The 288358-nt window shown below is 37.8% G+C and overlaps 2 protein-coding genes across 2 annotated transcripts; one reads left to right on the forward strand and one right to left on the reverse strand.

Annotated features, from left to right (window-relative positions):
- Positions 1–88943: 88943 nt before the first annotated feature.
- Positions 88944–89873, forward strand: LOC149188463 (uncharacterized). The gene has a single exon (XM_089409966.1). The coding sequence runs from the start codon at positions 88944–88946 to the stop codon at positions 89871–89873; it is 930 nt and encodes a 309-aa protein (XP_089266092.1).
- Positions 89874–275625: 185752 nt separating this feature from the next.
- Positions 275626–285593, reverse strand: LOC149188464 (uncharacterized). The gene is made up of 2 exons (XM_089413016.1): positions 285410–285593; positions 275626–275936 (listed from the first exon to the last, which is right to left on the reverse strand). Exons 1-2 carry the CDS (start codon positions 285560–285562, stop codon positions 275745–275747), a joined length of 345 nt encoding a protein of 114 aa, XP_089269142.1. The 5' UTR covers positions 285563–285593; the 3' UTR covers positions 275626–275744.
- Between the last annotated feature and the right edge of the window lie 2765 nt (positions 285594–288358).

The raw sequence follows: 288358 nt of genomic DNA on the forward strand, positions 1-288358 counted from the left end.
CTCCACATGGAAAAAGGTGGTAAACCCCGCAATATCTATGGATCGGCAAGGGTTCTGACTTAAAAGACAGTGCGGGGGCTGATTTGCGATATAATGAGAAATCGCCAAGGAAGGGCTGAAGAAGTTTAACAAAGGAAAGGCGAACAAAACAAGAGCAGGCTCCCTCCCTTCTCTCTCCTCCACGTGGAGCAATCCTGCATACCACATCCCGCATCACAACAATCCCACATATAGGCGTATCGGTGGGTTCCAAACCTAAAGATCATGTGGGGGGAGATATTCTAATATAGTGTTGTATCGCTAGGAAGGCAAAGAAATGATTTAACAAAGGAAAGTGGAACAAAACAGGAGCAGGTCACCCCCCTTCTCTCTCCTCCATGTGGCACAATTCTGTAGCTCGTCACATTAGCAGGTTCTAAAAATTTCAAAGACTTTGTAGGGGCTGATTTGCAATATAGTGTTGTATCGCTAGGGGAGGGATAAAATGATTTAATAAAGGAAAAGCTTATAAAACCAAGGCAGACGACCCCCTTTCTCTCTCCTCCACGTGGCAGTACGACAAGTGATGCGGCGGTACGAATGATGACATGGAAGAGGACACATGTCACCTAGTTTCACTGATTTCATGGGTGACATGGGGCCATTTCTGGGTGCCACGTGTCACCACTCACAAGGTGACATGCGGCAGTGATGACGTCACCCCACGGAATGGAGATCGCAACTGTTAAGGGGAAAAAGGCTAAAGATAATGGTGCAGAGTTAAAACGGCGATATGCGGAATTTGCGATAACAAAGGAAAAGGCCTCTAGACATAGGTTTGAAGGCCTTAGTGCCTGAGGGCTTAGCCCCTGGTTCCAGCTCCCAGTCTTATAAGGAAAGTCACACAAGGGACTAAGGGGGAATCCAAAATGCCCATTTCGCCTGTTTGAGAAGAAAAAGCACACACTTGCGAGATCGTGTTGTTACACTAGAATGCATATCACCTGCTACTTCAAGACACCGATGGTGTAGTACAAAGGTTTAATGGGCAGATGGGCCAGCAGCTAGAAGACTTTAATAGAGCATGGCGTAACGATGGAGCAGTACAAGGGACTCAGAAGGATTAATGGCTCAGTATGGAGCCTCATCCCTCTACACAGCAAAGGACCACAAATACCAGCACTAACAGGTGACCCAACCCCTACTCCACAAAGGAAGGCCTTCAAGCAGTAAAAACAGAAGTGATGGGAGCTGGCTGAGCAGCACGAAAGGGCCATACAAAAAGCCAACTACAATCTGTAATAGTGGTTATGACCGGGATGGGCACTAAGATAGTTAATGCTTCTCTTTGACTGATATTCATTTTTGATGTCCTGTAACATGCCTCCCTTCAATGAGGCATTTATTTCTGTAATATCTTTTTGGACCACAGGGCCTTTCACGACTAATGCAGCTAATCGACCTGACAACTGAATCTAGGATATAGATATTTTATTTGTAATGTAGCTTCTTGCTCCCCACTCCAAATAAATAGGGGAAAGCAAGACTTAGAAAAGGTTCATAAATTCTAGAGAAAACAACACTACATGCTGTTTTGAGGCTATATCTCTTTGTAATACAGATATTTTCAGAATATCAAGGAAACAGTAGTGATTCCCTCTTCGATTATTACAATATGTGTTCCCCTTGTAGAACTAATTTTTATGTTCATTCATCTTCCCTGAATTCATGCTAAGTATTGTTGCTAGAAATATTTCAAACTCCCTCATGGATTCACTAGTATCTACAGGTTAATACAAATGCCTATAACTGTTTCACAGATTCATTTGTCTCAACATTGTTTATGTATATTCATGTGAGCACTATGAAAATTATATCTTTAAATTTGCAATGCATGAATCATAGCTTTCAGTTTCTCCTTCATTCATTATTTCTGCTTGTAACTCAAATAAGCATAGAAATCCTTTATGCCTCAAGCTCTATGTGCTAAGTGCAGTATGCTTGAAGCCTTTTGATATATGTGATGAGTTGCTCCTCCTCTTGGTCCTCTCTCATCTTCTCTACAAAAGCTTATAAGTTGTAAGATCTTGAAGCACTCAACCTCCTTTATTTTTATGCTTATTTATGAGATCTGAACTTGTGAAGAAGTACCAGAAATCCATGTTTCATTTCTTTGGATTAATGAACAATCCATTTCCTATGTATATATGTATCTATAGAACATAAGTGTTGTCTCTAGTTTCCTGTAAATCATTTGAGACACGTTAATTTAGATGTTCACAGGCACTGGTCTTGTAAGCAATCCCAGGCTGTCTCTGGGAGATACAACATCTTTTGGCATCGTTTTTGCAGAGCTTATTGAAGGATTTTTTTCCCCTGGGATACAACAAGCCAAACACTCTTTGAATAGGTGATCAAAGTCTATTCTGATTGCATTAATATCACCTTGGCGACTCCACACCCCCCTCATTATCATTCATAACTCTGGCTTTATAAGGCCTCATACTCGCTTAGATACATCCTAACAGAAAGGCCCATTTGTATCTGACCTTGAAAAATTAATTTCCAACAAATTTTGGAAAGAGAAAACTCCCCCAGGCTGTGCTACTTGATGAGCCCCAAATTTGGTAACTTGTTGGGCTCATTTGGCCTAATTATCCTTATTCAATCCTTCATTTTTCATAGCTTATGCATTATTTTTCAGTATGTTATGTCATTTATACGAATAAGGGTAGTCACTCTTCCTAGGTGGCTAACACGTTCTCGTTTCAGGTTTTTTTTTACACATGTTGGAGCAAAACCGAGCAATCATGGGCTGGAAGAAAGCCAAGCTTGGGGTGAGGATTCGTAAGAGGGTTGTCTATGCATTAAATAGCCTTCCTCGGGATCTTCACCCCCAACTCCAAAGGCCACCAAAACCGGATCTAGAAGGCAGCCAAGCCAATTTTTGAAGAAGATGTCTACTCACAGTTTGGGTAGCCAAGTCCCATAGATTTAGGAGGCCAGCTAGGGCCCTCATGGTGTATAAATGTTAAGGCCTCAGCCTTCATGAGGGACTTTTGGAAACTCTTGCATACTTTGCACTACAGTGCTGCTAGCTTCATTTTGTTCTCTTGTAGCCATTTTTGGCATAACTCTTGACTTATGATCATGTTTTGATAATGAGAAGCAGTCCGATTTTATACCAACTCTGAGTTTTCTATAGGAGCCAGAGCTCTCGGGGTTGGGCCCAACCTGAGAGCCTAGGGCTTCCTTCTTTTTACTGTTACCTTTTCTTTATGCATTGTGATTCTCCTTTTATGCATTTGAAACGTGTTTCTGTTGAGCAGATTTAGTTGTGTTGGTTAAATAGGTCACTGGTTATGAATAGAATTGCTTCAGATGTTTAGAATAGATTGGTAGGATAATAACAGATAAAGCTCCAAGAAAAGGGTCGACAACACTCTCAGTTTCACCTCATCCTTATTGGATCAGGGGCTGGAATTGCAGAAACAGTGCTGCCCCAACAAAAACACTAGTTTGCTTGACCATGCAATCCTTGGTGTACTGTTTTCATTTGTAGAAGTTAGTTATGAGTTCAGATCTCTGAAATGTTTCTTTGCTTGAGTGATGTACATGGTTCTCTTTACAAATAAATCTGTTGTTCATTTGTTTCATTGATAGTTAGAGTAGATTAGCTAAGACTTTGATTATGTGCAGGACTTTGTTGATTCGGTTAAATGTACACCGTGCAGGGCATCTCTACCACTCTCTCATCCGCCTAAGCCCCGTCCAAGCCAGCTGCTCCATCTCCTAGTTAGGTTCCTCGTCTCACACCTGCTCTTTTTCCCACATAACCCTATCTTCTTGCTCCTCCATTGTCTCAACCGTCTTAAAGCCAAGGCAGCCTTCTACAACTTCCCACCACTCCATCCATCAGTCCCTGGGTCATTTCAGGTCCCCATCCTACCTCCATATCCATTCTTGCATCTTCCCTCACTCACCCATCCTCCAAAATCCAATTTTAAAACATCCTGTAGAAATTTCTGAACATCCTATAGGAATTCCTTAAACATCATGTAGAACCCCTGCAGACTTCCTGTAGAAGCTCACAAATTAGGTTTCTTGATACCCAAACTCTATGAAACTCTCTGGAAGGGTGTTAGGGACCCCTTAGGCCCTCTGTGAACCTTCCAAACCTATTCCAAGCATTTCCTCTCGCCAATCCACCTCTGCACAGTCACAAATAGTTAAAAGCACATGCATGATAATTCTAATAACTTATTCAAAATACAAAAAGATGTTTTCTTCAGATAGAGGTAGTCTAGACACATGTATTTCACCTTCATAGAAGTAATGGCATCTCTTCCAATAGTTTGCATTCTCTCCTTTGCATTAGTAGGACTAGCTGGTAGAATTAGGGTTTGCTAGGGTTTGCATTACTTTTTGGCTTTCAGTTTCTTTGCGCAAGTAGATTAGCTTCCTTTGAGTTAGCTTTCATCCATCAGTTAAAAAGCTTCTTCTAAGAGCTCATATAAGTTGGCTTAAGCCCCTAGTGGACTTGTGCCAGCTGACCAAGTGACAGCTGCGGCAAGAGCTAGTACTTGTGCATACAGCACTGTCGCTTCCAAGTTTGTTACAAACTGCCGGGTTGATAAAAGTAAAGAAGGGAGTCCCAAGAGTTGCAACATTATTGCTGCAATACTGGAGCCCACCACTACCATCTCACCAACCTTTGGAGTTCCCTCTTCCAGTTCTCAACCTGCTACTGCTCAGTATTCAGGACTTACTCCTAAGGCCCTGACATACTCTCCTTCCCCTACAACCCCTGTGGTCTTGACCCTAGTCCCTCAAGCAAATTTGAATTCCCCTCCACTAGTCCATATGGCTCTTGCAGGCTTTTCTCTTAATAAGTATGCACCTCTTGATTTACCTCAACCTCTGAGTGCAATGCCTCAAGACTACCTAAAGCATCTACCTAGGTTAAATGGGGAAGACGATAAGATGGCACAAAGTCACAATGAAACCTTTAGTGCTTTTTCCGAGAACATAAACGTTGAACACCTGGATGTGGTTATGAGAGTGTTTGTACAATCCCTCAATGGAGAGTCTAGAAAATGGTTCAAATCCCTACCTAATGCCTCCATCACTACATGGGAGCAACTTGAAAACTCTTTCACCCAGAAATGGGGAGGAAAGAGGAACCATGAGTACCTCCTCACTGATTTCAATGCAATAAGGGAAAATACAAAGGAGGATACTACAGAATTTATCAAAATATTCAATAAGCAGTTCAATAACCTGCCAGCCGACATAAAGCCTCCCCCAGTTGTATCTCGTGTGGTTTTCTTGGAATCCTTTGACTTCGACTTTGGCTTTACCCTAAGAGAAAGAAATTCTACCACTCTAGACCAACTTCAAATCGATGCTCTCAAAGTGGAAGAAAATCTGGCCTCGATAGGGAAGTTGAGGGAAAAACAAGCACCTATTGAACCCGAAAGAGGAAAAGAAGAGGCATCCTCCTCCCGTTAAGAGTCATCAGACCCTAAGTGGGACAATTTGGAAAAAATCATCAAGAGTTTATCAACAAAAGGTTGGGCAGCTCGAAATTGAGAATAAGAACCTCTCTAGGCAGAATGCTCAGGTCAATAACCAAGGCTATAACCATCAATATAGAAGGCCTCCACTGCAACTACTTCCAAGGGAAAGAAAGGAGTAGCTTGATCAGATCCCTCATCCCTTGTACTTGGAAGATAGTCCTGACGAACAATCGTCGGATACATATGAGATGTAGGGAAATATATGATGGTTTTGTCGAAGAAGAACATGAGAATATGGCTCACCAGGAGGCCAGTAATCATAGAGAAGCAGTAGCAGAGGATGAAGATATGCATTCTTATTGAAAAAATTTTGCAGAGTTCATGCAGACATAGCCACAAAATAAGTATAATCTAAGATCTTCAAAGAAGAGGATGAGAGAACCAAAACAAGGAGGGGAATTTTCTCCTCAAGTGGTTCCTCCAACACCAGACAAAGGAAAAGGTAAGATCCATCCTGACCCACCCAAGATAGGTGTCTCTCAAAATAAAGAGAGAAATGGTCCTAAGCGGCACACAAAAAATGAGGCACCTATTTCACTGACAACTACCATGGGGAAGGGGGAAGAACATAGCCAAGATATGTAGAAAAGGCCCAACATACATCTAATCTCCAAAAGGAGCTGGAAAAGGTAAAAAATCATGTTCCCCTGACTGAGCTTCTAAATCAGCCTCATTAGAAAGCTCAAGTCTCCCAATTCATGCACCCAACCACCTCTACACCATCCCATGTTAGTTTGAACCTTCAAGAGGAGAGGCCCATGGTTGTTTTTGGGCCGCATGTGGAAGAGTTGGATGATTTTACTATGCCTTTCTATGTGACTTTGGTGATCCATGACCTTTTGTTACATAATTGTATGCTGCATTTTGGGGCCTCACACAACCTCATGCCACTATTAGTAATGGAACAACTGGGTTTAGAGACCACTAGACCATATAAGTACATGTACTCCTTTGACTCCAAGAGAGTCAAGTGATTAGGCATGATAAATGATCTAGTGGTAAACCTAGCTCAGATCCCAGTGAAGAGTGTGGTCATGAATATAGTGGTCGTTGACATACCTCCTCACTTTGGAATGCTCTTATCTGATTTTGGGGTTCCAAGGTGGGTGGCTCTATCAAGCTAGATATGGCTTATGCCATCATTCCCATTTTTGGAGGTGAGAAAAGGAGGCTATACAGAGAATCCTAGTTTGTGAAAACTGTGACCCCAGCTAAAGGCTTAGAGAACTCCTCGATGCATGGGAAGGATAGAGACATCTCCTGTTTGTTCTTAGAAGAGGATGAGACCTTCCTAGAGGAAACATCAGTACACCTAACAGGGTAGTCAGATCACTTGCATGCAAATGAAAACAAAGTATGGAAATTATACTTTATTGGAGAAAACTCAAAAGATGGGAATGGAAGTGGAATATTTTTGGTATCTCCAGAAGGTAGCATGATACCCCTCTCTTTCAAGCTCGAATTTGAGGTGACCAACAATGTGGCGGAGTACGAAGCATTGCTCCTGGGGTTACAAATGGCAAGAAATATGAACATTGAATGCATATCAGTCTATGGAGACTCTGAGCTAGTCATGAGACAAATCCGAGACCAATTCCATGCCAAATGCCCGAGGCTAAGGACATATTGAAATGAAGTGTGGGACTTAATCGACAATTTCTTCCTGGCCTTTAACATCCAGTTTCTGCCTAGGGAAGAAAACAGGATGGATGACTCTCTTGCGGTAGCAGCAAGCACTTGCAGGTCCCCACAGAATTCACTTCTCAAATATGAGATAGAAGTTAGACACAGGCATTCAATACCTGATAATGTCAAACACTAGCAAGTGTTCGAAGATGATGAGAAAGTAAAAAGATTCATAGAATTCGTTGAGGAGTTTTCCCACTCCACCATCAATCAGGAAGAAGAAAAAGCATAACAAGAAGCCACTTCATGGAAAGATACAGTGGTTGGGCAAAAAAAATTGCAACTAAAAAGGAACACCATCCCTAGTGGACTTGGTACACTAGAAAGACTTTTTAATAAAGATGACATAGCATCCAAACCAATGGCCCCAGAGAAAGATGAGCAAGTATAAGACTACAACATCGGATCAGAGGAGGAACCCCAGACGATTAGGTTGTCCAAAGGAATCCCCTTGCAATACAGACAGAGGTATTTAGATCTATTCAAAACTTACAAAGATGTATTTTCTTTGTCTTATGATGATTTGAAATCGTTTGATACAAATATTATTCAGCATAAGATTCCTCTGAAGAGTGGGATAAAGCCATGCAAATAGAAACTCAGACAAATAAACCCACTCTTACTCCCCTCCATTGAAAAGGAGGTAAGGAAGCTGTTGCAGGCCAAGATCATAGTCCCTTTAAGATACTCTGAGTGGGTGGCTAATTTGGTCCCTATCCGAAAGAAGAATGGAGAGATAAGGTTGTGAGTGGACTTCTAGAATTTAAACAGGGCGTCTCTAAAAGATAACTACCCTCTGCCCAAGATGGATAATATATTGAAGAAGGTAGTAGGTGCAACTAGAATGTCCATGATGGATGGATTCTTCGGATATAACCAAGTGTAAATCCACCCCGAGTACTAGAAAAAGACTACTTGCACCACCCCATGGGGAACCTTCATGTACGCCCACATGCCATTCAGGTTGATAAATGCAGGGGCCAATGTTCAGAGAGCTATGGACATAGCTTTCGTGAGCGAGAAAGATAAATTTGTGGTAGTCTACTTAGATGACATCACAATATTTTCTAAGGCTGATGAAGAGCATATCCTCCATTTAAAGCTTACCTTCGAGAAGTGGTGGAGGTATGGCCTCTCTCTGAATCTGAAAAGCTCTCAGTTCGCCCTAAGTTAGGGGAAGCTACTTGGATACATAGTAGCATAGGAATTAGTAAAGATTGATCCTGAAAGAGTCAAAGGCATCAACCTTATTCCCTTGCCCAAAAACAACAAAGAAGTCCAAGCCTTTTCGAGGAGGATAAATTTCTTAAGGCGATCCATACCCAACTATGCTGAGATAGTTAAAGGTATCACAGATATGCTCAAGAAGGAGAATGAAGTTAAGTGGAGCTTTGTCCCCCGTGATTCTTTCACTAGGATCAAAGAAGCATTGGCTGAGGCTCCAGTGCTAGTCAACCTCGATTATTCAATGCCTTTCGACATCTTTTCTTTCATCTCTCCACATACCATTGTTGTCGTACTATTACAGGAAAATAAAGAAGGTTACGAAAAACCCATTTCATTTTTAGCCAATTCCTAAGGGATGCTGAGATGAAGTAAAATATATTGGAGAAACAGGCCTATGCACTGGTCAAGGCACTGAAGTCATTCTACATGTATGTGTTGCAATTAGGAATCACAACGTTTGTCCCAACGACTGCAATCAAGGACATTTCGGTGCAAGGAGGCAGCGAAGGAAAGAAGGGCAGGTGGATAGTTAAAATACAAGAATATGAGCTGGAAATCAAGCCTACCAAGCTCATCAAAGGCCAGGGGTTGGCTAAGATTTTATCTGAATCCAACTTCCAAGCTCTAGGAATAAACCTGATCACAGAGGACGACATACCATAGGATGAACATAGTGTAATTAAAATAGTTGAGCAGAAGATCTATGCCAAATATGAGGGATTGCCCATGTATAAGAACATTGTTTATTACCTCTTATTCCTAAGATGCCCATTAGGACTGGATAGATCTAAATACTAGACTCTGAGATTGCAGGCACAGAAATACATTATATCCAATGGATTTCTCTACTAGAAGGACCCGCTTGGGGTATTACTGCTATGTTTGGTGGAGGGAAAAACCCATGAAGTGATTGAGGATTTCCATGGGGGAGTCTATGGAGGACACTACAGTTGGAAGGCAACATCACACAAAATCCTCAAGGCAAGATTTCACTGGCCCACACTATTTGGAGATGTTTATTCTCAAGTCAGGTTGTGTCAAAAATGCCAATTGTTTGCTGAAAGACAGAAGTTTTATCCTCTCCCCTTGATTCTTATGCACGTAGAGGAGCCTTTTAGAGAGTGGGGATTGGACTTCATTGGAGAAATAAACCCACCTTCTAGCAGCCAACACAAATGGATCTTAATAGCCACTGACTATTTCACCAAGTGGGTAGAGGCTATCCCAGCTAGGAATGCTATTGATTCAGTGGTGATAAAATTCACGGAGGAGAACATATTATCCCACTTTGGGTGTCATTTTAAAATCACTAAAGATAATACATAGGTCTTCAAATTTTCCAAGTTCACCAACTTCTACCACAAGTTCAACATCATTATTGGACACTCCACTACATACTACCCTCAAGGGAATTGCTTGGTTGAGTCTTCTAATAAAACTGTGGTGAGAGTTCTAAAGAAGACCATCATAGAAAATCAAAGAAACTGAGACTCTCAACTAAAGTTTTCATTGTGGACTAACCATGTAACACCCAAAAGATCCACTGGGAAATTACCTTTTGAGCTAGTATATGGCAAGGTTGTTGTCTTCCCTATCCAATTAGCAATGCTAGTAGATAAGTTGCTACAAGAAGTCGAGGAAGTGCCTAGCGCCTTAACTAGAAGGATAAATCAGATGGTGTAGCTTCATGAGAATAGAGAGCATATGGGGACCAAACTGTCAAACTACCAACAAAGGATGAAATATCTGTTTGACAAGAAGGCTAAGGATAGACCTCTTCAGCAAGGAGATTTAGTTCTCAAGTGGGATGTCAAATGAGAAGACAAAGTCAAACATGGAAAGTTTGATCCGCTATGGTTCAGACCCTTCAAGATTGCAGAAGAAAGGGGAAATAACACTTACATGCTTGAAAACTTGGATGGTGAACTGCTAGAACTTCCTGTAAATGGTCAGTTCCTAAAATTTTATTTTCAAAATTAGAGATATCTGTCTCTTGCTCATTGTAAATATCTGGTGTGTGTGTTGAAATTGTTATTTGAATTTTTAGTTTATTGTCAAAAAATTCCTTTTTCATAGAATTATATTTTGTTTAATAATAACCTCATTCCCAATGGAAGGAAAGGCTACTAGTCTGTAGGTTCTCAGCTCCTTGCCAGCAAGGCATTGTCCCTAGTTGGAGCCAATGTTGTCACACACTACATTGTGGGTTTCAATTGGTCAAGGTTGCGCAAGATCAGTGAAGTTTGGAGCCACTATCCTAGGCCACAGAATATCTCAGAGCTTAATAAGACCTCCTCCAATGCCTAGTGATTGGCAAGAACTTTCCAGTGGCATATATAAGTCCAAACAAGGACTTCTGGATCATAATTTATGGCCTATTGAAGATTTGCCTTGGAAGGCCTCGAAAACCAAGAAAATGGCTAAGTTCGAAGGAAATCCCGCATCCCTCACATCAATGATCCCACATGGCCCCCGCAACACCTAATGGGACATCCTTAAGATATGCGAGAGAGGATAGTCGATAGTGTTCAATCGCCGGGAAGGGCAGAGGTCGATTTACATTAAAAACCAATGAAAAATAGGGTCAGGCCGCTCCCCTTCTCTCTCCTCCATGTGGCGAAAGGTGGTAAACCCCGAATCTCGCAATATATATGGATTGGAGGGGTTTTGACTTAAAAGACCGTGCGAGGGGCTGATTTGCGATATAATGAGAAATCGTCTAGGAAGGGCCGAAAAGGTTTAACACTAGAAAGGCGAACAAAATAGGAGTGTGTCACCTCCCTTCTCTCTACTCCACATGGCGTAATCCCGCATCCCATATCTCGCATCACAATAGTCCCTCAGATAGGCATATCGATAGGTTCCAAACCTGAAGACCGTGTGGGGACCGATATTGCCATATAGTGTTGTATTGCCTGGAAGGCAGAGAAATGATTTAACAAAGGAAAGCGAAACAAAAGAGGAGTGGGCTACCCCCCTTCCCTCTCCTCCACGTGGCACAATCCCGCATCATAGCAGTCCTGCAGCTCGTCACATTAGTAGGTTCTAAGAACTTCAAAGACTTTGCAGGGGCCAATTTGCGATATAATGTCGTATCACTGGGGGAGAGCTAAAATGATTTAACAAAGGAAATGCCTGAAAAACCAAGGTAGGTAGCCCTCTTTCTCTCTCCTCCACGTGGAAGTATGGCAAGTGACATGGTGGTATGGATGATGATGTGGTAGAGGACACGTGTCATCCAATTTCACTGTTTTGAGGGGTGAAATGGGGCCATTTCTGGGTGACACGTGGCAGTGATGATGTCACCCCCCGGACTGGCAATCGTAGCTGTTAAGGGGAAAAAGGCTAAATACAATGGTGCAAAGTTAAAATGCCGATATGCGGGATTTGTGATAACAAAGGAAAAGTCCTCCAAACACGGGTCTGAAGGCCTTAGCGCCTGATGGCTCAGCCCCTAGTTCCAGCTCCCGATCATATGAGGAAAGTCACACGGGGGGCTAAGGGGGAAATCCAAAATGCTCGTTTCGCCTATTTGAGAAGAAAAATCCCGCACCTACGAGACTGTGTTGTTACATTGGAATGCATATCACCTACTAATTCAATACACTGATGGTGCAATACAAAGGTTTAATGGGCAGATGGGCCAACGACTAAAAGACTTTAATGGGGCATGGCGCAAGGATGGAGCAATACAAGGGACTTGGTAGGATTAATGGTTCAGTATGGAGCCTCATCCCTCTACATAGAAAAGGACCACAAATACCAGCACTAACAGGTGATCCAACCCCTACTCCATAGAGGAAGGCCTTCAAGAAAAAAAAGCAGAAGTGATGGGAGCCGGTTGAGCAGCACGAAAGGGCCATACAACAAGCCAACTTCAATATGTAACAGTGGTTATGACCGGGATGGGCACTAAGACAGTTAATGCTTCTCTTTGACTGATATTCATTTTTGATGTCCTGTAACATGCCTCCCTTCAATGAGACATTTATTTCTGTAATATATTTTTGGGCCACAGGGCCATTCACGACTAATACAACTAGTCGACTTGACAGCTAAATCTAGGAGATAGATATTTTTGCTATAATGTAGCTTCTTGCTCCCCTCTCTAGAAAAATAGGGAAAAGAAAGACTTAGAAAAGGTTCAAAAATTCTAGAGAAAACAACACTACACGTTGTTTTAAGACTATATCACTTTGTAATACAGATCTTTTCAGAATATCTAGGAAGAACTGGTGATTACCTCTTCGAGTATTACATTATGCGTTCCCCTTGTAAAACTCATTTTTATGTTCATGCTTCTTCCCTGAATTCATGCTAAGTATTGTTGCTAGAAATATTTTAAGCTCCCTCATGGATTCATTAGTATCTACATGTTAATGCAAAGGCCTGTAATTGTTTCAAAAATTCATTTGCCTCAACATTGTTTATGTATATGCTTGTGAGGACTATTGAAATTATATCTTTAAATCTACAACACATGAATCATAGCTTTCAATTTATCCTTCATTCATTATTTCTGCTTGTAACTCAAATAAGCATAGAAATCCCTAATGCCTCGAGCTCTATGTGCTAAGTGTAGTATGCTTGAAGCCTTATGCTCTATGTGATGAGTTTCTCCTCCTCTTGGTCCTCTCTCATCTTCTTTGCAAAAGCTTATTATGCTGTAAGATCTTGAAACACTCAACCTCCTCTATTTTTATGCTTATTTCTAGGATCTGAATGTGTGAAGAAGTACCAGAAATCCATGTTTCATTTCTTTGGATTAATGAACCAATCCATCTCTTATGTATATATGTATCTATAGAACATAAGTGTTGTCTCCAGTTTCCTATAAATCATTTGAGACACGCCAATTTAAATGTGCCTAGGCACTGGTCTTGTAAGCAATCCAAGATTTTCTCCGGGAGATACAACAAAGGGTGTGGAGGAAGGAGCTCCAAAAGTGGCCTTGTGGGCTTGAAACCTAAGCCTGGGGTTTTTCACCCATTGATGTTGGGGAAAAAGCCATGGAGAGATTTCGACATGGATGGATGAGGATGATAGTGCTCGTCGAGACAAATATGACGCATCAAAAATCATTTGATTCTGAGTTGTCCTTGAAGAGTTATGAATTTTTGAAGTTTGTGTGTGGGCTTATGGCACAATGTTAAGGTTGGCTTAGTGGTTAAGTTACCTTTTGATGCCCCACATAGTTAATTCGTTGGATCCACTTGATGCCTGTAAGTATAGGTCAACTCTAAGGAATTTAGATATACATCCTAAGTGCATTCAACATCAAAGTTAGCTCTGAAATTTAGTGTGGTTCTGAGGCAAAAGGAAGGAGAAAATGCAATTGAGTTTTTGTGAGGGTATTCTATATGTTTTTTGGAGTATATATTATGTGAAAAAATCCGCAACCCAAACAATCAAGTAAGGTGACTTAAGGCCATGTTTATGGGCAGAATCAAGGTGTCTCCCTTGCTAGATTAGGCTACAACTAAAGAGGTAGGTACAAGGGTATTTTCCTGTGATTATTTGTGATGAGATATCTACTACAGGTGGTCCACAAATTGTTGTAGATTACAACAGGTGATTTGTGGAGTGTTGAGGGCCATGAGGTCTTGTGGAGAAGGCTCTTTGTAGGAAGCAACCTCTATAGGAACAACACATAATGTATAAGGGTAAATGAGGCTTCAAACATGATTTTCCTTATTCTTGGAGGCAACCATGGTTTGTTGTAGCAGTCTGAGATAATTCAAAGCCTTGTGGAGCTGCCCAAGGTGTCTAGAAGATGAAGGAAGGGACATAAAATTAGGTGGAACTTTGGACAAGAGAAGAAACAGTTTTGGAGCAATGGTTTAGGGTTGTTGGGTGCCCTAACTAGTCTTGAGAATGCACAAAAATCGAGGTTAAGGAGGAAGAAACAATGAGTTGTATATGTCACGTTGTTGATGGATGGATGCTAAGTGGATGAGGGTCCTAGGAGAGGAAAAGTTGATGAAGTTTGTTGGCAACCAAGAGGAGGGTTTCCTAGATGTGAGGATGCCCTAGCTAGAGGCAAATGCTACAACAAGTATTGGTCACTCATGGACTATTGGAGCATAGTGTTAGAGTGGATCAAGTGTGGATAGTGATTGGGAATTTATGGTCTACTGGAGGAAACGCAATAGTGTCAAAGTTGGGGTCTGATGTGCACCATCTTCCTAGACTTAGGTGGTTGTTACAGTGGCATAATTTGAGCTTAAAGGTTGATAAGTCATAGGAGTAGTTGAGCAATCCTAGACTTGTGTGTGGAGAAACAAACGATGGGAAATCCTTCTAGCCCATGTTCATTGTCAGAGATGGACATCTTACAGTGATAGGTGGCATCCATCCGTGACCTATGTTGGTATTCATTTGAGCAACACAGGAAGACCATAGTGGGCTAAAGTCTCTGAGTAGATGAGGAGCAGTATTGGGTGGTTGAGAGTTGTTCACAAGTTCAGATGTGAACAGCTCAACAAGAGTCTCGATGTGTTGTTCCCTTGATGGACTAAGGCACAAATAGAGAGCAAATTGAAAACCGAGGTTTAGTGTCTAGTTAGAATTAGAGTATTGATATAGGAAGGAGTCACAGATTGGGAGTCGAAGGACCGAGTAGGTACAGGGTATGACCGATAGGAACTGAGAGAGCATGCGACAGCTAGATGGTCATAGTATCATGTTGAGGGTAGATTGGTTGTCGATGGATTGACACCAAGCCCCAGATTTATATTCTTGTACTAGTGGATGTATAAGGGCCATTATACCTTGTAACGAGAGTCCTAGACTGTTGTATTATTCATTTTGATTAATATAACAAAGTTGGGTTGAAAATTGTAAAAAATTGTCTATATTTTGTGCACTGGTAGATTTAGTTATTTATATTTCGATGTGAAAAGTACCTTCATTGTGATTCTTGGTTTGGTAGCATCAGTGATTTAAGATTCTATCCTAGACCCAAGATCATGGAAAAACAACAAGAAATATTATATTTACAACTATTTAACTAAATGAGTAATACTTAATTCAAAACAATAAGAAACTCTTTAGATGGGATGCCAATGAGGATCAAGGTTGGGGAGGGTTGGGTGGGGGAGAACATGGTCATCATCTCACCAAGCCTTAGTGGAGTGGGATGTGGTGCAACACCCCCCTAGTAATTCAATTTCCATCACATTGCACCATTGAACATGATGTCAGCACATAACATGATCTGTAATGAAGGTTATGATGGTCAAATTAGTTTAATGAAGCTTGATATGGCTATCATTATAATGGTAGTTGTGGTTAATGGTGGTTTGTAGGAAATACCTTTGGGTGCATCTTTCCTCCCTACTCTCATGTCTATCACTCATCATTCATGCAGATGGTGTATAGATCGATGCACATGTGTAATCTTCAACACAAATTAGGCTAAAGTCTAGTACAATTTTCAACTTTACAAGGATTTACTGCCACCTATGGCCCTCAATTCTCTCATTATGTGTTCATCATAAAACATGCATGTCTAAGAGGTTAAATTACATCCACTACTCTCTGTGCAGGCTTAGTTTAGCTAGTGCCTTCTAGGATGTGCTCTTGTATCTAGTTCTCAATCAAATTTATCCATGATTCATTCTTTTTATGTTTGGATCAACTTATTTTCACTCCTCTTAGGTTCATCTTCAGTGGAATTATTCTAACCCCTACTTAAGTCCCTTGATTCTGTCCTTTATTCTCACTCTTTCAACCTCCTTATACTTTCTCTTCTGTCATTCCTTGTCCCTACTCATTGAAATTCACCTCAGTATTTCTTGCCACATTCTCTGTTTATATTTCCCATATCGACACACCTCTTCTCGTTCACTACCCTATTTTCCTTTAGCCAACAATGGTGCCACAATAGTGGGATAAGATCTGATATAATGTGACATATTATAAGGACATGGGTAAATCTAGATCCCAACAAGAAGTAACACCTTAGATAGGGTTGTTTAGACCCATATGCCCCAATAAGTCCAAGATGAAATCGTTGAAACTAAAAGGGTGATAGTGAACAAGAATATTTGTATAATACATAAGTAGTAAGTGAAATATCAAACTATGTTTATGATGTTAGCCATACTCAGGGGTTGATTCAACTAATACATGTACATAATAGAGATATACTAGCACCTCAAGATGTTGTTGGGTAGAGTTTTATTTAATCATGGAGAGGCTAAGGAGGTGTTGAAGCATCAGATTTCTGCTGCTCCAACATGGGGGATAACCACCCAGTCTGGACCTTAAAGGCAGCTCCTTTTCCATTTGGTGTGGTGGCTCCGACTAGGGATGATGGGATCAGTTTCCCAGAATGGGTTTGAAATGAGAATGGGTGGTTTTCAAGTGATTGCAATAAGAATAATGATAACTAAATAACCTATTCTAGCATGAAAATCTCTAGCTAACTTAATCTAATATAAACCCGGGGCATTCTTTGAAATATGTGATCTAAAAAGATATTTGTTTGGTATGTGATAATAAAGATCATTCACGTATTAAACAGAGATGATAACATGTAAAGATAATTTCTTTGACTAAATAGTTAGTCAAAAAAATGTATAAACTATATCGCATATATTTAATGATCGTATATGAAAATGAATACTTTCAACTAGGCATCATACAATAGTGAAATTAACACATAACGGGAAGAACATACTCCATATATAATTCATGAAAATGAAATGTTATCACTAATATAACAAAACAAAACGGATCATACAAGATAAAAGTACCATATGTGTGAGGTTCTACTCATTTGACTAGTTACATAGATCAACTCCTTTGTTCAAATCAAATTATTCTCCAAGCATACAATAGTGCATCAACAAAGGAAAGTAGTTTGATATTCAAAATAAATGACCATGTTCCATAATTTCATCAAGGAATTCAAAAACTTACAAAAGTGCATTCTTTGCAAAAAAAAATTATAAAATTCTGGACCTCTCTCTAAATGCATGAGAGGGTTTAAATATTAAACTATAGGTCCTAAAATAGATTATTACAAAAATAGCTGAGGAGGTTTAAACGACCTTCCTCAGATTATACGAAATAAAACTAAAATATAAATAAAACTAAGTGACTAACTCCTATGCATTCGATCTTTGAGATCGCAGATATCTGCCATTTTCTTGAGCTGTGTCGGTTGGCTGATTGCAGATTTCAACTGTCCAACAAATCTAGCGTCCGTCAGTGTTGGCACCATTTTTTGTGTGGAGGTAGTTAAGCATCGTAAGGTCATCCATTATCTGTATGGTTTGACTAATAATTGTCAGTATGCTTCCCAGATTAGCTTGCTCATTTGTCTGATCACCTCCTCCTTTTCCATTGCCGCCTGTCTCCACTGCTACTCTTATTGTTTGGCATTTGGAAGAAATCCCGGTATAGAATCTGCAACCAGTTTGGCACCATGTAGATTTTCGTTGATGGCTTTAATGATGTTGTTTTTTGTTGTTTCTACGACCGTCGTTTCCCTTTTTGCTTTCTTGACCCAAGAGTCCCAGTCTTTGAATAAGATGTCTTTATGCGATTCCTCTAGTTTTTGCAGATCAGCCTTCCTCCCATCTTCTGATTCTTGCTAGGTGATAAAGTCAGAAATCCTTTTATGGATTTCATCATACTCAAGCCTCATGTCAACAACTTGGCTTGTTAGCTTATCACTGATCTCGCAATAAGGACTTATTTGCGAGATTTTTTGGCATAGAACTTCCTTTTGTTGCATTAGTTGGGAGTTAAGACTGAGTGCTTCTTTTATGAACTCATCGATCTCCGGAATGTCTTTATACTTATCTATCATAGCTTTTATCTGCGCATCTCTTTCCGCTAGGCTAGCCTGATTTTGTATTTGCATTTGTTCAAATTCCTGTTGGAGCTTGGCTACTTGTAACTCTACTTGTTGGTTAGATTTCTCTTGCTCTAATTGTTGTTCCAACAACAGAATCTTTTGTTCTTTTTATCTAAGCAGCATTTGGACCTTTGTCGCTTTATCGATAGTTTCCCTAGCATAGGCTCTTGCAAATTACGATAGTCTCGTAATATTTTCAGATGGGTCCATGGGCAAGTCTTTCCAGAAAATGTCCATTGGTTCATTGTCGGGAGTGCTAATCGCTGCAGCATCTAACTTTCTTTTCTTCCTCTACCTTTTAACAACAACTTTGTGGGTAGGTTTATAAAACACATCTAATGGAGGAATTTACCCAATTCTCAAAATAATTTCTGAAGTGGGGGTAACAAGAATGAGCTCCACATCCTGATTGCCTACAGTTTTCTCCACTGTTATTTCTTGATTTGATCTATGTTGTGGAGTCTGTATCTCAAATGTTTGTTCCTCTGTGTGGAGCTTCTTATTAAAATGCTCCCATTCTTTTTCTAAATCAATAACTGGGGGTTTTGCTGACTGAGTGGAAGTAGAGTGAATTTCAGCTTGTTTCTTTGCCAAGGTTTGCTCGGTTGTTTTCTTTGTAGTTTTGGCTGTGTCCCTTTCGGACTCTTTATTTTTATTGCCCCATTTTGAGACTACTGCTCTGAATGCTCTGACTCATGAGTAGATCTCTCCTGGGTCTCTACTTTGGAATCATCATTGGAATTCTCTTTGGAGCTACCCTCCAAGCTTACACTAGGAGTTGGCTCCCTTATTGGTTCAATCTATAGCAGGTCCAATGGGACCTTTAATAATATTCTCTCTCTATATTCACGGAAAGCTTCAACAACATCTGGGGAAAAAAGTAGTGATGTCATCTGCGTCACAACTGGAAATGTCTCTTTTTGTAGGAAGTCCTTTTCAGTACCATTTGGGTCATACTTCCTTCCTGGGAATGTAGCTAATTTCAGAGATTTCATAATCTCTGCCACTTTGCATGCATGTCCAAAATCACCTAGTGCAAACGCACCAAATTGCAATAGAAATGTAGGCCAAATGTCCTTTTTTTTGTTCTTTCAATCCTTTGCTCAACCCACCTTCCCCTGTTGTTTGGTAGGCTATGTCCCTGGACATTAACTTGTCGGGGACATAGTATGGGAGGACATGCATTGAAGCAATGCTCCCAAATACTCTAATATATGTAAATTTCTCCTCCCCGAACCATCTGGCTACAGGAAGGATATCTACTTCAGCTTGTTTGGAAAACCTAGGGGCGGTTCTGCTGTAGACTTGTTTATGGATAGGCAGCATAACTCCTTGACAAATCTTGTAAAAATGGGGGTGAAACTGAGACTCCCACAGAATATTATGATACACATGGATAGGAAGAAGTTCTTGCACATTCCACTTACATCCCATGATAGGAAATTTGGAGCCAAAAGAGATTGCGTCCATTAAATAGGAACTCATAAAAAATGGGGGGTAAACCATTGAAGAGGGACTCCTCTTTCTCCTATACTCCATAATGGCTTTTTCAAAATTATCAAAAAAAAATTGGGCCCAATTCATTATTGTTTCTTTTATAGCTGCTTCTATTAATGGGAGCCATTCCTGGGAAAATTTGGTACTATCGGGCTTGCCGAACAATATACACAGCATGGCTGCTACAAAACTATAAGGCAGAGAGATAGATGTTGTAGAATACATACCCTTCTTATCCTTTTTTATCTTGCTTTCATTCTCTGTCCAAGTCCACGTGATGTCTGTTGGGTCTTCATTCTCCCTAGCAAATTTCTCGAGGAATTGTTTATTGTAGAGATTTTGTGGCTCTCGTAAATTGTACATAAGCCTCAGACTGTCTGGTGAAAAAAATCCCATAACCTCCTGCCTTCCATTCTTGAATTCTCTGTCTGATACGTCCACCATATCAATTATCCACTTAACCATATATGTATATGGAATTATCTTTGGTATTGCGGCTATGTGGTGTAGAAAGGAACATGTTGTCTTGAAGAGGGAGGCGTCAGAGGAAATATTAAAATGGTTGTGGCCTTTGCTACCAGAGGTCTTGGTTTCTCTTCTTCTAATAAATCATACATGGTTTCCCATGTTGAGGTTCCTCCGTCTCTACTACGCGTAGTATGAGAGTATAGAGGAATCATTTCTGACTTTTCAAATGTGTGTTGCACAAAATATTGTCACCATGACATTCTGCAATCTGTGTGAGTCTATCACGACTCCTACTTTCCTCCTTTGCAAGTCTTAAACCTCAGTTCTTCATGTCAAGCCTTGAAAATAAGAGAAAGCCCTTAAAAGTCTCTAAAACTCTGGTTCTGCACTTTCTCTTAGCATTACATGCAGTCCCGCACCTAATGGTCATGTCCCCTGCATACCTAACCGCTCTGTCTCTATGTAAGGGTGTGGACCCCTGTAAAAGTCAAAAAGGCGCAAGTACATTCTTAAAAACTCACTTTGAGTCATTTCTGGAAGCTTCTAGAAGGAACCTTGAGGTGGCAAATTCGCTCCTTTAAGGTTCATGCATCCCATACCTTAACGAGCTAACCCCTTGATGTGAGGAGCTTATCCCTTTGAAGGAGGACTCTATCCCTTCATAGGTGGACCTGTAACCTCCTTCCTTTGCACTATAAAATGAAGCATTGGGCTAGTTACTAGAGAGGTTGAAAGTTGAATATTTTTGAGGTGAAATGCTGCTGGAACTTAGGCTTCCTAATTGAGCTTTTGTGAGGAAAGATTACATACCTTGTTGAGCTCTTTTGGAAGAGTGTGAGGCTTGTCAAAGTAGAGGAGATTCCTATTTCGGACCCTGGGAGGAGATTGTACAACATCAAGGCACCAAAGGTTGTAAAGTTCTTCTATTTTCAAAGTTAATACAATCAAGTTTATTTTTCTCAATAAGCTGTGTTTTATGGTTTATTTCATGGATTCCTTGATCACCATGATGAATATGATTTATTATATTAGCTATGCAGGTGTTATTTGATGTGTGCTTGTTTGTGATTGCAGGTTCTTAAAAGGAAACTCTTTCGGACGATCGAAGTATGGCTGCCACAAACTAGCGTTGGACTTAAGGTAGGGTCTAAAACACCTCTTAGTTTTTATTAATGAATCGCAATATATTTAGAGAAAGGTAAATTTGCTTGTCTTGTTTGTTGTTAGATATCTGTTGATACTAGGGAGATTGGTCTTGTTTGCAAGAACAATTTATCCAACCAAAAAATTGGCGACTCCACTGGGGAATTGAATTTGGTTTTTTGCTTTTCCTTTTTGTTTGACTTGAGAAACTTGTCCCTCTTTCTGGTTTTTGATTGACGTGTGTGGGATTGGGTAGTTTTTAGGATTTGGATTCTTTTTGTTTTTTCCGAAGTTTACAGGGAACCACACTTTCTTTTTACAGACAGTGCGGACCTCTCCGCATCTTTCCTTTAGTACACAGAGCGGTACCACATCTGGTTCTACTGGAAGCCTGCGGACCCTGTTAAAATTTTTGAAAAACCTAAATTTTTTTCATCCAGTTAAGTTTAGTTTTTATTTACGGCTTTTAGTGTTTACCCAGATCTGCATGTGTTTTGTCAAGAATCTCTTGTGAGTGAGTTCCATTGGCATTTTTCTTTTAGGTGATTTCCTAGAAGTTTTGCGTGCCTGGATTGATTTTCACTTGGTCTTTGTAGTGACTCAGAGATTAGAAGCCTAAGAAACCTTAGATTAACCTGGTCTTTTTGGTCTTCTTGATGAGTCTGACTAATTTGTGAAATCTGCCCTTGCTGAGAAATAGATTTCGTTTTCTCTTTGCAAAGCTTTGAACGAACTTGCTTGTAAGTTTTGAATTTCATTTTTATAAAAGAAAACATAGCTGGGTGTTTTTTGATTGATTTGTTATTCTGAACGAATTAATCCTTAGTTTACTGAATAACTAAGTAAAACGTCCTCAAAAAGATTTAAAGCTTTTATTTCAATTAGGTTTTTAGAAGTTTTTAGATCTCAAGATTAGTTTTTTATAGTTTTGAGTGTTTTCTAGAAATTGTAGAATCTCTTTTGAAAGAATTTGTTTTCTATAGTTTTTGAGTGTTAAAAAAGAAAGGGATTTTTTGTGAACATAATTAGTAGTCTCGTTTTGAGTTTATTGAAAAAGAAAAAAAAAAGATTTTCTTTTCATTTACATGTTGAAGGAAAGATCTGTTTTTCAAAGAATTGCATTCTCAACTCTTTCTTTTAGCTAGAAATTCATTGAAGGAAAAAGGACTGTTTATCATCTTAGGTGCATTTTTTAGTGTTTTTGGAGTCAAGTCTTCACATCATCAAAGTTTCATATCCATACCTATTGACTTAAGAAACAACCCATAAAAATAACGCTTAAATTAAAATTGATCTAGCAATCTTTTTATTTCTAGGGCTCTTATCACCAATATAGCTTAGGCTAGTATCTTGGAGTAGGGAGTAATTAACTCTCCAAGATAGTTAAAACAAACAAGTAGCTATATCTTGCGGTAGGAAATAAATCCAATTGTAATTGATATATTCTAGGAAGCTCCTCTTAAAGGAGTCAATCACGAGATCATGTCTGAACTTTTGAGACAATCAAGTCTGTCTCATTGGGAAAGATAGAAGATTTGCGCGTATTAAAAACGGTAAACCTCAGATTAACCATTGTCGAGGAGTCTGGGGTCACTTGTTGGTAAACCTTGGATTGATCATGTTGAGGAGCCTTCAAGGGGATTTATCTTTGTTACTTTGCCCTTGCACGTAGATCAGATCGTAGACTGTTCCCCCAGTTGTATTTGTTACTGTTGGTATTCTTAGTGACCACAATCTTAAGATTCTTTCCTAAGGTGACGGTGAAGGACAGGTATGTGCCTCAAGGTTATCAACCTCAAGGTCAGTACCCAACTCAAGGTTTCCAACCACCTTCTGGTCAATCATTTGTACAAGGAGCTGGAAATGCACCATTTAATTATCAGCCCTACACTCAACCCGGTTATGGTCCTCATTATGCTCAACCTTTTATGGGTCCATACCCCGAAATGAACATGGTGTGTGATCCATCTCAAACTCAACAGATTTTGCAACCTAATGTGTAGTTGTCATCTCAATCTGGACAACCTTTGGTTTCTAGTTCAACCCAGCAACCTGTCCATCCTACTATTCAAACTTTTGCACCTGGTGTAGCTCATCAGTTTTGTCCTAGTTTGCCTCGAACTCCGCCTCAAACAACTGCTGCAACTACTGCAGCTTCTGTTCAATCTACCCCACCTACTTTTGGAGTATCGGCGGCTCCAATTTCTACTGTTCCTGTATCAACTCCTCAAGCCTCTTTACCTCAGTCGGGACCTACAATTTAGGCTTCGGTTCAGAAGCCTGTAGGACAAACTAGTCCAAGTATGGTTGTCACAAGTCAACCGCAATTCACTTATCAACCGTACCAAGGACAGTACCAATTCGGTCTTGCTATGCAAAGCCCAATTTACCAGTATCAAACGTACCCTGGATATACTTATCAGCAACCTCAACAACCCCAGTTTGGTCCGGTTAATCCTGGTTTTCCAGGAGGATATAATATTCCAAATGCAATTCCAATTCCAACTTATCCTAGATATCCTCCTCCTGGGGCTGGTCTTATGACCCAAGGTTTTCGTGACCCTAACTGTTAGTTATCATTTATTGAAACTTTGGACTTGCCTGATTTGTCGCGCCTTACAAACGATCCGATTAATTATCTTCCGTTCTAGCCACCAATGCCGAATAAGTTTTCCAGTGATATCCCAAAGTTTGAAGGTAAATCAGGAGAGGATCCGTCAAACCATGTGATGAATTATCACATCTGGTGTGCATCTAATTCCATTATTGATGATTCAATTCGCTTACGTCTTTTTCAATGCACTCTGATTGGTCTTGCTTCCAAGTGGTACATTGAGATACTGTGAGCTTCTTTTTATAATTTTAGTCTGTTAGCCACTTCTTTCTTAACTCATTTTCAGTTGCCTGTCAGATATGACAATGGCAAGGAATTATTACCTTCATTAAAACAGTCAACGTTCACATATATTTCAAATCATATTCATGAATGGAGATGTAGACGACGTTTAGCGAATTTTTTTATTCTGGATCAAATTTTAGCAGAATGGTTCGTTAAATAATTATTACCTACAATCACTGAGGATGTAGCTAAGGTAGGAGTTGTTATTGAAGAGCAAGTAATTGCTCAGGCTTAGTAAATTGACCTCGTTTATACGTAGTCAGGTACTTTACACGAAAAAATCTCTGACCTTCCGAAACAAAATCAAATAACTACAACGCCTTTAAGGTCTCATGTCGCTGATGGTATGATTGGTTCAGTTAGTACCAAAAGCAAGAAGAATTCTTCAAATAATTCTTCTCCTATTATAACTTTACCAGATTCCTCGACAGGAGACTCTTCCACTGAAATTCCTGCTGATATTCATGTCGTAGAATCATCTGCGGCCAAATCAAAATACGGTGGTAAAAAGAAGGGGAAGAAGAAAAATAAAGAAAACTCAAAAGAGAAATCAGAAAAAACTGAATCTACTGACGAGAAACGTAAACCTCGCTATCCTTGTCTCATTTGTGACGAGGAGCATTTTACAAGAGACTGCCCACATTGAGCTGAGGTTGCGAAAATCGTCAAAGGTTCTCAAACGCCTGTTGTCTTAAAGGATCCTTTTCCTAATCAAGATAGTAAGATGATTGGTTCTTCCTCAAATGCCTCAGAAGAACCCATAATGATGATGTCTCATGTCAGGATTGTGACGCGATTGCAAGATTATGGTAGTAAAAGTCCTGTTGGTGGTGGAAGCAGAATCTTCTAATTCAAACCCATCAAACTCCTTCTGGTTCTGATCCGCTACAGATCGAGAAACCTAACCCAAACTTAGTAATCAAACTACCTGCTAAAGGTATACTTCGGAAGTCAGCTTTAAATCCACATGCGAGAGCTGCTCAGAATTATAACATTGTTGAAGACTTGGCTATTTCCCCTTCAGCAATGTCGGCTTTGGAGGTGCTACAATCATGGCCAGCACAACGTAAATTACTATTGTCGGCTATAGGAGCTATTGATATTCAGGATTCGAACCTTATAATCTTCGATTTACAGAATAATACAGCTCACCTACCTCATCAAATGGCTTTCCACATTCCAATGTTAGTCAAAAATAGACCTTGCTTTAGGACTGTAATTGATGAGGGAGCTTCTACGTGTATTATGTCGATCCAGTGTTGGAGATCGCTTGGTTCTCCTACACTCAATCAATCCCTGATGATTCTAAAGGCTTTTGATGGCTGTGGGTTCCATCCCTTTGGTATTTTATAGGATTTACCTATAGGGGTTGAAGGAAAAACTATAAATCAAGATGTGGAAGTGGTTGATGCCCCTCTAGATTACAACCTTCTCTTGGGTCGCAGTTGGTCTTATGCTATGACTGTTGTTGTTTCATTGGTCTTTCGGCTTATCAAGTTTCCTCATAAAGGAAAGATCATAACCATAGACTAGCTGACTTATTTTTCATCCAAACCAGCCTCTTCTAAAAGTATTCAACATGTCGATAAAACAACTATCCCTTACAAGGATGTTGGGGTAGGATTGATTAAAGATTCTGGTTTACTAGGAACTTTTTCCTTTCCTCCTCCTAACGTATCGCCTTTTACTGCAACTATTCATATGATTTCATTGAACACTATTGCTTTTGATGATCCTTGGATCGTACCTTCCGAGTCTGAGGTGGATTCATTTGGTGATGCGATGCCTTTGAGTCCCTATGAAATTGCATATCAAGTAGTACAGTCATTTTATAACCCTTGTTCAACCAAAATCGATCCAATGAATGTGGTCCATGGAGAATCACTTTCAATATCAACCTCAGTTTCAACAACATTTTCTGATCCTGTTCATACTGATGATCAGATTCGTGAACTTTTGTCTGTTGATGATTTACCATGGGAAGATCTTCATCATCGATCTTCATTCTTACCTGAGCTTGATCATTTTGAAAATGATTTTTCATCTATTTTTACTGTTGATTATGTCAAAGAACCTCAAAATCCATTGCAACATCTTGATTCTGAGTTAAATTTGGGAAATATTTCTCGAATGGTTCCTATTGACATTTCAGTTAAACTTGGAATTATTGAAAACATTCATATAGGTGCTTCCTGTACGGACAATGAACTCCAAACTTATAAAGCCCTATTTCAAGAATTCTGGGACGTGTTTGCCTAGTCATATGAAGAAATGCCAGGAATCGATCCATCAATTGTTTTCCATGAAATTAAGACTTACCCAGATGCTAAACCTATCCGGCAATGTTTACGTCAGATACATCCGTGAAAAGTTGCTGCTATTAAAGCTGAAGTTGAGAAATTACTTCGCACAGGTTTCATTTATCCAATTCCTTTAACAGATTGGGTATCGAATATTGTCCCTGTTAACAAAAAGCAAGGAACGATAAGAATATGTATCGATTATAGGGATATTAATCGAGCTTGTCCTAAAGACAATTATCCAACCCCCTATATCGATCAAATTATTGATGATTGTGCTGGTAGTGAAATATTCTCCTTTATGGATGGTTTTTCCGATACAATCAAATCAACATACTCCCTGCTGATCAACCAAAAATGACTTTCATTTGTCCATGGGGGACGTTTTCTTATTGAAAATTGCCTTTTGGATTGAAGAAGGCTGGAGCAACTTTTCAAAGGGCTATGTCTTACGCATTTCATGACATCAAGCACACTATGCAGCCATATCTCGATGATTTACCTGCCCATTCATTACGTAGAGCCGATCATCTCACTCATTTACGAGCAATCTTTATGAGATGTAGGCATTATCGAATAAGGCTGAATCCACACAAATGTGTTTTCTGTATAGAAACGGGTCGTTTACTGGGATTTTTTGTTTCGAAAGCCGGCATTCGTGTCGATCCCTCGAATGTTGAAGCTATTGTCAAATTGCCTCCTCCTTCGACTCTTCACCAACTCCAAATTTTGCAAGGGAAAGCAAACTTTTTACGTCATTTCATTCCTAACTACACCGAGATAACAAAGGGTTTTACTAGGTTGTTGAAACAGAATACTCCATTCTTTTAGGATGAGATAGTTGACAAATCTTTGATGCACTTAAACACGCATTGACCCATGCACCGTTATTGCATCCTCCCAACTACAACCAAGATTACTTCTTGTACCTCGCCGCTTCTCATTCCACCATTGGGATGGTTTTAGTTCAGGAAGATGAATTCAACAATGAACATGTGATTTACTATCTTAGTCGAACTCTGAATCCGACTGAGCTTAAATATTCGCATGTGGAGAAATTGGCCTTAGCAGTTGTTCAAGTTGTCCAAAGATTTCGTCATTACATCTTATTATGCAAAACTACAGTAATTTCTGAATGTAACCCTATGATCTATATTTTGACCAGAAAATTGCTAGGGGGCAAGTATTCCAAATGGATAGTTATCCTGCAGGAATTTGACTTGGAATTTTAAAAATCCAAGGCAAAGAAATCCTTGGTTTTTGCGGAATTGATGTGTGATTTCCCGCGTGTTGATAATGAAACTGTGGCGGAGGAGCCCGTTGCAGACGAATCCTTGTTTCTTATCAATACTCTTGATCCATGGTATGGAGATATCATTGTTTATCTCCAAACCCAATCTTTTCGGCCTAAAATTTCATGATCTCAGCGACGGAAAATACGTTTCCAATCCCAACAATACAATATTATTGGAGATACACTCTATCGTCGTGGGGCGGATTCTATTTTCCGACGTTGTTTAACTCATGAAGAAGCTGAAAAGGTTCTAAATGACTGTCACTTTGGAGCATGTGGCGGTCATATGTCTGGGTATGCCACAACCCAAAAGATATTGCGCGCTGGTTATTTCTGGCCATCTTTATTTAAAGATTGTATCTATGCGGTCCAGAAATGCCACAATTGTCAAATTTTTTATCGTAAGATGCATGCTCCACCTGCTCCTATCCACCCTATAATTTCCGTCGTCCTTTTGCAAAGTGGGGTATCGACTTTATTACATGTAACCCTCACTTAGCCGGGGGGCATGCATATATCATCCTTGTGGTAGATTATTTTACTAAGTGGGCCGAGGCGATGCCTACATTTTCGGCAGACGGCAAAACTGCTGCAATTTTCATTTTAAATCATATAATTGCTAGATTCAGTGTTCCTCAAGCGATTATTACTGATCATGGGAGTCATTTTAGAAACATCATGATGACTGAACTAACAGATCAACTTGGCCTGTGTCACGATAGTTCTACTCCATATTACCCACAGGATAATGGTCTGGTTGAAGCCATCAATAAAGTTCTAGTCACTATGATCCAACGAATCATTGGTATTCATAGGTCGAATTTGCATAACATGTTATTTTCAGCGCTTTGGGCATATCAGACCTCAGTAAAAACATCAACTGGTTTCACTCCTTTTCAACTAGTCTACGGTTTGGAAGCAGTGTTACCCATTGAATGCGAAATTCTGTCATTGCAAATAGCCATAGAATTATTCCCAGCCACTTCCGATTCAAGAGAAGAAACGTTTTTTGTACTTAGCTCAGCTAGATGAGAATCGACGTGACGTTGCATTAGTAATTGAAACTCATGCCAAACGAATAAAATCTCGGTACAATTGAAATGTTACACCCCGTAATTTTTCGGAAGGAGACCTAGCCTTACTATACGATCAAGCAAACGATAAGCTAAGGGCTGGAAAATTTGTACATATGTGGCATGGTCCTTATGTTGTTTAAGTGAAAGCTAGCAAAAGGGTCCTATGAATTGGTAGATTTTGACGGTGTCTCTTTGGGTAAACCCAGAAATGGTCTTTATCTGAAGAGATATTATGCTTAAATCTGGGTGTGGAGATTTTTGTTAGATTAGTTTCTTTCTAGCTGGTGTGTTGTAGATTAGAAAAGTGTGCCTAGTTTAGAGAGTGTTTTTATCATTATTCCTGCTTATTTTGATTTTACTCTTGATATTGCAGATCTCAATGTCTCTTCAAACATACATTGGTTTTGTTGATGGTGCTTGTCGTAGTACACGGAACATTTCTTCCGCGACTTGGGTTATCTATTCGCCCTCTGATGAGTTGGTATCTATGCATGGGGTAAGCTTCGGTCAAACAACGAATAACATTGCAGAGTATAGTGCAGTGATTGAGTTATTATCTGAATCCATCTCATTTGCGATTCGGAGTTTGATTGTTAGGTTAGATTCTGAACTCATTGTATTACAGCTTAACAAAGTTTATGCCATTAGAAATCGAGTATTATTAAGATTATTCTTGAGAGTTCGTCTCTTGGAACGTGAATTTGACTACATTGAATATCAAGATATTCCAAGATATTTAAATACATTAGCAGATGCAGTTGCTTCTCGAATGTTAAATAGACATTTGCAATAATCAAACAGTAAATTTAAAAAACATTCCATAACATGTTATACAAGATAGCCAGTAATAGTGATATAGCATAGCATAGAAGTGTGTCAAATATACATCGTCTTCGATCATAGGTTGAAAAACACCTTATGATCGGCAAAAATGATAATACAAAAAACCAAAATGTCGTATGAGTCTACAAAGGCGATCATCCTATCACTAGTGATGATCACGATAAGAAACCACTACTCGGGGCACCCTACAAAGGAACCTCCTAAAAGGTCCTGGGACCCCAATCACATAACGTTGTAACCTAAGTGGAATATCATCTATGCTAGTCTCTGAAATATTTGATGTCAAACGCTCTAGATGATTTTCCAATTCGGTCAGGGTCTCTGTAGATTGGTCCTGTGGGGCCGGTACTGCTGCAGCTGGGTGTCTCCTCTCATAGGGCTGGAGAGCGGCTGGTCGCCATGGACCCACATCTGCATTTGAAACTTTTTATTATCGGTTTTGGACGATTTAAAAAATAAATAAATAAATAAAAATAAAAAATAAAAAAAAATTAGTTAGAACATAGAAAATGTTGAGAATGATTTTACTTGAATCATCCCACTTCTCTCCTGGTGGAAGAGTCATGTCTAGTTCACCACGATAATCCATCCCAGCATATGGAAAATCCTGAATCACGAAAATTTGGTTCTCCAACCAACGAAAATTCTTAGGCGAAAATCGAACAACCTCTGAACCCTCCTCAGGATGACGGGCCATAACTGCAACCCAACGCATTAACTTAGGCTCTCGGGGAAGTCCAACCTCAATGGAAATCTGTTGTGGGACCAACATCGGGACCCTCTCTAGACCAAAGCTCACAACTAGGAAACCATATCCAAAGTTTTTTAGTTGTTCGTTCTTTGCTATAGTTAGCTGGCCTTTTACATTCGCCAACACAGCTTCGCACTAGTTGAAGATGGTGCCTCGATAACAATCTACTACCATTCGCATTTGGGATCCGGTAGCTACATGCAGTGCTATGATTTCGTAGAGTCTAGTGACAGTAAATGCAACCACTTTAACTTCAGGACGGGAGATAGTTTTGATATCGATCCCTTTGTCCTTTGTTTGGTCATTACAAAACTCTAGTCGGAGATTATCTACAGACTGGCCACCTGGCCTAGTCCCGAAAAGAGATAATCGTTCACCTCTCTTAGGCAAACCAGTCAAGAAAAAAATGTCCTCTAGCTCGATTTAGAGCCGGTGGCCACCAAGAATGAAACACTAGTCCTGTATGTTCCACCTGTCTACCAGCCATTGCAAAAAGTCTACTTGGGCCCTCATGCCGGGTATGGCCAATGATTTAAATAGTCTGCATGCTCTCAATGCATTCAATGAGGGTTGATGATTTATTGCGGCAAGATCCACATCCTCATGCTTGCGTTCCCTCCAAATAAGCATTTTGTATGTCCTATATTGCAAAAAAGATATATTAGAACATTTTAGTTCAAAAAATTTTGGGCGAAAATGGAAAAAATTTGAAGTTTTAAAACCTATTTCGCGGGGTCTGCACCTGCTAGTTAGGGATAGTGCATACATCCGCACTCGTCCTAAGAAACAGGTGCGAAACTTTGACTCTTTCCTTTGTAGAAAAAAGTCGAGGTCCGTAGGTTCCGCATGTTGCGCCTGCGGACCCCCGCGAGCGGATTTCTAAACTAATTTTTCCCTCAAAAATCAAAATGGAAGCCTAAAAATGAAATGCAAGATAAGGATGATGTGGATTACCTGGAGCTGACGGTTTTCAATTCCAACAAACGGATTTTCCGCAATCTTCACAGGAAGTTTCTTACCCAAAAGCTCTCTCTTCTCACTCTAAAGTCATACAGTAAAAATGACTTTACAAAAGCCCTTTTTATAAGTTTTTTTTAATAAATGAATTTTTAATTTATTTAATTTTCACTTTAAAAGGTAACTTTTTGATGCATTTTTATTTATCTTAAATAGGTAAGAGTAATGTTTTGAGTTTTTGTGCAGAATATTGGATTTTTCAGGGGAAATTGATCATTTTCAACAAAAAACTTTGGAGTCCTCTTTAAGCTCTTTTCTGACTCGTAAAATATGAAAAGATTGCCGAGTTTTTCCTTTTTTAACTCGTTAAAACGGAATTAAAAGGACGGTCCACTTATAGCTCTTTTCTGACTGCATAAACATGAAAAGATTGCCAGACTTTTGTCGTTTCAAGTTCGATATTGGTTATAAAACAACATGTCTTTTATCGCTTTTTTACTTTTTCAGATCAGGGCCACTAATTATGAAAATTACTCCTTGATCGTAATGGTCGAGCGGTTCTCTCAAGAATTATTTTATACTTTTTTGGGCTTGGGAGACACAAATTTACGAAAAAGGACATCCATGGAATTTTCTTAAGTTTTTCTTCTGACTCCCTAAAATTGAAAAACACTGAGTTTTTCCTATACTGGACTCGTTAAAATTTAACAATAAAGGACCTGTTCAATTTTAAAACAGGAACGAACCACTCCTTCTTAGGGTTCGAATTTTAAGCTAAGTTGGACTCATCCAAAGGATGAGCTTATAACCAAGCAAATGTTATCCTCCTCAAGCTTGTCAAAAATAAAGAGGTACTTGCTAGAAATGGTGGGGGAAAAGAGAGAAAAATGAACCTGTTTGCTATACTTTGTGTTTTAGAAAAGCATATAACCACTCTTGAACACGACACTTTTGTTCACCTCGGTTGGGAAATCCTTTGCCTAACAGTTAACCAAACCATATTGAAAGTCTTCGGCCGGTTTCTAGGTATTAGCTTTGGGTCAATTGTCACCAAACCATCTGCAGTGTCGTTATGTGTTCAAGAGGTCAGCTCAAATGAACCATTCATCTACAAAATATCTGTCATCCATCTTGACCATCCCTGAGTTAGTCCCTACCAAATATATTTCTTCAAACTTGATTTATGATTTCGTGTTGTGGGCTTGCTTACGACGAATCGCTTTCTATCAACTTCAGCTCATTATCTAGAAAGATGATCTAGAAATCGTCAGTACCTTGGAATCTGCATGCCCTAATGGTAGGTTTCTCGCCTTCAACGACATGTTGCATCATTGACCTTCGATCAAAGGATTCTATGATATTTTTGACATCAGCTCATCTATTCACATTTCATGGATTGTACTGAGTACTTTGAGAGCCATTGACACTACTGGTGGTTTCTCTCACACTTGTTAGTTCACATCATTGACTAGTAATCAAGTGGTTTCTACCATGTTCGTCTTCGACACATTCATTCACATGGATAGAATCGTACTAGTTCGGGAAGCAGAAATCAAGACCCTAGATCTAGTTTCCACCATCCAGGCTGTGAGGAATTTTGTTATTCATTATACAGTTGACTATTCATAAAAAAATGGTTGTGCCCATACTGTGTCTACATATGTCTATACTTATGATGTATTACAAAGTCATTCTTGTATCAGAGCAGTTTAGTTAGTTTTCTAGTCATTTTTTATCTAAGTATGGGAATGCCTACCTCAGTGATGATATGTTCACACACACACACACACACACACACATATATATATATATTGTATTGAATGTTTTTACAGGTTCCGACCAGGGTGTCCACAGGATGATCCTTGAAATGATAAAGTACTTCACTCTTCTTAGATGACAAATGCTATCCTCATCTATTACAGACTTCGCACTTTAGGGGGCAATTTGTTGCACAAAATATTGTCACCATGACATTCTGCAATGTGAGTCTATCACCACCCATACTTTCCTCCTTTGCAAGTATTAAACCTTAGTTCTTCATGTCAAGCCTTGAAAATAAGAGAAAGCCCTTAAAAGTCTCTAAAACTCTGGTTCCACACTTTCTCTTAGCATTACCTGCGATCCCGCACCTAATGGTCATGTCCCCTGCATACCTGACTACTCTGTCTCTGTGTAATGCATGCGGACCCCTATAAAAGTCAAAAAGGCGCAAGTACATTCTTAAAAACTCACTTTGAGTCATTTCTGGAAGCTTCTAGAAGGAATCTTGAGGTGGCAAGTTCGCTCCTTTAAGGTTCATGCATCCCATACCTTAAGGAGCTAACCCCTTGATGTAAGGAGCTTATCCCTTTGAAGGAGGACTCTATCCCTTCATAGGTGGACCTGAAACCTCATTCCTTTGCACTATAAAATAAAGCATTGGGCTGGTTACTAGAGAGGTTGAACGCTGAAGATTTTTGAGGTGAAATGTTGCTGGAACTTAGTCTTCCTAATTGAGATTTTGTGAGGAAAGATTACATACCTTGTTGATCTCATTTGGAAGAGTGTGAGGCTTGTCAAAGTAGAGGATATTCCTGTTCTGTACCCTGGGAGGAGCTTGTACAACATCAAGGCACCAAAGGTTGTAAAATTCTTCTATTTTCAAAGTCAATACAATCAAGTTTATTTTTCTCAATAAGCTGTGTTTTATTGTTTATTTCATGGATTCCTTGATCACCATGATGAATATGATTTATTATATTAGCTATGCAGGTGTTATTTGATGTGTGCTTGTTTGTGATTGTAGGTTCTTAAAAGAAAACTCTTTCGGACGATCGAAGTATGGCCGCCACAAACTAGCGTTGGACTTAAGGTAGGGTCTAAAACACCTCTTAGTTTTTATTAATGAATCGCAATATATTTAGAGACTCTTGTTTGTTGCTAGATATCTGTTGATACTAGGGAGATCGGTCTTGTCCACAAGAACGATTTATCCGGCCAACAATGTGGTTGCCTTTCCCCTCTTTGCCATTGCTCCCAACGACTTTTGATGCAGATTTTTCCTGAAAATGGAGCAAAGCAGAAGCTATCAAATAGACACAAGTAAAAATGAAAATAAGAATGAATGATACAGATAACCTTGAAAAGGTGACAAGAAAGGAGTTTTAATTAAACGCAGGTGAGAAGATATTGTATCATGTCGAGCCGTTTTTCAAACGTAAATTCCATTAACCCATAGTAAATGCCCACTAATGGTTCCTTATCTCTAGCTTTATTTCTCATTAATGTTTTGCATCGTAAGTCAGGAAAGAAACATTTAGGGTGGCAACCTTTATATGTGAGAATGTTGATTTTGCTATTGCAATGCAATATCGCAAATCGCATTATCGCATTTTGTGTGTGTGCTTTCTTTAAAGTTCCTTTGGTTTCTGCGAGATACGAAATGCGGAACGTTCCTTATTTTGTTTAAAATGTAGCTTGTTTGATAGGATCTTCTTTATAAAGCCTTTTTTATTGTGCAGCAGACTTAAGTATTATTTTATAACATAGTTTTCAATCGTGTCCGGGCTTTTATCGCATTTCGCAACATCCCATGGTTGGTAAGGTTTCGGGCCTTTCTTAAGTATTTCCAATGCAATGTGATAAGGCTAACCATGTCATTGCAATATCGCATTTCGCATGGTTAAAGATACTTTGTGAGAGTGCACCCTTTGTAAGTGGTGATGTGCAATGCATGCCTTATTTTAATAAGAAATGCATTAGGTCTTAGTTTAAATGAAAAAGCCTAATAACATCTAGGTTAAACGCGGTAATCCCTTTTGATCGCTTTTCGCGAGTTTCGTTCGTTAACAAGGCTTTTGGCACGCTTGGTCGTGCAACATGCGAAAAAGGTGAGCATTTGCTAGCTTTCAAAGGGTTTTGCCTTGATATCTTGCTTTATTCCAAAAAATTAACAAGAAAATTCCTACATGCTAATTTTATTTTTTGGAAGGATTTTTTAAGGGTCTCCATTTATTAATAGAATATTAGCTATTATATTAACAAATGGAGGCGTTGTTGAATAGCAAACAATTGGCGATTTGCTGGAAGAACTAGTTATCTTTGACAGTGTTTTGAAATTTCTAAAAACTTCCAAAATAAAGGAAGATCGGCAAATAAAAATGCATGAAATATAAGATAAGTAACATTAATCTGAATAAGAAAAACAAAATCTATCTAACTATCACTCTTTTGGTCATCCTCTTCAATATGAAAGTTACTTTGTCTACATCAGTCATTACTTGGTTTTAAAGATAAAAATAGGGGATTCTCACAGATCAGCTTTTGGATATACTCAGTTGTCATAGGTAGAGCCTCTGCTGCAAGAAGGCGTCGATAGCCTCTACAGGTTACCTTTTTAACCAAAAATGATTCAGTATCCCATCTAGATAACAATGCAATTTTTAAAGATAAGTTCAGCTTCATATACTTATTTTTCTTTTCATTTTTTTTTATTTTTTTTTCTAAACAATTCTCTTTTCTTTAAACTTTTCATTTTACTCCTTAAAGGCCATTGTCTTGGTTTGGTGAGAAAAAATGACAATGCCACTCACTGGTTGTAACTTGACTGAACAAGCTAGCTCTTGATGAGACCCCTTGTCTTTTGATTGACACAATCTCAAAACATTACCTTGTTTTGATATGCAATATTAGTAATGTTAGCTAGTTATTTCCCTATGATCATAGTAAGTTGGCTCTTGATGAGACCTCTTATCCTTTAAGTTTAAGCATATTTTAGAATTACACTCTAAAAAATGAAATATTACTATATGGGAGAATCATTGACTCAAAGTTTCTAGATGAAAATTATATAGTTAAAGATGATTTTCTGTAGAGAGGCTTTGCTTTGTTACAGATACTTTTCTTGACTGATGGTAGAGCAAAGGTTTCTTTACAAAGTTGAGGTTTAGCAAAGGAAAAATAATTTTGGTAGAGGACAAGCAATTTCAGAGTAATAGAACTTAACCTATGTTTCAAATGTAAAAAATCATATTCTTAACAATCTCTACTTATACAAGCGAAATTTCAAAATATAAAAGAGACTATTATTTGTAAGGCCAAAGGTAAATGCTACTCAACTTTTTATTTTTCTAAAAAGTAAAAGCAATAGTATACAAGGAATAGAAGAGGTTATCTTCTATGAAAAATATTTTTTCAAAATTTCCCATTAACAAGAAAGGAATCAATTCTACTTGACAAGTCTTGTAAAAGAAACGTTGATGGACCGATTTTCTCAATGATTTGAAATGGTCCAAGCCATAATCTTTGGAATTTGGTGTGTTTACCTTTATCCTCATGTGATTTGTCCCATTTCAAAACCAAATCACCTACTTCGAATGTTCTATGACTAGCAGAGGTTGTATCAAAAGAGGCTTTGACTAATTGTTGATTATGGGAATGGATAGCTTTAGCCTTTCCTCTTTCTTCTTCAAGCTTAAGGATCTGAAATTGTCTTGCTTGAAGAGAAGAGGAAGGAATTTCATTGATAAATTACACTAGGGCAAGAGATGGGATTGCTATGTTTGTGGGGAGAACTGCTTCTTTTCCATAAACTAAAGCAAAAGGAGAAGATCCAATTGAGGCCTTCTATGTTATTCTGTCTGCCCAAAGAGAAAATGTCAATGCTTTGTGACAATTCCTATGATTTTGGTCTATAGTCCACTTGAAGATTCTGATAAGGTTTTTGTTTTTTGATTTGGCTAATCCATTACCTTGTGGATAATAGTTGGCTGAATACTTCAATTTGAAACCTCTTTCTAAGGCAAGTTGTACCATAATATTTCCAGAAAAATAAGATGCATTATCAAACATTAAAGTTGTGGGTAAGCCAAGCCTGGTGATTATGTATTTATCAATAAAGTCTGTAATACTTTCTGTATTAGCTACCTTTAGTGGGATATCTTCTACCCATTTCGTGAAATAATTAGTAGCTGTAAAGATGCACTTTTGCTGCTTGGAAGCGTTAGGAACAATCTCACCAATTATATCTAATCCTCATTGTTCAAATGGTTGTTGTATATTCACTGGCTGTAAAGGGAATGTTGGTTTCTTTTCTTTTCCAATTGCAGTTTGACAAGTTTTGAATTTTATTGCATATTCATGTGCATCCTTAAATAGTGTCGGCCAATAATAACATGCATGCACGATTTTGTGAGCTGTGGTGTTTCCTTCAAAATGACCTCCAGCTGGTCCATCATGTAACTCCTGCATAACCTTTGCAGCTTCAGGTTTCTCTAGGCATCTTAACAATACCAAATCATAATTTTTTCTAAATAATACATTATCAATCAATTCATATTGATTTGATTTCAACCTAAAAGCACGCTTTGTTTTTTAATTGAGATGTAAGGGAGCATATTCATTCTTTAAATAAAACTTCAAATCAGCATACTGTGATTGTGCATCGTTGAGGCTTACCTCTGATATTTGCACTTCATTACCTTGGTCTTCTTCTGTTGATAAGTGGGAAGCTCCAGTTAGCATCCTGCAAAAACCTTGGCCCCTAACAATTTTAGCTGGCTGTATTTCTACATCATACTCTTGAAGTGCAGTGACCTAATTGGCTCTTTTCTCCCCCACTTCTCTTTGAATCAACATTTGCCTTACTATAGGGTAAGGTACTACTATTTTTGTATGAGTTTTGAGGAGAAAAGGTCTAATATGTTTCAAGGTTTTAAAGACAACAAAAGCTTGTTTCACAACAACCGAGTAGTTTAACTCGACACCTTGTAAATTGGAACTGAAAAAAAGAGATAGGTGCCTTGATGTTTTGATCGTTCGGTTGTGTTAAAACTGTTTCATATGATGTATCAAATGAAAATGTGTACAACACAAAAGGTTTGAGAAAGTCTGGAGTTGTTAAAGAAGGATCATTGATAATGGATTTTCTTATTAACTTAATTGACCCTCTTTCATCTTTACCCCATTTGAAGATTGCATTCTTTCTTATCATTGATTGAAGGGGTAGAACAATTTGTGAGAAATTTGGAACAAATCTTTTTACAAAATTGATTTGGCCCAGGAATGATTGCATGGTATTTTTTTATGTGGGAGAGGAATCTTTTCAATTTCTTGGATTCTATCAGGATCAATATAAATTCCTTTCTTTGACACTATGAATTCTAGAAGTTTTCCTTCTGCTAAAGTGAAGTATGACTTTTTGGGATTTAAGGAAATGCCATATTTCTTGCATCTTTCAAAAATATGCTTTAGGTCATTCAAGTGATTGTTTATGTTCCTAGAGTAGACTGTAATGTCATATAGGTAAATAACAATTGATTTATTAATCAAATCTTTAAAAGAAATATCCATGGCGCATTGAAATGTAGCACCTGCATTTATGAGTCCAAAAGGCATATTTTGATAAGCTTATGTCCCCCACTTGGTCCTGAATTTTGTCTTCAATTTGTCATCTAGATGTACAAGAATCTAATTGTATCTTGAAAATCTCCGCAACTGATTGCAATATCTACTCCATGATAGGCAAAGGAAAGTTATCCTTTTGACAAGCTCTGTTTAAATTCCTATAATCAATACAAATCCTAATATCTCCATTATTTTTACTGACAGGAACCATATTTGATACCCATTTTGAGTGTCTAACAGGAAAGATTATCTTTTCTTTCAGAAGTTTGTTCAATTCAAATTTGATTTGGATTTCAAGGTTTGGATGAATCTTTCTGAGCTTATGTTGAATTGGTTTCTCATTAGAGGTCATCAGTATAGTATGTTGAATTAGAAAGGTATCATAGGTCTTGAGATCTGAATAATCCCAGGCAAAAACACCTTTATATGTTTTCAACAACTTGATGAATTATATCCTTTCTTCGAATGATAAACCAAGACCTAGGTTGACATTTTGAGGTTTTTCAGATGTACCTAGGTTTACCACTTCAAATCTCAAAGTAGAACTCTGAGTCTTGGAGTTGGTAATCTTCTTAAATATGTCTTTCAAATCATAGAGATCTTCCATTTTGACTACAGACTTTGGAATTGGGTTTTGATCTTGTTTATGGTTGATTTGCAAGTCATGTTCATGTTCATATATGATTTGTTCCTCATAAGATCCTTCTGATGTAAGGAAATTGATTATATTGGCATCATTATTAAACACTCTCTAATTTGTCCCATTACCAGGGATGGATGGTCTAAAAAGTAACTCTATAGAAAATCTATCTGGACTAAATTCCTCTGAAGGTATAAGCTTAGATACTACATTGGCAAGTAATTCAGCACTTGCATTTTGTAATTTGGGGACTGAAGAAATGTTGAAAGCAGTTAAGTGAGAAGTAAGATTCTGGGCTAGGGATTGATAATGTTTGAGATGCCTAGACACATAATGGATTGTGTTTCTTACCTGTTTAATGACTATTTCAGAGTCTCCATATACTTGCAAATACTTGACATTAAGGCCAACGGCTTTGTACAACCCTTGAATCAATGCTTGATATTCTGCAGTATTGTTAGTGCATTGAAATTCAAGCCTACATGCTAGCATGGTTTACTCTCCTTGCGGCTGATTAGGATACATCCAGCACCTTCACCATGTTCAGACTTGGAACCATCAAAATAAAGAGTCCAGAATAACGAATTATCTACAAGCTTATCAACTACATCTATACACTTAGAAGCATCTGTTTGCGAAATTTTTTCTATCTGAGATACTACAACATTATCTGGGAAGGGATATCTTTGTGCATTGAAGGATCCCAAGAATGACTCAACTGAGTAGTTTCCGATGATGTTATTGGTGAAAGCTACTAGCTCATTGCTTCCCTCGAGATCAATGACTGTGTACTTCATGAATTTCTCACGGTCTACTCTGATTTGGTTAGGCTTACCATTGTGTGGAAACCACATGTGAGACTAATCCATTGCAAAGTATCTGTGTAAATTTTTGGACCAATCCCTACTTAGAATTAGACCATAAAATTCAAGGATATCAGCCACCAAAATATCGATTATCTACGAAAATGTTGGATTGGAGGAGAGCGTGATTGAGACTGATATCATTTCTCCGAGTACCTCTACTTTTGTCCTGTCCAATTGAACTATGTGTACAACATATTTTTGAGGTGTAATATTTAATTTAGTGCACACAGTTCTTGGCATGATGTTTGAAGAGGCTCCTGAATCAACAAGGCAATTATGGACATTTCTGTTGAAAATCTCATAAGTAAGAAGAAATGGAGGTGTATGAGAAATAGATCTATCACCTATCAGAACTAGGTCTGTGGGATTCACTTTGTTTGAAGATGAAGGAGGCTTACCCATATCATTAGCAGCTTGAGTAACTATAGTGGATGGTAAAGGAGCTACACGAACTGCTTTTAACTCTCTAAGCAAGATTTTTTGTTGTTGTTTGAGTTTAGTCAATTCATGCAATGAAGTATTTGCTCTTGTTTTTTTCATATCTTCGACTATGTTATATTCCACTGTATCCGAGACTACTAAATTTTTGGAAGAAGTTGGAGGATCTAATGGAATAGAATCAGTTTGAGTCTTATATTTCTTACTTACTATCTTCTCCTTACAGGGGTAGCAACTTTTTGTTTCTGAATTATTGTAGATGTATCATGAGAGTTTTTACTTCTTGTAGTTACTGGCATCACTTGTGCTTCCTCTTCAGTTGGAAGAATGAAGTCCCACATTCCATTTAACTCAACTTCATCCTCATTTTCTGTTTCTTCTTCAGTTGTTGAGTCTTCTTCTAGTTCTTGATTGAATTCAGTGTTTGAAATAGTATTTGGTGGTTGGGATGTAGAAGAAGGATTTCTTTTAAATGAGCAAAAAGGTTTCTTGGGAGAAGATGATTCTGCAACTTGTTTCTTGATTTCGACCATTTCATTTGACATGGTTTTTAACACCCTTTGAAGGCCCTCAAGGTCGAAAGGGTCCTTTGGAGCTTTCTTTTCTGAATCTTCCTTGAATGTCATTTTCTTTGATTTCCTTTCTTCTATCTATGACCTCTTTTCTAAGGCAATAATTATTCTTTCTACAAATAGAGCTTCTTTCATGTTTTCTACAAGGGTAGCCTTATTGGCTCTATCTACAAAAGTTGTGATATTAGAGGGAAGGGAGGATATGTACCACTCTATTTGTACATCTAATGTAGGTTTAAAGGAAGTTGCGATTTTGTTCAGTAACTTGTCAAATCTGGAGTTGAAATCTTTGATCCTTTCGTCTAAATTTTCTTTTAGGTTGGAAATATCATTGATTAAAGATGATATAGTCCTATCATCACCAAATATTTCAAGAAATATTTCTTCAAAAGTATCCCAGTTTCTTATTGAGCCTACTAGAAGGGAAAAATACCAAGATCCTGTAGATCCTTGGAAAGTATAAGGAAACAATCTGATTACAACATCTTCATGTGCAACTCCATTAAGATTCATGGCTAACATAAAGTTATTTAGATGTTCTTCAGCAGGAAGACCATCATCAGGATTATACTTAGGTAACCATTTTTCTGGGTTTGCTGGGAGAGCATTTGGATTAGCAACCAGTACAGCACCAGGGTTTGCCCAAGGTTGAGTAGGTTGATTGGCCATAACTTGAGTTGGGGATTGTGAAAATGTGAAGGCTAGTCCAGAAGTAGATATGGATGGTGAAGAACTTACTACTAGATTAGTACTACTAGTAGCAGTACTAGCTGAAGAAATGGATAGTTCAGAAGAGGTGGATTGAGTAGAAGTGAATGGTGAAGTAAATAGAGGGAAAGGTGAAGTGATCTCGCTAGTATCTAAGGTAGATCTTGATGTGGAATCTTTCTTGCATCGCGAATGAATGGGAAACTCAAAAGGAGATACTCTGAGCATTTCACTTTGCAATCGATTTAATACACCAGTTTCTCGTAATAAGGAAGTGAAGCTTTCTTTAGGGGCTTCAGGTTTCTCGGCAGAGATGGATATATGTTCCAATTTTTGTATCAAAGAGCGAACTTCAGGAGACTTGGGAGTGTAATTTGAAGAATTTGTTTGTCTTAATACTTCAGGAGATGAGGGAGATGTTTCTACAACTTCAGATTTTTGATCGAGATATTTTGAACGAGATCTAGAAGAAGTAGAATTTGTGGAGGGTTTTTGACTCTTATGAATGTTTTTCAATTGATATTTAGATTTATATGCCATTCATAGTCAGAGGTTCAAGCCCTCCTTCTAGTGCCAAAATGTTGAAGCCTCAGATTTCTATTGCTCCAACATGGGGGATAAACACCCGGTCCGGACCTTAAAGGCAACTCCTTTTCTGTTTGGTATGGTGGCTCCGACTGGGGATGATGGGACCAATTTCCCATAATGGGTTTGAAAATTAGAATGGGTGGTTTTCAAGAGAATACAATAAGAATAATGATAACTAAATGACCTATTCTAGCATTCAAATCTCTAGCTAACTTAATCTAATATAAACCCGGGGTATTCTTTGAAATATGAGATCTAAAAAGATATATGTTTGGTAAGTGATAATAAAGACCATTCACGTATTAAATGGAGCTGATAACATGTAAAGATAATTTCTTGACTAAATAGTTATTCAAAGAAATGTATAAACTATATCGCATATATTTAATGATCATATATGAAAATGAATACTTTCAGCTAGGCATCATACAATAGTGCAATTAACACATAACAGGAAGAACATACTCCATATATAATTCATGAAAACGAAATGTTATCACTAATATAACAAAACAGAATTGATCATACAAGATAAAAGTACCATATGTGTGAGGTTCTGCTCATTTTACTAGTGACATAGATTAGCTCCTTTCTTCAAATCAAATTATTCTCCAAGCATACAGTAGTGCATCAACCAAGGAAAGTAGTTTGATATTAAAAATAAATGCCCATGTTCCATAATTTCATCAAGGCATTCACAAACTTACAAAAGTGCATTCTTTGCAAATTTTCTTGATAAAATTTTGTACCCCTCTCTAAATGCATGAGAGGGGTTTAAATATTAAACTATAGGTCCTAAAATAGATTATTACAAAAATAGTTGAGGAGGTTTAAATGACCTTCCTCAAATTATGTGAAATAAAAATAAAATAGAAATAAAACTAAGTGTTGGGAACAGGATCCCCTAAGGACAGTTTTGGGGCTGAAAGCCCATGTTTTGGGTCGAATATTGTAATAAAGCTGTAAAGTCTCCACATTTTGTGGTCGAGGAGTGTGAAGGTGTCATGAGTCATAAAGGGTTGTCCGCCCTTATTTTGTAAAGTAAAGTCGGCTATAAAGATCTACCCATGGTCCGCGAAATACGGGATTGTATAAAAAGAGCTAAGTAAGTAGGCTCTAAGTAAGGATAGAAGACATAAGTTGTAAAAGAAGTCTTGAGTGATAAGGAGAGAAGTCTATGTTTCGGGTCGTAGCGTAGGTAGAGGCTCTGCAGTTGAGTGCGCAGAGGTCTAGGGTGGAAGTCCGCAACTGAGTGCGCAGACCCCTGCAGCTTTGTGCGCAAGGCGGATAGAGTCTGTAATCATCTGAAGATATCAATAAAGAGAAGCATTCTGCAAATTATGTGTCTTTGTTTCCTGTTAATGCATCTTTTCATATTCTGTATGAATTTCGTTTATAATGCTTATGTAATGCATGAATGTATGTAATTACGTTGGTTAATTGAACGCAAGTAAGAACATCTATTTACACGGTGCTAACTGTGATTGTGTAATAAGATAAGTAAGATACTTAAGCTAATTAGGGAATCCGCATGATACATTGCCCTAGCAGCGCGAAAGTACCTGAACCACAGCTTGAGGCTGCGCGAAGGTCAATCGTACCCCTTTGCAGAGGTACTGAAGGGAAGAATAAAGGGATAGTCTGACTAAGCCCTAGAACTTAAGTCACCTATGCAGAGGCAGGAATAGAAGAGATAAGCCGACATCACGACCATCTCAGGGTGCGGAAACTTGGTTCCAGCATCCCCCCATACTGCTTCGGGTGAGACTTTGGTCCGCACTCCACGAGATGATGTTGAAAGGGACAGTAATGTAGGGAATTTTTTAGCTAACTAATGATGAACCTGAGTCAGGCCCCACCAAGCCAACAAATGGTTCCATTGTTGGGACAAGAATCTGCATAAGAGATGTGTGATGTCGTATCACTGGAATCCAACTAAGAAAGAGATCGGATACTGGTTGGATAGGAAGATCCACAAATTTGTGGTGCAGGAGAACAAAAACTTGTGACTGAGAAAGGAACAGTGGCTGGACAGGTACCTATATACAGAAATCCATGAGATCTTTTTCTATTCCTTTCCAGTTGAGCTATACGAGTGGATCACGAAGCTAGTAGATAGCCAAGAAAGGTGGAGACTTGATGGTCCTATTGTTTGGACCCCGGAGTTAGTTCGGAGACTAGAAGCCTCTGATGATAAGATCGCACATGCTATCGATCATTGGCTCGATAGCATCATAGGAGGATTTGTGACTGAATTCATGGTAGATACCTCAATCAGCTACAGTGAGGTGGAGCGACAGTTTTTCAAAGGACCGCGAGGTAAGTACTTGAAGTCTTTAAATACCTGGATTAAGATGTTATTGTGAAAAAAAAAAGTTATGCAGCTACCTTGATGTTTGAATCTACGTGAAGTGGGAAAATTACAGGAACGAAGGAAGAAAGGGTCCCAAATATAGTCCATTGATTTCACCTCCATTGGGTGACGAAGAGGGAGTAACACAGGCTTCTCCGCGAAGTGCTATTCGGTTAATAAGATCAGGATTCCCGCGATTGCCACCTCCACCCACACCACATCCAACTTCACCACCATCACCTGTGACTTCACCCATACCGCCTCCACCTCCACTGCAGTTCAGTATGGAAAATTCAGTAAAGCTGCCTTTGTTCAAAGGATTGGGAAGTGAGGACCCGGACCAGTTCTGGTTCGTCGTGAAAGTTGTATGGGAAGCTTGGGGCGTTACTGATGATCACATGAAGAAGGCAACATTGGTTAGTGCTCTACAGGATCGCACACTAACCTGGTACATTAAATACTCTAATGATAACGAAAAAGCTGGGGTGCCGAACATCCAGACTGCGCTGAATAAAGAATTCATTAGGCCTAAATCTGAGGCCTAGTCAATTGTGGGGTTCAAGGAAATTGTGATAAAACCAAGCGAGACACCTTGGGAATTAGATCAGAGGTTGAAGTGTAAAATCCACGAAGCTAACATGAACTTAACAGATGGACAACACCGGGAGTGGTTCGTGGCTTCGCTTTTGCCACACCTAAGGGTTGCGCTATCGCAACAGAAGATAATAACTCAGGCAAAGGCCTTGGAGACTGCAATGATATTGCATGAAACTCTGATGCAGGATCTGAATCTGGGGGTTCAACAGATCCATGCACAGTTGCAAAATCTTTGCCTTGAGATGCAAAGTTTGAAGCAAGACAGAACAGTTCAGCCAGAAGTGCGCGAAGAAGTATGGTGCCTGAAATGCAAGGGTCGGGGGCATGACAAAGACCATTGCCTGGTCTTTGCGAACTACATTGCAGGAGGGGGACCGATTCCCTTGAGGCCAAAATCTCAAGCAGGACCAAGCGTGGGGCCTGTGTTGTGGTGCGCTATATGTCAGGGAGCAGGAAAACATACGACGGATAATTGTCACTTGCTGCAGAAGTTTGTACAAACACCACAACAACTATTCTGCAACTTCTGTATATCGGTAGGGCATCATGAATGCAACTGCAGAAGGTATGAACTGATGATTGACAGAACACTCGCCTATAGGGTTCAGACATAAACGTGGCCCCCTGAGCAAAGCGCGGGGATGGCGCAAACAGGCTTTCAGGGGCGCGGATGAGGCTGAGGCAGAGGAGGACCTACCAGAGGTCGGGAACAACTAATCTACTACAATTGTGGAGGACCAGGACACTATGCCCATGATTGCACCAACTCAACACGTCCTTCGTGCAATTATTGCACTCTGTTTGATCATGAGACAAAAGATTGTCCTACACCATTAGCAAGGATACGTGACATAGGAGTGCTACCACCTTAGCTGACTCACAACCTGCAGATGATGAGGTCTGAGCGTCGCAAAGAGGATCCGAATGTGAATATAGTGCTTTGAAGTGGAATTACAACAGGGGATGATAAGGGGAAACAACCCGAAGACAACGCATGGGTTCGCAAAGCTCCGCCGAAGGAGGCTGAATTTGATTTTTAGTGTGCATGTGAAACGTTCATGGAATCAAAGAAGAGCTTCGGTGAGGCCTCCACCTCAGGAATCAAGGATAAGCCTGATTAGGAGATGGACCCTTCTATGCTTACGACCTTCCTAGAGACCTACATGAAGTTGCTATGCAATAGCAAGGCAGTGAAGGGATTACAGGAGCTTATAAATAGATGCGCCGGAAACACTTCGGGTGAATTGCACGTGGTACAAAAGATCGATAAGCATAAAACAAGGACAAGACGAGAGATGAGGCTGACAGCACAGATAGGAGAGTATGAAATGGATCAGGTTATTTTGGATCTAGGGTCAAACGCAAATCCTACCAAAGCATACTTGGGAACGAATGGGAAGACCGTGCTGCAGTGGTCCCCGATTTAGTTAAGAATGGAAAATCAGCAAAAAATCATCCCCATGGGGCGACTGCAAGGGGTGACTATAGATATTGAAGGCGCAAGCGCATTGGCTGACTTTGAGGTAATAGAAATTGTGGATGACAGAAACCCCTACCCTATACTCCTTGGCATTGATTGGGCTATTGATATGAATGGGGTAATCAACCTAAAGAAGTGAAAGATGATCTTTGAGAAGAAATCGCTCCACATAATAGTACCCCTAGATCTTGCTGAAGGATCGCACTATACTGAACCAGTTCGCAATTATGAGAGTGATGAAAATTTGGACTATATCTATAAGATAACAGTGTGATACCAAGACTGGGTGAATCCAATAGCATATGGATGAATTACATGGTATCGCGAGAGTTCCTGCACCTCGGACTCTCATGAAGAATTAAAGTGCTGGCAGAATCTATTACATGAAGTAACCACACTGAGGTGTAACATGATGACCCGGTCGTTGCACTGTGTGTCGTCAGAGGTAAGAAATATGCCCACTTATGATGGCCTGAATTATGTATATATACTCTTGGACGAATTTGAGAAGGAGGTACCAGAGAAGCAGCGCTTCTAGGCTTTGGACTGGGCACTGCGCGCTACGCCCGCAAGGTGGTGGGGTACACATAAGGGTAATTTTGATTATTGGCACGAATGTAGGAGGATGATGAGAACACGCTTTGGGAAGCTAAAGGTACAAATGACAGACAAATATGATGGGTAGAATGATTCACGTGTGCACTTGGTCAAATGGGCTCAGGCTTATGGAGAGAAGCCCCAACCTGAATGGGTGCACTTGTTTTGTCACACCCTGGATGTCATCTCGATGAACTGGTACTTACAAATAGAGCTCTGCCATGGTACAGGTGAATGGGATATTCTACACGAAGGATTCATAATGACATTCAGCTTTGAAGATGGGTTTGACTATATTGACAAAGCGCCACAAGAAGTAAAAGCAACAATATTTAAAATACTGCAGGATCCTTTGGACTTGATTCAACTCAATTGGACTACTCAGCTGAGTCACGCGTTGGAATGCTATAACGTAACCACTGAAGAAGAAGATGAGGATCCGCGAAACATTAGCATCCCTAAAACAGAAGGTCACCGCGATGTTGAAGGACTGTAGATTGAGAATCCTGATATAACCGCACCACTGAAAACGAAACAAGTAAATATTGGTACGGAGGCAGAACCCAAATTCGCGAATATTGGAGATTACAGGGATGACGCAATGGTGGATAAGGTCGCTAAATTGCTCCGCAAATACCAGGATTTATTCCCTACCAAGTTTATGGATCTAAAAGGGATAATTAAGGACCTAGGAGTTATGAAGATCACGTTGAAGCCCGACGCGAAGCTGGTTAGGCAAAGACCTTGCCATCTCAATCCGAAGTATAAGGAGAAGGTCCACTTAGAGCTAGATAAGATGCTCACAGCATGCATCATTGAGCCTGTCGAAGAATCTGATTGGGTAAGCCCAATGGTGGTACACGAAAAGAAGCAAAAGGATGAAATAAGGATATGTGTAGATTTCAGGAAATTGAATGACGCTTGTGTACATGATCCTTTCCCGACTCCATTCATTGATGAAGTATTGGACAATGTAGGTGGCCATGAAGCATATTCCTTTACTGATGGATTCTCTGGGTACCACCAGATCAAAATCACGCCGGAGGATAGAAGCAAGAAAACCTTCGCGACTGAGTAGGGGTATTTTCAGTACACTGTAATGCCTTTTAGATTGAAGAATGCACCTACGATTTTCTCGAGTGTAGTCGTTGCGACGTTCAAGGAATTTCTTCACAAGTTCCTAGAAGTGTACTTTGATGACTGGACTGTGTTTGGACTGGTGAAATTCCATGTCGCAAGTTTGTGCCTGATGCTAGATACCTGTCAAAGATACCAGATCATGCTCAATCTGAAGAAATGTATGTTTTGTGTTCCTTTTGGGACCCTGCTGGGTCATGTGGTTTATAGACAGGGACTGATGGTAGATCTCGCAAAGATCACGGTGATACTTAACTTGGAAGCGCCGAGGAGTGTGAAACAATTGCGCGCTACCCTAGGACATACTGGATATTACAGAAAATTTATCAAAGGTTATGCCTAGATCACCGCACCTATGGAGAAGTTGTTGAAAAAGGATGTCACATTCTGCTGGAATGAGTACTGTAAAAAAATCTTGGATGTAATAAAAGAAAAGATGGTCACCACGCTGATTTTAGTCTTCCCGGATTGGAAGAAGGAGTTTCATGTACATGTCGATGTGTCATGTATAGCACTAGGAGCAGTACTGACACAGCCTGGAAGAGGAGACTTGGACAATCCTATAGCGTTCACAAGCAAAAGGTTATCCAAGACGGAGAAGAACTATTCCACCACAGAGCACGAAGGGTTAGCCATGGTATATGCGCTCCAGAAGTTTAGACACTACTTGCTGGGTGGCCATTTTAATATGTATACAGATCATTTCGTGCTGAAATACCTAGTCAATAAGCCTGTGTTAGGGGGGAGAATCTGCAAGTGGTTGTTATTGTTCCAAGAGTATGTTTTTGAAGTCATTGTGAAATCGGGACGACTGAACGCAAGACAAAACCATCTGTCGCGCATCAAGACAGGGGAGGAACCCACTAATTTGGAAGAAGGATTGCTTAATGTGCAACTCTTTGCAGTGCGCATCGCGGATGGTCATTTTGAAGATATCATGCACTTCCTAACAATAGGAATTGCCCCAGAAGGGTACACTATCCTTTAGAAGAAGGAGTTAGTGGTGTGCGCGGCAGATTTTTCTATCATTGCTGGGCATCTGTACAAAATGGGGTCTGATGAAATATTGCGACGATATGTACCAGAGTTTTAAAGAAGCAATATCCTTGTGGATGCTTACGGCGGTGCCACGGGAGGAAATTATGCAGGGAGAGTGACCGTGCAGAAGATTCTACATGCAAGGTTGTGGTGGCCAACCCTCCATCACGATTCAAAAGTGTACTGCAAAGCGTGTGATGTATGTCAAAGGACTGGAAGTCCATCGCGGAGGTATGAGCTACCTCTAAATCCACATATGACGTTACAACCCTTTGAAAAATGGGCGATAGATTTTGTGGGACCCATTCAGCCTCAAGGGAAGAAGACAGGAGCGACGTACATTATCACCGTGACAGAGTATTTTACTCGATGGGTGGAGGCATAGCCTGTGAAGGATTGCACTAGGCGCGACTGCTACAAAGTTCTTCTTTGAGTATGTACTAACGCAATTTGGGTGTCCAAATATTTTGATGAGTGATCGCGGTATGCACTTTCTGAACGAGACGATCAGCGCGCTAACAGAGGAATTTCAAGTATATCACCAGAATAGCACGCCTTATCACCCGCAGGCTAACAGGACGGTGGAAGCATTCAATAAAGTACTGGAGAATGCACTGACCAAGGTTTGCAATGCTCAGTGAAGTGATTGGGACCTATGCATACTCGCAATACTATGGGCCTACCGGATGACATGCAAGAAGTTGACTGGACAAACACCCTTTAGGCTTGGATATGGTGTTGAAGCGGTGATGCCCGTGGAATACATTGTGCCTAGTCTATGCATAGCGGCACTCATGGGTATGACAGATCGCAGAGCCCTGGAAGAGAGGCTTGCACAGCTGGCTGAGCTTGAGGAAGAAATATTTCTAGTTGGATTTCACCAACAGATCCAAAAGCAATGCAAAAAAGCATGGCATGATTGGCACATTAAGCTGCGCACCTTTAAGGTAAATGACCTAGTTTTGTTATATGACAGCAAGTTTGATAAATTTCCAGGGAAATTCAAAATGCACTGGTTAGGACCCTATGTCACTAAGGAGATAACCGATGAAGGATCGGTTCAGTTGGTTAAATTGAATGGAGATCCCTTCCCAGGAAAGGTGAATGGCAGTCACTTAAATCCATACACCAGTGGTCCATCCATGTGACTATATGAAGGTAGCACAATCTCAGCACTCCAGGAAGTTGAAAGGAGGCACGGGACTATAAACTACACTACCCAGGTTGAGGAGCTGCGCGATTGGAGAATTGTGCGAAGCAAGGAAGTGTCACAGGGTTCGCGGCAGCGCGAAGGGAGTTGCACTACCCAGGAAGAAATCATGTAGGTCAGCCAGAAAGTGACCGTTAAAGTCACTGTTCATGATTGGACGGTAGAAATGTAGGCAAATGGAGTAGGCAGTCGGCATTTAAGACAAAATTTATGGGTCATATTCTTGAAAATCTGCCGCCAATCTCGCATTAATGAATCAAATTTGGGGGGAACAGTTGGATTTGAATTCAAAATGCCCTATAAATTACAAGTGGCTGTCTAGCGAAAAACACTTGGCATTTTGAGAATTGAGTCGTTGAGCTTTCAGGTGCACATGAACCAGGAATTCTTTGAGGCTCTGATAGCAAGTCCAACATTTGAGAACTTACTAGAGACGTCACAAGCACTATTGGAAAGCGTTATGTCAACACCTACAACAGCTATAAATACCAAAGAAGTAATAGCAAAGGAGTCAGTGCCGGAAGTGTTTATGGAGGGCAAAGAAGTTGCTCCAAAAGTTACTGAAGTATTAGCAGAAGTCCCAAAATTGCCAAGGACGTCGAGACCAAATCCCACCCCAACCAAGGAGAGCGTGAAGGATAAGAAGGGCAAGTAGCCTGCGATACTGATGCGCGCATCGTTGAGAAGAAATCCACTGAAGCCCACCGCATAGGAAAAGGGCAAAGCCATCAATCTGGAGCTAGAGGAGGAAGAAATCAAAGACATCCCGATGAATGAGGAGGACATGGGGATATATGTGGAGGAATTTGAAGCCCAGGGTGTAGACCCTATCACTCGGTTGCCTGAGTACGTTCCTCCATGCAAAGGCAAGACCCAGGTCCCGAAAGATATTGACGAGAGCAAGGTCCCCTTGGAAACCCCTCTGCTGTCGAATGAAATTATTTTTGAAGGGCCGCGCTTGGGGCAGGTTCCTCTATTAAAGATCGAAGACTGGGACTTGGCCGACCATGAGAAGTTCCCATACCTAGCAACCGAGCAGCTGATGCGCCGCATCATTGATACAACCACCAGAATGACCACATTGGAGCCACAAAGATGGCTCAGAGGAGTAGACAAGGCAGGATTTCTCAACCTGCTATGGGTGCCGCACTACAGCCGCACCCTGGTTATAGTATTGGTCATCAAGCAGCTACTATACTTGGTGCATGATGGGTGTCTGTGGCTAGAGGAGCCAATACCATCATGGACAAGTTGATCCTCAGGATCACGTGTTTGCCTTACAGAGGAGAAAATCTGACCATGATATTTGGCAAAAAAGGTGGTGAGGAGGCCCTCACGGAGGCCATGAAAGAAAAGTTTAAGCTGGTAAAGAAGCTATGTGGATATGCCATATCTAGCATCTATGACCCTATTGTAAAGGTGGCTACGCAAACTTTAGCAGGGAAGGTGATGAGGAAGCGCACGTTGACACCTGTCATCACACTAGTAGCCCAGTGCACCGAAGGAGTTCAGTTCAATTGGGTAGACTATCTCCGCGGTGAGTTCCTTGTGAACTGCTGTGAAGCATAGGAGCTCAGCAAGACGTTCCACTACGCGTGGATCTTGTTGTCTATTGTGCTGGTAGCATGGGAGCTGCCAAAGGACAGCCAATTCCCCTCAGTCACGCCAGACCTACCAGAAGCAGTGAAGTACGCTTCGCTGTGGGCGACGAACGATGCGCAGTGCATCAAGGACAACAAGATCTTCTGGATCTTGATAGAGATGAACATCCACATGGCCATCAATCATAAGCCAAGGTTGTCACCTATGGTGTTTGCCAACCTACAGGGCTACGCAGAGTTTAAAGCAGACTTTCACCATGTGTCCAACAGGGTGCAGAAGGGCCCTGCGCAGAAATGTTATGACTTACCTTACCTGGCAACAGATGATGCCATTGATGTAGTTGATTGATTTCCAGAAGAATAGCACACCACAACAGACTTGGCGGTGGGAGGGAGCAAGTCCACCGCGTAGAAAAAGGAGGAGGCCAAGCTCAAGATGACGCAGCTGGCTGAAAAGAGAAAGAAGGAGGATGCTGACAAGGCCCAGGCAGAGCACGATGCTGGTTAGCAGACAGAGAAGCAAACAAGTGGAACAGAGTGAGGCTCTGACAAAGGCGTGAGGTCGCCTTCACCCGAGATAGAGGAAGAGATGGACGAGTAGATAGAACAACACGGTGTGAACCCACAGGCGACGTCTGCCTGCATCAAGTGTCTAAGGGAGCAAGAGAATGGAGGGTCCAGGAAGAAATCCAAGGCTACTAAGACATCACTAGACCCAATCACCCTCACAGAGGGTGATTTGCATGACATCGGTGACACAATGCAAGATGTCACCGCGGAGGCCCTACAACAGTTTGAGCAGCGACAACAAATAATCTTGGGGGCTATCCAGACAGGTTTGCAAAAGTTGCAGACCCGCGTGTCATAGACTAGCACAGTGTCCACCAGCCTTGCTATTTGCACTTCAGCAGCTGCTAAGATGCTATGCGCCAAGACCTCCAGCGCGATAGTGCTACCTAATGGAGCACTGACCACAGAGAATGAAGCTGACAGACCCACTGTCAGCACCCTCAAGGGAGTAAGGTTGAATTTGGCAGCACTCCCTGGCGAGGCATGGAGCTGAGGGCCCATGAGCACTGTGCCCTCCAGGTGATTAGTGAGCAGCGGACTAACAATGAGAAAATGACACTACAGTGAGACTCTACCATCGCCACTGTGACCGAGGCGGCCAACCAGAACAAGCGTATAATGCAAGTCATCGAGGAGGCATGCCGAATGGTCCTAGATTTGGCCATTCCTGAGGAAGAACCAGTTGAGGTGTGCGTCTGCAAGATGGATACAGGGGTGCGTGACGCACGTATAGAAATGGCGAGGGTTCATTTGGAGTTGAACCTATAGATCACCGAGTTACAGTTGAAGGCCCAGCCTTCAACCCCACTAGAAGTAAAGGAGCAGCGGGTTACCACTATCACAGAGGCAATAGTGGCGGTTGACAATGCAGTAGCAGACTGTACGCAACTTTTTGAGTAGTCGTTCAAGGTCCTGACGAGTTTTCAGGAGGACCCTAATGTACAACAACATGAGATGCAACAACCCTATGATGAAGTCAAAGGCACAACATGAATCGTCGCACTCACACAGACACTGGAAAAGATGTAGGAGGCAGAGTAGCTGAAAGAACAAGTGGATGCAGCGCTGCACAAGGAAGCAGTGCTGAAGGCACGACTGAAGCCCTGGCTAGATGAGGCTTACACGGTGACAACCTCTATTGAAGGAAAGCTTGTGACTCTGCAAGCAACTCAACAAAAGCTTCAGGCCGACAGTTCAGGAGTAGTGACCAAGCAGATGATTGAAGAGGCGAAGCGGGTGGACACACAGTGTACTGCTGAAGTTGTGGTCATACGGGTCGCACTGGGAGGTCTTCACGCTAAGATATTCGCACCTGCAGAGTGACTCGAGGGCGAGTCATGATGTTTATGTTGGGGGCCTGCTGGGAACGAGATCCCCCAAGGACAGTTTTGGGGCTAAAGTCCCATGTTTTGGGTCGAATATTGTAATAAATTTGTAAAATCTCTGCATTTTGTGGTCGCAGAGCGTGAAGGTGTCATGATTCATAAAGGGTTATCCGCCTTTATTTTTTATAGTAAAGTCGGCTGTAAAGATTTACCCATGGTCCATGGACCATGGGATTGTATAAAAAGAGCTAAGTAAATAGGCTTTAAGTAAGGATAGAAGTCATAAGTTGTAAAATAAGTCTTGAGTGATAATGAGAGAAGTCTAAGTTTCAGGTCGTAGCGTAGGTAGAGGCTCTGCAACTGAGTGCGCAGAGGCTTAGGGTGGAAGTCTGCAGCTGATTGCACGAACCCCTGTAGCTGTGTGCGTAGGGTGGATAGAGTCTATAATCATCTTAAGATATCAATAAAGAGAAGCATTCTGCAAATTTTGTGTCTTTGTTTCCTGTTAATGCATCTTGTCATATTGTGTATGAATTTCATTTCTAATTCTTATGTAATGCGAATGTATGTAATTATGTTGGTTAATTGAACGCAAGTAATAACATCTGTTTACGCGGTGCTAACTGTGATTGTGTAATAATATAAGTAAGATACTTAAGCTAATTTGGGAATCTGCACGATACGTTTCCCTAGCAACGCAAAAGTACCTGAACCACAGGTTGAGGTTGCGCAAAGGTTAATTGTACCCCTTCACGGAGGTACTGAAGGGCAGAATAAAGGACTAGTTTGACAAAGCCCTAGAGCTTAAGTGACATGCGCGGAGGTAGGAATAGAAGAGATAAATCGATATCACAACCATCTCAGGGTGCAGAAACTTGGTTCCAACATCCCCCCATATTTCTTCGAGTGAGACTTTGGTCCAAGCTCTGCGGGCTAATGCCGAAAGGGCGAGTAGTGTAGGGTTTTGTTTGGCTAACTAACGTTGAACCTGGGTTAGGCCCCACCAATCCAACACTAAGTGACTAACTCCTTTGCATTTGATCTTTGAGATCACAGATATTTGTCATTGGCTTGAGCTGCATCGGTTGGCTGATCGCAGATTTCAATTATCCAGCAAATATAGCATCCGTCTGTGCTGGCATCATTTTTTGTGTGGAGGTAGTTAAGCATTGGAAGGTCATCCACTGATTGTATGGTTTGACTAAGAATTGCCAGTATGCTTCCCAGTTTAGCTTGCTCATTTGTCTGATCACCTCCTCCTTTTCCTTTGTCGCCTGTCTCCACTGTTGCTCTAATTGTTTGGAATTTGGAAGAAATCCTGGTATAGACTCTGCAACCAGGTTGGTGCCATGTAGATTTTCATTGATGGCTTCAATGATGTTGTTTGTTGCTGCTGCTGCGACCGACTTTTCCCTTTCTGCTTGCTTGAGCTGAGAATCCCAGTCTGTGAATAAGATGTCTTTATGCGATTCCTCCAGTTTTGGCAGATCATCCTTCCTCCCATCTTCTGATTCTTGCCAGGTGATAAAGTTAGAAATCCTTTTATGGATTTCGTCATACTCAAGCCTCATGTCAACAACTTGGCTTGTTAGCTTATCATTGATCTCGCAATAAGGACTTATTTGCGAGATTTTCTAGCATAGAACTTCCTTTTGCTGCATTAGTTGGGAGTTAAGTATGAGTGATTTTATGAACTCATCGATCTGCGGATTTGCTTTATACTTATCTATCATAGCTTGTATCCATGCATCTCTTTCCATTAGGCTGGCCTGCTGTTGTATTTGCATATATTCAAATTCTTGCTAGAGCTTGGCTATTTGTAACTCTGCTTGTTGGTTAGATTTCTCTTGCTCTAATTGTTGTTCCAATAGCATAATATTTTGTTCTTTTTCTCTAACCAGCATTTGGACCTCTGTCACTTTATTGATAGTTTTCGTAGCATAAGCTCCTACAAATTGCAACAATCTCATAAGATTTTCAGATAGGTCCATGGGCGAGTCTTTCCAGACAATGTCCATTGGTTCATTGTCGGGAGTGGTAATCGTTGCAGCATCTAACTTTCTTTTCTTCCTCTGCCTTTTAATCACAACTTTGTGGGTAGGGCTATAAAACACATCTAATGGAGGAATTTCCTCAATTCTCAAAATAATTTCTGAAGTGGGGGTAGCAGGAATGAGCTCCACATCCTGAGTGCCTACAATTTTCTCCATTGTTATTTCTTTATTTGATTTGTGTTATGGAGTCTGTATCTCAAATGTTTGCTCCTCTGTGTGGAGATTCTTGTTAAACTGCTCCCGTTGTTTTTCTAAATCAATAACTCAGGGTTTTGTTGACTGAGTGGAACAAGAGTGAATTTCAACATGTTTCTTTGCCGAGGTTTGCTCGGCTATTTTCTCTATAGTTCCAGCTGTGTCCCTTTCGAACTCTTTATTTTTATTTCCCCCATTTTGAGGCTGTTGCTTTGAATTATCTGACTCATGAGTAGATCTCTCCTAGGTTTTTACTTCGAAATCTTCATTGGAATTCTCTTTGGAGTTGCCCTCCAAGCTTACACTGGGAGTTGGCTCCCTTATTGGTTCAATCTGTAGCAGGTCCAATGGGACCTTTAATAATCTCCTCTCTCTATATTCACAGAAAGCTTCAACATCATCTGGGGCAAAAAGTAGTGATGCCATATGCATCACATCTGAAAATGTCTCTTTTTGTAGGAAGAGGTCATCGAAGGCATCTTCCTCATGGGTGAATGGTTTCACTTTCACCATAGTAGTGAAGTCCTTGGTAGTACCATTTGGGTCATACTACCTTCCTGGGAATGTAGCTAATTTCAAAGATTTCATAATCTCCACCTCTTTGCATGCATGTCCAAAATCATGTAGTGCAAATGCACCACATTGCAATGGAAATGTAGGCCAAATGGCCTTTTCTGTTCTTTCAATCCTTTTCTCAACCCACCTTCCCCTGCCATTTGGTAGGCTATCTCCCTGGCCATTAACTTGTCGGGGACATAGTATGGGAGGACATGCGGTGAAGAAATGCTCCCAAATACTCTGATATATGTAAATGTCTCCTCCCCAAACCATCTGGCTACATGTAGGATATCTACTTCAGCTTCTTTGGAAAACCTAGGGGCGGTTTTGTTGTAGACTTGTTTATGGATAGGCAGCATAACTCCTTGACAAATCTTGTAAAAATGGGGGTGAAACTGAGACTCCCACAGACTCTTATGATACACATGGATAGGAAGCGGGTCTTTCATAGTCCACTTCCATCCCATGATAGGAAATTTGGAGCCAAAACAGATTGCATCCATTACATAGGCACTCATGAAAAATTGGGGGTAAACCCTTGAAGAGGGACTCCTCTTTCTCCTATACTCCATAATGGATTTTTCCAAATTATGAAACAAAATTTGGGCCCAATTCATTATTGTTGTGTTTACAGCTACTTCTATTAATGGTAGCCATTCTAGGAAAAATTTGGTACTATCAGGCTTTTCAAACAATATACATAGCATGGCTACTACAAAAGTATAAGGGGGAGAGATAGATGTTGTAGAGTACATAACCATCTTATCCTTTTTGATCTTGCTTTCATTCTCTGTCGAGGTTCGTGTGACGTCTGTTGGGTCTTCATTCTCCTTAGAAAATTTCTCGAGGAATTATTTATTGTACAGCTTCTGTGGCTTTCATAAATTGTACATAAGCCTCAGGTTGTCTGGTGAAAAACATCCCATAACCTCCTGCCTTCCATTCTTGAATTCTCTATCCAAGACATCCACCATATAAATTATCCACTTAACCATATATGTATATGGAATTATCTTCGGTCTTATGGCTATGCGGTGTAGAAAGGAACATGCTATCTCAAAGAAGGGGGTGTCGAAGGAAATATTAGCATCGGTTGTGGCCTTTGCTACTAGAGGTCTTGGTTTCTCTTCTTCTAGTAAATCATACATGGCTTCCCATGTTGAGTTGCCTCCATCTCTACTACGCGTAATATCAGAGAATAGAGGGATCATTTCTGACTTTTCAGATGTAGTTTCCTTTCCCCTCTTTGCCATTGCTCCCAATGACTCTTGCTACGAATTTTTCCTGAAAATGGATCAAAGAAGAAGCTATCGGATAGACATAAGTAAAAATGAAAATAAGAATGAATGATACAGATAAACTTGAAAAGGTGACAAGAAAGGAGTTTTAATTAAACGTAAGTGAGAAGATATCGTATCATGTCGAGTCGTTTTTCAAATGTAAATGTCGTTAACCCATAGTAAATGCCCATTAATGGTTCCTTATCTCTAACTTTATTGCTCATTAATGTTTTGCATCATAAGTCAGGAAAGAAACTTTTTAGGGTGGCGAGCTTTAGCTGTGAAAATGTCAATTTTGCGATTGTGATGTAATATCGCAAATCGCATTATAGCATTTTATGTGTGATCTTTCTTTAAAGTTCCTTTGGTTTTTGCGGGATGCAAAATGTGAGACGTTCCTTATTATTTTTAAAGTGTATCTTGTTTTATAGGATTTTCTTTATAAAGCCTTTTTTATTGCGCAACGGACTTAAGTGTTATTTTATAACATAGTTTTCAATCGGGTTTGGGCTTCTATCGCATTTCGCAATATTGCATGGTTGGTAAGGTTTCAGACCTTTCTTAAGTATTTCCAATGCGATGCGATAAGGTTGACTGTGTCATCGCAATATTGCATTTCGCGTGGTTAAAGATACTTTTTGAGGGTGCGCCTTGTAAGTGGCGATATGCAATGCAAGCGTTATTTTAATAAGAAATTCCTTAGGTCTTAGTTTAAATGAAAAAATCTAATAACATCTAGGTTAAGTGCAGTAATCCCTTTTGATCGCTTTTCACGAGTTTCGTTTGTTAACAAGGCTTTTGACACGCTTGGTCACGCGACATGTGAAAAAGGCGAGCATTTGCTAGCTTTCAAAGGGTTTTGTCTTGATATCTTGCTTTATTCCAAAAATTTAACAAGAAAATGCCTAAATGCTAAATTTATTTTTTGGAAGGATTTTTTAAGGGTCCCCATTTATTAATAGAATATTAGCTATTATATTAACAAATGGGTGGGTTGTTGAATAGCACAACAGGAGGAGATCCTCTTGATGTTGTAGGAAATTCAACATTGACACAAGGAAGGGATAAAATACTATAGTGTATTGAAGCTCATCTAAGCCTCCCTTCAGAGCATGATTGCTCGCCAGGAAGCAAAAAAGAACCAATAGCTATTGAAGAATCATACTCACCAAAGGCTGCATTATGGTTTCAAATTAATCTCATTTTTCATATTTTCTATGTTTGCTTTTTTATTCTCAAGCTACAATTGCATTAGAAGGGCATAGGCCTTAGAACCTTTCTCTTGCAATAAAATATCCATTTTTGAGTATGTAAGAAAAAATCACGAAAATAGACAAGAATTGGATGAATGTGAGATCCTTTCTCATTCATATGATACACATTACTACAATTTAACTGACCCTTGGTTTTCATCTTCCAAGAGGTTTCTTTGACTTCTCATGACTATTGGCCTTCACTTGAGGATTTTCATCTTCCACTCAAGTGAATGTCCCAAATTTACATAAACTCGAAAGGATTATGTTTCCAAAATTCAACACCTTAATCCAAAGGGGTGTGTGGGAGTCCAAGAAGAGAGCTTAAATACAAGGGTGTATAGCAACCAATGGATGGATGTGTTATGTCAATATGGTGGTTTAAGGAATACCATAAACTAAATGGCGTAGAAGAAGGAAACATCTTTTACTATTCATGGTTTAAGGCTTACCACCAACTTTGGAACTTAGCTAGAAGCACTTATTGGAACAATTCTGAATATAGCTAGAAGATGATGTCTTCTGCAAAATGGCAGTGATCCCTGATGATGGTTTAAAGATGGCCACAAACTAATGAGATGGGTAGTAGAAACCTAAGTACTCTACTGGTGGTGGTTTAAGGCTGGCCACAAACCAAATCATGCTCATGGGACACGATCCTATCTCTAGCTAAAAATTTGACTCAGACACTAGATGACTTTGGCTCTAAGCTCTTGCTACAACATTTGGTTTAAACTGTGGCTCAATCTTGCTTGATATAACTTCGAATCTAGTTGTTGAATATCAATTCCACCCTTACCAGATATAAGGTGATAATATGAACATATTTTCACTTCAATACATGTCGATACTTGAGAATGAACTCTTTCGTATGATCGATATACCTTCTTGGTTATTGGAGACCATTTCCAAGAAGTGATTTATCCAAAGTGTATATTTTCTCTTGCATGAGTCTTGTGTCTAGAACATATCTATGAATGATGAGTATGTTTTCCACAATCCTCACAATGGTGAAGATCAAAACATTGAGCTTTCATGTGGCCAACTCAATCACAATGTTGGAATTTTATAATATAAAGTGGCTATGGAAGCGAAGTAGGATGTGGAGTAGGTGAAGATGAATTGTATTTAATAAACCTAATAATCTAAAACTATATGGGCTTAGACTAGTCTAGAATGTAAAAGATCACATCCTTCTCATTATGAGACTGGTTCTATGCCTATTGTTAACAACTTCTTCCTAAGGTCTGATGATGGGCTTGGTAATTTCAAGTTAAACTTCTACATCTTCATTGGAAAATGCTACTAAAGTGGCCTCACTAATATAATAAAGTGTTGGCTACTAATGGGAATCAACCTCAAACAATGAATTGTTCTGAATAAGAACAAATTATAAATGTTTATTCCTTTGTGGTAATTCATCTTGTTGGAGCTATGACTTAAGCTGAAGAAACTCAATCTTATCTTGTGCATGTTGTAAATAGATTTAAATGATAATGAATTTGCTAATTTTAATTGTATCATGTATAATAGTGTATCGATGTATTTAGTAACTCTCATACATTATTAATTCTGGCCATTTTCTCAACAACTCAAATAAATGAAGGGTGTCGATTTTAACCAAAAAAACACTTGTATACAATGTAATTAAATTAATAAACTTACAAAAAAACTATTTGCAAGTTAAAATGTGGAATTTCCCATTTGTAGTCAACAAAAGAAACCATAACAACACCAGATCAAAAGGAAATAATGAAATATTTCCCAATTCCTTTCCCAGCTCCTACTATTCTTCTTGCATTTGAATAAATTAAAATTTTCATTCCAATATAGCTATAAAAGACATGCAAAAGAAATAAGCAAGAAAAATATTATGCTAAAAATAGAAATAGCAAGGGTTGGCTTACATATCACTTCTTTTTCTGTGTGTGCAAGGCTGACATTTTGTATTGAATTTCTCCATTAAACCAAGGAACACAAATATGACGATTGTAAACTAGACTATGCAAATGCACATGCACTACTGCTTAATGAATAAAAATGAGTTTACTCCAAAGATAATGCTCTAGATATCTACACATTTATTGACAACCTTGTGGTCATTGGTCCCTCCTCTTCTTTGATCAAGTCCAAAATTGGATCTACATACACACAGAGGACATACAAAAAAATATATAGCCAACATTTATATAAATTTTCCATGCATGCTTTAGTGAACTTGAGATTTGTTAATTTTCACTAAACCGAGAGCATTTCAAAATGATGAACTAACACATTTTGATCAATTTATAACAACCATTACTTATTTTTAATAAAGTGCAGAGAGATTAAAGCTACAATCTAGAACATAGTAACATCCTCTTTCTAACCAAAGATGTCTTTCAGTTTCTCATCACACGATACCTCTCTCTTGGTTTCATGATTTGGTAGATTGTTAGCCTTGATGCGCTCCTAGATCCTTTTAACAAATTTTGGCTAGATAACGTCAGAGACATCGAGGAACTTCTTCAATGTAGGTTCACTGATCAAACTAAAGTTAGGCATAAGGTTAAAGAGGTTTGAATATTTTTGGGTGAATATTCTCATAGATAATTCAAGGGCTATATTCTTGCAAATCATGTGATTCAGGGTTTCATGTTATGTTGTTAAGGTAATTACTTCTCAAAGTAGTTACATGTTGAATCCAAATGCACCATTGTTTATCCCCTTGGCTTACAAGAAGGTTGAGGATTTCTGCCAAGAATGGTGAAATCTTGTCTAGTTTTTGTGACTACTAGCTCTAGGAAAGTTATGAAATTCTCAAAGACGTAGAATTATTTAACGATACGTTCCTAGATACCATTGAAGACACCGATGAGGTTGATGAGGTCCAATAACCCAAGTCATAGGATGAAGAAGCGCTTCTACAATGTTCTGTGGTATTTAATGGGGAGGGAAAATCCCCAATTATTATGATATCAAAAAAAGTGATATTATATTTTACATAGGTTATAGGTCCATATTATTTTCCCTATGCATACATTAGGCTGATGCCAAAACTACAAAAAATGAGTAGCGTCTTTTTCCTTTCCTTTTTTTTGTTTCGGACAAAGAAGAAGTTATAATGAGAGCAAAGAGTCATGGGAATGTGCACGTAGCTAATCCAGTAGAAAGGGCACAAATCTAACAGGTTTGTTGAGCGACCCAAGTCTAATAGAGCTAGGTTTGAACATTACTTGTAGGGGAGAGAAGCATTGGCAAATGGATAATGAAACGATGGAGAATAAAATGATTAGGCCTGATGGGAGAGTATCCAACATAGGAGTTGAGGATCATTTCTTCCTGATGAGTAGAGCTAAAGCTAGGAAGGGTCACATATTTGATACATAACATGACTAAGCGGTTGGTAGAGGAGTTACAGTGGCCTAAATCTAAACTTAGGTTTGAAAAGCTTAGGATGGCATAGGTATTTTGAGCCAAACTAGCTCTGATACCATTGTAAGAAACACTCATGAAAATAGGCAAGACTTAGATGAATGTGAGATAATTTCTCATTCATATGATACACATTAATATAATTTCACTAATCCTTGTATTTCATCTTCCAAAAGATCTCTTGGACTTCTCATGATTGTTGCCCTTCACTTGAGGCTTTTTGCCTTCCACTCAAGTGAATGTGCCAAATTTACATAACCCCAAAAGGATTATGCTTCCAACAAAGCTCCCTCTCTCTCTCTCATAAATGCACATTTCAAACCAATATGAGTATGAGGATATATGTGTCATTTCTTTATGCTCCATGTAAACTTACCTCTCTCTCTCTCTCTCTCTCTCTCTCTCTCTCTCTCTCTCTCTCTCTCTCACTATATACATATAATGTCTATATTAGTTCATAGGTGTTTTCTACTTTCCTATGAGGGAGTTGTGTAATTCATTCAATTCTTAATATGGACTTGACACATAACATTTGAAAAATTATTAATACTCCAAAAATACTTGAATATTAGATAAGGAAATCACAACTGAAATTAATTTTTTTCTTATTGCACCGAGGGGTGCATTTTGCAGCCCAATATGAGTGTGATGTGTGATTGTTGAACCTAAAGTTAACAAATGTTCCTTTTAAAATAAAAATTAAATATTATCTAAGTTAGAAAAATAATGTGCCCTATAATTCTATAAAAATGAATATATATGTGTGTGTGTTTGGTTAGTTTTAATTAAAAGTATTCGAAAACATCAATGCTCACTCAAATGATCTTAAAATCTATTGTTAATAAGTTGTGATAAAAATATTTCACTCTTACTCGTAGCCATAAGTAAAACATTTCAATATTCATGTGAAGTAACATAATTTTATACAATATTTAGAGAGATAAAGTATTAAAAGTAAAAATAAAGTATATTTCACTTTTGAATGTGGGGAAAATGTATCATTCTTATATTTTTAAAATACATGACTCAAATAAACTATTTCAATGTTCATTTTAACTAATATATATATATATATATATATATATATATATATATATATATATATATATATATATATATATATATATATATATATCTATAATTGTAATGTTAACCATCATAAAATATTTCAATGTCCAAATAAAATAAATTGTTGAAAGTAAAAAAAAATCAATTACTTTTTACCTAGCTTAGATCCATCTTAACTCTAGAGCTACCAAGGACAAAGAGAGATCAAATCTCTTTTCACTCTAAAAGAAGTTTCATATTTTTGGTCACTTGATAGATCTAGAATTCAGATAAATCTAAGCTAATTTAATACAAAATAACACTTTGTAAATCTAAAATTAAAATAAATCTAAATTAATTTAATATAAAGTTCACAAAATCAAATTAGTATTCTAAACAACAATCTAAAGAGCATATATTTACCTGAAAAAGCATGTATGTATACATAGTTGATCATGTATTAGGGAAGAATCATATCAACAAACTGCATCTTGTTGGTTGGATGGATAGAATCATGTATCTTTGGAGGAGGATGGAGGGATTCTCAATTCAGCATATCTACATATCTCAAAACTAGTAAAAGAAGTTTCATCATTTTGGTCACTTGATAGATCTAGAATTCAGATAAATCTAAGCTAATTTAATACAAAATAACACTTCGTAAATCTAAAATTAAAATAAATCTAAATTAATTTAATATAAAGTTCACAAAATCAAATTAGTATTCTAAACAACAATCTAAAGAGCATATATTTACCTGCAAAAGCATGTATGTATACATAGTTGATCATGTATTAGGGAAGAATCATATCAACAAACTGCATCTTGTTGGCTGGATGGATAGAATCATGTATCTTTGGAGGAGGATGGAGGGATTCTCAATTCAGCATATCTACAGATCTCAAAACTAGCAAGCTGATATTTTATCCAAGAAAGGTCTTCTATCTAAATCAAGTATCTGGAACATGGAGGTAATATTTGAAGCGGAAATATTCTCCATCCAGGAATTCTCCCTCCCTCGTACTTCATTTTCATAACAGAATCCCAGGTATGTCCTTCCTGTTTTATCATTCTAGTTTACTGAAATTTAGTGTTTATGATTTTTGCCACTGATAGTCCTGCTGGTGGTTAAAATGACACATCTGGATATTGTTGTTTTGGCATTTGCCACTATCTACCTTTTTGAAGCTGGGTTATCTTCTTTTTGCAAGTTATTGGCTGTCTAACTGCTGGGCTATGTGTCCAATATGAGGATTACTATGTTTTCCAACTCATCTAGAATTATCTTTGTACAGATCGGTCTGGCCTTTTCTCAAGCTACACATGATGTATTTTTTTTCCATTATATATCTTATATAATATAATTAAGCTTTTTTTCTCTCTGAAAAAAAGAAGCATGTATGTATACAAATGACTTAATTTCTTTCGCATGTTGTAAAGTCATGTATATACCAAAGCAAACAAAAATAATTGTTGACTCAATTTTTATTTATATAATATGCCCTCGTATGGTGCTAAATGCATGAACACATGATTGACCATCATCATCTCATTGTTAATATTTTGGAAGAAAAGGAACATGTCTAAGTTTAAAGTAGACCTTTTGACAGTCACAAGCCGGGCTTATGCATTGGCAAGAATAATAAGAGATGTGGCATTATTTGAGTGTGGTATTATTTAGGATCAATGTAGTGTTTGCATGGGTTTAACAAGTGATGCAAATAAAACAAGGCCAAATGTGTTACTAGGTGCTCCTTTTGTTGATAAAAGCAATGTAAACGAGTATGTATTGATCGCGGCATGGTGATCTGAGATAATGGGTGTGATGCAAAGTGAATCTTAGATTAGGTTTAATATTTAAATGACTTAGGACCTTGTAAAATATTTGATGGTAATTTAATTTTTATATCAGAGCTACAAGATTTAAAAAAAAAAAAAACTAACACCCTAATGGTGGTGGTAAACACGGAGGGGGATTTGGTCCCACTAGTCGTTATTTTTCTCTTCTTCTTTCTTGCATTCACTACATATCTCTAAAACTTGGTCATCTGCAACCTTAATCTTTACCTCCTCTTTCCTCAGACTTGCAAGAAAGAAAAACGTAAATCCAGGAACAATACAGTTACAGTAACAAATCCGAACAAATATCAACAAAAGAAACAAAAACCCTCTTATAGACATGATGAATACCCAGAAGATCATCTTGAAGATGTGTGCGTCAGAAGTTTCCTTCTAGTCAAGTTGAGTGTTGGAAATGGTAGTTGCATCGTCCCTTGGGAAATGTGTCATATCTGTGAAGAATGGAGAATTGACCCCTCCAAAAGGGTCCCATATGTCTAATGAAAATGGATCGAAAACATTGGATCGACTGCCAACAACATGAGGAATGAGAGACATGCTTATTAGGAATAATATCCATCTTGGAAACAAATGATGCTATCGACTCTAGAAAAAAAAATTATACTATCAAATCTCAAAAGAAATTCAAATGTTGTCTTGTTCTGGAATAACTAACTACCTTGTAGACCATTTCGAATGTGCCAGACCTCGTGACGTAATCATCTCTGAAGTTCTTAGTGGTTTCACCTCTACTACCATAGAGAAAGCCATCTTGCGCACGCAACAACATGACCATACCCATTTTATAAAAAATAAGCTATTTTTTTCAGATTTCAATTGATGTCTAACATTTGCACTGGAAAAATTCAATGGAAATGTATGCCTTTTAAATATGTTATATTATAGAAGAATATAATAAAAAAACTAAAGGTTATCAAAACCTAGAGTCTCAAAACAAAAAATATGGACTGCGAGGGGAGCGAGCTAAACTAGGGTTTGCAACAGGGTATCAGTGCTGGTTACCATGGAGGGGCGAGGAGGGGGGAGTTCCACTCCCTCCTACAATCATGCAGTTTCGAACCGCTTCAAGAAACCAATGGAGGTAGAAACTGGGAGTATCAACATAGAAAAACAGAAAAACATCAGATCACAGGAACAGGAAGAGAATCATGAGGAAGTCAAAAGAGAGAAGAGAACAGGAGGAGGCAGTCAGAGAGCTGAGCACAAGAATATGACAGGACTCTATAAACCTAGGTCAACCATCACACCCTGGGTTGTATTAAGTGATCCAGCGCTACAGGTGCACAGGGATCACATGGCGGCTTATGCAGTAATATGCAAATTTATGGGGATATGGCCAACGGAGAAGGCTTTGCATGCATGGATAAAGAACCACTAGAAACCTAAGGGAGAAATAAATCTTCACCTTGGGTCCAAGGGTTTCTTCACAGTAGTGTTCACAAACTTAGAGGACAAAGACAAAGTGTTCGAAGGAGGACCATATTTTTATGCTGCTGTAGGCCTCTACATGTGACCATGGGTGATGAATTTTGTCCCGGAACAAGATACATTCACATCAGTGCCGTATGGATAAGACTCTACTCCCTACCTTTAGATTATTGGCTACCAGAATCCTTAAAAGCCATAGGCAATAAACTAGGTCATTTTTTAAAAATATTAGATGCGACTCTGCAAGGAAAATACACCTCCTTTGCCTGAATATGCATAGAAATGGACCTATCTGGAGCACTTCCGGACGAAATCATTCTAGAAGTATATGATGAATAATGGGTGCAGGCGGTGGACTATGAACATGTCCCATTCAGATGTCGCAAATTTCATGAACACGAGCACCTCTTCAGAGAATGCCCATTAAACAAAATGGAGAACAATATTAAAACCAACACAGGAAAAGATACTGAAGGCTTTACCAAGGTGGGAGGCAGAGGGAAAGGAGGGAAAAAAAACCAAAAGAAAATCAATGAGGAGAAGCAACCAAGTCATAACAACTTCAAGATATTAGAAGAAGAAGATGGGAACAATGGGATGAACCAGGTACCGGAGGATAGTCCTGCAAAGAAGGAAAAAGATGACAACATGGAGGATATACCTGAAAACAACAAACTAAAGGAGGATCTGCCAATCACTATGGAATTTGACAGGGACCATGAGATGACCCCAAGAGAGGTTGGAACGGAGGAACATAATCTGCAGGAAATTCTTGAAAGGGAGAATCTTGATCTAGAAAAGTTCATGGAGTAGGGAACCACCAAAGGGGTTGATTCTCTACCACAAGAGGAGTTTGACAGAGTACAACGGCTCTTCCTTTGGAGATCTCAAGCAAAGCGTTTTGGAGTCAAAAGAAACCATGATAGCTAGGAAAACAGAGGGGTAAAAATTATGGAGGCAACATCGGGACACGCTCCAAAGAACCCAGGCAGGAAAAGAGGAAGAAAAAGACAGAATGCGTTGCTGATAGAGTGTGGAAACTCATGATCAACTCAGGTAAGATGATTTATCTTACTAGTTAGTCATTTACAAACCTTTCTTAATGAATCTTACAACCTGGAATATTAGGGGTCTAGGAAGTAAAAGGAAACAAAGAAATCTTAGCAATAGAATAAAAGAAGAAAAACCAGATATGGTGTTTATCCAGCAAACAAAATGTTCAATAGATAAAATAAGAGAGATACATAGAAAATGGCTCATCAAGTATGAATATATAGAAGTTAAAGCATACAACATAGCATGAGGGATTCTCACACTTTGGAACCCCCAGAAACTTGGAATCCTAGATTCTGAAGCATCCAAGAACTACCTATCAATGGTGATCCAACCTTTGGGTGATAAGGAAGTCTATTTTTTCACAAACGTCTATGGTCCTCAAAAGCGTGAAGACAAATTCAGGCCTCTTACCTCACTGGAGGAGCTAAGAGAAAGATATCCTGTTATGCCTTGGATTCTGGGAGGGGAATTCAATATGATCAGATCTCTTACAGAAGAAAAAAAAATGTGGGACTAGAACACTAGGCAGAGACTCCATAGCCTCTCAGAACTTCCTAAACGACATGAGGCTAGTGGATATGGAGACAAAAAATGGTACCTTCGCCTGGAATAATAAGTGGGGAGGGGCTTCTCAAGTTGCCTCTAAACTAGACAGATTCATAATTGTAGAAATTTTGAATAATGAACACTTATTCATAGAGATTATCCCGATTATACACTATTGCGGAATACATGCACAATACATAACATCCTCTACGTTTATCATCAATTTAGCAGCATCAAAAACATTGAAACATCAATCGCATGCACACATTAACACAGTATGTAACCCAGGGAAAGCTTACAGCTGAAAACCCCACACTATCTGTATATTAATGATTGAGAACATGTAACAATACATAGTACAATACTCCTCACAAGTACTCAGTACTATCTCCACCTGTTACACACAAAACTAGCTCAGATCCGAACAAGTCATGAGTTCAAATCTCCTTCGCTGCTTTGCCTGCCTCTATTGCATAATACCAAGTGAAAATCACGTGAGCACAGGCTATTTCACTGGGCATATACTGCGCAATCCTCATGGGCATACTCAATCCATTGATTGTGCAAGATCTCATGCACAACTATAGTCACAACTGATAGCAATCTCAACCTCTAACACCTGTCTCCACTGAACTGTACATGCACTGAGTTAACTGATGTATTCTTCAATTGCATTATGAGTTAATAATTAGTGAATTAGTTTAACAATTAATTCACATCACTCATCACTAGTCTATTTGCAGTTAGACTAATTACAACTAGTTTAACCAAGTCAAACTGAACACAACTCCATCAACTCCACAATCAACTCCACCAAACTCAACTGCTTGAGTTCTAAGTGAAGTCCTGCATGCAATAGCTCAACTGACTCACAAGAAAAGCATATTTCCTTCTGAAAACTGCATGTGCCACATCTGTAGATCAAACTGAAGTGCTCCAAGAGGATAAGATAATGTTTATAGTCTAAATATTATTATGAGACAATAATATTTGACTTCTCTATTTTTAGCCTGGCAGTCTAAAAATAGACTTTGATCACTCCGCTATGAACCAGAAATAGAAGCCCATCTATTTTTCCCAACATGACCAATCATCCATAAACAACATCCTGCACTCATAGACCATGATCCATATGTCTAAAAATAGACTTTGCGCCAAAAATACCCTGCGGGCCCACTTAGTGAAGGCGACTCCTTTCCACTAAGCTCCATCATCTTGTTGCATTCTCAACACTCCCTCTCAACAAGATATGGATTATTAGCAACCCCTATCCTGCCTCGGTGGTATTCGAATTTGCTCCTGGTGAGTGCCTTCATCAAGATATCAGCATCTTCATCCTCTGTTGGAATGTATGAAAGTAACATGATTCTCCGCTGCACACAATCTCTGATATGATGGTACCTGATGTCAATATGCTTAGATCTATCATGAAATACAGGATTAGCCGAGAGTTTAATGCAACTCTGGTTATCACAGTAAATCACAGTAGGCTCCAAGTAAGAACCGAACAAACCGATCAGGATCTTCCTCATCCATATAGCCTCGCATGCAGCCAAACTTGCTACCATATACTCAGCCTCTGTTGAACTGAGTGCCATGGATCTCTGCTTCCTGATGTACCAAGAAACTGTTGTCGACTCGATACTAAAGACCCCTCCTGATGTTTTATTTCTATCCGTTGGGCTCCCTGCCCAATCTGCATCCGTGAAGCCACATAGCTTCACCTCATCCTCCTGTCTGTACCACAATCCATATCCCGATGTGCCTCTCAAATAACGCAATACATGCTTGCCTTCCTTCCAGAAGAGCTTGGTTGGCTTAACCATAGCTTGTGAAAGCTGGTTAACAGCATAGCATATATCGGGTCGTGTATTGACCAGATACATAAGCGACCCCACCAACTGTCAATAAACAGTGGCATCCACTTCTTCTGCCGAAGTGGCATCCTCCTTCCTCCAACCTCCAGGAAGAGGAGTATCAACAGGCTTGCAGCCATGCATGTTGAACTTCTCCAGTATCTCTCGAGCATACTTACCCTAAGAAACAAATAGTCCATCACTGCACTGCCAGCTTTCCAATCCCAGGAAATAATGAAGGAGGCCCAAGTCCTTCATCTCAAACTCCTTAGCAAGATCATCCTTGCATGAAAGTATCAACAGCTCATCACCTGTTAGAATCAAATCATCTACATAAAGTACAACGATTAGAAACTTACCCTCCACCACAATCTGGTATAGGTTAGGATCCGCCTCACTCTTGGAGAATCCAAGTCTGATGAAATAACTGTCTATCCATGTGTACCAAGCACGTGGTGCTCGTTTCAACCCATATAGCGCTCTCTTGAGCCTGCACACATGCGACTCGCTACTGAAGATCTCGAAACCTTCGGGCTGCTCAATGTACACCTCCTCCTCAATGACTCCATTGAGGAACGCAGTCTTCACACCCATCTGATGAATGTGCCACCACATCTGTGCTGAGAGAGCAAGAATCGTCTGTATGGAAGAATACCTTGCAACAGGTGAAAAGGTCTCCTCATAATCGATCCCCTCTATCTGTGAAAATCCTCAGGCAACAAATCTTGCCTTGTACTTCTCCACACTCCCGTCAGCTTCCTGCTTAACTTTGTAGATCCATCTCAAACCCACCATTGATTTCCCTTCCGGTCTAGGAACCATCTCCCATGCACTATTTCTGACAATCAAATCATACTCTTCCACCATGGCGTCTACCCATGCAGGATCCTCCACAGCTTCCTCGAAAGAGGATGGCTCAGTCACAACACATTTGCTCATAAGAGACATGTATCCAGTGTACCGATCAGGTGATTGTCTCTGCCTGCGTTGGGCTATAGGTGGTCCTACAACTTTCTCTGCATCTTGAGCCAGTCGCTCAGCTTCTATCAAGCGCTTTCGCCCTCTAATGGTTGGCGCTGCATGAGTGGTCTCTTCCACTCCATGAACCTCATCCTGTGGCTGATCCATGTCCTGAAGCTCGTCCTTAGGAACTAATAGCTCCTCATCTGCATGCAAGTGTGGCTCCCTCTCAAGCAAACACTTCATGGCTTTCTCCTCCTGAAATTTTATATCCCGTCGCACAACAATCTTACCATTGTCTGGCAAATACACACGATAGTTGTGGGGCGTATCAGTGTACCCCACAAATATCCCAACCTTTGCGACCGGCTCCAACTTCTTCTTGGCATCCTTCGTCACATGCATGTAAACGTTAGCACCAAAAATCCTCAAATGAGAAATATCAAGCTTCTTACCAGAATAAGGCTCCTCGGGTGTACTCATGCCAAGTATCTTGTGAGGACAACGGTTTTGCACATATACTGTAGTATTGCATGCTTTCGCCCACAAGTGAAGGGGTAGGCCCTGATCATGCAACATCGCTTGTGCAGCACCCACGATCGTTCTGTTCCTCCGCTCAGCAACCCTGTTCTACTGTGGTTTATGGGGAGCTATGAGCTCTCTTCGAATCCCTTTTGCTTTGCAGAAATCCTTGAATTCGTCAGAGATGTATTCACCACCATTGTCGCTCTTAAGAGCCTTCACCTTCTTCCCCGACTCCTTCTCAGCCAGTGCTTTGAACTCACAGAACTTTGAGTATGTCTCGCTCTTCTTCTGCATGAAGAAGATCCAGCACTTATGAGAGAAATCATCAACAAAAATCACATAATACCTGTGTTTTGTTGTCGAAGCTACTGAGAAAGGTCCACACACGTCTGTGTGAATTCTCTCAAGGATCGTCGTGGTGCGACTATCCTTCTCATGAAAGGTGGCTTTCAAAAACTTTCCCAAAGTACACCCCTTGCACTGATCTGACTACGTAAGAGTGCCTTTAGGAAGCCCTGTAGTGATCTGCTGCAGTATCTTCAAGGCTCCATGGTGAAGGTGACCCAATCTCCTGTGCCACAGCTCGCCATCATCCCGTCTCACCAATCCTTCTGCCTTGCATGCCATTACTACGCATCCATCTACATGCAACTGATAAAGGTTCCTCACTCGAACCCCTATCTTCCGGGTTTCTCCAGTTGTCTTGTTGCACAGGAAATCCTTTCCCTTGTTGAAAACAACATCATATCCCTTGTCTTCTAACATCGCCACAGAGATAAGATTCTTCTTCAATCCTGGAACATGCATCACTTCCTTCAATACAAAGGGTTTACCAAACTCCCTCTCAAAGGAAATGGTACTGATACTGGTCGCACTGTATCTACCATCATTGCCCATCTTGATGTGCACTCCAAGATCTTTGTCCTCCAAATCAAAAAACAAATCTCGATCTCCTGTCATGTGAAAATACGCACCACTGTCCAAGAACCACACCGATCCCATCACACTTGAAACCAAGCATGAAATCAATGAAAAATCAAGCTCAAATTGCAAGGCTAGAGCCTCTCCTGCTGCAGATCCAGCAGCTTGCTTGTTCTTCTTCTTCTGCGGACAATTTGTGGCATAGTGTCCATGCTGGTGACAATCAAAGCACTTCACCTTGGACATGTCCTGCTTCTTGCCTTTCGCACCAGACTGAGAATATTTCTTGCTCTTCCCCTTCTTTGCTTTGGCAGCCGAAGCACAATTTTCTTCATCAGTTCCCTTTGATGAAGATCCGTCCCTGGTATTCCGCCTGATCTCCTCCTGCACAAGATCTGACCAAAGTCTCTCCCATCCTGGCAATTTCTCCCGACCATTGATAGAGTCCTGATAGGAATGCCAACTCTTCGGAAGACCAAGGAGAGCCAAGCTCACCAAGTCCTCATCATCAATAGTCACCCCCACACTTCCCAGTTCATCTCTGCACTGAGTGAACTTCGTGAGATACTTGGGCATACTGTCTCCCTTCTCACATTTGATGTTTCTGAGTTTATCCTTGAGTTCCAGCTTCCTCTGATCGCTCTTGCTTTGGAATAGATCTGTCAACGCTTTCCACATCAAGTATGGAGAAGCCTTTCCATGCAGGCTGGATACAATGTGATCCTTCACTCCCTCCAACAAAATCCTTCGACGCTTTGTTGTCTTCTTTTGCCAAGAATCAACCTGCGCAGCATTAGTAGGCTTTGGGACATCAGCCTCTATGAAATCCTTCAGCCCATTATCATCTAACACTGCCTCCATCATATCCTTCCATGCAATATAGTTTGAGTTGCCCTCAAGAGCATACTCCAATCACAATCCGTTGAAAGACATTGTCTCGTTGATACCAAGAAAACACTGCTGCAAATTCGAATTCCACCAGCTCCAAACTCAACCACCTCTGATCTAAGATTCGTGAGAAAAAAGTATTTCTCGTACAGAGATTGACTGTATGGGATTTTACCGAATATCTCACCTTCCAAAGGAAGGATGAATCCAGAGGCTATCTGGCCCGATTATAGACTCTTCCTGAAGAAATAAGATGTAAACACTTTCTGAATAATATATCTGATGATCAACAGCTCTGATACCATGTATAAATTTTGAATAATAAACACTTATTCACAGAGATTATCCTGATTATACACTAGTGCGGAATACATGCACAATACATAACCTCCTCTATGTTTATCATCAATTTAGCAGCATCAAAAATAATGAAATATCAATCGCATGCACACATTAACACAGTATGTAACCCGGGGAAAGCTTACAGCTAAAAACCCCACACTATCTGTATATTAATGATTGAGAACATGTAACAATACATAGTACAATACTCCTCACAAGTACTCAGTACTATCTCCACCTGTTACACACAAAACTAGCTCAGATTCGAACAAGTCACAGGTTCAAATCTCCTTCATTGCTTTGCCTGCCTCTATTGCACAATACCAAGTGAAAATCACTCACACTGAAAATCACGTGAGCACAGGCTATTTCACTGGGCATATACTGTGCAATCCTCATGGGCATACTCAATCCATTGATTGTGCAATATCTCATGCACAACTATAGTCACAACTGATAGCAATCTCAACCTCTAACACCTGTCTCCATTGAACTGTACATGCACTGAGTTAACTGATGTATTCTTCAGCTGCACTATGAGTTAATAATTAGTGAGTTAGTTTAACAATTAATTCACATCACTCATCACTAGTCTATTTTCAGTTAGACTAATTACAACTAGTTTAACCAAGTCAAACTGAACACAACTCCACAATCAACTCCACCAAACTCAACTGCTTGAGTTCTAACTGAAGTCCTGCATGCAATAGCTCAACTGACTCACAAGAAAAGCGTATTTCCTTCTGACAGCTGCATGTGCCACATCTGTAGCTCAAACTGAAGTGCTCCAAGAGGATAAGATAATGTTTATAGTCTAAATATTATTATGAGACAATAATATTTGACTTTTCCATTTTTAGCCCGACAGTCTAAAAATAGACTTTGATCACTCCACTGTGAACCAGAAATAGAAGTCCTTCTATTTTTCCCAACATGACCAATCATCCATAAACAACATCCTGCAACTCATAGACCATGATCCATATGTCTAAAAATAGACATAGTCTAAAAATAGACTTTGCGCCAAAAATACCCTGCGGGCCCACTTAGTGAAGGCGACTCCTTTCCACTAAGCTCCATAATCTTGTTGCATTTTCAAAAATAATCTCTGAGGACCTCGTTCTCACAGGCCTTGACTTGTCTGCTTTAATCCTCCCTTTTGGAGGCTCAGATCACTGGCCTATCCAACTTGAAGCTTCTTTTATAGGCACTCCGAGAAACATACCTTTTAGGTTTGAAAATATTTGGCTCACCCACCCTGACTTCATCAGCAATATTGGAAAATGGTGGGCAGAAGATATGCCCGTTCAAGGAACTAATATGTTCCTTCTGCATCAGAGACTGAAACACATCAAACTCAGGCTTAAATATTGGAACAAAAATGAGTTTGGCAATATCTTCAAAGCCAAAAAAGAAGTTGAACAGAAACTACAGGGAATTAACCAGGTCCTCATCACAGATGGCTTTACCGAGGAAAGGAAAATACAAGCTGACTCTCTTCAACAAGAATGGGAAGACAAATGCAAGCAAGAGGAGATCTTCTGGAGACAGAAATCGAGAGTGCAATGGATAAAAAGAGAAAAAAACACAGTTTTTTCACAAGTCAACCATGGATCACAGGTCTCATAACAGGATTTCAAAACTCAGAGATACTCAAGGAAAACAGCTCAGCACCCACAAAGAAATAGAATATGCTCTGGTACAACATTTCCAAAACATAGCAAAGGAGCCTCTCATATACAGATCACAATTTATCAATAACTTCACAAAGCACATTCCTAAGCTTGTAACTAGAGAAGACAATTACAATCTTAACAAGCCAGTGACTGAAGAGGAGGTCAGCGAAGTCATCAAAGAGATGCAAAATGGGAAAGCTCCAGGCCCGGATGGGTTCAATGTAGACTTCTTCAAAGCATGTTGGGAAATAGTCAAACAAGATATCCTTGATGTGGTGGAGGACTCGAGGAAAAACAAAACTGTTTTGAGGGCGCTTAATGCCTCTTTCATAACTTTGATTCCAAAGCAGGAAAAAGCTATGACACCAAATAGATTTAGACCCATAACTTTATGCAATGTGGTGTACAAAATTATATCCAAAGTAATTACAAACAGGATCAAGCCCCTTCTTCCAACTCTTGTGTCTGAGGAGAAAACTGGATATGTGGAAGGAAGGAAAATTCTAAATAACATCATTCAAGCTCACGAGGTGGTTCATTCTCTCAAGAGCAATACACAAGCAAGTATGATCATACAGCTTGACCTAGCGAAAGCTTATGATAAGCTAAGTTGGGCTTACATCAGGGAAGTACTAAAAGTGTATGGCTTTGACCACAACTGGATAAGATGGGTAATGGCCCTTGTCACCACAGCTAGTTTTTCAATCCTGCTTAATGGCTCACCATCCAGAACCTTTAGGCCTTCGAGAGGCCTCAAACAAGGAGATCCACTCTCCCCCTTCCTCTTTATTCTCATGATGGAAGGTTTAGGCAATGCAATCAAATCAGCCAATGTAGAAGGAAAAATCCAGGGTCTCAAACTCACCTTGAATGGGGATGCCTTGACTCATCAACAATTTGTGGATGACACTATGCTGCAGGGTACACCCACGGTCAAGGAAGCTAAATCTTTCAAGCAAATCCTGAACGACTTTGCTATGGTTGCTGGTACAGAGGTAAGCCTTACCAAATCAAATATTTTCTTTTTTAATACTGACATTGCTATTCAGAGAAACCTCACCAGAATTATCAGCTTTCAAAGAGAACAACTACCCTCCAAATATCTAGGAATACCTCTAACGGAAAAACCTCTAAGCAAGGCAGTTTGGGAGCCAGTCACTAATAAACTCCAGGACAAAGTACGGAAATGGACAAGTAGGTCTTTGAATTTAGCAGGACGTCCAGTGCTAACAAAATTTGTCCTACAAACTATTCCCATCTTCAGGTTTTCAGCCCTTCCTGCTCCTGAAGGAGTTGTGCAACACATCAGAAATATCCAAAGAGACTTTCTGTGGGGCAAAGGGGAAGAGAAAAAGAAATGGCCTTTGGTAGCATGGGATAAGATCTGTAAACCTAAGACACATGGAGGTTTGGGACTTCATCACCCTGAAACCCTAAGCAGAGTTTTGGGGGAAAAAACTATGGTGGAGATGGCTAAAGGAATCGGTAACCCCTTGGGCCAAGGTCTGGAAACATAAGTATGCAAATAATTGGCAAGAAAGGGATCACATTCAAATTTCTGGGCTCATCAAAGACTCCCACATTTGGAACAAAGCATGAGAGAATAGAGCCAGTTCAGAAACATAGTTTCTAAGAGATCAGAGGTGGAAACCTAGCTTGGTTTTGGGAGGAAAACTGGCAACAGGAACCTAACCTATTAAGAGAAGAACTAGCCAATCTCAAGAATGACACTGACAATAAAGGCTTACTCAGGGTAAGTGACTTCTGGGATCTGGCTAGGAACAAGGGAAAATGGAGAATATGGAAGGACCTAGTATATAGTGAAGAGACCCCTTTGAAGGCCCAGGTAGAAGCTCTTGCAGTGATCTTGGAACAGAGAAAGATTTTTACATCAACATCGTCAGACCAAATGAGATGGGGAAGAAACAATGAAGGCAACTTCAACCTCAAAGAAGCCAAGAGAATGGTCGTAGGGCTTGACTATCCAAACCCTAATAAGGTATGGAAGGACCTATGGCAGAACCCGCATTGGATGAAAATCAAAATGTTCATGTGGTTGGTGCAACATAGAAAAATTCTAACTTGGGAAAACCTTCAGAAAAGAGGTGTAGTCGGTCCATCTAGATGCCAGTTATGTGAATTACAAGAAGAAACAATGGAACACCTACTCAATCTCTGCCCATTCACCTCCACCTTGTGGAATTGGGTGGCTTCAATCTTCAAATAAATAGATAGGGAAAATTCAGCGTCACTGGCACTTTGAAAAATTGGAGGACAACACTTTTTTTAAGGAGAGGGGCATGTTAGGTCCCTATAATACTAGTGATTACCCCATTACTATTGTAGTTGTATCCCTTATTAATATTTTTGTGCCCCTATTGTCCCCATATTGTTATTACTGTGCCCCGTAGAATCCCTCCATTGTTATTTTTGAGCCTTTATATTATTATTGTTAGGTCGATTGGGTTATATTGTGACTCCTTAGACTCCTATATATAGAAAGGAGGTTTGTTATTTGAATCACCAAGGAATCATTCATTCGTGTAATGTAAAGGAGGTTGCCCCCTCGAAGAGGCTGAATTCTAAGGCGTTGATCTATCTTTTCTATCTTTTTGTGAGTTGGTCTCATAACATATGCACTCAAAAATACAATTCAAGTAATGAAACCTATGATTTCACTAAAAATTACATAAGTGTATTCTCATGATAATTGACGAAAATAGTTTTTAAAAAGCACAATATTTACACTACATTATTCTATTCTCATACAAATACTCAAGAGTGTTAAATTGATTTCTTTTAGAATATTTTCAGGTAGGCAGGAGTGGGAGGAGTTATGAAGAAATAGAGACTAAATTTGCAGGGGTGGGAGGGGTTATGTTGAAATAGTTGGAAATAATAATCCCAACCACCACCTTCAATACACTGACAACCATCTTGTTTGCCTAGTCAACCACTACGTGGTTGCAATTTTGTTTATAGGCAGAATGACAGAAGTCAAAACAGAAGTTCAGAGCGGACCATTCTGCAACACACCACAGAGGTTACATCATTTAATGAAGTTTAATAAATAGATATGGGCAAACATTCATTCCGCGACTATTTCCCACACTCCACAACACCTGCAAGTTCAAAAAATCATTTACTATGTAAAATCGCCCATGTTGCGTATTAAATATTTTCCCTGTCATGTAATTAATGTCAAATTTGTATGTTGCAATAAATATGGATGAAAATGTCATTTGTAATGTTGGGCAAGTTAGAGAGCCATAGTCTGTGAGGTAGTGAGGAGAAAATCGTGGAGGAAATTTTGGTGGGCACATGAAAACCAATTTTACGGAGTGGATGAAAATGTCATTTGTAAGCTTGGGCATGTTGGGCAAGTTAGAGAGCGAGAGTCTGTGAGGTAGTGAGGAGAAAATCGTGGAGGAAATTTTGGTGAGGAGTTTTACAGAAGTTTACTCTGCAACCCAGTGATGCATAAATCGTAATTTTGTTGTTTTTTCACTTGGAGCTGTAGCCTCCATTTATCACATGAATGTAATTTCTTTATGCTTTAACATATAATATAAAGTGTGCTTAGTTGCGTTATGGTTTTAATCTTACACAAGTAAATTTTCGCAACCTCTTTTACTTACTCTGTTTTGTCGTGAGTGAACTCTGTGTTTTAATTAAGTCCCTGTGTGGTTGCGATATCCTCACCGCAACCTAAGATTTACCTTTCCGTAACTGAAGTTGACCTTGCCTACTTTTCCGCAACCAATTTATGAGTTCCTCTACCCCTAAATTTATTTTTCTAGCATGGTATCAGAGCGGGTTAAATATTGCTAGTGTAAAAACAAGTGTTTTTACTAACAATTAAAAATTGTTTTAAGGACAGATTGTTTTTTAGCATATTTACCAGCAGGTAGAACGTTTTTTACTCTCATAAATGGAAACATTGAATAATCCTCAGATACCTCAGTTTAATGGAAAAAATGATGATTATTGGGCTATAACAATGAAGGCTCTGTTTTTGTCTCAAGACATTTGGGATTTGGTGGAGAATGGTTTTTCAGAACCAGCAGATGCAACAACATACAATGTGTTGTCTCAAGCAGAAAGAGATTTGTTAAGGGACAACAAGAAGAAGGATTCAAAAGCCCTATTTTATATTTTCCAAGCAGTTCATGAAATTATTTTCCGAAGGGTTACAGTAGTAACGAAGTCCAAGCAAGCATGGGACACCCTCCAGACAACCTACCAAGGAATGGCAAAATTCAAGACAACAAAGCTGCAAATGCGAAGGAGAGATTTTGAAATACTTTGTATGAAAGAGTCTGATAATATAGACTAGTTTTTTACACATGTAAGTGGGATGGTTACTCAAATCAGGTCTCATGGTGAGACACTTGAAGAAAGAAGAATAGTTGAGAAAGTTTTGAGAAGTTTGCTAGCAAGGTTTGAGGCCATTGTTGTGGCCATGGAAGAGACAAGGGATCTCTCACAGTTCTCAGTGGATGAGCTTCATGCATCACTGATTTCTCATGAACATAGACTGAATAGAGCAACAAGCTCCTCATTAGAGCATGCCTTCAAGACACAAGTTTCATTTGGTCAAGGTAGAGGCAGAGGAAGATCATATGCTAGAGGAAGAGGAAGAAACCCACACAGAGGTGGAAGATGCAGCCCTTCAAGCTCAAGTGGAAGAGGCAACAATCAAAATCCAAGTCAAGGCCCAAGCCAGAATCAAGCACAAGGTCAAAGGTATGATAAATCTCAAGTCCAATGTCATTACTGTAAGAAGTATGGTCATTATGCAAATGAATGTAGAAAGAAGCAATATGAAATTAGTAACAAACCAGGTGTAAATTTCACAAAAGAAAATCAAAACCATGATAACATTTTTTTAGCTTGTAATGTAGCAAAAGAAAAACAAAGTGATATATAGTATCTAGATTCAAGGTGTAGCAACCATATGTCAGGGAACATAGAAATGTTTTCCAATCTAGATGAAAGTGTGAAATCTGAAGTGAAATTAGGGACTGATAGCAAAGTCTCTGTCATGGGGAAGGGAAGAGTTAATATCCTAACAAAGAAGGGGGAGAAGAAGTACATCTAAAATGTTTACTTTGTCCCCGATCTGAAGCATAACCTCGTAAGCATTAGACAACTCATGCAAAAGGGCTACAATGTCTTTTTCAAAAATGATGAGTGCATAATTTTGGATAGGCCTCCAAGCAGACAGCTGATTGCAAAGTTCAGATGACAAACAATAGAATGTTTCCCTTAAAGATAAGATCAGAATTGAAAGAAGGTGCACAAGCACAACTATCAGTGAACTCACAACAGGATGGAAGAAAAGAGGCAGTTGTCACACAAGTGCACTATCAAACAGAGGACAAAGATGAAAACTAGTTATGGCATTTGAGATTTGGACATCTCAACTTTGGAGTTTTGAATTTGCTGCATAGGAAAGGCATGGTGAAGGGTTTGCCACTCATAGAAAAACCGAACAACCTATGTGAAGGATGTATCTTGGGCAAGCAACATAGAGAGACATTTCTAGTAGGAAATTCAAAAAGGGCAAAGACACCTTTGGAGATTGTCCACTCAGATTTATATGGACCAATGCAAACACCATCAATTGGTGGAAGCCACTATTTATTGACCTTCATAGATGACAACACAAGGAAGACATGGGTCTATCTCCTGAAACAGAAAAGTGAAGTGTTTGAGCGGTTTCGCCAATACAAGGCTCCTGTTGAAAAGCAAAGTGGACGCTACATCAAAGTCCTTAGGACTAACAGAGGTGGAAAATACATCTCAAATGATTTCCTTCATTTTTGTAGGGAACATGGAATTCACAAGCAATTTACAACAAGGTATACACCTCAGCAAAATTGTGTGGTGGAAAGGAAGAATAGGACCATTATGGAAATGGCAATGAGTATGTTGAAGGCAAAGCATTTGCCAAATGTTTATTGGGTTGAAGCTGTCGCATGTGCAGCATATATCCTGAATAGATGTCCAACCAAAACTGTCCAGAACATAGTTCCTAAAGAGGCATGGAGTGGAAGAAAGCATAGTGTCACTCACATGAGAGTTTTTGGTTGTGTGGCATATGCACATGTCCCAAAGGAGTTGAGGAAGAAATTGGAAAACAAGGGGGATAAATGTATATTTGTTGGATACAGTGATGAATCCAAGGCATGCAAACTCTACAATCCATTAACAAAGAAGGTCATAATCAGCAGAGATGTGCAGTTCATAGAAGAGGAAGCATGGGATGGAAGTTTAGAGAAGATAGTAAATGTCAAAGCATGCATACCACATGAGGACAAAGAGGAATTGACAACAGCAAGTAATTCCTCAACAATGACTCCCTCTACTCCTATTCAAATGCAACAAAGCAGGCAGCAAGGAACACCATCATAAAATATTAGGTCAGCGTCACGCAGTCAAGCAAGTGCTTCTCCAAGCACACCACAAAGCGCAACACCAAGTGACATATCAAGCCCATCTTCAGCAAGCATAAGAAGACCGAAATTCAGAAATTTAAATGAAATTTATGAGCAAGATGAGGTTGATAGCAACACTGGTCTAAATTCATTATTTGCTTTGTTTGTTATGTAGATAACCCAATCCATTTTGAAGATGCAGTGAAAGAAAAAAAATGGGTTCCAACAATGGAGGAAGAAATGGAAGCAATAGAAAGGAACGACACATGGGAGTTAGTGAACCTTCCACAAGGAAAAGAAGTCATTGGAGTGAAGTGGGTCTATAAGACCAAGAGCAATGTCGATGAGAAGATTGAAAGGCACAAAGCAAGGCTAGTTGTCAAAGGATACAAGCAGCAACATGGAAGAGATTATGAGGAGACGTTTGCACCAGTCGCGAGGATGGAGACAATGCATACAGTTGTGGCGATTGTCGCACAACATAAATGGAAAGTGTATCAAATGGACGTAAAATCAGCGTTCTTGAATGGAGTGCTGAAAGAGGAAGTATATTTTTTGCAACCGTTTAGTTATGAGGTAGAAGGCCAAGAAGACAAAGTGCATCGATTGAGGAAAGATCTTTATGAGCTGAAGCAAGCACCGCGTACATGGTACAGCAGGATAGATGCCTACTTGTTGGACAATGGTTTCAACAAATGTGACGGTGAGCCTACTCTCTACATCAAAGAGAATGATGGTAAGATTCTCATTATTGTCTTATATGTAAATGATTTAATTTTCACACGCAGTGATGATTTTCTCATCGCTAATTTCAAACAAGTCATGAAGAATGAATTTGAAATGACTGACTTGGGCTTGTTAAGATATTTTTTGGGCATAGAAGTAAAGCAAACAGAAAATGGCAGTTTTATCTCTCAAGCAAAGTATGTAGCGGACATTTTTGAGAGGTTTAAAATACAGAACAACAAGCTTGCACCAACTCCAACTGTCATGGGGTTGAAGTCGAGCAAAGAAGATTACAGCAGCAATGTCAATCCGACATTATACAAAAGCATGATAGGCAGTTTGACGTATTTGACTACCACCAGGCCAGATATAATGTATGCAGTGAGTTTGGCGTCAAGGTTCATGGAGACACCCAAGGAGACACATTGGCAAACAGCGAAAATAATTCTAAGGTATGTCAATGGGACAAAACAGTATGGTATTTTGTACACCGCAACAAATGATTTCAGGTTGGTTGGTTACACTAACAGTGATTGGGCAGGAAGTGTTGATGACAGAAAGAGCACGTCAGGATATGCTTTTCATTTGGGTTCTAGAGTCATTTCATGGGCCTCCAAGAAGCAGGCAATAGTGTCATTATCAACAGCTGAACCTGAATATGTCGCCGCAATAGCAACAGTGTGTCAGGCAATTTGGATGAGAAGGATGTTGAGGGATCTTCGCTACGACCAAGAGGAAGCTACAACTATTTTCTGCGATAACACATCCGCAATTTCATTGTCAAAGAATTCTATCTTTCACGAGAGGACCAAGCATATTGATGCTAAATATCATTTTATTAGAGAATTGATTAACAATGATGAAATTGTGTTGCAGCACTGCAGGTCACAGGATCAGTTTACTGATATTTTCACAAAGTCATTGGCACGTGAAAATTTTGTTTATCTCAGAGATTGTCTGGGAATTGCCAATGACGACAGTTGCGATTAAGGGGGAGTGTTGGAAATAATAATCCCAACCACCACCTTGAACACACTGACAACCATCATGTTTGCCCAGTCAACCACTACACGGTTGCGATTTTGTTGATAGGTAGAATGACAAAAGTCATAACAGAAGTTCAGAGCGGACCATTCCGCAACACATCACAGAGGTTAAAGAATTTAATGAATTTTAATAAATAGATATGGGAAAACATTCATTCCGCGATTGTTTCCCACACTCCACAATACCTGCAAGTTCAGAGAATCATTTACTATGTAAAATCGCCCATGTTGTGTATTAAATATTTTCTCTGTCATGTAATTAATGTCAAATTTGTATGTTGTGATAAATATGGATGAAAATGTCATTTGTAATGTTGGGCAAGTTAGAGAGCGAGAGTCTGTGAGGTAGTGAGGAGAAAATAGTGGAGGAAATTTTGGTGGACGTGTGAAAACTAGTTTTACGAAGTTTTACAGAAATTTACCCCGCAAACAAGTGATGCGTAAATCACAGTAATTTTGTTGCTTTTTCACTTGGAGCTGCAGCCTCCATTTATCATGTGAATGTAATTTCTTTATGCTTTGACATATAATATAAAGTGTGCTCAGTTTCCTTATGGTTTTAATCTTAGACAAGTAAATTTCGGCAACCTCTTTTATTTTACTCTGTTTTGTCGTGAGTGAACTCTGCATTTTAATTAAGTCCCTGTGTGGTTGCGATATCCTCGTCGCAACCTAAGATTTACCTTTCCGCAACTAAAGTTGACCTTGCCTACTTTGTCGCAACCGATTTCTGAGTTCTTGTGCCCCTAAATTTATTTTTCTAACAGAAATAAACACTAAATTTGCATGAGTAGGAGGGTTTATAAAGAAATAGAGGATAAATTTGTTTAGGGTCTCGGGAATTTAACTAACAATCAGATCAAGTTCTTAGCATTATGAAAGAGACTAAAATTAGAAATTTAAAAAATAATCCACAAACCTTTGGTGACTCTCTCATAGTTATCCTAAGTCATAGGGTTCGGTGAACCTGAAGCTTCAGGTTCGAAATTCGGCGAACCTGTAAAACAATTTTGAGGTTCGTTCAGGTTCAGCGAACTTGAAAGTTGAACCTCAAGTCGAACTCGAACCTCATCGAACTCCATCGAACTTCAACGAACCTCAATGAACCTAATCGAACCGAATCGCGAACTTAAACGAATTTTTTGAGGTTCGGCAGTTTTCCTTGACGGTTTTAGAAGAAAAACCAGGGGCCGCATACCGCTTTTTAGCAATTCTTCCCACCAAATAATTCTTTATAAACCATCGCTGGCTACCATTTTGGCACACAATTTCGGGAAGAGTATTGATTGAGGCTGAGCGTTTGTTTGTGGAGTTCTCAATTGTAGATAACTTGATAGCGGCAGCGCAGTGCAATTTGCAGTGAGTTTGCAGACGTGCAAGCCTGAGGCAGTGGGCACACAGTGTGAGCCTGAGGGCCGAGGCTTGTCGCTTGAGGCTTTGAGCAGTCGCACGACGCAGACCACCCACGCACCGTGGCACCAGTGTGCATGCAGCACCATTTTGGACATAACTTCAGTCTTCACTGTTCAGAGGTATGGGTTTAAATGTGTTTTCATTTCTCAATCCGGTTTGAACAATTTTCATTCATTTAGTTTTTCAATTTTTATTGAAGTGTTTAAAAGTGTTTTCTTCTTTATTGTTGGATTTTTTTACAATGCATGAATAGGAGCAGCTCTATGCTTCATTGGCTATGTTTCTGATTTGTTTGTTGACAATAGAGATCAGACTAGTGGTTTTATAGTGCTGCATTATTCAATCAGATGGTTTGAGTCACGTAACTACAAAACTCTGAGTAAAATTGATAGTCGAGAAGCCAGCTTTGATTGAACAGTATGACGATCATTCCTTTTCCGCCTTTACCTGTCCACAAATTAATATATTCATCAGAGGTGGTACGATAATAAAACAAATCCATGTGTCCCACACCTAAAACTGCGACTGCAATCATTTGAATAGAGAAATGTATAAAAAAATCCTTCTCTTACGTTTTAGATTTTATCTAAACTTTTCCTCACTTTGATTTACAATGGGGCCAAGTCTGTTGGGTGTGCACACAACGTAGCTTACCATAGTAGAAGTAAATAAAAGTAATGGGCCTGTGATTTAAGGACTTATGTGCCACCTAAAAAGCTTCAAATGAGTACACTTCCTCATCATGCTCTAGTACATTCACTTCCTTTCTGTTGGGTTGCTTTTTCTTGTGTTCCATCTGCTACAACCACTTCTTGCAATTTCTTTTCATATACCCCGACTTGCCATAGCACTAGCACGTCACATTTTTAGGATTGAAGTTACCTGTGTTAGTTTTACCGTTTGAACTGCTCTATCTTTGTGTTCGGCAGCAAATGCACTCTTCGAAGTTTCATAAACACTTCTGAACTGCTACTTCTGCAACAACTAGGTTGACAACTAGTCCCTTCACTGTCGGGTTGTTACTCGCTTCACTGCTAGTCTGCTAGAAATGAAATGATAAAAATTGAAGGGTGAATTGGTCTTTTGGACATAACTTCAGTCTTCAGAGGTATGGGTTTAAATGTGTTTTCATTTCTCAATCCAGTTTGAACAATTTTCATTCATTTAGTTTTTCAGTTTTTATTGAAGTGTTTAAAAGCGTGTTCTTCTTTATTGTTGGATTTTTTTACAATGCATGAATAAGAGAAACTCTATGCTTCATTGGCTATGTTTCTGATTTGTTTGTTGACAATAGAGATCAAACTAGTGGTTTTATAGTGTTGCAATATTCAATCAGATGGTTTGACTTACAATGGGGCCAAGTCTGTTGGGTGTGCACACAACGTAGCTTACCATAGTAGAAGTAAATAAAAGTAATGGGACTTGGAACCTTATAGTGCCTAGGATGTTGACTTGTTATGGTCACATAGGTGAAAAATTCACCAAAAAAAGTGATTCAAAACCCAAAATGATATATCAGCCGCAAGGCTACAATATAGCAGAAACTAGAAGCACAACTAAATGTCATATATATTAAGTAACAAACACTGAATCGAATTTAACCTAACTTAGTTAGTATAAAGAACGCTCATCTGAGAAGAGGTGTTAATTTGAAAGCCAGATTTCCATGCTTATCATTTCTTTTTTCTGTTTATTGACTGTTTGTAGTCATTGCTGAAACTAGGCACACATAAATGTCATATAAATAAGTAAAAAGCATTGGATCAATTTTAACTTATTTTAATTTAGTATAAAGGATAAGCGTCTGAGAAGAGGCGTTAATTTGAAATCCAGAGGATTTCCATGTTTCTCATTTCCTTATTATGCTTATTGGCTGTTGGTAATCATTGCTGAAAGCAATGTCTTTAAATTTCCTATTTCCACATAACAGTAAAAAACAATAATACATTTTAAAGTTTATATAAAACTATTGATAATCAAGTGCATGCATTTGCAACCTGCTTAAATGTCTTCAATCCATCCACCATTGTACTCAAAACTAGTGTTTTGTTCTCTTTAGACAGTGACATCCCAAAAATTTCCATGAGATAAAGAAATTGCATTCCTTCTTCCCAAAATAGTTGGGAAGTCCAACCACTTTTCCATGAGGTCTCTTTCAAGAACTGAATTGATACTTCTTTCAGAGAACTCAACAAATAGCTCCAATATACTTCTGGTCTGTGTAATGTTTTGTTAGTCAATTATTTATGTGCTTGTTAGAAGTGGAAGATAGTGTCCTTCGTAAATATATCTTACTATTAATTTTGGCAGAATGAGCCTCATATGGGCATCTTCAATTATTATGACAGCATTCTGCCAGACTCCAGTTAGTGAGTCCAATGAAAAACTGCCCAATACAGTTCAAAATGTTAGAACTTTAGTCTAATGATTTGGTTTTACACAATGATGTACATAAATCATTAAATGTATAATCTTTTTATTAAAATTTGAGTATTTTATGCATTGTTTATAATATATATGATTGTTTTCCCAGCTGCAATACAGTTTCAGTTTTGATAACTTCTATATGCTTGTAATAAGATTTAGAAGTGATCCATATTAAAAGATAAGTCAAACACACTATCAAGGTTCTAGGACCTAGTATGATTCAATAGATTTTTTTACTTTTTACTTTTTAATCAAAATATCAAGTTTTATTTGTATTTGAAAATTGAATTTCATTATTTTATCATTTATTTAAATTCGAATTTTAATATGCCATTGCCAACAAAAATGCGGACATATTTGTCATGGCACCTCCAAATTCAACGGCAGAAGGATGGAAATATGTGGAGAAATTGGATGGGCCTCATGGGAGGCATTTGAAATGCAAGTTATGTAATAATGAATTTTTTGGATTTTTAACTAGAGTCATGGACCACTTACTTTCTGTCACTAATGGAAAAGGAGGTGGCATTGAAGGTTGTAAGAATGTGTCTGCAGAGCTCAAGGAGACACTTCAGAAAGATTATGACAATATACAAAAGGCTAAGAAAGTGAATGAAAACAAAAGACAACGTGTTCAAATAGAAATTGCAATGAATTACAATTCATTATCTGCACTTTCTTCAAGCACTGTTGGTGTTGGGAGTTCATCTCATTCAAAGATCAATAAATCAAGTGGGACAGCTACATTAAATACTCTTTGGAAGCCCACGCAGAAACAAGAAGTTGATGATGTTGTAGGTGATATGTTTTTTGAATCTGCAATTCCATTTAATGTGGCAAGAAGCCCTTATTTCATCAACGCATGTAAGATGATGGCAAGTTTTGGTAAAGGATATGTCCCTCCTAGTTCTGAGACTATAAGGACCACTCTTTTGAAGAGGTCAAAAGAAAGAGTTACAAACAATTTGCAGAAGATCAAAGACTCTTGGAAGGAAACAGGGTGCACAGTTTTATCAGATGGCTGGTCAGATATGAATCATAGACCTCTTATTAATGTGTTGGTTTCTTGCCCTAAAGGGGTACTTTTTTTTAAAGTAGTTGATGCATTAGGGAATAAGAAGACCTCTGAATTTATTTTCAAGATTTTAGAGGAAGATATTCTTGAGGTTGGAGAAGAAAATGTGGTCCAGGTTATAACTGATAGTGCTTCAAATTGTGTTGGATCAGGAAAAATGGTCATGGATAAATACAGAAAGAATATATTGGACACCTTGTGCTGCTCATTGTCTTGACTTATTGTTACATGACTTGTCAAAGTTTACATGGATTAACAAGACAGTTCGGAGGGGGAAACAAATTTCTCACTTCATATTTAACCATCAACTCACATTGAGCTTGTACAGGAATAATGCATCTAGAGAGTTTCTCAGGCCTTGTGACACCAAGTTTTCCACATATTATATTACTATCAAAAGGCTAGTTGAAGAGAAAGGGAGTATAAGAGGTGTTTTTGGCAACAATGAGTGGGAAAAGTCTCATCTTTCAAAGGAAGCTAAAGGAAAGGAGTTGGAACAGGTGATTTTAGGGAATGCTTTTTGGGACAATGCTCAGAAGGTCTTAAAAGTATGTGAACCAATTGTTGATATGCTTCGTATGGTTGATAGTGATACCCCTTCCATGGGTTTTGTTTATGAGGGCATGGATCGTGCTAAAGAAGCCATTTCAAAATATTTTAATAATGAGGAAAATGAGTACATTGCAATATGGGAGATGATTGATGAAAGATGGAAGATGTTGCATAGTCCTTTAATGCAGTAGCTTGTTATTTGGACCCTAGACTCTTTGGGATAGAAAGAACAAATGATGCAGAAGTCATGAATGGCCTTTATGATGCAATTGAACGGTTGGTCCCTGATCTAGAAGAATGCAGGAGAATTAGAGAGCAGCTCCGAGCATACAGGTTGGAAGAGGGAATATTTGCAAGGTCTAGTGTAGTACAAGATAGACCCAATATTCCTCCAGGGAGATGGTGGCAGTTTTATGGATCAGAGACTCCTGAATTGCAACGTTTTGCAGTTTGTATTTTGAGCTAGGGATCAAGTGCCTCTGCTTGTGAAAGGAACTGGAGTAGCTTTAACCATATCTAGTCCAAGAAAAGAAACAAATTATTGCCTACAAGGTTGGAACACCTTGTTTATGTTCGCAGTAATTTGAAGTTGGCCTTGAGTAGTGTGGCCAAAGATGCATCTAGTTCCTCCGAGCCATGGTTTGATGCTAATCTAGAGCCAGAAGAATATGATATTAGCACTGATGGTGACTCACTAGATGATCCAAATGTTGGAATTCCATCTATTGATGACTTTGATGATCACCATTCTAGTGCCTTTACTATGCCATATGCACATGATGATTGAGAGCTTTTTTATCATACTAGAGTCTAGTAGGCCATAAGTATAGATTATCTATGTTTTTTGAATTTCCTAGAACAATTTTATGGATTATAACTATTTGGCAATGGTCTTTATGACTTCCTTATTAGATTAGCATTGATGATGACTCACTAGATGAGCCAAATGATGGAATTCCATGTGTTGATGACTTTGATGATATTTAAAATTTTAAAATTTGAAGATGTCCTACAATGATGTGTATGTTTAAATGTTGATCATGTTTTGATTATGTTATTTTTTAAAAGATTACTAGTATTTGACATTCATTTAAATTTTGAAGACTGAAAATTATGTCATTTCTTTTTGCAAACTACTATTGTGTATGTTTACATTTAACTAAATGTTAGAATGATTACATTATTCATGTATGTTTACTAATAAGAATTTGTGTTCATGTGTTTATGGATCGATTTTGAATTTTCTATTATTTTGTCATATATAAATATATAAATATATATATATATATATATATATATATAAAAATATGTATAGTCGAACCTAATGCCGAACCTCATTCGAACCTGATCGGAAAATTCGAATTCGAATCAAACTTAATCGTTGTCGAACTCGAATTCGAACTCGAACCGTGTGACATAGTAGTTATCTAACAAGTACGCAAGATTAAAGACAACCGGGCACAAATTATCTCTCCTACTCTGCATAGAATAAATCTGCAAATAGTGAAGTTTGAGGTTATTGGTTTCTTCCATTTAAAAAGGCATCTCAAGCACAATGGAAGATTCCATCGCAAATAAAGGTGTATCCCTAGATCAAGGAATGATGGATCGGGATGAAAAAACTATAGTTCTCAAACCTATAGCATGAAAATGCCATTCATAAATTAGATACTAGAGTACAGATAGCACTAATTAACATTAAAGGAAAAATGACTGGGTTGGAAATTAGATATTAGGAGTACTGATAAGGCTAATCCCAACACATAGACGTAATAAGGGATAGGTAGAAGGTTCATTTCCTATTTAATAAATCCTGGTGGAGGCAAGGATTCATTATCTTCGTTTTTGAGGTGCAGCCAACACGCTTGCAGATCTCGCTTTAAACGCCTTATAATAGCTGAATTGTTGGGAAATTTTTGTATGTTTATATATATGTTTTCTCTGTAAAATTTTCTGGAAGGTTATCTGCCTGGCCACTGGGCAAAAACAGTGTCCTCTATGAGGTAGGCATGTACCTCCTCGTTAGATGGTGCCTTTTACTAAGCAAAAGCTCTGTTCTGATCTGAATGTACATAATTTTGGTACAACCTTTTCACCTCTGACTATGACTTATATGGAACAGGTATTTTTGATGACACAGTATTCTCTTTATTGGGAGGACTTATTACTCCAAACAGGAATATGTTCCTACAGCTCAGCTTCAACTAAGGCATATGATATTCTCTTCAGCCTTTTGCAACAGATTTTGTTTTCTTCTTACATGCAACTGATCTGTAAATGCACTCTATGACATCACTATTGTCCTGATGGTGTTGACTCTATTTAGGCTCAGGATCTTGGATCTGCTAAAGAGTAAACAACTCTATTTTTTGTAATTTCGCCTATAGTAACATCCGACAAAATCATGTTTATAATGTACCTTTATTACCGATATAATAAATCTTTTTTCGTTTTGAAAAAAAAAAAGGATTTTAATTGCAGATCCATTAATTCTATGGTTGTGCTTTGGGTTCTGAGAATATGTGAGGACGATGTTTTCTTGTAAATGCAACCGCGAGAGGTGATGGGCTCGTCGTGGCAGACCCGCAAGGTTATAAGGAAAGTTGGTGCAATTTTTCTTCAACAAGAATTTGAGTTTTTTCCCCAAAACTCTTGTAGTGAGGGTAGTTTCGATGTAATTATCCTAATGGAGTGTTTGTTCAATATTGAGAAGGATGAAATTAATTGGCAATTGGACTATCTGATGGCTTTGATGGAGTACATTCTGACCCTGTTAACCAGGAAGGGGGAGATGGGAAGGTTGAATATCAAGCCTAAGTTGTTCTCTTGCACCAGAAAATCGAATTATTGTAGACGAAGATAGAAAGACTTCAAGTGGCTTATGATTCCCTAGCCTTAAGCTAGACAAATTGATATCCGTGTTTGAAGGAGGAATTAGTGGGGTGGAAAACAAATGGATCATAGAGCTGTGTAATTTTTATTTTTTTTTATATGGACAAAGTAGACAAAATCTTTTCATGGTATTTAACATGGTGTTTACCCATGGTATTTACGTTCGTTTTTAGAGGGAAAGCAATCAAATAAGGCTTCTAGAGAGTCCATCCAACCTTTAAAAGGGGATAGGAGCTAGGGATTTGGGGCATCCAAAGTTTGTCTGTCTTATCATGTTTTTGTTCAGAACTTGACATGGTCAGTTCTAGCTTGATCCAAGGATGAAAACCCCTTGGTGAATTTGACTCATGGATCCATTCAGGGTCCATGATTGTGCTTTAGTATCTTTAGCCGTATATGCCGCAAGGGCAGCATGTCTTGTGTGGGCATGTAACTTTGTTTTTCAGTTATTTACATAAATAATAGTCTGCATTCTCAAATCTGTTTTGTGTTTAGTATTTTTACTACAAATCTGTTAAAAATTTTGATGTTTGAGATATTACAATGGTATTAAAGTTGTGCATCTTGCTAGCTTAAAAGTTTTATGTAGAGAACTTCGATGAGATTTATTCTCACTCTAATTATCATTAATTATCATTACCATCTTCGGTAGTATTTGTTAAGTAGTTTTTTATTTTTCAGTGAAATTTGAAGCCCTCCTTCAACCAGTTCAAGGATCAGATTTAGGGTTTTTTGTTCATTAAAAACAAAAATAAAAACACACCTTTTTGTTTTTTTTTTGGTTTTCCACGCTAATTTTTTCTGGGTTGGAAGCAGTGGTTTCGAATTTATCTGCAGGGACAAGCTAATTTATAATTTATCATTCGAGACGAAGTTGGGCCTAGAGGCCATAAACCTCCAGGCCACACCACTACGCGCGAGCCATTTTTGGTGTACAGCCACTTAACCACAAGGTCGACTCTTATTTTCGTTGTTTTTGCTCTTGTTGAGATTGAAGGCTGTAAGCCCTACAGATCACAGTGTTGAGGGTCTATAATCCACCGCAGCGAAAGGGCATAAGATTGGAGCCAGTTCATACACCTGATACCATAGCCGACGGGCCATACTCTTGTGCACAAGGTCTAGGCAAGGTTTGTGATGAGAGAGGAGTCTGAATCGCCTTGCTGACAAGTCCCATTCCAAAAGCAGAGTCAATTGTTAGCCGCCATCCCTCATGTCTGATTGGTTGTCACTTAATTGATGGAATTTGTAGTATCAGATGGCCGAGATTACTTTTTCTTGCAAACAGAAAACACTATAGTGTAATCCGAGAAACTGTAGCACCACTAGAGCACCAGGGCAGTAAGAAATTTGAGCCATCGTCAGTGCATCAGTGTTACCGTGCGTGTAAGAAGTCGAGCGGCGGACTGAGCATTGTTTGGAGCTGACGGCTGCAGAGAATAATTGACGCCCTCATCTGCAACCTAAGGAGCCATGGCCGCCGAGTACGAGCTTCTCGGTGTGGAGAATACAAGGTTGACCGTCGATTTATTGGTGGGAGGTGGAATGAATTAAAATAGAAAATTTGGTAAAAGCCCTCTTTTATACCTTGGAGTGAGACGTGAATAAGATTGGATTTTGGCTTGGATCGAATTTATAATGGAATGAATCAAATATGTTATATGGGAAATATTATATGAATATTATACGTTCATTTATTTTATTTTGGCTTGGTTCATCTTTTTATTGGCACAATAACTTTAATGGTATATGGGAAATATCTCAAAGGCATTCCTTTTTAGATAGTGTGTGGAGATCACTCTTCCTTTTTTTTCGTCCTCTTGCAGTGTACTTCGAGGGAGTTTTGTTTCTCCCTGTTCCATTGACCAACATAGAAAGAATTTACAGCATGAGAGCAATGCTGAAGAGTATAATGATAGAATATGTGCAATTGATTAATGGGTGCCATTATAGTCGACGATGTAAATTCAAATATGGTGTTCATCAAATATGGTGTTCATGGTGTTCAATTTTTTTTTTTAATGGAGGTTGAAGATTCAAGTTCAATATAGATCGATTTCTCAAAGGATGTAAATTGATCCAAGTAGAGAAGATGTCATTAGTTTACTATTGGAAGCACCTAAGGAACCAACATGGTAATACATCAATTAGTCCTCTGGGCTACATTACCTCTGCAAATAAAAAATGGCAACAACTTACAAATGAGAAGCAAGAGTAGAACAACAAACGTTTCTCTCGGAAGGTCCATGTTATCCTCCAACAATTAAAGGATATACGGAAGGAAGATGTGAAAAGAAAGCATCTCTTTGAACTTGGATCCAAATTGCAATATACAAAGTTTGAAGATGTACTCCTACGCTTGGACACATTAGATATGGCTTTATCCGTGATAGAGAAATCAGATTGGAAAAGGTCAAGCTGGGCCATGAAGTCGTCAATGCTTTCCTTAATAGAGCCTAGGTTCTTGGAGCATTCTTGTGAAAAATGTTAGACTCGCAGTTGCATCATGTCTCGGCAAGATCATAGCTTTAACATCACCACTACCACCTCTCAACATTGATATCATGATGAGGATTTTGCAGCTAATAGTAGAAACCCTTCAAGGGTTGAACAACATCATGCATCCTATCTTTCAAAAGCAACACAACATTCTAGAACTAATGGCAACATTCAACTTTAGCACATTGATGTTGAATCTAGAATGTGAGAAGTGGATCTTTCAGCTGCTCCAAAACTTTTAAACCAATATTACATCAGCTCATTCAGACCATGTTAAAGCATACATGAAAAATATTGTGTCCATGTTCTTAAAAGGAGAAGTTGACATCTGCAAGATAATAAGATCCAAATTGTTGACCATTTGGAGGAAGGAACCAAACGTATCACCAATTTCCTATGATCTAGTCGAGAAGTTGGTCAGGAAAAACATAAAATTGTTCAGAAGGATGTTGACTAGGAAGGAGTTGAGAAGGATCGATGGAGGAAGTAAGAACAAAATTTACAGTAAGAATGAACTATGGATGAGAGGACTATGTTTTATCTGCAAGGGACCTTGGCCCCTTAACCATTCATGTCTAGGTGATAAGGAGGCAACAAAGGCATAACAGTTAGAGACTTCTTCAGATCATGGGGATTCATCCATAGTTGGGTTCACCGATCTTCAGAAGAGAACCTATGAAGGATCCAAGCAATCAAGTACAGATGGTGAGCAGCAACACCATGCTTTTCAGAGAAACTTGCAGGACAAGCCGATGATAATCAGCTAGCTTGGAAAAGTACACGGGAAAGGAAGAAGGTAATTCCTCCTGATGATGTGGTAGTTGAGCCTATAGATATCCAGGACAACATCCATAAAGAGTATGGGAAATCATGAATAGGTAACAGTCCACTAGTACATCCATTTTTGACAACCAGAGAGGGTGAACAACAGATTGTCCCCACACATGGAGAAGGCCATAAAGAGGACATTCAAGAGGCCTAAAGTGAGGAGCCAATAGTAATAAACTGACATGATGAGCATGATCATGAGGGACAACAAGACAAATATAGTATGCAGGATCAGCCATTTATGGAGAGTCAATTGAAGACTCAAGTTGGAGCTATGATAGTTGAGCATCTGATGCAAACAGATACATAGGCATTCAACACGAAACTAGTAGAGGACTTTCAGGGAAAGATCATGGATTTCAAGACATATCTTATAATGTTGAAGCAGAGAGTCTGGATAGTATGAGACACTATCTTATAGGAGAATAGGAAAACTGATGAGCTCATAGAGGTATGTGTTGAGTCAGCGACCAAGCTGTCAACTCAAGTCCCTCACAAGGCAACAAGAGGAATACAATTGGGAGTTCCAAAGCAGCCCTCTACAGGAGTACATAGATAAGGCTTTCAGCACTACCAACCGACCTTTATACATTGGGGAAAACAGGGCCAAGTTCTCCAAATGGATCAAGTTGAGTGATTGGGTGGAGCAACATGAGTGGGGCGTCGAGCAACATCAATATAGTATATTTGTTCCATGTGCAGTTATTCATCCTTCCCATGGCATGGATTGGTGAGAGATTATGAGTTGGAACTCTATTGATGGGATGATTCCTAGGAGGATACTTTTCGCCAAGGGCATATTGCAGCTTAGCAAGGGCAGTGATGGAGGGTTGACATGGTATCATAACCCACATGTCCCAGGACTTAGATGGTATTGTGATCTAGAAGAATCTATTAGGGAACGAATTGGGTGAAATTTTGTTTGGGATCTAGGTGAATTTATCGAGGGTGGGATTGGCCAAAGGATTGTTTGGGATCCAAGAATCTAAGGATCCATTAAGGATCATTTAGCATGGAGGCATGGAAAAACACATTGGGTTGTATGGGATCCTGGTAGCAATGTACAAATGCTTCTGTTGTGGATAGAAGTGGATTTCTTGAGGGCAAGCAATCTTTGAGTGAGAGGATTTGTAATATTCCCTTTTCTTGATATGGACAAAGTAGATAGAATCCTCCCATGGTATTTACCTTCATTTTTTGAGGGAAAACAATAAAATAGGGCTTCTAGAGATTCGATCCATCATTTAACAGGGAATAAGAGCTAGGCATTTGGGGCATCCTAAGTTTCTCTATCTTATTATGTTTCTGTTGAGAACTTCGCGTGGCCAGTTCTAGCTTGATCCCGGGACAAAAACCCTGTGGTGAATTTGACTGGTGGATCCATTCAGGGTCCACTATTGTTCTTTAGTATCTTTAATTTCTCTATTGATGGGAAGCCATAATGCCACATGCACGATATTTAGTATGTTTTGTGTGGGCATGTAATTTTTTTTTTAGGTATTTACATAAATAAGAGGCTGCATTCTCATATCTAGTTTGTGATTGGTGTTTTTATTGCAAGAATTTTATTAGAACACCTAGAGTGTACCAAATCTGTTAAAATTTTTGATGTTTTGGATATTACAAGGTCCTTGTAAAGCAAAGTGTAGCTCGAGTTCATCGAGCGACAACAACCTTGCAAGATACTGCAGATTTGGCTTCTCCTCCCACTCAGCCAATAATGGGCGGTCCAAAAGTTAATATCTCCCTTGAGGTGAATATTGAAGGATAGTCCTTTTTAGTTTTAAATAATGTTTTGTAATTTTGTTTATGTTTTATGAGTATTTTAGAGGAAGTATAAGCTCTTCTAGATCAGAATAGTAGTATGTACAAAGATGGTAAAAAGCTTCACTCTTTTGGCCATTTTTGTACATAGTGGATGATGTTTTTGAAGTAGATGTAAAAGGTTTTGGCCTTCAAACCAATTTGAATTAATTGAAAAAACTCCTACACTTTTCGTTTTAAAAAAATAATTAGATTTTTTTGGAAAATTGTTTGCACTCTAATGATAACAACAAAAAAATTGGTTATCCTATTCAATTTAAAATTGTAAATTTAAATGATCAAATCTTTATCCCTTTTCAATTTAAAACTATAAATTTAAATTATTAGAAATTATATTATAAAAATTAATTATCTAGACGAACTTTAGTTCTAAATACCAGGGGATCTTATTTGTCATTTCGAAATAAATGTATAAGTTCAAACATTAAAGATTAGAAGACTCTTTATCATCTAGAATAAGCTATTTTTATGTCGAGAAGGGTTTTCCGACTTAGTATGGAAGAGATGTTGTAAGGTTATGTTATGTTACATACATTTTGACTAGATCAAATTAGATAATAAAAAAAATAAAAATAAATAAATAAATAAATAAAATTAATCATTATAATTATTAATTATTATTATTAATAATATTATTAATTAAACTAGCCTAGATTAATCTTAACTCTGAATCTATCATGCACCAAGAGGGATCAAATCTCTCGAGGTGCAAAGCTTTCAGTTCTTGCACTCAAAATAGAGGTTTGCACCTTGAGAGATTTGATCCCTCATAGCTTGGATATATTCAGAGTTAAGATGGATCTAGGCTAATTGGAGTAAAAATATCTTTTTTTAATCACAAATATGATAAGAGTTTGGCAAAATCCATACAGTGTAAACTAGTTAGTTTGTGTGGGATTTAGCCTCATTAAATTTTAGGTTCAAAACTTGTAAGGATAAATTGAGAGTGAAAACCAACTCTCAAATTTACAAATTTAATCAAATTTCTAAATTGATGAATATTTGCTTTCTATTCTTAAAAAATAATAAAATTTAATAAAAACATTAAATAATTCTTTATTGCTTTCAACTTTCATCATAATGATTGAATAAACTTTAACCATCTATAATAATTATAATAATTTGTTGGTCATTCTTGATGGCATCATCTTAGCCCATGAACTCGTCCACTCCCTCAAAATCCTCAAGAAACCTGGCATGTTGCTCAAACTAGACATGTCCAAAGCATTCAAAAAACTAAGTTGGGACTATATTAAAAGCACTCTTCATGCATACGAATGTTGTCCTCATTTGATCCAATGGGTTGTGTCTCTCATGACCACCCCCTTCTTTTCCATTCTGGTCAACGACTCCCTCTCCAATATCTCCCTCCCTTCCAAAGGTACCCGTCAAGGAGACCCCTCTCCTCGTTTCTCTTCATCCTTATGGCGGAAGGCCTGGGACACCTCATCCATGCTACCAAATCTAAAGGAATGCTTTGTGTTCTCTCTGCCCACAATGTCACCACCCACACCCATCAATATTCATTGACGATACACTCCTCATGAACCTCCCATATGTTCAAGAAGAAAAGGAAATCAAAGACATTCTCAACCTCTTCTCCTTAGCCTCGGGGAAGATATCAACCTTGACACATCTCAGATATTCTTCTTCAACATTCCCACCATCACCCAACAAAACATCTAGTGCATCCTTGGTTTCTCCATTGCTTCTCTCCCCTCCAAATACCTTGGAGCCCCTCTCACCAATTCCGCTATCAAGCACTCCTCATGGAGGGACCTCTTAGACAAGCTCACCTCCAATCTCAATTGCTGGACCCACATAGCTCTCAATGTAGACAATGGACTTATTCTTCTTAAACATGTTCTTCAATCTATGCCTCTTTACCTTTTTTCAGTCCTAGCTGCCCCCAAATGGGTCCTCAAAGGCATAAGGAATATACAAAAATCAATTTTCTGGAGAGGGGTAGATATTGAGCATAAATGGCCTCTCGTCAAATGGGACATCCTATGCCTTCCTAAGACTTCTGATGGGCTTGGTCTATGAGATCTAGAAATGGTCAACAAAGTCATGGGAGCTAAGATTTTATGGAAGTGCATCAAATACAAGCAGGAACCCTGGGCCAAACTCCGGCATTCCAAATATGCAAGTGATTTTCCATATCAAGACCTGATATGGCTATTTCATGCCCTAGCTAGCTCTTTGATTTGGCACCTGTCCAATCAAAACAGGCATCTCATACACATGCATATCTTTTGGGAGGTATGGGATGGACACTCAATGGAATTCTAGAACGACTCCTAGTAGAAACAACTAGGCCTTGTCTCTACCCTCCCCACCCCTGGTAGTCATGCTGAAGCCCTCAGCATATGACACCTTTCTATGGTAGAATCTCGATGATCCAAATTTTTACAACTAGGCTCCAAAAATTCTTTGCTCGGAGGAAGAAAATGATCATAATTGCTCCCTCCTCCAGTAAGAGTTGGCTAAAAGAACAATAGAACAAAAACAAGGAAATGATGTTCTGCGATGGGGTATAAGAATTTAGAAAATTTCCCTATCAAAGAAGCCTATGGTCTCCTCATTCAGTCTATCCTCCCTGAACAAGACCCCTTCTAGACCAAACTTTGGAGCCTAAATACTTGGAAAAAAAAAAACTTTCATGTGGCTCCTATGTAGACGCAAAGTTCTCACATGGAACAATCTAATTAAAAAAAGCTTCCACGGGCTATCCTGGTGCGTTCTCTATGGAGATCAACAAGAAAGCATGTACCACCTTTTCCTCTCATGTCCATTCACCAAAATCCTGTGGCACAAACTTGAGTGTGATTTCCTCCGACACATCAAAGAAAACATCTGCATAGCTAGAGCCTTCAAAGTGTGATGGCTAGCCTCTCCCTTCATAATTCTTATCTTATCCTACATCCAGACCATGAATCCTCTCTTTATGGCTTGGGAAATATGGAAATAATGCAAACAGAGGATCTTCAACAACACCCGCAATACCCAGATGAAGTCTGACTACTTATGCATAAACACCTAGAGGATTGGACAACTCTAATCAAATGGAATGCCCAGGATTTCCTTGCCTCTCCACAGGAAAAGAATATCCTCAATTGGTGGAACTCCAAATCTCCCAACCTAACCTTCAATGCATCCCCTCGCTCACCCCTGCCCTCCCCATCATCCTGGTGTCCCCCTCCTCCCCTCCACTTGAAGCTCAACTTTGATGGGGCCTCGCAGGGAAATCCTAGTGAAGCCAACATTGGAGAAGTCTTCCGAAACCACATTGAACAAGTTGTTGATATTTAAAAGAGTTACACTGGGTTTGAGAGCAACAACGTAGTAGAGATAAAGGTTCTTATCGAAGGAATCTAGGCATCCCAAAGTAACAACCTCCTTCCACTCATAGTTGAAGGAGACTCTCAGGTTACCATCAAAATGACCAACCACATCATTAATGGCTCTCCTCCCACCAATTGAGCCCTCAATTGGTGCATAGACTATCATGTTCAACATTTGGCCCACATCCTATCCATCCAAGATGCCATTATTTTCTCACAGGTTAAAAGGAAAAACAATACCCTTGCTGACTTTCTGGCTGACAAAGGCATCAAAAATCACCAACCCTTAGCATGTTAGTCTTCCTGCATAGCTAGAGCCTTCAAAGTTCGATAGCTAGCCTCTCCCTTCATAAATCCTATCTTATCCTACATCCAGACCATGAGTCCTCTCTTTATGGCTTGGGAAATATGGAAAGAACGCAAACAGAGGATCTTCAACAACCCCCGCAATACCCAGATGAAGTCTAACTACTAATGCATAAACACCTAGAGGAGTGGACAACTCTAATCAAAGTGAATGCCCAGGATTTCCTTGCCTCTCGACAGGAAAATGATATCCTCAATTGGTGGAACTTTAAATCTCCCAACCTAACCTTCGATGCATCCCCTCGCTCACCCTTGCCCTCCCCATCTTCCTGGTGTCCCCTTCCTCCCCTCCACTTGAAACTTAACTTTGATGGGGCCTTGCAGGGAAATCCTAGTGAAGCCAACATTGGAGGAGTCTTCCGAACCACATTGAACAAGTTGTTGATATTTACAAGAGTTACATTGGGTTTGAGAGCAACAATGTAGCAAAGATAAAGGCTCTTATCGAATGAATCCAGGCAACCCAAAGCAACAACCTCCTTCCACTCATAGTTGAAGGAGACTCTCAGGTTACCATCAAAATAACCAACCACATCATTAATGGCTCTCCTCCAACCAAGTGAGCCCTCACTTGGCACATAGACTATCATGTTCAACATTTGGCCCACATCCTATCCATCCAAGATGTCATTATTTTCTCACGTGTTAAAAGGAAAACCAATACCCTTGTTGACTTTCTGGCCAACAAAGGCATCAAAGATCACCAACCCTTGGCATGCTAGTCTTCCTGCATAGCTAGAGCCTTCAAAGTTTGATGGCTAGCCTCTCGCTTCAAAAATCCTATCTTAGCCTACATCGAGACCATGAATCCTCTCTTTATGGCTTGGGAAATATGGACAGAACGCAAATAGAGGATCTTCAACAACACTCGCAATACCCAGATGAAGTCTGACTACTTATGCATAAACACCCAGAGGAGTGGACAACTCTAATCAAATGGAATGCCCAGGATTTCCTTGCCTCTCCACAGGAAAAGGATATCCTCAATTGGTGGTACTTCAAATCTCCCAACCTAACCTTTGATGCATCCCCTTGCTCACCCCTTCCCTCCCCATCTTCCTAGTGTCCCCCTCCTCCCCTCCACTTGAAACTCAACTTTGATGGGGCATCGCAGGGAAATCCTAGTGAAGCCAACATTGGGGAGTCTTCTGAAACCACATTGAACAAGTTGTTGATATTTACAAGAGTTACATTGGGTTTGAGAGAAACAATGTAGCAGAGATAAAGGCTCTTATTGAAGGAATCCAGGCAGCCAAAAGAAACAACCTCCTTCCACTCATAGTTGAAGGAGACTCTCAGGTTACCATCAAAATGACCAACCACATCATTAATAGCTCTCCTCCCACCAAGTGAGCCCTCACTTGGCGCATAGACTATCATATTCAACATTTGGCCCACATCCTATGCATCCAAGATGCCATTATTTTCTCATGTGTTAAAAGGAAAACCAATACCCTTGCTGACTTTTTGGCCAACAAAGGCATCAAAGATCACCAACCCTTGGCATGCTAGTCTTCCTACATAGTTGGAGCCTTCAAAGTTCTATGGCTAGCCTCTCCCTTCAGAAATCCTATCTTATCCTACATCCAGGCCATGAATCTTCTCTTTATGGCTTGGGAAATATGGAAAGAACGCAAACAGAAGATCTTCAACAACACCCACAATACCCAGATGAAGTCTAACTACTTATGCATAAACACCTAGAGGAGATGGAATACCCAGGATTTCCTTGCCTCTCCACAGGAAAATGATATCCTCAATTGGTGGAACTACAAATCTCCCAACCTAACCTTCGATGCATCCCCTTGCTCACCCCTGCCCTCCCCATCTTCCTGGTGTCCCTCTCCTCCCCTCCACTTGAAACTCAACTTTGATGGGGCCTCGCAGGGAAATCCTAGTGAAGCCAATATTGGAGGAGTCTTCCAAAACTACATTGAACAAGTTGTTGATATTTACAAGAGTTACATTAGGTTTGAGAGCAACAACGTAGCAGAGATAAAGGTTCTTATCGAAGGAATCCAGGCAACCCAAAGCAACAACCTCCTTCCACTCATAGTTGAAGTTGACTAATTAGGATACCATCAAAAAGACCAATAACATCATTAATGGCTCTGCTCCCACCAAGTGAGCCCTCACTTGGCACATAGACTATAATTTTCAACATTTGGCCCACATCCTATCCCTCTAAGATGTCATTATTTTCTCACATGTTAAAAGGAAAACCAATACTCTTGCTGATTTTCTGGCCAACAAAGACATCAAAGATCACCAACCCTTGGCATGCTAGTCTTCCACCTCTGAGGCCCTCTCAGAATGGTTCCCCCAAGGCCTGCAACTGGTGTAGTGAGATCTTCGTCCCCCAGATTCAGGTGACCAGAGGCAAATCACCCTGTCCTCTTGATAGCGTCTGACATGTGGTGCATGTCCCTCAACAGATGGAAGACACCAACACACACTTCGACATTCATTCCTCCGCCTTGAAATGCATATACCACCCTATCCTCTCTAGCTTCATTCTCTGCAACAACTTGGCCTCCTAGTTCTTTCTCCTCTAATTGCCTTCCTCTGCACTCCACTCAGCTCTGCTTGATCACAATTCTACAGTGATCGACCCCTATAATGCATTCATGAGAAGTGATAGAGGTAGGGGACGTCACCTTGGTCGTGGCAAAGGGTGCAGGCGACACCCAATAACTCTAGATGACACCTCCATATCCTCCCTCTCCGACCACAACATCCCCAACCACATTCGTTGAAAAGTAGTTGCCATGGAAGAAGGGGAAACCCACAGGGGATGCACGTCCCTTTGGGCTCTCTGAAATCTCCTGGCTCAACTGCTGAAGGACAAAGAACAGGACAAGGCCAAGGCAACCAATTGGATTACAGAGCTCTCCGTGCATTTCATTCACTCCTCTTCGCTGAAGAGACTGGCCAAAGATCTTGGCATTGCTTAACCCTCGAACCTCCCGTCCCCTGTTATGTCCCCTTCGTGCTCCCCTCCTGCCATCTCGTCCTTTCCCTCCCCCCGTAAAGCTCCTCCTACTCTGGTGAATGATACTTCTCCTCCCTCCCCCCCCCCCCGGGCCGAACCCTTTCAGATGTTACATCCTGGAGGAGACCCCTAAGGACCCCAACACAGTGCAGGTTCAATGAAACACCCAGGCTCGTGAAGGCTCCAACTTGACTAAGATGTGGCTCCACAACATCACTCACTATCCTCCGACGACATGACAAGCAACAGGTTGGTAATTGAGTTCCCATTTTGGCTCACAACTTACAAAGAGACTATGTTTTGGTTCAATGATCACCAATGCGACTACTCCTCTTCTGCTCAGCCTAAGTGTGCCAAATTTGACACAAAGAAGCTCACAATTGTGGTGCACTTTGTCATTGCCCTTGTCCTTTAGTTTTCTGCTAAGGCACTGTGAGGCTCAATCCTCTGTGATTTAATTATCACTACCTTTCATATGTTGAACTCTATGGACAGTGTAAACTTTGGTCTCCCCACCCAAGAGTAGAGATTTTTTCACAATACACTATGGTTTCCTGTCTCTGAGGCAAGAGTTAGATCTCATGATTGTACAATATGTAAATTTTGTTCAATTAATATAATCTAAACAAGCTTACTTACAAAAAAAAAAAAAAAAAAAATTGTTGGTTTACAAAATAGACTTGTTGGTTTATAAAAATAAACTTATATTTTTATTAAAAATGTGAAATCTTGAATTATTAATTTGTATTTTTAAATTGATTAATTTAAATAATTTAAAATCATACTAGAAATCTAAAACATAGTTACCAAAAATTATTTTATTATAAATAATTTGGCATAGTCTAATTTATAGACAAAATAACCTTTTCATGACATTTTTTTTGTTAATTTTAATCAAATTCTGGTCAAGATTTTCACACAAACTTGAGTTTAAATTGTTTAATTTGTATAATCCGAGTGCCTTGGGGTTTTTCAGGGTGGTTAATCCATTTATGCATCCAAAAAACTATTTTAGACAACAAAAATCACAATCTTGTTTGAAATTGTATAACCAAATTCTAGAAAAAAAAAACTATTTTATCTATAAATTAAATTACACCCCAATATTATTTATTATAAACATGGTTGTAATTACAATTTACTAACATTTCATCAACCTGGGTTACCTACATATAATTCAAAAACACTTTTATCTATTAACTTTCTAGCTGCTAAAAGAGAAAAATTTTATTTTGTTTTTAATATATGCTTTCAATTAATTAGAATTAAAATTAATGTGACTCAAATTGTGAAAGGCAGACATCAACACTACAGAATTCAAATCGAAGGGACACGATTAGAGAATTCAAACCGAAGACTTGGCCATCCACGAGAGAGAACGGTGGTTCGTGTCGCATTATCCCACCTCTATCGGTCACCAAGAAAAATTTACAGCTACTTCTATTAATGGCAGCCATTCTAAGAAAAATTTGGTACTATCAGGCTTGTCGAACAATTTAGATAGCATGGCTACTACAAAAGTATAAAGGGGATAGATAGATGTTGTAGAGTACATACCCATCTTATCCTTTTTTATCTTGCTTTCGTTCTCTATCCAAGTCCACATGACGTCTGTTGGGTCTTCATTCTCCTTAGAAAATTTCTCGAGGAATTGTTTATTGTAGATATTTTGTGGCTTTGGTAAATTGTACATAAGCCTCAAGCTGTCTGGTGAAAAAGATCCCATAACCTCCTGCCTTCCATTCTTGAATTCTCTGTTTGAGACATCCACCATATAAATCATCCACTTAACCATATCTGTATATGGAATTATCTTCGGTCTTGCGGCTATGCGGTGTAGAAAGGAACATGTTATCTCGAAGCAGGAGGCGTCAAAGGAAATATTAGCAACGGTTGTGGCCTTTGCTACCAGAGGTCTTGGTTTCTCTTCTTCTAGTAAATCATACATGACTTCCCATGTGAGGTTCCTCCGTCTCTACTACGCGTAGTATGAGAAAATAGAGGGATCATTTCTGACTTTTCAGATGCATTTGCCTTTCCCCTCTTTGCCATTGCTCCCAACGACTCTTGCTGCAAATTTTTCCTGAAAATGGAGCAAAGAAGAAGCTATTAGATAGACATAAGTAAAAATGAAAATAAGAATGAATGATACAGATAACCCTGAAAAGGTGACAAGAAAGGAGTTTTAATTAAATGCAAGTGAGAAGATATCGTATCATGTCGAGTCGTTTTTCAAATGTAAATGCCATTAACCTATAGTAAATGCCCATTAATGGTTCCTTATCTCTAACTTTATTGCTCATTAATGTTTTGCATCTTAAGTCAGGAAATAAACTTTTTAGGGTGGTAAGCTTCAGCTGTGAGAATGTCTATTTTGTGATTGTGATGTAATATCTCAAATCGCATTATAGCATTTTATGTGTGTGCTTTCTTTAAAGTTCCTTTGGTTTCTGCGGGATGTGAAATTCGAGACGTTCCTTATTGTTTTTAAAGCGTATCTTGTTTGATAGTATTTTCTTTATAAAGCCTTTTTTATTGCGTAGCAGACTTAAGTGTTATTTTATAACATAGTTTTCAATCAGGTCTAGGCTTCTATCACATTTCGCAATATTGCATGGTTGGTAAGGTTTCGACCTTTCTTAAGTATTTCCAATGCGATACGATAAGGCTGACTATGTCATCGCAATATCGTATTTTGTGTGTTTAAAGATACTTTTTGAGGGTGTGCCTTGTAAGTGGCGATATGTGATGCAGGTGTTATTTTAATAAGAAATGCCTTAGGTCTTAGTTTAAATGAAAAAACCTGATAACATCTAAGTTAAGCGCAATAATCCCTTTTGATCGCTTTTCACGAGTTTCGTTCATTAATAAGGGTTTTGACACGCTTGGTCGTGCGACATGCAAAAAAGGCGAGCATTTGCTAGCTTTCAAAGGGTTTTGTCTTGATATCTTGCTTTATTCCAAAAATTTAACAAGAAAATGCCTAAATGCTAAATTAATTTTTTGGAAGGATTTTTTAAGGGTCCCCATTTATTAATAGAATATTAGCTATTATATTAACAAATGGGTGGGTTGTTGAATAGCACAACAGGAGGAGATCCTCTTGATGTTGTATGAAATTCAACATTGGCACAAGGAATGGATAAAATACTATAGTGTATTGAAGCTAATCTAAGCCTCCCTTTAGAGCATGATTGCTCGCCAGGAAGCAAAAAAGAACCAATAGCTATTGAAGAATCATACTCCCCAAAGGCTGCATTATGGTTTCAAATTAATCTCATTTTTCATATTTTCTATGTTTGCTTTTTTATTCTCAAACTACAATTGCATTAGAAGGGCATAGACCTTAGAACCTTTCTCTTGCAATTTTGAATTTTATAGACATTGATAGATCTAAATATTACATAAATTGTGATTTTTCCACTGGTCTAGTTTCCCTAATCACATACCATAGCACAATGTATGCTTCTCTCTCTCTCTCACACACACACACATATAAAATATCCATTTTTGAGTATGTAAGAAAAACTCATGAAAATAGACAAGAATTTGATGAATCTGAGATCCTTTCTCATTCATATGATACACACTACAGTTTAACCGACCCTTGGTTTTCATCTTGCAAGAGGTTTCTTCGACTTCTCATGACTATTGGCCTTCACTTGAGGATTTTCATCTTCCACTCAAGTGAATGTCCCAAATTTACATAAACTCGAAAGGATTATGTTTCCAAAATTCAAAACCTTAATCCAAAGGGGTGTGTGGGAGTCCAAGAAGAGAGCTGAAATACAAGGGTGTATAGCAACCTATGGATGGATTTGTTATGTCAATATGGCAGTTTAAGGAATACCATAAACTAAATGGCGTAGAAGAAGGAAACATATTTTACTATTGATGGTTTAAGGCTTACCACCAACTTTGGAACTTAGCTCGAAGCAATTATTGGAACAATTTTGAATATAGCCAGAAGATGATGTCTTCCGAAAAATGGCAGTGATCCCTGATGATGGTTTAAAGATGGCCACAAAATAATGAGATGGGTAGTAGAAACCAAGGTACTCTACTGTTGGTGGTTTAAGGCTGGCCACCAACCAAATCATGCTCATGGGACACAATCCTATCTCTAGCTAAAAATTTGACTCAGACACTAGATGACTTTTGGATCTAAGCTCTTGCTACAACCTTTGGTTTAAACTGTGGCTCAATCTTGCTTGATATAACTTCGAATCTAGTAGTTGAATATCAATTCCACCCTTACCAGATATAAGGTGATAATATGAACATATTTTCACATCAATACATTTCAATACCTGAGATTGAACTCTTTGGTATGATCGATATACCTTCTTGCTTATTGGAGACCATTTCCAAGAAGTGATTTATCCAAAGTCAATATTTTCTCTTGCATGAGCCTTGTGTCTAGAACATATCTATGAATGATGAGTATGTTTTCCACAATTCTCACAATGGTGAAGATCAAAACATTGAGCTTTCATGTGGCCAACTCAATCACAATGTTGGAATTTTATAATATAAAGTAGCTATGGAAGCGGAGTAGGATGTGGAGCAGGGAAGATGAATTGTATTTAATAAACCTAACAATATAAAACTATATGGGTTTAGAGTAGTCTAGAATGTGAAATATCACATTCTTCTCATATCTGAGACTGGTTCTATGCCTATTGTTAACAACTTCTTCCTAAGGTCTGATGATGGGCTTGGTAATTTCAAGTTAAACTTGTACATCTTCATTGGAAAATGCTACTAAAGTGGCCTCACTAATATAATAAAGTGTTGGCTACTAATGGGAATCAACCTCAAACAATGAATTGTTCTGAATAAGAACAAATTATAAATGTTTATTCCTTTGTGGTAATTCACCTTGTTGGAGCTATGACTTAAGCTGAAGAAACTCAATCTTGTCTTGTGCATGTTATAAATAGATTTAAATATCAATGATAATGAATTTTCTAATTTTGATTGTATCATGTATAATAGTGTATCAGTGTATATAGTAACTCTCATACATTATTAATTCTGGCCATTTTCTCAACAACTCAAATAAATGAAGGGTGTCGATTTTAACCCAAAAAAACACTTGTATACAATGTAATTCAATTAATAAACTTACAAAAAAACTATTTGCAAGTTACAATGTGGCATTTCCCATTTGTAGTCAACAAAAGAAACCATAACAACACCAAATCAAAAGGAAATAATTAAAGATTTCCCAACTCCTTTCCTAGCTCCTACTGTTCTTCTTGCATTTGAATAAATTAAAATTTTCATTCCAAGATAGCTATAAAAGACATGCAAAAGAAATAAGCAAGAAAAATATTATGCTAAAAATAGCAATAGTAAGGGTTGGCTTACATATCACTTCTTTGTTCTGTGTGTGCAAGGCTGACATTTTGTATTGAATTTCTCCATTAAACCAATGAACACAAATATAACGATTGTAAACTAGACTATGCAAATGCACATGCACTACTACTTAAAGAATAAAAATGAGTTTACTCCAAATATGATGCTCTAGATATCTACACATTTATTGACAACATTGTGGTCATTGGTCCCTCCTCTTCTTTGATCAAGTCCAAAATTGGATCTACATACACACAGAGGACATACAAAAATATATATAGCCAACATTTATATAAATTTTCCATGCATGCTTTCGTGAACTTGAGATTTGTTAATTTTCAGTAAACTGAGAGCATTTCAAAATGATGAACTAACACATTTTGATCAATTTATAACAACCATTACTTATTTTTAAATAAAGTGCGAAGAGATTAAAGTTGCAATCTAGAACATAGTAACATTCTCTTTCTAACCAAAGATGTCTTTCAGTTTCTCATCACATGATACCTCTCTCTTGTTTACTTGATTTTGTAGATTGTTAGCCTTGATGCGCTCCTAGATCCTTTTAACAAATTTTGGCTAGATAACCTCAGAGACATCGAGGAACTTCTTCAATGTAGATTCACTAATCAAACTAAAGTCAGGCATAAGGTTAAAGAGGTTTGAATATTTTTGGGTGAATCTTCTCATAGATAAGTCAAGGGTTATATTCTTGCAAATCATGTGATTCAGGGTTTCATGTTATGCTGTTAAGGTAATTACTTCTCAAAGTAGGTACATGTTGAATCCAAATTCACCATTGTTTATCCCCTTGGCTTACAAGAAGGTTGAGGATTTCTGTCAAGAATGGTGAAAACTTGTCTAGTTTTTGTGACTACTAGCTCTAGGAAAGTTATGAAATGCTCAAAGACGTAGAATTATTTAACGATACGTTCCTAGATACCATTGAAGAAACCAATGAGGTTGATGAGTTCCAATAACTCGAGTCATAGGATGAAGAAGCGCTTCTACAATGTTCTATGGTATTTAATGGGGAGGGAAAATCCCGAATTATTATGATATCAACAAAAGTGAAATTATATTTTACATAGGTTATAGGTCCATATTATTTTCCCTATGCATACATTAGGCTGATGCCAAAACTGCAAAAAATGAGTAGCGTCTTTTTCCTTTCCTTTTTTTTGTTTGGGACAAAGAAGAAGCTATAATGAGAGCAAAGAGTCATGGCAATGTGCACATAGCTAATCCAGTAGAAAGGGCACAAATCTAACAAGTTTTTTGAGTGAACCAACTCTAATAGAGCTAGGTTTGAACATTACTTGTAGGGGAGAGCAGCATTGGCAAATGGATAATGAAACGATGGAGAATGAAATGATTATGCCTGATGGGAGAGTATCCAACATAGGAGTCGAGGGTCATTTCTTCCTAACAGGTAGAGCTAAAGCTAGGAAGGGTCACATATTTGAGACATAACATGACTAAGCGGTTGGTAGAGGAGTTACAGTGGCCTACATCTAAACTTAGGTTTGAAAAGCTTAGGATGGCATGGGTATTTTGAGCCAAACTAGCTCTGATACCATTGTAAGAAACACTCATGAAAATAGGCAAGACTTAGATGAATGTGAGATACTTTCTCATTCATATGATACACATTAATATAATTTCACTAACCCTTGGATTTCATCTTCCAAAAGATCTCTTAGACTTCTCATGATTGTTGCCCTTCACTTGAGGCTTTTCGCCTTCCACTCAAGTGAATGTGCCAAATTTACATAACCCCGAAAGGATTATGCTTCCAACAAAGCTCCCTCTCTCTCTCGTAAATGCACATTTCAAACCAATATGAGTATGAGGATAGATGTGTCATTTCTTTATGCTCCATGTAAACTTACCCCCCCCCCCTCTCTCTCTCTCTCTCTCTCTCTCTCTCTCTCTCTCTCTCTCTCTCTCTCTCTCTATATATATATATATATATATATATATATATATATATATATATATATATATATGTTCATAGGTGTTTTCTACTTTCCTATGAGGGATCTGTGTAATTCATTCAATTCTTAATATGGACTTGATACATAACATTTGAAAAATTATTAATACTCCAAAAATACTTGAATATTAGATAAGGAAATCACAACTGAAATTAATTTTTTTCTTATTGCACCGAGGGGTGCATTTTGCAGCCCAATATGAGTGTGATGTGTGATTGTTGAACCTAAAGTTAACAAATGTTCCTTTTAAAATAAAAATTAAATATTATCTAAGTTAGAAAAATAATGTGCCCTATAATTTTATAAAAATGAATATATATGTGTGTGTGTTTGGTTAGTTTTAATTAAAAGTATTCAAAAACATCAATGCTCACTCAAATGATCTTACAATATGTTGTTAATAAGTTGTGATAAAAATATTTCACTCTTACTCTTAGCCATAAGTAAAACATTTCAATATTCATGTGAAGTAACATAATTTTATACAATATTTAGAGAGATAAAGTATTAAAAGTAAAAATAAAGTATATTTCACTTTTAAATGTGGGGAAATGTATCATTCTTATATTTTTAAAATACATGACTAAAATAAGCTATTTCAATGTTCATTTTAACTAATATATATATCTATATCTATATATATATATATATATATATATATATATATATATATATAATTGTAATGTTAACCATCATAAAATATTTCAATGTCCAAATAAAATAAATTGTTCAAAGTAAAAAAATTCAATTACTTTTTAACTAGCTTAGATTCATCTTAACTCCAGAGCTACCAAGGACAAAGAGAAATCAAATCTCTTTTCACTCTAAAAGAAGTTTCATCTTTTTGGTCACTTGATAGATCTAGAATTAAGATAGATCTAAGCTAATTTAATACAAAATAACACTTCGTAAATCTAAAATTAAAATAAATCTAAATTAATTTAATATAAAGTTCACAAAATCAAATTAGTATTCTAAACAACAATCTAAAGAGCATATATTTGCCTGCAAAAGCATGTATGTATACAAATGACTTAATTTCTTTCGCATGATGTAAAGTCATGTATATACCAAAGCAAACAAAAATAAATGTTGACTCAATTTTTCTTTATATAATATGCCCTCGTATGTTGCTAAATGCATGAACACATGATTTACCATCATCATCTCATTGTTAATATTTTGGAAGAAAAGAAACATGTCTAAGTTTAAAGTAGATCTTTTGACAGTCACAAGCCGGGCTTATGCATTGGCAAGAATAATAAGAGATGTGGCGTTATTTGAGTGTGGTATTATTTAGCATCAACATAGTGTTTGCATGGGTTTAACAAGTGATGTAAAGAAAACAAGGCCAAATGTGTTACTAGGTGCTCCTTTTGTTGATAAAAGCAATGTAAACGAGTATGTATTGATCGCGGCATGGTGATCTGAGATAATGGGTGTGATGCAAAGTGAATCTTAGATTAGGTTTAATATTTAAATAACTTAGGACCTTGTAAAATATTTTATGGTAATTTCATTTTTTATATCAGAGCTACAAGCTTTAAAAAAAAAAAACTAACACCCTGATGGCGGTGGTAAACACAGAGGGGGATTTGGTCCCACTTGTTGTTATTTTTCTCTTCTTCTTTCTTGCGTTCACTACTTATCTTTAAAACTCGGTCATCTGTAACCTTAATGTTTACCTCCTCTTTCCTCAGACTTGCAAGAAAGAAAAACGTAAATCCAAGCACAATACAGTTACAGTAACAAATCTAGACAAATATCAACAAAAGGAACAAAAACCCTCTTATAGACATGATGAATACCCAGAAGATCACCTTGAAGATGTGTGTGTCAGAAGTTTCCTTCTAGTCAAGTTGAGTGTTGGAAATGGTAGTTGCATCGTCCCTCGGGAAATGTGTCATATCTTTGAAGAATGGAGAATTGACCCCTCCAAAAGGGTCCCATATGTCTAATTAAAATGGATCGAAAACACTGGATCGACTGCCAACAAGATGAGGAACGAGAGACATGCTTATTAGGAATAATATCCACCTTGGAAACAAATGATACTATCGATTCTGGAAATAACTAACTACCTTGTAGACCATTTCGGATGTGCCAAACCTCGTGACGTAATCATCTCTGAAGTTCTTAGTGGTTTCACCTCTACTACCATAGAGAAAGCCATCTTGTGCGTGCAACAACATGACCATACCCATTTTATAAAAAATAAGCTATTTTTTTTAGATTTCAATTGATGTCTAACATTTGCACTGGAAAAAATCAATGGAAATGTATGTCTTTTAAATATGTTATATTATAGAAAAATATAATAAAAAAAACTAAAGGTTATCAAAACCTAGAGTCTCAAAAAAAAAATGCATTGCGGGGGGAGCGAGCTAAACTAGGGTTTGCAACAGGGTATCAGTGTTGGTTACCATGGAGGGGTGAGGAGGGGGGAGTTCCACTCCCTCCTACAGTCATGCAGTTTCGAACCACTTCAAGAAACCAATGGAGGCAAAAACTAGGAGTATCAACATAGAAAAACAGAAAAACATCAAATCACAGGAACAGGAAGAGAATCATGAGGAAGTCAGAAGAGAGAAGAGAATAGGAGGAGGCAATCAAAGATTTGAGCACAAGAATATGACAGGACTCTGTAAACCTAGGTCAACCATCACACCCTGGGTTGTATTAAGTGATCCAGCGCTATAGGTGCATAGGGATCACATGGCGGCTTATGCAGTAGTATGCAAATTTATGGGGACATGGCCAACGGAGAAGGCTATGCATGCATGGACAAAGAACCACTGGAAACCTAAGGGAGAAATAAATCTTCACCTTGGGTCCAAGGGTTTCTTCACACTAGTGTTCACAAACTTAGAGGACAAAGACAGAGTGTTCGAAGGAGGACCATATTTTTATGCTACTGCAGGCCTCTACATGCAACCATGGGTGATGAATTTTGTTCCGAAATGAGAGACATTCACAACAGTGCCTTATGGATAAGACTCTACTCCCTACCTTTAGATTATTGGCTGCTAGAATCCTTAAAATCCATAGGCAATAAACTAGGTCATTTTTTTTAAATATCAGATGCGACTTTGTGAGGAAAATACACCTCCTTTTCTTGAATATGCGTAGAAATTGACCTATCTAGAGCACTTCCAGACGAAATCATTCTAGAAGTATATGATGAAGAATGGGTGTAGGTGATGGACTATGAACATGTCCCATTCAGATGTTGCAAATGTCATGAACACAGGTACCTCTTCAGAGAATTCCCATTAAACAAAATGGAGAACAATATTAAAACCAACACAGGCAAAGATACTGAAGGCTTTACCAAGGTGGGAGGTAGAGGGAAAGGAGGGAAAAAGAACCAGAAGAAAATCAATGAGGAGAAGCAACCAAGTCATAACAACTTCAAGATATTAGAAGAAGAAGATGGGAACAATGGGACGAACCAAGTACTGGAGGATAGTCCTGCAAAGAAGGAAAAAGATGACAGCATGGAGGATATACCTGAAAACAACAAACTAAAGGAGGATCTGCCAAGCACTATGGAACTTGACAGGGACCATGAGATGACCCCAAGCAAGGTTGGAACGGAGGACCATGACCTGCAGGAAATTCTTGAAAGGGAGAATCTCGATCTAGAAAAGTTCCTGGAGTAGGGAACCACCAAAGGGGTTGATTCTCTACCACAAGAGGAGTTTGACAGAGTACAACAACTCTTCCTTTGGAGATCTCAAGCAAAGGGTTCTGGAGTCAAAAGAAACCATGATAGCTAGGAAAACGGAGGGGTAAAAATGATGGAGGCAACATCGGGACACACTCCCAAGAACCTAGGCAAGAAAAGAGGAAGAAAAAGACAGAATGAGCTGCTGATAGAGTGTGGGAAACTCATGATCAACTCAGGTAAGATGAAATATCTTACTAGTTACTCATTTACAAACCTTTCTTAATGAAGCTTACAACCTGGAATATTAGAGGTCTAGGAAGTAAAAGGAAACAAAGAAATCTTAGCAATAGAATAAAAGAAGAAAAACCAGATATGGTGTTTATCCAGGAAACAAAATGTTCAATAGATAAAATAAGAGAGATACATAGCAAATGGCTCATCAAGTATGAATATCTAGAAGTTAAAGCAGACAACACAACAGGAGGGATTCTCACACTTTGGAACCCCCAGAAACTTGGAATCCTAGATGCTGAAACATCCAGGAACTACCTATCGATGGTGATCCAACCTTTGGGTGATAAGGAAGTCTATTTGATCACAAATTTCTATGGTCCTCAAAAGCTTGAAGACAAACTTAGGCTTCTTATCTCACTGGAGGAGCTAAGAGAAAGATATCCTATTATGCCCTGGATTCTGGGAGGGGACTTCAATATGATCAGATCTCTTACAGAAAAAAAGGTGGGAACAAAACACTAGGTAGAGACTCCATAGCCTCTCAGAACTTCCTAAACAACATGAGGCTAGTGGATACGGAGACAAAAAATGGTACCTTAAACTAGAATAATAAGTTGGGAGGGGCTTCTCAAGTTGCCTCTAAACTAGATAGATTCATAATCTCTGAGGACCTCGTTCTCACAGGCCTTGACTTGTCTAATTTAATCATCCTTTTTGGAGGCTCAGATCACTGGCCTATCCAACTTGAAGCTTCTTTTATAGACACTCCGAGAAACAGACCTTTTAGGTTTGAAAATATTTGGCTCACCCACCCTGACTTCATCAGCAATATTGGAAAATGGCGGGCATAAGATATGCCCATTCAGGGTACTAAATGTTCCTTCTGTGTCAGAGACTGAAACACAGCAAACTCAGGCTAAAATATTGGAACAAAAATGAGTTTGGAAATATATTCAAAGCCAAAAAAGAAGTTGAACGGAAACTACAGGGAATTAACCAGGTCCTCATCACAGATGGATTTACAGAGGAAAGGAAAATACAAGCTAACTCTCTTCAACAAGAATGGGAAGAAAAATGCAAGCAAGTGGAGAACTTCTGGAGATAGAAATTGAGAGTGCAATGGATAAAAGAAGGAGAAAAAAACACAAAGATTTTTCACAAGTCAACCATGGATCACAGGTCTCATAACAAGATTTCAAAACTCAGAGATACTCAAGGAAAACAGCTTAGCACCCACAAAGAAATAGAATCTACTCTGGTAAAACATTTCCAAAGCATAGCAAAGGAGCCTCTCATAGACAAGTCATAATTTATCAATAACTTCACAAAGCACATTCCTAAGCTTGTAACTAGAGAAGAAAATTACAATCTTAACAGGCCAGTGACTGAAGAGGAGGTCAGCGAAGTCATCAAAGAGATGCAAAATGGGAAAGCTCCAGGCCCGGATGGGTTCAATGTAGACTTCTTCAAAGCATGTTGGAAAATATTCAAACAAGATATCCTCGATGTGGTGGAGGACTCTAGGAAAAACAAAACTATTTTGAGGCGCTTAATGCCTCTTTCATAACTTTGATTCCAAAGCAGGAAAAAGCTATGACACCAGATAGATTTAGACTCATAACTTTGTGCAATGTGGTGTACAAAATTATATCCAAAGTAATTGCAAACAGGCTCAAGACCCTTCTTCCAACTCTTGTGTCTGAAGAGAAAACTGGATATGTGGAAGGAAGGCAAATTCTAAATAACATCATTCAAGCTCATGAGGTGGTTCATTCTCTCAAGAGCAATAAGCAAGCAGGTATGATCATACAACTTGACCTAGCGAAAGCTTATGATAAGCTAAGCTGGGCTTACATCAGGGAAGTACTAAAAGTGTATGGCTTTGACCATAACTAGATAAGATGGGTAATGGCCCTTGTCACCACAACTAGTTTTTCAATCCTGCTTAATGGCTCACCATCCAGAACCTTTAGGCCTTCAAGAGGCCTCAGACAAGGAGATCCACTCTCCCCCTTCCTCTTTATTCTCATGATGGAAGGTTTAGGCAATGCGATCAAATCAGCCAAAGTAGAAGGAAAAATCCAGGGTCTCAAACTCACCTTGAATGGGGATGCCTTGACTCATCAACAATTTGTGGATGACACTATGCTGCAGGGTACACCCACGGTCAAGGAAGTTAAAGCTTTCAAGCAAATCCTGAACAACTTTGCTATGGCTGCTGGTACAAAGGTAAGCCTTACCAAATCAAAGATTTTATTTTTTAATACTAACATTGCTATTGAGAGAAACCTCACCAGAATTCTCAACTTTCAAAGAGAACAGCTACCCTCTAAATATTTGTGAATACCTCTAACAGACAAACCTCTGAGCAAGGCAATTTGGGAGCCAATCACTAATAAACTCCAAGACAAAGTCCGGAAATGGACAAGCAGGTCTTTGAATTTAGTAGGACGGCTAGTGCTAACAAAAGTTGTCCTACAAACTGTTCCCATCTTCATGTTTTCAGCCCTTCTTGCTCCTAAAGGAGTTGTGCAACACATCAGAAATATCCAAAGAGACTTTCTTTGGGGCAAAGGGGAAGATAAAAATAAATGGCCTTTGGTAGCATGGGATAAGATCTGTAAACCTAAGACACATGGAGGTTTGGGACTTCATGACCTTGAAACCCTAAGCAAAGTTTTGGGGGCAAAACTATGGTGGAGATGGCTAAAGGAATCGGTAACCCCTTGGGCCAAGGTCTGGAAACAGAAGTATGAAAATAATTGGCAAGAAAGGGATCACATTCAAATGTCTGGGCTCATCAAAGGCTCCCACATTTGGAACAAAGCATGGGAGAATAGAGCCATTGTTCAGAAACACAATTTCTGGGAGATCAGAGATGGAAACCTAGCTTGGTTTTGGGAGGAAAACTAGCAACAGGAACCTAACCTATTAAGAGAAGAACTAGCCAATCTCAAGAATGACACTGACAATAAAGGTTTACTCAGGGTAAGTGACTTCTGGGATCAGGCTAGGAACAAGGGAAAATGGAGAATATGGAAGGACCTGGTATATAGTGAAGAGACCCCTTTGAAGGCCCAGGCAAAAGCTCTTGTAGTGATCTTGGAACAGAGAAAGATTTTTACATCAACATCGTCAGACCAACTGAGATGGGGAAGAAACAATAAAGGCAACTTCAACCTCAAAGAAGCCAAGAGAATGGCCCTAGGACTTGACTATCCAAACCCTGATAAGGTATGGAAGGACCTATGGCAGAACCCACATTGGATGAAAATCAAAATGTTCATGTGGTTGGTGCAACATAAAAAAATTCTGACTTGGGAAAACCTTTGGAAAAGAGGTGTAGCCGGTCCATCTAGTTGCCAGTTATGTGAATTACAAGAAGAAACAATGGAACACCTACCCAATCTCTGCCCATTCGCCTCCACCTTGTGGAATTTGGTGGCTTCAATCTTCAGACAAGAAGATAGGGACAATTTCAGCATCACTGGCACTTTGAAGAATTGGAGGAGAAACTTCTCTGAAAATGAAATAATCAACAAAGCTTGGACTCTGGTTCCAGGCTTTCTAATCTGGGATGTCTGGAAAGAATGCAACAATAGGATTTTCAAGAACATAATTGGCTCATCCCAGAGCATCATAGCTCAGATCATTAGACAGCTCAAAGAGACTATAGGCACCCTTCTAAAGAAACCCCCCGAGAACCCACCTCAAGACCAGGATGCACAAATACTATTGCATTTGGGTCTACAGGTGCCTTTCCCCCAGGGCATAAGCAAGATTGTAAGTCATATAATAGCAAATAACGACTTCTAGCAACCTCCTCCTCATGGTTTTTTGGAATTCAATATAGATGGAGCCTCTAAAGGAAACCCTGGGGTGGCTTGTTATGGCAGAGTCATAAGAGATGAGTAGGGATACATAAAAGTCATATTTCATAGTCATTTGGGGAAGGCCACTAATAATATGGCAGAACTCATGGCCCTAGAGCAATGCCTATAAATATTGATTGAATCAAATTTACCTAATACCATCATTGAAGCTGACTCTGAATTGATAATTAATTCGGTCAAGAAAATATGCAATGGCACAGCACCCGAAAGAGTGTCGAAACACTAGAGGTTATTACAAGTCTATCGACGTATGCAATCCCACCTGAGAGCACTGAAAACCATCAATTTTTTTCATGTGCGCAGAACAGCTAACAATTTAGCAGATCATTTGGCGAATGAAGGAGTACTCTAATCAAAAAGTAATAGAAGATATGACTGGATGTCGACTCCCCCAGGAAAATTGTGCGAAGACTGTCACAGACAGGCTACCAAAGACAGGGAGTACTTTCAAAGCATGAGAAATAAGCAGAGAGAAGACTAATGGAAACAGAAGAAAGTGGACCAATCACAGGGAAGTAGCAGGTGGCAAACAGTGGGCAGGTTGGCAAGCACCTAGCTAAAGATTGCCCTGAACTCCATCATCCTATGGGTTTCAGGCCGGAAAATGCGCATAGGTTAATTCTACAAATGGACCCGAAAAATATAGAATGGTGGCCTATTTATTCTTCAGGTCCGTAGGAAAAGATAAAGTGTGGGCAAGTTGTCGAGATCGCTTTCATCCTATGGATTTCGGGCGGAAAACTACACCAATGTTAATTCTCTAAACGAACCCGAAAAACTATAGTGCAGTGGCTTATTTATACTTCAGGTCTATAAGGGAAGTTAAAAACTGGGCTAGTTTCCGAGACCTTTTTGGATCTCCTTCATCCTATGGGTTTCGAGCGGAAAAACTGCACAACTGTTAATTCTTCAATCGGACCCGAAATAGTTTAGAGAGGTCGCCTATGTTTCTCTTTAGGTCCGTGAGAAGAGTTAAAGTGTGGGCAAGGTGTCGGCCCAAAATCAGTGCATGACCGTTGGATCAATGTAGGTTGGATCGCACAGTCTTCGAGTTAACAAGATAACCAAAGGTTAAGGTTGGTCATTTGATGCAGTTTTGTGGGCCTTCGGATGGTCACCTATTGCAGTTTTGTGGGCCTTCGGATCTATGGGCCCCATCATCAAAGGCATTCAGGTTTTTTGATGCACAGCAGTTATTTGATGCCTGGCAGGGTATTTGATGCACAACAATTCGAATAGCAGGTTTCCAGTTCACTAGTTGTCCAGAGTAATGCCTTGAGGGCAAACTGTTCAAGGGTGTTTTTTGGATTCTCTGCACTCTAGGTTGGGTGGATGTTTTATTAACACCTCCTTTGTAGTCTTGTTTAGACTTTGCACAGATTTTGGAGTTAGGTTTGGGTTTTTGCCAGCCCAGCTGCCTGGTGAATTTTCACAGAGCTGGTGCTGCTCTATGTACATTATGTACTTTTTCTAGATTAATAGAAGGTCCCACTCTTACTTGATCAAAAAAAATAAACCTAGAGTCTCAAAAGTGTTAATGTTTACATGACAAATATCTCTTCTATTTTTTAATTTTTTTTATGTAATTTGATTAAGTCAAAATGTTTAGCAGGACATTACAACATCTCTTCCATATTGGTTGGAGAATGTCTCTCATCCAATAAGAGAGATTGTAGTTCATTCGATTCTTAATATAATATTTAAAAAAATTCAATAATAGTAAAAAAATCAATATAAGTGATAAATAAAATATTTGAATATTTCAATGTCAATGAAAATTATATATATATATATATATATATATATATATATATATATATATCTTAACTATTCACCTTGTAAGAGTAGAGAGATATCAAATCTCTCAATATGGAAACTTTTTTAAAGTTTTGCACTCTAAAAGAGCTTTGCACCTTAATTGATTTGATCCCTCTAGGGGTTTGTTAGATCCATGGTTAAGATGGATTTATAATGGCTATTAAAACATATGAATGTCGTATTGCTTAGGAGATGTATAACACCAAAAAACTAGTATAGATCCATCTTAACTCCACATCTTTCATGCTCTCACAAGGACTATATTGGAGGAAAGGTAAAACATTTCAATAGTGTGTTTCTAAGTATGAGGAAGATGTGTAATCTCTTTCATAATTGACATGGTGTTGACACATGTATTAAGAACCAACATACATTCATCTTAACCCTAGATATGTCAAACTCTTAAAGGGTTCAAATCTCTTGAGGTGCAAACCCCTCTTAAAGTTTTGTACTTTAAAAGAGGTTTGCACTTCAATAGATTTAATGCCTCTAGCTAGCTGGATAAATTCTTGGTAAGAGGTAAGTCAAAGATATTATGAATTGAGTTTTGTTCACTAGGTAGGAGGTAAGTCAAAGATATTATGAATTGAGTTTTGTTCACTATTTAAATTTCAAAAGAATGGAGAGAGATTTAAGCTTTTTAATTTTTAATTTAATTAAACTTATTTTAAATTTATAAAATTCTAAACATTAAATATTGCATAATCTTATTTAATATATTTTAAATAAATCATAATTTCGGTTATATTTTTTAAGTAAAATTTGTTTTAAATTTGGTTAGAAATTATTGGAATTATTAGCCACTTTAAGTGTTTTAAATTTTTTTTAGGGCACTAAATCTATTATGCACTCAAAAATACAATTCAAGTAATGAAACCTATGATTTCACTAACAATTACATAAGTGGATTCTCATGATAATTGACAAAAATAGTTTTAAAAAAGCACAATATTTACACTACATTATTCTATTCTCATACAAATACTCAAGAGTGTTAAATTGATTTCTTTTTAGAATCTTTTCGGGTAGGCAAAAGTGGGAGGAATTATGAAGAAATAGAGAGTAAATTTGCAGGGGTGGGAGGGGTTATGAAGAAATAGTTGGAAATAATAATCCCAACCACTGCCTTCAACACACTGACAACCATCATGTTTTCCCAGTCAACCACTACATGGTTGCGATTTTGTTTACAGGTAGAATGACAGAAGTCAAAACAGAAGTTCAGAGCGGACCATTTTGCAACACATCACAGAGGTTAAAGCATTTAATGAAGTTTAATAAATAGATATGGGCAAACATTCATTCCGTGACTGTTGCCCACACTCCACAACACCTGCAATTTCAAAAAATCATTTACTATGTAAAATCGCCCATGTTGGGTATTAAATATTTTCTCTGTCATGTTGGGCAAGTTAGAGTCTGTGAGGTAGTGAGGAGAAAATCGTGGAGGAAATTTTGGTGGGGAGTTTTACAGAAGTTTACTCTGCAACCCAGTGATGCATAAATCGTAATTTTGTTGTTTTTTTCACTTGGAGCTGCAACCTCCATTTATCACGTGAATGTAATTTCTTTATGCTTTGACATATAATATAAAGTGTGCTCAGTTGCATTATGGTTTTAATCTTACACAAGTAAATTTTCGCAACCTCTTTTATTTACTGTGTTTTGTCATGAGTGAACTCTGTGTTTTAATTAAGTCTCTGTGCGGTTGTGATATCCACGCCCCAACCTAAGATTTACCTTTCCGCAACTGAAGTTGACCTTGCCTACTTTGCTGCAACCAATTTATGAGTTCCTCTGCCCCCCTAAATTTATTTTTCTAACATGGTATCAGAGCGGGTTAAATATTGTTAGTGTAAAAACAAGTGTTTTTACTAGCAATTAAAAATTGTTTTAAGGATATATTGTTTTCTAGCATATTTACCAGAAGGTAGAAAGTTTTTTACACTCAGAAATGGAAACATCAAGCACAAGCTTGAATAATCCTTAGATACCACAGTTTAATGACAAAAATTATGATTATTGGGCTATAACAATGAAGGCTCTGTTTTCATCTCAAGACATTTGGGATTTGGTGGAGAATGGTTTTCCAGAACCAGCAGATGCAACAACATACAATGCGTTGTCTCAAGCAGAAAGAGATTTGTTAAGGGACAATAAGAAGAAGGATTCAAAAGCCCTCTTTTACATTTTCCAAGTAGTTCATGAATGTATATTCCCAAGGGTTACAGTAGTAACGAAGTCTAAGCAAGCATGGGACACCCTCCAGACAACCTACCAAGGAATGGCAAAAGTCAAGACAACAAAGTTGCAAATGCGGAGGAGAGATTTTGAAATACTTTGTATGAAAGAGTCTGATAATATAGACTAAATTTTTACACATGTAAGTGGGCTAGTTACTCAAATCAGGTCTCATGGTGAGACACTTGAAGAAAGAAGAATAGTTGAGAAAGTTTTGAGAAGTTTTCCAGCAAGGTTTGAGGCCATTGTTGTGGCCATAGAAGAGACAAAGGATTTCTCAATGGATGAGCTTCATGCATCACTGATTTCGCATGAACATAGACTGAATAGAGCAACAAGCTCCTCATTAGAGCATGCCTTCAAGACATTAGAGCATGCCTTCAAGACACAAGTTTCATTTGGTCAAGGTAGAGGCAGAGGAAGATCATATGCTAGAGGAAGAGGAAGAATCCCACGGAGAGGTGGAAGATGCAGCCCTTCAAGCTCAAGTGTAAGAGGCAACAATCAAAATCCAAGTCAAGGCCCAAGCTAGAATCAAGCACAAGGTCAGAGGTATGATAAATCTCAAGTCCAATGTCATTACTGTAAGAAGTATGGTCATTATGCAAATGGAGGTAGAAAGAATCAATATGAAATTAGTAACAAACCAAGTGTAAATTTCACAAAAGAAAATCAGAACCATGATAACATTTTTTTAGCTTGTAATGTAGAAAAAGAAAAACAAAGTGATATATGGTATCTAGATTCAGGGTGTAGCAACCATATGTCAGTGAACATAGAAATGTTTTCCAATCTAGATGAAAGTGTGAAATCCGAAGTGACATTAGGGACTGATAGCAAAGTCTTTGTCATGGGGAAAGGAAGAGTTAATATCCTAACAAAGAAGGGGGAGAATAAGTACATCTGAAATGTTTACTTTGTCCCCGGTCTGAAGCATAACCTCATAAGCATTGGACAGCTCATGCAAAAGGGCTACAATGTCTTTTTCAAAAATGATGAGTGCATAATTTTGGATAGGCCTCCAAGCAGACAACTGATTCCAAAGTTCAGATGACAAACAATAGAATGTTTCCCCTAAAGATAAGATCAGATTTGAAAGAAGGTGCACAAGCACAACTATCAATGAACTCACAAGAGGATGGAAGAAAAGTGGCAGTTATCACACAAGTGAACTATCAAATAGAGGTCAAATATGAAAACTAGTTATGGCATTTGAGATTTGGACATCTCAACTTTGGAGGTTTGAATTTGCTACATAGGAAAGGCATGGTGAAGGTTTTGCCACTCATAGAAAAACCGAACAACCTATGTGAAGGATGTATCTTGGGCAAGCAACATAGGAGACATTTCCAGTAGGAAAGTCAATAAGGGCAAAGACATCTTTGGAGATTGTCCACTCAAATTTATGTGGACCAATGCAAACACCGTCAATTGGTGGCAGCCACTATGTATTGACCTTCATAGATGACAACACAAGGAAGACATGGGTCTATCTCCTAAAACAGAAAAGTGAAGTGTTTGAGCAGTTTCGCCAATACAAGGCTCCTGTTGAAAAGCAAAGTGGATGCTACATCAAAGTCCTTAGGACTGACAGAGGTGGAAAATACATCTCAAATGATTTCCTTCATTTTTGTAGGGAACATGGAATTCACAAGCAATTTACAACAAGTTATACACCTCAGCAAAATCGTGTAGCGGAAAGGAAGAATAGGACCATTATGGAAATGGCAAGGAGTATGTTGAAGGCAAAGCATTTGCCAAATGATTATTGGGCTAAAGTTTTCACATGTGCAGCATATATCTTGAATAGATGTCCAACCAAAAGTGTCCAGAACATAGTTCCTGAAGAGGTATGGAGTGGAAGAAAGCATAGCGTCACTCACATGAGAGTTTTTGGTTGTGTGGCATATGCACGTCCCGAACGAGTTGAGGAAGAAGTTGGAAAACAAGGGGGATAAATGTATATTTGTTGGATACAGTGATGAATCCAAGGCATACAAACTCTATAATCCATTAACGAAGAAAGTCATGATCAGCAGAGATGTGCAGTTCATAGAAGAGGAAGCATGGGATGGAAGTTTAGAGGAGACAGTAAATGTCAAAGCATGCATACCACATGAGGACAAAGAGGAATTGACAACAACAAGTAATTCCTCAACAGTGACTCCCTCTACTCCTATTCAAACGCAACAAAGCAGGCAGCAAGGAACACCATCATAAAATATTAGGATAGTGTCACGCAGTCAAGCAAGTGCTTCTCCAAGCACACCACAAAGCGCAACACCAAGTGGCATATCAAGCCCATCTTCAATAAGCATAATAAGACCAAAATTCAGAAATTTAAATGAAATTTATGAGCAAGATGAGGTTGATAGCAGCACTGGTCTAAATTCATTATTTGCTTTGTTTTGTCATGTAGATGACCCAATCCATTTTGAAGATGCAGTGAAAGAAGAAAAATGGGTTCCAGCAATGGAGGAAGAAATGGAAGCAATAGATACACATGGGAGTTAGTGAACCTTCCACAAGGAAAAGAAGTCATTGAGTCAAGTGGGTCTATAAGACCAAGAGCAATGTCGATGGGAAGATTGAAAGTCACAAAGCAAGGCTAGTTGTCAAAGGATACAAGCAGCAACATGGAAGAGATTATGAGGAGACGTTCGCACCAGTCGCGAGGATGGAGACTGTGCGTATAGTTGTGGCGATTGTCGCACAACATAAATGGAAAGTGTATCAAATTGATGTAAAATCAGCGTTCTTGAATGGAGTGCTGAAAGAGGAAGTATATGTTGCGCAACCGCCTGGTTATGAGGTAGAAGGCCAAGAAGACAAAGTGCATCGGTTGAGGAAAGCTCTTTATGGGAAAGTTCATCGGTTGAGGAAAGCTCTTTATGGGTTGAAGCAAGCACCGCATACATGGTACAGCAGGATAGATGCCTATTTGTTGGACAATGGTTTCAACAAATGTGACGGTGAGCCTACTCTCTACATCAAAGAGAATGATGGTAAGATTCTCATTGTTGTCTTATATGTAAATGATTTAATTTTTACACGCAGTGATGATTTTCTCATCGCTGATTTCAAACAAGTCATGAAGAATGAATTTGAAATGACTGACTTGGGCTTGTTAAGATATTTTTTGGGCATAGAAGTAAAGCAAACAAAAAATGGCAGTTTTATCTCTCAAGCAAAGTATGTAGTGGACATTTTGGAGAGGTTTAAAATGCAGAACGACAAGCCTGCACCAACTCCAACTGTCATGGGGTTGAAGTTGATCAAAGAAGATTGCAGCAACAATGTCAATCCGACATTATGCAAAAGCATGATAGGCAGTTTGATGTATTTGACCGCCACTAGTCCGGATATAATGTATGAAGTGAGTTTGGCGTTGAGGTTCATGGAGACACCCTAGGAGACACATTGGCAATCAGCGAAAATAATTTTAAGGTATGTCAATGGGACAAAACAGTGTGGCGTTTTCTACACCGCAACAGATGATTTTAGGTTAGTTGGTTGCACTAACAGTGATTGGTCCGGAAGTGTTGATGACAGAAAGAGCACGTCAGGATATGCTTTTCATTTGGGTTCTAGAGCCATTTCATGGGCCTCCAAGAAGCAGCCAATAGTGTCACTGTCAACAGCAGAAGCTAAATATGTCGCCGCAATAGCAGCAGTGTGTCAGGTAGTTTGGATGAGAAGGATGTTGAGGGATCTTCGTCGTGACCAAGAGGGAGCGACAACTATTTTCTGCAATAACACATCCACAATTGCATTGTCAAAGAATTCGATCTTTCACAAGAGGACCAAGCATATTGATGCTAAATACCATTTTATTAGAGAATTGATTAACAATGATGAAATTGTATTGCAACACTGCAGGGCATAGGATTAGTTTGTTGATATTTTCACAAAGTCATTGGCATGTGAAAATTTTGTTTATCTCAGAGATTGTTTGGGAATTGTCAATGGCAGCAGTTGCGATTAAGGGGGAGTGTTGGAAATAATAATCCCAACCACCACCTTGAACACACTGACAACCATCATGTTTGCCCAGTCAACCACTACACGGTTGCGATTTTGTTTACAAGCAGAATGACAAAAGTCAGAACAGAAGTTCAGAGCAGACCATTCCGCAACACATCACAAAGGTTAAAGCATTTAATGAAGTTTAATAAATAGAACATTCATTCCGCAATTGTTTCCCACACTCCACAACACCTGAAAGTTCAGAGAATCATTTACTATGTAAAATCGCCCATGTTGCCTATTAAATATGTTTTTTGTCATGTAATTAATGTCAAATTTGTATGTTGTGATAAATATGGATGAAAATGTCATTTGTAATGTTTGGCAAGTTAGAGAGCTAGAGTCTGTGAGGTAGTGAGGAGCAAATCGTGGAGGAAATTTTGGTGGGCACGTGAAAACCGAAGTTATACAGAAATTTACTTGCAAACAAGTTATGTGTATCGCAGTAAGTTTGTTGTTTTTTTCAAATGTAATTACTTTATGTTTTGACATATAATATAAAGTTTGCTCAGTTGCCTTATGGTTTTAATCTTACACAAGTAAATTTCGGCAACCTCTTTTATTTCTGAGTTCTTGTGCCCCTAGATTTATTTTTCTAACAGAAATAAACACTAAATTTGCACGAGTAGGAAGGGTTATGAAGAAATAGAGGTTAAATTTGTTTAGGGTCTCAGGAATTTAACTAACAATCAGATCAAATTCTTAGCATTATGAAAGAGACTAAAATTAGAAATTTAAAAAAAAAAAATCTAAAAACCTTGGGTGACTCTCTCATAGTTATCTAACAAGTATGCAAGATTAAAGACAACCGGCACAAATTCTCTCTCCTATTCTGCATAGAATAAATCTGCAAATAGTGAAGTTTGAGGTTGTTGGTTTCTTCCCTGTAAAAAGGCATCTCAAGCACAATGGAAGATTCCATCGCAAATAAAGGTGTATCCTAGATCAAGGAATGATGGCTCGGGATGAAAAAACTATAGTTCTCAAACCTATAGTATGAAAATGCCATTCATAAATCAGATACTAGGAGTACAGATAGCACTAATTAACATTAAAGGAAAAATGACTGGGTTGGAAATTAGATATTAGGAGTACTAATAGGCCTAATCCCAACACATAGACGTAATAAGGGGCAGGTAGAAGGTTCATTTCCTATTTAATAAATCCTGGTTGAGGCAAGGATTCATTATCTTCATTTTTGAGGTGCAGCCAACACGCTTGCAGATCTCGCTTTAAACGCCTTATAATAGCTGAATTGTTGGGAAATTTTTGTATGCTTATATATATGCTTTGTCTGTCAAATTTTCTGGAAGGTTATCTGCTTGGTTACTAGGCAAAAACAGTGTCCTCTAAGAGGTAGGCATGTACCTCTTTGTTAGATGGTGCTTTTTACTAAGCAAAAGCTCTGTTCTGATTTGAATGTACATAATTTTAGTACAACCTTTTCACCTCTGACAATGACTTATATGGAACAAGTCTTTTTGATGACATAGTATTCTCTTTATTCAAAAGACTTATTACTCCAAACAGGAATATGTTCCTACAGCTCAGCTTCAACTGAAGCATATGATATTCTCTTCAGCCTTTTGCAACAGATTTTGTTTTCTTCTTACATACAACTAATCTGTAAATGCACTCTATGACATCACTATTGTCCCGATGGTGTTGATTATATTTAGGCTCAGGATCTTGGATCTGCTGAAGAGTAAACAACTCTATTTTTTTGTAATTTCGCCTATGGTAACATCCGACAAAATCATGTTTATAATGTACCTTTATTACTGATATAATAAAGCTTTTTTCGTTCCAGAAAAAAAGGATTTCAGTTGCAGAGCCATTAATTCTATGGTTGTGCTTTGGGTTCTGAGAATATGCGAGGACGATGTTTTCTTTAATGCAACCGCGAGAGGCTATGGGCTCGTCGTGGCAGACCCGCAAGGTTATAAGGAAAGTTGGTGCAATTTTTCTTCAACAAGAACTTGAGTCTTTTTCCCAAAAGTCTTGTAGTGAGGGTAGTTTTCGGTGTAATTATCGTAATGGAGTGTTTGTTCAATATTGAGAAGGATGAAATTAATCGGCAATTGGACTATCTGATGGCTTCGATGGAGTACATTCTGACCCGACCCTGTTAACCAGGAAGGGGGAGATGGGAAGGTTGAATATCAAGCCTAAGTTGTTCTCTTGCACCAGAAAATCGACTTATTGCAGACGAAGATAGAAAGACTTCAAGTGGCTTATGATTCCCTCAGCCTTAAGCTAGACAAATTGATATCCCTGTTTGAAGGAGGAATTAGTGGGGTGGAAAACGAATGGATCATAGATCTGTGTAATATTTTTTTTATATGGACAAAGTAGACAAAAATTTTCATGGTATTTAACACGGTGTTTACCCATGGTATTTACCTTTGTTTTTAGAGGGAAAGCAATCAAATAATGTTTTTAGAGTCCATCCAGAGTTTAAAAGGGGATAGGAGCTAGGTATTTGGGGTATCCTAAGTTTGTCTATCTTATCATGTTTTTGTTGAGAACTTGACATGGTCAATTCTAGCTTGATCCCAGGATGAAAACCCGTTGGTGAATTTGACTCGTGGATCCATTTAAGGTCCATGATTGTGCTTTGGTATCTTTAACCATATATGCCGCAAGAGCTTTAGCATGTTTTGTGTGGGCATGTAACTTTGTTTTTCACTTATTTACATAAATAAGAAGCTGCATTTTGTGTTTAGTATTTTTACTACAGATCTGTTAAACATTTTGATGTTTGAGATATTACAATAGTATTAAAGTTGTGCATCTTGCTAGCTTAAAAGTTGTATGTGGAGAACTTCGATGAGATTTATTCTCACTCTAATTATTATTAATTATCATTACCATCGTCGGTAGTATTTGTTAAGTAGTTTTTTTTTATTTTTCAGTGAAATTTGAAGCCCTCCTTCAACCAGTTCAAGGATCAGATTTAGGCTTTTTTGTTCATTAAAAACAAAAATAAAAACACACTTTTTTTTTTTGTGGTTTTCCACGCTAATTTTTTCTGGGTTGGAAGCAGTGTTTTCGAATTTATCTGCAGGGACAAGTTAATTTATAATTTATCATTCGAGACGAAATTGGGCCCAGAGGCCATAAACCTCCAGGCCACACCACTACGCGAAGCCATTTTTGGTGTGCAGCCACTTAACCACAAGGTCGACTCTTATTTTCGTTGTTTTTGCTCTTTGTTGAGATTGAAGGCTGTAAGCCCCACAGATCACAGTGTTGAGGGTCTATAACCCACCGCAGCGAAAGGGCATAAGATTGGAGCCAGTTCATACACTGATACCATAGCCGACGGGCCATACTCTTGTGCACAAGGTCTAGGCAAGGTTTGTGATGAGAGAGGAGTCTGAATCGCCTTGCTGACAAGTCCCATTCCAAAAGCAGAGTCAATTGTTAGCCGCCATCCCTCATGTCTGATTGGTTGTCACTTAATTGATGGAATTTGTAGTATCAGATGGCCGAGATTACTTTTTCTTGCAAACAGAAAACACTATAGTGTAATCCGAGAAACTGTAGCACCACTAGAGCACCAGGGCAGTAAGAAATTTGAGCCATCGTCAGTGCATCAGTGTTACCGTGTCAGGGTTCACCAAGACCGAGTGTCTCTCTTGTGCAACGTGGAGCAAACAAAGGTGTGTGCCATGCAGTGATATGTCAGGCGATCAAGTAACGCGAAGATTTCAGAGGTAAGTCGTGGGCAGGGTCGGGCACGAATTGTGGTTCGTGAATTGTGGATCATCTGTGGGGCGCATCTGTGGGCGCATCCACCGGGTAGACGACGATCATATGAGCCATACGACAACTAGTTGGGCATTATATAAATCTGAGCGGCCGTATATCCATAGAGGCTGAGAGTCTTCAGAGGCCGTTGTTTCATACTGTTTACGCATCATAGTTGAAGCGCCGAAAGGCCATTGATTTCCCAGGCCTGCAACGCCAAGCAGCTAACTGTGTTATCGTTGTTGCGGCAACGTCATTGTGGGAATTCTGCCGCCTGCGACTTGTAAGGAGCCATGGTCGCTGAGTACATGTTTTTCTATGAGTCATAATAGCACTCCGGGCGTGTAAGAAGTCGAGCGGCGGACTGAGCATTGTTTGGAGCTGACGGCTGCAGAGAATAATTGACGCCCTCATCTGCAACCTAAGGAGCCATGGCCGCCGAGTACGAGCTTCTCGGTGAGGAGAATACAAGGTTGACCGTCGATTTATTGGTGGGAGGTGGAATGAATTAAATTAGAAAATTTGGTAAAAGCCCTCTTTTATACCTTGGTGTGAGACGTGAAAAAGATTGGATTTTGGCTTGGATCGAATTTATAATGGAATGAATAAAATATGTTATATGGCAAATATTATATGAATATTATACGTTCATTTATTTTATTTTGGCTTGGTTCATCTTTTTATTGGCACAATAACTTTAATGGTATATGGGAAATATCTCAAAGGCATTCCTTTTTAGATAGTGTGTGGAGATCACTCTTCCTTTTTTTTCGTCCTCTTGCAGTGTACTTCGAGGGAGTTTTGTTTCTCCCTGTTCCATTGACCAACATAGAAAGAATTTACAGCATGAGAGCAATGCTGAAGAGTATAATGATAGAATATGTGCAATTGATTAATGGGTGCCATTATAGTCGACGATGTAAATTCAAATATGGTGTTCATGGTGTTCAATTTTTTTTTATGGAGGTTGAAGATTCAAGTTCAATATAGATCGATTTCTCAAAGGATGTAAATTGATCCAAGTAGAGAAGATGTCATTAGTTTACTATTGGAAGCACCTAAGGAACCAACATGGTAATACATCAATTAGTCCTCTGGGCTACATTACCTCTGCAAATAAAAAATGGCAACAACTTACAAATGAGAAGCAAGAGTAGAACAACAAACGTTTCTCTCGGAAGGTCCATGTTATCCTCCAACAATTAAAGGATATACGGAAGGAAGATGTGAAAAGAAAGCATCTCTTTGAACTTGGATCCAAATTGCAATATACAAAGTTTGAAGATGTACTCCTACAGTTGGACACATTAGATATGGCTTTATCCGTGATAGAGAAATCAGATTGGAAAAGGTCAAGTTGGGCCATGAAGTCGTCAATGCTTTCCTTGATACAGCCTAGGTTCTTGGAGCATTCTTGTGAAAAAAGTTAGACTCGCAGTTGCATCATGTCTCGGCAAGATCATAGCTTTAACATCACCACTACCACCTCTCAACATTGATATCATGACGAGGATTTTGCAGCTAATAGTAGAAACCCTTCAAGGGTTGAACAACATCATGCATCCTATCTTTCAAAAGCAACACAACATTCTAGAACTAATGGCAACATTCAACTTTAGCACATTGATGTTGAATCTAGAATGTGAGGAGTGGATCTTTCAGTTGCTCCAAAACTTTTAAACCAATATTACATCAGCTCATTCAGACCATGTTAAAGCATACATGAAAAATATTGTGTCCATGTTCTTAAAAGGAGAAGTTGACATCTGCAAGATAATAAGATCCAAATTGTTGACCATTTGGAGGAAGGAACCAAACGTATCACCAACTGCCTATGATCTAGTCGAGAAGTTGGTCAGGAAAAACATAAAATTGTTCAGAAGGATGTTGACTAGGAAGGAGTTGAGAAGGATCGATGGAGGAAGCAAGAACAAAATTTGCAGTAAGAATGAACTATGGATGAGAGGACTATGCTTTATCTGCAAGGGACCTCGGTCCCTTAACCATTCATGTCCAGGTGATAAGGAGGCAACAAAGGCATAACAGTTAGAGACTTCTTCAGATCATGGGGATTCATCCATAGTTGGGTTCACCGATTTTCAGAAGAGAACCTATGAAGGATCCAAGCAGTCAAGTACAGATGGTGAGCAGCAACACCATGCTTTTCAGAGAAACTTGCAGGACAAGCCAATGATAATCAGCTAGCTTGGAAAAGTACACGGGGAAAGGAAGAAGGTAATTCCTCCTGATGATGTGGTAGTTGAGCCTATAGATATCCAGGACAACATCCATAAAGAGTATGGGAAATCATGAATAGGTAACAGTCCACTAGTACATCCATTTTTGACAACCAGAGAGGGTGAACAACAGATTGTCCCCACACATGGAGAAGGCCATAAAGAGGACATTCAAGAGGCCTAAAGTGAGGAGCCAATAATAATAAACTGACATGATGAGCATGATCATGAGGGACAACAAGACAAATATAGTATGCAGGATCAGCCATTTATGGAGAGTCAATCGAAGACTCAAGTTGGAGCTATGATAGTTGAGCATCTGATGTAAACAGATACATAGGCATTCAACACGAAACTAGTAGAGGACTTTCATGGAAAGATCATGGATTTCAAGACATATCTTATGATGTTGAAGCAGAGAGTCTGGATAGTATGAGACACTATCTTACAGGAGAATAGGAAAATTGATGAGCTCATAGAGGTATGTGTTGAGTCAGCGACCAAGCTGTCAACTCAAGTCCCTCACAAGGCAACAAGAGGAATACAATTGGGAGTTCCAAAGCAGCCCTCTACAGGAGTACATAGATAAGGCTTGCAGCACTACCAACCGACCTTTATACATTGGGGAAAACAGGGCCAAGTTCTCCAAATGGATCAAGTTGAGTGACTGGGTGGAGCAACATGAGTGGGGCGTCGAGCAACATCAATATAGTATATTTGTTCCATGTGCAGTTATTCATCCTTCCCAAGGCATGGATTGGTGAAAGATTATGAGTTGGAACTCTATTGATGGGATGATTCCTAGGAGGATACTTTTAGCCAAGGGCATATTGCAGCTTAGCAAGGGCAGTGATGGAGGGTTGACATGGTATCATAACCCACATGTCCCAGGACTTAGATGGCATTATGATCTAGAAGAATCTATTAGGGAACGAATTGGGTGAAATTTTGTTTGGGATCAAGGTGAATTTATCGAGGGAGGGATTGGCCGAAGGATTGTTTGGGATCCAAGAATCTAAGGATCCATTAAGGATCATTTAGCATGGAGGCATGGAAAAACACATTGGGTTGTATGGGATCCTGGTAGCAATGTACAAATGCTTCTGTTGTGGATAGAAGTGGATTTCTTGAGGGCAAGCAATCTTTGAGTGAGAGGATTTGTAATATTCCCTTTTCTTGATATTGACAAAGTAGATAGAATCCTCCCATGGTATTTACCTTCATTTTTTGAGGGAAAACAATAAAATAAGGCTTCTAGAGAGTCGATCCATCATTTAACAGGGAATAAGAGCTAGGCATTTGGGGCATCCTAAGTTTCTCTATCTTATTATGTTTCTGTTGAGAACTTGGCATGGCCAGTTCTAGCTTGATCCCGGGACAAAAACCCTGTGGTGAATTTGACTGGTGGATCCATTCAGGGTCCACGATTGTTCTTTAGTATATTTAATTTCTCTATTGATGGGAAGCCATAATGCCACATGCACGATATTTAGTATGTTTTGTGTGGGCATGTAATTTTGTTTTTAGGTATTTACATAAATAAGAGGCTGCATTCTCATATCTAGTTTGTGATTGGTGTTTTTATTGCAAGAATTTTATTAGAACAACTAGAGTGTACCAAATCTGTTAAAATTTTTGATGTTTGGGATATTACAAGGTCCTTGTAAAGCAAAGTGTAGCTCGAGTTCATCGAGCGACAACAACCTTGCAAGATACTGCGGATTTGGCTTCTCCTCCCACTCAGCCAATAATGGGCGGTCCAAAAGTTAATATCTCCCTTGAGGTGAATATTGAAGGATAGTCCTTTTTAGTTTTAAATAATGTTTTGTAATTTTGTTTATGTTTTATGAGTATTTTAGAGGCAGTATAAGCTCTTCTAGATCAGAATAGTAGTATGTACAAAGATGGTAAAAAGCTTCACTCTTTTGGCCATTTTTGTACATAGTGGATGATGTTTTTGAAGTAGATGTAAAAGGTTTTGGCCTTCAAACCAATTTGAATTAATTGAAAAGACTCCTACACTTTTCGTTTTAAAAAAATAATTAGATTTTTTTGGAAAATTGTTTGCACTCTAATGATAACAACAAAAAAATTGTTTATCCTATTCAATTTAAAATTGTAAATTTAAATGATCAAATCTTTATCCCTTTTCAATTTAAAACTATAAATTTAAATTATTAGAAATTATATTATAAAAATTAATTATCTAGACGAACTTTAGTTCTAAATACCAGGGGATCTTATTTGTCATTTCGAAATAAATGTATAAGTTCAAACATTAAAGATTAGAAGACTCTTTATCATCTAGAATAAGTTATTTTTATGTCAAGAGGGGTTTTCCGACTTAGTATGGAAGAGATGTTGTAAGGTTATGTTATGTTACATACATTTTGACTAGATCAAATTAGATAATAAAAAAAATAAAATTAAATAAATAAAATTAATCATTATAATTATTAATTATTATTAATAATAATATTATTAATTAAACTAGCCTAGATTAATCTTAACTCTGAATCTATCACGCACCAAGAGGGATCAAATCTCTCGAGGTGCAAAGCTTTCAGTTCTTGCACTCAAAATAGAGGTTTGCACCTTGAGAGATTTGATCCCTCTCATAGCTTGGATATATTCAGAGTTAAGATGGATCTAGGCTAATTGGAGTAAAAATATCTTTTCTTAATCACAAATATGATAAGAGTTTGGCAAAATCCATACAGTGTAAACTAGTTAGTTTGTGTGGGATTTAGCCTCATTAAATTTTAGGTTCAAAACTTGTAAGGATAAATTGAGAGTGAAAACCAACTCTCAAATTTACAAATTTAATTAAATTTCTAAATTGATGAATATTTGCTTTCTATTCTTAAAAAATAATAAAATTTAATAAAAACATTAAATAATTCTTTATTGCTTTCAACTTTCATCATAATGATTGAATAAACTTTAACCATCTATAATAATTATAATAATTTGTTGGTCATTCTTGATGGCATCATCTTAGCCCATGAACTCATCCACTCCCTCAAAATCCTCAAGAAACCTGGCATGTTGCTCAAACTAGACATGTCCAAAGCATTCAAAAAACTAAGTTGGGACTATATTAAAAGCACTCTTCATGCATACGAATGTTGTCCTCATTTGATCCAATGGGTTGTGTCTCTCATGACCACCCCCTTCTTTTCCATTCTGGTCAACGACTCCCCCTCCAATATCTCCCTCCCTTCCAAAGGTACCCGTCAAGGAGACCCCTCTCTTCGTTTCTCTTCATCCTTATGGTGGAAGGCCTGGGACACCTCATCCATGCTACCAAATCTAAAGGAATGCTTTGTGTTCTCTCTGTCCACAATGTCACCACCCACACCCATCAATATTCATTGACGATACACTCCTCATGAACCTCCCATATGTTCAAGAAGAAAAGGAAATCAAAGACATTCTCAACCTCTTCTCCTTAGCCTTGGGGAAGATATCAACCTTGACAAATCTCAAATATTCTTCTTCAACATTCCCACCATCACCCAACAAAACATCTAGTGCATCCTTGGTTTCTCCATTGTTCTCTCCCCTCCAAATACCTTGGAGCCCCTCTCACCAATTCCGCTATCAAGCACTCCTCATGGAGGGACCTCTTAGACAAGCTCACCCCCAATCTCAATTGCTGGACCCACATAGCTCTCAATGTAGACAATGGACTTATTCTTCTTAAACATGTTCTTCAATCTATGCCTCTTTACCTTTTTTCAGTCCTAGCTGCCCCCAAATGGGTCCTCAAAGGCATAAGGAATATACAAAAATCAATTTTCTGGGGAGGGGTAGATCTCGAGCATAAATGGCCTCTCGTCAAATGGGACATCCTATGCCTTCCTAAGACTTCTGATGGGCTTGGTCTATGATATCTAGAAATGGTCAACAAAGTCATGGGAGCTAAGATTTTATGGAAGTGGATCAAATACAAGCAGGAACCCTGGGCCAAACTCCGGCATTCTAAATATGCAAGTGATTTTCCATATCAAGACCTGATATGGCTATTTCATGCCCTAGCTAGCTCTTTGATTTGGCACCTGTCCAATCAAAACAGGCATCTCATACACATGCATATCTTTTGGGAGGTATGGGATGGACACTCAATGGAATTCTAGAACGACTCCTAGTAGAAACAACTAGGCCTTGTCTCTACCCTCCCCACCCCTAGTAGTCACGTTGAAGCCCTCAGCATATGACACCTTTCTATGGTAAAATCTCGATGATCCAAATTTTTACAACTAGGCTCCAAACATTCTTTGCTCGGAGGAAGAAAATGATCATAATTGCTCCCTCCTCCAGTAAGAGTTGGCTAAAAGAACAATAGAACAAAAACAAGGAAATGATGTTCTGCGATGGGGTATAAGAATTTAGAAAATTTCCCTGTCAAAGAAGCCTATGGTCTCCTCATTCATTCTATCCTCCCTGAACAAGACCCCTTCTAGACCAAACTTTGGAGCCTAAATACTTGGAAAAAAAAAAAAAAAAAAACTTTCATGTGGCTCCTATGTAGACGCAAAGTTCTCACATGGAACAATCTAATTAAAAAAAGCTTCCACGGGCTATCCTGGTGCGTTCTCTATGGAGATCAACAAGAAAGCATGTACCACCTTTTCCTCTCCTGTCCATTCACCAAAATCCTGTGGCACAAACTTGAGTGTGATTTCCTCCGACACATCGAAGAAAACATTTGCATAGCTAGAGCCTTCAAAGTGTGATGGCTAGCCTCTCCCTTCATAATTCTTATCTTATCCTACATCCAGACCATGAATCCTCTCTTTATGGCTTGGGAAATATGGAAAGAATGCAAACAGAGGATCTTCAACAACACCCGCAATACCCAGATGAAGTCTGACTACTTATGCATAAACACCTAGAGGATTGGACAACTCTAATCAAATGGAATGCCCAGGATTTCCTTGCCTCTCCACAGGAAAAGAATATCCTCAATTGGTGGAACTTCAAATCTCCCAACCTAACCTTCAATGCATCCCCTCGCTCACCCCTGCCCTCCCCATCATCCTGGTGTCCCCCTCCTCCCCTCCACATGAAGCTCAACTTTGATGGGGCCTCGCAGGGAAATCCTAGTGAAGCCAACATTGGAGGAGTCTTCCAAAACCACATTGAACAAGTTGTTGATATTTACAAGAGTTACACTGGGTTTGAGAGCAACAACGTAGTAGAGATAAAGGTTCTTATCGAAGGAATCTAGGCATCCCAAAGCAACAACCTCCTTCCACTCATAGTTGAAGGAGACTCTCAGGTTACCATCAAAATGACCAACCACATCATTAATGGCTCTCCTCCCACCAAGTGAGCCCTCACTTGGTGCATAGACTATCATGTTCAACATTTGGCCCACATCCTATCCATCCAAGATGCCATTATTTTCTCACAGGTTAAAAGGAAAAACAATACCCTTGCTGACTTTCTGGCCGACAAAGGCATCAAAGATCACCAACCCTTAGCATGTTAGTCTTCTTGCATAGCTAGAGCCTTCAAAGTTCGATAGCTAGCCTCTCCCTTCATAAATCCTATCTTATCCTACATCCAGACCATGAATCCTCTCTTTATGGCTTGGGAAATATGGAAAGAACGCAAACAGAGGATCTTCAACAACCCCCGCAATACCCAGATGAAGTCTAACTACTAATGGATAAACACCTAGAGGAGTGGACAACTCTAATCAAAGTGAATGCCCAGGATTTCCTTGCCTCTCGACAGGAAAAGGATATCCTCAATTGGTGGAACTTTAAATCTCCCAACCTAACCTTCGATGCATCCCCTCGCTCACCCTTGCCCTCCCCATCTTCCTGGTGTCCCCTTCCTCCCCTCCACTTGAAACTTAACTTTGATGGGGCCTTGTAGGGAAATCCTAGTGAAGCCAACATTGGAGGAGTCTTCCGAACCACATTGAACAAGTTGTTGATATTTACAAGAGTTACATTGGGTTTGAGAGCAACAATGTAGCAGAGATAAAGGCTCTTATCGAATGAATCCAGGCAACCCAAAGCAACAACCTCCTTCCACTCATAGTTGAAGGAGACTCTCAGGTTACCATCAAAATAATCAACCACATCATTAATGGCTCTCCTCCCACCAAGTGAGCCCTCACTTGGCACATAGACTATCATGTTCAACATTTGGCCCACATCCTATCCATCCAAGATGTCATTATTTTCTCACGTGTTAAAAGGAAAACCAATACCCTTGTTGACTTTCTGGCCAACAAAGGCATCAAAGATCACCAACCCTTCGCATGCTAGTCTTCCTGCATAGCTAGAGCCTTCAAAGTTCGATGGCTAGCCTCTCGCTTCAGAATCCTATCTTAGACTACATCGAGACCATGAATCCTCTCTTTATGGCTTGGGAAATATGGACAGAACGCAAATAGAGGATCTTCAACAACACTCGCAATACCCAGATGAAGTCTGACTACTTATGCATAAACACCCAGAGGAGTGGACAACTCTAATCAAATGGAATGCCCAGGATTTCCTTGCCTCTCCACAGGAAAAGGATATCCTCAATTGGTGGTACTTCAAATCTCCCAACCTAACCTTTGATGCATCCCCTCGCTCACCCCTTCCCTCCCCATCTTACTAGTGTCCCCCTCCTCCCCTCCACTTGAAACTCAACTTTGATGGGGCATCGCAGGGAAATCCTAGTGAAGCCAACATTGAGGAGTCTTCTGAAACCACATTGAACAAGTTGTTGATATTTACAAGAGTTACATTTGGCTTGAGAGAAACAATGTAGCAGAGATAAAGGCTCTTATTGAAGGAATCCAGGCAGCCCAAAGAAACAACCTCCTTCCACTCATAGTTGAAGGAGACTCTCAGGTTACCATCAAAATGACCAACCACATCATTAATAGCTCTCCTCCCACCAAGTGAGCCCTCACTTGGCGCATAGACTATCATATTCAACATTTGGCCCACATCCTATGCATCCAAGATGCCATTATTTTCTCATGTGTTAAAAGGAAAACCAATACCCTTGCTGACTTTTTGGCCAACAAAGGCATCAAAGATCACCAACCCTTGGCATGCTAGTCTTCCTACATAGTTGGAGCCTTCAAAGTTCTATGGCTAGCCTCTCCCTTCAGAAATCCTATCTTATCCTACATCCAGACCATGAATCCTCTCTTTATGGCTTGGGAAATATGGAAAGAACGCAAACAGAGGATCTTCAACAACACCCACAATACCCAGATGAAGTCTAACTACTTACGCATCAACACCTAGAGGAGATGGAATACCCAGGATTTCCTTGCCTCTCCACAGGAAAATGATATCCTCAATTGGTGGAACTTCAAATCTCCCAACCTAACCTTCGATGCATCCCCTCGCTCACCCCTGCCCTCCCCATCTTCCTGGTGTCCCTCTCCTCCCCTCCACTTGAAATTCAACTTTGATGGGGCCTCGCAGGGAAATCCTAGTGAAGCCAATATTGGAGGAGTCTTCCAAAACCACATTGAACAAGTTGTTGATATTTACAAGAGTTACATTAGGTTTGAGAGAAACAACGTAGCAGAGATAAAGGTTCTTATCGAAGGAATCCAGGCAACCCAAAGCAACAACCTCCTTCCACTCATAGTTGAAGGAGACTAATTAGGATACCATCAAAATGACCAATAACATCATTAATGGCTCTGCTCCCACCAAGTGAGCCCTCACTTGGCACATAGACTATAATTTTCAACATTTGGCCCACATCCTATCCCTCTAAGATGTCATTATTTTCTCACATGTTAAAAGGAAAACCAACACTCTTGCTGATTTTCTGGCCAACAAAGGCATCAAAGATCACCGACCCTTGGCATGCTAGTCTTCCACCTCTGAGGCCCTCTCAGAATGGTTCCGCCAAGGCCTGCAACTGGTGTAGTGAGATCTTCGTCCCCCAGATTCAGGTGACCAGAGGCAGATCACCCTGTCCTCTTGATAGCGTCTGACATGTGGTGCATGTCCCTCAACAGATGGAAGACACCAACACACACTTCGACATTCATTCTTCTGCCTTGAAATGCATATACCACCCTATCCTCTCTGGCTTCATTCTCTGCAACAACTTGGCCTCCTAGTTCTTTCTCCTCTAATTGCCTTCCTCTGCACTCCACTCAGCTCTGCTTGATCACAATTCTACAGTGCTCGACCCCTATAATGCATTCATGAGAAGTGATAGAGGTAGGGGACGTCACCTTGGCCGTGGCAAAGGGTGCAGGCGACACCCAATAACTCTAGATGACGCCTCCACATCCTCCCTCTTCGACCACAACATGCCCAACCGCATTCGTTGAAAAGTAGTTGCCATGGAAGAAGGGGAGACCCACAGCAGATGCACGTCCCTTTGGGCTCTCTGAAATCTCCTGGCTCAACTGCTGAAGGACAAAGAACAGGACAAGGCCAAGGCAACCAATTGGATTGCAGAGCTCTCCGCGCATTTCATTCACTCCTCTTCGCTAAAGAGACCAGCCAAAGATCTTGGCATTGCTTAACCCTCGAACCTCCCGTCCCTCGCTATGTCCCCTTCGCGTTCCCCTCCTGCCATCTCGTCCTTTCCCTCCCCCCGTAAAGCTCCTCCTACTTTGGTGAATGATCCTATTCCTCCCTCCCCCCGGCCGCTCTCTGAAATCTCCTGGCTCAACTGCTGAAGGACAAAGAACAGGACAAGGCCAAGGCAACCAATTGGATTGCAGAGCTCTCCGCGCATTTCATTCACTCCTCTTCGCTGAAGAGACCAGCCAAAGATCTTGGCATTGCTTAACCCTCGAACCTCCCGTCCCTCGCTATGTCCCCTTCGCGCTCCCCTCCTGCCATCTCGTCCTTTCCCTCCCCCCGTAAAGCTCCTCCTACTTTGGTGAATGATGCTTCTCCTCCCTCCCCCCCCCCCCCCCGGCCTAACCCTTTCAGATGTTACATCCTGGAGGAGACCCCTGAGGACCCCAACACAGTGCAGGTTCAATGAAACACCCAGGCTCGTGAAGGCTCCAACTTGACTACGATGTGGCTCCACAACATCACTCACTATCCTCCAACGACATGACGAGCAACAGGTTGGAAATTGAGTTCCCATTTTGGCTCACAACTTACAAAGAGACTATGTTTTGGTTCAATGATCACCAATGCGACTACTCCTCTTCTACTCAGCCTAAGTGTGCCCAATTTGACACAAAGAAGCTCACAATTGTGGTGCAGTTTGTCATTGCCCTTGTCCTTTATTTTTCTGCTAAGGCACTGTGAGGCTCAATCCTCTGTGATTTAATTATCACTACCTTTCATATGTTGAACTCTATGGACAGTGTAAACTTTGGTCTCCCCACCCAAGAGTAGAGATTTTCACAATACACTTTGGTTTCCTCTCTCTGAGGCAAGAGTTAGATCTCATGATTGTACAATATGTAAATTTTGTTCAATTAATATAATCTAAACAAGCTTACTTACAAACAAACAAAAAAATTGTTGGTCTACAAAAATAGACTGGTTGGTTTATAAAAATAAACTTATATTTTTATTAAAAATGTGAAATCTTGAATTATTAATTTGTATTTTTAAATTGATTAATTTAAATAATTTAAAATCATACTAGAAATCTAAAATATAGTTACTAAAAATTATTTTATTATAAACAATTTGGCATAGTCTAATTTATAGACAAAATAACCTTTTCATGACATTTTTTTTTGTTAATTTTAATCAAATTCTAGTCGAGATTTTCACAAACTTGAGTTTAAGTTGTTTAATTTGTATAATCCGAGTGCCTTGGGGGTTTTTCATGGTGGTTAATCCATTTATGCATTCAAAAAACTATTTTAAACAACAAAAAATCACAATCTTGTTTGAAATTGTATAACCAAATTCTGGTAAAAAAACTATTTTATCTATAAATTAAATTACGCCCCAATAGTATCCACATGGTTATAATTACAATTTACTAACCTTTCATCAACCTTGGTTACCTACATATAATTCAAAAACACTTTTATCTACATATAATTCAAAAACACTTTTATCTATTAACTTTCTAGCTGCTAAAAGAGAAAATTTTTATTTTGTTTTTAATATACGCTTTCAATTAATTAGAATTAAAATTAATGTGACTCAAATTGTGAAAGGCAGACATCAACACTACGGAATTCAAATCGAAGAGACGATTAGAGAATTCAAACCGAAGACTTGGCCATCCACGAGAGAGAAGGGCGGTTCGTGTCGCATTATCCCACCTCTATCGGTCACCCTGTTGGACCAGTCTGAAGCGCGTACATGTTATTTAATATGACCATCTGCCAATCACTCTCACATAGCCAACTTGCTTCTGAAAGAGCAGAAAATTTATAACCATCGAACCGTTTAAAAGCTCTTTCCCCTTCCCAAGTCAAATTGAGCTGCCCCGAAACTTTGCATTCTATTAGTGAAAAGCAAATCCGGTAATTTAATTTCATCTCGATGGTGTCTTTTTTTTAACCTTTGCATTCGCCACATTGGGTAATTTAATTTTAAATCTGACAGTGTTTTTAAAAGGGTCAAAAAAAAATATCTATTAATATGTATACCATTATGCTTTAGCTTAGAAAAAAAAATTGCGCAAGAACTCCCTAAATTCATATAATTTTAACGACATTGTTTAATTATATCGTTTGCGCAACCACGAACTCCCTAAATTGACAAAATTGATCTATCCAGAATAAAGTTAAGATTGAAAAGTCAGAGAGACATGTCTACTTTTATTATTCCTTTCTTCTTTTAAAGGGTCAAAAACACAGAACAGAGTACTTGAGTCTCCATATTTGATTATGAAGAATACTTTGGGTCTTCCTTTCTTCTTTTGAAGGGTTCAACCCACAAAACAGACGGGGTCTTCTATTTAATTTGGTCGAATAGAATGCCATAGACCGGACGATTCAATCTCAGTTTGGCTAACATAAGGGGAAATAATAATCAAATCATCTATTTGTAATATTAAATTTATATTCAATAATGAAAGCATATATATATATTTATCTATATATAATTGACTTAAATAATGAAATACATTGATTCATATTCATTTTTAATGTAATGAAATATTTTGATCTATATTCATTTCATTATTCACTATTATACAATCTACATTAATTTAAAAATTAAATTCATCGTTTATCATTCTAGAATCTAATTAGTACTAAGCAAAACAAATTAGAGTAGATACTGAAATCTGAAGGCTGGCATAGTAAATTGATATAACTAAAACTCAAAAATAGTAAAGAGTGACGAGTCAAAGAATCAATCTAAGTTACATAAAGAGCCTGGTGCTCTTGATTAAATATTAATTCCATACCCTCATACACGAAAAAATCCAATGGAAACAGTGTAATCTGCCCAATCTTGAAATCTTGAAAAACTATTAAGTCTATTGAATTTTGACTGAGATCTAAAATTTTACCTTCTTTGTATATGTCTCCCTGTGTATCCATAAAAGGGGGATGTGAGTCAATGTTTCCTTATGCGTCACCCCATCCCATGTGTGTCGGAAGCATGAGGTGCATGCACCCCACCTTGGGGAACATGTCCCCATGGAACACTGGAAATTTGAAGACTTGCTACAAGAATTTAATAGGATAGATTTATGATCATGTCTCTTATTCTTAGACTGTAAATCCCTTGCACATAGGAGTTTTATCCATTGAAAGAATCCAAGATTAGTCTGTTGAAATTCTGAATTTAAGTCCGTCAACTCATAGATATCTAGTTCTCTTGTAAATCTAGGGTTTTGACATATTGTTGTTGTTGTGGTGGACCAACCCTCGGATCCTAGATTATCAGTTATCTGACACCAATTAAAAAAAACAAATTTCTAGCAATATCTGGATCGGGGAAATACATCCAGGCCTCCATGAATTTGGATTCAATCGGATATTTGGCATGGGACCTACATTTAGCAATTTGGGCTTGGAATATGTCTGTGCCTTCTAGTAATTTGATACTCCAAGTGAAACACATATTTCCGGATTAGTGAGTCGAAGTCATTGTCTGTCGTGGACCCCACATTGAGGGAAAAAGGTATATCTAGTAGTCAACGAATCCAAACTACGACGAGTATGAAATACCTCAAAGCAATTTGGATCCCTGATTAAAGTGTTGATGAGAGAATGTATCTAGCTGTAACAAAGTGTGCACCCCATGGATTTTGGGAAAATTTGTCGCCAACATATCTAACTCCAAACGCATCAGGGGTAGTGAAAGGTGTTACATTCGAATCCATCTATATCATAGTTAACGGAATTGACTTGAAGTATATCTGGGCCACGATGAAGTATGAACAACCAGATCCATTCGAATTATGGATATAAACAAGAATTTTTGTTAAGTGGCTTGTGGTTTAAGCACTCGATAATCACACTGGTTATATGGAGTTTGAGCATTTTTTTGCGTATAATAGGAAAGAGTTGTCAAACAGGCGATTAAAGTCTTAGTACCTTTAGAGTGTTCTGTAACCATATCACAAAAAAATAATAAAATATAGTTAAACAACTGGAATATAAGCCTCTTCGAGGGTGAAACCTCCTTTTACGTCACCTAAATGAATAATTCTTGGATGATTCAAATGAAAAGACCTCCTTGGTATATATAGGAGTTTAAGGGGTCAAAATATAATTAAGGCCTACATAACAATAATAATGTAAGGGCACAACAATAACAATAGTGGGCTTCTATGGGGTACAACAATAACAATGAGGGGGTCACACTATTATTATAGGGACCTAACATGCCCCTCCTTAAAAAAAGTGTTGTCCTCGACGCTTGAGTAGTTATGGATGATTTTGAATAAAATACTCATCCCCAGATGTGGAGCCTTCAACAGGTAAGTGCTTCCACTTAACCAGATAATCTAAAATTGATTTTTTCTATAACTACCAGATTCTTGTTTTTGTGATTACTTTAGGCTCGAATATGATTTTTGTTGAAAATAGCAACAAGAAATGTTAAAAATAACATCTATAAATTCCAATTTAATTTGTCCTTGAATTAAATTGTAATTATATTCTCATAGAAACTTGTAATAGTTAATTAAGTTAAATTGACTTACTTGACTTAGGAAATTCGAGTTGGAAGTCTATCTAGAGCATGTAGAGTGATCCTTAAATTTTAGGGGCCGAGGTTGAGTTTTTTTAGTTGTAACTAGATAACTCAGTCTAACTGAGATATAGTTAGTTAAATTAGTTCTAAATGTTGGAGGAACTAGTAGAGGTCTAGTAGTGGAGTAGTGCACCAGTGCATCACCAGTACCAACCAGTTAACTGAAGATTCACTCATAAATAACTCATGCAAGTCAGTTCAGAGTAAGACCCAATGGAGATTAGAGTTCATGGACAATGTACTATTAGTTGTATAATTTTCTAAGTTGTATAGATGGTGCATGCAATCAGTACAAGGCCTATGGATGGACTGCACAGTTATGGAGAGAAAATTTCCACATTAAGTAGAGGCTAATTCTCTCTAGAATTGAGCAAGAAATTAGAAGCTTGGGGGCTTGGAAATTTGGCTAAGTATTGGCCAAAGGAAGTTAGTCATGCAGAGGATAGAAAATACTTGTGCAGGTTGAGCTCAAGATTAAGCAGAGCATATTGTATTCATCCAAATTATTTGACTAAGAAGTGCAAGGAAGTAGGGGATTGGAAGGCTAGTAAATTGGCTAAGTGTTGGCGAGAGTCAGCCTAGGAAGTAGAGAGTTAGATTGTACTAGTGCAGGAATTGTTCAGGATGAACAATGATCAGGAGCTCAAAATTTGCCAAAACATAAAAGCTGTCAAAATAGTTTAGAACCTAAACAACCACATAGATCTCATCATCTTGAATCTGGTGCAACTTGTTTCACGTGAAACAGACACGTATGCTCCCAGAAACACGATTTGTTCACTTTCTCAAACAGGTAGAAAATTTATAAGTGGTTGACAGGGATGCTGACTAGGCATCTGTACCGCCTACGTGGCAAGGGGAATATTCTTGGAATATTCTCAAAATATTCTGTTGAGGTTGCTTCTTCTTTTTGGTCCACGTATTTTTGTATGGGAAATGAGGAGGTGACACGTGGCGAAGCCTGAGGCCGCCACATGTCCTCCTAGGGGCATAGTAAAATATGTATGCCGGATAGGGCGAGGTCGGGCTTGACCCCGCGACCTCCCATTCACAAACACAACGACTTACCAATGTTCCCGCAGGTTGTTACTTAACAGAGTATGGAAGCAAGTTCTATTTAACGTTTAATGTCGCCAAAGTTGGGGGGTCGAGTGGACTTAATTGCTCCCCCATGTGAACACCAAAACCGCCAAAGTTAACCATTTGTTATGACTACCAAGGTCACTGCCACCACCTGACTACCAGACAAACCGCCCACATGTGATCACTCTTGCGCAAACCACTAATGGTTACTATGACCACCAGAGGGAGAGGGGCTAGCCCTTGAGTGCATGGCCCCCATATGACCAATCTTTTGGTTTTTAGGCCTCCACGGAAAAATTAACAGTCCTACAAATCCGCATGATTTTCGGCAAAAATGTCACTCAACTAGAGCACTTGGTGGGTGAAATTGTAGGATGCTGTTGGATTTTGTGCATTTTGTAGAGCGAATAGTGGAGAAACTAGGAGAGGTCATAACTTCTCCAGTTTTCGACCAAATTGGGTGCAAAAGGAGGCTATGTAGCCATTTTTGGACATTCTGGACTCATTGGAGTTAGTATCAAAATCAAAGGAGCACTTTTATACAGACTTTTTACATATTGAATTCTATGGGTGTCATGTTCAACCATATTGTTGAGTCAGTTTATGGAGGAGTTTGAAGATGGAGATAACCTTGTAGGGGTTTTCTAGCCTCCATGTGCTTTGTACAACAACTATTACATCAATGTTATAGATTTTATTCCTATTTTATCTATATGTGTTTTGGAGAAGAGACTTGTTTATGTACTTCAAGTGTATTGTGGTATTGTTGATACTCTTTGAAGTTGGAGTATGGGGTCTTGGTGTAAGATGCCTATGTTTGTTGAAAGTTTACATGTTTGACTGTAGGTTAACATGACTATATGGAGTGATAACTCTTGCAGAAGTTATTTCTTTGAAAGAGAAACTAACCATTCCATTTCAGCACTTTATCTACTCTTATTTTTCTAGACATTAAGCATAATGAGAAGGGGTCATGCCATTAGAGCTAATCCAAGGAGATGTAGCCCAGGAGGGGTGAACTCCTTTAACAATGGCTGGTGTATTACTGATTGATGCATGCTTCCATTCAATGTTTTAATTTCATGTTTAAAGTTTTTTTCATGAAATTAACTTAAGAAAACTCACAAAAAACTCATGTTTTTACTTGCTATTTTGGAGTACAAACCTCAAGCACGTTTTTGTATTCTGAAATTGATATTAGCATAGAAATATAATATTCCACATTCAGATCATGTTGGTATCAGAGCACTAGTTTTCTTTGTGCAAGGAGGAATTGACTGTTGTTTGCAAGTGAATGTGTTTTGAAGCTCAAGTGAGGAGAAGGTTTTGGAAAGGAGAGCAAGATTGTTATAATCTCTACCACCAGTTCTACCTCAAGTTGCAGTAGAAGCTTCAAGCAAAGCATGTCCCAAGGAGGAGAGCCTACAAGAATGTCATAGGATGTGAAGGCTTTTAGAAAGACTTTCTTAGAGATGGAAAAAAATGTTGAAAATCCTCTATAAAGAGAGGAATACCAAATTGCAAGGTGAAATATCTATACCTCCAAGAGGAGAATGTTCTCCCAGGGAAGAAGGTAACAAGGATCGTGATAAACCACCATCTTCTCCACAAGATTCATGTTTTTCTACAACTCTTATGCAAGATGTTAGTGTAGAAAGTCCCTCAAAGAAGGAAGATGGACAAGTTTGTACCTTTTGTCCACATGATGTGGAAGATGAGGTTCTATCAACACCCAAATTCAAGGAGATGAAATAAGAGAGCCAAAGAGTCCAAGAAGATACATCCAAAATTAAAAGAGAGTTTGAAAACATCTTTGTATGTCAATCAAAAGATGAGGCAAATGGTAAGAATTTACATTCTTCTTCTTTACATGAAAGTGTTGATGTAAATTCATTTGCAGCCTTTGAAAAACATAGTAAAGGCATTGGATCCAAGCTCTTGACCAAGACGGGTTACAAGGGAAGAGGTCTTGGGTGAATCATCAAGGAATTAAAAATCCTATTGAGGCAAAGGAGAGGCCTAAATATGAAGGCTTAGGTTATGTTGCAAAATAAGCATGGTCTTCTAGTGACAACTCATGGGTATCGTGTTCCTTTTTCCATAAAAGAGGACATGAGGAGGAAAGATGTTGGGATTTTCATCCAGAATTTGTATGCGCTTGGTTCCTCAAGAATAAGGAGGACTTGAAGTGAAAAACATTTCCAAAGAGAGATGAAAAAGTTGAAGAAGAAACAAATCTAAGTTCTTCTTACCATGCAAGTTCCTCACGCAAGAAGTGTAAGCCAAAGACAACAAAAAGATGTATAATCATTCTGTTAATTCAAATGCTTTTCATAATGGAAAACAAGATGTTGATTTGAATAACATTTTGAGGAATGTGTTTCGATGCACCTTTTTCCTTTCATCTAACCATTGTGTAGATAAGTGCTATAAAAGGAAATCAATCATCAAGAAGATGTTTATGTCTAATGGAATTGAGATAGAAAAGAGAAAATCTCATCCAAGGTTAAAGACATGTGAGCCAAAAGAAGCTCAAAAGAAATTTTTCAATCAATGCAAAATCAGTGGGCATTGGGTCGAGAAGTGTTGGAAATTGTTTCCACAACTTCATCCTGGCAAGGGCAAGCAAATTATGCAAGCACCAGAAGAGGAAGCGACAAAAGAAAAAGTTGTGCAAGATACGACCATCCCTGAAGCAACTTCAAAAGAAGAACAAGTTCAAATAGAGGGTTTGTTTACTTGGTTGGGTAAGAAATGGGTGGACTATTTGTCCAAATGAAGTTTGTAAATCTTTGTTTTTCACTAGTTTCATATCCCCATAGTTGGGGAATTTGTAAAAGTGACGTTCATAAACAAATCAGTTATATGCAACAGTGTTTTCTTTGGGCATTATTATGCTAGTTTGGCTTTTTGATAGTCAATTTGAATGGAAAATTTGGGAGTCAAGTTTATTCCATCTTGTAAAATGCATTTCTATTTGTAGTATAATAAATCATTTAAAAACTATTGTATGAGTAGTTGCAACACATTCCGTATGCTACAAATGTGTTAAGCACTCAAGTTATACAAGTATTCACAATGTGAAACTTGTTTTAGTTCATTTTTCAAATTCTTTTGGGATTTTATCCTTGATAAATATTTTGCAGAAGAGCGCCATGGAATTCTTCTTGGGAAGAATGTTGTTGTGGATGGCCATAGTGACATGGACAAGCCAAGAAGAAAATTAAACTTGAATTCTTTGGTCAGGTTATATTTCAAGTTCAACTTGAGAAAGAACCAAGACAAGTACAATTCAAGGCACTACAATCATCGATTGGATCGAGTTTGGAAAAGAGAAGTAATTGTGCCTTCAAATGTTGAACAATTGAAAGTAAACTTTTGGGGACCAAAAGTTTTTAGTGGGGAAGAGTGATCAAGAGCTCAAAATTTTCCAAAAATTCAAAGTTGTCAGAATAGTTTAGAACCTAAATGACCGCGTAGATCTCGTCATCCTGAATCTAGCGCAACTCATTTTGCGCAAAACGGACACCGTATTCTCCCAGACATGCGATCTGTTCACTTTGTCAAACAGGAAAAAAAAAAAAAAAAAAAATAAAAAAAATAAAAAATAAAAAATAAAAATAAAAATAAAAATTAAATTAAAAAATAAATAAATAAATAAATTGCAGGTGGCTGACAGGGATGCTGAGTGGGCATCCGTACCACCTAGGTGGCAAGGGGAATATTCTTGGAATATTATCAGAATATTATGTTGAGTTGGGTCCATCTTTTTGGTCCACATGCTTTTGTATGGGTTAATGAGGAGGTGACACATGGCTAAGCCTAAGGCCTCCAAGTGTCCTCCTAAGGGCATAGTAAAAATTGTATGGCGGACAAGGCAGAGGCCGAGCTTGACCCCGCAACCTCCGATTCACAAATGAAATGACTTACCAACGCGCCCACAGGTTGTTACTTAACATTCTATGGAGGCGGGTTCTATTTAATGTTTAATGCCGCCAAGGTTGGGGGGTTAGGAGGACTTAATCGGACAACCCCCCCCCCCCCAACGTGAAAACCAAAACCACTAGAGTTAACCATTTGTTGTGACCACCAAGGTAACTGCCACCACCTAACTTCTAGACAAACCGCCCACATGTGATCACTCTTGCACAAAATACTAACGGTTACTCTGACCGGCGGAGGGAGGGGGGCTAGCCACTGGGCGCATGGCCCCCATATGACCGATCTTTTGGTTTTTAGGCCTTGGTAGAAAAATTAATGGTCCTACAAATCCACCCGATTTTTGGTGAAAATGTCGCTCAGTTAGAGTGCTTGGCGGGGGAAATTGTAGGATGATGCCAGATTTTGCGCAATTTGTAGGGCGAATAGTGGAGAAACTAGGAGAGGTCGTAACTTCTCCAGTTTTCGACCAAATTTGGTGCAAAAAGAGGCTAGATAGCCATTTTTGGACATTCTGGACTCATTGGAGTAGGTCTTAGAATCAAAGGAGCACTTCTAGATAGGATTTTTGCATATTGAAGTCTATGGGTGCCATGGTCAACCAAAGTGTTGAATCAGTTTATGGAGGAGTTTGAAGATGGAGATGACCTTGCCAGGTTTCTCCAGCCTCCATGTGCTTTCTGCAACAGCTATTACATCAATGTTGTATATTTTATTCCTATTTTCTCTATATGTGTTTTGGAGAAGAGACTTGTTTATGTACTTCAAGTGGATTGTGGTACTGTTGATGCTCTTTCAAGTTGGAGTATGAGGTCTTGGTGTAATATGCCTACGTTTGATGAAAGTTTACATGTTTGACTATAGTTTAACATGTGTATGGAGTGATAACTCTTGCAAAAGTTGTTTCTTTGAAGGAGAAACTAACCATTCCATTTCAGCACTTTATGTACTCTTCTTTTTCTAGAAATTGAGCATAATGAGAAGGGGTCATGCCATTAGAGTTGATCCAAGGAGTTGTAGCCCACGAGGGGTGAACTTCTTTCACAATGGCTGGTGTATTATTGATTGATGCATGCTTCCATTCAGTGTTTTGATTTCATGTTTAAAGTTTTTTTCCTTCATGAAATCAACTTAAGAAAATGTTTTTACTTGCTAGTTTAGAGTACTAACCTCAAGCACATTTTTGTATTCTGATGAGGATCTTAGCATAGAAATCTAATATTCCACATTCAAATCAAACAAGCATTGTATTTTCTTCTCATATCTTCTGGTTAATGCAATATAGATAGTCGGGGTTTTTAGTAGTTGCTTTCCCCAGAGAAATATTGTGTTATGTGTGATTGATATTCTTCCTCTTTCTGCTTATTGTCTTCATCGATCAATTTGGGTTTTCGCTAAAGAGTAGGGTAGATTCTTGTCTTGCGTTTTAGTATATCACATTAGTTGTTGAATATATAGAAAAATCTACATGGTATCAGAGCTGAAGACATTATAGAAGAGAAGAATTATGGAGTTATAGTTCAGGGCAGATCCAAAAGACCCTATGTGCATACTTCTTAATGGAGCTAGAAGGCTACTACTGGGCAGATCAGTGATCCAATGTTTAGTGACACAAAAGGAGTTATGATCATTGATATTCACAGATTGAGGAGGTGGAATTTTTTTTTGGGCGGTGAGTTTGCATAGAATATCTAAAAAAATTTGTTGAAATTTTTCAAAAAAAAAATAGCATATCTAGATTTCTTGTGAAAAAATACTCAAATTCAAAAAAACATCGTCCGAATCGGATTTTGGATGAGGGAGATATCGTCGATTTAAAATCAACTCTTTTTTTCAAAAAAAAATTGTGACAGTAGGACAGTTACAGTGTGAATCTAAGTTTCTAGAGTGCCCAAATGATATGATATTTAGCAAAGGGAAGGTTTTCCTTAGACACATTTTCACAGAACAGATGAAACATATTAGTGTGCGAGTCAAGAACCTATATGTTCTCCAGGTCAAAGATGCATGCAAAGCCTTGAGGAGAAAGGCAAAGGTTAGAGACTAGGTGGTTGAGAGGGAGAATGAATTAACTTTCAACATGCAGCCCCAGAAGAATCCTCAGAAGCAGCCTCAGAAAGTTGTGGAGCAGACACAATTGGAGACACATAGAGGAGATCGAGTGGAGGCATCCACACAAGCAGAGACCTCCAGTAGGGGGAAATTTTGAGCCAAGTGGGTAGAAGGAGCACATGAAGCCATACCTCCAGGTGTGAGGTGGGGTGATACGAAATCTTAGTCCAAGAGTTGCAGAAATTTGGCAGGGTCCATTGAGATGTTTTGTCTCATGGATCATTACCTTTTTACGAGAGCCCACAGTACACAGTAGTAAGATGGATCAATGGCGGTTGATGTAGTCAAATATCATAGTGACAGAGGCAAAGGCTAGCAGCAGCCAGATACTGGGGAGTGCAGAGAAGAGTTGACATCAACGCAGATGACACAGAGGCAAAGTCAGCAGAAGCGCAGAGTTTTAAGTCGACAGAAGCAGAGCTAGTAGTAGTTAGGGACTTTAGTGACAGATGCACCATATTGATTCAGGTTGGCTGTTTTTTTTTTTTTTTTTTTTTTTTTTTTTTTTTTCAGAAGTTGCAGTAGCAACAACACTAGAGACAAGTGTTGCATGCAAAACATTCCAAAGGTACCATATCATGATAGAGTTGAATTCCTTTCTTTTTGAGAGGGAGTGTTGAAAATAGCAACAAGAAATGTTAAAAATAGGATCTAGAAATTCCAATTTAATTTGTCCTTGAATTAAATTGTGAATTAAAATGTAATTATATTCTCATAGCAACTTGTAATACTTAATCAAGTCAAATTGACCTAATTGACTTAGGAAATTCGAGTTGGAAGTCTATCTAGAGTCATGTAGAGTGATCCATAAATTTTATGGGTCCAGGTTGAGTTCTTTTGAGTTGTAACTAGATAACTTGGTCTAACTGAGTTATAGTCAGTTAAACTAGTTCTAACTGTTGGAGGAACTAGTAAAGGTCTAGTAGTGGAGTATTGCACCAGTGCATCACCAATACCACACCTATTAACTAAAGATTCACTCATAAATAACTCATGCATGTCAGTTTAGAGGAAGATCCAGTTGATATTAGAGTTTAGGGACAATGTTCTATCAGTTGTATAATTTTCTGAGTTGTACAGATGGTGCATGCAGTCAGTAAAAGACCTATGGATGGATTGTACAGTTATGGAGAGGGAATTTCCACATTAAATAGAGGTTAATTCTCTCTAGAATCAAGAAAGGAATTTGAAGCATGGAGGCTTGGAAATTTGGCTACGTATTGGCCAAAGGAAGTTAATTAGACAAAGGATAGAAAGTACTTGTGCAGGTTGAGGTCAAGTTTGACCAGAGCATATTGTATTCATCCAAATTCTTTGACTAAGAAGCACAAGGAAGTAGGGGCTTATAAGGCTAGTAAATTGGCTAAGTGTTGGCCAAAGTCAGCCTAGGAAGCAGAGAGTTAGATTGTACTAGTGCAGGAATTGTTCAAGATGAACAAACATTGTTTTTAATTCTCAGATCTTATGGTTAATGCAATATAGATTTTTGGGGTTTTTAGCAGTTGTTTTCCCCAGAGAAATATTGTGTTACGTGTGATTGATATTCTTCCACTTTTTGCTTATTGTTTTCATCGATCAATTTTGGTTTCTGTTGAAGAGTAAAGTAGATTCTTATCTTTTGTTTTAGCATATCACATAAGCTGTTGAATCTACTGGAAAATCTACAAGTTTTCCTTCCTTATCAAGTTTTGAAAATATAGTTTGAATTGGAAGCTTGTCACCTATAACTTTCTTTAAGCATGAAACATCAAAAACTAGGTGTACTTACGAAGATGCAAGAAGCTCCAATTTGTATGCCATAGTACCAATATTTTGCAACACCTTGTAAGGGCCATAGTACTTAGGTGATAATTTATTATCCTTCTTAGCTTACTTAAAGGAGACTTGTTTGTATGGTTCTAGCCATAAAAATATCCAATCTCCCACATCAAAACTTCTTTCGCTGCAATGTTGATATGCATGTTGTTTCATTCAATTCTACACCAGAGTCAGGTTATCCTTTAAGAGTTAGAGAACTTGTTATTGATTCTCGATGTGACCTTCCATTGCTTGAGTCTTGGAATTTTCTCTTAAAGGTGATGTGATGGACAGTGGATGATATCCATAAAGCACCATAAATGGGTCATTTTTACTGTGGTATGGAAGACAATGTTATACCACCATTCTGCCAGGGTAAACCTCTTTATCCATTTTTGTTTTTTTGAGATACAAAACAACGAAGACAACCTTCCAATTTTTTTCACTATCTCAATTTTCCCATCAAATTGATGATTTAATATGAGCTATGAGCTAATTGAGTACTAAGACAAGAAAACATTTATGTCAAAAAAATTCCAGTGAAAATGGGATCTCTATCACTTACAATAATATTTGGGTTTCCATGTAGTTTGAATTATTTCTATAAATGTAGTAACAACTATACTAGCTTTGAAGGATGAGATAGTGCACAAAAATGTGCATACTTGGTAAGTCTATCAACTACCACCATGATAACACTCCTTCCTTTAGACTTGGGCAAACCTACGATAAAATCCATTGGGACCTCTTCCCAATGCTGACTTGGAATGGATAATGGTTGTAAAAGAGCTAGCGTCTTAATTGTCTCAACTTTATTTTGTTGTCAAACCAAACATTCCACCACAAACTTCTGAATATCGAATTTAATCCCATCCCAAAAAACCCTTGCTTGACTCTGTGGTATGTTTTTAAAAATCATGAGTGCCCTCCTATAGGAGAGGTGTACAATTCCAAAATAAACTTTTGTTTAATTTGGGATTTCTTACATAGATATAAGCGATCTTTGTACCATAGTGAATCATTTTTCCAAATAAATGAATCAGATGCACTAGGATATTGCTGCAACTTTTGAATGAGTGTCCATACCTCTTTATCATTCTTGCATTCATCCCTTACTTTAGTTATCCAATCAAATTGGATAATATAAATGGAATAGAGCAATTCTTCCACATCCCCATGCCTTCTTGAGAGTGCATATGCAGCAAAATTTTGCTTCCCTTTTTTATAGATGATTTCACAGTCATAACCCAACATATTTATGACCATTTTTACTACTCTTATGAAGATAATCCTTGTTACAAGAAGTATTTAAGACTATCATAATTTTTTTTTACCTTGAAGTGTCTTTCCATCAGGTAAGGGCGCCATTTCTTCAGTGCATGTAGTATTACCAACATCTCCTTCTCATAAATAGGTTTATGTAAATACTTTCCCTTAATTGGACGAATTTCAAAAGCAATGAGTTTTTCTTATTGCATTAAAGAAACATCAATGCCATTTATTGAGGCATCACATTCCACAATAAAGGTTTTTCTGAATTCTGGTGTAGCTAATACCTGAGCTTGACACATTGCCTCTTTAAGATGTTAAAAGGCCTTAGTTGCTTCTAAAGTCCAAAAAAATGCATCGTTCTTTAGCAATGTTGTTAGAGGTGTTGCTATCTTCCCATAATTATTAATGAATTTGTGATAATACCCTATCAACCCAATAAATCCTCAAAGATGCCTTAAGGTTGTGGGGGTTTTCCATTCCTTGATGGCTTTAATTTTGTTAGGGTCAACCTTAACACGCTCATGGGATACAATATGACCCAAATATTCCACTTCCTGTACTCCAAAGAAACGTTTGGAGGGTTTTTATTACAATTGTTTCTCCTCCAATAGTTTTGAGCACCTTGTCAACATGTTGAACATAATCTTTCCAAGACTTTCTATAGATTAGTATATCATCAAAAAATACTAACACAATTTTTCTAAGGAAGGGTTTGAACATGGAATTCATCAAACCTTGAAATGCGGAAGGTGCATTAGTAAGGCCAAAAGGCATGACCAAAAATTCATAATGACCTTCATGAGTTCTAAATGTTGTTTTCAGAATGTATTTTTTCTTCATTCTAATTTGATGAAATATTGAATAAAGATCCAACTTCGTGAAGTAAATTGTTCTATGTAGTTCATCCAAAAATTCATTAATGAAAGGAATTAGAAACTTATCTTTAATAGTGAGTTTGTTGAGCTCTCTATAATCCAAACACATATGCCATGATCCATCCTTCTTGTGCATCAATACTACTAAGAAGACAAAAGAATTTTTCAAGGTTGAACTATACATGCCTCTAACATTTCTACAACCATACTTTCAATTTCACTATTCTGGGCATAAGGATATCGGTAAGGTCTAATGTTTCGAGGAAAAAGTCTTGGAAACAAGTGAATAGAACGATCATGATCGCAAAAATGTGGGAGACCTTTGGGAGTCTCAAATACCTTGGAATGATTTTCAAGGACCCTTTGGAGATATGGAAAAATGGATGACTTAAATGATTGATAATCTACTAAACATAATTGAACAATCGTCCGATTTTGTTCCTTCTTCAAAATATTTGTCATGCCATTAGAGATAATTATGTTCCAATGTTTCCTTGAGATACACCTTAATTCAATTTACTTTCCTTCCAAGAAAAATTTCAAGAAAAATTCTTGAAAATTAAAAGCTATATTGAGTCTTTGTATGTATTGAGTCTTTCGGTGATAGGAAGGTCTTTTATGATGTATAAGTCTTGGTTCTTCTTGAAGAACACCTTTTTGCAGACCTTGCTTACAGACAGGGGGAGCATGAACAGTACAATTCAGTAAGAGCATAGCTTTCAACATGTAGCATGGACAGATTGGTACACCTTGGAATATACAAAGGGGGAGCTCATTCAGAGATTTCAGCAGGTTCTCAGGGGGAGTATGAACAGCGGAATGCCTTTCTAGGAAAGAGAATATCTTGGTTCGCCCTTTGCCCTTGATGTCAAAGGGGGAGAGTGATTTGGTATTGTTGCCATCAAGTCCAAAGGGGGAGATTGTTGGCATTATGATGCATGTGTTGTACTTGATGGCAAACAACTCATAGAAGATCAACTCACTTTTATATATCTAGATGAATCTACAGAAGAGATATCAGATGACAATTCTCAGTATGACAAGTCCAAAGGGGGAGATTGTTGGCATTATGAGACAAGTGTTGTCCTTGACGGCAAATCACACAAATGATAAATTATAGTGCAACAAATTTATTTGATAAATTATAATGCAACAAAGTTTCCTTCATGTAAAGAAAAGTTCACGCACTTTTATGCAGAGAAAAGTTTATTCCATGTAGAGAAAATTTCACGCACTTTTATGCAGAGAAAAGTTTATTCCATGTAGAAAAAAGTTCACGCACTTTTATGCAGAGAAAAGTTTATTCCATGTAGAGAAAAGTTCACGCACTTTTATGTAGAGAAAAGTTTATTTCATGTAGAGAAAAGTTCACGCACTTTTATGCAGAGAAGAGTTTATTTCATGTAGAGAAATGTTCATGCACTTTTATGCAGAGAAAAGTTTATTTCATGTAGAGAAAAGTTTACGCACTTTCATGCAGAGAAAAGTTCCCTTCATGCAAGAGAAAAGTTCACGCACTTTCATGGTTGGTTCATGGTATTAGTTCGACAGTTTTTGATCCTATGGTTTTGGCCCGTGGTATTGCATCCAAAAGTGTTGATCTCATGCACTTTCATGGTTGGCTCATGGTATTAGTCCGACAGTTTTTGATCCTATGGTTTTGGTCCGTGGTATTGCATCCAAAAGTGTTGATCTCACGCACTTTCATGGTTGGTTCATGGTATTAGTCCAACAGTTTTTTGATCCTATGGTTTTGGACCGTGGTATTGAGAAAGGCCTAAGGCTATAAAAGAGGAAGGAGATCATTTGGCAAGGCATCATCTGAATTATTGAATATCTGATAAAGTGCTAGATTTGGAATACTGTGATTGGGTTATGGTGCAGATCTGGATCTGAGCTAAAGAGGGATCTCACTGGTTGATGGAGAACAAGATCTAAGGATAGATCGGGATCAAATGGTTTGAAATGAACTATCTATATATATTTGATTATGCTTATTCTAGATCTGTATACTGACGCTTGTAATGATCTGAACTGGGTATAACTTAAGTTTGAAATCGCTGCAAGTCATGTTTGAATATTTATAGATCTGTACGCGGGTTGGCTTTGGTGTAAGCGCGTATGTATGCAGGTTTGGTTCATTGTTATGATATTTGAAGTCACAGGTGGTTCTGGTTGTTGATGGGTTCTGATGACAGTTTAAAGGTGTCAGTATTCTGCATATCCTGTTTGGTTGAGTGTGTTTAGCTTCAGTATTGATGGATGAGAACTAATATTGGATCAGGATCATAATGACTCATATTTATGTGATCTGATGGACTAGATCTGGGTGCTAACACATATATTATCCTTGTATATGTATTGATCTGGTGTTTGGGTGATTCAGAAGATTGATTGATTATGTGCTTCAATGATATTAATGGGTCCAGTATGAAAATTGGATGAACGTGGCCTTTCAGATTATGTGTTGTGCTTCAGGAGTATCCAGTCTGAAAATGTATGAAACATGGTACCTGGAGGAGAGAAGATCATAGGCCGGCACCTACGTACTAGTATCTTAGCTAGTACAAGAGCTAAGGGGGTGGTAGCTCCCTTCCAGTAGCAGTTGAAAACTTTGGAGCATTGTAGCAGGTAGCAGCCTGTGTACTAGTAAATGGATCGGCTAGTACAAGAACTATGGGGGTTGTAGCTCCCTTCCAGGAGAGACTGGAGAACGAGAGAGGGTTGTAGCTCTCTGCAGGTGGAAGCCTGCGTACTGGTATAAGACTGCACCAGTACAGAAATATTGTAAAAGGATTTTCTTATTAAGAAGAAGATTGAGATGACTTGCAGCAGGTGGTTTTCTCCCACATTGGGTTTCCACCTTATATCATGGTGTTCATGTGTGTGGCTTATGTGTGATGATCTGTTCTATTTTACTGCACCTGTTTACTATTAATATGGTTGATAATGTTCTAATGCACTCATTAAGGATCAACTAACTGAATCATAAGAAGTTGTGGCAGTAGCATATATGAATCTGAATATGGAAATGAAAAAGTTTTATTGATGTGATAATACTGATTCACCCCCCCCCCCCCTCTCTCAGTATTATTTCCAACAAATAGTTTAGAGAGGTGGCCTATGTTTCTCTTTGGGTCCGTGAGAAGAGTTAAAGTGTGGGCAAGGGGTCGGCCCAAAATCAGTGCATGACCGTTGGATCAATGTAGGTTGGATCACACAGTCTTCGAGTTAACAAGATAACCAAAGGTTAAGGTTGGTCAATTGATGCAGTTTTGTGGGCCTTCGGATGGTCACCTATTGCAGTTTTGTGGGCCTTCGGATCTGTGGGCCCCATCATCAAAGGCATTCAGGTTTTTTGATGCACATCAGTTATTTGATGCCCGGCAGGGTATTTGATGCACAACAATTCGAATAGCAGGTTTCCAGTTCACTAGTTGTCCAGAGTAATGCCTTGAGGGCAGACTGTTCAAGGGTGTTTTATGGATTCTCTGCGCTCTAGGTTGGGTGGATGTTTTATTAACACCTCCTTTGTAGTCTTGTTTAGACTTTGCACAGATTTTGGAGTTAGGTTTGGGTTTTTGCCAGCCCAACTGCCTGGTGAATTTTCACAGAGCTAGTGCTGCTCTATGTACATTATGTATTTTTTCTAGATTAATAGAAGGTCCCACTCTTACTTGATCAAAAAAAATAAACCTAGAGTCTCAAAAGTGTTAATGTTTGCATGACAAATATCTCTTCTATTTTTTAATTTTTTTTTATGTAATTTGATTAAGTCAAAATGTTTAGCAGGACATTACAACATCTCTTCCATATTGGTTGGAGAATGTCTCTCATCCAATAAGAGAGATTGTAGTTCATTCGATTCTTAATATAAAATTAACATGTAATATTTAAAAAAATTCAATAATAGTAAAAAAAATCAATATAAGTGATAAATAAAATATTTGAATATTTCAACGTCAATGAAAATTATATATATATATATATATATATCTTAACTATTCACCTTGTAAGAGTAGAGAGATATCAAATCTCTCAATATGGAAACTTTTTTAAAGTTTTGCACTCTAAAAGAGCTTTGCACCTTAATTGATTTGATCCCTCTAGGGGCTTGTTAGATCCATGGTTAAGATGGATTTATAATGGCTATTAAAACATATGAATGTCGTATTGCTTAGGAGATGTATAACACCAAAAAACTAGTATAGATCCATCTTAACTCCACATCTTTCATGCTCTCACAAGGACTATATTGGAGGAAAGGTAAAACATTTCAATAGTGTGTTTCTAAGTATGAGGAAGATGTGTAATCTCTTTCATAATTGACATGGTGTTGACACGTGTATTAAGAACCAACATACATTCATCTTAACCCTAGATATGTCAAACTCTTAAAGGGTTCAAATCTCTTGAGGTGCAAACCCCTCTTAAAGTTTTGTACTTTAAAAGAGGTTTGCACTTCAATAGATTTAATGCCTCTAGCTAGCTGGATAGGTAAGTCAAAGATATTATGAATTGAGTTTTGTTCACTAGGTAGGAGGTAAGTCAAAGATATTATGAATTGAGTTTTGTTCACTATTTAAATTTCAAAAGAATGGAGAGAGATTTAAGCTTTTTAATTTTTAATTTAATTAAACTTATTTTAAATTTATAAAATTCTAAACATTAAATATTGCATAATTTTATTTAATATATTTTAAATAAATTATAATTTTTGGTTATATTTCTTAAGTAAAATTTGTTTTAAATTTGGTTAGAAATTATTGGAATTATTATCCACTTTAAGTGTTTTAATTTTTTTTAGGGCACTAAATCTATTATGCACTCAAAAATACAATTCAAGTAATGAAACCTATGATTTCACTAACAATTACATAAGTGGATTCTCATGATAATTGACAAAAATAGTTTTAAAAAAGCACAATATTTACACTACATTATTCTATTCTCATACAAATACTGAAGAGTGTTAAATTGATTTCTTTTAGAATCTTTTCGGGTAGGCAAAAGTGGGAGGAGTTATGAAGAAATAGAGAGTAAATTTGTAGGGGTGGGAGGGGTTATGAAGAAATAGTTGGAAATAATAATCCCAACCACCGCCTTCAACACACTGACAACCATCATGTTTGCCCAGTCAACCACTACATGGTTGCGATTTTGTTTACAGGTAGAATGACAAAAGTCAAAACAGAAGTTCAGAGTGGACCATTTCGCAACACATCACAGAGGTTAAAGCATTTAATGAAGTTTAATAAATAGATATGGGCAAACATTCATTCCGCGACTGTTGCCCACACTCCACAACACCTGCAAGTTCAGAAAATCATTTACTATGTAAAATCGCCCATGTTGGGTATTAAATATTTTCAATGTCATGTTGGGCAAGTTAGAGTCTGTGAGGTAGTGAGGAGAAAATCGTGGAGGAAATTTTGGTGGGGAGTTTTACAGAAGTTTACTCTGCAACCCAGTGATGCATAAATCATAATTTTGTTGTTTTTTTCACTTGGAGCTGCAGCCTCCATTTATCACGTGAATGTTATTTATTTATGCTTTGACATATAATATAAAGTGTGCTCAGTTGCATTATGGTTTTAATCTTACACAAGTAAATTTTCGCAACCTCTTTTATTTACTGTGTTTTGTCATGAGTGAACTCTGTGTTTTAATTAAGTCTCTGTGCGGTTGCGATATCCTCGCCGCAACCTAAGATTTACCTTTTCGCAACTGAAGTTGACCTTGCCTACTTTGCTGCAACCAATTTATGAGTTCCTCTGCCCCCCCAAATTTATTTTTCTAACATGGTATCAGAGCGGGTTAAATATTGTTAGTGTAAAAACAAGTGTTTTTACTAGCAATTAAAAATTGTTTTAAGGACATATTGTTTTCTAGCATATTTACCAGCAGGTGGAAAGTTTTTTACACTCAGAAATGGAAACATCAAGCACAAGCTTGAATAATCCTTAGATACCACAGTTTAATGACAAAAATTATGATTATTGGGCTATAACAATGAAGGCTCTGTTTTCATCTCAAGACATTTGGGATTTGGTGGAGAATGGTTTTCCAGAACCAACAGATGCAACAACATACAATGCATTGTCTCAAGCAAGAAGAGATTTGTTAAGGGACAATAAGAAGAAGGATTCAAAAGCCCTGTTTTATATTTTCCAAGTAGTTCATGAATGTATTTTCCCAAGGGTTACAGTAGTAACGAAGTCTAAGCAAGCATGGGACACCCTCCAGACAACCTACCAAGGAATGGAAAAAGTCAAGACAACAAAGTTGAAAATGCGGAGGAGAGATTTTGAAATACTTTGTATGAAAGAGTCTGATAATATAGACTCTTTTTTTACACATGTAAGTGGGCTGGTTACTCAAATCAGGTCTCATGGTGAGACACTTGAAGAAAGAAGAATAGTTGAGAAAGTTTTGAGAAGTTTTCCAGCAAGGTTTGAGGCCATTGTTGTGGCCATAGAAGAGACAAAGGATCTCTCACAGTTCTCAATGGATGAGCTTCATGCATCACTGATTTCGCATGAACATAGACTGAATAGAGCAACAAGTTCCTCATTAGAGCATGCCTTCAAGACACAAGTTTCATTTGGTCAAGGTAGAGGCAGAGGAAGATCATATGCTAGAGGAAGAGGAAGAAGCCCACAGAGAGGTGGAAGAAGCAGCCCTTCAAGCTCAAGTGGAAGAGGCAACAATCAAAATCCAAGTCAAGGTCCAAGCCAGAATCAAGCACAAGGTCAGAGGTATGATAAATCTCAAGTCCAATGTCATTACTGTAAGAAGTATGGTCATTATGCAAATGGAGGTAGAAAGAATCAATATGAAATTAGTAACAAACCAAGTGTAAATTTCACAAAAGAAAATCAGAACCATGATAACATTTTTTTAGCTTGTAATGTAGCAGAAGAAAAACAAAGTGATATATGGTATCTAGATTTAGGGTGTAGCAACCATATGTCAGTGAACATAGAAATGTTTTCCAATCTAGATGAAAGTGTGAAATCTGAAGTGACATTAGGGACTGATAGCAAAGTCTCTGTCATGGGGAAAGGAAGAGTTAATATCCTAACAAAGAAGGGGGAGAATAAGTACATTTGAAATGTTTACTTTGTCCCCGGTCTGAAGCATAACCTCATAAGCATTGGACAGCTCGTGCAAAAGGGCTACAATATCTTTTTCAAAAATGATGAGTGCATAATTTTGGATAGGCCTCCAAGCAGACAACTGATTGCAAAGTTCAGATGACAAACAATAGAATGTTTCCCCTAAAGATAAGATCAGATTTGAAAGAAGATGCACAAGCACAACTATCAATGAACTCACAAGAGGATGGAAGAAAAGTGGCAGTTATCACACAAGTGAACTATCAAATAAAGGTCAAAGATGAAAACTAGTTATGGCATTTGAGATTTGGACATCTCAACTTTGGAGGTTTGAATTTGCTGCATAGGAAAGGCATGGTGAAGGGTTTGCCACTCATAGAAAAACCAAACAACCTATGTGAAGGATGTATCTTGGGCAAGCAACATAGAGAGACATTTCCAGTAGGAAAGTCAATAAGGGCAAAGACACCTTTGGAGATTGTCCACTCAGATTTATGTGGACCAATGCAGACACCATCAATTGGTGGCAACCACTATGTATTGACCTTCATATATGACAACACAAGGAAGACATGGGTCTATCTCCTAAAACAGAAAAGTGAAGTGTTTGAGCAGTTTCGCCAATACAAGGCTCCTGTTGAAAAGCAAAGTGGATGCTACATCAAAGTCCTTAGGACTGACAGAGGTGGAAAATACATCTCAAATGATTTCCTTCATTTTTGTAGGGAACATGGAATTCACAAGCAATTTACAACAAGGTATACACCTCAGCAAAATGGTGTGGCGGAAAGGAAGAATAGGACCATTATGGAAATGGCAAGGAGTATGTTGAAGGCAAAGCATTTGCCAAATGATTATTGGGCTGAAGTTGTCGCTTGTGCAGCATATATCTTGAATAGATGTCCAACCAAAAGTGTCCAGAACATAGTTCCTGAAGAGGCATGGAGTGGAAGAAAGCACAGCGTCACTCACATGAGAGTTTTTGGTTGTGTGGCATATGCACGTCCTGAACGAGATGAGGAAGAAGTTGGAAAACAAGGGGGATAAATGTATATTTGTTGGATACAGTGATGAATCCAAGGCATACAAACTCTATAATCCATTAATGAAGAAGTTCATAATCAGCAGAGATGTGCAGTTCATAGAAGAGGAAGCATGGGATGGAAGTTTAGAGAAGACAGTAAATGTCAAAGCATGCATACCACATGAGGACAAAGAGGAATTGACAACAACAAGTAATTCCTCAACAGTGACTCCCTCTACTCCTATTCAAACGCAACAAAGCAGGCAGCAAGGAACACCATCATAAAATATTAGGATAGCATCACGCAGTCAAGCAAGTGCTTCTCCAAGCACACCATAAAGCGCAACACCAAGTGCCATATCAAGCCCATCTTCAGCAAGCATAAGAAGACCAAAATTCAGAAATTTAAATGAAATTTATGAGCAAGATGAGGTTGATAGCAGCACTGGTCTAAATTCATTATTTGCTTTGTTTTGTCATGTAGATGACCCAATCCATTTTGAAGATGCAGTGAAAGAAGAAAAATGGGTTCCAGCAATGGAGGAAGAAATGGAAGCAATAGATACACATGGGAGTTAGTGAACCTTCCACAAGGAAAAGAAGTCATTGAGTGAAGTGGGTCTATAAGACCAAGAGCAATGTCGATGGGAAGATTGAAAGTCACAAAGCAAGGCTAGTTGTCAAAGGATACAAGCAGCAACATGGAAGACATTATGAGGAGACGTTCGCACCAGTCGCGAGGATGGAGACTGTGCGTATAGTTGTGGTGATTGTCGCACAACATAAATGGAAAGTGTATCAAATGGACGTAAAATCAGCATTCTTGAATGGAGTGCTAAAAGAGGAAGTATATGTTGCGCAACCGCCTGGTTATGAGGTAGAAGGCCAAGAAGACAAAGTGCATCGATTGAGGAAAGCTCTTTATGGGAAAGTGCATCGGTTGAAGAAAGCTCTTTATGGGTTGAAGCAAGCACCGCATACATGGTACAGCAGGATAGATGCCTACTTGTTGGACAATGGTTTCAACAAATGTGACGGTGAGCCTACTCTCTACATCAAAGAGAATGATGGTAAGATTCTCATTGTTGTCTTATATGTAAATGATTTAATTTTTACAGGCAGTGATGATTTTCTCATCGCTGATTTCAAACAAGTCATGAAGAATGAATTTGAAATGACTGACTTGGGCTTGTTAAGATATTTTTTGGGCATAGAAGTAAAGCAAACAAAAAATGGCAGTTTTATCTCTCAAGCAAAGTATGTAGTGGACATTTTGGAAAGGTTTAAAATGCAGAACAACAAGCCTGCACCAACTCCAACTGTCATGGGGTTGAAGTTGAGCAAAGAAGATTGCAGCGACAATGTCAATCCGACATTATGCAAAAGCATGATAGGCAGTTTGATGTATTTGACCGCCACTAGTCTAGATATAATGTATGCAGTGAGTTTGGCATCGAGGTTCATGGAGACACCCAAGGAGACACATTGGCAAGCAGCGAAAATAATTTTAAGATATGTCAATGGGACAAAACAGTGTGGCGTTTTCTACACCGTAACAGATGATTTCAGGTTAGTTGGTTGCACTAACAGTGATTGGGCAGGAAGTGTTGATGAAGAAAGAGCACGTCAGGATATGCTTTTCATTTGGGTTCTAGAGCCATTTCATGGGCCTCCAAGAAGCAGCCAATAGTGTCACTGTCAACAGCAGAAGCTAAATATGTCGCCGCAATAGCAGCAGTGTGTCAGGTAGTTTGGATGAGAAGGATGTTGAGGGATCTTCGTCATGACCAAGAGGGAGCGACAACTATTTTCTGCGATAACACATCCGCAATTGCATTGTCAAAGAATTCGATCTTTCACAAGAGGACCAAGCATATTGATGCTAAATATCATTTTATTAGAGAATTGATTAACAATGATGAAATTGTGCTGCAACACTACAAGGCACAGGATCAGTTTGCTGATATTTTCACAAAGTCATTGGCACATGAAAATTTTGTTTATCTCTGGGATTGTCTGGGAATTGTCAATGGCATCAATTGCGATTAAGGGGGAGTGTTGGAAATAATAATCCCAACCACCACCTTGAACACACTGACAACCATCATGTTTGCCCAGTCAACCACTACACGGTTGCGATTTTGTTTACAAGCAGAATGACAAAAGTCAGAACAGAAGTTCAGAGCGGACCATTCCACAACACATCACAGAGGTTAAAGCATTTAATGAAGTTTAATAAATAGAACATTCATTTCATTCCGCAATTGTTTCCCACACTCCACAACACCTGAAAGTTCAGAGAATCATTTACTATGTAAAATCGCCCATGTTGCGTATTAAATATGTTTTCTGTCATGTAATTAATGTCGAATTTGTATGTTGTGATAAATATGGATGAAAATGTCATTTGTAATGTTGGGCAAGTTAGAGAGCTAGAGTCTGTGAGGTAATGAGGAGAAAATCGTGGAGGAAATTTTGGTGGGCACCTGAAAACGAGTTTTACGAAGTTATACAGAAATTTACTTGCAAACAAATGATGCGTATCCCAGTAAGTTTGTTGTTTTTTTCACTTGGAGCTGCAGCCTCCATTTATCATGTGAATGTAATTACTTTATGTTTTGACATATAATATAAAGTTTGCTCAGTTGCCTTATGGTTTTAATCTTACACAAGTAAATTTCGGCAACCTCTTTTATTTTACTATGAACTCTGTGTTTTAATTAAGTCCCTGTGTTGTTGTGATATCCTCGCCACAACCTAAGATTACCTTTCCGCAACTAAAGTTAACCTTGCCTACTTTGCCGCAACCGATTTCTGAGTTCTTGTGCCCCTAAATTTATTTTTCTAACAGAAATAAACACTAAATTTGCACGAGTAGAAGGGGTTATGAAGAAATAGAGATTAAATTTGTTTAGGGTCTCAGGAATTTAACTAACAATCAGATCAAATTCTTAGCACTATGAAAGAGACCAAAATTAGAAATTTTTAAAAAAAATCTAAAAACCTTTGGTGACTCTCTCATAGTTATCTAACAAGTATGCAAGATTAAAGACAACCAGGCACAAATTCTCTCTCCTATTCTGCATAGAATAAATCTGCAAATAGTGAAGTTTGAGGTTGTTGGTTTCTTCCATGTAAAAAGGCATCTCAAGCACAATGGAAGATTCCATCGCAAATAAAGGTGTATCCCTAGATCAAGGAATGATGGCTCCGGATGAAAAAACTATAGTTCTCAAACCTATAGTATGAAAATGTCATTCATAAATCAGATACTAGGAGTACAGATAGCACTAATTAACATTAAAGGAAAAATGACTGGGTTGGAAATTAGATATTAGGAGTACTAATAGGGCTAATCCCAACACATAGACGTAATAAGGGACAGGTAGAAGGTTCATTTCCTATTTAATAAATCCTGGTGGAGGCAAGGATTCATTATCTTCATTTTTGAGGTGCAGCCAACACGCTTGCAGATCTCGCTTTAAACGTCTTATAATAGCTGAATTGAATTGTTGGGAAATTTTTGTATGTTTATATATATATGCTTTTTCTGTAAAATTTTCTGGAAGGTTATCTGTTTGGTCACTGGGCAAAAACAGTGTCCTCTACGAGGTAGGCATGTACCTCCCTGTTAGATGGTGCTTTTTACTAAGCAAAAGCTCTGTTCTGATTTGAATGTACATAATTTTCGTACAACCTTTTCACCTCTGACTATGACTTATATGGAACAGGTCTTTTTGATGACACAGTATTCTCTTTATTCGGAGGACTTATTACTCCAAACAAGAATATGTTCCTACAGCTCAGCTTCAACTGAAGCATATGATATTCTCTTCAGCCTTTTGCAACAAATTTTGTTTTCTTCTTTACATGCAACTAATCTGTAAATGCACTCTATGACATCACTATTGTCCTGATGGTGTTGACTATATTTAGGCTCAGGATCTTGGATCTGCTGAAGAGTAAACAACTCTATTTTTTGTAATTTCGCCAATGGTAACATCCGACAAAATCATGTTTATAATGTACCTTTATTACTGATATAATAAAGCTTTTTTCGTTCCAGAAAAAAAGGATTTCAGTTGCAGAGCCATTAATTCTATGGTTGTGCTTTGGGTTTTGAGAATATGCGAGGACGATGTTTTCTTTAATGCAACCGCGAGAGGCGATGGGCTCGTCGTGGCAGACCCGCAAGGTTATAAGGAAAGTTGGTGCAATTTTTCTTCAACAAGAACTTGAGTCTTTTGCCCAAAAGTCTTGTAGTGAGGGTAGTTTTCGGTGTAATTATCGTAATGGAGTGTTTGTTCAATATTGAGAAGGATGAAATTAATCGGCAATTGGACTATCTGATGGCTTCGATGGAGTACATTCTGACCCTGTTAACCAGGAAGGGGGAGATGGGAAGGTTGAATATCAAGCCTAAGTTGTTTCTTGCACCAGAAAATCGACTTATTGCAGACGAAGATAGAAAGACTTCAAGTGGCTTATGATTCCGTCAGCATTAAGCTAGACAAATTGATATCCCTGTTTGAAGGAGGAATTAGTGGAGTGGAAAACGAATGGATCATAGATCTGTGTAATATTTTTTTTATATGGACAAAGTAGACAAAAAATTTTCATGATATTGAACACGGTGTTTACCCATGGTATTTACCTTCGTTTTTAGAGGGAAAGCAATCAAATAATGCTTTTAAAGTCCATCCAGAGTTTAAAAGGGGATAGGAGCTACGTATTTGGGGCATCCTAAGTTTGTCTATCTTATCATGTTTTTGTTGAGAACTTGACATGGTCAGTTCTAACTTGATCCCAGGATGAAACGCGTTGGTGAATTTGACTCGTGGATCCATTTAGGGTCCATGATTGTGCTTTGGTATCTTTAGCCATATATGCCGCAAGGGTTTTAGCATGTCTTGTGTGGGCATGTAACTTTGTTTTTCAGTTATTTACATAAATAAGAAGCTGCATTCTCAAATCTGTTTTGTGTTTAGTATTTTTACTACAAATCTGTTAAAAATGTTGATGTTTGAGATATTACAATGGTATTAAAGTTGTGCATCTTGTTAGCTTAAAAGTTTTATGTGGAGAACTTCGATGAGATTTATTCTCACTCTAATTATTACTAATTATCATTACCATCATCGGTAGTATTTGTTAAGTAGTTTTTTTTTTTTTTCAGTGAAATTTGAAGCCCTCCTTCAACCAGTTCAAGGATCAGATTTAGGGTTTTTTGTTCATTAAAAACAAAAATAAAAACACACTTTTTTTTTTTTTTTTGGTTTTCCACGCTAATTTTTTCTGGGTTGGAAGCAGTGTTTTCGAATTTATCTGCAGGGACAAGTTAATTTATAATTTATCATTCGAGACGAAGTTGGGCCCAGAGGCCATAAACCTCCAGGCCACACCACTACGCGAAGCCATTTTTGGTGTGCAGCCACTTAACCACAAGGTCGACTCTTATTTTCGTTGTTTTTGCTCCTTGTTGAGATTGAAGGCTGTAAGCCCCACAGATCACAGTGTTGAGGGTCTATAACCCACCGCAGCGAAAGGGCATAAGATTGGAGCCAGTTCATACACTGATACCATAGCCGACGGGCCATACTCTTGTGCACAAGGTCTAGGCAAGGTTTGTGATGAGAGAGGAGTCTGAATCGCCTTGCTGACAAGTCCCATTCCAAAAGCAGAGTCAATTGTTAGCCGCCATCCCTCATGTCTGATTGGTTGTCACTTAATTGATGGAATTTGTAGTATCAGATGGCCGAGATTACTTTTTCTTGCAAACAGAGAACATTATAGTGTAATCCGAGAAACTGTAGCACCACTAGAGCACCAGGCAGAAAGAAATTTGAGCCATCGTCAGTGCATCAGTGTTATCGTGTCAGGGTTCACCAAGACCGAGTGGCTCTCTTGAGCAACGTGGAGCAAGCAAAGGTGTGTGCCATCCAGTGATATGTCAGGCGATCAAGCAACGCGAAGATTTCAGAGGTAAGTCGTGGGCAGGGTCGGGCACGAATTGTGGGTTGTGAATTGTGGATCATCTGTGGGCGCATCCACCGGGTAGACGACGATCATATGAGCCATACGACAACTAATTGGGCATTATATAAATCTGAGGGGCCGTATATCCATAGAGGCTGAGAGTCTTGAAAGGCCGTTGTTCCATACTGTTTACGCATCATAGTTGAAGCGCCGAAAAGCCATTGATTTCCCAGGCCTGCAACGCCAAGCAGCTAACTCTGTATCGTTGTTGCGGCAACTTCATTGTGGGGATTCTGCCGCATGCGACTTGTAAGGAACCATGGCCGCTGAGTACATGTTTTTCTATGAGTCATAATAGCACTCTGGGCGTGTAAGAAGTCGAGCGGCGGACTGAGCATTGTTTGGAGCTGACGGCTGCACAGAATAATTGACGCCCTCATCTGCCACCTAAGCAGCCATGGCCGCCGAGTATGAGCTTCTCGGTGAGGAGAATACAAGGTTGACCGTCGATTTATTGGTAGGAGGTGGAATGAATTAAATTAGAAAATTTGGTAAAAGCCCTCTTTTATACCTTGGAGTGAGACGTGAATAAGATTGGATTTTGGCTGGGATCGAATTTATAATGGAATGAATAAAATATGTTATATGGGAAATATCATATGAATATTATACGTTCATTTATTTTATTTTGGCTTGGTTCATCTTTGTATTGGCACAATAACTTTAATGGTATATGGGAAATATCTCAAAGGCATTCCTTTTTAGATAGTGTGTGGAGATCACTCTTCCTTTTTTTTCGTCCTCTTGCAGTATACTTCGAGGGAGTTTTGTTTCTCCCTATTGACCAACATAGAAAGAATTTACAGCATGAGAGCAATGCTCAAGAGTATAATAATAGAATATGTGCAATTGATTAATGGGTGCCATTATAGTTGACGATGTACATTCAAATATGTTGTTCATGGTGTTCAATTTTTTTTATGGAGGTTGAAGATTCAAGTTCAATATAGATCAATTTCTCAAAGGGTGTAAATTGATTTGAGTAGAGAAGATGTCATTAGTTTACTTTTGGAAGCACCTAAGGAACCAACATGGTAATACATCAATTAGTCCTCTGTGCTACACTATCTCTGTAGATAAAAAATGGCAACAACTTACAAATGAGAAGCAAGAGTAGAACAACAAACCTTTCTCTCAAAAGGTCCATGTTATCCTCCAACAATTAAAGGATATACGGAAGGAAGATGTGAAAAGAAAGCGTCTCTTTGAACTTGGATCCAAATTGCAGTATACAAAGTTTGAAGATGTACTCCTATGTTTGGACACATTAGATCTGGCTTTATCTGTGATAGAGAAATCAGATTGGAAAAGGTCAAGTTGGGCCATGAACTCATCAATGCTTTCCTTGATACAGCCTAGGTTCTTGGAGCATTCTTGTGAAAATGTTAGACTCACAGTTGCATCTTGTCTCAGCAAGATCATAGCTTTAACATCACCACTACCACCTTTCAACAATGATATCATGAGGGGGATATTGCAACTAATAGTAGAAACCCTTCAAGGGTTGAACAACATCATGCCTCCTACCTTTCAAAAGCAACACAAAATTCTAGAACTAATGGAAAAATTCAACTTTAGCACATTCATGTTGAATCTAGAATGTGAGGAGTAGATCTTTCAGTTGCTCCAAAACTTTTAAACCAATATTACATCAGCTTATTCAGACCATGTTAAAGCATGCATGCAAAATATTGTGTCCATGTTCTTAAAAGGAGATGCTGACATCTGCAAGATACTAAGATCCAAATTGTTGACCATTTGGAGGAAGGAACCAAAGGTATCACCAACCGCCTATGATCTAGTCGAGAAGTTGGTCAGGAAAAACATAAAATTGCTCAGAAGGATGCTGACTAGGAAGGAGTTGAGAAGGATTGATGGAGGAAGCAAGAACAAAATCTGCAGCAAGAATGAACTAAGGAGGAGAGGACTATGCTTTATCTGCAAGGGACCTTGGGCCCTTAACCATTCATGTCCAGGTGATAAGGAGGCAACAAAGGCATAACAGTTAGAGACTTCTTCAAATCATGGGGATTCATCCATAGTTGGGTTCACCGATTTTCAGAAGAGAACCTATGAAGGATCCAAGCAGTCAAGTACAGATGGTGAGCAGCAACACCATGCTTTTCAGAGAAACTTGCAGAACAAGCCGATGATAATCAGCTAGCTTGGAAAAGTACACGGGGAAAGGAAGAAGGTAATTCCTCCTGATGATGTGGTAGTTGAGCATATAGATATCTAGGACAACATCCATAAAGAGTATGGGAAAGCAGGAATAGGTAACAATCCACCAGTACATCCATTTTTTACAACCAGAGAGGGTGAACAACAGATTGTCCCCACACGTGGAGAAGGCCATAAAGAGGACGTTCAAGATGCCTAAAGTGAGGAGCCAATAGTAATAAACTGACATGATGAGCATGATCATGAGGGACAACAAGACAAATATAGTATGCAGGATGAGCCATTTATGGAGAGTCAGTCGAAGACTCAAGTTGGAGCTATGATATTTGAGCATCTGATGTAAACAGATACATAGGTATTCAACACGACACTAGTAGAGGACTTTCAGGGAAAGATCATGGATTTCAAGACATATCATATGATGTTGAACTAGAGAGTCTAGATAGTACGAGACACTATCTTACAGGAGAATAGGAAAATTGATGAACTCATAGAGGTATGTGTTGAGTCAGCGACCAAGCTGTCAACTCAAGTCCCTCACAAGGCAGCAAGAGGAATACAATTGGGAGTTCCAAAGTAGCCCTCTATAGGAGTACATAGATAAGGCTTGCAGCACTACCAACCGACCTTTATACATTGGGAAAATCAGGGCCAAGTTCTCCAAATGGATCAAGTTAAGTGACTGGGTGGAGCAACATGAGTGGGGTGTCGAGCAACATCAATATAGTATATTTGTTCCATGTGCAGTTATTCATCCTTCCCATGGCATGGATTGGTGAGAGATTATGAGTTGGAACTCTATTGATGGGATGATTCCTAGGAGGATACTTTTAGCCAAGGGCATATTGCAGCATAGCAAGTGCAGTGATGGAGGGTTGACATGGTATCATAACCCACATATCCCAGGACTTAGATGGCATTGGGATCTAGCAGAATCTATTAGGGAACAGATTGGGCGAAATTTTGTTTGGGATCTAGGTGAATTTATCGAGGGAGAGATTGGCCGAAGGATTATTTGGGATCCAGGAATCTAAGGATCCATTCAGGATCATTTAGCATGGAGGCATGGAAAAACACCTTGGGTTGTACGAGATCCTCGTATCAATGTACAAATGCTTCTGTTGTGGATAGAAGTGGATTGCTTGAGGGAAAGCAATCTTTGAGTGAGAGGATTTGTAATATTCCCTTTTCTTGATATGGACAAAGTAGATAGAATCCTCCCATGGTGTTTACTTTCGTTTTTCAAGGGAAAACAATAAAATAAGGCTTCTAGAGAGTCGATCCATCCTTTAAAAGGGGATAAGAGCTAGGCATTTGGGGCATCCTATGTTTCTCTATCTTATTATCTTTTTGTTGAGAACTTGGCGTGGCCAGTTCTAGCTTGATCCTGGGACGAAAACCCTGTGCTTAATTTGATTGGTGGATCCATTCAGGGTCCACAATTGTTCTTTAGTATCTTTAATTTCTCTATTGATGGGAAGCCATAATGCCACAGGCACGAGATTTAGTATGTTTTGTGTGGCATGTAATTTTGTTTTTAGGTATTTACATAAATAAGAGGCTGCATTCTCAGATCTATTTTGTGATTGGTGTTTTTATTGCAAGAATTTTATTAGAACACCTAGAGTGTACCAAATATGTTAAAAATTTTGATGTTTGGGATATTACAAGGTCCCTGTAAAGCAAAGTGTAGCTCGAGTTCATCGAGTGACAACAACCTTGTAGGATACTCCGGATTTGGCTTCTCCTCCCACTCAGCCAATAATGGGTGGTCCAAAAGTTAATATTTCCCTTGAGGTGAATATTGAAGGATAGTCCTTTTTAGTTTTAAATAATGTTTTGTAAGTTTGTTTATGTTTTATGAGTATTTTAGAGGCAGTATAAGCTCTTCTAGATCAGAATAGTAGTATGTACAAAGATGGTAAAAAGCTTCACTCTTTTGGCCATTTTTGTACATAGTGGATGATGTTTTTGAAGTAGATGTAAAAGGTTTTGGCCTTCAAACTAATTTGAATTAATTGAAAAAACTCCTACACTTTTCGTTTCAAAAAAATAAATAGATTTTTTTGGAAAATTGTTTGATTGCACTCTAATGATAACAACAATAAAAAATTGTTTATCCTTTCAATTTAAAATTGTAAATTTAAATGATCAAATATTTATCCCTTTTCAATTTAAAACTATAAATTTAAATTATTAGAAATTATACTATCAAAATTAATTATCTAGACGAACTTTAGTTCTAAATACCAGGGGATCTTATTTGTCATTTCGAAATAAATGTATAAGTACAAACATTAAAGATTAGAAGACTCTTTATCATCTAGAATAAGTTATTTTTATGTCGAGAGGGGTTTTCCGACTTAGTATGGAAGAGATGTTGTAAGGTTATGTTATGTTATGTACATTTTGACTAGATCAAATTAGATAATAAAAAATTAAAAATAAATAAATAAAATTAATCATTATAATTATTAATAATATTATTAATTAATCTAGCCTAGATTAATCTTAACTCTGAATCTATCATGCACCAAGAGGGATCAAATCTCTCGAGGTGCAAAACTTTCAATTCTTGCACTCAAAATAGAGGTTTGCACCTTAAGAGATTTGATCGCTCTAATAGCTTGGATATATTCAGAGTTAAGATGGATCTAGGCTAATTGGAGTAAAAATATATTTTTTTAATCACAAATATGATAAGAGTTTGACAAAATCCATGCAATGTAAACTAGTTAGTTTGTGTGGGATTTAGCCTCATTAAATTTTAGGTTCAAAACTTGTAAGGATAAATTGAGAGTGAAAACCAACTCTCAAATTTACAAATTTAATTAAATTTCTAAATTGATGAATATTTTCTTTCTATTCTTAAAAATTTAATAAAAGTATTAAATAATTCTTTATTTCTTTCAACTTTCATCATAATGATTGAATAAAATTTAACCATCTATAATAATTATAATAATTTGTTGGTCATTCTTGATGGCATCATCTTAGCCCATGAACTCATCCATTCCCTCAACCCTAATCCTCTTTGGTTAGACGAAGACCCTACCCTGGCTAGTAGGTACAAAAGGAGCTCTGAAGACCTCGGGGAAAATTTGTTTGGGTCAGAGCTTGTCAAGCTCTGTAGTGCTCAGGATCTCATAATTTGTAACGGTCTAAAAAAGTGGCCCAATTCCAACAAGATGACCTGCATCCATGGACTTGGTAGCAGCGTAGTAGACTACGTTATTTCCGATCTTCCTTTATACAACGAAATGATAAACTTTGACATCTTAAACGACCACGAGCCTGACTCCGATCATAGGCCTTTACTTATAACCCTCAATTTTGTCATGCATAGAGTTCCCATAGAAAATAATACTTACAACCAAAAGAACTTAATATTTGATAAAAATAAAAAGGACCTCTTTCTAAATGAATTAAAAACTAACTTGCCTCCTTTATCTAGTATAGATAACATAGAAGACCTATATCATAATTTTACTACAACCCTCTCATATTCTATTAAAAAATTCTCAATTGAAGTCTCAAATAATAAAAGAAATAGCAAAACCAATCCTTGGTATGACAAAGATTGTAAGAATGCGAGGAGAGCAATTAAGGAAGCTGTTGATGATTCTCTTAAAATGGACAAGATAAGAATATACAAAGCCCTAATTAAAAGGAAAAAGAGACAGTACATTCGTCAAAGACAGGAGAATCTCTTACACCTCTCTAAGGTAGCTCCTAAAAAATTTTGGAGGCAGATTCTGACTAGGAAGACTAAGGATAATAATAAAATTGCTCTTTACGATTGGAATTCTTATCTTAAAAAGCTTTATGAATCTCCTAATGTCACGGATAATTTGGAAACCCTGCTCACAACGAAAGAAGTATTCTCTTTAGAAGACATTAAGTTTGGGGTTAATCGCCTCGCAAACGAGAAAGCTAAGGACATTGAAGGTTACCAGGCAGAAATCTTAAAAATTGGAGGCCCTGTCCTCATCCCCCACATCCACAAGCTTTTCAATCAAGCTGTTAAGCAAGGGTTCCCTAAACCTTGGACTGAGAGCCTCATTATCCCTATTTTTAAAAGTGGAGATACAAATAACCCCTCTAATTATCGAACAATTATGATCAGCCCTCTCTTAGCCAAATTATATGGTAGTATTCTGGAAAAAAAGTTAAGCATATGGCTTGAAAGTGAAGATAAGCGGGCTAAAGGCCAAGCAGGTTTCAGAAGGCATCACTCAACAACAGACCACCTTGTTACGCTAAGGATCATTGCGGAGGAATGTCATAATGATAAATCCAATTTATTCTGCTGCTTTGTAGACTTAGAAAGGCTTTCGATACGGTTCCTAGATACAACCTTTGGAATAGGTTAGAAGAGCTAAATGTTCCTCTTGAGTTAAGAGCCGCTGCTATAAGGCTATACAAGAATGTAATTGCCAAGCTAAAGAACAATGAGGGGTGGTCAAAAGATATTAAGTGTAACATCGGAGTTAAACAAGGTTGCCCCCTCTCCCCTACTCTATTTGGCATTTACATCGATAAGCTCGAAGGTTATTTAGAAGAAGCAGGATGTGGTGGCACAATCTTAGCTGGGATAGTCATTATCCTTCTTCTCTATGCTGACGATATTGTTCTTCTGGCAAGGTGCCCTTCTGATCTTGATAAGCAACTCAAGCTTCTTAAGGATTTCTGCTCTACCATGGGTATGACTGTTAACACAGACAAAACAAAAGTTATGATTATCAAATCTAAAAAGGACACTTGCGCTAATTTTACGTATGACAATAATAAATTGGAGGAAGTGTATTCTTACAAGTACCTAGGAATTGATATCCATCACAAGCTCAACTGGAACCATAGCATTGAGAAAAGGATCAATGGGGGATGGAAAGCTTATTTTGGTCTTGAAAATAATTGTAAAACAACAAACCTCGTAATGTGGGATAAAAAGAAGTTCCTCTTTGAAACTTTAGTCACTCCTGTTATCTTATATGGCTGTGAAGTTTGGGGCTGCAGCATCTCCAGAGAATCATGGAGGAAGATTGAGCAAATCCAGAAGCGTTTTATAACTTATAACCTGAAAATTAAAAGTAGTACACCCTATCCTATTCTCCTTATAGAAGCGGGTCTTTCTTCTATTGAGAGCCTAGCTATGCTCAGGTTTCTGATGTACAAGCACAAGCTCAATAACATAGACAATCATAGACTTCCTAAGCTAGCTTTAAATTCCAGCCAAAATCACCTAAGGCTTAACCGAGGATGGCATAAGGACACAAGGGCCTGGTTAAACTATTGGGAGATCAATGAGAATGATGCTTTGCAAAACATAAATAACATTAAAGATATTGTTACTTCTAAGTTCAAAGAAAAATTGTGGTGTGAGAAAGATTTAGCGTCTAAAAGAAAATTAAGTTATTATAAGAAGGTCATCAACCCCACCCTTGAAGATCAAAAGTATCTCTCTATTCTAACTAGCTCAAAAAAGAAAATTAATATAGCAAAGATTAGAACGAATTCTCATGAGCTCCATAGTGAGACTGGCCGCTGGGTAGTTCCTAAAACGCCATGGATGGAAAGGATCTGCCATATTTGTGAGAATAAGAGCATCGAGGATGAAAGCCACTTCCTCTTAGAGTGCCCTGCATACAACCACATTAGATCTCAATTTCACAACCTTTGTTACAATACTGACCTTTCTAGTCTTTTACAATGCCAAAATTATAGTGAACTCGGGAGGCTTCTCTCCAAGCTTTTTGAGCATCGGAATAACATCTTAAATCAAAATAAATAATTTGTCTTTTTAGGTCCGATAGATCATTATTTGGTCTCAGTGGACGTTAACAACCATCATCATCATCATCATCATCATCAAAACCCTCAAGAAACCTGGCATGTTGCTCAAGCTAGACATGTCCAAAGCATTTGAAAAACTAAGTTGGGACTATATTGAAAGCACTCCATGCATACGAATGTTGTCCTCATTTGATCCAATGGATTGTGTCTCTCATGACCACACCCTTATTTTCCATTCTAGTCAATGACTCCCCCTGCAATATCTTCCTCCCTTCCAAAGGTACCCGTCAAGGAGACCCCTCTCCCTGTTTCTCTTCATCCTTATGGCGGAAGGCCTGGGATGCCTCATCCATGCTACCAAATCTAAAGGAACCCTTCGTGTTCTCTCTGTCCACAATGACACCACCCACACCCATCAATATTCGTTGACAATACTCTCCTCATGAACCTCCCATATGTTCAAGAAGAAAAGGAAATCAAAGACATTCTCAACCTCTTCTCCTTAGCCTCGGACAAGATATCAACCTTAACAAATCTCAAATCTTCTTCTTCAACATCCCCACCATCACCCAACAGAACATCTAGTGCATCCTTGGCTTCTCCATTGCTTCTCTCCCCTCCAAATACCTTGGAGCCCCTCTCACCGATTCCGTTATCAAGCACTCCTCATGGAGGGACCTCTTAGACAATCTCACATCCAATCTCGATTGCTGGACCCACATAGCTCTCAACGTAGACAATGGAATTATTCTTCTTAAATATGTTCTTCAATCTATGCCTCTTTACCATTTTTCAGTCCTAGCTACCCCCAAATGGGTCCTTAAAGGCATAAGGAATATACAAAAATCATTTTTCTGGGGAGGGGTAGATCTCGAGCACAAATGGCCTCTCGTCAAATGGGACATCCTATGCCTTCCTAAGACTTCTAATGGGCTTGGTCTATGAGATCTAGAAATGGTCAACAAAGTCATGGGAGCTAATATTTTGTGGAAGTGGATCAAATACAAGCAAGAACCCTAGGCCAAACTCCAACATTCCAAATATGCAAGTGATTTTCCATATCAAGACCTGATATGGCTATTTCATGCCCTAGCTAGCTCTTTGATTTGGCACCTGGCCAATCAAAACAAGCATCTCATACACATGCATATCTTTTGGGAGGTATGGGATGGCACTCAATGGAATTCTAGAACGACTCCTAGTAGCAACAACTAGGCCTTGTCTCTACGCTCCCCACCCCTGGTAGTCACGCTCAAGCCCTCGGCATATGACACCTTTCTATTTTTCAATTATGGTAAAATCTTGATGATCCAAATTTTTACAACTAGGCTCCAAACATTCTTTGCTCGGAGAAAGAAAATGATCATAATTGCTCCCTCCTCCAGCAAGATTTGGCTAAAAGAACAATAGAACAAAAAGAAGGAAATGATGTTCTGCGATGGGGGTATCAGAATTTAGGAAATTTCCCAGTCAAATAAGCCTATAGCCTCCTCATTCAGTCTATCCTCCCTGAACAATACCCCTTCTAGACCAAACTCTAGAGCCTGAATACTTGGAAAAAAAAAAAGTCATGTGGCTCCTATGTAGATGCAAAGTTCTCACATGGAACAATCTGATTAAAAAAATCTTCCACAGGCTATCCTGGTGCGTTCTCTGTGGAGATCAACAAGAAACCTTGTACCACCTTTTCCTCTCTTGTCCATTCACCAAAATCCTGTGGCACAAACTTGCGTGTGATTTCCTCCGACACATCGAAGAAAACATCTGCATAGCTAGAGCCTTCAAAGTTCGATGGCTAGCCTCTCCCTTCAGAATTCCTATCTTATCCTACATCCAGACCATGAATCCTCTCTTTATGGCTTGGGAAATATGGAAAGAATGAAAACAAAGGATCTTCAACAACACCCACAATACCCAGATGAAGTCTGACTACTTATGCATAAAAACCTAGAGGATTGGACAACTCTAATCAAATGAAATGCCCAGGATTTCCTTACCTCTCCACAGGAAAAGGATATCCTCAATTGGTGGAACTTCAAATCTCCCAACCTAACCTTCGATGCATCCCCTCACTCACCCCTACCCTCCCCATCTTCCTGGTGTCCCCCTCCTCCCCTCCACTTGAAGCTCAACTTTGATGGGGCATCGCAGGGAAATCCTAGTGAAGCCAACATTAGAGGAGTCTTCTGAAACCACATTGAACGAGTTGTTGATATTTACAAGAGTTACACTAGGTTTGAGAGCAACAACATAGTAGAGATAAAGGTTCTTATCGAAGGAATCCAGACATCCCAAAGCAAAAACCTCCTTCCACTCATAGTTCAAGGAGACTCTCAGGTTACCATCAAAATGACCAACCACATCATTAATGGCTCTCCTCCCACCAAGTGAGCCCTCACTTGGCGCATAGACTATCATGTTCAACATTTGGCCCACATCTTATCCATCCAAGATGCCATTATTTTCTCCCATGTTAAAAGGAAAAACAATACCCTTTTTTATTTTCTGGCCAACAGAGGCATCAAAGATCACCAATCCTTGGCATGTTAGTCTTCCTGCATAGCTAGAGCCTTCAAATTTTGATGGCTAGCCTCTCCCTTCAGAAATCCTATCTTATCCTACATCCAGACCATGAATCCTCTCTTTATGGCTTGGGAAATATGGAAAGAACGCAGACAAAGGATCTTCAACAACACCTGCAATACCCAGATGAAGTCTGACTACTAATGCATAAACACCTAGAGGAGTGGACAACTCTAATCAAATTGAATGCCTAGGATTTCCTCGCCTCTCCACAGGAAAAGGATATCCTCAATTGGTGGAACTTCAAATCTCCCAACCTAACCTTCGATGCATCCCCTTGCTCACCCCTACCCTCCCCATCTTCCTAGTGTCCCCCTCCTCCCCTCCACTTGAAACTTAACTTTGATGGGGCCTTGCAGGGAAATCCTAGTGAAGCCAACATTGGAGGAGTCTTCTGAAACCACATTGAACAAGTTGTTGATATTTACAAGATTTACATTGGGTTTGAGAGCAACAATGTAGCAGAGATAAAGGATCTTATCGAATGAACCCAGGCAGCCCAAAGCAACAACCTCCTTCCACTAATATTTGAAGGAGACTCTCAGGTTACCATCAAAATAAACAACCACATCATTAATGGCTCTCCTCCCACCAAGTGAGCCCTCACTTGGCGCATAGACTATCATGTTCAACATTTGGCCCACATCCTATCCATCCAAGATGCTATTATTTTCTCACATGTTAAAAGGAAAACTAATACCCTTGTTGACTTTTTGGCCAACAAAGGCATCAAAGATCACCAAAGCTTGGCATGCTAGTCTTCCTACATAGCTAGAGCCTTCAAAGTTCAATGGCTAGCCTCTCCCTTCAGAAATCCTATCTTATCCTACATCCAGACCATGAATCCTCTCTTTATGGCTTGGGAAATATGGAAAGAACGCAAATAGAGGATCTTCAACAACACCCACAATACCCAGATGAAGTCTGACTACTTATGCATAAACACCTAAAGGAGTGGACAACTCTAATCAAATGGAATGCCCAAGATTTTCTTGCCTCTCCACAAGAAAAGGATATCCTCAATTGGTGGAACTTCAAATCTCCCAACCTAACCTTCGATGCATCCCATCGCTCACCCCTTCCCTCCCCATCTTCCTGGTTTCCCCCTCCTCCCCTCCACTTGAAACTCAACTTTGATGGGGCATTGCAGGGAAATCCTAGTGAAGCCAACATTGGGGAGTCTTCCGAAACCACATTGAACAAGTTGTTGATATTTACAAGAGTTACATTGGGTTTGAGAGAAACAATGTAGTAGAGATAAAGGCTCTTATCGAAGGAATCCAGGCAGCCCAAAGCAACAACCTCCTTCCACTCATAGTTGAAGGAGACTCTCAGGTTACCATCAAAATGACCAACCACATCATTAATAGCTCTCCTCCCACCAAGTGAGCCCTCACTTGGCGCATAGACTATCATATTCAACATTTGGCCCACATCCTATGCATCCAAGATGCCATTATTTTGTCACATGTTAAAAGGAAAACCAATACCCTTGTTGACTTTCTAGCCAACAAAGGCATCAAAGATCACCAACCCTTGGCATGTTAGTCTTCCTACATAGTTGGAGCCTTCAAAGTTCTATGGCTAGCCTCTCCCTTCAGAAATCCTATCTTATCCTACATCCAGACCATGAATCCTCTCTTTATGGCTTGGGAAATATGGAAAGAACGCAAACAGAGGATCTTCAACAACACCCGCAATACCCAGATGAAGTCTGACTACTTATGCATAAACACCTAGAGGAGTGAACAACTATAATCAAATGGAATGCCCAGGATTTGCTTGCCTCTCCACAGGAAAAGGATATCCTCAATTGGTGGAACTTCAAATCTCCCAACCTAACCTTTGATGCATCCCCTCGCTCACCCCTGCCCTCCCCATCTTCCTGGTGTCCCTCTCCTCTCCTCCACTTGAAACTCAACTTTGTTGGGGCCTCGCAGGGAAATCCTAGTGAAGCCAACATTGGAGGAGTCTTCCGAAACCACATTGAACAAGTTGTTGATATTTACAAGAGTTACATTAGGTTTGAGAGCAACAATGTAGCAGAGATAAAGGTTCTTATCGAAGGAATCCAGGCAGCCCAAAGCAACAACTTCCTTCAACTCATAGTTGAAGGAGACTCTTAGGATACCATCAAAATGACCAATAACATCATTAATGGCTCTCCTCCCACCAAGTGAGCCCTCACTTGGCGCATAGACTATCATGTTCAACATTTGGCCTACATCCTATCCCTCTAAGATGCCATTATTTTCTCACATGTTAAAAGGAAAACCAATACTCTTGCTGATTTTCTGGCCAACAAAGGCGTCAAAGATCACCCACCCTTGGCATGCTAGTCTTCCACCTCTGATGCCCTCCTAGACTAGTTCCCCCAAGGCCTGCAACTGGTCTAGTGAGATCTTCATCCCCTAGATTCGGGTGACCAGAGGCAGATCACCTTGTCCTCTTGATAGTCTCTGACATGTGGTGCACGTCCCTCAACAGATGGAAGACACCAGCGCACACTTCGACATTCATTTCTCTGCCTTGAAATGCGTATACCACCCTATCCTCTATGGCTTCATTCTCTGCAACAACTTGGCCTCCTAGTTATTTCTCCTCTGATTGCCTTCCTCTGCACTCCACTCAGCTCTGCTTGACCATAATTTTACAGTGCTCGACCCCTATAACGCATTCATGAGAAGTGATAGAGGTAGGGGACGTCACCTTGGCCGTGGCAAAGGATGCAGGCGACGCCCAACAACTCTGATGACGCCTCCATATCCTCCCTCTTCGACCACAACATCCCCAACCACATTCACTGAAAAGTAGTTTCCATGGAAGAAGAGGAGACCCACAGGGGATGCACGTCCCTTTGGGCTCTCTGAAATCTCCTGGCTCGACTGCTGAAGGACAAAGAACAGGACAAGGCCAAGGCAACCAATTTGATTGCAGAGCTCTCCGCGCATTTCATTCACTCCTCTTCACTGAAGAGACTGGCCAAAGATCTTGGCATTGCTTAACCCTCGAACCTCCCGTCCCCTGCTATGTCCCCTTCGCGCTCCCCTCTTGCCATCTCGTCCTTTCCCTCCCCCCGTAAAGCTCCTCCTACTCTGGTGAATGATGCTTCTCCTCCCTCGCCCCCCGGGCCTAACCCTTTCAGATGTTACATCTTGGAGGAGACCCCCGAGGACCCCAACACAGTGCAGGTTCAATGAAACACCCAGGCTCATGAAGGCTCCAACTTGACTAAGATGTGGCTCCACAACATCACTCTCTATCCTCTGACGACATGACAAGCAACAGATTGGTAATTGGGTTCCCATTTTGGCTCACAACTTACAAAGAGACTATGTTTTGGTTCAATGATCACCAATGCGACTACTCCTCTTTTGCTCAGCCTAAGTGTGCCCAATTTGACACATAGAAGCTCACAATTGTGGTGCAGTTTGTCATTGCCCTTGTCCTTTAGTTTTCTGCTAAGGCACTGTGAGGCTCAATCCTCTGTGAATTAATTATCACTTTCTTTTATATCTTGAACTCTATGGACAGCGTAAACTTTGGTCTCCCCACCCAAGAGTAGAGATTTTTTCATAATACACTATGGTTTCCTTTCTCTGAGGAAAGAGTTAGATCTCATGATTGTACAATATGTAAATTTTGTTCAATTAATATAATCTAAACAAGCTTACTTACAAAAAAAAAATTGTTGGTTTACAAAAATAGACTTGTTGGTTTATAAAAATAAACGTATATTTTTATTAAAAATGTGAAATCTTGAATTATTAATTTGTATTTTTAAATTGATTAATTAAAATAATTTAAAATCACACTGGAAATCTAAAACATAGTTAACAAAAATTATTTTATTATAAATAATTTGGCATAGTCTAATTTATAGACAAAATAACTTTTTCATGACATTTTTTTTGTTAATTTTAATCAAATTCTAGTCGAGATTTTCACAAACTTGAGTTTAAATTGTTTAATTTGTATAATTTGAGTGCCTTGGGGGTTTTTCAGGGCGGTGAATCCATTTATGCATTCAAAAAACTATTTTAAACAACAAAAAATCACAATCTTGTTTGGAATTGTATAACCAAATTCTGGTGAAAAAACTATTTTATCTATAAATTAAATTAGGTCCCAATATTATTTAATATAAACATAGTTGTAATTACAATTTACTAACATTTCATCAACCTGGGTTACCTACATATAATTCAAAAACACTTTTATCTATTAACTTTCTAGCTGCTAAAAGAGAAAATTTTTATTTTGTTTTTAATTTATGCTTTCAATTAATTAGAATTAAAATTAATGTGACTCAAATTGTGAAAGGCAGACATCAACACTACGGAATTCAAATCGAAGAGACACGATTAGAGAATTCAAACCGAAGACTTGGCCATCCACAAGAGAGAAGGGTGGTTCGTGTCGCATTATCCCACCTCTATCGGTCACCCTGTTGGACCAGTCTGAAGCGCGTACATGTTATTTAATATGACCATCTGCCAATCACTCTCACACAGCCTGCAACTTTGCTTCTGAAAGAGCAGAAAATGATCAAAATTTATAACCATCGAACCGTTTAAAAGCTCTTTCCCCTTCCCATTATAATACATCGAAAGTCAACTGAATCAATTGAGCTGCCCCGAATCTTTGCATTCCATTAGTGAAAAGCAAATCCGGTAATTTAATTTCATCTCGATGGTGTCTTTTTTTTTAACCTCTGCATTTTCGCCACCTTGGGTTATTTTAATTTTAAATCTGACAGTGTTTTTAAAAGGGTCAAAAAAAAATATCTATTAATATGTAAACCATTATGCTTTAGCTTAGAAAAAAAAATTGCGCAAGAACTCCCTAAATTCATATAATTTTAACGACATTGTTTAATTATATCGTTTGCGCAACCACTAACTCCCTAAATTGACAAAATTGATCTATCCAGAATAAAGTTAAGATTGAAAAGTCAGAGAGACATGTCTACTTTTATTATTCCTTTCTTCTTTTAAAGGGTCAAAAACACAGAACAGAGTACTTGAGTCTCCATATTTGATTATGAAGAATACTTTGGGTCTTCCTTTCTTCTTTTGAAGGGTTCAACACACAAAACAGACGGGGTCTTCTATTCAATTTGGTCGAATAGAATGCCATAGACCGGACGTTTCAATCTCAGTTTGGCTAACATAAGGGGAAATAATAATCAAATCATTTATTTGTAATATTAAATTTATATTCAATAATGAAAGTATATATACATTTATCTATATATAATTGACTTAAATAATGAAATACATTGATTCATACTCATCATTCTTAATGTAATAAAATATTTTGATCTATATTCATCATTCATTATTGACCATTATAGAATCTACATTAATTTAAAAATTAAATTTATCGTTTATCATTCTAGAATCTAATTAGTACTAGGCAAAACAAACTAGAGTAGATACTAAAATCTGAAGACTAGAATAGTAAATTGATATAACTAAAACTCAAAAATAGTAAAGAGTGACGAGTCAAAGAATCAATCTAAGTTACATAAAGAGTCTGGTGCTCTTGATTAAATATTAATTCCACACCCTCATACATGACAAATTCCAATGGAAACAGTGTCTCCCTATGTATCCACAAAAGGGGGATATGAGTCAATGTTTCCTTAAGCGTCACCCCATCCCATGTGTGTCGGAAGTATGAGGTGCATGCACCCCACCTTGGGGAACATGTCCCCATGGAACATTGGAAATTTGAAGACTTGCTACAAGAATTTAATAGGATAGATTTATGATCATGTCTCTTATTCTTAGACCATAAATCCCTTGCACATAGGAGTTTTATCCATTGAAAGAATCCAAGATTATTCCGTTGAAATTCTGAATTCAAGTTCATCAACTCATAGATATCTAGTTCTCTTGTAAATCTAGGGTTTTGACATCTTGTTGTTGTTGTGGTGGACCAACTCTCGGATCCTAGATTATCGGTTATCTGACACCAATTAAAAAAAAACAAATTTCTAGCAATATCTGGATCGAGGAAATACATCCAGGCCTCAATGAATTTGGATTCAATCGGATATTTGGCATGGGACCTACATTTAGTAATTTGGGCTTGGAATATGTCTGTGCCTTCTAGTAATTTGATACTCCAAGTGAAACACATATTTTTGGATTAGTGAGTCGAAGTCATTGTCTGTCGTGGACCCCACATTGAGGGAAAAAGGTATATCCAGTAGTCAACGAATCCAAACTACGACGAGTATGAAATACCTCAGAGCAATTTGGATCCCTGATTAAAGTGTTGATGAGAGAATGTATCTAGGTGTAACAAAGTGTGCATCCCATGGATTTTGGGAAAATTTGTCGCCAACATATCTAGCTCCAAACGCATCAGGGGTAGTGAAAGGTGGTACATTCGAATCCATCTATATCACAGTTAACAGAATTGACTTGAAGTATATCTAGGCCACAATGAAGTATGAACAACCAGATCCATCCGAATTATGGATATAAACAAGAATTTTTGTTAAGTGGCTTGTGGTTTAAGCACTCGATAATCACACTGGTTATATGGAGTTTGAGCATTTTTTGCGTATAATAGGAAAGAGTTGTCAAATAGGCGATTAAAGTATTAGCACCTTTAGAGTGTTCTATAACCATATCACAAAAAAAGAATAAAATATAGTTAACAACTGGAATATAAGCCTCTTCGAGGGTGAAACCTCCTTTTATGTCACCTAAATGAATAATTCTTGGATGATTCAAATGAAAAGACCTCCTTGGTATATATAGGAGTTTAAGGGGTCAAAATATAATTAAGGCCTACATAGCAATAATAATGTAAGGGCACAACAATAACAATATTGGGCTTCTATGGGGTACAACAATAACAATGAGGGGGCCACACTATTATTATAGGGACCTAACATGCCCCTCCTTAGAAAAAATGTTGTCCTCGACGCTTGAGTAGTTATGGATGATTTTGAATAAAATACGCATCCTCAGATGTGGAGCCTTCAACAGGTAAGTGCTTCCACTTAACAAGATAATCTAAAATTGATTTTTTCTATAACTACTAGATTCTTGTTTCTGTGATTACTTCAGGCTCAAATATGATTTTTGTTGAAAATAGCAACAAGAAATGTTAAAAATAACATCTATAAATTCCAATTTAATTTGTCCTTGAATTAAATTGTAATTATATTCTCATAGAAACTTGTAATAGTTAATTAAGTTAAATTTACTTACTTGACTTAAGAAATTCGAGTTGGAAGTCTATCTAGAGCATGTAGAGTGATCCCTAAATTTTAGGGGCCAAGGTTGAGTTTTTTTTAGTTGTAACTAGATAAATTAGTCTAACTGAGATATAGTTAGTTAAATTAGTTCTAAATGTTGGAGGAACTCGTAGAGGTCTAGTAGTGGAGTAGTGCACCAGTGCATCACCAGTACCAACCAGTTAACTGAAGATTCACTCATAAATAACTCATGCAAGTCAGTTCAGAGTAAGACCCAATGGAGATTAGAGTTCATGGACAATGTACTATTAGTTGTATAATTTTCTGAGTTGTATAGATGGTGCATGCAATCAGTGGAAGGCCTATGGATGGACTGCACAGTTATGGAGAGCAAATTTCCACATTAAGTAGAGGCTAATTCTCTCTAGAATTGAGCAAGAAATTAGAAGCTTGGGGGCTTGGAAATTTGGCTAAGTATTGGCAAAAGGAAGTTAGTCATGCAGAGGATAGAAAATACTTGTGCAGGTTGAGCTCAAGGTTGAGCAGAGCATATTGTATTTATCCAAATTCTTTGAATAAGAAGTGCAAGGAAGTAGGGGATTGGAAGGCTAGTAAATTGGCTAAGTGTTGGCGAGAGTCAGCCTAGGAAGTAGAGAGTTAGATTGTACTAGTGCAGGAATTGTTCAGGATGAACAATGATCAGGAGCTCAAAATTTGCCAAAACATAAAAGCTGTCAAAATAGTTTAGAACCTAAACCACCACATAGATCTCATCATCCTGAATCTGGTGCAACTCGTTTCACGTGAAACGGACACGTATGCTCCCAGAAACACGATTTGTTCACTTTGTCAAACAGGTAGAAAATTTATAGGTGGTTGACAGGGATGCTGACTAGGCATTTATACTGCCTACGTGGCAATGGGAATATTCTTGGAATATTCTTGGAATATTCTCAGAATATTTTGTTGAGGTTGCTTCTTCTCTTGGTCCACGTATTTTTGTATGGGAAATGAGGAGGTGACACGTGGCGAAGCCTGAGGTCGCCATGTGTCCTCCTAGGGGCATAGTAAAATATGTATGCCGGACAGGGCGAGGTCGGGCTTGACCCCACAACCTCCCATTCACAAACACAACGACTTACCAATGTTCCCGTAGGTTGTTACTTAACAGAGTATGGAGGCGAGTTCTATTTAACATTTAATGCCGCCAGAGTTGGGGGGTCGAGTGGACTTAATTGCTCCCCCATCTGAACACCAAAACCACCAAAGTTAACCATTTGTTGTGACTACCAAGGTCACTGCCACCACCTGACTACCAAACAAACCGCCCACATGTGATCACTCTTGCGCAAACCACTAACGGTTACTATGACCACCAAAGGGAGGGGGGCTAGCCCTTGAGCGCATGGCCCCCATATGACCAATCTTTTGGTTTTTAGGCCTCGACGACAAAATTAATGGTCCTACAAATCCGCATGATTTTCGGCAAAAATGTCGCTCAACTAGAGAACTTGGTGGGTGAAATTGTAGGATGCTGCTGGATTTTGTGCAAATTGTAGAGCGAATAGTGGAGAAACTAGGAGAGGTCATAACTTCTCCAGTTTTCGACCAAATTGGGTGCAAAAAGAGGCTACGTAGCCATTTTTGGACATTCTGGACTCGTTGGAGTCAGTATCAGAATCAAAGGAGCACTTTTATATAAGCTTTTTACATATTTAAGTCTATGGGTGTCATGTTCAACCATATTGTTGAATCAGCTTATGGAGGAGTTTGAAGATGGAGATGACCTTGCAGGGGTTTCTAGCCTCCATGTGCTTTGTACAACAACTATTACATCAGTGTTATAGATTTTATTCCTATTTTATCTATATGTGTTTTGGAGAAGAGACTTGTTTATGTACTTCAAGTGGATTGTGGTATTGTTGATGCTCTTTGAAGTTGGAGTATGGGGTCTTGGTGTAAGATGCCTATGTTTGCTGAAAGTTTACATGTTTGACTGTAGGTTAACATGTGTATGGAGTGATAACTCTTGCAGAATTTGTTTCTTTGAAGGAGAAACTAACCATTCCATTTCAGCACTTTATGTACTCTTTTTTTTCTAGAAATTGAGCATAATGAGAAGGGGTCATGCCATTAGAGTTGATCCAAGGAGATGTAGCCCAGGAGGGGTGAACTCCTTTAACAATGGCTGGTGTATTACTGATTGATGCATGCTTCCATTCAATGTTTTAATTTCATGTTTAAAGTTTTTTTTTCATGAAATTAACTTAAGAAAACTCACAAAAAACTCATGTTTTTACTTGCTATTTTGGAGTACAAACCTCAAACATGTTTTTGTATTATGAAATTGATATTAATATAGAAATATAATATTCCACATTCAGATCAAGTTGGTATCAGAGCACTGGTTTGTGCAAGGAGGAATTGATTGTTGTTTGCAAGTGAATGTGTTTTGAAGCTCAAGTGAGGAGAAGGTTTTGGAAAGGAGAGCAAGATTGTTATAATCTCTACCTCAAGTTGCAGTAGAAGCTTCAAGCAAAGCATGTCCCAAGGAGGAGAGCCTGCAAGAATGTCAAAGGATGTGAAGGCTTTTAGAAAGACTTTCTTAGACATGGAAAAAATGTTGAAAATCCTCTATGAAGGGAGGATACCAAATTGCAAGGTGAATTCTCTATACCTCAAAGAGGAGAATGTTCTCCCAAGGAAGAAGGTAACAAGGATGGTGATAAACCACCATCTTCTCCACAATATTCATTTTTTTTAACAACTCTTATGCAAGATGTTAGTGTAGAAAGTCCCTCAAAGAAGGAAGATGGACAAGTTTGTACCTTTTGTCCACATGATGTGGAAGATGAGGTTCTATTAGCACCCAAATTCAAGGAGGTGAAATAAGAGAGCCAAAGAGTCCAAGAGGATACATCCAGAATTAAAAGAGAGTTTGAAAACATCTTTGTATGTCAATCAAAAGATGAGGCAAATGGTAAGAATTTACATGCTTCTTCTTTACATGAAAGTGTTGATGTAAATTCATTTGCAGCCTTTGAAAAACATAGTAAAGGAATTGGATCCAAGCTCTTGACCAAGATGGGTTACAAGGGAAGAGGCATTGGAGTGAATCGTTAAGGAACTAAAAATCCTATCGAGGCAAAGGAGAGGCCTAAATATGAAGGCTTAGGTTATGTTGTAAAATAAGCATGGTCTTCTAGTGACAGCTCATGGGTATCGTGTTCCTTTTTCCATAAAAGAAGACATGAGGAGGCAAGATGTTGGGATTTGCAACCAGAATTTATATGCACTTGGTTCCTCAAGAATAAGGAGGACTTGAAGTGAAAAAAATTTCCAAAGAGAGATGAAAAAGTTGAAGAAGAAACAAATCTAAGTTCTTCTTACCATGCAAGTTCCTCACGCAAGAATTGTAAGCCAAAGACAACAAAAAGATGTATAATTGTCATGTTAATTCAAATGCTTTTCATAATAGAAAACAACACGCTGATTTGAATAACATGTTAAGGAATGTGTTTCGATGCACCTTTTTCCTTTCATCTAACCATTGTGTAGATAAGTGCTATAAAAGGAAAGTGATCATCAAGAAGATGTTTATGTCTAATGGAATTGAGATTGAAAAGAGAAAATCTCATCGAAGGTTAAAGACATGTGAGCCAAAAGAAGCTCAAAAGAAATTTTTCAATCACTCCAAAATCAGTGGGCCTTGGGTCGAGAAGTGTTGGAAATTGTTTCCACAACTCCATCCTGGCAAGGGCAAGCAAATTATGCAAGCACCAGAAGAGGAAGCGACAAAAGAAAAAGTGGCGCAAGATACGACCATCCCTGTAGCAGCTTCAGAAGAAGAACAAGTTCAAATAGAGGGTTCGTTTACCTGGTTGGGTAAGAAATGGGCAGACTATTTGTCCAACTGAAGTTTGTAAATCTTTGTTTTTCACTAGTTTCATATCCCCATAGTTGAAAAATTTGTAAAAGTGATGTTCATAAACAAATCAATTATATGCAACAGTGTTTTCTTTGGGCATTGTTATGCTAGTTTTGCTTTTTGATAGTCAATTTGAATGGAAAATTTGGGAGTCAAGTTTATTCCATCTTGTAAAATGCATTTCTTTTTGTAGTATAATAAATCATTTAAAAACTATTGTATGAGTAGTTGCAGCACATTCCGTATGTTACAAATGTGTTAAGCACTCAAGTTATACAAGTATTCACAATGTGAAACTTGTTTTAGTTCATTTTTCAAATTCTTTTGGGATTTTATCCTTGATAAATATTTTGCAGAAGAGCGCCATGGAATTCTTCTTGGGAAGAATGTTGTTGTGGATGGCCATAGCGGCATGGACAAGCCAAGAAGAAAATTGAACTTGAATTCTTTGGTCAAGTTATATTTCAAGTTCAACTTGAGAAAGAGCCAAGACAAGTACAAGTCAAGGCACTACAATCATTGATTGGATCAAGTTTGGAAAAGAGAAGTAATTGTACCTTCAAATGTTGAACAATTGAAAGTAAACTTTTGGGGACCAAAAGTTTTCAGTGGGGAAGAGTGATCAGGAGCTCAAAATTTGCCAAGAATTCAAAGTTTTCAGAATAGTTTAGAACCTAAATGACCGCGTAGATCTCGTCATCCTGAATCTAGTGCAACTCGTTTTGTGCGAAACGGACACCGTATTCTCCCAGACACGCGATCTGTTAACTTTGTCAAACAGGAAAAAAATTTGCAGGTGGCTGACAGGGATGCTGACTCGGCATCCGTACCACCTAGGTGGCAAGGGGAATATTCTTGTTTTATTCTCAAAATATTATGTTGAGTTGGGTTCAGCTTTTTGGTCCACATGTTTTTGTATGGGTCAATGAGGAGGTGACATGTGGCTAAGCCTGAGGCCTCCATGTGTCCTCCTAAGGGCACAATAAAATTTGTATGGCGGATAAGGCAGAGGCCGGCCTTGACCCCGTAACCTCCCATTCACAAACGCAATGACTTACCAACGCGCCCGCAGGTTGTTACTTAACAGTCTATGGAGGCGGGTTCTATTTAGCATTTAATGCCGCCAAGGTTGGGGGGTCAAGCGGACTTAATCGGCGCCCCCCCCCCCCCCCCCCCCCCCCCCCCCCAAACGTGAAAACCAAAACCAATAGAGTTAACCATTTGTTTTGACCACCAAAGTCACTGCCACCACCTAACCGCTAGACAAACCGCCCACATTTGATCACTCTTGCGCAAACTGCTAACAGTTATTGTGACCGCCAGAGCGAGGGGGGCTAGCCACTAGGTGCATGGCCCCCATATGATAGATCTTTTGGTTTTTAGGCCTTGGTTGAAAAATTAACAGTCCTACAAATCCGCCTGATTTTGGGTGAAAATGTCGCTCAATTAGAGCGCTTGGCGGGCGAAATTGTAGGATGATGCCAGATTTTGTGCAATTTGTAGAGAGAATAGTGGAGAAACTAGGAGAGGTCATAACTTCTCTAGTTTTTGACCAAATTGGGTGCAAAAAGAGGCTAGGTAGCCATTTCTGGACATTCTGGACTCATTGGAGTAGGTCTTAGAATCAAAGGAGCACTTCTAGATAGGATTTTTGCATATTGAAGTCTATGGGTGCCATGGTCAACCAAAGTGTTGAATCAGTTTATGGAGGAGTTTGAAGATGGAGATGACCTTGCAAGGGTTTTCCAGCCTCCATGTGCTTTTTGTAATAGCTATTACATCAATGTTATAGATTTTATTCCTATTTTCTCTATATGTGTTTTGGAGAAGAGACTTGTTTATGTATTTCAAGTGGATTGTGGTATTGTTGATGCTCTTTGAAGTTGGAGTATGAGGTCTTGGTGTAATATGCCTATGTATGATGAAAGTTTACATGTTTGACTATAGGTTAACATGTGTATGGAGTGATAACTCTTGCAGAAGTTGTTTCTTTGAAGGAGAAACTAACCATTCCATTTCAGCACTTTATGTACTCTTCTTTTTCTAGAAATTGAGCATAATGAGAAGGGGTCATGCCATTAGAGTTAATCCAAGGAGTTGTAGCCCAAGAGGGGTGAACTTCTTTCACAATGGCTAGTGTATTACTGATTGATGCATGCTTCCATTCGGTGTTTTGATTTCATGTTTAAAGTTTTTTTTCCTTCATGAAATTAACTTAAGAAAATGTTTTTACTTGCTAGTTTGGAGTACTAACCTCGAGCACATTTTTGTATTCTGATGAGGATCTTAGCATAGAAATCTAATATTCCACATTCAAATCAAACAAGCATTGTATTTTCTTCTCAGATCTTCTGGTTAATGTAATATAGATAGTCGGGGATTTTAGTAGTTGCTTTCCCCAGAGAAATATTTTGTTATGTGTGATTGATATTCTTCCTCTTTCTGCTTATTGTCTTCATCGACCAATTTTGGTTTCCGCTGAAGAGTAGGGTAGATTCTTTTCTTGTGTTTTAGCATATCACATAAGCTGTTGAATCTACAGAAAAATCGACATGGTATCAGTGTTGAAGACATTATAGAAGAGAAGAATTATGGAGTTATAGTTCAGGGCAGATCCAAAAGACCCTATGTGCATACTTCTTAATGGAGCTAGAAGGCTGCTAGTGGGCAGATCAGTGAACCAATGTTTAGTGACACAAAAGGAGTTGTGATCATTGATATTCACAGATTGAGGAGGAGGAAATTTTTTTTGGGCAGTGAGTTTGCATAGAATATCTGAAATTTTTTGTTGAAATTTTTCAAAAAAAAATAGCATATATGGATTTCTTGTGAAAAAATACTCAAATTCAGAAAAACATCGTCCGAATCAGAGTTTGTATGAGGGAGATATCGTCGATTTAAAATCAACTCTTTTTTCCAGAAAATTTTGTGACGGTAGGACAGTTACAGTGCGAATCTAAGTTTCTAGAGTGCCCAAATGACATGATATTTAGCAAAGGGAAGGATTTCCTTAGACACATTTCCACAATACAGATGAAACATATCGGTGTGCGAGTCAAGAACCCATATGTTCTCAAGGTCGAAGATGCATGCAAAGCCTTGAGGAGAAAGGCAAAGATTAGAGACTAGGTGGTTGAGAGGGAGAATGAATTAACTTTCAACATGCAACCCCAGAAGAATCCTCAGAAGCAACCTCAGAAAGTTGTGGAGCAGACACAATTGGATACACATAGAGGAGACTGAGTGGAGGCATCCACTCAAGCAGAGACCTCCATTAGGGGGAAATTTCAAGCCAAGTGGGTAGAAGGAGCACATGAAGCCATACCTCCAGGTGTGAGGTGGGGTGATACAAAATCTTAGTCCAAGAGTTGCAGAAATTTGGCAGGGTCCATTGAGATGTTTTGTCTCATGGATCATTACCTTTCTACGGGAGCCCACAGTACACAGTAGTAAGATGGATCAATGGCGGTTGATGTAGTCAGATATCAGAGTGACAGAGGCAGAGGCTAGCAATAGTCAGATATTGGGGAGTGCAGAGCAGAGCTGACATCAGCGAAAATGACACAGAGGCAGAGTCAGCAGAAGTGCAGTTTTTTAAGTCGACAGAGGTAGAGCTAGTAGTAGTTAGGGACTTTGGTGAGAAATGCATCATTTTTATTTTATTTATTTATTTTATTTTATTTTATTTATTTATTTATTTATTATTTTTATTTATTTATTTATTTTTAATTTATTTTATTATTATTATTATTATATATATATATATATTTTTTTTTTTCAGTTTCAGAAGTTGCAGTAGCAACAACACTAGAGACAAGTGTTTTATGCAAAACATTCCAAAGGTACCATATCATGATAGAGTTGAATTCCTTTCTTTTTGAGAGGGAGTGTTGAAAATAGCAACAAGAAATGTTAAAAATAACATCTAGAAATTCCAATTTAATTTGTCCTTGAATTAAATTATGAATTAAAATGTAATTATATTCTCATAGCAACTTATAATACTTAATTAAGTTAAATTGACCTAATTGACTTAGGAAATTCGAGTTGGAAGTCTATCTAGAGTCATGTAGAGTGATCCCTAAATTTTAGGGGTCTAGGTTGAGTTCTTTTGAGTTGTAACTAGATAAATTGGTCTAACTGAGTTATAATCAGTTAAACTAGTTCTAACTGTTGGAGGAACTAGTAGAGGTCTAGTAGTCGAATATTGCACCAGTGCATCACCAGTACCACACCTATTAACTGAAGATTCACTCATAAATAACTCATGCATGTCAGTTCATAGGAAGATCCAGTTGATATTAGAGTTTAGGGACAGTGTTCTATCAGTTGTATAATTTCCCGAGTTGTACAGATGGTGCATGCAATCAGTAGAAGGCCTATGGATGGATTGTACAGTTATGGAGACGGAATTTCCACATTAAATAGAGGCTAATTCTCTCTAGAATCAAGAAAGGAATTAGAAGCTTGGGGGCTTGGAAATTTGGCTAAGTATTGGCAAAAGGAAGTTAGTCATGCAGAGGATAGAAAATACTTGTGCAGGTTGAGATCAAGTTTGAGCAGAGCATATTGTATTCATCCAAATTCTTTGACTAAGAAGCGCAAGGAAGTAGGGGCTTAGAAGGCTAGTAAATTGGCTAAGTGTTGGCCAGAGTCAGCCTAGGAAGCAGAGAGTTAGATTGTACTAGTGCGGGAATTGTTTAGGATGAACAAACATTGTTTTTTATTCTTAGATTTTCTAGTTAATGCAATAGGTCTTCGGGGTTTTTAGTAGTTGTTTTCCCCAGAGAAATATTGTGTTATGTGTGATTGATATTCTTCCACTTTTTGCTTATTGTTTTCATTGATCAATTTTGGTTTTCGTTGAAGAGTAGAGTAGATTCTTATCTTGTGTTTTAGTATATCACGTAAGCTGTTGAATCTACTGGAAAATCTACAAGTTTTCCTTCCTTATCAAGTTTTGAAAATATAGTTTGAATTGGAAGCTTGTCACCTATAACTTTCTTTAAGCATGAAACATCGAAAACTAGGTGTACTTACGAAGATGCAGGAAGCTCCAATTTGTATGCCATAGTACCAATATTTTGCAACACCTTGTAAGGGCCATAGTACTTAGGTGATAATTTATTATCCTTCTTAGCTTACTTAAGGGAGACTTGTTTGTATGGTTCTATTCGTAAAAATATCCAATCTCCCACATCAAACTTCTTTTGCTGCAATGTTGATATGCATGTTGTTTCATTCAATTCTACGCTAGATTCAGGTTATCCTTTAAGAGTTAGAGAACTTGTTATTGATGCTCGATGTGATCTTCCATTGCTTGAGTCTTGGAATTTTCTCTTAAAGGTGATGTGATGGATAGTGGATGATATCCATAAAGCGCCATAAATGGGGTCATTTTTACCGTGGTATGGAAGACAATGTTATACCACCATTCTGCCAAGGTAAAGCTCTTTATCCACTTTTTTTTTTGAGATAAAAAACAACGAAGACAACCTTCCAATTTTTTTTCACTATCTCAATTTTCCCATCAGATTGATGATGTAAGATGAGCTATGACCTAATTAAGTACTAAGACAAGAAAATATTTATGTCCAAAAATTTCCAGTGAAAATTTTTAGTAGCAACTATACTAGCTTTGAAAGGATGAGATAGTGCACAAAAATGTGCATAATTGGTAAGTCTATCAACTACCACCATGATAACACTCTTTCCTTTAGACTTGGGAAAACCTATGATAAAATCCATTGGGACCTCTTCCCAATGTTGACTTGGAATGGCTAATGGTTGTAAAAGAGCTAGGGTCTTAATTGTCTCAACTTTATTTTGTTGTCAAACCAAACATTCCACCACAAACTTCTGAATATCAAATTTAATACCATCCTAAAAAACCCTTGCTTGACTTTGTGCTATGTTTTTAAAAATCATGAGTGCCCTCCTATAGGAGAGGTGTACAATTCCAAAATAACCTTTTGTTTAAGTTGGGATTTATTACATAGATATAAGCGATCTTTGTACCATAGTGAATCATTTTTCCAAATAAATGAATCAAATGCACTAGGATCTTGCTGCAACTTTTGAATGAGTGTCCATACCTCTTTATCATTCTTGCATTCATCCCTTGCTTTAGTTATCCAATCAAATTGGATAATATAAATGGAATAGAGCAATTCTTCCACATCCCCATACCTTCTTGAGAGTGCATATGCAACAAAATTTTGCTTCCCTTTTTTGTAGATTATTTCAAAGTCATAACCCAACATATTTATGACCCATTTTTTCTACTCTTATGAAGATAATCCTTGTTACAAGAAGTATTTAATACTATCATGATTTGTTTTTACCTTGAAGTGTATTTCCATCAGGTAAGGGTGCCATTTCTTCAGTGCATGTAGTATTACCAACATCTCCTTCTCATAAATAGGTTTATGTAAATACTTTCCCTTAATTGGACGAATTTCAAAAGCAATGAGTTTTCCTTATTGCATTAAAGAAACATCAATGCCATTCATTGAGGCATCACATTCCACAATAAAGGTTTTTGTGAATTCTAGTGTAGCTAATACCGGAGCTTGACACATTGCCTCTTTAAGATGTTAAAAGGCCTTAGTTGCTTCTAAAGTCCAAAAAAATGCATCTCTCTTTAGCAATGTTGTTAGAGGTGTTGCTATCTTCCCATAATTCTTAATAAATTTGTGATAATACCCTATCAACCCAATAAATCCTCGAAGATGCCTTAAGGTTGTGGGGGTTTTCCATTCCTTGATGGATTTAATTTTGTTAGGGTCAACCTTAACATCCTCATGGGATACAATATGATCGAAATATTCCACTTCCTGTACTCCAAAGAAATGTTTGGAGGGTTTTTCTTACAATTGTTTCTCCTCCAATAGTTTTGAGCACCCTATCAACATGTTGAACATAATCTTTCCAAGACTTTCTATAGATTAGTATATCATCAAAAAATACTAACAAAAATTTTCTAAGGAAGGGTTTGAATGTGGAATTCATCAAACCTTGAAATGTGGAAGGTGCATTAGTAAGGCCAAAAGACATGACCAAAAATTCATAATGACCTTCATGAGTTCTAAATGTTGTTTTCAGAATGTATTTTTTCTTCATTCTAATTTGATGAAATCCTGAATAAAGATCCAACTTTGTGAAGTAAATTGTTCTATGCAGTTCATCCAAAAATTCATCAATGAAAGGAATGAGAAACTTATCTTTAATAGTGAGTTTGTTGAGCTCTCTATAATCTAAACACATACGCCATGATTCATCCTTCTTGTGCACCAATAATACTGAGAAGAGAAAAGAATTTTTCAAGGTTGAATTATACATGCCTCTAACATTTCTACAACCATACTTTCAATTTCACTCTTCTGGGCATAAGGATATTGGTAAGGTCTAATGTTTCGAGGAAAAATTCTTGGAAACAAGTGAATTGCACGATCATGATTGCAAAAAGGTGGGAGACCTTTGGGAGTCAAAAATACCTTGGAATGATTGTCAAGGACCCTTTGGATATATGGAAAAACGGATGACTTAGATGATTGAAAATCTACTGAACATAATTGAACAATCGTCCGATTTTGTTCCTTCTTCAAAATATTTGTCATGTCATTAGAGATAATTATGTTCCAACGTTTCCTTGAGATACCCCTTAATTCAATTTACTTTCCTTCCAAGAAAAATTTCAAGAGAAATTCTTGAAAATTAAAAGCTATCATCCCCAAAGATTGTAACCATTGGACACCTAAGAAAACATATGCACCACCTATTGGAATGGAAAGAATTGGACTATTCAATACATATTCCCCCATGGTTACATTGATATAATAGCACTTCCCTAAGAGATTTATAGTTCCTCCATTTGCAACCATCACTTGACACTCTGGTACTAGGTATAGAAATCAATTGAAATATTTGCCTATCTTACAATGAATAAAATTATGAGTACTATCTGAATCAATCAACACTATTACCTTTTTCTTCTTGATATATCCTTCTATCTTGAGAGTTTGAGGAGTGGTAATTCCTTCAAATGCATTACTAGATATGGTAGATTCATTTCTTATTTTTCATCACCTAAGGTTGGTTCCTAGTGTATATCTTCTTCTTTTATGTTTCTTGTTCTTTTCTTGCTCCTCTTCACAATATATGTAAAATAATTTCTTCTCGGCACACTTATGACCTTTAGTGTACCTTCTATCACAATTGTAACAAAGTCGTTTTGTCTTTTTTTCCTCCAGTTTTTGAGGTGTCAACCTTGTATGATGTGGGAAGCTAGGAGCGACAACGCTTCATTATTTATAGTTGTGAGTGGTAGACCTCCTTGTTTCCATAATTTTACTTTAAACTTTTCTTGCCAACTTGAATACATTCTCTAATGACTTAGGTTCCCAAAGGTGAACCTCATGTTGGATCTTATCCTTTAAAGTCTCTATGAAGAAATTAATCATATGCTCCTTTGGAATATCAGTTACCTTGATATTCAATCTTTTGAAGTCCTCAATGTGCTCCCCAAATGAACCCTTTTGTTTGATATTTATCATTTGGCTAAATAAGGTATTTCTCTTTGTATCCTCATAATGTGTAATCAATTCCTCCATAATTTTTTTCCAAGTGACTAGTGATTTACGAGAATAAAGTCATTGATACCATACAAATTGATTGGGTTCTAAATATAAAGATGCAATGTGTAACTTTTGTGTGTGTTGCACATTGTGTAGATCAAATAATTGCTCCATCTATAGTATCCATGTTACCAGATCCTTGCCATCAAACTTCCTCATATCAGTATTTGGAATCTGTTTAATCTTAAACCCATTGTTGGAGTCTCTAAAATCATAATTCATATTCCTTTTGTCCTAATCCTTATTTTCATGGGATACCTTGTCACCACTAGGAAGCCTTTCTTATCGAAATTTTGTCAAACCTTCCTTCAACCCTTCCATCTTGACATTCATCAATGCTTCCATGTCTACTTTGAAAATATCCTTCAAAACTCCAATGGCCCCTTTTATTGATGCTTTTAAACCATCTAATTCATTTTAGGTTTCTCTTTGTGAGAGAGAAATTTGTTGCACTTGGTCTCATTATTTTAATATATCATTTCTTCCTCTTCTTTAGGTGTCATAGTAGAGATTTCTTTTGGCTTGCTAGATGTATCCATTTTTTTGTTTCGAGGCATATTGGAACCAAATAATTATATATATGCTTCACTATGCCCTTTGGATCACTTCAAATTGATTTCTTGGAAGCAAATTTAAAAGAATGCACACCTTATTTCTTGTTTTTTTTAGCTTGATCTTGAAACTCTTGTATCTATTAATTTCAACCTCCCAAGGCCCGATACTTCGTCTTGAGGTAGTTTTTTGTGTCTTATTTCCAACCCCACGGGTTAGATGAAATTGGATTGCCGAATAGAAATTTATACCAATTCTCCCACGATGGCCTGATTATGGACTAGTTCAGGATAAAAAAGTTGTACAGAATTCCACATGTCTCTGTTTCGACCTTCAACCCTAAAATTAGTCTCCAAGAAACTAAAATATGAGAAATTTCAGTAACTTTTTATGGAATTCAAATCTGATGCTTGTAGATAAAATTATGACAATTTTCCCTAGGTCACCTGTTTGAGATTGAATTCTGGAGCATGCATAAACCCTAAATTCCTTGGAACATATTTGAGAAAATATAGTGAACTAAGATCTAGAAGTTTTACACCTAGTTCACCACAATTTGAATACACATGGTAAAATTTTCATCTTCTGAAGGCTTACAAATTTTTTTTATAGGGAAAATTCCAAAATGACCAGTTTGAAGCCGTAAAACCCTAGTATTCAAAGAAATGATACCAAATGTTATGTAACCAGATAAAAAAATAGGAGAAAAGATAGTTCTGCGAATGAAAAGTAAGCCTCTTCGACGGGGAAACCTCCTATTACATCACATAAGTGAAAAATTCTTGGATGATTCAAATGACAAGACCTCCTTGGTATATATAGGAGTCTAAGGGGTCAAAATATAAATAGGGCTAAATAAAAATAATAATTTAAGGACACACCAATAACAATAGTAGGCTTATATGGGGCACAACAATAACAATAGTGGGCATCTATTGGGCACAACAATAACAATGTGTGGTTTCACTAGTATTAGAAGGACCTAACATAGAGTAAAGCGCATGTTTTGAGTCTGGGGTTTTATGGAAGTGCAAATTCAATCCCCTTGGGCTATGGTCTATTTAGCTTTGAAGTTTGTGTGCACGATGTGTTAATTGTTTTAGCTGTAACTCTTGTGATATTAAGGGAATGTTAATAACACATTTCTATGGGAGCTACATAAAAAATATGGTGGGAGGCTAGATGGGAGAGATCAAGATCCATGAGGAGATAATATATTGCGATCGATCTAAGTAGAGGCCACCATGTGCATGTAAAATGGGAATTTTTTGCATCAAGTGGTATCTGATCCCATATATGGTCTTGTCGAAAAGGAAATTATGGTAATAAGGATTTTCCAATTAAACACAATGATAGATTCTATAATAGATGCTTTGCAGATAGAAAGAGCTCAGTAGGAGATACTGGGCGAAGTGAAAAATTACAGTAATCCAGGTTAGAATAAGGTCTAGTAAGTAAACGTAATTTTTAGATAATTATTGATAGAAAATTTGTTGTGTGAAAGTAGTAGCAGTAAAGGAAGATACTGTGACAAGTGACTTACAACTGGGAAAATTGTAACAAAGAACCAATGACATTCTTAGATGGAAAATAACTCGACGTTGAGGAGGCCTGACAGGTAAACCTAGTCTTTAAACTTTTATTCTAAAGGAGATGACAAATTGCAGCTAGTAGTTGTAGAAGAAAAAAAAAGAATTGTGGTAGATAACCCTTGTAGTAGAGAGGTGACATTAGAAGTGTTCTAGTTGAGGTTGGAAAGGTGAAGAGGACAAAGGAAGTCCTCAAAGAGAAGTTAAGAGAATAAGAGAAGTTATCAAGATAGAGTTGAGCAGATCGCATAAGCTAAGAAGAGAAAGGAGTGCTCAGGAGGTTCTAGAGGAGAGAACTATAGGAATACTAAAAGGTTAAGCTAAAGAGAATGCTTAGTGAGGTAATGGGGTAATAAGTTAATGGAGATGACCTATTGCTTGTGCTTGATTGCAGCTTACAATGGGTAAGAGGACGCTCACAAAGAAGGGAAGGAGAAGATGATTAATGATGGTCATTACAAAGAGTCAGATGTAAACCACTATAGAGGAAAGGAAGCTTTCAAAGAAAATGACATAAATAGGAAGATGAGTGATGAGGAATTTGATCAAGAAAAGACTGGGTTAAAGGAAATACTTAGTATGGTAACTATGTTGCTACAAGAAAGGGAGAATGAAGAATAGAGAATTGGATGGGATCTTAATAAGAAGATCAAGTGGTCTATTATGCAACTATATGCCAAGAAGATGAGGAAGAAGTTGAGGCACCTACTGAGTGATCTGTTAAGAGGTGAAGAGATTAGATTTGTTGAGCATGATGAGGAAGAGAGAGTTCACTATTGTGAACTAGATAAAGGGACACTCCTTGGAGATTCAAATGAACATGAAGATGAAGCCACTATAGTAGAGAGGTTTATCGAGAGCCTCATGAACTATGGAGACAATTTAGAATAGAAGAAGAAGCTACTACCAAAGAGTGAGCCAGAGAGCCTTGTGATTTCAAAACTGACAAAGTTTGTGTGGGTGTAGGTATTGCAAATTTTGAAGATGGAAAGCCACTACAAACTGTCACAAAGAAACAGGAAAACGTTGAATTGTCCCTAGGGAAACATCTGTGCAAGTGTATGAGGTGGATACAAAACAATTTCCAATTGTAGTGCTCATGGAGCATACTGAAGAAATAAAGTGATAGGAATAATTTCAGCTAGAACCTATGAGAGATGGGGAAATTACAGCTAGTGATGAGGAATTTTCCTATATACCTAGTAAAGAAGAAGTGCCCATAGCATCTAAGGGTAAATTAATAATATTTTATTATCAATCTAATCATGTGCTTGCAAGTATAGGCAGAGATGATGAACATGAAGTTGTGGTTAAGAAGATAACATATATGCCATTTCCTAGAAATGGAGGTGAACCTCAAGGGCAACATTCAAGGAAATGATTAGAAATCTTGAGGAAGAAACAAGGCTCTTAGAAGAATGGAAGATAAGGGATTAACCTTACATAAAGTCTACAAATACAGTTCCAGTAAATTTTGTTGATTTGGATGAAGAATTAAATTTCCTAGAAGAAAGGGTAATATATTTACGGGTGCACATTCAACATGTGAAATTCGAATTGGAATGGGATGAAGCCTATGAACCAACATTGAATAAGGGTTTTCAAATCTCAGGCAAGAGGAAGATAGTACAAAGAGACTGAATCTCAAGGAGAGTTCATATCAAATTTGAGAGTAGAGAGTAGAGTTCCCAAATGGGGATAAAGAGACCTACATTTTTAAATTAGATAAGTTGTGTATGGATGCAGGTACCAATAGTGGTGAAGGAGGAAAATAACTTACAACTATCATGTTGGTAGGAGAGGATGAAGGAGTACCTTCTCAAAACATTGAAGGAGGACATAAATTGGAATATATCATGAAAGAATATGGGACAACACTATCTCATAAAGAGAATCAAGGAGAAATCAATACACAAACTACCAATGTAGTCACTAGAATATAATTGCAAGAACTAGTGAGTAGGAAAATTTTGGCTTGTATTGATAACTAAAAGAAGGATAAAATAAATGATTGAGAGAAACATTTTAAAGAGGTTAAGTTGATGGAAATATGGATTAGATTATCCAATTTCCAAATTGATTGTGTTTGAAGAAACCAAGGGAGATGAGACAAGGACGATAATGTCTCATAAAAAAAGCATTCCATTTAGGGAAAGGGGATGATGATAGAAATGAGAAGTATCCAAAATATGACTTGAGATATGGCAACAATAAACTTTAGTTGAGGCCAAAGCTAGATGAAAATATTGACAGGATGAAGATGCTAATGAGAAGGATGTCTAAGAGAATATACAACAAGAAGAGAAGGGCAACCAACAATAGAATACAATTAATTGTATGAGTTTACCTCAATAAGGCATATGGGGCACTACAAAATCAAGGTTGGGATCCTAGAAGATAAAGGTCAATAGTGATGAAACAAGACATATAGACATGTGGACAACAACAACATTACATATGAGACCCAGGAGGAGTGAACAAGTTGAAGGCACATGATCAGGATGTCATGAAAATTTTCAACCAAGGGAGTCTAATGCAAGAGCACCAACCCCTGGGAAACGATTTTTCCTAGACCTAAAGTGGAGATAATTTATCCAATAATAATTTGTGTAAAATTAGGAATAATATAGTCTTTTTTATTTGATTATTTTTGCTAATGTTGTAAAGAAGACACATTGTAATTTCTATGCTTATTCATGTGATATGCTTCGAGAAAGATATGTGATATTTTAAACCAATCAAATTATAGTTTGAGAGTCCATTTTTAGAAGGTTTCTTGGGATTGTCATTTTAATATTCAACCATGTATCTCATTTATGAAGCCCTGTAATTTATGGTCAAGTCCCTTGGTCAAGAGTTAGTCTGCTGGTTCATGGGGTCGTGGTTTCATCTAGAAGGTCCTTGATTACAAATTGATGATGATGACTTCATTCTGAGTATGTTCTCAAAGGGAGCATGTTTGTTGAGTGGTTGTTGATCAAATATGGTTGATGTGTTGCTGGATGGTGGCTATGTTGATTCTTTTCCTTTAACTTTATGTATATATTGCCACTATACCTTTGATGAGTTCAATGTGCATTGGTTAGAGGATGTTGTTATTGTTTAGAGTAAATGTTGTTGATGTTGATATTGAAACTAATGCTCATGTAACTGCCTTGGTTGAGAGTGAAGTTGATGTGGTGGGAGTTGTTGTTTGTGTTTGCTACTCAGATCTTGTTTCTTAATGTATATGGATAGTCATGATTGTTGTTATTGATGTTGATGCTTATCACATGTTTTTTTCTACTATGTATTTGTCAAAAGGTGTTGTTGTTGTTGTTGATGGTTATGGTATGATGTTGCCTGGGAGTATGTTGTTGCTAATGCGCACATTATGTTATTACTGATGGATTTAGTCTAGTGTTGCTTTATGATGGCGATCAGATTTGTTTTGTTGTTGTTATTCTTGAATTAGGAGAGCGTGTTGTTGCTTTAGGAGAGATCGCCATTGTTGTATGTTGTTATGAGGAGCGAGTGAGTTGTCTTGTGATCAGATCTAGCTTGTGTCTAAGGGGAATTATTGATGGTTGGTAGAATAGTGATGTTATTGATGAGTCCTAACCCTTTGCCATTAATGTCAAAGGGGGAATGCACGAGGAGATCAATTTCAGAGTTCAGAATCTGTTGCATAGTTCAACTGGGGTTACCATCAATGCCAAAGGGGGAGATTGTTGGCATTAATGTTGTGTTGCAGGTGCATTGATCATGTTATTGTTGGATGAAGTGATTGATGGTTGGCATTGATGTCAACCTAGGCATGTATTGCACATGATTATATTGCTAGTAACTTGAGTGACAAATGGACTCCTTCATGGATGGGATTACATATACTATGGTAGTTGTTTGTGTTGAGGTGGCTTGGCTTGGCTCATGTTAGTTGTTATGGAAGATGTTATGTTGTATGGTTGCTTATGTGCAGGTGTTATGATTATGTTTCTTGGCTTGTTAGTTGCAGGGTGTTAGAAGAGTTGTGGAGTAGGTTGTAAAAGGTATGGGCTGAGAAGTATTTGCTTTTCCCTATACTCTACCTTAACCGCATGGAGTTAGTGTTATGCATGTGCTTCTAGGCTTTTAACTGCATGGATGCAGTCTTATGAGTACGATTGCAACAAATTTTTTGATGTTTTATGCGTGGAGTCGCAGGTCCAATCATGAATAGATCATTATCTTGGTACTTGTATGTGTGTGGAGCAAGTTGGCACATGGTATTGGTATTACCATGGTAAAAATATCCTTGGTATTGACATAACCATGGTATTTTCCCATGGTATTGATTTGGAGATTACCATGGTACAAGTGTCCTAGGTATTGACATAACCATGGTATCTTCCTGTGTTAATGGCTTAGGAGATTACCATGGTACAAGTGTCTTGGGTATTGACATAACCATGGTATTTTCCCGTGGTATTGGTTTGGAGATTTTTGGAGATGATTTTGGCATATACTTGTGAAAGAATATGGAGTTTATTGATTGATGGTGAGAGAGAGCGAGAGTGTGATACAATGTTCTATCTAGCATATTGCATATCTGTAGATATGTGGATTTGTATGCTATAATAGATTTTTCTTTCATATCGGAGTGGTTGCTGGGTTGCTCATGTTGAGCAGATTCGAGAGCCCAGTTTGAAAATACATGAAACACGGTTTGTGTGGAGGAGTTGGAGGTGTAGAGACTTCGTGCTTGCAGAGACTAACAGACAGTGATTAGAGGAGGAGAATCTTATTCCAATGGCAGTTGGATAGTCTAATGGATGTTGGGTGAGGCTTGTTGTTTGTGGAGGCTTCCAGTAGATTTTTATTTACAGAGTCATGTGAGTAGGTACTTCTTAGTTGATGGATGTCAGCACACTATTGTAGGAGTCAAGTCTTCTAGCTAGTGGGTGCTAGCTACTCCATGTACACAGTTTTTTAGTTATTAATAGAATATTTGAGCAGCAACAACAATGGGTGGTGTTTTTCCCTAGAGAGGGTTTTCCACTAGAAACATTTGTATCTTCTTGTGTGCATTATTTCGTGTTTATTCTTCATCGTGGTTTTACATTGTTATTGTAATGGTTTACATGCTTTAATTATGATTTAATGTTGGCTCACTAATCATTAGGTTATTTGGTAAAAAGAGAAATATTAAATAAATCCTAGCACTATTGATTCACCCCACCCCAAGTAGTGAGCTCATTTCCAACATCCATAGGCTTATCCTTACCTGAAGAGAATTCCTCTCGCACTCTTGTTGCTCAACCTAGAAGTATGAGATGTATCTATCTTCTCTGATATTTTTTGATGTGCAAGACTCCTCCCCTCCTACATATTTCTTTGATTTTTTGTTGACCAAGGATATGCACTCGTTTTTTCTATTGTTGACCTTCCTCCTTCTCTTGCATAGTCCCCCCTACTTCCTCATTCACGGTGGTGTTAATCTGTTGATCTCGGGTAATCATGTATGTCCACATGCAAAACTGTTCCAATACTCTTTTTCCCATTCCATGGTGGTTCTCTTTTCAAGGTTGACTTCTCCCTGTTCTTTTTACCAACTTCCCATGTAGCCCCTTCTCATAAATTCTTGTCCTCTTTGCCTTGTCCATTGTTCCAAACAAGCATGGACCTCATCCTTCTTTTCCAACTCAATTAATTCATAAACACCAATTCATTCAAAGCACACCAACCAACCTTCAATGGTTGTCCTAAAGTAGTTCAAACTTCCTGCTATAAGGAAACCTTGGAATATGTTTCCCTTGACTCAACCCATTTTCATTTATCAAATATTTATATTGTATACATAAGTCTAAAATAATAGGGGTTGTCACAATTACACATCACATTTGAAAAATTATTAATAACCCAAAATTATTTCAATGTTGCTTAAGAAAATAAAACTAAAAGTAGTTTTTTTATTATTGTTAAAACATATGAACGTTGTGTTGCTTACTACTAGGGAGATGTATAACACCTGAAAACTAGTGTAGATCCATCTTAACTCCACAACTTTCATGCTCTCACAAGGACTAAATTGGAGGAAAAGTCCAAACATTTAAGTGGTGTGTTTCTAAGTATGAGAGAAATATGTAATCTTCAAGTTTTGCACTTTAAAAGAGGTTTGCAGTTAAATAGATTTAATCCATATTGCTAGCTTAATAAATATGAGATAAATAGATAAGACAAACATATCATGAATTGAATTTTTTTTCACTATTTAAATTTCAAAATGATAAAAGAAAGATTAATATTTTTAATTTAAAATATAACTAAAATTATTTTAAATTTATAAAATTATAAACATTAAATATTAAAATGGCATAATTTTATTTGATACAATTTAAATATTTTTTATTATATTGTTTTGTCTTAATTTCATTTTAAATTTGGTTAAAAATTCTTGAAATCTTTAATGTTTTAATGTTTTATTGTTTTATTTTTTTATGAAACTAAATCTATTTATACAATAAAAATACAATTTCATTGATAAACACTTATAATTTTACCAACAATATAATTACATGGTTAGATTCATGTGATAATTGACGAGAATAGTTAAAAATGCACAATCTTTACACTACACGATTTTATTCTCATATAGATACTTTTTTTTTCAGTAGGAAAAAATCATCATATTATATATTGAGAAATATATGAATCATGTTTACATTGAGACCGCAGTCTTGGAAAATGTGGATATATGGCGCCGAAAGGGCGCATTTGGAGATGCATCAGACAGCATCAATCATACATAAACAGCATCTGAGATATGTTTCAAAATTTTGTAAGATAGAGCGGCAGCATGAAGACATCTGAGGCATATACATATGAGGAGAACCTGTATAGTGAGAGGATAAACAGATGAGAATAACTGTAATCGCCTTAGGAAAATTGTTTCATATAAAAAAGCCTGTGCATCAGTGAGAGTGGAATAGTATGGCGCCGAAAGGGCGCATATGGAGAAGCGTCAGACAGCCTCATTCGGATGTAAACAGCATCAAGATCTAGATCATAGAATAGTGTGATAGATCGGCAGCATGTGTAAGCAGCCGAGGCAAAAAAATATAAAGAAGAGAGGATAAAAAACAGGAGTAAACATAGCAGTAAACGCTATAGGGAAAAAATGAAACATATAAGAAACCTGTGCACATATGTGACTGGTATAGATTGATCAGTCGTTCTGAGCGGATATTGATCCCATGATGAATGGGAGGATGGAGAGCAAGGGCAGGCAGGAGGCCTGAAAGATGCGTCGATTCCTCCATGTCCAGATATTCCAGCATGTGAGGCAGAAGAGAGCCCGTCTTTCGGAGCTTTGGTCTGCCCACCATATAAAGGCGTCCTGGATGGAAGAGAAGTGAATGAGATGGAAACTGTGCATGAGCGAGAGTTCATGCCATATAGCTTGGGCAGCAGGGCATTGAAGAAACATATGAAGATTGGATTCATTGTCCTGCATACATAGAGCGCACCGACCAGGCCCAAGCAAACCTTTTCTCTGTAATACATCCCAGGAAAGATTTTTATCATAGAAGAGCAACCAAGAGAAAAGAATGACTTTTAGGGGGCAAGGGGCCTTCCAAAAATTGACAGGATAGAAAGAGGAAAGGGGAGGGAGGTCAGCAATGATGAAGGAGTATATCTTGCGGACAGAGATGGAGTGGATGTTGGAGTCAGTGGACCAGATGAGGGAGTCTTTTAAGCCATGTTGTAGAATCCCCTGGTGGGAGAAGTGAGTGGTGAAGGATAGCCATAGGGCTTGGAGAGGGGGAGGGATAGCAAGCTGACGGTCGGATTTCCAAATAGGATGAAGAGAAGACCAGGAGTCTATGAGGGTGTTCCATGTGAATAAACCTCTAGAATGGAGAAATGAGAGGAGGGGAGGGGGGATCATAGACTCGAGGTTGTAAAGAGTGCGGTCAATGCCAATGAGGATGGATGAGCCAGAGAAGAGCGTCCATTTGAGATGATTTCTGAAGAAAGGGTGAATCTTTTTGAAGCTGATCCAAATGGGGGAGCCATTTCGAATGCCTAGAGTGGGTCGATGAAGCCAATGGGCCAAGGGGCGTCCTTTAAGATATTTCTGTTTAAACAAGTGACTCCATGGCCCGTCGCCAAATAGAGCTCTGTGCAGGGATTTGCAAATGAGCGCCCTGCCAAAAAGGTGCATGTCAAGAATGCCCCATCCACCCTTCTCCTTTGGGCGTGAGATGGAGCCCATCTTAACCAAATGGATTTTGTTGGGGGAGGATCGGCCGCTCCACAAGAAGATTGCAGCAATGGATTTGAATTGATTGATGATGGAGATAGGTAGGAGGAAGAGGTGGCACCAATAAACTGATAGTTGAGAGAGGACAGACTGGAGCAAAACGTACCTGCCTGCAAGAGAGAGTAGTCGCATTTCCCACCGGGAGATCTTGAGGAGGAAACGGTCCACCAACCAAGTCCAGTCCATACAATGGTATCCCATAGCTTTGAGGCGAAAACCCAGATAGGTAAAGCCGTCCTTAATGAGGGCAAGATTGATTCCAAATCGATCTGCAATCCATTGAGCCAAGGCAGGGTCCGAGTTATTGTGATATATCACAGATTTCCCACAGTTAATCATAAGACCTGTAGCAGTCTGGAATTTTTTGAAAAGCATATAGAGGAAAATCCAGGATGGTTTGCAGAGCATGGCGAAGAGGAGGATGTCATCGACGAAGAAGTTGTGAGAGAGGGAAATGTCTCTGCAAATTCGGACCGGCTTGAATCTACCTTCGACCACAGCTTGGTTGATATGGGAGCTGAGGCAATTCATGACCAAAATAAACAAGAGCGGGGAGAGAGGGCATCCTTGTCGAAGCCCTCTCTCAGCATGGAAGAAAGATGTAGGAGTCCCATTGATGATGACTGAAAACTGGACTGATTCCACGCACGCCATAATCCATTTGATAGCCTGGGGCCGCAAGCCGATTTTGGAGAGAAGAATATTGAGGAAACTCCAATTGACACAGTCAAAGGCCTTTTTGAGGTCAATTTTGAGAGCGGCCGCGTTGATGTTCTTGCTGCAAATAGAGTGGATGCACTCCTGAGCCATGCTAAATTCATTTATTTATTGAAATACGATAATTTTATCATTTTAAGATTAAAAGTTTCTTAAAATTGTTTGATCACACTCTAAAATGTTTATTTTTGTAAGTTTAAATTATTAAAATTATATTATTAAATTAATTGTTTATAGTAACTTTGGTTCTGGATACGAAGGGATCTTATATCTCATTATTTATCAGAATATACAAATACAAATATATCAAAGACTAGATTGTTCTTTATCATTTATAATAAGGTATTTGTGGGTTGAGAAACTCAGTCGAGTATCGAAAAGATATTATAAGATTATGTTAAGTTAATTTAGATAAAAATAAAAATAAATAAAAGAAAATAAATAATTATAATTATTAATTAAAATATTTTGATTCAGTAAAATAAAATAAAATTAAAATAGATAGATAAATAAATAAAATTAATAATTAAACTAGTCTAGATTTATTTTAATTCAGGATTTATTAAGTGTTGAGAGGGATCAATTTTTTTTAAGTGCAAATCTTTCTTTAAGTTGTGCACTCAAAAAAGAGTTTCGGAGCTTGAGAGATTTAGTGCCTTTTGATAGATTTGGAGTTAAGATAGATTTAGGGTGGTTGTAGTAAAAAGATCTTCTTTTTTTTAATCACAAATATAAGAATTTGACAAAACCCATAAAGTGTAAACTAATTAGTTTGTGTGGGGTTTAGTCCCATTAAATTTTAGATTCAAACAGATGAAGATAAATTAAGAGTGAAACCAACTCTCAAAATTACAAATTTAGTTAAAGTTTCAAATTGATGAATATTTGCAATTTAATAATAAAAAGAAATTTATTGTAAACACTAAATAATTATTTATTTTATTGCTTTCAACTTTTTATTGTACTAAGAGAAAAGTGTTGTAATATAATGTTTAAAGTTTAAATTAAATCAAATTATATAAAAATAAAAATATTAAAATAACATAATGTAAATGTTTTAATTGAGTCAAAATAAAATTAAAAATAACAGAATAAAAATAACACTATTAAAATTTATTATCTATTTTAATTTTGCCTTTACTTTAATTATACATTTTAATTATACATTTCTTCTTTTAAAGAGTCAAAAACACAAAACAGAATGAGGCTTACACTTTGTTTTTCCTTTTTTCTTTTAAAACGATCAAAACCACAAAACAAAATACTTGAGCCTTCATGTTTGATTATGAAGCCTACTTTGATTCTTCCTTTTTCTTATGAATGGTTGAAGACACAAACAGACTAAATTAGTGGAGTGGGAATGCCATAGGGGGACGTCTCAATCTCATGTCTCAATCTCATTTCATATCGCTAATATCCGTATCATATAATTTTTCAAAGTAATTTAGTTGACCTTTTCGGGTGAAACTTTAATCGATGTTCCCCAACTTTGTTATTGGTATATTTTGAAAACAAATCATTATATTCAAATTATTTTATTATTAATTTTTTTAAATGTGAGTTATTATTTTTATATCATGAATCAAAATATTTACATAATTTACTGGAATTAAAGATATATGTGAAATATTTTATTTAAAATATATTTTTATTTTATTATTATTTTTTTGAATGTGTATATTAATTTTATTTTACGAATTTAAAGAATTATATATTTTTTCTTAAATTAAAATTGTATTATTTTTGGAAATCAAATTATATTATTGATAAACAATTGACAAAAATTATATCAATCTCACTTTGTAGAAGGGAAAGTAGGTTAGTTAAGAATTCAACTTGGAAACAACAACAGCATCACCATAGTTTCTTTGATATTCAAAATAATTAAAAGTTACAAGATCAAAATAATAGTATTCTCTATGTTGTCCCCCATGCTTGACGGATTAAATTTCTCTTATAGAAATTACATACCCAAAAATCAAGAACAAATCAGTCATGAGAGTCTCGTGATTCTCATGCTGATCATAAAATAGATATTGTTATAACCAGTTCCTAAATACAAATTCTATTTAAATACATCGGTTAAAATCATAACTTTCTGGATCTTTCACCTTCTAAATAGACAATTCATAACTTCCAATAGCTGTTGTGTGGAACAGTACCCATGGCTTTAACAACTAAAGTGTAATAGAACCCTGCAGTAAAGTAACAATTTGGGATGTAACAACAACCTCGTAATAGCACCCAGGGTGACACGCCCCTACACTGGCGGTACTCTTCCAACCACGGTATAGCGAGGTGCGGCACTACCAATCGTTTTCTTTTCACCAATACTTACGATTGTAGACTACGCCTAACATTCCATACTTAGTTTATTTTTCATCACCAAGTATTATCTTTGTCCTTTATACAATGAAAGCCCATAACATTCACATAAACAACATTACACAATAGAAATGCACAACAGTATAAAGGGAGGGGCAACTCCCTGCAATATGAGTCTTCCCGAATCAATATATATAATTTTATTTTATAAGTACAAGTTAAATCTTGGGAAACCCCAAATTTACACTTAGCCAAATTTCCATCTTCGGCAAACTCGATTGCCCAGCTCATCAGCGCCTCCACACGGTCGTCGCACGACTCACCAACCCTTCGTTCACCTCGTCGCATGATCGTGTTGTTTGCCCAACTTGGGCACGCCTCGTCGTAACCAAGTCGCCACACACAGGCGCCTCCGCATGAGTCACACCTTCGTTCACAACTCCAACACTTCACCATTTCCACCGTTTCGTCATGCACGACACGCCCTACCCAAGTCGCATGTCCGCACGATTCCTCGTTTCGTCGTGCACAACGCGCCCTCACCTGGTCGCCCGTCCGCACGTCCACCCGATCACCCAAACTCGTTCACCTAAACAACTTCACCTGAGTCGCCACACAACATCACCTGGATCGCCACACGACTTCACCCGGTTCGCCCGAACGACCTCACCCGGGTCGCCACACGACTTCACCCGGCTCGCCCGAACGACTTCACCCGGGTCGCCCAACGACCTCACCCGGGTCACCCGAACGACTTCACCGGGGTCACTCGACGACCTCACTCGGTTCACCCGAACAACCTCGCCCAAGTTTCTTGCACGAGTTTTTCGCCCGAGTTTTATGCACGAGTTTTTCGCCCGAGTTTTTCAACTGACTTTTCTGCACGAGTTTTTCACTCGAGTTCTACCCATTGTGCGGGTTCATCCGTGCACTGCAGAACTCCTTGATCGAACTCGTGTTGATCGAATGATGATTTTCCTCCACAAACCGTCCATCAATATATACAAGCGGGTGGCGGGTTATGTCACCTGGCTGACCCACGCCTAACGCCCAAGCTGACTCGTTCAACATGTTGCCTTCGCTCGAGTGGAGGGTCGGCCCGCCCAACTCTTGGGACTGCCCTCTCAACTCGCCCAACATCGTATAAACTCGTCTCCAAGACACTTCGCACGCATTCGTTCAGTCTCCTTCGCACGGTGGAGTCGCCTTGCCCATCGCACGGACCGCAAGTCCTTACATCCTCCCCCACCTGAAATCATTGTCGTCCTCGACAATATCTTATCCGGAAACCACCTGTCACCAAGACATCCATACCAAGGCATATACTCCATCAGTATGTCATATATCGGAAGATCATCTCAATCCATGATCATCAACCACCCTGTCACAATCTCCACATGCTGCTCCCCATCGTGGAAGGCTGGCCCTTCCATCTCAAGCTACATGCTTCCTGCAACATCTCGTGTCGATCTCATCATGTTTCATCCTCGTGTGAACTGCTGCCATGATACTCCAACAAATGTCAACACATCTTTGTGCACTATCGGTCCCCATATTTGAACTAGTCGGGTGATCAGCCCAACTATCACGCTCAAACCATGAGAGTGAACATCATCATGCCACCATTAGTTGTTTCTCAGAACATCCTATCACATCCTCAACTCGATAAAGAATCCATCTCCATATAAGTAAGCCATGCCCAGGTCCATGAAGTAGTCTCCATATCATCTACAACATGCTATCCATGATGTTTTCTATCCAACATCATCATCCATCTGTAAAACATCCATCTCCTCAAAGTGAAGAGATCATCTCATCAAACTCCAACTCTTGATGTGCCACATCCAGGTCCATGAAGCAACCTCCATCATATCTGCAATGTGCCATCCCTCAAGTCTATCATAGCAACAAGTATACACCTGTCTCATCTCCCATGTGCTGCCCATGATCATAGATCAATCAGCTCCCATGTGTCAAAGTGGTTAAGTCTCGGCTCAACCCATGCCCAAGTGTTGCCACCAAGGCATCATCATCGTTGTAACTCCATCTCCCAAAGTCACAACCTCATGTCATCATGAGCTCCATGTGTCATCTCCAACCAACATCCCAGCAAGCATACAAGTCTCGGCCCAAAGGTCTCTGCAAGATGCCTCAGCTCTCCATGTAGTAGGAATGCTCCATAGTCTGCTCACAACTCCATCCAAGTCCATGGCCTTGTTGTACATAAGTGCACAACCTCTCCATTGGCTCATAAGTAAAACATCTCCATGTCACACCAGCAAATCCACCTGCACAACATCCCTGCCTTGGCACTCCTCATTGGATGCCCATAAGTGACACCTCTACAAGTGCTCCTGCATCATGTCCCTGCATAAGATTGCCATGCTCCATGTCTCCAGCCTGATGTCCATGACTAAGTTGCCCATGTAGTCCAACCAAGTAGACCCATCACAACAATCGGTCATCCTCATCCAAGTCTGCAATCTTCGGTCTAGTGAACTCGGTCACCCAACCATATCATCATCATGAGTCCCTTCCATCATAGCTCCCCCACTAAAGGTTCCACAAAGACTATATCTTAGTCTCGGCCACGAGAAGTCCACCCAAGCAAGTCAAGTGTGTGCCCTTCTCCAATATGTCCATGAGTCATGCCAGGCACTTAGCCAATTCTCCATATGGCTAAAGCATGACCCATTCTTCCGCAATGATCATCATGTTCCTCCCTTGTCACGAGCCTTTATAACTTCTACCATAAGGTCACAAACAACCCCAACAAGTCCTGCAACAATCAACAATCCTTGCTCCTCCATACAAGGTCTCATCATAGATATCCATGGTAAGATGTTCCCTTGCATCGGCAAACTGAATTTTCCCTTCTCTGCATACGGTCCATCTACCAAATGCTCAAACAAAACACAAGTATCAATAGTACTTACATCATCATCATGAGGTTCCTCCATGTGAGTATCCTCATCCATCCATGTCTGCAAACTGCATGATCCTAGTCCAACTTGATCAACCTCAAGTTCATCCTCCATCGTTGTCACATTTGCAGCATCCTCAGCTATCATGGCTTCTTCTTCCTTATCATTGCATTCTACAACATTCTCCCTATGAGTCAAAGTTATGGAATGCTTCTTCTCAAGAGTTAGCCATTTCCACTTTTCTCGAATCAAGTTCTGCCTTATCTCCAATTCCTTGAGTTCTGCATCAAACAAGTCCACTTCCTTTGCAAGTCAATAGGCTTCGTCCCTATTCCTGTCAGAAATCCCTTCCTTGACCAAAGCACGAAGAGCATCCTTTGCTTTGAACAAGCCTTTGCCCCATTCTGCAAAACTCTGTCCAACCTTACTTGATTCTTCAAGTAGACTTCCTTCAAATTCCTTAAAGGTTGCAAAACCCATTTCCTGCAAGATAGACATCCTTCTTGACTCTTCACCATTCACCAGGTGCCCCCTACAAAACTGAACCAGCTCTTGATTCCACCTGTTGGTGAGATCAGCTTCCTTCACTTGCACTCCACCTGAATCAGCTCTGATACCACCTGTCGCGATAGTGCAGTGGGATCAGCACTTCATCATCAACTCGATCAGCTTCCTAATCATCAGCTCTGATACCACTTGACACACCCCTACATTGGCAGTACTCTTCCAACCACACTATAGTGAGGTGCGGCACTACCAACCGTTTTCTTTTCACCAATACTTACGATTGTAAACTACGCCTAACATTCCATACTTAGTTTATTTTTCATCACCAAGTATTATCTTTGTCCTTTATACAGTGAAAGCCCATAACATTCGCATAAACAACATTATACAATAGAAATGCACAACAGTACAAAGGGAGGGGAAACTCCCTGCAATATGAGTCTGCCCAAATCAATATATATAATTTTATTTTATAAGTACAAGTTAAATCTTGGGAAACCCCAAATTTACACTTAGCCAAATTTTCAACTTTGGCAAACTCGGTTGCCCAACTCGTCGGTGCCTCCACATAGTCGCCGCACGACTCACCAACCCTTCGTTCACCTTGTCGCACGATTGTGTTGTTTGCCCAACTTGGGCACGCCTCATCGTAACCAAGTCGCCACACACGAGCGCCTCCACACGAGTCACACCTTCATTCACAACTCCAACACTTCACCGTTTCCACCATTTCATCATGCATGGCACGCGATACCGAAGTCGCCTGTCCGCACGATTCCTCGTTTCGTCGTGCACGGCGCGCCCTCACCCAGACACCCGTCCTCACGTCCACCCAATCACCCAAACTCATTCACCTGAACAACTTCACCCGAGTCGCCACACGACTTCACCCGGGTTGCCACATGACTTCACCCGGTTCGCCCGAATGGCCTCACCCGGGTCGCCACACGACTTCACCTGGCTCGCCTGAACGACTTCACCCGGGTCGCTCGAACAACTTCACCCGGGTCGCCCGACGACCTCACCCGAGTTTCTTGCACAAGTTTTTTGCCCGAGTTTTCTGCACGAGTTTTTTCGCCCAAGTTTTTCACTCGACTTTTCTGCACGAGTTTTTCACCCGAGTTCTACCCGTTGTGCAGGTTCATCCGCGCACTACAGAACTCCTTGATCAAACTCGTGTTGATCGAATGATGATTTGCCTCCACAAACTGTCCATCAATATATATAGGCGGGTGGCGGGTTATGTCACCCGACCGACCCACAGCCAACACCCAAGCCGACTCATTCAACATGTTGCCTTCACCCAAGTGGAGGGTCGGCCCGCCCAACTTGTGGGATTGCCCTCTCAATTCGCCCAACATCGTATAAACTCGTCTCCAAGACACTTCGCACGCATTCGTTCATGTCTCCTTCGCACGGTGGAGTCGCCCTGCCCATCGCACGGACCGTAGGTCCTTACACGGGGTGTAACAAAAATAATTTGTAACAACGACGCGGTGTAACAACAATGTCTGTAACAACATCGTGGTGTAACAACAAGATTTGTAACAACACACAGAGTGTAACAACAATCTGTTTCATCCTGCTCTTAGACCGATCAGAATGAATGTTCCTTCCATAACCTCGTTCTTGCGGGCAACACCTGAAAAAGAGGATAGGATCCAAAAGACTTCTCCAATACTTACCCCAGTTAGCCATAAAAAAGAATATTGCATCATTATATCTAGCAAAAATGGAAAAATATGATGTTCACAATAAGGAAAAAGGTGGTTAACATGTAAAGTTCTATTGGTCTGGAGGGAAAATGATCAAAATTGGGGAAATAAAGTATAGGAAATAAGTACAAAAACTACACCCAACATCTCCCCCCAACTAAAGCAATTGCATGTCCTCATGCAAAACCTTAGTTGCTCATGTTATACCTCCGATGCAATTTCGTAAAATTGTAAGCACCAGCAGTGTCTTCATCAATAGACCTGTATCCTTGAGTAGCCATCAGTTGTCACAGCCAAAACTCTTCTTTATAATCACACAAGTGATAATTTGATTAGTACTCCTCCACTGGTAACCAAATCAGAGGATATCTGAACCTAAGCCCAATCCAAAAGGCTCCCAGTGTTTGCATCACCCGGGCATATTCTCGTACTCATGTAACAACAACCAAAAAAATCTGGAGCTCAAAAGGATCTCCTTCTTGTAATCCAGCACCACTGGCTTCTGTGCACTTAAGGCACCCTATTAGTGCATGGCTTTTCATTTGTGCATAAAGATTAAGGCAAAACCCCACAATCCTCTTTTTGTAAGTGGATGACTATTCCCTAATTTTCGGGGCACTCAGGAACAATTTGAACTCACGTCTCAATTCATCAACCATTCCCGGTTCTTCCCTAATCAACTATGTTGCTCTTTCCTCATTAGTTTCAGTCGACTTCATGGCCAAATACCATTTGATTTGATTCCTCATAAAAGAAATGAAGGCTCGCAACTGCAAATTCCCCATATAAGAGAAAACATTTGCCACCATATTTGTACTAACATATTCACACATTATATTATGTAAAAACAGCTCACAAAGCAAGCTTTGTTCATCAAATTCACAAGCACGAAAAACTTCAAGAAAAGTGCAGGTAGAAGAACCAAGATATGATATATTTTAAAAAACTTCTTTTAATTGAAAAAAATAATATCGTTCCCATAGGAACACTGGATATGATGGGGAAGGCCTCCTGCAGCTTAACATGTTCAAGGCAAGCTCTCGAATCTTCGTCTTATCATACATTAGGTCTAGAACCAGTCGTTGTAATAGTTGCAGTTGTTCCTATTTCTTCTTCATAACTTCTTTATTCCTCCACTCTTCCCATTCTCTTGCCCATTCTTCCTTTAACTACTTCTCCCAGAGTGAATTCATCATTTTTTAATGTCCCTTGAGCGAGATCATTCCCTACTGCAGAGAGAGTGCCTATCGTTTCCATTTTTGTAATTCTGGTATCAACAAAATTCTTTCTGAACACCATCCTTCATTAGGACCCGGTGTTCTCTGACATGCACTAACAACTAAAGGTGTAACAACATCCTGAGGGTAGAGCTGCTCTATTTCGGCTACTGGTTCTTGTGTAACAACAGTTTCATCAATGGGTTCTTGTGTAACAACTTCTTTTTATCCTTGGTTAGTTTCCGCTTCCACTACTAGTTCTTATGTAACATCAGTGTCATCCACAGGGTCTTGTGTATCATTTCCCCCTTGGTTTGCTTCTGCTTCCACCATTGGTTCTTGTGTAACAACAGTGTCATCCACAAGTTCTTGTATATCAACTTATTCGTTTTCCCCTTGGTTAGCTTCTGCTTCCACTACTGGTTCTTGTGTAACATCAGTGTCATCCAAAGGTTCTTGGGTCTCAGCTTCTTTTCCCTTTGGTTAGCTTCTTCTACTATTGGTTCTTGTGGAATAGCAGTGTCAGTCAAAGTTTCATGTGTATCAGCTTCCAAGTTACTTTCTATGGGATGCTCCATTTTAGCTGGTGGTTCTTATGTATCAGCAACGTCTTCAACGGGTTCTTGTGCGTCAGCTTTCCAGGACTCAGATTATGTTTCCCTCGAAAAGATGTCCACTACACAGACTCTATACCCTACTACTACTAGTTATTTAGCACAGGTCGTGCACACAAAACTTGGAACATTTTCCTCCCCAACCCTATTTATAGCCTCGGCCAAATTATTTAACCCCGGGGCCCTTGCTTCTACCTTGTCCTTTGCTAATTGTTTTCTTAACTTTTCATTTTCTCTTTCTAAACTTTCAATTTTAAGCAGCAAGGATTGGGTCTTGTTCTTACCTGGTGAGGGAGGTTCCTCCGGCCAAGCCTTCTCTTCATATTCTTACCTTGTCGCCTCCTTGTTCTTATCATATGTGGATGGGGACTCAGAGTGCCTACTAACCCTTACTCTCTGCTTCGACCGCTTATCACCTACTGGATTGTCAACTTGTCTCTTTCCATCCCTTACTTTCAAGGGTTGGGGATGCTCCTTGGTTTCTATCAGAGCTTCCTCAGAAGTCCCAACTCGCTTCCTTTGGGTAGTCTTAGCCTTCTTCCTCATGAATTCATCCCAGCTCTTTCCCTAGTGACTTAGGGCATCTAACACAACTATCTTGATGAGGTCGTGGTTTGTGATGCAGTTCCCTAGGTGTGCATCTATCTTCACAGTCGCAGGCATATGTCTGATATTTTCCAGCAGAAAATATGGGAGGTTTATCATCTATTGATGTCATAAGTGATTTAACAACGGGAAGTGATAATTAAATACAATTGTTGCCCTTCCCTCACAAGTGATATACTTAATGAAGTAAAGGGCAACATCAGCCCATGGTTGGGGAAGAAACAGCCTGTCAATTCCTCTTCCTTTGTTTACCATCCGTTCTTCCCCTTGGAGAAAATCCTCCTTCAAAGATGGGTCATTGATTTTGCTATTGAACCACCTCTTTCTCTCTATTGGCAATGCCATCACATGAGTAATTACCTCCTTTGTAACTTCCAACTGCAGTCTCCTGACCTTCATTTGATTCCTCTTTAAATTCTTAGCGAATTCCATAGCAATTGCTCTATCTGATCCTTCCAGACTTTGGAAAAACTCAAACCAACCAGCATCCTTGAAAATTTGGCATGCTTCAAGATAATTTTCCAATGCCTCGGTCAATCCTGGTTCGTGTCGAATTTCCGCCCCACCCATTGCTATGTTGTTACAACGTTGTTCTCCTCTTTTCTTCTCTTTGAGAAATTCTAAAGTAATCGACACAATGCTCAGTTGTTCTGACTCTGCAAATTGTTCTCCTCCACTTCTGTTTGAGAGTTCTGAATGAGGATGCAACACTTTAGTAGTGAGTAACAATAGGGTGATGCAGTGAGGTTAAAGGCAGGGATTTAAAATCAGGGTTCATACTACGCAATATTATTTCTCCATTAATGCTTATTTATGGAAGGTTTGGTCTGAGGTACAATTCCCTTTCCGACATGATCGATCATTAAATGGTAATGGTTACGATATCATCATACTTTAGTTTCAATTTAAATGCTCACAAGTCATGCATAGGTCATGTCAAGATGTAATTCGTCGCTCCCTCGGCTTAAGTGTGACGGTCATCAAAATGATATCACATTAAATTTCCATAATTACTAAAGAAAATAGGACAACGATATTACCATTTCATGACGTGCTTGGTATGATGTGGAGAGAAGACATTGGTGATGAGGTGCGCAAAATTAATTCCGGTTGTCATGGAAATTTCTCCTAAGTCATGGTGATGCATGTTGCATATCACAATAGATAATTTACTTGGATCATTTTTTAGAAGTCATCAGTTGTTACTATTATAGATGTAATAGCCAAGATGACTGTCATGTATTATTAGTTTCCACAAAAGATAAAAACAACGAACTAAAAATAGACGTGTAACAACATTATTGTAAGATATGACTGAAATAAAAAATGTTTCAATAAAACTATGTAACATCTACCACAAAGTGGTTTTCAACTATCACAAAAATTGTATGTCTGTGCCCCAAAAAAAGAGGTTTTCACAGCGCGATTATTTTCATTATATATATATATATAGCAGGTGTAACAACCGCCAACAGAGGTTGGTTTTCAGCTATTACACTTATTGAAAAATTAGAATTTTGTCAGCACAAGGCAATTTTCCCATGCTCCTGTAATATGAAGGTCCAAATTCGTGACAATGTTAACAAATGAATCCCTTGAAGTAGATTTATGATATAACCGCAGATGGTTCCCATTAGCAAGCAATGGTGTCCTCACATTGTCAATGGTAACCAAATTCATAGTCCCATTGTCAAAGACTGCATCTACCTCATAGGGACCTAGCCATCTATGTAGAGCTTACCCTTGAATTCCTTGAATCTCAAATCGTATAAGAGAGCCCAATCTCCTTTTTGAAAATTCTTCTTTTTGATAAACCTATCATGCCACTTAACTCTCTGCTACTAGATAATCTCATTTTTTTGGGTAACTGTTGAGCCTCAAACCTGCACTTCTTTACACATCCTCTCAGCTTCCTTTTCCTATTCATTTCCTTCTTTTGCCACTCATTCCCTCCATCAAATTGCTCAAATCATTGTATTTTAAGACTTTTTACATGGTTTGCTAATTATGCTAATGACTGTTGTTGGTTTAGAATTTTGGTTCGAAGTGCTGCGTTTCCGCAGCTCACACAGGGTTTCCGCAGCCAACCCCAGATTCCGCAGCTGTTTTATTAAATGATATGTTCCAGGTGTCCTCCGGGAAGAAGAGCCACATGGGCAAGTTCGTGGAACCAAGGACATGGTGTGTGTCCTTCCAGCTCACCCAAACCGGTCATAAAAACCCGTGGTCAACGAGGAGGAAAATATGGTCAACAGAAGTCATTGGCGGTGGCACGGCTCTGCGTGTTCTGTTTTGGAGCACGTGAAGAACAGGTGGCATCTTCCTCAGCCACGAAGACAGTGGGAAACATGAATCCAACAACAGATTGAATGCCCACAACGACCGTTGCCTAAATCCGAGGATGCAGCAAGATTACGTGTTTTTACACAGTTGCTTGAATAGCTTAGTTTTCGTTAAGTTAGTTTGCTTTCCTCTGTTATAAATAAAGCGTCTTTGAACGCTGGATAGTTAGTCGTTGTTGTAATCATTTTGTTTGAACTCCCCACTGTACTTGACATTTTGATGTTTAATACATGAGAAGACTGTTTTACATCTAAGCGTATATTTGCTCATTCAATTGGCTGAAGTAAGCAGAGGGCCCCTGTTTGCTGAAGTCCTGTATAGTAATCTTTAATTTCTTGCATTTCTTTTTCTGATTTCATGTATAATAGCTGTACAGATGTCTTTTAAATTGCTACGTTTTCAACATGTATAATAGCTGTACATAAACTTTGATTTCTGCTGATTTACATTTCTGCACTTTTATGTTCATGACTGATCAGTGTGTTATGCAGGTTTCTTAGGCGTGCCCGGGACAGTTTTCTTTCTTTTCTTTTCATAGCTAGTGGCATGCGTGATCATCTTGTCTATGTTGTTGACTTTAATTGTTTTGCAGCTTTGATTTTCCTTACTGTCATTTCTTTAACTTGCACTTTACTTTCTGCTCAGTAGTTATCAAGTTGTTCATTTATTGATGGTTCTTTTTCTATAATCAACTAACTTTATTGGAGCCAAAATATCACTTAGTGCAGCTTGGTTTATTTTGCTTTAAGAATCACATTGACCTGTTCATAATTGTTCTCACATGATTAAGAAAAGGTTAAAATAGTGTGATTTGTCTCACTTAAATTTCACATTGATTAGATTTAAATGAAGAGTTAAAATAGTGTAAAGTAGTTGTTCTTGCTTTTAATTGAGTTAATATAGATTTCATTTGCATTTTCATCAGCAGCAGAGATACTGGGCCGATGCCATTAGTCCTTTATTTGATTTTAAGCTTTGATTTTATTGCAGTTGTTGTTCAAGCTTTCTTGTAGAATACTTTTTAAGTTTTGAGAAATCATTTAGAGCTCACCACAATCACCCACATTTCACTTGCTTTATTTCATTTCCATCACATCACAGTAGGAAAGATACATTTGAAAACAAACTTAAAAAAAAACTAAAAACGACAAAAGATTAAGAAAACAGTTACCTAAGTACATATAGTACACCTCACTTCATCAGCTTACGAGCCCCGGGTTGACATTTAAAAGTTGCAATTTAGACATCACTAAATTGACCAAACATTTTGGCGCCGTTGCCGGGGAAGTGAAATTAGGTAGCCAATTCTTAAAAAAAAAAAACAAGAAAATTTCAAGGAAGGAAAATTGATAACCTCTCAAAGTATGCTCTCCTCTTGCACTTAATGTGATCTGGAGGATCAGAAAAGAGAAAGTTATTGGTTTAATAGTTTCTTGAGTATGCTCTCTTCTTGCACCTAGAGTGATCTGGAATATCAGAAAGAGAATTATTACCCCGACTTGAAGAAAAATAAAAAAATGACATGCATAGAGCAAGAGATTCTAGGGGAAGGTTTTTAGCTAGAGCCAAGAGTTCGATTTTTACAAGTCCATCTACTTCAAGGAATAGACAAGAGACACCTCCATCTTCTCCAACTTACGCTCCAAGCCCTAGGATTCCTGGAATTCAAGAGGCAATAATTGACTCTCCCACACCATCCATCAAATCTGAATCAGAAAGGGACCCTTTTCTTCCTTCCATAGGAGGACAAATTGTAATTGAAGAAGTAGAATCATCTGAAGAAGAGGGAGAAATTCCTTCTCGCTCACCCTTAGTAGAAGAACCGGAAAACTCTGAAGTCTCCGGGGAAACTACCATGACAGAGGAAGGAGCACCTGGATTTGGTAGAGGTAGAGGTAGAGGAGGAGGAGGAGGAGGAAACAATGGAGGAGGTCGAGGTAACATTGGGGGAAATAGGGATGGAGATAACTCATTTGGATTTCCTATAGTCGATGAGGACTCCCGAGCCACCATGAAAAACATCTCACCATCTATCCTCCCAAACTTCCATGGGATGAGGAATGAGGACCCTGAAACATTTCTATTTGAGTTTGAAGTCGTTTGTCGAACTTATGATTATCTGGAAGACTCTCAAAAACTCAAACTGTTCCCTTCAACATTGAAAGGAGCAGCCTTGAAGTGGTTCATGGGATTACTCACTCAATCCATTAGGTCTTGGAATGATATGAAACAAACATTTTTGGATAGGTACCTGGACTATTGTATGCCCACCAATCACAAGGATGAGGTATTCAAAATGATGCAAAAAGAAGACGAAAATTTGGAGGATCTGCTTGAAAGATTTCAATACAACTTGAAAAGAGCAAAAATGAACAACTTAGATGAGGAGACCTTAAAAGCCCTTCTATTGAAAGCCACTAGAGATGAATGGATAGATATTTTGAACATGATGGGGAAGGGAGATATATCTCAAATTTCACTCAATGATATAACAGAACTATGTGTCCATCTCTCAAGGGGGAAATCTAAAACTCAAAAAGGGCCTAGAGATCCTTCTCTCATCAGAGCAAACAAATCTGCAACTGGATCAGTAAGTAGGGCTGAGATTGGCAATATGCTTGATGAATTTAAAACTGACATCTTAGGGAGTCTTAGTGAACAACTAGACACCCTTAAGATTCACAATAAGCAGAAAGCAGAAGCTGAGGCTTTGGCCATCTTTTGCCCAAAGTGTAGAAAGAAACATGCTCTAAGGGAATGTCCCTTGGATGCAAAAGTTGTAGAGACATGTGTAATTTGTTCAGAGAATCATGAGACCAAGGATTGTCCTTCAATCCCTGGGCTCAAAGCTGTCTTTCAAGAAGATCCAAATACACTCGAATCTCTCTGTTTTGTCGCAAGGAGACCTTGGCAGGGGCAACAAAATCAAGGGTTTAACAACTCTATGAATTTTCAACCCCCACCAAATTGGAATCCTTGGAAACAACCTTGGTCCCAACCTCAAAATCCTTTTCAATCATGGGTACAAAGTATGCAAAATCCTTATGGGAGATTTGCTCAATTTTACCAATATCCTCCATCTTTTCAAAATCAACAAGCTCCACAACTTCCAAATCAAAATCCACAACTATCATTGCCATTTCCACAACAACAACAACCTTCTCAACAGAATCCAAACTCTCAACTCTTGCTTCCATTTCAACAGAAGTCAAATCAACTTCCTTCTCAGCCATTGCCAAACCCCAATAATAAAAACCCTCAAAATGCTTACATGATGGAAGGTCAACAATTTCCTACCTATATGATTGTTCCTCTCAATGAAGTACAACTCAGATCAGGTAGAGTCCTAGATAAACCTTCCATAAATGCTCAAAAGCAAAGCATTTTTGAGGAAGAGTCTCTTGAAGCCAATAAGGGTTCTGAAGCATCTCTTCAAAACCCAAACACTCAAAAAGAAAAAGAATTAACCCCCACAACTCCCATAGTTGAGCAACCTGCATCTTTATCCACACCTCCTTTTCCTGAAAGATTACAAATTGACAAAGGAGTGGAAAAACAAATTTGGTTGCCTGACTATAATTTTTTAGATGAATTGAAGAATGTCTGTATCAAGATTCCATTGTTACAAGCCATTAAGGAAATTCCTATTCTAGAAAAAACAATAAAGGAGTTGAGTTTTAAAAGACCAGGAAGGAAACCAAGAGATACCAGAAGGATCCACCTGGTAGGAAAAATTGCAGATATCATGATGGGAAAAATTACTATGCAGAAATATGTAGACCTCGGTAGTCCAATTGTCAAAACACATATCAATGGGGTAGAAATACCAAATACTTTGATTGATTTAGGGGCTGCTATCAACATCATGAGTAGACAGACTATGGAACAGCTAAAACTTCATAATCCTCTTTTTACACCTACTTTATTGCAACTTGCAGATCGATCAATTATTAAACCAGATGGTGTATTAGAAGACATTCCAGTCTCCCTAGACTCTTGGGAATATCCAGTGGATTTCATGATTTTAACTCCCAAGAGTAATCTAGGAGGACATCCTCTTATTTTAGGAAGACCTTGGCTAGCCACAGCTGATGCTTTCATAAGTTGTAGGTCTGGGGATATGTATATTTATGATGGTAATTCGACAAAGAAGTTCAATCTGTATCCTCCAGCAAAAGCAATTACAGAAATAGGGGATAATGAGTGGGTTGATGATGAAGATACTATACAACCTGTCTTTACCATTTATGAGATTAGTGAAGATAGTAAAATTCTGAACACATTAGAAACTTTGAACCATCTTCAGAATATGACCACACACAATTTCATTTGGATTCTGATATTGAGTGTCTATCATCTAGACAAATGTCTCTTTTCTCTATGGAAGAGTTTGGTAGTTCTGCCATTGAGATTTTTCCAGGAAAAACATTGAATATCAACAGAAACTTGGAAAAATCACAACAGGGGGAGCTAACCAAAATCTTGCAAAAACATTCTACTGCATTTGCATGGGAGTATACTGATATGAAAGGTATTGACCCTAAGACTTGCATTCATCACATCTACATTGAGGAAAACAGTAAACCAATCAGACAACCTCAAACAAGGATGAATCCAAACCTTAGGGAGATAGTGAAAGAAGAGCTCCAAAAGTTACTTAATGTAAACTTCATTTACCCCATTTCAGATAGCCGGTGGGTTTCCCCTTTGGTTATAGTACCTAAAAAGAATGGTAAATGGAGGGTTTGCATTGATTACAGGGAATTGAACAAAGCAACTTTGAAGGATCACTTTCCTTTACCCTTTATTGATCAAGTATTAGATACTTTAGCAGGCAAAAAGTACTTCTCATTTTTGGATGGTTTTAGTGGTTACAATCAGATTCAGGTAGCACCTGAAGATCAGGACAAGACCACATTTACCTGTCCTTGGGGAACTTTTGCTTACCGAGTACTTCCTTTTGGATTATGTAATGCACCCGCAACATTTCAAAGGGCAGTACTAGGAATCTTTTCTGATCTAATTCATGATTGTGTAGAGGTCTATATGGATGATTTTACAGTTTATGGTAATTCATTTGAAGAGGCATTAGAAAATTTGGAAAAAGTCCTTATAAGATGTAAGGAAACAAATCTTTCATTAAGTCATGAAAAATGCTTTATGATGTTTACTGAAGGGATTGTTTTAGGACATCATATTTCAGGAGATGGAATTAAAGTTGATAGATCAAAAGTTGAAGTCATCTCCAAGTTACCTATTCCAAATTGTCAAAAAGATGTTAGAAGTTTTCTTGGATTTACTGGATATTATAGAAGATTTATTGAAAACTTCACCAAGATAGCATCTCCGCTCTTCAAATTACTTACAAAAGACTGTGAATTCAATTGGGATCCTGACTGTCAATCTGCATTTGAAACTTTAAAAACAAGAATATCTTAAGAACCCATTCTGAGAGGGCCAAATTGGAAACTTTCTTTCCATATTTCTACAGATGCTTCAGATACAGCTCTAGGAGCTGTGTTGGGTCAAAAGGATTTAGTTCCTTATGCCATTTATTACACCAGTAAAAATTTGACTCCCACTGAGTTAAATTATACTGTGACTGAAAAAGAGTTCTTAGCTGTTGTGCATGCAATTAACAAGTTTAGACATTACATAACTGGCTATGAAACTTTTGTCCATACTGATCATTCTGCAATTAGATATCTCATGAACAAACCTGTTACTAATGGCAGAGTTACAAGATGGCTTTTACTTTTACAAGAATTCAATATTACTGTGTTAGATAGACCAGGAAAACAAAATACAGTAGCTGATTTCTTGTCTAGAATCCAAAATACTAACGAAGATTCTCCTGTAGAGGATAAGTTTCCAGATGAATATTTGTTTGCAGTAACTACTAAAACTCCTTGGTATGCAGATATTGCTAACTATTTGGTTACAGGGAAGCTACCTCCACACTTATTTCCTAATGAGAAAAGGAAAATTATTCAGGAGAGTTCACGTTATTCATGGATTTCTAATGAATTGTTCAAAACAGGGCTAGATTGTGTGATCAGAAGATGTGTTTGGGAAGATGAAATGCCTGACATCCTTAAAGCATGTCATGATGAACCGTGCGGTGGACACTTTGCTGACAAGAGGACTGCCTATAAAATCCTTTCTTTGGGATATTATTGGCCTTCTCTCTTCAAAGATGCAAAACAATATGTTAGAAGGTGTGACAGCTGCCAAAGAGTTGGGAGACCAACTCTTTCAAATGAAATGCCATTACAACCACAGGTACTCATCGAACCCTTTGAGAAATGGGCTTGAGATTTTGTTGGACCTATTAATCCACCATCTAAACAAAAGAAGTATATATTGGTTTGCACTGATTATGTTACTAAATGGGTAGAAGCCAAGGCATTGCCTTCTGCCACTGAAAATTCAGTTGTTCAATTTCTTTTTGAGGATATTTTTACTCGTTTTGGTGTCCCAAGAGAAATTGTGACAAATCAGGGAAGTCAATTTACATCTAACTTGATGGAGAAGCTGATGGAGGAATACAAAATCAAGCATAGAAAATCTACTCCATACCATCCGCAAGCAAATGGTCAAGTGGAATCTACAAATAAAGTTCTTGAGAGCATCATCACCAAAACTGTTCATCTCCACAGAAGAGATTGGGCAGAAAGGCTTCCTGAAGCCTTATGGGCCTATAGAACTATATGGAGGAACACAACAGGACATTCTCCCTATGAACTTGTTTATGGGAAAGAAGTCCTGCTCCCCATTGAGTTTCAAGTCAAGACCTTCAAGATGGCAGTTCAGTTGGGGATGAGTCTATCAGAAGCCCAAAAGCACAGAATGGAGCAGCTGAATGAGCTAGATGAAATAAGACAAGATGCAATTTTAAGGACCGATCTAGTTCAGCACCAAAGAACTAAGTGGCATGACAGATATATCAAAGAGAAGAAGTTTCAAAAGGGAGATTGGGCGTTACTGTTTGATTCAAAGTTTAAAGACTTCAAAGGAAAATTTCAAACTCATTAGCTTGGCCCATATGAGATTGATGAAGTCTTTAGCAATGGAGCAGTTCGAATCAAGACTATTGATGAGTTTCAAACTCCTCTCATTGTGAATGGCCACCGATTGAAAATTTATCATAAGCCACTCTCAAAAGAGGACTTTGTCAAAATGTTTCAAGAGAATTCTGCAATGAGGCTGGTGGAGAAGACATCTTCTCCTCCATCGGCCTAGTCTTTGTTTTCTTCTGAATTAAAAAAAATAAAAAAAATAAAAAAAAAAAAAATGTGTATAAGCCTGAAAACCAATTTCAGATTGGCGGTCTTATACAGAAAATATGGAGTGAAAATCAGGGACACCTGACACTCTATATTTTCCAAAAAAAAAAATCTCTTTCTCTTTCCACCTCACTTGTCATTTCCATCTTCACCTCCATCTCATCTTCATCTCCATTCCACTTCACTTCCATCTCATTCCATTCATTTCATTCCATTCCATTAATAAAAGTCCCTCTCAGGACTATTTCATTCAGTTAGTTGTTTTTCTAACTATTTTGTGCAGTTAAAGGGGTGTTGTCTCAGTTTCCGCAGCTCGCACCAGTTTCCGCAGCTCGAAATGATTCCGCAGCCAGCATCACTCTGTCTCTACAGCAGCACTCTGTTTTCAAAAGAAAATCACAATCAAAGGTCAACATCATCATCACCAAAGGCAACAAAGATATGAGGCACCTGCAAGATCAAAAAGCAATAATGGGTCAGAAACCTTAATCAACAAATGGCAAACTTCCAAAGGTATGATCAAAATCTTTTCCAAACAACAATTTAATGTCATTTTATGCATAGTTATTAAATCGTGGAAAGAGCCACTAAATGCAATGATTCGGCAAGATCCATATCACTCCTCTTCCACGATGATAATCCGTCCACCTCATCCCTTTCTAACGGTTCCATAATCACTCTTAATTCAAACTCGAAATGGGACTACGTTTTCATTTATTGGCCGTACGAGGAAGAAGTGACCTACTGTACTACGTCTCTCCTCCACCATTATTTCCACAGCCAACGCTGAGACATGTGCATAAGCCACCCGACTCTAAAGGATTCGGCCGTTATTCCGTCCACTTATCACTCCATTTCCGCATGCATTGAACTCATTTCTCGTGTTTGTCTTCTACTCCCTTCTACTCACACCATTTCCACTCTCATTTCCGCTGCAAACTCCACAGCTCTGTTTCAAACCCCGATTACAGTTCTGCAATACGCCTTGCATTACGTTACGGCTACTCCACTTACAGTCGTAATCCACCTGTTTTTTCCCGTGAGCATCCTCCTTGAGCATCCACACACAGTCAAAGCTTCAGCCGAAGTTGAGAGCCGAAGATGGGGAAGCTGCTTAGAGCTGAACCTGAGGGTCCAAAGTATTTATAAGGGTATCCACAGACGAAGGAAGCATTAAAGAAAGAAAAGTGGTTGAAGTTTATTCAAAAATTCAGAGGGTATAATAAGGAGGTAACGAAAGCATTTGCTCGATCTTTCAATGGACACACCGTGGAAGTAGGGGACCTGAAATTCATAATAACAGAGAACACCATAGCAACAGCAACCAGTCTACCTCAGGAAGGAGACAGATGGTTTAAGAACAGAGGGCTGGAAGATCAGGGATGGAAAGACATGCTTAAGAACCCAGGTATGGACACTTCAATATTCACTAAAGGGATTCATGTGCATGTAATTAAGGAAGAATGGACTGCATTGTTATTACTTGTTCAAAAGTTTATCACATGTGAGGGCCGCTTTGGCATTATGTATATGTACCATGCAAGGATTATGATGAATTTCATGGAAGGCCATGCCCTCAATTTACCCCACTTTCTGTTAGCAAGCCTAAAGAAAATGAGTTCCACTGTCCAAAAGAATGTAGGCCATATTGAACCCCACTTGTATCATCACGGGTTCATTAGAATTCTCATAGAAGAGCAATTAAAGAATAACAAGGATACATGGGAAAAGTTTCTAATCAGAAACCATTTCCAAGAGGTGACTGAAGCCTCTAACAGTTCCCCTAGAATTCCAAAAAGAAGTAGGAGAAGAAAAAGAGATGTTGCAGCCCAAGATCCTCCTACAGTAGAAACTCAAGAAATTGCTCAAGAAGAAGAGAAAGAGGGAGATAAAACCAAGAAACAGAAAAAGGATAAAGGGAAAACAATTGTTCAAGAATCATATCCATCACCTGAACCTTCAGTAGAAGAAGACTCTCAAACCTTGGCTGATAGACTAGCACAACTTCAAGCTGCTGCCCTCTCAAAGAAGAAACAGAAAGAAAAACAGAGTGCCCAGCAAAAGAGCACTAGTGCACAAGCGAGAAGAAGCAGTAGACTTAAATGAAAAATGAGTGTGACTAAAGAAAAACAATCACATTTCATTGATTTGGGAGAAGGTACACCTGAAAAGGCTCCAACTAAGCTTGACCTTCAGTCGAGTCCTCCACGTGTTGAGTCCACTCCTCCACGTGAAGAGAGTCCCTTTCAGCCAGAACTTCAAACAGAATTTGATTTTGAACATAGCCCAAGAAGAACACCTGAAATTGACCCTGACCAGCAGGAGGTATACAATTATTTGGAGACCTTGGAGCAATCAGTTGCAGGTCCAAGCACTATATTGCCTCTTGATGAACAGGTCCAATCCTTAAAACAGGAGGTGTTTGAGCTAGAAGTCCTGAACCGGCATATTAAACAAGAAAATGAAGCATTGAAAGAACAAAGCAAGGTGGAAAAAATTGTCCATGACAATACCATGCTTCACCTAGGACTCTGGCAGAAGAAGAACATAAAATTGAAGAGAAAATGTAAGAAGCTGAGCAGGGCATTGATCAATTTGAAATTCAGGTGTTTAGTCAGAAAACCAAGGACAATTTTGGCAGCAAGGAGAAAGAGAAGAAGGCTAGATGTTTTGGCAGAAGCATCTGAGCACATGGATTGAAAAACAATGACAAAGTTTTTGTTGCATGAGGACATGCAACACCTTCATAGTGGGGGTATGTTGAACCTCAAACCTGCACTTCTTTACACATCCTCTCAGCCTCCTTTTCCTATTCATTTCCTTCTTTTGCCACTCATTCCCTCCATCAAATTGCTCAAATCATTGTATTTTAAGACTTTTTACATGGTTTGCTAATTATGCTAATGACTGTTGTTGGTTTAGAATTTTGGTTCGAAGTGCTGCGTTTCCGCAGCTCACACAGGGTTTCCGCAACTGATCCCGGTTTCCGCAGCCAACCCCGGATTCCGCAGCTGTTTTATTAAATGATATGTTCCAGGTGTCCTCCAGGAAGAAGAGCCACATGGGCAAGTTCGTGGAACCAAGGACATGGTGTGTGTCCTTCCATCTCACCCAAACCGGTCTTAAAAACCCGTGGTCAACGAGGAGGCAAATACGGTCAACAGAAGTCATTGGCGGTGGCACGGCTCTGCGTGTTCTGTTTTGGAGCACGTGAAGAACAGGTGGCATCTTCCTCAGCCACGAAGACAGTGGGAAACATGAATCCAACAGCAGATTGAATGCCCACAATGACCGTTGCCTAAATCCGAGGACGCAGCAAGATTACGTGTTTTTACACAGCTGCTTGAATAGCTTAGTTTTCGTTAAGTTAGTTTGCTTTCCTCTGTTATAAATAAAGCGTCTTTGAACGCTGGATAGTTAGTCGTTGTTGTAATCATTTTGTTTGAACTCCCCACTGTACTTGACATTTTGATGTTTAATACATGAGAAGACTGTTTTACATCTAAGCGTATATTTGCTCATTGAATCGGCTGAAGTAAGCAGAGGGCCCCTGTTTGCTGAAGTCCTGTATAGTAATCTTTAATTTCTTGCATTTCTTTTTCTGATTTCATGTATAATAGCTGTACAGATGTCTTTTAAATTGCTATGTTTTCAACATGTATAATAGCTGTACATAAACTTTGATTGCTGATTTACATTTCTGCACTTTTATGTTCATGACTGATCAGTGTGTTATGCAGGTTTCTTAGGCGTGCCCGGGACAATTTTCTTTCTTTTCTTTTCATAGCTAGTGGCATGCGTGATCATCTTGTCTATGTTGCTGACTTTAATTGTTTTGCAGCTTTGATTTTCCTTACTGTCATTTCTTTAACTTGCACTTTACTTTCTGCTCAGTAGTTATCAAGTTGTTCATTTATTGATGGTTCTTTTTCTATAATCAACTAACTTTATTGGAGCCAAAATATCACTTAGCGCAGCTTGGTTTATTTTGCTTTAAGACTCACATTACTGACCTGTTCATAATTGTTCTCACATGATTAAGAAAAGGTTAAAATAGTGTGATTTGTCTCACTTAAATTTCACATTGATTAGATTTAAATGAAGAGTTAAAATAGTGTAAAGTAGTGTAAAGTAGTTGTTCTTGCTTTTAATTGAGTTAATATAGATTTCATTTGCATTTTCATCAGCAACAGAGATACTGGGCCGATGCCATTAGTCCTTTATTTGATTTTAAGCTTTGATTTTATTGCAGTTGTTGTTCAAGCTTTCTTGTAGAATACTTTTTAAGTTTTGAGAAATCATTTAGAGCTCACCACAATCACCCACATTTCAATTGCTTTATTTCATTTCCATCACATCACAGTAGGAAAGATACATTTGAAAACAAACTTAAAAAAAAAACTAAAAACGACAAAAGATTAAGAAAACAGTTACCTAAGTACATATAGTACACCTCACTTCATCAGCATACGATCCCTGGGTTGACATTTAAAAGTTGCAATTTAGACATCACTAAATTGACCAAACAGTAACAACCAGTTGTTTCTCCTCCAATTCATTGAGTTGGTTCAACCTTTACTTTTGTGTTGTATCCATATCTAGATTTACCTGCAATGTTGTTCTTAATGTCTTGATTTTGAACTTAATAGAGAATAAGAGATTTTTACCATACATAAGTTCATATGGTGAGAATCTCGTAGTATTCTTCCATGTGGTTCTGTATGCCCACAACACTTCTGAAAGTTTATCAGCCCAATTCCTTCAGTGACTAGCCACAGTCTTAGTAAGAACCCCCTCAATGAATTTGTTCGTGCTTTCCACTTGGCCATTTGCTTGTGTGTGATAAGGTGATGTGATACAATGATGGATTTTATATTTTTCAACCAACTTTTGGATCAAGTGAGATGTAAATTGGGGCCCTCCATCTGTCACTATCTCCCTAGGTATCCCAAAATGGACAAAGATGTTTTCAAATAGGAAGTCTGAAGCAGCGTGCTACGTGGCTCTGGTCAGTGCTTTTTCCTCAACCCATTTTATGACATAGTCGGTGCAGACCAAGATGTAGGACTTCTGTCTAGATGAAGGATTAATTGGTCCCACAAAATCCAAGGCCCATTTATCAAATGGTTCTAAGACTATTTGAGGCAGTAATGACATCTCATCTGATTGCAGTAGTTGGCCCATCCTCTGGCAGCTATCACACCCTTTCACGAACTTCTTAGCATCCTGAAATATTGTTGATCAATAATATCCTATTGAGAGGACTTTGTACCTTGTCCCCTTGTCTGTGAAGTGCCCTCCACAAGGTTCCTCGTGACAAGCCTTAAGGATGTCAAAGATTTCATGTTCCCTGACACAATGTCTAATCTGAAAATCTAGTCCAGTGTGATAGAGATTCCCCTCTATCCATGAATAAGTAGCACTTTGCTGTATGATTTTTCTCTTTTCCTTGGAGGATAAATATTGTGGAAACTTTCCTGCAGCAAGATAATTGGATATATTTGCATAGCATGGTGAGTGAGTAGAAATAGCAAAGAGATATTCATCAAGAAAAGAATCCTCAATAGGAATGCAATTGTCATCAATAGTCAACCTATAAAGAAAGTCAGCTACTATATTATCTTTTCCTGGTTTATTTAAAATTGCGATATCAAATTCATGTAACAACAATAACCAACGTGTAATTCTATCATTGGTAATTGAGTTATTCATTAAAAAATGAATGACAGAGTGGTCAGTGTGTACAAATACTTGATACCCGATAATATAATGTCGAAACTTGTTGATGGCATGCATTACTGCTAGGAATTATTTCTCGGTCAATGTGTAGTTAAGCTCAGCCGGAGTCAAATTCTTGCTTATGTAATAAATAGCATAAGGCTTCCTATCCTCCAGTTGGCCCAAAACAACACCTACAACAATGTCACGTGCATCTGTAGCTACGTGAAACGACAGTTCCCAGTTAGGTCCACGTAAAACAAGAGTTGCTGATACACATCATTTCAGCTTCGAAAAGGCTTTCTCAAACTTCCATGTCCACACAAATTCCACATCTTTCACAAGTAAGGAGAACAAAGGCGATGCAATATTTGAAAAATTCTCTATAAATCTTCTGTAATACCCTACATGTCCCAAGAAACTGCGTACCTCTTTTTGCATCTTTGGGTTTGGAATTTTCAGAATTACCTCTATTTTAGTAGGGTCTACCTTGATCCCATCAGTAGAAATGAAGTGTCCCAGAACAATCCCTTCACTCATCATCATGTGACATTTTTCGGCACTCAAAGAAACATTAGCCTATATACAATGTTCCAACACCTTTTCTAAATCAACTAATGTTGTTTCAAAAGCATCACCATAAGGTGTAAAGTCGTCCATGAAGATTTCAAGGTAGTCATTAAACAAATCAGAAAAAATTCCCAGTATTTCCCTCTGAAAAGTTGTTGCCGCATTGCAGAGTCCCTAAGGGAGTACTACGTATGCGAAAGTTCCCCAAGGGCAAGTAAAGGTTGTTTTATCCTGATCCTCTGGGGAAATCTGTATCTAGTTGTAGCCACTAAATCCATCTAAAAAGGAAAAAAAAAAAAACTTTTTCCCAGAAAGGGTGTCAAGGACTTGAACTATAAATGGTAAAGGAAAATGGTCCTTTTGAGTGGCTTTATTGAGTTCTCTGTAATCCACACAGACTCTCCATTTTCCATTCTTCTTAGGAACAATGACAAACGGAGACACCCACTAACTGTCAAATATTGGATAAACGAAGTTAGCATTTAGGAGTTTTTGTAATTCTTCCTTCACTACCTCCTTTAGTGCAAGGTTCATGCGGCGCTGCGGTTGTTTAATTGGTTTGCAACCATCCTTCAAATAAATGTGGTGAGTGCACATGCTAGGATGAATCCCTTTCACATCTGTGTAGTCCCATGCAAATTCCTTTTTTTATTTCTTTAACAGTTGTAACAACAGTTTATTTTGCACAGTAGTCAGGTTGGGATTAATATTCAAATACTTTCTTGGTTCTATCTCAACTGGATTGTTGTCAATATCTGGAGTGGTTTTCATTTGTTCAAAGTTTACATCATCTATCTCCTCTTCCTCCCTTGAATTTTGAATAGAAGTGACAAAAAATGAGTTATTAATAAAGCCATTAATGATATCATCATTTGTCTCATCCTTGAAATATTGGGATTTTGCAAGAGTGACGAGCAGTAAGGAAATATTTGATTCGGGTTTAAATTCATCCCACCAGGGATTGTCAAATCCATATTTGGTCTTGTTGGGGGGTAAAGGTTAAGGTTCTTTGTAGCCTAGCCATATGAAATCATCATAGATCCGGATCTCCACCCTATAAAAACATATGAAGTGGCTAGCCAGGGTCTCCCCAAAATCAAAAGATTTCCTCCCATGTTGGATTTGGTTTGTAAGATAAGAAAATTAGCCACATACCTCCAGGAAGCTATTGTGATTACTATGTCTTCTAATACTCCATTGCGTTTAACATGAGACCTATCTGCTAATTCAAGTACGATAGGCGTATGTCTAAGTCCATGTAGCCCTAGGCTGGTAAAGATGTCCTTTGTCATTACATTAATGGCCGCCCCAAGATCATTCAATGTATTAGTTATGGGTTAGCCATTAATATAAACAGTAACCATAGGGTTCCCTGGATGAATATACTTGGTTAAAAGAGGTTGAGCAGTCATTAATTCGAACAATTTCCCCATCACATGTATAGTAGCAGGGTCCTTAGGCTCCCTTCCAGGTTTATTAATGCACAAGTCTCGTACTGTTTTGGCATAAATAGGTACTTCTTTAAGAGCTTGGAATAGAGGAATCCATACGTGTAAGTTTTGCAACTCCCTAAGAAAATCAAATTCGGTTTGTGAAGTCATTCCAATCTCAATTAATCTCTAAGGATATGGAGGATCCTGAGTCATAACAGTTGAATCGGCTGCTACATGTGTATCAACCTTACTCAAGTAGGTTGTTACAGGAGTAACAATTCTTCTCGGGTTGGCTGTTACAGGTGTAACAATCCGCTCTGTATCGGATGTTACAAGTGTAAAAACCGCCTCAAGATCTATTGTACCTTCTATGGAAGGCTCGCATCCCTCGTTAGTTTTGATAGGGGAGCAGTTTGGTTTAATCACCTTACCCGATCGTAGTTGAATTTCATTAAGTCCGACAGGAGTGATAAGGTAAGTTTGGAAGGTAGTTAGAGCCTCTATGCTTTGGGCTGCTTTATTATTCGGGTTAGGGTTAGGTTGCACAAGTAATTGGGGTCGCACATGCGGTGTAGGAACAAGAGTTTGGAAAGGTGGCAATTGTAGCTGCTGCTACATTGGTAATCCAGAAGGAACTGTTCTTTGGGCATTCCCCTTCTAGTTCTGATTCCAAGAATACAGTCAAGATGGGGGATATTGAATAGACGAAGAGGGGGACCACTGGTTCCAGGGCGAAGAAAACTATGCTGGAGAAGGAGCAGAGTATTTCCATGGATATTATTGAGTGTTATATGCATTATTCCATGAATTAAAAAAAGAAATATCTTGGGACAGACCTAGGGGTCGTCGCTGCCATGGTCTCTTGTGCCCGATAAAATAAGAGGACTAAACTTCTTCACTCGACTCTCTAAGCACTGCTTTCAGTCTGGGAAGCTCGGACATTGACCTGTAGGATGTTCGAACTCACAAATATTGCACAAGCTGATGTTGTTCATTTCACAATCCCTCAAGGGATGTTTCTTTCTGCATTTTGGTCAAAACACAACTAAAGTTGTATCAACTTCCCCTTGTGGCTTCTTGATTTGTTCCGTCCTTATCTGGGTAGATAAAGTACTGAGGATGTCGGTTTTGAAATTTTCAAATAAATTCCCGATCTCTACTCTGGTTACTCCTCCACCTGCATATTTTTGTATTCGGGCAGAGGCATCTCAGATTGTTCTTCTCCCCTTCGATGATATTCTAGAGCATCTCAAACAAAGCTTTATTATTTTGGCGAATGGTTCCTGAGATATGTCTCCCTTCCCTAATAGATTCAAGGTATCAATGCAATCATTGCTCATTCCCCTTATGAATATGATCTTCAAGATCTCGATCTAAATCACTATGTTTAGATCTTTGCAAATTGTAATGGAATCGCTCCACATAGCCCTCCAGTGCCTCGTCCTCCTTTCGTGTCATCCTGAATACTTACTCTCTTAAGTCCCTAGTTCGACAATAATCTTGGTACTATGATAAAAATGTCTCCTTCATGTCGCTCCATGTTCAAATAGAAGCAAAGCCTAACCCCATGAACCATCTCATGGTTGCTCCTTTTAGAGTAGCAGGAAATTTTTTTAGTTTCTAAGCATCTGAAACATAGTCATAGCTCCTACACAAGACATCAAATTCAAGCAAGAAGTTGTCTGGATCTTCTATAGTCATTCCTTGAAAAGATGGTAGAGATGATAAATGAATGTTTTTCATGGAGCCTCACCTATGATATCCCAAATTGGGAACTCAAAGGTGGCGACAGTAGCATCTGTTTTAGTGTTGTTGTTATTGTTGTGCCCTATTGTTAACCCTTCTGCTCCTTGTTGTAACACGTGTTCTTCAGACCGTTCTTGTGATTGTCTTGTGGGTGAAGTTGGTAGCTCAGGTTACTTTAGGGCTAGATGTTTCACTGCGTTGCCCGAATATGGATATTGGTAAACCAATAAATGCTCTCCTCTTTAAGGCTTTTGATGTTCCCCCTCAGTTTCCCCTTGTCCCTTGGCCCTAAGGTTTTGATTACTAGCTTCCCCATACTGCTCCTGAATTGGATGCTTAGTCTTGGGATTTTTCTCACTAGCTTTAGAATGATATGGTCTTGAGACATAGGAATCATAGGCTCCTTTTCTTGTTATGGGAGTAACAAATTTTTGTGGCCCTGTTTTCCTTGCGTCCTTCCAAGAACTTGATTTTTATTTTTCTTCCCTTGAGATTAGTTCATGGATAAATGTTTTCCTTCCCAAATCTACACTCTTATTTTCCTTTTTACGATGCGTTTTTCCTGTGACTAATTAGAGTGGGGGGTGTTTTCGATATTTATATAATTCCTACAGTTGCACACATGGACCCTATGTTTATTGATTCACGCTAAGTGTCTCAGTCTCGATAGTAATGAGCCTGCCCAGGTATGTTAGAGCGATGCATAGGTTCTTACCTCTTGTCTAAGTACCACCCAGGGACTAAAGAGCTAAAGACATGTTTTAAGAAAAAACCAAAATTCCACACCCTAAGTGCCCTAGTGATCACAACGGTGAGCCCGCCCAAGTATGTTAGAGTGATGCACACATTCTTACCTCTCATCTTACCGCCCATCGACTATGGACTAGGAACACTCTATCATCAAACAAACAACTTGGTTGACTATATCGTCAACTACCATCCTGACAACGACACCAAAAGGTACTGTTGTTTTAATCAATCCTAATTGACCAAGACTGCAACCATTTAACTTTCAACCCAGGGTAGGTTTGTTATTTCATTGGAGTTTGCACTATCTGTGCTGTTACACTACAACCAAGAATGAAAATAGAAAACAATAAAGAATGTCGCTTAATCAATTGCATAAACTAACATTCATGCAGAAATTAAAACACTCTACAGAAATGGAATCACACTTCACAATTACCAGAGCAAAGGCGCACCACACACTGTACTGATAACTACACCAGTTGGTCAATTACCATACTACTAACCAAATCTGTGTAACAACATATCATAAATCTGGAATTGAAGTAGATATATTCTACAAATTATACAGTGAAAACAGAAAACCATACAAATAATAAAAGAAAGGAACCAAAATGTACAACTACTGTACCACTGTAGTCCCTACTAAAGAGGAGGGTCCTTCCTCCCTAGCAGGGGTGCAGGAATGAACACGAGATTAGTTAAGAATTCAACTTGGAAACAACAACAACATCACCACAGTGTCTTTGATATTCAGAATAATTAAAAGTTATAGGATCAAAATAACAGTACTCTCTATGTCATCTCCCATGCCCAAGGGATTAACTTTCTCTTATAGAAATTACATACCCAAAAATCAGGAACAAATCAGTCATGAGAATCTCACAATTCTCATGCTGTTCATAAAATAGAAATTGTTATAACCAGTTCCTAAATACGAATTCTATTTAAATACATCGGTTAAAATCATAACCGCTTGGATCTATCACATTCTAAATAGACAATGCATAACTTCGAATAACTGTTGCGTGGAATAGTATCCACGACCTGCAGTAAAGTAACGGTTTGGGATGTAACAGCAACACTGGATAACAACAACCTTGACGTGGTGTAACAACAATTTCTATAACAACATCGTGGTGTAACAACAAGATCTGTAACAACACACAGAGTGTAATAACAATCTGTTTCATCATGCACTTAGACCGATCGACACGGTTGTTCATTCCATAACCTCATCCTCACAGGCAACACCTGAAAAAGAGGAAATGATCCAAAAGACTTCTCCAATGCTTACCCCAGTTAGCCATAAAAATGAAGATTGCATCATTATATCTAGCAAAAATGGCAAAATAACATCATGGAAAAGTATGTTGTTCACAATAAGGAAAAAGACGGTTAACATGTAAAGTATTGTTGGTCTCGAGGGAAAATGATCAAAAATGGGGAAATAAAGTATAGGAAATAGGTACAAAAACTACACCCAACAATAGGGTCCATCGAAATTATGCAACATGGGTACTCCTTGGATTAGGAACTAAATTCTGCACGTAACAAATGCTCCCATCCAAAATTTAAAGCAAAACTGTAGGGATATAAGTTAAAAATAATAGTAGGAAAATTAGCATTTTATTATTTCCCTCTAAATTTTGATGATGCAATGCAATCTTATTTTATTATTTCTACTATTATTTCATAATATGCCTTAGGAGATCCATTTTAAACTTCAAAATTTCTCTAATGGGTATATCTGGATTCCTGATATAAATGAAAAATTTTGTTAATTGCCTTATGGGTTAAGCACTTGGTCATCACATTGGTTATATATAGTTTGAGCATTTTTGTGTATAATAGGAAATACCCACCAACCAAGTGATTAAAGGCTTAACACCTTTAGAGTAAAACATGTGTTCCAAGCTTGGGGTTTTACGAAAGTACAAATTAAAGCAGTGAAGGCTAGGGTCTATTTAGCTTTGAAGTTTGCGTACACAATGTGTGAATTGTTTTGGTTGTAACTCTTGTGAGAGGAGAGTTAAGGGAAGGCAAAAAACACATTTCTATGGGATCTACTGAAAACTATGGTGCAAGACTAAAGGGGAGAGATCAATACTCATGAGGAGATAATAGATTGGGATCAATATGAATAGAGGCCACCATGCAAATGTAAAATGGGAATCGGCTACATCAAGTGGTATTAGAGCCTAGATATGCTCTTGGGGAAAAAGAAGTAAATATAAAAAGGTTTTTCCAGTTTAAAACAATAATAGATTATGTAATAGATTCTTTGTAGATAGAAAGAGTTCAGTAGGAGATATTGAGAAAAGTGAAAAAATTACAGTAGTGTAGATATGAATTAGGGGTGGTAAGTAAATGAGATTTTCAGTTAATTATTGATAGAAAATTTGTTGTGTGAAAGTAGCAGTTATAGAGGAAGATATTGTGACAGGTGACTTATAGCTAGGAAAGTTGTAATAGAGGAGTGATATTCTTGGATGGTGGAAAATTTAGCACCGAGGAGACCTGACAGGTAGACCTGGTCTTTAAAATTTTATTCTATAGGACTTGATAAATTATAGGTTGCAACAGGAGAAGAAATGAAAAATAACTATGGTAGAGAACCCTTGTAGCAAAGAGGTTGGTTAGAATGTTTCAGTTGAGGTTAGAAAGGAGAAGAGGACGAAGGATTTCCTCAAAGAGAAGTCAAGAGAATAAGAGAAGTTTTGGAGAAAGAGGTGAGCAAAGTGCAAAAGCCCATAAGAGTAAGGAGTGTTTGGGAGGTTCTAGAGGAGAGAACCATAGGAATACCAAAAAGCTAAGCTAAATAGAAGACTTGGTGAGGTGTTTATGTAGCAAGTTAATGGAGAAGACTTGTTGTCAAGGATTGATTACAGCTCACAATAGGAAAGAGGAAACTAACAAAGAAGAGAAGGAGAAGATGACTAGCGATGGTCATTACAAAGAGTCAGATGTAAGACACAACATAGGAAAGGAAGATGTCAAAGCAAATGACATAGAAAGGAAGATGCGTGATGGGGAATTTTATTAAGAAATGGTCGAGTTAAAGGAAAGACTCATTATGGTAAGTATGCTGCTACAAGAAAGAGAGAATGGAGATGAGAGAATTGAATGTGATCTTAAGAAGAAGATCAAGTGGCCTATTAGGCAATTGTATACCAGGAATTTGAGGAAAAAGTTGAGGCACCTGATCAATGCTATGTTGTGAGGTGAATAACTCAAATCTGCTGAGTATGACGAGGAAGAGAGAGTTCACTATTGTAAACCAGAGCAAGGGACACTCCTTAGAGAAGATGGATATGAAGATGAAATTGCTATAGTAGAGCTATCGAGAGATTCATGATTTGTGGGGAGAGTTCATAATAATAGAAGAAGTTTCTACCAGATAGTGACGCTAGAGAGCCTTGTGATTTCAAAATTTGACAAAGTTTGTGAGAATACAAGTGTTGCAAAATTTGAAGATGGATAGCCACTACAAATTATCATGAAGAAAGAGGAAAGCGTTAAATTATCCCTAAGATATAGAAGCAATAATAGAGTTGCAAAAGAAGCATCTCTGCAAGTGGACGAGGTGGATACAAAACAATGTCCAATCACAATCCTCATGGAGCATACTGAAGAAATCAAGTGGTTGGAAGAATTTTAACTAGATCTCGTGAAAGATGAGGAAATTACAGCGAGTGATGAGGAATATTCATGTGTGCCAAGTAAAGAAGTGCCCATAGCATATAAGGATACATAAATAATTTTTTATTGTCAAGCTAATCATGTGCTTGCACATACGAAGGGATATGGTGAACATGAAGTTGCGGTTAGGGAGATAACATCTATCTCATTTCCTAGAAATGGAGGTGAAACTCAATAACAACATTAAAAGGAAATTATTAGAGATCTAGAGGAAGAAACGAGGCTCTTAGAAGAATAGCTGACAAGGGATGAACCTTGTATAGAGTCTACAAATATAATTCTAGTAAAATTTTATGATTTGGATGAAGATTTTAATTTCATGGAGAAAAGGATAATAGATCTATGGGTGCACATTCAACTTGCAAAATTGGAATTGGAAGAAGATGAAGCTTATGAACTAGTGTTGAATAAGGTTCTTGCAATTCTCAGGCAAGAGGAAGACCCTACAAAGAGACTGAATCTCAAGGAGAGTTCAGATCAGCTTTAAGAGTTGAGAGCAGATATCTCAAATGAGGCTAGAGAGCTTTGTATTTTTAAATTTGACAACTTAGTTATGTATGGATGTAGGTACCATGAATGGTGAAGGAAGACAATCACTTACAACTATCATGGTGATAGGAGAGGATGAAGGAGTACCTACCTGAAACATTGAAGGATGACATAAATTGGAATCTATCATGAAATAATATGGGACAACATTGTCTCATAGATAGAATCAAGGGGAAATCCATGCGCAAACTACTAATGCAATCATTGGAATACAATTGCAAGAACTAGTGAGCAGGAAAAAATTGGTTTGTATTGATAGCCAAAAGAAGGAGCAAATAAATGATCGAGAGAAACATTTTGAAAAGGTTAAGTTGCTAGAAATATGGATTAGATTATCCAATTTCTAAACTGATTATTTGTTTGCAGTCTTCGAGGGAGCTGAGACAAGGATGAGAAATTAGAGAAATTAGAAATTTCCAGCATATGACATGAGAGATGGCAGTAATAAAATTCAATTAAGAACAGAGATGGATGATGAGATTGACAGGATGCAGATGTTGATGAGAAGGATGTCCAAGAGAAGATAGAACAAGAAGGGAAGGGCAACCAACAACAAAATATAGCTGACTATATGAGTTTACCTTGACAAGGCACATGGGGTACTAAAAATCAAGTTTGGGATCTTGGAAGACAAAGGTCGATAGTGAAGCAACAATACAACCAAACATGTGGACAATAACAACATTATGTATGAGACCTAGGACGATTGAGTAAGTTGAAGGCACGTGACTAGGAAGTCATGAAAATTTTCAATTTGGGGAGTTTGATGCACGAGCATCAACCCCTAGGAAACCATTTTTCCTACACCCAAAGGGGAGATAATTTATTCAATATTATTTTGTGTAAAATCAGGAATAGTAATTTTTTTTTAATGTGATACATATGTCATCATTCTAAAAAGAATCTAGGTTGTTATGATTTTTAATTAGCTGGCATTTTTATAAGAATGACAAATGCTGAGATGAGGTGTTAGGAATTTTTCTAAAAACTAGGCTATATGTCCAAAGCATCTTCATTTTGTTCAAATATATTATTCTTGTAGTTAGATATGTATACATGTATATAGTTAGAGCTTGATTGGAGCTAGGTGTGGAGTAGAGTCAACTACTAGGAGAGAAGAGTTCAAGAGAAATGAGGCCAAAAAATAAATAAATAAAAAGAAAACCACCCCCTTCCCAGAATCACCATTTATGAAAAGAAGATTGTTTCATCCACACAAGCACCATCATTGATTGAGGTTTAGTTGTAAAGAGTTTCAGTTTTGTGTGCGAACATGTAGGGAGAGAGACTATGTAGCTAGTTTAATTTTATTCCATTTCCTTATATTTCATGAACACATATATAAACAAGTTTTGTGTGGCCTCTTGTTATTGTGATTGTGTTGGTGTACATGCACTTAGACTAGCTATGTTGGTGTACATGCACCTAGATTAGCTCCAGTTAACTTATTGCTTGCATGTGGCACATGTACACATTAACATAAGATAAAGCACACTTAGCTTTAGTTAGCTTTAGTTATTGCATGTACAACTAAGCTTAACTTAGTTGCTTTTATGTATTTATTCTAAAACTAATATTGTAGAATCAATTTCATTCTTTTCTCAATTCTTGCTCGCTTCCTTCCTTCGCTTGCAAGCTTGTTTATTGTTTTGCAGATCTAGATCTGTGTATCTCAAAAAATCTTACATGGTATCAGAGCACAGGGATTTGTAATCAGTGCACAAACAATTTTATTTGCAGGTTCAGAAGATTGAAGCAACAACAAAGAATGGAGTCTAAATTGGAGTTTCCACAATCGACAATTCTCACTCCATATAATTATTTCGAATGGAAGCCAAAGATTCAACTTCATCTCAGAAGTAGAGGCTTATTTCGAATAACCATGGAAATGGAAGTTGAACCAACATCGGCAATGGAGAAAACAAGATATTTCAATCGCATGGACGAGGCCTTCGACATCCTATGTTTATCTATTTCTCCGGAACTGCTATTTCATGTTGAATCATGTTCAACTCCAAATGAAGTATGGAAAATTTTGGAAGGATTGTTTGGAAAACAGGATGAAATGCAAAGTCACATTCTCAAAAATGAGTTAAACTCATCAGATCCGAGAAACTTTGAGAACATTCAAGATTTTTTCACAAGGTATAACACCTTGTTGGTTCAGCTGAAAGGATGCGGGATCGACAAATCCAAGCAAGAAAATCAGTTGATTCTTTCCATTTTATCAAAACTTGGTCCAGAGTATGCAGTATTCGTCTCTACATTCCACACAGTCAGATCTGCAACTGGTGCAGCTTGGAAGATGCCCTCACTGGATTCTTTTATTCAGTATTTGATGCATGAGAAAGATAAGCTCATCAAAATGGGCACACTTAAAAATTCCAAAGCGCATGCACTTACTGTGCATGCAAAAGGAAAGGCAAATTCCAAAGACCATCAGAAAGGAAAAGGGAAGAAGGATCCTGATCCAAGAAAGGGAGGACATCCCAAACCCCCTGATGGATCATCTGGCTCAAAGGAAAGGAAAGGAACGAAAGGGAAATCAATGTGCAATTATTGCCACCGTGGTTTTCATCCTGAATCTGCATGCATGAAGAAGACTATAGATCTTATGGCGCAGATAGTCCAGCAACACAATCTTGGAGACCACATTCCTGAGAATGCTAAGAAGAAGTCTGGAGAAAAAGCACCAGATCGAAGAGGTAACGAGCATGCTTTGATTGCTCTTCATTCTGCACCACAAGAATGGATCATCGATTCAGGAGCTTCACATGATATGGCTTCTTCAAAGGAATCCTTTTCTTCTCTACATGCATACTCAGGTCCTCCCATTCTCATGGGGGATAATTCTGCAATTGCAGCAACTGGACAAGGAAGAGTGCAATTCGAAGATGGAAGTTTTGAAAATGTCTTGCATATTCCAAGGCTTTTTGTGAATCTTCTCTCAATGTATCAGATGACACACACAGGCCGCGGAAGGAAAGTGGAATTTACCCTAGATTCCGTGAGCATTTATGACATGCAAACAAATTTGAATATTGCATCTGGCAAGGTAAATGATCAATCTCATCTGTATACATTTTCTGATTTTGTTCCTCAATCAGATTCTATTTTGCTACTTACGCATGCAAATGAAGAAAGTAGGATTTGGCACGAGAGATTTGGGCACTTGAATTTCAGATATATGCAACAGCTTAGTAAGCAAGGGATGGTTAAAGGATTGCCAACCATTGAATTTTCAGATGGTGTTTGTAATGGCTGTGCTCTTGGAAAGCATCCACAAGAAAAATTCGAGAAGGGGCATGCATGGAGAGCCTCTTCATGTATCTGGCAAGACAATTCTCTTGTTGGTGACAGAATAAGAGCCAAAGGAAACGTCTTCCGCCCCGCACAGGGGCGCGGTGGCGGGTTGCTCCTCAATATGCCAGCTATAATAGGAAAACAGAATGCAGCCGTCTTACCGGACCCGGTCTGGGCGCACGCCATTAAATCTTGGCCAGCTAACGAAATAGGTATTGCATATTTCTGCACGGGAGTCGGCTTTGCAAACTTACACCTCTTGATATTCAGATTTAGGGCCTCTCCTAAATCAATTTCAGCAAAAGTATTCACAGGAGGAGGTACATGGACTCCGTTTGTCTCCACAGGAATGTCTTCGTATGCATCGAATTTTATACCCGTATTCACCTGGTCAAAGACGTCGTCAGCTTTCAAGTCTTTGGCGAAGGGGTTTACTTCGCGTTCACGAGAGCCACCAGAACGAGCGTTGGAGGTAGTATTACCCCACTCACGTCCTCCCGATGCACCCCATGAGGGTTTTTCGCCCCAGACTGGCTTCTCATCCCAGCCTAGAGACTTTTCAGTTTTTTTCACTCGGGGTGAAGGACACGACTACCTAGCAGTTGTCTTTTCTCTACTTTTGCATTATATTTTGAGGGGGGGTTTTCTTCCCACTGGGTTTTCCCTCTTTCCTCCTTTTTATGCATTGTATATGGATATCTAAAATGGCCGTGTTGTCGGGATTCATTCATTTTGCATCACACTCACCTAAGTTATGCTTAAGGGGGGGTGTTGGTGTACATGCACTTAGACTAGCTGTGTTGGTGTACATGGACCTAGATTAGCTCCAGTTAACTTATTGCTTACATGTGGCACATGTACACATTAACATAAGATAAAGCACACTTAGCTTTAGTTAGCTTTAGTTATTGCATGTACAACTAAGCTTAACTTAGTTGCTTTTATGTATTTATTCTAAAACTAATATTGTAGAATCAATTTCATTCTTTCCTCAATTCTTGCTCGCTTCCTTCCTTCTCTTGCAAGCTTGTTTATTGTTTTGCAGATCTAGATCTGTGTATCTCAAAAATCTTACAGATTACTTGAGCATATGAATAGTAGTTTGTAACTCCTGGATAAGGCTTGACTTCTTGGTTTTTTTCCCAGTTGAAGTTTACAGGTTGGATTTATCTTGATAAATTTGAAGACTTGGTGCAAGAATTTAACTATATCTATTTATTATCATCTCTCGTATTCTTAGACCACAGATCCCTTGCACAAAGGAGTTGTTTCCATTGACAGAATCCAAGGATTAGCCTGTTGAAATTCTAAATTCAATTCCGTCAACTCACATATATCCAGTTCTCTTGTAAATACAGGGTTTTAACATATTTTTGTTGTGGTGGTGGACCAACTCTCGGATCTCGGATTATCATTTATCCGACACCAATTAAATTAACCAAATTTCTGATCATATTTGGATGGGGGAAATATATTGAATCAGATTTTTGGCGTGGGACATATGTTCAATAATATGAGTTTGGTAGACATTTGGGCCTTCAAGTAATTTGATACTCTAAGTGAAACCCAGATTTCTAGATAACCATGTCGAAGTCATTCTCTAACGTGGACACCGTATTGACAGAAAAAGGTATATTTGGTCTTTAATGCATCAATATGGATCCAGGATTAAATTGTTGACAAGAGAAAATATATGGTCATAACAAAGTGTGAACCCAACGGATTTTGAGAAAATATGTCGCAAACATATCCGACTCCAAACACATCTAACATAGTGAAAAGGTGGTACATACAGATCCATCTAGATCCCAGATGATTGGATTGACTTAAAATATATGTGAGCCATGATGAAGTATAGAACACTCAGATCGGATATAAATGGGAATTTTTGTTAGGCACCTTGTGGGTTAAGCGCTTGGTCATCACACTAGTTATATGGAGTTTGAGCGTTTTTTGTATAATAGGAAAGAGCCACCAACCAAGAAATTAAAGGCTTAGTACTTTTAGAATAAAGCACATGTTTTCAGCCTAGGGTTTTATGGAAGTGCAGACTCAAGCCTAGGGGGCTAGGGTCTATTTAGTTTTGTAGTTTGCATGCATGATGTGTGAATTGTTTTAGTTGTAACTCTTGTGAGAGTCAAGGGAATGTTAACATCACATTTCACAAGGGAATGTTAACATCACATTTCTGTTGGCATTACAGAAAACTATGGTGCGAAACTCAAGGGGAGAGATCAAAACCCATGAGGAGATAATAGGTTGGGATTGATATGAATAAAGGCCACCATGCATACGTAAAATGGGAATGCATTGCATCAAAAAAGCCCTCAAATATTATGATATCGACAAAAAGGAAATAAGATTTTACATAGGTTGCAGGTCATATTATTTTCTTACACGTGCATTAGGTTTATGCCAAAACTGGCCAAAAAAAATGAGGAGTAACGTGTTATTCTTTTTCCTTTTTCTTTTTTGATAGAGAAGAAGTTACGAGTTGAGCGTTGAGCCATAGGAATGGGCACACAGATAAACCGACAGATGGGGCGTAAACTTCAAAGATTTTTTCAGTGTAAAGGCTTGGATAGAGTTATATTTGAATATTACTCGGAGGGAAAAGTAGAGTCGATGAATGGAGAATGAAATGATTAGGTCTGATTGGAGAGTATCCAATGTAGGAGTAGAGGTTTTGGTTTATTCCTTATAGGCAGAGCTAAAGCTAAGAAGGTTCACATATTTGAGACCTAGAAGAGGTAAGCAAGTGGTAGAAGAGTTACTCTGGTCTACATCTAAACTTAGTTCTAAGTTCTAAAAAGTTGATGATGGGATAGGTATTTTGAGCCAAAGTAATTCTGATATCACTCTAAAAAACAATCACGAAAATAGACAAGAATTAGATGAACATGAGATTATTTCTCATTCATATGATACACAATAATAAAATTTTACTAACTCTTGGTTTTTGTCTTCCAAAAAGTCTCTTGGAATTTTCATGATGTTCGCCTTCACCTAAGGCTTTTCACGTTCCACTCAAGTGAATGAGCCAAATTTACATAACTCCAAAAGTCTTATATGTCCAACAAAGTAATATAACTTACATTCTTTCTTACACACACACACACACACACACATATATATATATATTGTAGATGCACATTTTACAAACCAAGTATGACTAGAGATGTGTAATTTGTCTTATGTTTTATGTAAACTTACATGTAAATTAAAATAAATATTAATAACAAAAAAATTGACTCTAAATAAAAAAAATTCTATACCTAAGTGAAATAATTATAAATAACTTTACATATAGAAAAAGTAATTAAAAGTGAGAAAAAAAACCTTGTTATGTCTATATTATGTTTATTGGTGTTTTCTATTTTAGTATGATAGGGTTGTGTAATTCATTCAATTCTTAATATGGAGTTGAGATATCAAATTTGAAAAATTATTAATAATCCAAAATTATTTCAATGTTAGTTAAGTAAAAGAAAACATAAAGTTAAATTTTTTTTTGGTTAAATATGAGGTAAGAAAGTAACTCAAATATATTATGAATTGAGTTTTTTTTCACTATTTAAATTTCAAAAGGATGGAAGAGAGATTAAGATTTTTAATTTAAAACGTAATTAAAATGGTAAACATTAATATTGATATTGCATAATTTTATTTGATATAGTTTAAATATTTTAATTTTTAATTGTTTTTTGTTATATTGTTAGGCTAATTTTGTTTCAAATTTGGTTAGAATTATTAGAATGTTTATCTGATTTAAAAGTTTTTTAAAAGGTATCAAAAATATTTATGCAATCAAAAATATTATTTAAAAAATGAAAACTTATGATTTCACTCAGGGTTGTGACAATTGACAAGAATAATAAAAAGACATAATGTTTACATTACACTATTTGATAGATTCAGAGTTAAGATAAATCTAAGTTGGTTGTAGTAAAATAAATAAATAAATTTAATCACAAATATAAGAACTTGACAAAATCTATAAAGTGTAAACTAATTAGTTTGTGTGGGATTTAGTCCCATTAAATTTTAGATTCAAATTTATGAAAATAAATTAAGAGCCAAAACCAACTCTCAAAGTTACAAATTTAATTGATGAATATTTGTTTTCCATATTCTAAAAATTTAATAACAAAAAGAAATTTATTATAATATTATATAATTATTTATTCTTTATTGTTTTCAACTCTTTAATTCTCCAATCTAGCATGGGAGAAATGTTGTAATGTAATGTTTAACATGTAGGCTAAATAAAATTACATAAAATAAAAATTAAATTAAATTTTAAAAATTAAATAAAATAAAAATATTAAAATAATATAATGTAAACATTTTAATTTGGTCAAAATAAAATTAAAAATAACAAAATAAAAATAACATTATAAAAATGAAATAATAATAAAATTAAAAATATCCCATGGTATTGAGAACCCATAGTATTGACCTATGGTATTCATATGAATATAGCTTATTTAAACGGGGAATTAAACCACCCTAGATCTATCTGAATTCTGAATCTACCCAGCATTAAGAAGGATCAAATATCTTAATATACAAAGTAATTTGATCCCTCTGGGGCTCGATAGATTTAAAGTGAAAAATGAATCTGAATTAAATAAAATTTAATGATTTATAATAATTTGTTGGTGTATAAAAATAATTTTTTCCTTAAAATTTGAGGTATTGAATTGTTAATTTGTACGCTTAAAATAACTTAAAATCATCTCCAGCCCTCCCAAATGGCTTTCAGAAAACCATCAACTCAAATGGCTAGCGTAACATTCAATGCCTATATGTGAACCCTCTGTCGGCCGTTACAGTTATTTGTATTCAATGGTCACCATAAACGGCGCCACATAAACCATAACCGTTAGTGTTATGCTATTGCATGTGTCCGCCTTCTCCAAGACCGTCAGGGATAACGCTTAACAGTTATTTGTATTCAATGGTCACCATAAACGGCGCCACATAAACCATAACCGTTAGTGTTATGCTATTGCATGTGTCCGCCTTCTCCAATACCGTCAGGGATAACGCTTAACAGGCGCTTGTTACGCTAATCCACTATTAACGTCCAATTAATCCGTGATTAATACTAATTAAACTTCAATTTAACTTGGTGGGAAGTCTGGCAGAGCTTCCAAATTTTGTGTCAACTCTAGTTTTAGTGGAGTTAACTGGAGTTCTTTTAGTTTTGGAGGTTTTATAAGGAAAAACAATTTGAGTCATAACTGGAGCAAACTTCGACCAAATTGAGCTCATGTAAAGGTATTCCTAGCTAATTTTGACATTCTGAATACATGGAAGCAGGTTTAAGGAGAAACAGATCTTTGTAAACAACATTTTTGCCATATTGAGCTAATACAGAGGCCCAAGCCATGAAAACTGAACCAAGGAGATATAGCCCGAGGGTGAACTCCTTCATCAAAACACTGTGTTAAGTGTTCATGTTGATGGTTTGTTGTACTTTACATTGTTGTTATTCAACACTTGTCTTTTATATTATTTTTCTCATGAATATCACATTAAATTTGATAAAATTTAATTGTTTACATTCACAAACAACTTAGGGAAATCTAATCACAGAGAGCAATGGATAAACATTTGTTTATAAAGCTATAATTGAAATTAACACAACAAAACTAACATTCAATATCAGATCAAATACATAATTACCAAAACACTATTTTATTATATATGATCATAATTAATATGAACATTGTGATAATTACAAAGTTACCCTTAATTTACCTACGTAGAAATCAAAAGTAATATTTTTTCCATTAACTTTCTATTTTTTTAAATTAAAGAAAATAATTATTTTTTTTAATGCTTTCAATGAACTAAAATTAAAAGTAAAAGGAGACTCAAATTGTGGAAGGCACACATCACCTCTAGAGGATTCAAACTGAAGAGAGAGGACTAGGGAATTCAAACCGAAGACATGGCTATCCACAAGAGCGTAGGCTCATTATCCCACCTCTATCTCTCACCGTGTTGGCCCATTCCAATTTCCGAAGCGCGTACATCTTACCATGTGCCCATCGCTCTCAGCCAACTTGCTTCTGAAAAAGCAGAAAATGATCAAAATTGATAACCAGCGAACCTTTTAAAGAGCTCTCTCCCCTTCCCATTACAATTCATCTAAAAGCAAACTGAATCAATTGCTCCTCTACGGGTTTTCATATTTTTCTATTTTGTCTCTGTTTAAAACTGAAAAAGGAAGAAGGGAGGGAATTTTAGGATTCAGGTTTCTTATAAATTCTGGCCCACTGTCATTCGTATTATGCCCGGTTGCTGTTTCTTCTTCTTTATCAGAAATCTGGTGTTTTTTGCTTTTCTGGGAGTGGAAGCACAATTAAACAACCAAACTGTGAGTCACATAATTTGAAATAACCAATCGGTGGATAATTATTGTGTGCGCATGGCAGGACCGACTACGGCCACTACCACTGGCAGAGTCCATAGAATGAGGGGGAGGCTTCCGCCGAAGAGAGGGAACATAAAAAGGGAAATATTTGCTTCCATGGCTGCATTATTACTCAAAACCTTGAAAAAATTGGGAACAACTTTGCGCAAAATCATTCAGCATATCATGGCGGCCTCCCCTTGCAATATCTGCTGCGATGGAAAGGCTATTTCAACAGCCTCTGCGCTGGAGATTTTGGTGGGCTTTGAAGCCATGGATTACAGCCAACATTGTAAGGGCTTTATAAGTAAAGAGGGAAATCAGTTGTTTTTAAAAGAGTTCCTGGCTTTGAAAGCAAACGCAAAGCAGGCACAGGCCTGGGTGTTGCAGTATGGTAGTGACATGACAAGTACATGTAGTTTACTGGTCAATGAATGCACAACCTTACGTATTGTAAAATTATAGCCTGATAGTCATAATTTAAAATAATAATAGTTGAAGGGGTTAATTCAATTTAAAAGTTCACTGACTCATCTACTCATTACCCTATTTCTACCTCTTTTGTTATGAGCAGTGATAAACCCTTTTCCTATGTTAACTGAAATGATACGTGTGGTAAAAAAATGTGGTTTCAACTTTTTCCTTCAAAAATGTGTCGAGCTGAGAAAGAATCGTCATTGTTTTCCATCAACGGTGGTTTGATGTTTAAAAAAAATAACCCTTTGCATTCTATACATTTGTGTGAAAGGCACGTCAGGTAATTTAATTTCATTCCGATCGTGTTTTCATTCGGCACATTTGGGTAATTTAAATTTTAATCTGATGGTGTTTTTTAAAAGGGAAAATAAAATTATGTGTTAATCTGTAAACGTTCATGCTTTTCAATCTCATCCGAGCCTTTAAAATTATTTGCTCAATAAAAACTCTCTAAATTCATATAATTTTAACCATATTCTTTAATTATAACGTTGCGCAACCACGAACTCCCCAAACCCTTCATCATTTGTCATATTAAGACTAAAATTGACAAAATTGATGTATGAAGAATAAGGATAAGATTGAAAAGTCACTTCTTTCTTTCTTAAATGGTCAAAGATACAAAACAGACCGAATCTTCATATTTGATTATCTCCACTTTGTTTTTCCCTTTCTTTTTTTCAAACTTCAAAACACACAAAAACAGAGTACCCGAGTACTCTGTTAAAGGTCAAAGACTACTTTGATTCTCGATTTCCTTTCCCTTTTTTAAGTCAAAGACATAAAAGAAACCGCGTCTTCATAGTTAATTTGGTCGAGAAGGAATGCCACGGCGTTTCAATCTCATTTTCAGTGACGCTAATATCGCTAATATCCGTCTCAGTCTAATACTTTACACATTATTTAGGTGACCATTTTTTTTTGTTTAAACGTTAATCGATGTGATTGACAAGTCCAACAACTTCGTTATTACTAGCCATTGTCCCTTACGTGCAAGACAGGCCCATAGGAGTGCTAAATTAAAAGAATTTTATTTTAATTATTACATTTAATTTAATTTAGATTGTTCAGTGTATTTTTTTTTTATTTAATTTATAATTTGTAATGATATGCATTATGAATCAACTCAGTGTTCATATCAAATGAATAATTCATAATTAAAATTTTTATTTATTAAATGAGAGAAAAATATAGAGATTGGTCAATGGTGTAGAAATTTATTGACAATGCTTATATATGATTGAAATGTTGTAAAAGTTAATATTTGAGTCAGTAATGTTTAATATATATTTTTAACTAATTTAAATAATGGGAATATTAAATTTGTTTACTAATTAATTATAATTTTTAATATTTCTCCAGATCAAAAAACTCTACCCTAAAATCACCTCTATGAATTTAATAATATATAAAGTATATTTCTATCTTTCCTACTTTCATGGAAAATGAATCTCTGCTAATTTAAAAAAAAAGTAAAAAAATTATAATCATCTAATTGTGATGTCTTGATGGGAGGGGAAACACCACGACTAAAATCAAGAACACTAATTTCAAGAGATTCTTAAGCAAAACCTAAAAATTTAGGTTTTGTTTTGTTGAAATTTGTTTAAGGTTTAGTAAGGATTTATTGGAATTGTGTCTTTTAATCTTATAAATGACAAAATTCAAATGCTTTAAATATTTTCAAACAATAAACTTATAAATAAATTTGAAAACACATTTTAAATAACTAAATTCACAATCTTTCAACCAAATTCCAAAACAATTGACTTTAACCTCCATCATTTTCTTTTTACAAATTCCTACTGCCAAGTTAACAATATATTTAAAAATAAATAAGTAATAATATTTTTTTTAATAAATAAATAAGTAATAAGTAAGTAATTTTAGATTACAATTAATTTCCAAATTATTTTCCATAATATTTGGCTATTTTATTTATTAATAAAATTTAGGATTTCACTATATTACTATGCTATTTGCTATATTTTTCTATGTGCTTATTTAATCTCTTTTCCTCATTTTTCATACAACCTAGATTACACACTAAGATGAAGAAATTTGGGTTAAGATTCAAGATCTAATTTCGAATTTATTTATCCAAAAATAATATACAAAAATTTCAAATGGAAATTTTTTTTAAACAATATAAATATAAATTTTTTAAAAAAAATACAAATAAAATTTATTTATTTTTTTTATCTTTCAACTATATATATTTCCCTCTCACATTTCTCACCACCTTTCACAATTTCCATATAATTGATCCTTCGAATGCACCTTTTACTTATGCCATAACCATAAAATCACAACAACAATGCTCTAATGAACAATGAAATGAATGGAGTAGTCGAGGAACATGCAGATCCTTCGAGTGCACCCTTTACTCATGCCATAACCATAGAATCACAACAACAATTCTCTAATGGACAATGAAATGAATGGAATAGTTGAGGAACATGTTTTTCTCTGGAGGTTAAGCAAAGTGGTTATTGATTATAACCATACAAAGCCATTACAACACAAAGAACATTCCCTTTAGGCTAATTAATGTCCAATATCCTTGAGGAGTTATCTTTATTTTTCTTTATTAACATCATTTATACAAATGTCATTTATGATGTAATTAATATATTTTTCAATAATTATATACATTTAATTTAGATAAAATTATACCATACAATTGTCATTTATGATATAATTAATATATTTTTTAAAATATTTATATATATATATATATATATATATATATATATATATATATATATATATTTAATTTAGATAAAATTATACTATGGTGTAATTAATATACTTTTTCAAATACTTATATACATTTAATTTAGATAGATAATTATTATTTATATTTTTAAAATTAATTTTCACATTTTAATAATAAGATGAACAAGTGTAATATGCAGTGTTGCTGCTTAGTACTTGCCTATTATGCGTAATTGATAACAAAGCTTATTGTAACTAAGATAAAAATACTATTGATAACAAAACATATTGTAACTAGGATAAAATTACTACTATTAGATAAAAATACTATTGATAACAAAATGTATTGTAACTAGGATAAAAATACTACTATTACTAAAAAATTGTCTATATTTATAGTGAATTTTTAACTTACATTTTTAAAGTATATTTTTATCTTTTTACATCTAACATAAGGTACAAACTAAGATTTTTAAATGACACTAACTTTCATGGTTGAGCATGGTTTGTGATATACTTGAAACACAAATTTAAGATATAGTTTTTGGTGATCACAAAGATACATAGAACAAATTACATATAATAAGACAACTAACATACTATAGTAATTAGGAGTTATAATGACACTAACTTCCATGAGGAAGCATGTTTTATGATATGTTTGAGATACAAATCTAAGTTATAGTTCTGGTGACCATATGAACACATAGAAATAATCATTTCTTATAGTTATTTGAAAAGACAAAAATAATAAAATAAAATACAACTTAAATGCTAAAAGTAAATTAATTAAAAAGACAAAAATAATAAAATATATTTTATTAAAAAATATATTACTTTTAAAATAAACGATAAACAATAAAATTATTTTTTTTAATAAAAAATATTGTTTTTAACATTACAATAATACTATAAGGATATAGTATTCTACATAAATAAAAAAACAAAAATGACAAAATAATACCTATTAATAAGTTATTCTAAATTTGATTTTTAATCTATATAATTTTCAATTTTCAATTTAAATATTAAAAATAAATTAGTTAGAAGACAAAACAAAATAATAAGACATATATTTTTTCAATAGAATATTATGTTTTTATTAATATCATCACTAAATGTACATTGTGAATAATTACACTATGATTTATATATTTTAAATTATACCCTATTGGTTTTATTAACTAATGTATTAATAATAATAATTATAATCTAAAGATTAATTATAATACAATAACTATATATATTTTTATTAATTAATATATTAACTTTCAAGTACAAATCCTCATAATATATCATATTATCAATTTTATTAATTAATATATTTAACTTTAGAGTACAAATCTTTTTTATAATAAATATTATTTGTAAAATATAGATAAAAACCCATCTTAAAACATATAGATGAAATCTAATTCCATATATATATAATATACATAACAATTTAAACAAAAAATGATTTATGTGACATTAATGAGGCCACACTCAACTTTAATGCTCCACAATTGTAATATAAAAAATATTATAAAATAATATTAAATAAAAAAATAAGTACATAAATAAAAATATTTTTAAAGAATAGATGGTACACTATAATAATTATAGTACATATGTCATGTCATTATAGTACAAATTATTGATATAATAAGGGTTGTACAGATTGTACACATGTTATTTTTACATATTTTTCTCAAATTTATATTTTTAAAATTATTATTTTTATTTAACAATTTAAAAATAAAACCCATAAAAATGATGATTTCAATAATTTATATGAATCAGAAAATAGAATTTTAAAAATTAAAAATTCTAAAAATAATTTTAATTTTGAGAAAAATCAATTTAATATAATAATATTTTAGAAACTTTATAAAATTTTGGAAAATAATAAAACAAAAAATCAATGCATTTTTTTAGTTTAAAGTGATTACTATGGCACATATAAAAATATTAATTATTATAAATAATTATTATTTATAATTTTAAAATCATTTTTCCCATTTTAGTAGCGAGTAAGACAACCGTGGCCTCTATGTTTTGATATTGATATTTATGTCAATTTGTTAAATATTTTAATGTGAGTGTTTATGCCTTCTTGCCTGTTTACGTTTGCCTGTTTCCTGCTTCGTATGCCACAACATTTCACAATATTTTTTTTATATAGTTTTAAAGTTTCGATAGTGTTGTTCTGCATAGTCTTGAGTTAACTCTTATACATAGGTAAGAGGGTTAGTACCTTGCTATCGGGCTGTAAGCCCAACTGCTCGGCACAGTCGCCGTAGTTGTAGAGTTACAAGGAAATTTATGAGAGAGTAGTAAAAGTTATGTGAAAGTTTTGGACAGAAATTTAAAAGACTATTCTATCTAGACGAGAACAGTTTCTCTGGTTAAACTGCTCGGCACAGTCCCCGTAGTTGTAGAGTTACAAGGGAATTTATGAGAGAGTAGTAATAGTTATTCGAAAGTTTTGGACAGAAATTTAAACAGACTATTCAATCTGGGGGAGAACAGTTGTTGCTTTATAGTTGACAGAAAATGAAAAATAATGAAAATATTTTTGTTGATAAAAATTTATTAGAAAGAATACTCCCCACAATTGCAATGTAACTGTTAATAGTGGCTAGAAAAAAAGAAAAAAATTAAATATTGCTAATGTATAAAAGAACACTGTTTTCACCAAGGAATGATTCCTTTTATAGAACGATAGTTACAGTCCTTTTATAGAACGATAGTTGCAGTCCAGTCCATAGAGTAAAGTAATCGTAGGAAAATTTTCAAAATTTCTTTCACAGTAAAGAAAACAATATCAGTGAATTTACAACCATTATGGTTAACCCAAAAAAACATAGTACAGGTCGAGGCTCAAGTGGTCGTAATATCTTGCTACTGGAAACAAACCATAAACTGCAACTGGGGACATAACCCTAAGGGTAAATTTCTGGTGGAAAATACTAAATATTCTAAATCAGCATGGCTTCACGCTTGTGTTGGCGGCAGGGCTAGGTTCGACGATTCTTTAATGATGACCTGGATAGAAAAGAAGACAAGAATAAACAATTAAAAGAAAATTTTGGAACCGGGTGAATCCTCTCCAGGAATCCAAGGAGCGTGCAACAAAAGGGTAACTGAAACAAAAACTTTGAGTCACAAATGATTCGAGGGCTAAGAATTCTAAAGAAACTGGGAGACCTATGAAAAGAAATGCATATTGTATAGAGGAGACCTGTACATGACAAGGGCAGAACAAAACCCTTTCTTGCCACGAAAATGACTGTACACGAATAGGGAAACATAATCATTAAAACAAGTTTTAACGCCGTGAAAAAATCGCTAGCAACCATAGGTTAACACACCCTGAAAAGAAAATTGTCAGAAACGACCTGCCCTAAACAGAGTAAAGACACATAACCAGCTAATAGCCATTGAGACGATACATTATGCATAGTATGCATTCCAGGAGGGTTGAAAACTGGTCAACACAAAAAGAGAAACCCTAACGCATTAGTAAAGAAATTCAGTAATGGAGTGAGTGGAAATCGTAGAGAAACCCTAACGCATTAGTAAAGAAATTCAGTAATGGAGTGAGTGTAAATCGTAGGTGTAAGGACCAATGTCATCCAGGTGGAGCTAGAGTTATTGGACAGATGTCAGAGAGTCGTAAAAATGGTAGAGAAAATGGTCAGGTTAAGGGATCCATATATATTTAATTAACAAGAGTGTAAAATTCATTTCTTTATTAAAATACAATAATTTTATTAAGATCACAATTTTTTTAAAATTATTTCATCTAACTCTAATGATGACAAATAAAATGTTTATCTTTCTTCAATTTAAAATTATAAATTTAAATTAACAAAATTATATTATCAAAATTGAACGACAGCAACAACTTTAGTTGGGATCTTACTTCTCATTTAAAAAAAAAAAATATTAAAAGACTCCTTATCATCGGCCATAAGTTATTTTTTTGGGTAATAAAACGATTTTTTTAGTCGTAAATGTGATAAGGATTTAATATTTTTTTAATCATAAATATAATAAAAGTTTAACAAAATTTATGAGGTGTATGTTAGTTGGTTTGTGTAGGGTTTAGTTCCCATAGGGTTTTAGGTTCAAATCTCATGGGGATGGGTTGATGGTGAGACTTAATTATGGGGTTTACATTATCGGTAGATGTATCCAAGCTTGACCAAGTCTGACATAGTGCGAGTGACAACATTCCAATGTTGGGCAAATCATTCCTCCACCCAACATATGGGCTAACCTCAAAATAAGTGTAACCTAGTATTAGTAAAAAAAATAAATGATAAGAGTTCAAAACTTGCACAATCCTAGTGAAAAGCATCCAATCTTGAATGAGTCTTGCACAATCCTAGTGAAAAGATCTCGTCATTCTTCCATCCAACATGTTAGCTAGCCTCCAAATAAACACAACTTAGTAATAGTGACATGAAAGAAATGATATAAATTATAGCCAAAATTTTCCCACTTTCTTTAGCTCCTCGTACATTAAAAAAAACACACGATAAACTCATTTCTAAAAGCTTTGAAATTCCTTCATTATGTTTCGGCTATCAAAATAACTAGAAAACAAGTGAACATCTCTTCATTCTTTACCCTCTATTGGAAGACCTATGGCTAAGGACTAGGGCACTATTTCAGCCTACCAACATAAATCCTTCTAGCATCATCAACAATATATCTTCACGGAATTACTTTCCCTTTTCATGTCCCATCATCAACAGGGCTTGGATCTTATTCCCATTTTTTTCTTTCCACTATCTAGAAAGAACATAAAAACCCATATTTTTTGTGGATGCAGTGCTCATTTTTTGTGTGGATGCAGTGCTCAAGAGAATCTCTATGGACTCTCATTCTTAAAAGTCCAAAGAAGACTATTCTCCTTTCTAATTGGCCATTGGTGGCTTGGATGCAAGCGATATGGACAAATGGCTGAAACCTGAGATAATTTCTTCTAATGCTGGCTGAATTTCTCCTTCTGCTTCCATTGGTGTATCAGTCATTTACTATTAGACTAACTATTATAATAATTCCCTTGCTCCTTCATATAACCATTCTTCCTTTAGAAATCACCCAAACCCTTGTTATCGGGCATAAATCATACCATAGGCCTTGTTGCTTTTAAAACAACGAAAATGCGTTGAAAATGCAATATACACGGTCGGAGGGCTTTCGTTCCCAAAGGAATGAAAATACACTATTGGCGCTTAATTATCACTATATTGTTAATTCAAAAGAATTAACTATCAGCGCTTTATATTTCAACTGTGCGTTTGAAATGCAACTAACACTATTGGCAGACTTTTATTCCAAAGGGTCACGACAACACTATCGCACTTTATCATGGAGATTTTCCGATGCGATATGCCATGTGGCTATCGATAATTGCTATCGGCGATTCCTAAAGTCCACACAATAGACTCCTCCCGCTTCAACCTTGTGATGCGACAACCTTGTGGACCCGAAAACTTATCAACCCAACTATATAGTATTTCAGGTCCGAGCTTATCAGGGTTCGGACTTCGGCGGTTCCACAAGTCTCTTCCACTCCACTTATGGTTATGTGATGTGATAAAGGTTCGGACCCAATATGGTTATGAACCAGAATCAATAGAATTTCAAATCCGGAACTCTGATCGAACTAAGTAATTTCATTATTTTCTGTGTAAATCAGAGTTTTGGCTACAAAACTCTATACAATGATTTAAGAAGCCTGCGCTCGCCGATATGAAGGAAAAACGATTTTAAAGGCTTCAGCCTAAACATTAATGGGAAAATAAGGCTAATTCATCGATATTCAAACTCAGAAGAAAGCAATTGAACTGATACACACATACAATTATCAATTAACAAAGAACCACTAATGTAGATACACAGAGAGAGGTTTTCTCAAATGATAATACTTTCGGGCACTCTCTAACTCTGAGCGTCCTGTTATTTCATTTTATATATAATAGATAAGCCCTCTCGGTCCTTATCCATACAAAAGCATGCCTTTTACATAGAGCGCTTTAAAACAATCATGCATAAAAATTATTATCACTTATCCATGAGCGATTATTACAGAATGATTTTATTCTTAATTCTATCCCTATCTTAAACTAGAAAAGCATGGAAATTGCTGGCTAAAGGAACCCACTCCTTTGCTTGTCGATTTTTTTGCATTTTTGGAATAATTTTGAATATTTTCCCTCCAAGTCTCATGCTCCTGCATCAGACTCCTAAGGACAAAATTCTTCATGGGCTCCTGTCCATGAGTTCATCTACATAACTGCCAAGTTTCTGTAGCGTGTCTTCTATAACCCAAGTAGCTTCAGTGGTTGGATGGTCCTTCCATTTTACCAAATACTGGAAGTACTCTTGTCCCCTTGTTTTCTTAAACACCTTCTTGTCCAGAATTCTTTCTAGCTACAAATTCTTTGCTGTGGGTAACTGTTTTACCTAGTGAATCCCTTAGGTCTCTTGATCTTATGTTGTATCATCTGCATTTTCACCTTCATACTTGTATAGGTCTGCAGCATTAAAAATTGGTGATATTCCAACATCAGGGGGTAACTCAATCTCATAGGCATTTGCATAAAATTTCCTCAACACTCTGCATAGTCCAATTTTTTTTAACTTCAGTTTGTTATACTCCCTCTTTGGAAACCTCTCCTTTCTGAGATGTGCTAAAACCAGATCTCCAACTTCAAAGTTCACCTCTCTTCTTCTCATGTCTGCTCTAGTTTTGTACTTGATGTTGCTATCCTGCAGCTATTGTTTCACTTGTTCATGTATTGCTTGCATTTCTGAAGCAAAGTCTTCACCCTCTGCACTTCTCATCTCTTCTTTTCCCAAGTTTCTTAACTCAGCTACTCCTCTTGGATGCATTCCATAAATAATATGGAATGGACTCTGTCCTGTACTCCTGTTAGGTGAGTCATTATATGCATATTCAACTTGTGCCAATACTTGATCCCATTGTTTTGGATGTTCTGCAGTAAGGCTCCTTAAAAGATTGCCCAAACTCCTATTCACAACTTCAGTCTGTCCATCAGTTTGTGGATGATAGGCAAAACTGAAACTTAATTTAGTTCCCAATTTCTTCCATAATGTCCTCAAGGAATGTCCAAATAAATTTGGAATCCCTTTCTGAGACAATACTCTTAGGCAACCCATGCAATCTTACAACCTCCTTAAACAACAAATTAGCAATGTGAGAAGCATCACTAGTCTTATAACATGGAATAAAGTGTTCCATTTTTGAAAATTTGTCCACTACAACAAAAATTGAATCATTACCTCTTTGAGTCTTTGGTAAGCCCAAAACAAAATCCATACTTACCATATCCCAAGGCCTATCTAGAATTGGTAATGGGATATACAAACCTGTATTTTGGCTCCTTCCCTTTGCATGTTGACAGACTTTGCAAGTTCTCACATACTTCTCCACTTCAGATTTCATTTTCGACCAGAAATAAAATCTGTTTAGCTGCTCATAAGTCTTCTCTACACCAAAATGTCCTGCAAGTCCTTCACTATGTTTTTTTGTGATTAAATTCTCCCTCATTGAACAATTTCGTATGCACAACTGATTTTTTTTAAACAACAGCGCATCTTGTAAGAAATAATCCAACCATTTACTCCTATCCATCAAAACAGGATTTTTACAAGCTTCAAATGCGTCTTTAAAATCTGGATCTATTTCATATAATTCTTTAAGAAAATCAAAACCCAACACTTGCATTTGACTCTCTTGAAATAATACATTCCTCCTACTTAAGGCATCTACAACTTTGTTTGATTGCCCATTTATATGCTTCAAAACAAAATGAAAACCTTGAAGATACTCTACCTATTTAGCATGTTTCTTGCTGAGCTTTGGCTGCTGCATTATAAACTGTAGTGCATGGTTATCTAAATAAAGGATGAATTCCTTTGACATTAGATAATGCTTCCACTTCTTTAATGACTGCACAACTGCATAGAACTCCTTATCATAAGAAGAATATTTCTTTTTGGAATCATTTAGCTTTTCACTAAAATAGGCTATAGGTCTGTCTTCTTGGCTTAAAACACCTCCAGTTGCTTCTCCGCTGGCATCACACTTCACTTAGAAAGGCTTACTAAAATCAGGTAGAACCTAAATAGGTTTTTTAGTGATTTTCTTCTTTAACAACTGAAAATTCTTCTCTGCTTCAGCAGTCCATCTAAATGGTTGTTTGTCCTTCTTTATGGTCTCAATAATAGGTGCATTAATCTTACTAAAATTCTTAATGAATTTTCTATAAAAGCTAGCAAGACCATGAAACTTCTTACCTCAAAAACATTCTTGGGAGAAGGCCACTCCATGGTTGCCTTGATCTTCTCTGGATCCATCTTTAGCCCTTCAACAGAAATAACAAAACCCAAGTACACTAACTCTTCTTTCGTGAATGAACACTTCTTCAAATTCAGTAATAATTTCTCCTGTTGTAGCCTTTGTAAGACATAATTCAAATGCCTCATATGCTCCTCCTTAGACCTGCCGTAAACTAATATATCGTCCAGATATACTATTACAAATTTACCAATAAAATCTTTAAAAACTTCATTCATGAGTCTCATAAACATGCTTGGTGCATTTGATAACCCAAAAGGCATTACTCTCCACTCATACAATCCCTCATTTGTCTTAAAAGTGGTTTTCCACTCATCCCCTTCTCTTATCCTTATTTGATGATACCCACTTTTAAGATCTAGTTTTGAAAAATACTTTGCTCCACTCAAGCAATCCATTAAATCTTCAATTCTAGGTAATGGAAATATGTACCTGATTGTGATTTTATTGATGGCTCTTGAATCTGTACACATTCTCCAGCCTCCATCTTTCTTTGGACTCAGCACTGTTGGTATTGCGCAAGGACTCAAGCTTTCTTTGATCAACCCTTTGTCAAGCAATTCTTGCACTTGCTTCCTAACCTCTTCATTTTCTGTAGGAGTCATTCTGTAAGTTGCTTTGTTAGGCAGACTTGCTTCAGGAATCAAATCTATATGATGGCTAATTCTTCTAATGGGTGGCAACTCATTTGGCAAATCATCAACAATAATATCACAATATTTCTCCAACATTTCTTGAATTTCAATGGGTAAATCAAAAATTTTAGTAGAAGTCATTATTACCTTGGGCTTGCAAATTACAGAAAAAATTTACCTCATTCTCTTCAATCTGTTTCAAGTATTCCTTTCCTCCTAATAATAGAGTTTTTGGATCAGTCTTCTTTCCTGGGATATCTTCTTCTTGCAGAGGCAACAACGTATGATTGACACCATCCTTTCCAAACTTGTAGGTGTTTCTTTTCCCATCATGCATGGCTCCACTGTCATATTGCCAAGGTCTTCCAAGCAATATGTGACACACATCCATTGGCATCACATCACATACAATTTTATGTTTATACTTGCCCACCTGAAATTCGACTTCACACTGTTCATTTACTAACGGTTGATGTCCCTTTTGCAACCATGACACCTTGTAAGGTGTTGGATGTTTCATTGTCTTCAGCTTCAATTTATCCACCACTTCTGTAGAGACCAAATTATAAGTGCTGCCAGTATCAATGATCATCTGGCAACATTTCCCTTGGACTTTACACACTGTCCTAAATAAAGTCTTTCTTTGTGATGGTTCAACTATCTCATTTGCTGGCTTGAGCAAAACTTTATTAATTGCTAAATATTCTCCTCTCTCTGGTATATTTTCTTCTTTTGTCACTGCTGTTGTTGTTGCTTCTCCCTCAGCTTGAGCAACAATGGCATTCCTCTGATTTGTTTATGCATTCTCTGGGCACTCAAAAGCTTTGTTTCCCAGTTTGTTACATCTGTAACATCTTATTTCTCTGCCTCTTCCTCTACCTCCTCTTCCTCTAGAAAAACTCCCTCTGCCTCTTGCATCACCTGCTGTGGGTGCATGCTGGGTTGAGTTGCTGCTAGCTCCATCTTTAGGTGTTGTAGATCTTCCTCTACCACCTTGACTTCCCCTTCCTCGAAAAGTACCTCTCCCTCTGGTAGACTGCTTCCTCATGAGTGTTTCTTCAGCTTTCAGTGTTATCTGATAAGCTTCCTTTATTGTTTTAGGAGACAGTAGACTTATCTCATCTTGAATGTCCATCCTAAGGCCATTCACATATCTAGCCACCTTCTCATTTGTATCCTCGGCGTCTCCAGCTCTTATGCTTACCTTGTAGAATTCCTTTGTGTATTATTTTACTGTCAAAGACCTCTGTCTAAGATTCTGCATCTGTCTGAACATGGTTTGCTGATAATTACTTGGCAGAAACTTACCTCTTAGCCTTGCTACCATCCTGCTCCAATTCTTGATTGGTTTCTTGCCAAGTCTCTTCCTTTATGCCTGCACACCAACCCACCAAAGCACTGCATGGCCTTTTAACTTGGTGACAACAAACTTGACTTTCTTCTCATCTTCTATTTCTTCATAATCAAAGAATTTCTCCATGCCATTAATCCAGTCTATTAATTCTTTTGGATTCAGTCCTCCTTCATAGATTGGAACCTCAGTCTTTGGCCTAGCTGTGGATTTCAATACTAACTGAAAGAACCTCATCTCAGGAGTAACTGCTAGAGCTTCCTCCTCTACAGCTTCAACCTTAGGTTCACTAACATCTCCATCATCTATATTTCTGCCTGTTGTTAATGCATCCAATCTAGCTTGCATCTGTTACACAGCTTCCATTACTTCAGCGTTTGCAACAAGTCGTCCTCTTCCACCACGCCCACGTCCTCATCCTCTTCCAACTTTGAAAGCCATATTAACTTTCCTTATGTTGCTTCTGAGATTCAATTCAATGTTAGTTGGTTGCTCTGATACCACTAATGGTGGCCTGGGTGCAGACAATATCACTACAACAAAACCAGCGATTAGCGTCCCTTTTTACTTCTTTTTTTGCATCTAGAACCCATTTTTGGTGCTATTTGCATCCATTTATTAAATATGGTGCAAAACTTGACACAAAATTTGCATCAAGTTTTGCACCAAATCTTACACCAAGTTTAGCACCAGGTATTGCAATAGGTTTTGCACCACGTTTTGCACCAAATTTTATGCCAAGTTTTGTGTCATCCTTTACACCAGGTTTTGTTCCAGGTTTTGCATCAAGTTTGGCACCTAATTTTGTTTGACATACTTTTTCATCCTCATTTGCATCCACTTTTTGCACCTACACTTGCATCAACTTTTGCATCCTTTTTTGCATCCTTTTTTAAATCATTTTTTGCATCCGTTTTTTCATCCATTTGTGCATCCCTTTTGCGCCAAGTTTTACATCGTGTTTTGTGTCTAGTTTTGCATAAAATGTTGCATCTACTTTTGTTGCATCCACTTTTCCCTCTTGTTTGGCATCCATATTTACATCCTCTTTTGCATCTATTATTGTACCCACTATTGCATCTAATATTTTTGTGCCACAATTAGCGCCTAGTTTGGCATCTCCTTTTGCACCCACTTTTGATTATAATTTTGCATCCACGTTTGCATCCTCATTTGCGTCTAGGTTTTCATCAACTACTACATCTATTTTTGCATCCCTTTTTGTATCCAATTTTGGGCCGGGATTTGCATCGGGTTTTGTGTCTCGTTTTGCATCTACTTTTGCATCGACTTCTATTGCATCCACTTTTGCACGCAATTTTGCATCCACTGTTGCACCCATTTTAAATTTCACTTTTTGCATCCCTTTTTACATCTTCATTTGCATCATACTTTGATTCTTTTTTTGCATCTATCATTACATCCACTTTTGTTATGCCACAATTTGCACCATGTTTTGCACTCACTGTTGTATCCACGTTTGCGTCTAATTTTGCATCCATGTTCACATCCTATTTTGCATCAAATATTGCATCTATTTTTGCATCCACTTTTATGTTAGGTTTATGCATTGGGTTTTGCATCTCGTTTTGTATCTACTTTTGCATCTACTTACATTATATCCATTTTTTGCATCCAATTTTGTTTTGCATGTTGCATCAATGTTTGCTTCCACTTTTACATCCATTTTTGCATCTTATTTTGCATATTTTTTGTCTATTGTTACATCCACTTTTGTTGCACCATATCTTGCGCCTATCATTGCAACCACATTTGCTTCCACGTTTGCATCCCCTATTGCATCCACTTTTGTTTCATCCATTTTTGCATATACTTTTGTTTCCGTTGTTGCATCCACATTTGTTTCACCACAATTTGTGCCAAGTTTTACACCTACCATTGGACCCATGTTTGCTTCCACTTTTGCCTTCATGTTTGCATCCAAGTTTGCATTGACAACTGCGTCTACTTTTGCATCCACTTTTGTGTTAGGTTTTTCATGTTGTTGTGCATCTACTTATGTTGTATCCACTTTTCATCCAATTTTACTTCTATTGTTGCCCCCATTTCTATGTTCGCTTTTGCATCCCTTTTCCAACACTCATCATATTTTCTACATTGATGATATTCCTTATGGCATTGACAATTATGAACAATTGATGACAATGTCAATAAAATTGACAATGATGAAAATGAAGATGATGGCGATGACATGAATTGTGATTATGATGATAAAGACGATAGTGGTTACAATGACAATGATGATGATGGCAATGATTATGATGATGACGATGCTAATGACGTTGGCGAATCTTCCCAATTTTAGATGTTGTCATTGTCATAATCATAAGCATTATCTTTGGTGTCATGATCATCATTTTCATCTAGGTCATCACACTACAACAAAACCAGCGATTTGCGCCAGATTTAGCGCCAGATTTTAGTGCATTTTTTTTGTAATTGTGATGAGCAACATGGCGCTAAATCTGGCTCTATTGTACAATTTTTAAAGCGTCCTTTTTTGCACCTGATTTTGCATCCTTTTTCACGCTAGATTTTGCATCATTTTTTACACCAAACTATGCATCATTTTTTGCGTCAAATTTTGAACCAAGATTTGCATCTTATTTTATGACAGGTTTTGCTTCTAGTTTTGTGTCATTTTTTGCATCTATTTTTCATTCTCTTTTGCTTCCTATTTTGTGTCATTCTTTGCTTCCATTTTTGCACCATCATTTGCATCAAGTTTACACTGTATTTTGAATCCAATTTAACGTCTTTTTATGCATCCATTTTGTGTCAGTTTTTGCATCTAGTCTTACGCCAGGTTTTGTATCTAGTCTTACACTAGTTTTTGCTTCTATTTTTGCACCAGCTTTGGTGCCTATCTTTGCACCATGTGTTGAATTTGATTTAGCACCAAATTTTGCATCCATTTTTGTGCCCATTTTTGCATCTTTTTTTGGACCATTTTTTACATCCACATTTACGTTTGATTTGTCTCCATTTTTCCCATCTCATTTTGCACCATATTTTGCGTCATTTGTTTCATCCAATTTTGCATCATTTTTAACACCATCTCTTGCATCTACTGTTACATCATTTTGAGCATCCAAATTTGCATTTATATTTGCATCTTATGTTGAGTCATGTGTTGTGTCCACCTTTGCATCTTATTTTGTGTCTAATGGTACATTCAATTTAGAGCCATTTTTTACGTCTACTTCTGTATTTGTTTTTGCACCAAGTTTTGCATCCAATTTTAAGCTATTTTATGCCCCTTTTTGCACCATTTTTTTGTGTCTACTTGTGTCCAATGTTGCACCATTATTTACACCGACTTTTTCATCCAATTTTGCATTTTTTTGGTGTCTAGTTTTACATCGTTTTCACCATCCAAATTTGCATCTTTTTTTGCCTCATTTTGTGTCCACATTTGCATATAATTTTGTGTCTGAGTTCGAGCCTAAATTTGCATGTGATTAGGAATCATTTTTTACATCCAATATGGCATCCTTGGTTTCACCTTTTTAAGCCCCATTTTGCATCTTGTTTTATGTCTTTTCTTACATCTTTTTTTTTTTCCTTTTTTGCACCCAAGTTTGCATCCCAAATTTACACCATTATTTGCATCATCATTTGGCATATTAATTTGTAACATTTTTTGCTTATTTTTAACGCTCAACTTTGCATCTTATTTTACATCTAGTTGTTGTCCTTTTTTGCATCTAATTTGGTGCCCATTTATGTGTCCTTGTTTTTGCCCAATTTGATATCCTTTTGTATGCCATGTTTTGTTCCCTTCTTTGTGTCAACTATTGCACAATTTTTCACTTCTAATTTAAAACACTTTGTATGTCAATTGTTTGCATTTTGTATTAATTCCTAGTTTAACATCCAATTTTACTTTCAATTTTGCATCCATGGTTACATCCGCATTTGACTTCTTATATAGAGTATATTTTTCTTTACATATATGACCCCCTTTATAGATTCATAGTGAAATATATGATAGTTTCTAAATATCATTAAAGCAGATATCACAATTCAAAATCATTTGTAAAGAAATTTAAGAGAAATTGACAACATCCATCCAAAAAAATAACAATGTGTCATTAACAATTTTCAAAACATGTATAAAATAGCAACATAATACTAATAAAATCAGTATTATTTTTAATCAAAACAAGTAAAATTCAAATATGATTAACAAATCAAAATATTTCATGAATATCGTTATTCTACGATAAATTAACAACATACACAAATCAAACTCATCGTATGATTACAAAATCAAAATGTCTCATTGATATAGGGTAAATTCACAACACCCATCTAAACATAACAATGTCATTCTACACAATAATTTCTTCATAAAAAACAATGCATGTGCATGCCTAGCTACCACCACCAAGATCATCCTCATGATCATCTTGACCATCCTCATTACTCTGATCCGCATCATCACCAACACCGCAACTATCATCATCATCTCCTCCTTCACCACCATCATCCTCATCCTCATCATCTCCTGATATATGTAGAACATAATTTGGATCATCGTCTTGGCAATCATTACCTATAGCATTCTGACAAAAAAAATCAATATTACATGTTAGTATTAATTACATAACACAACGCATGTTTTTGTTATACAATGTTAACCATAAAATGAGGTAAGATATACTAGCATTTGCACCAGATGTTGCAAAGGAAACGCCGTAAGGCATAAATTGAAAAATACAAATACAACAAAAGAATACTTTGATAAAGAATAAAAATATATTGAATGCTCAAATCAATGCCCCATTAACTGGAAGCATTTAGTAGACATATCTATCAACATTAGGATTATACACAATGATCAAGAAATTTTCCATATACAAACAACAACTTCCACAACAACCTTTTGTCACATCCACATTTTAAGAAATGCCTTGGAACGTGATCGAAATCTTCCATATTGCCTTTTTCATTATGCAGATAAATCTTCCATATGAGAAGATATAATGCCCCATATCAATATGAGAATGCGCATTAGCTCATATTGGGGCATTATATCACCATTACAAAGGAGTCGATAAAAGACCAAATGCATTAAAGCTTTCCAAGAAATTGCAAAAACATACAATAACACAAGTGAAGATCAAGGTAAATCTGCAGTACATGTTGGATTGGGGATAAAGCCAATATCATAGCATGAGATTGACAATTAAATGAGTTGTAAATAATAATGGAATGATATGGAATTGAATAGCCTACAGGCTGAATATAAACAAGAGAGTTATTATTTCATTGTTATTAATTTATTATAAAATCACATTTTTTAAAACAATAACTATTTTTATTTCAATACCAACCATTAACTAATTTCTAAGAATAATTCTAATTATTGTTGTCCACTTCATCTTCTTTCCATTTTTGTACCATGAGGGAAAAACCCAATACCATTCCTATATCTTAAAATTAACATTAAATATGTCAAAATAGCTCAAGCATATTTTTGCAAGCATATTTTGGAAAACAATCATTACAGACGGATTAAACAAAGAAGAGCGCTTTGAGATCTTCCGCAAATCTTTCAGGAATGTAATAAGAGCAAAATAAAACCCATGGGTAAGTACAGCCAAAAGGATAATGAATCAATCTAGTCACAGTAAATATCAATATGATAATCCAGGTAAGATGTATTGTCACTTTTCCTGATTTCAGCCCTCTTGGCACCGGTAGGTTACCTATATCCTCACCCAAAACCAAAGTAGAAGCAGGCCTGGCTGGGAGACTATCTTTCAAAATTGACAAGGTATTATTTCTATCAATTAGAATGCACATCCTCAGGTGTTCAAAAATAATTAATAGAACAGTCAGCTAGATGAGCAGATCCAATTTAGAGAATCTCACTCAGATCTACTTGACATCACCTCCATGATTTAAATAATGATTGGAGGAGTCTTAATACTCCAGAGTCCAGATCACTTAACATACAGAAACTAAGGCAGCCAAAGAACAATATCCCATCACTCCCATGCCACATATATATGTTTAGGTATAGTTGGAAGGACACATACCTTTCCTGTAACTAATTCAGCAAGGTTGTCATTACAAGTTTTGGGCTATGTTCACTGCCCTGGTATTGAAAGGTATACAGGTTGTTCACCTTAATTACACACATCAATGCATATGTATGTTCAGGGTTTAAGCTCATAGGCCTGTAGCTATTACAACAAAACTACAAGTGTAAATATATAATACAGTGAATTCATTTCTGAGCAAATTCCAAGTCCAGCGTTTGTTCAAGCCAAACAGTCATAAGGTTCTGAGTATCTTATGGTCAAGCATCTCATCAAAAATGCATTCCATCACATTTTATCAATACCCATGCACTATCAAAAGACACGACTCTGTTCCTTCTCCTTGTTATCAAAGGACACGACTTTCTATATGTTAATTTGTACAATCTTAATTCTTATTCTATTCTCTATGTACTTTCTAAATCCTAATCCAACATATCCTAGATCCAACTTCTGCAATATCCAAGGATCTTCATACTTCCACCTTCATACGTTTCTCACAACAAGACCCAAATATAAACCAAGGCTCTGGAGGAGAAACAAGAAGAGAGGAGTGTAGTGACCAACCTGATCTGATCTGCTAATAATACTACAAACTAAAAGATAACTCTCACTTTATTGTTTGTAGCTTCTTGGGGGTGAATGTGACAATGCTATATATATCATAAGGATCTGGAATCTGATATCTCCTCTTTGTTGTGGGTTGCTGGTTCCAGGGTGAGAAAACGTGGTATAAAAGTCCTCTAAAAACGAAGGTGAAGGGTGTCATAGTGAGGTGGTTTTCCAGTTGCTTGTATCTATATAAACTATAAATGGATCTTTACTATAAAGTATTCTAAAGAGTTTCTTCAACTTACTTTAATATCCTTTTAAATTAACTCGTCCTCTTCTCAAAGACCCATATATAAATAAAGCATTGTTCATCTTTTCAAAGCTCATGTCTTAAGCATTCCATTAATACCAATAATAAAAAGAAGGATGATGATTCCGATGTATGTAATTTGTAGTTCTTGTTGCCTATGAAGTCTAAGGAGCTTAATCCCTCAAGAGTAAAACAGTAAAAGGAATTTAAGTCTCGGTCATATTGTTAGTTCCTAATCTCCTACTAACAAAGACATTCCGCTATCTTTTTTCAGGAGTCAAGACTAAACTGTATGTAATCCAAAACATACTTTCTTCGTCCAAGATTTCCCTACTTGTAATAGATTACTACAACCACATATACTACAAAAAGAAACCAATAACTCCTAATTATTATTCTGATGCCTTTGCGAGTTACTGATTAGATAATATAAACAAAGGAGTTATTCTTTATTCCAAGTGATACTAAACTAATAAGAAGACTAATCATACTATTCTTGTTTGTATTATCTCTGTATCTTTTCTATCTAAAGTAAATCTAAAGAGGAAGAATTGCTTGTCCTAATCAAGTGGGGTGAGGATCTAGGGCGACCAATGGGAGAGGAAGGCCTAAATGAGGCACACACTTCTTCTGCTGCTAGGGCCTGGGTTTTTAATAGGATAACCACAAGGATATGTTGCAAGGACAGGGGAATAATTGGTTCTATGCAATGCCATGATCTTCTTTACAAGAGTCGCTGCTAATCCCTTGAATGTATCTTGTTTTTTTTTTGCTTCTAGGATGGACCTACTTAGTCCTTCAACAACTAGAAGAAATAAATAAGGAGACAAGGTACAACCTTGTTTTAAGTTTTAACCCTCTCGAGGGTCTTAAGAAATTAGAGGCTGAACCATTTATAAAAAATGCATAAGAAGCTTAAATTACACATCCCATAATCTAATTTACCAGTGGTAAGTTGAAACTAATATGGATAAAAAGAAGTATCAGAAAGAGCCAAGACACCCTTTATAAGCCTTGGAGAGGTTCAACTTGATCACCATTATTGTAACATTTTTGACTTGAATAATATGGAGGCCCTCTTGTGCTGAAACAATTGCTTCATGGATCTGACGATCCTCTAGAGAACCAAGCGGTTCTGTTATATGAACTTACAAAGTAGTGCTTTCAATCTGACAGCCAAAACCTTAGCCATTATCTTATAAATACAATTAGACAAAGAAGTGGGTCTAAAAGCATAAAAAGACTCAGGTTGATCCACCTTTGGAATGAGTGCAATAGAGGTCCAGATGAAGGAGCCAGGGAGCCTTACTAAAGCTTCTCATTTCTTCCACTACCTGAAGTAAGTTGTCTCCCAACACTTCAACAAATCCCAGGTAGAACTCCACAGTCCACCCATAGGGATTGGGACTCTTGTCCTTATGGAAAGTGGACAAACACATTCAAAAGTGCTTTTCTGGACAGATCACCATTGCTGGAACTTTGTTGACTTGAATAGTGTAGAGGCCCTCTTGTGCTGAAACAATTGTGTCATAGATTTGACAAACTGTTCTGGTTAGATGAAGTTAGAAAGTAGTGATTTTAATCTCACAGACAAAACCTTAGCCATTATCTTATAAATCCAATTACATAAAGCAGTGGGTCTAAAAGCATAAAAAATGTTCAGTCTCAAAACTCTGAAGTAAATTTGTAAAGAATGTAGCATTAGCTTTCTTGGCTTAGTGAAATCCCTAATTTTCTATCCTATTTGCCTGTCTTAAAAATCTCATGAAAACCTGTAAAGATTGTGCCATTGTGTATGCTTAGCCTCTAAAAGCCCTAGCTTTCTATCTTCTTCTGTGTAATTTGAATAGAACACCATCAAATACCAGAATTATCAATTCCCATTCTCCAAAACTTTTAAATGTGCGGAACTGAGACAGAAATCATTCAATCAAACCACTCGAAATGCATCTGAATGCTGATCCATTAACTTAAAGAACTTCTTCCCAAACTCTGCCATTTTTTAAACAAAATTTATCCATACATGCATACATTGTATGTATGTATGTATGTATGGATTGTATACATGTATGTATGGATTGTATACATGTATCTATGGATATGTACTATGCATACATACATGCATACAATCCATACACACATGCATACAATCATACATACATACATGCATCAATTGTGTAAAATGAGAGCTCAAGTGCCAATTGCCAAGGGATATACCTATGCATAGATGACAGCATTTTATTTAGCCAACATGTGAAGCTTGCAATTAATTGGATTATGAACCAGATTGCCTTGGGAAAACAAAGAGGGGTCATGATATGTCAAATGGAGTAAAATTATTCTTTCTCTTGCTGAGGATTAAAGCTACATCAACTCTCAACTTGCCCCTGCCAACCATCTCACTTTCATAGATAAGAAGATGATGTTGTTGGTTATGGTTTTTCTTATTGGTGCAACTAGCCAGATACTGCACGTTGCACATTCTGCAATTTTCCCTTGACCCTTATATGATAAGCTGGTATAACCAACTACACACTTGCAAAAGGAATGTGTAGGCAGAGATATATTCAAGAAACCTTACTACTACAATGTTTGTTTGAATGTATCTTGTTCCTCAATCTCATGGGACTAGTAAGGAAGCTTGCTACATAGCTTTTGCCTTGATTTAGTTAGGGCCAGAAATGAGACTCTGATCGTATGCAACCAGCAAGTTACCATTTGGGTTGTTGTATATTTCTTCAGCTGGCATATTGGTCACCTCAATTTGTTGGGGTCAGCGAGATTTCAAGCAGCTGGATATTGCCATATTGCCCCTACTCACAGTAAAAATTTACCTTGAACATTCTATATAGTATTATCTTGACCTAAATAGGACAAGAACGAGCACTCTTGTCATGTGTCCCTTGAATCTTGAAAGAAAACTTCCATATAAACTACACCTCCATTACCATATCATTGCCTATTCTCAAGGATGGCATTCACATCAGACAGTTGGATCAAGAAGAGGTATCTTGCCAATAAGTTCCACAAGCCATGAAGATAAGTACAAGGCTGCATGCCCACCATTGGGTAAGTTCCCTGGGTTTCTGCACTTCATCCACACATAAACCCTATATTGAACCCTCAAACAAACCCTGAATTTTCCCATCAAAACTACAAGACTTGGCCTTCAAAGTTCAAATTAGGCCTAAGCTCAACCTTCAAACATCGAAATTTGGCCACCAGAACAAACCTGAAACTCAGCCTCAACAACATTGAAGTTCGGCCTTCAACAGGGCTAAAACTCGGCCTCTAGAACAGCGTTGCAACTCACCTTCTAACTAGGACCAAAAACCTTCACAAAGAGTGCCAAAAACCCTTCCCACAAGAAAACTCTCCAACTATGCTTCACTTGGTTCATGAGGTATGAACCTTAGAATTACTCCTTTGCTTGCTTAGACAAACCTGAATTGGCTTGAGCGAGTAAGTCCTAGGTCCCTACACATAACACCTATATATAGTGTGTTTGACCACCAAAAGCAAGGCCGACTTGCCCACTGGCTAGGCTAACTTGGCAGACTATAATATTGAAAAAAATCATCTCTTTAACCAAAAGAAGTTAGGGGAGTGCCATATAATGTTGCAAAAATCTTGGAATAAGCTTTCCAACCATATATATATATATATATATATATATATATATATATAATATATGTCTTGCTGATTTGAAATAAGTTAAGGGTGATTATGTTAAGTGATTTAACACTGTAACTGAAGAAGATAAGGGTTGTTTTGCTGCTGTATTTACGGCCATAAGTATTTCCAGATCTGGTTTATGCATGATAAGGTTGCCCTTCAGGGCTAAACCTTTTAGGAACACTTCGGTATCTTTTCTCTTGGATTGTTTTGATGATTGAGTTTCTTAAGTACTGAAATTTTGTCCACTACCACCACTGTTTTCTATGTTCCATAACAGTCCTGAGGCTGAAAATTCACAAGGTTAAAATCTGGAAAACCTATAGGAAATAGGTGAAATTTTTGTTTTGCAATAAAACTCTTGAACACAAAAATTTAAGCACGAGGGTCGCCCTCAGGTTTTCAACCCATTCAATTATTTTATCTTTAATTATTTTTTTTGTTCTTTTTAGTAGGGAAAAGTTGAAACCCCTAATTCCATCAGGGAACGTGGTTATGTCCCCAGCAAAGTTGAACTGACCTGTCTACCCACTAAAGCACCAGTACCAACACTAACCCATATCCATTTTTGGTATGGATCTGCATAGCAAAAACAGATACAAATGGATCCAATGAGGGATCCATTTCAGGTCCATTTTTTGCTTTGCAAATCCATATTGGAACCATCAAAACTTAATTCTTCAACAGGTAACATGTTTGTATGAAAATTAATAAAACAAGGTTTGATTAAAAAGCATCCTTTATGCCGATCCAAATTCGCTGTAATTCCCAGGTCACTGGGTTTCTAACATAACTAAATCAAGATACTTTTTTGAGATTTTTCAAGTGAGCTGCATTGAACAAGTATCACAGATTGTCATGTAGAATTGACTGCAGAAAATTCCCAAAGAAATGTCTTGCAAATGGCAAATTAGACTATGAATAACACATACAACAATTGTGACCAGTGTTGATTTTTGGGTAGATGCGGGAAGTATTCTCTAGCTAATCAATTCAGCTCATTAAAAGGAAATTAAATAAATTAAGTTTTTTCAAGTCAGTCCCATCATGTGAATGGGTGTGACCCTTGGTCAAAACCCACCTCTTTTGACTACTATAAACAAAAATTCGACCTCCAACATTTGAAAAATTCAGATCACTCAACATCATCTATTCTTCTGTTCAAATGTGCAAGTTAAGGAGGATCTCTAAGGTTGCCCAAGTATAGAAGTTGCATATTGACCAGCATTGACCGAGTGTGTTCTGCCGCTGTTTGACCGAGTTTCTTGGCTGGTTTGACTGCAGAAAAGAGGCCGAGTTGACCGCAGTTTGTCCACAGAAAAGAGACCGAGTTGACCACAGTTTTCCCACAGAAAAGAGGCCGAGTTGAACGCAGTTTGACCACAGAACAGAGGCCGAGTTGACAGCAGTTTCATCGCAAAACAGAGGCCAAGTTGACCACAGTTTGACCACAGAACATAGGCCAAGTTGACAACAGTTTGACCGCAGAACAAGGCCGCAGTCAACTGCAGTTGATTGTAGAGGTGCAGGGCCAAAGTTTGACTGCAGGAAGGAACTTTGACCTGCATTGAATTCTATGTTTTGAGTTGAGTTTGACCACCTTTTTCTGGTCATTTTGACCGAGCTTTTTCTGGGAAGTTTGATTGAGTTTTCAGGGCAGTTTGATCAAACTGATCTGTTGCTGCAGAAGACCAAATTTTGGCTTGTTTGACCAGGTTTGACCTGTGCCAGATTTTTGGTCTGGGTTGATCAACTTTGACTTAAAATATCAAATTGTACCTTCTGCTGAACTGAACAATTTCTCCTAGAAAAATTGCTGGGTTTTCTCCCAAGTTTGGGTTTGCCAGGGCAAAACTTTAGTCTCTCCTGTGCATGGCTATTCTACTGTGATATTTACTGTTTCTATTGCATTTACTGTTGAATTTTTTGAAGTGTTATTGTTTAATGATAGTCTGGAATGTGCTAAAGTAATATCATATATCATTGAACGTAATTATCAATTGCAGAAAATTGGGCTCGTCTAATTAACACTAGGAAATCAACATGGTATCAGAGCTTTGGTGAAGAATGGCCATCGAGATCACCACTTGAAGACACCTATTTTACAATCTGATCCTTGACCAGAACCTTGGTGAAAGAGCAGCCTTTGAAGTGTCTGAGAAAATTTTGAGAGAACAAGCCCCAGTGAAATATTTTGTTGTGATAAGATTGAGTGCTTGTGAATACAATGAAGTTGCTAGCAGCAAGTCTCAAGAATGGAATTTGAATGACTGGTGTTTGAAGGACAACAGTAGCCTAAAGGAATGAGGCCACAAGGAAAAAAATCTGTTTTCTTCAATTTCATTTACAGAACTTCGTTGAGTGGTTTCTATTCATAAGACAAGGATGGAATGGCCTCCTTACTTATCATGATGTGAAAGCTTTTTAAGTGACATCAGAAATTGCATGAAAGCCTAAAATCCCCGGACCACAAGTACTTTAATGAAATGTAAACAGAGAGGGCCGAGACTTAGTAAAGGGGCTGAACTGAATGTGATCCATACACCTGTGCCGAAATCGTTTGGCAACCTAAAGTGTGATGTGTTGTATCAAAGTTCCTTTATAGTTGTTACCTCACAGAAGTAGCGTGTTGCCTTGAAGTTGTGTGTTGTCATGCACCTTGTACTATATGGTTTAAAAGGGGTCTTTGAGAAGCATGTCTAGAAGAACCCTTTGTGTGAGCATCGGAGGACAGCCCGTAAGACTTATGAAATTGTAAGCAATGGGAAGTTGTTAATTTGACTAAGCATTAGCTTTCTTGGCTTAGTGAAATCCCTAATTTTCTATCCTATTTGCCTGTCTGAAAAATCTCACGAAAACCTGTAAAGATTTGCCATTCTGTACGCTTAGCCTCTAAAAGCCCTAGCTTTCTATCTTCTTCTGTGTAATTTGAATAGAACACCATCAAATACCAGAATTATCAATTCCCATTCTCCAAAACTTTTAAATGTGCGGAACTGAGACAGAAATCATTCAATCAAACCACTAGAAATGCATCTGAATGCTGATCCATTAACTTAAAGAACTTCTTCCCAAACTCTGCCATTTTTTAAACAAAATTTTGAGCACAACCTTGTCTAGTCCATTTATAGAGAGCGTTAGTTTATGAAATCTTGCCTGTAACCCAAAATAGAGTCAAAATTTTCCATTGAAAGCTCAGAATAACTGAACCAGAAATAACCCTCGTGAAATTTGCTGCTTAAAACATTGTTTTGAGCATGGCCTCTTTCTTCAGATTTATTTTAGATAATACGGTAGCTTATTTAATGAAATATTTCCAGAAAGTTGAAATATGGCAAATTTTTCCAATCAAGAACTCTAAATAATTTCATTAAGACAAGGCGTAGAGGATTCATGATGGCGACAAGAAAATAATGGCGCTTTGCAATTTAAGCACTCTCTTGCAGAAAAATACCTTTTCTGAAATCGTTTTGACCACGAAGAAACGCAGATGAACTGTTGGAAGTCGTGCAGAGAGAGATCTGGTGGCTCGTGGATCGATTCTGGGGCAATGTTTATGCGATTGCAAACCATGATCTGGGGCAATGTTTATGCGATTGCAAACCATGATTGTTCATATGCGAGCTACTGAGCTCGTTGAGAGGGATACGCGCAATGGCGCCAAACTACCAAGAGGATTTGAATTTAAAGGCGAGATAGAATATCTACCGTCCGATCATGTTATCGCCGGCCATATATTTGTGTTTCAGTAAAACGGATTTTCAAAGAATTTGAAATATTATACATTTTATAGAATTTGAAATATTATACATCTGAATAATAGTTTTACTTTGGAAAAATAATTGGGCACATCAAATAAAATATTGATGCGACCGACATAGAACTCCGAAACAATAATGCACCCTTCTCTTACTCCAAAACAATAATGCACCCTTCTTTAGCTGATGTGTCAATGCTTTCTTTGAAGTGGAACTTAAAGAATTAAGTAATTATTCATTATTAAATTGGGATTTTATATAAATTAATTGATTATTTATTAATGTTAATTTCATTTTATAATTTTATAGTAATTTTTAATAGATTTTTGTTAAAGATAATTATTTGAGCTATTATTGTATCAAGATTTTTGTTGTGTCTTTTATTATTATATTTTAATCCACTTTAAACATGCTCAAAATATGTTTTCATCTTCATTTGTGGAGATTATCTACTTGCATATTCAAAAAGTTTTGATGTAGTTTTTGCCTTGAAAAATGATTATTGTGATTGTAATGGTGAGAAATTATTCTATAAACAGTGTTAAGTGTTATTTAGAATAAATGAGAAATTCTTTTTGAATATATAAGACTAATCTTTGAGAGAATAGATATATATTCCCTAATTATCACATAAATAAGGGGTTAATCTTGCATTTAGTGCTTTATCTCTGTAGAGTTTCGCTAAACAAAGGGAATACCTCCTCCTGCGTGACTTTGATTGTCCCTCCCTCTTACAGGATTGCAAAGCATTAAGAATTGAATCTTCTTTATTTTAAAGATGTAGTCTTGTCGAATATACCAAAAACATAGTAGGATTCTTTCATTATTGACAAAATCAAGCACATGTGCAAGGGAAGTATTCATCTATGGATGGTTAACAAGTTCATTAATAACTACAAGCAAACGCTTCAAACTATGTATTTAATGATCTGTAGTCATCATCTAAAGAGTTCAAGAATCAAATCAATTCCAACCTAAGTTCTAAGTATATGGTAAACCTCTACTCTAGAGGTTCTATTATTGTAAAATTTCACAACTATGGAAGTTGTGGCAAGGTCTCAAAGGAGGGACTTTCTTTTTGGGGCAAAACTAACCTTTTTTCAAAAGATAGTTTCTATAATTGAATCCATCTTCAATATCCATTTCTGCAACCCCACTCTGCCGGATTTGAATATTTAATCCCCCCTACTTATTTTGGGATGAGATGATCTTTCAAAAGCCAACATAAATATATTGGGGACTTTCAACAATATACAAACTAAGCAAGGAAGGGTATACACACATGTGTTAGAATTTGAATTGAAGTTGACTTGAGCAAAGGTATAACAATGCATATTTAATTAAATATTGGTGATTTTAACAACCACGTCCATTAGATTAAAATAATGATACTTTATGTGTATCTATATGCAAAGACAAAATACTTGAAAGGCACCTTCCCAACAACAAAGGTCATTATAAGAAAAATGGAAAAATAACAAGTTGATGGGTGGTATGATTGAATGAAGAATCAAAGGGCAAGAAAGAAGAGACATCCAAGTTTAGTCCTAATAAAAGATTTTATGGCCCCTTCCAAGGAGTGCGTTATTAAGAGGGACACAAACATGATCATGGAGTCTGTGCTAAAGTCTTATGGGAGAAATAGGAAGCATGTGAATGAGATATTATGGATTTCAAAATAGAAATCATGTTATTCAATCCAATAGAAGCAAGGGGATTGGTGCTACTTGAGACTCCATAAGCTCTAAATCAATTGGTGAAAGCAAGAAGTCTAAAAGATAAATGCAAAGAAAGGAATATCCATCTATGTACAAATCTACAATAAATAAATTCAAAATTATACAGTGTTTCCATATAGACAATGTTAGGTCCCTATAACACTAGTGATTCCCCCATTACTAGTGTCATTGTGGCCCTTACTGTTATTGTTGTGCCCTTATTGTCCCCATATTGTTATTATTGTGCCCCATAGAAGCCCACTATTGTTATTTTTGTGCCCTTATATTATTATTGTTATGTTGACTTTGATTATATTGTGACCCCTTAGACTCCTATATATAGAAATGAGGCTTTGTCATTTGTATCATCCAATAATTGCTCTTTTGTGTAATGTAAAGGAGGTTGCCCCCTCGAAGAGGCTGATTTCTAAGTTGTTGATCTATCTTTTCTATCTTTTTGTGAGTTGGTTTCATAACAGACAACCTAGGTTCGAACCCTAAAAAGTGTAGGGTCTTTGTGAGTGTTTGTGAGGGAATGTGTTTGACATCACATAATTGGATTCCCTTCATCATCAAAGAGACATGTGTCCCAAAAGTCAATTTGGTTTAAGTGGATGTTAATATGATACATTGTATATTTTCTGAGGGTAGTAGCACAATTGGAACAAAGCATGTTGGCAAGCCCTTGTGTATCCAAGTGATTGAAAGTTCAATCCCCCAGACATATCTCACCAATTGAACTTAAAAAAAATATGATACATTGTATATTGCAAAGCCATTAAGTTAAGTAATGACCTTGGCTAACCCAAATATTTAATTAGAATTTAAGCTCAAACACAACATTAGAAATGAAACCTTCACTCTAGATCTAAGGATATAGGGGTCAACATTGGATATTGGATACAAGACAAGGTGATCAAATGTATC

Source organism: Pinus tabuliformis, chromosome 3_1 (genome assembly GCF_031772625.1).
Source record: "Pinus tabuliformis cultivar Carrire ecotype Pingquan chromosome 3_1, CPIR1, whole genome shotgun sequence".
In the NCBI taxonomy this organism is placed as follows: domain Eukaryota; kingdom Viridiplantae; phylum Streptophyta; class Pinopsida; order Pinales; family Pinaceae; genus Pinus; species Pinus tabuliformis.

Excerpts from the sequence above, each read along its gene's own strand:
- LOC149188463 (XM_089409966.1), top strand. The coding sequence starts at position 88,944 with ATGGCACCTCCAAATTCAACGGCAGAAGGATGGAAATATGTGGAGAAA.
- LOC149188464 (XM_089413016.1), bottom strand. The coding sequence starts at position 285,562 with ATGGTTTGCAATCGCATAAACATTGCCCCAGATCATGGTTTGCAATCG. Across the intron at positions 275,937-285,409 it reads TCAAAACGATTTCAGAAAAG|AATGCTATAGGTAATGATTG; the intron begins GTATTTTTCTGC and ends TTTTTTTGTCAG.